General features: G+C 48.4%; 3 protein-coding genes across 12 annotated transcripts; 2 read left to right on the forward strand and 1 right to left on the reverse strand.

Annotated features, from left to right (window-relative positions):
* The first annotated feature begins 41125 nt into the window (after positions 1 to 41125).
* Positions 41126 to 79529, forward strand: PLEKHG3 (pleckstrin homology and RhoGEF domain containing G3). Of its 8 annotated transcripts, none has more exons than XM_053927631.2 (19): positions 41126 to 41605; positions 53268 to 53306; positions 64404 to 64790; positions 65904 to 66001; positions 67205 to 67274; positions 67609 to 67655; positions 67758 to 67908; positions 68000 to 68131; positions 68366 to 68548; positions 68731 to 68823; positions 69073 to 69159; positions 69420 to 69453; positions 69814 to 69918; positions 72650 to 72688; positions 73143 to 73162; positions 73684 to 74043; positions 74543 to 74656; positions 76222 to 77641; positions 78150 to 79529. In XM_053927631.2, exons 1-19 carry the CDS (start codon positions 41255 to 41257, stop codon positions 78878 to 78880), a joined length of 4461 nt encoding a protein of 1486 aa, XP_053783606.1. In that variant the 5' UTR covers positions 41126 to 41254; the 3' UTR covers positions 78881 to 79529. The 8 variants fall into 8 exon arrangements, with proteins under 8 accessions (XP_053783606.1, XP_053783607.1, XP_053783608.1 ...); XM_053927633.2 differs by having other exon boundaries at positions 41128 to 41605; positions 73684 to 73956; XM_053927632.2 differs by lacking the exon at positions 53268 to 53306 and having other exon boundaries at positions 41127 to 41605.
* A 1376-nt stretch (positions 79530 to 80905) lies between these two features.
* SPTB (spectrin beta, erythrocytic) lies at positions 80906 to 195738 on the reverse strand. Of its 2 annotated transcripts, none has more exons than XM_053927630.2 (36): positions 195571 to 195738; positions 143384 to 143582; positions 129727 to 129878; positions 128368 to 128541; positions 127286 to 127377; positions 126841 to 126921; positions 126347 to 126462; positions 125915 to 126027; positions 124960 to 125147; positions 123176 to 123293; positions 122403 to 122561; positions 121246 to 121548; positions 120369 to 120519; positions 118894 to 119764; positions 117663 to 117800; positions 112924 to 113680; positions 112265 to 112467; positions 112064 to 112154; positions 110668 to 110814; positions 109192 to 109455; positions 108674 to 108880; positions 108145 to 108234; positions 104647 to 104925; positions 103970 to 104100; positions 102799 to 103003; positions 102148 to 102522; positions 100472 to 100716; positions 99241 to 99379; positions 98749 to 98833; positions 97796 to 97992; positions 97447 to 97496; positions 96853 to 96931; positions 86941 to 87200; positions 84557 to 84730; positions 84267 to 84309; positions 80906 to 84101 (listed from the first exon to the last, which is right to left on the reverse strand). In XM_053927630.2, exons 2-36 carry the CDS (start codon positions 143529 to 143531, stop codon positions 83934 to 83936), a joined length of 6993 nt encoding a protein of 2330 aa, XP_053783605.1. In that variant the 5' UTR covers positions 143532 to 143582; positions 195571 to 195738; the 3' UTR covers positions 80906 to 83933. The 2 variants fall into 2 exon arrangements, with proteins under 2 accessions (XP_053783605.1, XP_071078109.1); XM_071222008.1 differs by lacking the exon at positions 195571 to 195738 and adding an exon at positions 167708 to 167726.
* A 23455-nt stretch (positions 195739 to 219193) lies between these two features.
* Positions 219194 to 231799, forward strand: CHURC1 (churchill domain containing 1). 2 transcript variants are annotated; one of them, XM_024568447.3, is made up of 4 exons: positions 219194 to 219347; positions 222827 to 222962; positions 225050 to 225120; positions 229373 to 231799. In XM_024568447.3, exons 1-4 carry the CDS (start codon positions 219309 to 219311, stop codon positions 229463 to 229465), a joined length of 339 nt encoding a protein of 112 aa, XP_024424215.2. In that variant the 5' UTR covers positions 219194 to 219308; the 3' UTR covers positions 229466 to 231799. The 2 variants fall into 2 exon arrangements, with proteins under 2 accessions (XP_024424215.2, XP_045058128.1); XM_045202193.2 differs by having other exon boundaries at positions 219201 to 219347; positions 222827 to 222887.
* Positions 231800 to 234675: the final 2876 nt, after the last annotated feature.

Consider the following 234675-nt stretch of genomic DNA (forward strand, 5'->3'; position numbering starts at 1 on the left):
TCTGAATGCAAAGTGCCAAGAAGACCAAAAACAATTTTGAGTAAGAGCAAAGGTAGAAGATGTAAGTTATTGAATTTTAAGCTACCATAATTAAAAATATGTGGTATCAGTGAATGGGTAGATAAATAGACCAAAATGATAATAAAATAGTGTTCTCAAACAGACCCACAAGCATGTGATCACCTCATTTGCAACAAGGTGTATTGCAGTACAGCAGGGGAGGGACGGTCTGTTCAGTAGATGCGGCTCACCCATTAAGTATTCAAGTGGAAAAACCTGGACACCTACCTTGCACCAAACACAAAAACCACTGCAAAATCATAGGCCTAAAGGTGAAAGGTAAAACAATAAAGCTTCCGAAACATAACAAAAGTAAGATAGACTATCTTCATGGTTTTGGAATAAAGACTTCTTTAACAGAAAGCGCCACCCCATAATAAAAAGATTGATTTTCCATATTTTATTAAAATTTAAAACTTTTACCCTGACTGGGTGGCTCAGTTAGTTGGGTGTGGTCCCACAAAGTGAAAGGTCCCCAGTTAAATTCCGGGTCAGGGCATGTTCCAGAGGCAACCAATCAGTGTATTCCTCTCACAGTGATGTTCCTCTCCCCCCCATGCCCTCTCTCTAAAAATAAATAAATCAAATCTTTTTTAAAAAGTTATTAAACATTTAACTTTTTTCTTTTTAATTTTTTAAAAGTTTTATTTATTGATTTTAGAGAGAGAGATGAAAGGAGAGGGAGGAGAGGGAAGGAGAGATTGAGAGTGAGAGAGAGAGAGAGAGAGAGACATTGATTTGTTGTTCCACTTATGCATTCATTTGCTGTTTCTTGTATGTGCCCTGACCAGGGATCAAACCTACAACCTTGGTGCATCAGAACGATGTGCTAACCGACTAAGCTACCTGGCCAGGGCTAAAAGTATTTTTATAAAATAGCACCGTGAGGGGAGTGAAAAGGCAAGCCACAGAGTGTGCAAATGTAATTGCAATCCATACAACTGACAAAAAATTTAGATCCAGAGTAAGAAAAAGACAGATTACCCAAAAGAAAAGTAGGCCAAAGACCTGAACAGGAAATTCACAAAAGAGAGCATTCAGATGTCCAATGGAGCCTTTAAAAAGGTGCCCAGTAACGTCAATCGTTAGGAAAATGTAAATTCAAACCGCAATGCGATACCACTGCACTCACATCGAATAGCTAGATGAGAAAGGTAGACGACCAATGTTGGCCGGGATATGGAGCAACTAGAACTCTCATGTAGTGCTGGTGGGTGTGTCAATCTGTACAACCGCTTTGGAAAACTATTTGACAACATCTACCAAAGTTTTACATGTGCTTGCTCTATGACCCAGCAATCCTGTTAGGTGACATACCCAGTAGAAACGTATACGTATCTGCGCCAAAGGACACATTCATAACAGTTTTGTTAACAGTAGTCCAAAACTGGAAACAATCCAAATGCCTGTGAGCAGTAGAAAGGATGAATTGTGGGGTATTCAGGCCCTGGAATATTATACAGCAATGAAAGAAAAATAAACTGCTTCAAGCCACAATATGCGCAAATCTCGCAGACATGATATAGTACAAAAGAAGTGGGTGTCCCTTCCCTAGGCTCTCTTTCCTCCTCTGCCAACTAAATAATGAGAACCTCAAGGATGTAGAAGAGGGTGGAGATGTAAAATAGAGCCTGGCGAACACTGATATTGTGAATACTTACTTGGCCAGGAACACCCACTTTGTATTGTGGGTGACATGAGTGAAAATAACTTTGTGTGAAGTCGCTGAGAATTTGGCGTTAATCTTTCTCAGCAGCCAGCAGAACTGATGTGTAGGGCAATGCACAATTAAGTGATAACAGGTGGTACCATCACAAAGTGCTGGAGAAGCTTAGCACTGAGAAGGAGAGGCCACCCGGAGCTGGTACTGTCAGGAAAGACCTCTTCAGGTCGCCAAGAGCTGGAATCAAATGCCTGGTGGAGCCCAAGCTGGTGTGGCTCAGTGGATTGAGCGTCGGCCTGCAAACCAAAGGGTCGCCGGTTTGATTCTCAGTCAGGGCACATGCCTGGGTTGCGAGCCAGGTCCCCAGTTGCGAGCGTGTGAGAGGCAAGAGATTGATGTATCTCTGGCTCATTGATGTTTCTCCACCTCTCTCCTTCCTTCTCCCTCCCGTCCCCTCTCTGTAGAAGTAAATAAATAAAATCCTTTTTAAAAAAAGCCTGGTGAGCCAAGGGAGGAATCCTGACAGGTAGGGGCAGAGGCTGGCGCGGATGCTGTCTGAGGACGGATGGAGAGCAGCCGGCCTGCAGGTGGAACCCAGGGCAGGGCCGGCTTTTGCAGGTGCCCCTGTCATCCGCTGAAGGATCTTGGAAGATGAGGGTCGATTCTTTCCTCAGCGGATCTGCAGGCCACAGTTTGAAGTGGCGTATGTGCTCGGGCTCCACATTCAGGACAGTTTCAACTGAAATGTATGTAATTCCTTTCTTTTAACAACACGCCCCACTGCCTTCTCTCTGTTTCATAATTATCTACATTGAAGAGAATTTATGGAGCCTGATGAATAGCTTAACATTTTTTTCTTTGAACTTCCAGATGTTCTGACCGGATTCCAACTTCTAGTTGACATTCCCAGCCCTTCACCAGAGCTGTCTGGTGATTTTCTAATCCTCCCAGGGACGTTCCTATTTCCTGCTGAGAAACAAGAAAACAACAGAGCTTCCCAAAGGGTGGTATGCTTCAGCCCCGAGGCTGGAATCTCCATTTTAGGAAAGTGTTTACAAGGGTTTAAAGCTCTGAAAGGAAATGGGACTGTGAGTCTCCCGAAAATCCCCAAAAGGAAAAGGGGAGCTCACCATAAGCATTTGCTGCATTCTTCAGCAGTGTGGGGCTGTGTGGGAAGTACATTTTGATTATAAATTATATCAAAGTGAAAGTGTGTGCAACAGATCTGAGAAAAAGACAGGCAAAAACAGCCCTCACTGGTGTGGCTCAGTGGGTTGGGTGTGGTTCTGCAAATGGTCACTGGTTTGATTCCCAGACAGGGCACAAACCTGGGTTGTGGGCCAGGTCCCAAGTTGAGGGCTTACAAGAGGCCACTGATTGATGTTTCTCTGGCACATCAATCTTTCTCTCCTCCTCTTTCTCCCTCCCTTCCTCTCTCCCTAAAAATAAATACATAAAATCTTTTTTTAAAAAGGCAAAAATAAAGGAAATGAGGGAGAAAAGGAGAGAGGTCAAAGGCAAATACTTCTTTACTTGCAAAGAGATCTCTTCGGTGCACTTAATTTTTTATTACAAAATTACTCAAACATATAAAAAACAGTGTAGTGAACCATCAGGTACCTGCCATCCAACTTCAACAATTTTCAACATTTTGTCAATCTTTTTTGCCTATCTGCTTTTTTTTTGCTCTAGAGGTGAGATTGGCAAATTACATCCCATGGGCTAAATTGAACTTGCCTCCTATTTTTATAAAGTTTTATTGGAACATAGCCACATCCATTCATTTACAATATTATCTACACCTGGTTCCACTTCACAACACAGCTAGTAGTTGTGACTGAAATTTTATGGTCTGGGAAGCCGAAAATATTTGCTAATGTTTTCTGTAAAATATCTTGCCTTTTACAGAGAAACTGACCAGTCTTTACACTAGAGTATTTTAAAGCAAATACTGGACATCATGTAATTTCATATTTAAATGGTTCAGTACGAATCTCTGACGGGTAAGAGCTTTATTAAAGCCATGGTCACAATAGAACTATTGTAGCTAATGAAATTAATAACTTCTTAATTTCATCTAATACTTAATCTGTGTTTGAAATTTCTCTAGTATCAAAAAAGGAAGTCTGTTTACAGCTGGCTGTCTCATATCATGATCTAAATAAGGTTCACACATTGCATTTGGCTAATAGGTCTTTTAAGTGTCTCTTAATCCACTGATCCATTGTCATTTCTCCCTTACCCCGCCCCCATCAACAATGCCTTCTTTTGCTGACATTTACTAGTTGAAGAAACAAGATCATCTGTCCTGTAGAATCCCTACATTTTGGATAGGGCTGGCTGCAACCTCACTCTATCATTTACTGTGACCACAGCGCATTTTTGTGTCTGGGCCACATGAGGGTGACATGAGGAACTTCTAACTGCCTCCCACGGGAGGTGTGTGGAGAGATGTGGGTGAGCAATCGGTCTAATTGGACCCAGTACTACCACTCCGGGATGTGCGGGAGCGTCAATTAGACCTACCTTTAAGGCTTTTGTAAGTCAGACCCAGGAAGGAATCAATGCTTCTTAACTCTGTTGAAGCTTATGTTGCACAAGGGGTGAGGATAAAATCATGTTAATACGAGGATCGCCAGCCGAGTGATAAAAGTAAGAAAGAGTGATATACCATTTATAAAAATTAGAAGTACAAAACAAATCAAAATAACTCTACCTACTGGACAAGGACCCAGGCCTTTTCAAGGACCTACAGTGAACCCCAGGATGTGTGCCCACAGGGAGGAGGCAGGGATGGGAGAGGCGGCAGACGAGGAAGAGGAAAGACCAAATAGCAGACAAATAATGCACTGACCCCTGATGGCCGGTCACCCCGAACTGGAGAGAAGGATTAGCTCAGCTGTCTACCAAACAAATAAACCAACCAGAAGGGACTCTTTCCTTAAAAGAGACTAGCCTGTGTGTGATTGACAAGAAAAGCCAATGCTTTTTGGTATGATTTGCCAGTTTGGGGTGGGGGGCGGGAGAGTGGCGAGCAGGTCTGTCATCCTCTAGCTGATAAAGACACTGAATTGAAGTGGGATCCTCCACTCTGTGGCCACCCTGTCCTTCTAGAGTCACAGAGGCTCAGCAGACTGGCCTTCACTAGCGGACTGGCGACAGCAAGACTGCAGAACAGGCCTCCACCTGTGGACAGGGACAGCCGTTTCTGAGGGAGGCATAAGGAGCAGTGGACCAGGGGGTGTTGGAAAGGCAGCTACCTGGGAAGCGGGGAGCTTGGACTCCAAAGACAGAAGTTGTGAGAGAAAGCAACCCCACAGGACAATATGCTTTTGAAGGCCTAGGCCTGCAACTGTTACGGATTAAATTGCGTCACCCCCTCAAAAAAGATGCATTGGAGTTCTAAGCCCCAGTCCCTCAGAACATGACCTGATCTGCAGATAGAGCCGTATAGAGGTAACCAAGTTAATATAAGGCCACTGGGAAGGGCCCTGATCCAGTATGACTCGTATCCTTATAAAATGGAAATTTGAGACATGTACGGTGGGAGAACACCATGTGAAAATCGTAGTTATATTCTCACAGGCCAAGCAACTAGGAGAAATCCCTGAAAGTAATATAACACTGAATGTTAACTGTAACTGAAAAAAATTAAAAGAATTTGATGAGATAATGCTTTAAAGAGCCTACTTAGCCTGGTGCCTGGTGCTAGCAAGCCCTTCGAAAACTCTAGCTATTTTCATTGCCCGCTTGCGTTTCAAGGGGACACACAGCTTTCATTGTACGACACGCTGTCTTCTTCGTGACTGCGACCCTTCCAGATTCTCTCCTGGCTGCTCTGCTTTGAGAATATGTCACCGTCATCATGGGCATTGTTGTCTTTGGGACTAGCCACTGGTCAGAATTATTTTCCTTGGCCTGGATTCAGATTCCCAAGTTCAAGTGTTGAAGTCTGAAGCAAAGCCCCAGCACCGAGCCCTCACTTCACCATCCGGCCTTCTGGTTCCCAGCGGCAGCGTGCAGGGGCTAGCCTCTACCTCTTCCTGAACCGCCTGGGGCTTGATTGAATTTCCTCTTGGCCTCCGGAGGGCTTGACTCTGCATCCGGAGGTGGCCCATCTAAATCTCCTCATTTCAGAAGATTTGGAAACCTGCCAGTCACTCCTGGCCAGTGTCTCCCCCAAAGCTAGCCATCAGTGTCCCTTAAATGTGGGCAGTATGGATTGGAGGTGCTTGTGGGAGGCCAGGCCCCTGAGGGCCCAGGTGTGTGGCCACTGGGAAGGAAAGTGGCATCTCTCCAGGCCAGACGTTAGAGGGTGTAGTTTGGGCCTTACTCTGCCTCAGCACCTAAAGCGCCTGTTCAGGAAATCGCTGAGGGCGGGTGTATCCCTAGATTAGGTAGGGTGTGTTCAGTTTTCACAGATTTGATAGCAGAGCCTTCATTACAATTTAAATCTTCACCATCTTGAGAGACCTTATCCATCTTGGTCTTTCAAGTATAGAATCATTTAGATTAAAAAATGTTGAGCCCTGACTAGGTAGCTCAGTTAGTTAGAGCATCATTTTTTTTAACTTTTTTTTTATTGTTGTTCAAGTACAGTTTTCTGTCTTTTCCCTCCACCCCTCCCCAATACCCCAGCCCTCCCCACCTCCCTCCCCTGTTTCCACCCCCAAAGATTTTATTTATTTATTTTTGGAGAGATGGGAAGGGAAGGAGAAAGAGAGAGAGAGAAACATCAATGTGTGGTTGCCTCTCATGCACCCCATACTGGGGACCGGGCCTGCAACCTAGGCATGCGCCCTGACTGGGAATCAAACTGGCGACCCTTTGGTTCACAGGCCTGCGCTCAATCCACTGAGCTATACCAGCCAGGGCCTAGAGAATCATCTTGATACACCAAGGTCACGGGTTTGATCCTTGGTCAGGGCACATGCAAAAATCAACCAATGAGTACGTGAAAAAGTGGAACAACAAATCAATGTCTTTCTCTCTCCCTTCCACTCTTTCTAAAATGAACACATAAATAAATAAAAATTTGAATTAACTCTCAAAGCAAAATTAGGTAATCATTTTTTATCTCCAGATTTCTGTTGGTTAGAAATTCAGACCAAACACAGTGAGGGCGTCTGGGGCTTCAGATGGCAGGTGTTGGTGAGGTTGGAGTCACTCAAAGGCTCCTTCAGTCACACCTCTGGGATTAACACTGGCCACCAGCTGGGGGCTTCACTGGGGCTATTGGCGGGAACATCCACCTGTGGCTTCTCCATGTGGCCTGGGCTTCCTTAAAACATGGTGACTTCTTTCCAAAGGCAATCACCTAAAGAAAAAGAGAGAGCAGGGTGAAGGCTGTACTTCCTTTTATCACCTAGTGTATTAGGCAGAATTCTTGAGAGAAACAGAACCAATAGGAAATACACACACACACACACACACACACAGAGATTTATTTTTAGGAATTAGCTCATGAGAATACGGACACAGGGACTTCTATATGAATGTTCATAGCAGCATTACTCATAAAAGCAAAAAAGGGGAAACAACCCAAGTGCCCGTCGACTCACGCATGGGTGAATAAGATGGGGTGCATCTGCACTGTGGGATGTCATTCAGCCATAAGAAGGAATGAATACGGACACCTGCTACCATGTGGAAGAACCTTGAAAACATCATGCTAAGTAAAATAAGCCAGATACAGAATGACAAACATTGTATGATTTCAGTTCCATGAAATGTCCAGAACAGGCAACTCCTTATAAAGACAGAGAGTAGATTAGTGGGTGCTAGAGGTGGGGGTGGGGGTGGGGCGGTGGCAGAGTTGGTGGTGGAGAGTGACTGCCAGGGGGGTGTCTTTTTGTCACAATGGAAATGCTTTGGAATTAGACAGTGGTGATGGTTGCATCACGTAGGATTATACTTTAAACCATTGCACTGTAAAGTGGTGAATTTTGTTATGTGAATTATACCTCAATTTTTAAAAAGTACTGCCTTAGTCTATATACACACACACATACACATATATAGTGAAGTATTCATCCCTGAAAAAAGATGCCAATCTAGAGGGCTCTGGATCAACTCTAAGCCTTTCTGGATTTTCCTGCTCGCTGTGGTTTGTGAGAAAGTTGGCTTCTGAAGATTGAGCTGTTGGCACTCTGGGTGAGAAAAGGGTGTGGCTGTGACTCATCTGGGATCGGGCCTTGGCTGTCAGCACTCTTGCTGGATATGGTCAATGGCCAACATTTTTATTATCTTCAAGAGAGGGTGTTGGAGAGGGAGGCTTCCGCCCTAATTACTTGAAACTGATTTCTGAGATGTGTTAGATGAACAAAAATGTCCTAGATATCGAGGCCAAATATGTCATCTTAATCATATGGGGAGAAGGGCAGGCAGCAAATACTCAAGTTGGAATTTTGATGTATTTTATTCTACGCTTTGGAAGTTTACACAAGAAGTGAAAGAAACTAGCTTGGTGTCATCTGGGGCCATGGTTAAGAGCTGTCACAACTTCCTGCCTTGGCTGGTGTGGCTCAGTGGATTGAGTGCCAGCCTGCAAACTGAAAGGTCGCCAGTTGGATTCGCAGTCAGGGCACGTGCCTGGGTTTTGGGACAGCTCCCCAGTAGGGGGCACACGGGAGGCAACCGATAGATGTATCTCTCACACATTGATATTTCTCTCCTTCTCTTTCTCTGTCCCTTCCACTCTCTCTAAAAATAAGTAAATAAAATCTAAAAAAAAAAAAAGCTGTCACAAATTCAGAGAAATGCGCTATGTCTGTAGTCCAAACCCTGGTGGAACGAGTGCGGGGAGGGACAACAGACACTCATATGAGCAACTATACGACCCTTCCGGGGTTTTTTTGTCCTCCCACCTCTTAGGGAGAATACCTCAATGACTTCTTCATATATTTTCAGGGTTTGTCCTTGCAGACGTATCTCCTTGGAATGAGAAGGGGAGGACTGACCCTTTACCAGCTTATCTTTTCTTACCGAGAAGCAAGGAGATGCTGAGAAAAACCAATGAAAAAGGGGAGAGACCATTTTTGCAGGAGACAGGGTTACAACCAGGGCTGCACTGACTCTTCGCCCTCATCATCAGGTCCTGACTCGTGGAGGTCAAGACAGACCCGCAGTTACATGCATTTTTTAAGGCTCCTAGTACATTAAAATGTGAAGAAATTCCCCTTCCCCACAAAAAAGAAAGGTACAGAGAACTGCGGTATATTCTAAATGTTTACATTTGACAGAATAACACTTTCACCATGGAAAAATGGGGCAAAGGTGGTTGTGCTTCAGCATGATGATTCCAGGACATGCTTTAAATGTAGGACAGGAGCTGCTCCCCCCGTAGGCAGTGAGGGGGCAGGATTCAGAGTTCTACCCTGAATGTCTCCTTCTTCCAATTCTGTCTTCCGGAGAGAACGTCAGACTCTGAGTGTGGGGCCCTCTGTGAACTGTGAGACCTGAGCCCAGCGCCCCTCTGCACCCACCCCCTAAGACAGCCCCCAGTTCCCCACGGGCTATTTCTTTTCACTTGGGTTGGAGTGAAACAGTGCAGACTCAAAAGCTGTGTTTTTGTGCTAAAGCCAGTTCTTATTAAGACCTTTGTTTTCAGTCAATAAACATTTTGCTCTTAAGACCTTAGGACTCTTTCTGGCCAATCTCATGCACTGGTTTGCTGCTGCCCTACAGGACCTGGGTGTTTTCGTGGATTTTATTTTTGTTTAATTTTAGTCAAAAACAATACTTATTACAAGGACAAAGTCAGTAATTATTCACCCTCCAACTGCAATCCACCAGAGCTTCAGGCAAGGCCACACTTTGCCCTCCCAGGGCGAGCTTGTTGGGCTGATTCCTGAGGAAGGCATCAGGGAGGCCTCCACCTGCTCTGGGCCCTCATCCGTCTCCTGTCACCTCCAGCCCAGGTGGCCCCCACTCTGGTGACTTGGCACTGGCACCGTGAGCCCAGGGATTCACTAAGGACGCACTTTGAGAAATTTGGGAAAGGAAGGTTTGGCATCATCAAACACCTTTAAATGAGCGAGGGGACACATGACAGTCGGGGAACATTCCAGAACATCATGTTCCAGGTATTAATCTAAGCACTTCTCATGGCATCATCTCATTTCATCTTCACCACAACCCAATGGGGTCGGTACTGTTCTTATGCCCATTTCACAGAGGAAGAACCAAGTGGAGAAGGAATGGGTAAGAAGCTTGCCCAAAGTTGCAGAGCTAATCAGCAACACAGCTAGGGTTGGAAGACTGGTCCATCTGGTTCCAGAGATCAGGATTTCAGAAGCCCTAATTCTGGGTGTGTAGAGAGAGCTTTCCTTTTCTAAACCAGCTTCACTTTCCCCAGGCCTTTGAGTCAACAGAAAGTCACCTTTACACGCCATAGGGCACTGAAAAAAAAGGACCCTACCGCCAGGCTGTGAATGCAAACAACAGGGACACCAGTGGCAGGAGGGGGACCCCAGGCTGCTCCTGGCAACATGGTGAGCAGGGGGCAGGAGGCAGGTCTGTGGCCTCCTGAAGGTTGGAGTCTGGCAGAGACAGAAGGAGTCTCTGGGATCTTGGAGCAGGAAGGAAACTTGAAGATTTTTCGCCCTCACAGGGAAACGGAGGCCTGAGAGAGAAAGTCAAGCACACAGCCTGTCTGCAAGTGCAACCTGGGTCTCCTGGCTCCCACACCCTTTAGAAAGTGGGCCACTTTCTAAATAAGGACCCCGAGGCTCTGAGAGGTGACGAAATTGACTGTGAACAGGGACCCATCCTCGACTCCCATGGGGTCCGCTACCTGCTGAAGTGCCAGTGGACTGTGGGTGGCAGGCATGTTGCAAACCCGTGTAGGGTGAATGAATCATGTGCATCTGTGTTTCCCCAACTTGCCTGTCATGAGAAGTATCTGGGGGCATGTGTTAAACAGAGTGCTCTGGTCCGACTGCGGGGCCTGCCCTGGAAATGCTGTTCTCACTGCTGGTCCAAACTCCCAACCCATTATCCCCACCTTTCTGTGAACGAAGGCTGTTTTGTTTTTGTTTTTGTTTTGTTTTTTAGATTTGTTTCTTACAGGCCTGGACTTGCCCAGATTTTGAGCCCTTTTTAACTACTGCCTTTCTGATTTTATTCTCAGTGGTACAGACTGTGTCCTCTAGGGGGCAGAAATGAGCCACTTGTTTTTTTCGGGGACTGAGGCTTCAGACTTCTCCAGAACTTGGAGAAAACATCCAAAGGTGGTTGCAAAGAAAGCAGATCTTACACACACACGCTTTTCTCACTAGATTGAAGTGTGATCTAGCATCCTCTAAGAGCCAGAATGCTGGCAGGGACTCAGGCTCTGCATACAAACAGACCCAAGTTCAAGGATCTAATGTGGAAATGGTGACTGTCGTGCACAATACTCTATTGTGTTTTGAAACTTGCTTAGAGAGTGGATCTTGGATATTCTCACCACACACACACACACACACAGTGGTAACTATGTGAGGTGATGGGTGTGTTAATTAACCTTATTGTGGTAATCATTTCACAGTATGTGTCTATCCAATTATCGTGTTGTATACCTTAAATTTTCTCAGCATTATTTGTCAAGCATGTCTCAATAAATCTGAGGGGGGGGGACAAAGAAAACAGATCCGAGTTCACATCCTGAGTCAGTCATCTGCTGTCTTTGTGACTCCAGCAGGCTCATTAAATTCATCAAGCCTGAGTTTCCTGTTCTGAAAATGGGAATAATAATGATACCAGCTTAACAGGGTTGTTGTGAACCTTATATCATAATTGCTAAAAAATGTTTGCTGTTATTATTACCTCAACTCTTACCGCTGCTCTCTAAACAGCACACGATTATTAAGTCTGCGAGGAAGGCGGACTCTACTCTCTTCAGTGGTTGGCAAAGGCTCCCTAAAAAGGCATTCAGCCCACCCTTTCCCAGGCTCAGTCCTAGGACGACATTTCACATCCTGGAGACCAATAATATGAACAACACAGAGGCCACATTGGATGGAAGGAAACGTGTTGGCTTCCGTAATAACATCAAACCGACTTCCTCCAAGGTCGACCCTGGCTGCCAGGACACTCTCGGCACGGGAAAGGTGGCTGGATCTCTTGGCTCTGTCCCCCAAGACTCACCTTCCCCTGGAGATTTCTCCCCAATCTCACTGGTACATCTTTGAAGGATGGGGGCTTGATTTTATTGAGAGTATCAGTAAGTTCCTTTACCCTGAGAATTGGGGATTCTCTTCTTTTCAGCTTCTTCTGTAGTAGCTTAAGATTTCAGGATTCTTAGATCCTAACTAAAAATAATAACAGTAATTACAGCAGTGAGAGAGGCCTGTAAGCCAGGACAAGTAGAATGGGGAAACTGAGACAGATGGCCGAGCAAACTGGCCGAGAAATTCACAGCCAGGTGCAGAAGGCCACAGTCCCTAGAGATAAATCCAGATCTCGGATGTTTCAGCTCCAGGCCCAGAAAAGCAGCAAAACCAGGTGGGTGACACCAGGACCAGCTGCAGTGACTAATGACCCCTGCCCTGTCACTGACCAATCAGTAGAGACCATGACCCCGAAAGGGTGCACCTAGAAAACTGATGAATATTCTGCTGACACCTTCCTCTAACATTCCCTCCAGCGAGAGAGGGAGAAAACGCTCGAGGCAAAGGCTGCAGCTGCTGTCTCCTCCTGGGAGCCTGCCCCAGCCTCTCCCACCCCTCTCCTTCCCCCACAGGCATGCATCTCCTAAACTTAAGGGATCCCATGGGACTTGGCAACCAGGGTGGCAACAGGCAGTGGCAGCTCATCCCAGGCTAATCCCCTGAACCTGTCTCCAAGACCCCCTTTTCTCTGACTTCCCAGTGAGCTAAAGCAGCCCAGCATAAGCTCTCCTGTTGCTTCTTCTCTGCTAAGCCCTTCCTTGTTTTACTGTGCCCAGCTTTAACAAACACTTTTGATCACCTGGATTCCTATGTGAAAACTTTCCTCTATGAAGAAGTGAAGAACCCACACACTACCTGCGGGCCCTAGGCAGACTCACTCAGGGCCAGGTCCCCTGTCTGGTAACATCAAAAAATGACCATTTTTTGAGCCCTTCTCATGTGCCAAGTACATGTGGATTCTCTCATTCCACCTCCACTATAACCCAGGGGTTAGTTCCTATGCTCACCTTCATTTAACAGATGGGGAAACTGAGGCACTGGGAAGTGGTAACTTGCTCAAAGCCTCATGGGTAGTCAGCGAAGGATCTTAGGACTAGAATCCGGCAGTCAGATCCAGAGCTGACTTCCAAACCACTTGGCTGTGAAAGGGGTGGAGAAAACACACTGCCTTCCCAACCCCTCCTTGCCCTTGGAGCCAGGATTAAGCCTGAAGTCTTTGATAATAACTGTTCCATCAAAAAGAGTGACTGCAGGCTCCCTCGGGCTGGCCCCTGAGGCAGGTCAAGATGTCAGTGACATCGGGAAAGAGTGGTCACACAGGGACAGAGCTAGCCTCCCACAGTCTGGCACTTAACTTTGTTTCCCACATGCTTCCGCCCTCCTCTCCCACAGCGAGTTCCCTCCCTGCTTGAGACACAGGGAGATTCTCAGTTCCCTGATCCTTTGCAAAGGCCTGTGTCAGATGCAGAGGGGCGTGTAGCTCCTTTGTGGTGCAGTCACTTTGTCACTGTCGGGCACAGGTAGGAAGAGAACCCCTCTGAGATCCTCCCTTGTCCCCTCACACAAAGGCTGTTCCCTCTTCTCTTACCTTTTCACCCCCTTATTTCTTTGCCATTGTGGAGGCAACACTCATGGGGCATGTAAAGATGCTGTCCTTGCTCTGCAGACTCAGAATCTGTCGCCATCGCAGGGAGGCGAGAAGGAAATTGCAGTTTGAGGCTTCTGGCTTGTTCCTCACTGACAGGGAAAAACCCCAATTGTCAGCAAACCCCAAACCAATCCACCCAATGATGCTGGGAGGCTGCTTGGCAGTGTCTGTGGCAGATAATGTCACAAGACAGCCTGGGCACAGAAACCAAGGTGACAAAGGACAGGAGAAAGCCCAAGAAGAGGGATGCTCGAAGCTCAAAGGGGATGAGGCCAGGGTGCATGCATTCCCCAGGTTCCCAGGCTGCTGGGGCAGGGAGGGCCGGAAGGTGAGGAGGGCAGAAGGGAATTGTGGGTAGGGAGGGATGTGAAGAGAGGGCTTCTGTGTCCCAAGAGGCGAAAAGAAACAGCTTTGAAAGAAAAGCAAACGTTCCAGAGAACCAACGGGCTTAGGATGTTAAATATCCAGACCTGCTGGCCCTGGGGGAAGCTTGCTCTGGGGTGCCTGTCGTCACACAAGGGGTCCAATGGTGGGGTGGGGAGGCTGCCGACCGGGATTTGTCCATATAAAGCCATTTGCAGAGAAGGCAGAGTGGAAGGAGAGGAGGAAGCTGAGGTCGTTATAGGAGATAGGTTTAAAAGTTTAGCACAGAAGGCTGCACCCTCTATGATTCCATTTACACAATGTTCTGAAAGAGGCAAAACTACTGAGAAAGAAATCAGATCAGTGGTGGCCAGCAGCTGCAAAGGGGTTCGAGGGGATTTTCTGGAGTGATGGACCTGTTCTGTATTTTAATTAAGGTGGTGATTACACAACTGTCAAAACTCATTGAAATGTACACTTTAAAAGGGTGAATTTTACTGCATATAAACTATGCCTCATTAACCTGACTTAAAAATAAGTTGGCGAAGGTGTCAAAAATTACATATTACAACTCAGCTGTGTAAAAAAAGAGGAAAATGCAGCCTCTTTTTTTTTGTTTTTGGCTTGGTATTTTTCTTTGTTTGTTTTCAGCCTCTTTATTTTTTAGAAGCAATATAAACTCCTTCACAATTCTCTTTCCCATTAATGTTAAGAGGAAGAATTTAAACATGGCAATTAAAGGAAAACCAGTGTCCTCTACTTTAAAATAGTTTTATTAAAGTAATTTAGCTTCTTTGGGATAAATATTCAAGTCCAGTTCTTGTCTGGACTATCACTTGCTCTCTGGGTGTACCCCCTCCTGCCCCTCCTCCTTCTCCTTTCCCTCACCTCATGAATAACTCCAGGGCAATGGCAGAGGGTGACTGGTCTGGGTGCTGGACCCATTGCTGTCCTCCGGTCCTCAGTGGCCTCTGCGGAAATGTTCTTCACTCACCGGATCTGCTGGCATCGTGGTTGAAGTCCTGGCGCTGGAGCCTGTTGGTTCACCTGGCTCCTTTGTTCTGCCTCAGCCCTGCTGGTTCTGCAGATACAATGTACACCTGTTCAATGTCTCCGTACATTTTCTATTTTCTAAGGCAGGTCCACAGGCTCTTAACTCTCAGTGTCCCTCTGCCTTCCCTAGTGGCTCTAGGAACTTCCAGCTTTTTGCTGGGCCACACTCAAGCCAAGGGGAATTGGGGTGGGGCAGGGAGAGGGGCAGGGAACGTCTAAAGTTCCTCTTCCAGGCTAAACATAGCATGCAGTCCTCTCTACTTTGTTGCAGCTTCCCCCCCCACCCCCATGCACTGTGTGGTGACTGCCCTAGGGCTCCAGGTGAGGAGTGGGGCACTGATCTTTTTTGTTTCTGGCATGTTCTCAACCTGTGTGGCAGTCTCCTGCTGTTCTCCACAGCACCATCAAGGTGGGACGTGGGCGGGAGAGCTCTGGCCTGGGCCTCCCAGCCCCTCCCTCTTTCCCTCCAAATACCAGAAGGGTTTGTACTTCCTCTTTCTGTGTTTCAGAGACTTCCTTTCTGTTATGTCTTCCTTCGTCCCTGCCCTATGGGTTTCGTTCTAGATGGTATCTTTCTCCTTCCCTCGGACAATGAGTCCGAGGTGCTTGTAGTGAGAGAAGACAGCTCACTGAGAAGGGAAATGCCTCAGAAATACTGTTTCAAAAACAGTATCTTCTTTACTGTCCGATTTTAGGCATAAGGCAGTCATTTCCAAGGGAGTATTTTTGCTGACATATTAACAGACTGTCTTTAAAATGATACAAATTTTCTTAAAATGGTGGAATTCCCATCCACTCTGATACACAACACACACTTCATTATCCTCCCCATGGTCACCTCATTATCTTTTCCCCCAGCTCTTCTTCCAGTGTTTCTAATCTACCCAGATGCCCAAGTCAGAAGTTGAGGCTTCTTCCAGAGCCCTTCTCTTCATCCTGTCTGTCTTTGTACAGTCTTCTTCCTTAAAGTGAAAGAATTCTTGTCTGTCCCCTGTTCCTACCCCACTGCTGCTGCCTTAGTTCAGGCCCTTGTACTTCTCACCTGGGTTGTTGGAATGGTTTTCTGATCAATCTTTCTAATCCTGCCCTTGTTACTTGCTTTCTTCTATCATCTTCCCTGCCACTGACACGATCTTTCCAAAGACATATCGTACTGTGTTATTCCTCCACTGATGTAGGGTCCCCATGCCTCTATGACGTGACCCCTGACCACTCCTCATGACTTGTCTCCTTCTGTGTACACAGTCTCTGCTCCAGCCATGTCAGATGATGTGTGGTGGACTGGCTGTGCTGTCCTGGTCCCTACCTCTGTGCCTTTGCACATTCTGTTCCCTATGGCTAGAATATCCCTCCTCACCTTCTTATGTAACATTCAGCTCAAAGATTTCCTTCTCCTTGAAGCCTTACTTTTCCCCACAAGCAAGAACTCTATGCTCAAGTCATCATGGTACCAACTTGTCTCTCTTAGGACACCTGCCACACAGAATTGTATTACAGTGCCAGGCTGTGAGCCCCTTAGGACCAGCGATACAGCCATAGGAATCTCCGTTTCCCCAGCATATAGCCCAGTGCCTGGCCCAAGCCAGTCAAATGAATGAATGATGATAAACTTCAGCCCTGGAGTGGGAAGAGAGCTTGAAGGTCATCAGGTCATTGGGTTCAGTGTTTGCATTTCCAGAACAGTCTCAGAGAAGGTAAGTCACTAGGTTGACCTCCCACATCTTAGACCTGGTCCTGTGACTCCAGGTTCAGAGTTCTTTCTACCACTCTGCAGGGCCTCTAGACCAGGGGGGTGGAGCGGTGGGGACCAGGCTGAGGGCAGGGCTCGGTGAGGAGACACCAGAGGCAAAAACTTAACTCAGGGCCTGGTATAACTTATTCTCAAGCAGGAAAATGGGTCAACCCCACAAAGGGTTTTTGTAAAACCCTCTCACCTGTGCAACTGGAGAGATGTACACAATGTCAGCACGAGCAGCTAGCACCTGACGTTACAATAACAATGCTGCGGAAGAAATTTAAATAGAAGGCTCATTTGTTCACTGTTGATTTGTTTGAGGCCCAACCAATTTACCTACCCTGATTATGCTACCGTCGTCACAGGGATTGTATTGCATTATATCTTCAAAAACAAAATTTGTATTTTATGATTTTTAAATAGCAGCCATACTTACTAAGCCCTCATCTTGTTTCCTCCAGGAGACTCAGTGTGAGGTATTGAAGGAGCGTGGGCTTTGGGGTCCCAGACCCAGATTGGATCTTGGGTCTGTAGCTTACTTGTGGCCTTAGGACAAGTCACTTAGCTGCTCTGTGCCTCAACTTTTACATTTGTAAAGAGAGGTCTTGCCAGTATATCTCATGGCTGTGATGGGGGTGAAGAGAGGCACCAGGGAAGCAGCCAGCAGAGTGGGTAAAAGTTGGCCCTGGAGTCAGAGCTCCGGGTTCGACTTCCTGTTCCACCCCTTGCAAGATGTGTGACCTCAGACATATTACTTATCCTCTCTGCGACTGTTTTCTTCTCTATCTGAGTATTGCTAGTATTCACGTGGTACTTGGACAGAGCCTGGCACGTAGGAGGCACCCCCTTAGTGTAAGCTAGTGGAAGGCTGAGCATAGTGTCAGGCACTTGCTCCTCCCCCTCCCAGAGGGAGCCCCGTCTGTGCATCTGTGTGGTGGATGCTCTTCAGCTCACCTGTATCAGCTCATGGTAAATGAACCAAGCCCTCCCTTTCCTCTGTTGAGCCAATGACAAATAAACGCTACCTGTTGGTCACTGGAGTCACCACATGTTGACCTCCAGCTCCTAACTGTATATGGCTCCTGATCTCCTCCCACCTCCGTGCTTTGCACGTCAGGAATAATAAGTGCAAGCCCTGCCATGGCTCATGGCCTGGCCCCTCTGCTGCCAGGTCCAGGGCAGTGCGGTCTTCTGTCTGGCTTGACTCAGGTGCTTTGTTCAGCATTGTGGCCTGGGCCCTGGCGACCGAAACCTCCCTGAGGCCTGTTTGGACCTGTTGTTCTTGGATTTATTAGTCTCAACTCACTTGCTAGACTCTCAGTGCTATCTGCCAACCCCAGTTACCTTCTCCATTTGGGCCCATCCCCAGGTTCTGGGAGGAGAGCTCTGCCCCAGCCCCCAATCGCATTCCTGGAGCTGGTGGAACAAAACAGCAGCAGTGGGCAGGGCAGGGGCCAGACCCTGCAGCGAGAAGAGGAGGAGCCAGAATCCTGCAGCTGCTGAGAAGTTAAAAACAGCTACGGCAAAGGTCTGCAGGTTCTGCTCCTGTGTATCTTAGAAACCGCTCTGCTCTGTGACAGTTCTGGGCCCAGGATCCCAGAGATTGAAGAGACCTGAGACTCCTCTAGGCACACTCTTGCCTCAGGTACCCAGGACAGGTGGTCCTCCTGGCCCCCAGTGAGTGAATGTGCTCTGTCCAGAATGCTCACTACCTTTCCATCCTGCTCACGCCATCAACGAACCCCTCCATGGGCTGGAAACTTGGCTCCTGGAACTCAGACCTGGGCTCCTAGTCCCACTTGTGAGTACTGGGCAGTTTGAGCGGTTATCCTGCCCACTCTTTTCCCCCACCCTTCTCCAGGCTAAACACCTCATGGTTCCCGACAGAACATGATTTACAGCCCCTCCCCTTCTGCCCATGATCACTGGATTTCTTTCATATCCATGGAAAAGCAACTATAACCATAACAATGAAGCCAGCAAATATTTAGGAATCTATTGTGTGGTGGGCATCTCACCAGGTGAGTAAGGGGAAGGGCACACCGGTATCACACCTGGTCTCTGTCCTTGGGGAGTTGAGAGGGAGACAGCTTACCCTCACATTTGTAGGCTGATGACGCTGGCCACTGGCCATATGCATAAGTACTGAAAGTTTAATGGTGCCCTGACTGGTGGGGCTCAGTTGGTTGGGCATATTCCAGCAAAGCAAAAGAGGTTACTGGGTCAATTCCCAGTCAGGGCACGTGCCTAGGTTGTGGGTTGGGTCTCCAGTTGGGGCTCTAGGAGAGGCAACCAATCAATATTTCTTTCCCTTCCTTGTCCTCTCTCTCTCTAAAAAAAAAGAAGTTTAATTGTTAGGGGGATGATAGCTAAAGGATACAAAGTTTCTTCTAGAGGTGATGAAAACGTTGTAAAATGATTACAGTGAAGGTTGCACATAGTCTGTGACTATACTAAAACCCATTGAATTGTACCCTTTAATGGGTAAATTGTATGGTATGTGGCTTACATCTCAATAAAGCTGTTCAAAGTTTAACAGTTGCCCCAACTGGCGTGGCTCAGTGGGTTGGGTGTTGTCCCACAAAGTGAAAGGTCACCAGTTCCATTCCTGGTCAGGGCACCTGCCTGGGTTGTGGGCCTGGTCCCCAGTTGGGGCGTGTGAAAGAGGCAACCAATAACTGTTTCTCTTCAATCTTTCTCCCACCATTCCCCTTTCTCTAAAAATAAATTAAAAAAATCTTTTTTAGGCTGGTGTGGCTCAGTGGATTGAGCGCCAGCCTGCAAACCAGGAGGTCACCAGTTTGATTCCCAGTAGAGGTACGTGCCTGGATTGTGCACTGGGTCCCCAGCTGGGGGTGCGCAAGAGGCAAATACACATGGATGTTTCTTTCCCTCTCTCCCTCCCTTCCCCTCCGTCTAAAAAATAAATAAAATTAAAAAAAATCTTTTTATTGTATTTTTTCCATTACCATTTACCCCCCTATACCCCCCTCAACCCCCATAATCACCACACCGTGTTGTCCATGTCCATGAGTCCGTTTTCCCTTTTGTTCCATCCCTCCACCCCCTAACCCCCTGCTCCCCCAGAGCTGTCAGCCTGCTCTCTGTCTACGAGTCTGTCTCTATGTTGCTTGTTAGTTGTTTGTTCATTAGATTCCACATATGAGTGAGATCATACGGTATTTGTCTTTCTCTGACGGCTTATTTCACTTAGCACAATGTTCTCCATGTCCATCCATACTGTTGCAAAGAGTAAAATTTTCTTCTTTTTTACAGCTGAGTAATATTCCATTGTGTAAATGTCCCATAGTTATTTTATCCACTCATCTCCTGATGGACACTTGGGCTGCTTCCATATCTTGGTGATTGTAAATAATGCTGCAAGGAACACAGGGGTGCTTATGTTCTTTTGAATTAGTGTTTTGGGTTCCTTCAGATAAATTCCAGAGTAGAATCATTAGGTCATAAGGCAGATCCATTTTTTATTTTTTGAGGTAACTCCATAGTATTTTCCACAGTGGCTGCACCAATCTGCATTCCCAGCAATAGTGCATGAGGGTTCCCTTTTCTCTACGTTCTCATGAGCACTTGTCATTTGTTGATTTATTGATAACAGCCATTATGACAGGTGTGAGATGGTATCTCATGTGGTTTTAATTTGCATTTCTCTGATGATTAGTGATGTTGAGCATCTTTTCATATGTCTATTGGCCATCTGTTTGTCCTCTTTGGAGAAGTGTCTATTCATGTCCTTTGCACATTTTTTTTACTGGATTGTGTGTGTGTGTGTGTGTGTGAGTTTTATAGGTTCTTTATAAATTTTGGATACTTAATCCCTTATCAGATGTTTCGGTGAATATGTTCTCTCATTCTGTGGGTTGTCTTTTTATTTTGTTGATGGTTTCCTTCGCTGTGCAAAAACTTTTTGGTTTGAAGTAGTCCCATTTGTTTATTTATTTATTTTTGTTTCCCTTGCCTGAGGAGATATATCAGAAAAAATATTCCTGAGAGCATGTCTGAGATTTTACTGTCTATGTTTTCTTCTAGGGTTTTTATGGTTTAGGATGTAACATTTAAGTCTTTAATCCATTTTGAATTTATTCTTGTGTGTGGCATAAGAAGATGGTCTAGTTTCATTTTTCTGCACATATCTGTCCAATTCCCCAACACCATTTATTGAATAAACTGTCTTTAGCCCATTGTATATGCTTGCTTCTTCTGTCAAATATGGACTATAAAGGTATGGGTTTATTTTTGTTAACAGTTTAGTAACCTAACAGTTAAAATATGTCTTCTGCTTTGAAAAATATTCCTTTATAATGAGTCTGCAGGGCCAGGTCAGGAGTTAGAGTTCCAGGAGCCCTTGGAGTTTGGCACCGGAATGTGGCAGCACAGGGAGAGCTGGTCTGGCCCTCATACCTCCCCGACCTCCAGCTTCCCGCCCTCGCTCTGTCCTGCAGCTTGAGAAGCCTGTGGACTCTTCAAGCTCACAAGTTCCAGCTCCATTCATAGCACACCAGCACTCATATGGCCAGGGGCGCACACACTGGTAGTGGGATCTTCCCCTTGGAGAGTCATACTCAGGGAAGACACCACCACAGGCTCTGGTGGGCTAGGAGCCTTTGCCAGGGAATTCCAGAGCACGGCGCAGGGCAGTGCTACACCACAGAACATTCTGTGAGGTTGGAAGTGGCTTATTTCCGCACTAATACGGTACTTACTAGCCTCAGATAGCAAGTGAGCACCCGAAATGTGGCTACCGCACCTGAGGAATTGAATGTTTAATTAAGAAACATTTAAATTTAAATTGCCACATGTGGCTGGTAGCTACCATATCAGACAGCATAAGTCTAGAATGCGGGGCCGGGGTGGGGGGGCTCTGGCTGGACATGTCCGGGTGACTCTTGACTTCAGCCCATGAGGAGGGGGTGCACCAGAAGAGGATCAGAGTGGGGCTCCCAGGTCTCAAGAAGACCCTGGAAAGGGCCAAGAGCTTTGTTCTCAGAAGGAAAGTGCCCTACGAGGCAGCACGTTCCTGTCCAGCCGAGTTCTCCAGATCTCTGAGGAGAGTGAGGCAGATGGCTGTGGGCACCCCCAAACAAGTCCTCCTGAGATACTTACGGGGACCTGTTTCACATAAGAGGCTTGCTTTGGGAGTTTAGGCCTGCTAGGACTGTGGGTCTTGGCAGAGAGAGAACACTCTGCTATTTTTCTGCCGAGACCATGTGAACGGGGCAGGCCGTGTGCATAGTTTCCATGGCATCATCTGACTGTAAAGCCCTGTGTGTCTGTGAGGGAGGGACACAGAGTGATCCTCAGCCTGGCTGCAGTCAGAGCCGGGCACTCGCCCAGGAGGCACATTCCCTCCAGATTCCTGCAGGGTCCTGAGCCGTGAGGACGGGAGGGCTGTGCCTGGCTGACCGAGCCTTTGGAAGCTCGTCTGGTTGCTGATTTTGGTGACAGTGTTGGCTTTTCCAGATGCCTGGATGCTGAGGTAGAGGGAAGATAATCTCCAGAGAACTGGGCCAGGGCGAGGTGCAGCAGAACCCAGGTTGCAGACTCACTGTGGGGCAAAGCAGAGGCAGGCAAGGAAGCCACCTGGTCTGCACTTGGCTCCCACCTGCAAAACAAGCTGCCTGCAGACTGGCTGGGGCCCAGCCCCAAAGAGGAAGTGGAACAGGATCATTTGCTCAGAGTGATTCTAGGCAGGTTCACTGAGTACCTTTTGCTGCTAGAGAAAGGATGTCCCTAAAGAAAAGATGCCACTTGGTTGGCCCCCCACAACTGGGGCTTCGCAGGCAGAAGCCAGGTACCAGGCTCTGTGCTAAGTGTTTTGCACATTTCATCTCATTTGGAACAATACAGATTAATAGTCACTGTAATAGCTAAAAGTTCTTGAGTGCTTACCAAGGAACCAGACATCAGTTTGTTTAATCCTCATAAACCCCCCTGTCCCTGGGGTGAAGGAAACTGTGCTTCATGGGTAGTTTTGCTCCAAGTCACTCAAACCAGGAAATGGTCTAGACACAATTTGAACCCACGGTCCGACCCAACACTCTCTGCTCTTAACCATCAATTTTCCTGACTAGGCTTTTTGAGGCTCTATCTCAAGGGCCTTCAAAAGGAACCCTCAGCTCTGAATTAATCCAGTTTCCCCCAAAGCTCCTGCTTTGTGTCTCTATCTGGGGTCTCCAAGCATGGAGTCTCAAAGATACTCTGTCCTTGAGGGTGGCTGCCCCTTTGCCTGCTCTGAGTTTGTTGTGACGTCTCGGGTGACAGCCCCAGGCCATGGAGGTTGCCCAAGACAATCCTGCCTTTCTGAGAGGCGAGCTGTGCCTCGAGTCTCAGGCCACAGCCGGCATACACAATGCCCTCTGTCTCCGCCAGGGCAGAAAGGCGCATTATTGCGGTGGGGTGACCCGTGCCCTGCTGGGGTGATGCTGTGGCCTGCACATCCCCCACACAGCGCCTCCCTATGCCAGGGGCTGGCCAGAGGTTGGGCGTGTGGGGTACGGGACACTCAGGGCCTGGGAGTCCCCTCCTCTTGAGGCACCTGCCTTGCCTCATGCCTCAGACTTGTCCCCTCACCTTCTGTCCCCTCCCACAGGTCTTTCTCTGGGCCCACATCCCACACTCCTAAGCCTTTGAATGCTCTAATTTAAATGATCCTGGAAGCACGGAGTACTGTGCCTGGTACATTAGGCTCTCCCCAAACGTGACTTTCTCTTCTGTTTTCCTTTTCTGGTTTCTCATGTTTGGACTTTTAAAAAAAATTTATTGACTGATTTTAAAGAGACTGAGGAAGAAAGAGAGAGAGAGGCATTGATTTGCTGTTCCACTTACGTATGCAGTCATTGGTTGATTCTTGTGTGTGCCCTGACTGGGGATTGAACCTGCGAACTTGATGTGTTGAGATGATGCTCTAACCCAGCCAGGGCTTTTTTTTTTTAATACTTGTTTTTAGGTTGGAGATAGTTCTGTCAATAGGAATTTTGACAGAGACACAAGTGTGTTCTTAGTAGCAATAACAACCACAGTTTACTAAGCCCTAGCATGTACCAGGCACCTGCCCAAACCCATCACCTCATAACAGCCCTGGGAGGGGTGCTCTTCTTGTCCCACGGTAAGTGTAAGAGAGGGAGGCTCAGAGGACTTGAGTGTCTCACCCAAGGTGGCAAAGCCGGTAAGTGGTGCAGCTGGGAGTCAAACTCAGTTCTTTTTTTTTTTTAATGTCACTCTTACTTTATCGTTTTATTATTATTATTTTGGTTTAAGCCATTTTACCTTTCTTTATGTCCAGTATTATTTTATATTAGTTTCAGGTGTATAGCATAGTTCTTAATCATATAAAGTATTCCCCCCGATATTTCCAGCCCCCAGCGGGCACCGTACACAGTTACTACAATATTACTGACTGGACTCCTTATGTGGTACTTTACATCCCCGTGCAAACGCAGGTCTGACTGAGTTCTAGTACTTGTGTGTGACTGTTGCATCACAGTGCCTGATTAGTTTCCCAGGGCTGCCGTAACAAAGTTCCAAAAACTGGGTGGCCTAGAACAACAGGCATCTATTGTCTCATAGTTCTGGAGACTTGAAGTCCAAGATCAAGGCATCGATAGGGTTGGTTCCTTTTGAGGGCTGTGAGGGAAGGATCTGTTCCAGGCCTCTTGCCTAGCTGCTGGTAGTTGGCTGGCAACCTTCATGTGGTGACCTCCCTGTGTGCACGTCTGTCTCTGCATCCGAATTTCCCCTGGTAATTAGGAAACCAGTTGTGTTGGATTAGGTCCATCTTGAATGACCTTATTTTATTCTGATCACCCGCAAAGATCTTATTCCAAATAAAGTCACATTCACAGGTTCTGACGGTTAGGACTTCACAACAATTTTTTTCTTGGGGGGGGTGGGCAGCACAAGTTCAATCTATTAAAGCACCCTTTCCTGCTTAGTATCCTGGTGGCCGGGGATTTCTTAGGAGTATTAAGAGGAGGTGATGCTTTCTTAAGCTCCAAGGGCTTAAGATTTCTTTTCAGGACCCACTTCCCTTGCTCACATGATAAATGCACACAGACAGACACAAAGCTCTGGTCAGGCCAGAGGCTGAACTGCCACGTTAATGTCTGGACCCCTTGGAGACAGTGGCACATCTGGCCCCAGCGAGGCGAGAAGGGTGCCAGGTGTTCCGACAGGAAGAGGGAGCAGCCAGCAGTGCAGACACTCCAAGCACAGCAGTTTTCACACAGCCACACCGGATGTGCTCTTAAATCACCCCATTTCCCTTCCAATCGCTGTATGCTTCCCAGATGCATCCCATTTTACAGCACTTCCCGGGCCTCCCTGCAGTCCGAGTCCTGTAGAGGCAGGGGGCCTGTCTCTCTAGCTCTAGAATTTGATGCAAGAGTGACCAAACTCTTGGAGCATGGAAGGCAGCTTGCCAGCTGCAATGTGGATTACTCTTTCCTCTGTACCTCCAGCAACACCCAAGTTCTCCCACCTGGTTAGTTACTACTCCCACTGGGTCTCACTTACCAAGTCGCCACTCATGTGGTTATACCAGGTGGGGCCAGGGGAATGGAATGTTGGGAGTGGGAATGTGGCTCCCTGGGCCCCCAATCTGAGGGATAAGAGTCTGAGGACCTTAAGCCTCCAGGCACCATGGTCTTCTAGCTGCCTGGCCAGCCACAGCCCTAGGCCTTCTCTCCTAGCTCCTCCCCCAGCTCCACCCCCACCTGTCCCACCCTCCTCTGCCCCCTCCTCCTACCACACCCCAGGAGGCTCCTGGTCAGCTTTCTGTCTCCTTAGCTTCTTGCCCACCTCTGGGGTTGCCTTCATCCATGTCAGGTCTCCAGAGTCTCAGTACATACACTCAGACATACTTCACACAGTTATACACATATGTTCACAGCACATGCTCACACATATCTTACAGATTCACAAATATTCATGCAATTGCACACATACATGTTCACACACAACCACATGCTTTACAGTCACTGACACATTCGCAATACCCATGGCTACTTTATGTCACATACAATCACATGCTCACACATACTTTCACATAGCCTTATATACTCACACCCATAATACTCACACACACACATATACACATTCACATTATACACACAGCCTCATACACGCTCCCAGAACCTCCCTGTTTAGGGCTCCACTGTGCCTGAGCAGGGGCCTCCCTGAGTTGGCTCCTTAGTGGACTTGTAAGTCGGTCCCCTGGGATAAGGCACCCTCTGGTCTTGCTGGGAGAATGAAAACTGAGACAGAGGGAGGGGCCCTCAGACAGAACCACAGGGCGGCAGAACTGGAAGCCTGCCTGACTTTTAGGTCGTGTCCCAGCTCCACCACTTTGTGGCTGTATGAACTGAGGTACTAGCCTTATTTCTCCCAACCCCGTTTCCTTATGTAGAAAATGGGGAGTAATGTCACCCATCTCATGGAGTTGTGCTAAAACTAGACATTGGATTTCAAAGATATAGCCTAGCATAAAAGAGGCAGTTATTATTTATTTAAAAATTCAATTGTATTTACATTTTAAATTAAGTAACAGTCTCATGATTCACAACTCAAAGGCAGAAAAGGGTATGCCGTGAATCTCCCTCCCTCCCCGCTCCCAACACCCAGACTCCTTCCCCACAACCAGTGTTACCAGACTCTTATGTTTTTTCAGAGATTTGCACATATACGAGTAACCATATATGCATGTATTATTTTTCTCCCTTTCCCCCACAAATACTATGCACTGTACACACCGTTCTGTGCTTCTCTTTTCTCAGTACATCTTGGGGGAAGTTCCATATCAGTATGTTAAGTGCTTCCTCATTCTTTTATGGTCGCCTGGAATTCCATTCTGTGGAGGTACCCTCATCTACGTAACCAATTCTCAACAGATGGGACATTTAGGTTGTTTCCAATCTTTTGCTATCTCAAAGCTGCAGTGAAAAATCTTGTACAGACATCATTTCCCACAGGCGTGAATATATCCATCCATTAATACTGTAAATGGACACCAGAAGCTGCTTCTTCTTGTGCGTGGGTCACTCTTTCTTTTTCATAGGCGCTCACTTCTCCAGCCTCGGGCTGTAAGAAGCCTGATGGGCAATACTACACACACTGGAGGGGACCCACAGCCATACACCGACCCAGGAGACCCTTTTTTTGGCTGAAGCGACAAGCCTTTGCTTTTCGGTTGGGTTTGGTCCACATGTAATAAGCTAACACTGCCTATATGTGGAGGGGCAGTGATGGCCTGTTACAGATCTGCTGAAGATAAGGGCGGGTGCACACTGAAGGGCTTAGTGCGTTTGCTGTTGCTTCATTTAGTCACAGACAGTCGCCAGACATGGCAACCTGCCATGCACTGTGCTGGGGGTGAGGATACAGTGGAGTCCAGCCAGAGCAGGCCCTGCCCGCGCGGAGCCTGCAGTCATGTGGTAGAGACCGACGCAAAGCCAATAATCCACAAACGATACACGCCATGGCAGGAAAGCAGGCAGTAGAAAGAGTCTAGGCCAACTCCAGGATTCTGAGGCAGGCAGGGCACCTCCGGACTCTTTTCTGAAGCCCCTGGAGCCATCCAGGAGTCTGGCCTTCTTCCCTGGTTATCTTTCCACCTGTTACTTCCTTTCCTTCCTCAGCTCTGGGCAGGTGAGGTCCTGGGGGCTGGGTCGGGGTAGTGGATGCTGCCACCCAGGCCCCGCTGGATGCCTCCGGCTTCTCTACTGCTGCCCGCCATTAACCTCACTGGCCTTGGAGAACTGCTTTTGTCACAGATGACAGTGGGAGGAGCCATAGAATGAAAGCTTAGCTGTCACCCACTCCCCTCCGAGGCCAGGGCTGGCAGGGCCAACTCAGCTGCTTTGACCTGTTCTTATGAGGTGACTCACCCTTCCTGGCACACAGGAAAGCAGCCATCTGATAAAACTGGGTTGCACCTAGGTGTCAGCTACTTAATGGGTGGCCCTCCCAGGACTATTTGCATATTAGATGACACCACATTGAGGGCTTCATGTGAAGGAGTGAATTCCTAATTATAGAGGCCACCAGGAGGGAAGATTTTATGTGGGTAGATCACTGGAGGCCTTGCCATATTCTCAACCGTTCACTTCATTTAGGATGGAATTTTCCATAATCTCTGCCCTGATTTTATTGTAGTTTTAACTGTTTCTGTAGAAATGAAACACTTGCTCAAGACTGGGAGCTCCTCATATTCTGAGCCCCACATATTTACCAAGCTCGTCTTCTACAAGGTCATCTCCTCTGTGACAGTGGAGCCACAGCACTGCCACATGGAAGGAACCACAAGGTCATGACTATGTCAGCACGGTGGGCTGGTTTTCAACTTCTGAATCAACCTGTTGTGAAAGAGAGAGATTGCATGGAATGCCATCAACCCTGCTGATAGAAATTGAGAAGTGCAAGTGACAGAGGTTGGGGTGGAAGGAGACATCCTGATGGAAAGATGGTCCATGGCCCTAATAAACTCATTTTGCTGAGAACAGAGACTATTGAAAATCGACCCAACCAGTAATCAAGGGAGCTTTAAATACATTGTTTAAAGTTACACAGATAACCAGTAGAGTAACTGAGAGTTATAATGACTAAAAAGAGGATTGGGGAGAAAGGTGGGGGCTGGATTAGTGAGTTAAATCCTCACCTTTCTTAGGGAGGAGTCTCAGATATTTGAAGTTGATACATAAAAGTTTCGCAGCATGTGTTAGGGTGGTGACTATTTAAAGACAGAAAACTGCCCTGGCTGGTGTAGCTCAGTGGATTGAGTGCTGGCTTGCGAGCCAGGGGGTCGCCAGTTTGGTTCCCAGTTGGCACGCGAGCCTGGGTTGTGTGTGGGCGAGGTCCCCAGTGCATATCGTGTGAGAGGCAACCACACGTTGATGTTTCTCTCCTCTTTCTCCCTCCTTTCCCCTCTCTCTAAAAATAAATATATCTTAAAAGTGTAACAATGGTTGTCTCTGGGAAGGAGGACCAGAGTGGGGCAGGGAACTGTGGCTTTTCTCTATAATCCCTACTATATCATACTTAAATTATAGGCAGCTTTTACTTGCACAAAACTTACAAGAAATTATTTCTCAAATTTCCACATTTTCCATAATGGGCATGTGTGGTAATGATAAGGCATGACGAGAGAATGCATGAAAAATAACCAATTTCTTATTTACTTATTTTTAAGCTTTTTATTGCCGTAAAAACACATGGCAAAATCTACCCTCTTAACCATTTTTTACAGTTCAGTTGTGTTAATTATATTAACATTCTTGTGCAACAGAGCTCTAGAATTTTTTCATCTTATGAAACTAAAACTCTATACCCATTGAATAATAGTTCCACATCACCCCCTCCCCGTAACCCCTGCCTGCCACCATTCCATTTTCTGGTTCTATGATTTAACTACTTTAGATATTTCATATAAGTAGAATTATACAATATTTGGCTTATTTCTCTAGCATAGTGTCCTCAAGCTTCATGCATGTTGTAGTATGTGGTAGGATTTCCTTCTTTTTTAGGCTGCATAATATTTGTGTGTGTGTGTGTGTGTGTGTATAGTCACAGTTTCTTTCTCCATTCGTCCCTGGATGCACCCTTGAATCGCTTCCACCTCTTGGGTATTGCAAATAATGCTGCAATGAACATGAAAGTGCAAACTCAACTTATTTTTTTAAAAAGAACATCACAAGTAGACACAGAAACTACGGTCAAGAGAAAGTCCAGAATTCAGTTTAGTCCCCCCTGGACCAAAGCAAGCCCAGGGCATGAACTCTTGGGCTCCTGCCTTCATCCTCCTGACAGCTAGGGAGTTGGTCAAGGCCTGACCTCTTGGGATGGTCTGTAACCGGGAGGAAGTATGAGGCGGAGTCATGGAATAGAGTGGAAGGTGTGCAGAAAGGAGCCCAGTTGTCCCTGGCTGGGTGGCTCAGTTGGTTGGAGCGTCATCCAGTGCACCAAAAAGGTTGCAGCTTTGATTCCCAGTCAGGGCACGTACCTAGGTGTGGGTTTGCTCCCTGGTCGGGGTGCATACGGGAGTCAGCTGATCAGTGTTTTTCTTTCACATCAATGTTTCTCTCTCTGTGTCTCCTTCCCCCTCTCTCTAAAAATTGATAAAAGAATATCCTTGGGTGAGGATTAACAAGAGGAAGAACAAGAAAGGAGCCAAGTTGGGAGCAGCCTGGCAGACAGTGCTCTTTGTAGTCCATGTGCCTCGACAGTCTCCGCTGTCGGTGCCCTTCCAGCGCCGCTCGCATCTACTCGGTGCCCTAGTCTGGCTTCCATTGCCTGTGAGCTGTGATCTGCATTCACGGCGAAGACATTGGACGAACCGATTTACTTTCCCACAGGCTTGATTTTTTCCCTTCAGTCTTGGGTCTGTGTCCTGATGCTGATTTGCAGGGCTGGTTTGGCCCTCTCCCGGGTTGTCAGGACCCACTCACCTAGCCCCTGTCTGTCATGATAGAGCAGATCCGTTTCGAGGCTGGAGACTGTGGGTGGAGCCCTGTCACTCCAGCCGGCTAGCTTGGATGGTTTCCCACTGTGTTAGGTGACAGATTGTTCTTGGACAGGAAATCATTTAAGTTCAGCTTTTCCTCTGATGATCTGGGAGGCACTCAGTCAACACATGTGAAACTGAAATCTCACAGGGACCTGGTCATTAATGGACCTATGAGCTTGTGTCCTTAGGCACAGTGTGAGATAATTTCCATAGCAGGGGAAGAGTGCGGGATATGGAGTCTCCAAAATCATGGGGTTAGTAGGGGGAGGTTGTTCCCTATGGGGCTGTTGGGAGGCATAGAAGTTATTTCCTTCCTCACTGGACTGTGGATTTGGGGACACCTGGTAGCCTCAGATGACTTTTTGTGAGGTCCTTTTCAGAGGCAGCAGCTCTCAGAGGGACAGGCTGGGTGATGACAGTTGCCAGAGGTCAGGCAGCTGATGTCTGTGCTTAGGAAGGAGGTTGAAACCAGGGGTCTTCCCTGTTTCCCATCCTACACCATCTGCCTTTCCTGGTGTGGATGATTGATTGGGATGTTCCGTTCCAATTTATCCTGCCTCTTTCCTTCCAAGCCCTGAGAAGGGTAGAGGAAGGACGTTCTCTAAGGCTGTGTCTAATAATACATAGCCACTAGCCATATGCGGCTATTGAAATTTAAATTCATTTCAATGAAATGAAATTAAAGACTCAGGTCTTCAGCTGCACTAGCCACACTGCAAGTAGCCCAATAGCAACGTGTGGCCAGTGGCTACTAAAATGGACCTTGCAGATCTAGAACATTTCCACCATCACAGAAAGGTCTGTTGGACGGCGCTACTCTTAGCCTCCTCTCTCTTCTCCTTTATGGTTCCCATCTGGAGAGACTGGAAGCTGCTGCTCTCTTAGTCTGGGGCCCCCAGACTGTGCTGCCTACTGAGAATTCAAAAGCAGAGAACGAGCAGTGTGAAAATGCCATCGCTCCCCACTCAACACTGGGTCCAGGACAGCCTTGGGCTTGGAAACCTTGCTCTTCCTGCGTGTGACACCCACAGGCTCGAAGCTGCCTCCCCAACCCTTTATATGAGTTCTGGCCCGAAGCAGGGATTCTGTTCTGCTCACCACCAAATCCATTTCATGAAATTCTCGGGGGTTCCAGCCTCATCTGGTCTTCTGACCCAGATCCCCTTCTTAAAACACCACATCTCCTTGGATGCTATTGTAGTTACTAACCTGCTGCGGTGTCCCGTGATAGACAGCAGTTGCCTGCGCACAGGCCCCCCTGGCCATTAATCATTTGTTTGCCTGTGAAAAGATGCTGGCCGTTAGGTTTGGGGGAAAGTGGGGACATGTGTATCTGGGAAGTCTGAAATAGTGGATGAGGCCTTCTGCAATAATGCAGCACAGCCTCAGCGTCTTCCCCAGAGCAGTCTGAGGTTGTCCTTTTAGGCTTTCAGGTCCACCCCCACAGCACCTGGTATGTATTCCTCCTATGCCAGTCAACAGTGGGACTCCATCGGTGAACCTCTCTTACCTGCTTTGTCGGGGAAACAACTTCTCTTTCCATGGAGATTGATAAGCTCAGAGGAAATGAATCTATGGTTGCCAGCAGCAACTCTCTGGCCTCAGAGAGAGAGCCAGCCTATGAAGTGGATCTCAGTAGAGCAGAAAAGGGAGAGGAAACAGAGCCCTTCAACATTATTACAGCCAGTTGTGCTTTAATACTTTGCAAACTAATATACTTCTATACCCAGACTTTCCAATTATAAGACAATTAAAGCCTTTACTGCTCAAGTTAGTTTGTATTGAGTCTCTCTGTCATTTGCAACCCAAAGAATTCTAACTAATAGAGTCATTAGGTCTGAATATTTGGGAGGAGAAAGCCTCTGTTTGAAGACCAAGGTCATGGCCAAGATACTTGCAAGGAATGGCCAGTCTGAAATAAGAAATGAGCCAGAGGTTCACATACACCAGGGTCACACACAGACCAATCTTGACCATAGGTTTGCCATCCCAGCACTCTCTTCTTTAGCTATCTCAAACTCTCCCTGTCTCTCAAGTCCCTATTAGAGCCTGCCTCCCACAAGAAGCCTTCTCTGACAATCCTCTCTGGCTTCTGGTATAAACTATAATTATCGTAGAATGAAAAAGGCCATATATCATGTCTGCTTTCATTGTTTAGAACAGAACATTAAAGATCTTTCTGTTATATACTTGCAGTTCATCACCCTCTCCCACTGGCTCAAGGTCAGAGATGGGATCGGATGCTTTTGTGTTTCGGACAGGAGCCAGTGTAATGCCTGACACATAATAGAACCTCAGTGAATGTTTGTGGATTAGAAACTTGTGGAAACCAATGTGAGAGCTACAGGAGTCAAGTCTTTCTGCAGCTCTTCCCGTGGGAACTAAGCACTTCTCTAGTGAAGTATCTGGTCTCTTACCAAAGGACTCTTTCACCTCAGGGAGTAAGGATGGAGGAGGAGGAGGAACGGGGAAGAGAGTGGAGAAGAGGTGAGGATGTAGATCTTTGCTTGATGGCTGAGACCTGCCAAGGAAGGTTTTCTGGGTCACCCAGGATAGTGGAGAAGAGAAGTGACTCTGTGCCCCAGACTTCTCTGAACTCCCCAGGGGAAGAGTGGGCCAGGGGTGGGGAAGGGTACCAGTCTGAACCAGCTCCTCTTTGGAAATACCCTCAGAGCTGGCTCAGGAGTCACATGAGAGAAACTAGCATCCTCACTTCACCGTCACACCTCATTCTGGATCCACATTAATGCAACTGGAGGTTACATTTTCCACCAGACTTGGGTCTGAATGGCATTCGGCTATTTGCCAAACATACTACCCCCACCTTTGAAGCCCAGGATGTGCCAACACTGAACTTATTATAACAATTTAACGGCCTTTTGAGTGATGAGAAGATATTTGACATAAGCCAACATTATCTGAATATATGCATTCTTGAGTCATTCATAAAAAGGAGGGAATCTCTTTCCTCCCTTCAGGAGTGATAATAGTCACATCTGAGAGCATAGGGAATACTGCTCAGATAGGGCCTCAGCTCTCTGATTGTTCTTTGCCTGTCTCCTTTTGATTTGGTTATACATTTCCCTCATGGGGACAATGCCATGTCTCACACTAAGTATATGTCGTCCAACAAAAAGGACACCCAATAAGTGACTCCCGGATGGATGGAGAGATGGATGGATTGATAGACAGAGAGATAAATACCCAGTAAATACCTGCTTAGACAACAAAACTCTGTGTTAGTCAGGGTTCTGCAGAGAAAGAGAACCAATGGGATATCTATATTCCTACCTACCTACCTGTCTAGTATTATTTTATATTTATTTATTATAAGGTATTGGCTCATGTGGTGATGGAGGCTGAGAAGTCCCATGACCTGCCATGGATAAGCCGGAGACCAAGGGAGCCTGCGGAGGAGTTGGAGGCCTGAGAGCCGGAGAGCCACCGTTGCAGACTGCAGTGTGAATCTGAAGGCTTAAGAACCAGGAGAGCTAAGGGCAGAGGACGACTAATACCCCAGCTCAGTCAGCCAGCCCAATTTGCCTCCACCTTTTGGTTCTAGACCTTCAGTGGATTAGATGACCCACGTTGGGAGGGGTGTGCATTGACTTCACTCAGTCTACCAATTCAAACGCTAGTCTTTTTCTGGAGACGCCCTCACAGACACACCCAAAATAACATTTAACCAGCTCTCTGGGCATCCAGTGATCCAGTCAAATTGACACATAAAAGTAACTATCACAAACCCTAACATTTATTAAGCACTGACTATATCCCAGGCCCGTGCTAAGTACTTTACTGATATTACCTTATTCTTAGAGATATTATGCATGAAAATGACATAGAAAAATTGCAGTATTAGGTGACTTCTAGGGCCTCTTCCAGTTATAAGACTCTTTCACATGGTGTGGCATTAGGGAAACCAGGATATTGAGGTGGGACTTAGACACTTAACACTTAGAAGTAAAAATGAAAATAACATTCATTACTAGTTACCTCTTTCTGTGGCCTAGGAACTGTGCTAAGTACCTTACCAACATTTTCCCTCTTATTCCTGAATACTACCCTATGAGACAGGTACTACTACTCCCCCCATTTCAAATGAGGAAACTGAGGCACACGGAGGTTGAATGGCTTCCCTAAGAAGCAGAGTTAGCATTCAGGTGTGTGGACTCAAAAGCCTATGCTGTTAACACAGCCATGCTTCCAGAGGGACGGCAGAGCCCCACATCGTGGTCTGGATGCCTGAGAAGGTACCATTCCATAAGCCACAGGGATTCGGGTGAGCTGGGGGGGGTAGAAGGAGGGGACAGCATTGTCAAAGAATCAGCAAGATCCACTGTGAGGAGGGGTGGCACTCACTGCCGCTGGGGCTGAGGAAGGTTCTGGAGGCAATTCTACAGGAGGCTCTGAGCCCAGCAGGAGGCCAACGCCCCACTCCTTTCGGCAGCACTTGGTAAACCTCAGCTTTCCTCCCTCTGTCTCTCCCTGGGGCAGGCAGGACAGGATGTTCTCAGAGATCCAGCAGCAGGACTATTCCTTGGGAACAGGCAGCAGAGCTGTGATTAGGGCTTAAAAGTCTGTGGTTGCCAGGCAAAGGCCCTGCCTTACCTTTTATAGCTGTCTGGCTTGAAACGTCATAAGTATTTCAAGACTTTTGCTTTTTTCCCCTCTCACCAGCTTTATGACCCTGAGCACATTCTTCCTTTTCTTCCCATTGCTCATTTTACCAGCCTCTGGAACAAGTCTATTACTCACTTGTGAGCCTAGAAGGCTTTCTGGTGAGTGGTAAGATAATTCACTCTGGTTTGGTTGGGCAGAGTGGGGTGGGGACATTTCTTTTCTTGGGTTTCATTTGCTTAAGTTGCTGTCACCTCCTCTGCTTGAGTCTATCATTTTCCTGGAAGCTAGGATGAGGTATTTCGGTGGCAGGAGGCACAGGGGCGTGGGTACATGTCCTGCATCTGCCATTAAGGGCCACATGGCCTGGGACATGTGACTTGGCCTCTGTGAGGCTTGACGTTCTCATCGGCAAAATGGGAGAGAACTATTACCTGCCTCAAAGGATTGGTGGGAGGATGGAGTGAGACTGCTGTGCTATCTGTCCCCATAATCTACCTAGCAGGACAACCACAGGCCTGGGATAAGGGCATTTGGATCATAACATCAGGGGTTATGAAGCCAGGCTTTTCTCCCTAGGTAAGCTTGGAGGTAAAAGGAAAAGAGAGCTTGTTGTAGCTGAAAGATCCAGTGTGGAGTTTGTTAAGATGGTAGAATCCAAGCCTTCTGGGATTGCAAGAGACCCTGGAAATCCTCTAAGACTGAGACTAAGGCAGTTATGTAGCAGAAGAGTAAAAAAGAGAGAGGGTCAGGACGACCTCCACAAAGCAGCACACATGAAGAGATCTGAGGTTTTGATGGGAACGCCTGGCGGCCAAGCAGAGGACAGGACTGGGCGGGGTGTGTGGGACTGGGCAGGGCATGTGAGTCTGGTCAATGCTCAGGCAGAGAAACAGTTACCCCATTCACGTTGGGTTAGTTTCTCATTTCCCCTGGAGGACATGCTGGGAACTTCAGAAACTAGATGGATTGGGTTCCAGTTGCCCTAATCTGGCTATAACCAACCCATGTTTCCTGTATGGTCTGGCACAGAAACCAAAGAAAAGGTATGCAGATCTGGGCCCTGACGGTTTCAGGGCACAGCTGCTCTTTCCTCTTTGGACAAGGTAGAGAAGTCAGGGCTGGGAACCCCTGGGCCCCTGTTAGGAAGAAAACATCAACAACCAAAATTACAGCCTGGCAGAACTGCCTCCATCTGCAAGTAACTGGGCAATTACCTCCCATTAAGGTCTCATTAATTTGTTTTCTGAGGGTTACAGTATAGTACTGGGTGGGTGTACCCCACCCTGCTTATCACCAAGGTGTTGAAGATTAAATATTTCTCATGAATCAAGGTGAAACTCTTCCATCTGATTAAATATAATAGCCTTATTTATCCAACTTTATGAGGTCTTAAAAGCCATGCCCTTTTATCTCTGGAGCACTGGGAAGGACTGCAGGCTTTTTATTTTGAGTCCTGTTTCAGGGAAGGAAGAGGAAGCAGCACGAGGGGAGAAGACACCAGGCAGAATTCAGACCACTTTTTTAAAAAGTGTGGTCTGTGGGTGGATTTCCCTTGCATCTGAATCTCTTGCTATTAACCACGCAGTTTCCTGGGATCTGCTTCAGTCCTGAGCCAGAAATTTCCCAGGTGATTCTTACGAATATTCAGGTCTGAAAATCTCAGGTGGAACTGGAAAGCCTTCTGGGATATTTATGACGTTGACAAATGAGGTACACAGACCACCCAGAACCCCATTTCAGCCCAGAAAATCTTTCCCTTTAGCATTAAGCTAGGTTTCCCCTTTATTCATCTACAGCTGGTGGTGCAAATAGAAAAATTTCTGGCCCAAAGGCTAGAATTCAGAGAAGAAAGTTTGTATGTAAATCAACCCGGAGCCCATCCAAGGCTGATGTCTTAGTTTCAGCTCCCTGGCTTCAGGTGTTATAAAACGCTGACTTACAGCCCCTTTATCTACTGATAGCAAAGGTGAACATAAGTGATCTCCAGAAATGGTTCACACGTGGCTCCCAGGTTCTTGAAAAACCACAAGTGATTGGCAAATGTTTCTGTTGCAGACAAACACTCAAACAAACAGCTCATTTCCTTCAAGAGCTCCCCACAGCAGTGGCTGCCAGCCTGAGTGCAGTAAGGAGGGTGGAAGTCTTCCTCTCCCTGCCCCCACATCTTCCCCTTTCTGGTGTTAGATTTTTCTGACGTTACGGAGTCCAGACTGGGGGGTAGGGGGGTATGGAGAGGAGTCCAGACAGCGGGGGGAGAGGGGGTATGGATAAGTGACCTCCAAGGTCACTGCCCTCTCAGAGTTGATTACAGACATTCCATTTTATTCATTTCAGGAAGCCTGGGGGCCACAAGGCTCTTTTTAATCAATGTCTTGTAAGGCACATATTGCATGGAACTTCATTCCGTGTGCTCTGGGGAAATGCAGACTTGGGTTATGCCCACAGAAGATTCTGATAGGATTCTGATCACAAGTAGCCTGATAACTCTGGAACAGGTGGTAGTGGCCCACACTTTTTCTTTCTTTTTTTTTAATAACAGATTTCTTTAGATATAGTTAATATACCACACACTTCATTAGTATATTCCATATTTTTTAGCATTGTGTCACTCCTAAAAGAAACTCCAAGCCTATTCAGTCACTCCCCATTTTCTCCAACCTCCCCCCAACCCCAGCCCAGCTCTCACAAATCTACTTTGTTTGTACTGATTGGCCTACTCAGGACGGTTCATAACTGGAATCATACATATGTGGTCCTTCATGACTGGCTTCTTTCCCTTAGCATAATCTTTTTAAAGTTCATTTATGTTGTCGTATGAATCAGTACTCCATTCCTTTGAATGACTGAAAATATCCCATCGTATGGATGTGCATCCTGTTTACCAGCTGACGGACACCGGGTTTGTTTGGGGGACACTTGCTGGCTATTATGAAGACTGCTGCTATGCACATTCATGGACAAGGTCTTGTGTGGACAGATGTCTTCCTTTCTCTCGGGTATAAACCTAGGAATGGAATTGCTGGGTCACATGGTAACTCAATGTTTAACATTTCAAGGAACTGCCAGACTGTGTTCCAAAGTTTATTCAGCAGCAGTGTATGAGAGTTCTAATTTCCTTACATTCTCATTAACTCATTATGTGTTTTTGATTTTAACCCTCTTAAAGGGTTGGCAGTGATATCTCATTGTATTTTTTACTTGCATTTCTACAGGGGCTAATGGTGCTGAGCACCGTTTCATGCACTTACTGGCCATTTGTGTATCTACTCTGGAGAAATGTCTATTGAGATCCTTTGCCCATTTTTAAATTGGATTATTTGCCTTTTTATTATTGAGCTGTAGGAGTTCTTTACATATGCTAGATCAAGTCTCTTATTAGATATATGATTTGCAAAGTGTATCCCATTCTTTGGGTTATCTTCCCCTACCCTGATGTCCTTTGACATATAAAAGTTTTACATGTTGAAGATGGTCAGTTTTGCTGCTTCTGGCTCGCACACTGAAAAACACTGCTAAAATGCAACGCGAAACTCTAGAAGCTTTGCCACTTACAAGTGTGGCAGAGATTCATACGTCACCTTTGACAGGAAATTTCGGACTTGGGATTTCATTCCCCAACCCCAGCCAGTTCTGGCTCCTTCTCAGGGCTGGATGAACAGAGGCCCAGGGGACTTCACTGTGTTTACATCCCCTCCCACTCCTGAGGTCTACCACAATAGAGCAGCTGAAATGACAGTTTGGAAATGTCCTTTATTGTGAAAACTCAATGGCCTTTGTCTCTGGGATTTGAAATTTTGATGCAAATATTGGCAGCCAAGAGTTCGGAAGGAGAAGGGGAAGGGCCGGGAGAAGAAACCCTGCCATTGATTTCCACAGTGAGTCATTTCAGCTCTATGTTGTCTTGGTTTTCTCATCTCACCTGCAAAATGGGTGAAAGTACCTCCAGCGCCCCATCTCAGTGGGGGGTACTATGAAGATGAATTACTAGTCTGTATTTGTTACTGAGACACAAGGTATTATAATAATAATAAATGATTTAATAGCAGGGAGGGTGAGGTTACTAAAGCAAGAACGAACGGGGAGGGGCAGGACGGGGAGGAGCTGTGGAGGGGCTGCAATCTAGAGCGCCTGAGCCCAGACACGGGTGTTTATTCTTAGATGTGAGATTGTGTGATTCCCCCCAAACAGCTTGGGTTATTTCATCTGAATTCAGCGTTGCTCTACTGAGTGCTTCCTAGACGACCTCTGCTATAAGGAATGATGACAATCTTCTTTGGAAATAAGCTTACATATGCATTAAAACAATTATAAACAATGCAAGACATTATAATCAAATGCTGAGTTAAATATAACAAGTGTCAATAAGAAAAGAATAGATGGTGGTGAAGAGTGGTGGTCCGTTATGAATCCCAGGTCTACCACACACTAGTGTGTCTGTCACCCTGCCTCAGTTTCTTCTCTGATTGCAACTGTTTGTTTAAAGGACTTAGAATAGCCCTGGCTGCTGTGCCTTAGTGGGTTGGGCGGAGGCCTGCAAACCGGCAGCTGGCCGGGTTGATTCCTAGTCAGGGCACATGCCTGAGTCGTGAGCGAGGTCCCCCGGTTGGGGGTGTGCAAGAGGCAACCTATTGATTTTTCTCTCCCTCTTTTCCTCCCTCCCTTCCCCTCTCTCTAGAAGTGAATACATAAAATCTTTAAAAGGAAAAAGAAAAGGGCTTAGAATAGCGGCTAGCACACAGGACGCACTCAGCGCGTTGGACGTACCTGGGATTTTGTCAGGCACTCCTGCTGGTTGTGCAAGCCTGGCCAAGTTGCCATCCTCAGTTACCCCATCTGCCGCTCAGTAGGTGAGGACGAAGGGAGACAGTGTAAATCGTATGGCACATACGAATGGTAAGCATTCGCTAAATGAGTAATTATTACTGTCATATTACTATTACCTGCTCTGGCGGAGGAGTAAGGAAGGAGTGCGCTCCAGGTTTAGTTAAGCCAGGAGCCTTCTTTGGAAGCTAGAATATGAGGTGGGCGGGAAGGTACTGAAAGGATTCAGGCGAGCGGAGAAGAATGCGGAATCAAAGAAAGACTGAGGATGGACTGCCCTCTGAAAGGCGGAAAGGGACGGGGCCTTCAATTTTTCCTCCAGCTAGAAGCCTGGCCGGCTGTATCTGGTAGAGCCGTGGCGGCTGTTTACCTCCAACCCCTCCTTGCATAATCTCGACTTTCACCTTCCCAGTCAGCGGGTGCAGGACCCAGCAAGGCAGGAGCAGACCCTCCCTCCCTGAGGAATGTGGGTCCCGCGTCCTGGGCTGGTCAGACCCAGCGCGAACCTCCCGCCCCGCAGTCAGAAGCCGGGAGCCCAGATGTCATCACCCTCCGCCAGGATCCTGTTTCAAAGTCACCTGAAAGCCATTTCCTTCCTCATCCGCCCCTCCCCTCCCTTCCCTGTAAATCACCTGGAGCATGCCTTTGCCTGGGGCAGTGTCTTTTGAGGAAGGGGGTATTTGTTTTATAATGAGAATTCTATAAGCGCCGTTTACTGTGCACACTAGTCTATACCCCGGTATCAAATATACCCAGTGGTTCTAATATCAGTGTCTCTTTCCTCCTTCTCCGGACTTGGTCATACGCCTAACCGCTGGGGCCTCTTCTAGGGGTCCCACCCTGGGCTTCTCTTGTGCTGGGGCAGCTCTTTTTTCCGGACCTTTACTGATGAATTCTTTCAGGTTTTTAACTGTACGGTCTTGCTCAAAATCCAGCCTGCCCCTGTCCCCTGCCCCCACTTCCAGGTGTGTATCTTTCCATGCCCAAGTGATTACACACAGAAAGACAGATGTCTGTCTTCATTTTACAGAAAGGGGGTCCTCTACTACCGTAGGTTTCTGCATCTTTTTTCCCCACCTAACAGTTTCTCGGTGGACTCCCTCCAAGGAATCGGCTTCATCTCTTGTCAGCTTCTCACAGGCTTGGATTTCCATCTGTGAAGGGTCACGGGAACCGAGTCTTGGTGAGGATTTCAAGACGTGCCTTCCTGACTCAGAAGAGCCAAGGTGACCTGATCTGATGGGTTCAGGACCCCAACGCTTAATCAAAGTGTTAAGAAATCAGAGTCCGACCCCAACAAATCGGATCCCAACACTTAAGTACCTCTCTTGAGGAGGCCCCTTTCCTGTACGTGCAGTGGGGGACGTTTGGGCTGTCTGGAGCCCTGTCGGGAGGCAGTGGTGGTAGGAGGTTGGGACGACCGGTTGACTTCCACCATGTGCGTCTTTGTTACTGGAGCATCTAGGCTGCCCCGGAGCGGCTGGCGTGCTTCGGGACCGGCACCCTGGGGCTACGCGCCCGCCCCACCGCGGGCGGTAATCATCAGCCGCGCACCAGCTCCGACGCCGCTGCAGCCATTACCCCCGGCTACAGCTCGCAGCGCCGGGAAGCTTCCCAGACCCCCATGGAGTCGCCGATCGCTGGATTCCAGCAGCGGCCCGAGTCTCCACCCACTGGAAAAATTCCTGCTCCGTCCCTCCCTCTCTCCTCCCTCGCGCCGCAGCCCGGGCTCAGCCCCGACTTCCTGCCGGGCGCTGGCAAGCCGCGCGCGGGCTGGGGGTCCGCGGGGGCCGCGCTCGCAGTTGGCCGCGTCCGGGGCTGCGTCCCGGGCCGCCAAAGGGCTGGCAGTGGGCGGGAGCAGCCGGCAGCCTCGGCCTCTTCCGAGAGCGACTTTCAAACTCGCGCCCGCGTCGTCGCTGCACCTGGGAAGCCTCGCGCGCCGCGCGTGCCGGACCCGGCGGGCGGCCACCGCTCGGTGAGTGCCCCTTGCTTCTCCCCTCTCCTTCTGCCTGTGCAGCGGGCGGAGTGGCGGTGCCCGGAGTCGCTCGGACGCCCCCACCTTCCCGGGACACCCGCCTAGCCCCCTGCGGGCTGAGGACTCCGGGCGGCCGAGGAAGGCCCGGGGCTGCGTTGGCTCCTCCCAGGCGACCCTTGGGGCCGAGGGCTGGAGAGCCGGAGGCTCGTGCAAGGAGGCGTTTTCTGTCCTTCAGCCCCCACCCCGGAAACAAAAGGAGCGAACGCGCGGGGCGGCTCCGAGGCTCAGTTTGAAACCCGGGAAGCCCGCGGTGCTGCGCCCACCCACCCCGCTGCGCGCTCTCTTTCCCGAGGTCTGGTCCTTGCCCCGGACTGTGGGCCGGGCGGGCCGTACTCTCCTGGGAAGGTCCTGAGCCTCTGGTCCTGGGAGCCTGAGAGGCGCCAGCAGGCTGTTCCGGATTGTGCCACACGGTACTGGCTCTTGGGATCTCAGCTCTTGTCCTGGAGGAGGAATTAGAGTGGTGCCAGAAGCGGGGTGTCCGGGAGCGGAACTCACTGAGGCCACTGCCTGCCATCATCTACCTAGACCTCGCCCACTCCTCAAATCGGTTTGGTTCATTGCTCCATATTTTCAGCCCTTTGGTTCGGAAAGCTAGGATAAGGAGTGCAAACTTGAAAATTCAAGAAAAGTTTAGATACCTACTTTTATTCTTTGAGGGTTGGAGGGTTTTTGAAAAAACGGAAGAACGGGTTGGGAAATATTATGGTGGGAGGCTGGAGAAGTGTGGCCCCGGGGTTGGGGGAGGGGGCGGTGTTAATGGCTGTTGTTTCGTCTCTGAAGACACTTGCTAAACTGTTGGCAAATGATAGGTCCTTGCCTCTGCTCTGGGGCCCCCAGGAGGCGATCCAGACCGCAACACCCGACAGGGAATCCTGGGGTTGGGGGTTCCCAGTCTCCCCAGCCCTGTCGCGGCATGCAGCCCAATCACACCGACCTTGCTCAAGAAATAATAAGCAGGGAGAGTAGTGACAGCCCCCAGAGGGCTCCCTGCTGAGCAAATCACCTGCCTCCCTTCCGGAAAGTGCCTTTCCAGCCCCTCCTCTGCTGCACTGGGAGTGGAATCCGCGTGATTTATCTGGGAGTACCTCACCTCAACCATCCCCAGCAGAAAACCTAGGGAGTAAGAACCAACGTGTACCCCTTCTCTCTGTTACTCACCCCATTTGCTGCTGTCCTGGGACACTGCATCTCCTTCTACAGCTGCTGATAATACTTTTGCTGCCCCTGCTGCCTCTACTCCCTTAGGGGAGGGTTGGATGCTCCCTGGGCTACCTGGGTATCTTGTTCTGGGGATGGGGCAAACCTAACCCTAGAAACAGAAAGGGGTTTACATAGAGCTTGAGGGCTTTTCTACTGCCTGTATTAGAAGTGTAGCAGCAGGAGAGTGGAAAGAGCCCCAGCCTGGGTGCCCAGCACAGGATTTTGCCTGAGTTCTGGCTCTACTGCATGGCATCAAAGGTTGGTAGAGTCTCTTGGGCTGGAAGGCATCTCAGACTAGCCTATGCCGCTTACATGAAGGCAGCAGAGCCCAGAGATGTGAGGTGATTTGAGCCTGGTCCCTGTTGGCCAAATAGAGACCAGCACTCCGATCTCCCCACTCAGTCTAATCCATGCTTTTCCCCCCATGACCTAGGCACGTCACATATCTTTTCTGACTCAGTTTTCACAAGGGTAAAGTGGGGTATGTGCCTGCTTTTCCTCATAGAGGTTGGGGCGAGCCACCTGTGTGGAAAGTGCTCCATAACTCCCATACAAAATAAAGGGCTCAGCTGTGGCTCAGAGGGGCCCTCTAGAGCTTATAATTTCCTAGGTTTGTCTCACAAGTGCCACAAGGAAGGGTAGATTCCAGGAGCCAACGGTGAAAGTTTACACCCCTGGCCTGTAGTGTGCAGCTCCAGAGTAAACATTTGCCTTACCAAATCCCAGGGTCACTGTGTTTACACTGGAGGAGGCCAAAGGCCGTGGCCTGAGGGATGACGGGTTGGAGGGGAAAAGGGCTGTGTTCCAGAGTATGGTTCACCCCTTTACCTCTACCTTCCTTTGAGAGCCTTGTGCAGGCTCTGGCTCCAAATGTGAAGGGTTCCTACAAGCCCAGGCTGGAGCTGGCCGGGGGATGGGGGGGGGGGGTTAACTGTGGAGCCATCTAAGCTATTTTCTGCTGTTAGAGGCTGAGGGGACTCTGGGCTTTGGGAGTGTGTTGCCTTTGCAGCTGCACTGAGAGCTGTTTTCAGCTCCTCTTTCGCCCCCCTCCCCCATCCCAGGCTGCCCCTCCTGCCCAGGCCGCTGCTCTGTTCCGCCTCTCAGCCCAGCTGCAGGTCCATAGGCCTTTGTTCCGGCCTGCCCTCCCCAGCAGAAGCCCTCAGGCTGGGGCCCTGGCAGCTGAAAATCACTGGCCAGCAGGAGGTTGTACTGGATGGAGTGCAGAGGACCTGGCAGACCCTCATTTCTTCTAGCACGGCTCATCTTGGGGCCCCCAGCTTGCCCCTGGCCAGATTCTCTCACTGTCTTTTCTCATCCCCTTTGTTCCCCTCAACGGATGGATCATCCTCTATTTCTTCCTATACTTGTGCCTGTTAGTTCTATTTTAAAGCATTCATTCATTCAACAGTTTTACTATATATGAGTGCTAGGCACAGGAGACATAGCAGTGAACAAAATATATATACACACAACAATCATTGACCTGTGGAGTTGAGTTCTAGTGAGAGAAGCTGACAGCAGGATAAATAATTGAAATAGAAAGCATTTTAGTGATAAGCAGAAAAATATGATAGGGAGGGTAGATGTGAATCGTGGAAAGGATGAGATGATGTTTTAGATGGGGTTGTCTGGGAAGCGACCGGAGGAAGGTATGTTCGAGAGAATGCCCGAAGGAGACATTTCCCTTCATGTCTGATTTCCTTTTCTTGAAACCCTGGTCAAGCTACACACTGCGGAACTGGGTGGACTTGGGTTCAAATCCAAGCCAGGCAGCTTACTAGTTGTGGTGCTACCCCCCTTTGTGCCCGTGTTTCTCGCATGTAGAATGAAGTTAGTCATCATACTAACCACGTATGGAATTGTGAAAGTGAACAATGAGACTATGTATGTTAAGTGCTTAGCACAGCTTATGCAGCTGTTCCATAAATGATAGTCTAGTTATTTCCCCAACCAAATTCTGCAGGGGTAGCCTAAGATATTTAATGCTAAGGACTGTATATGGGAAGTTTCTATTTCAATTTTTAGGCAGGAATGGGGGACTAGAGGGAGGTGAAAATAGAAATCCTAGTTATTGCAGACTTTCTGTTTAGTGAGGTTTTTCTCCATGACCCTGGACTCCTGATAGTGGAAAATGTGGGACTTGAAGGTGTGTGCTGCTTCCCCAGGTGACTGGTGGGATGGTGGGCAGCCCTCCCTTTGCCTGGAATTCCCTGTTTCCAACCAGCGCTAGTGAATCACACCTTAGTCTCTGGCCTCTCCACTCTGCCTCACACTGGGAAGGCTATCCACACCTCTCCTCCCATCCCCAGTGTCTATTAGATAAGTTTGGCTATGGTGAGGGGGGAAGGGAGTGGGAGGATGAGGCAGGGGCTGGAGAGCTGGGCAGAAGGCAGGAGGGAGCTGTTCCGGGGAGCCTGTGGAGGTGGTAGAGGATTCTGATGAAGGCTCAGAGGCAGCCTGGAAAAAAGTTGTAGGAAGGGTTCTCATGGACCAGAATTTAGAGTGACAGGACGGACAGACACCCGATGTCAGAGTCTAGCTCTCTGCTCAACTCTGAGCAGCTGTCCACCGCTTCCCCTCTCAGCTGGAGGTGTGACCTCAAAAGGGAGGAGCCCATCTAAAGCCGCAGTGAGCGGTTTCCTGGGGGCACTGCCCTGGCTGGGCAGTGGAGGGTGGGGCGGAGGGAAGTGGTCATCAGCCAGACCACTCCCCTGGAGTGCCCTCGCTGCACTCTGCAGGCCAGCCGGGCAGGCCCTATGGTGAAGGAACTTTTAGGGCCTGCCTGTTGGTGCATGGAGGCAGCTAAAGCTAGATATAATCTGGCCTCAGAGGAAGTTGCAAGGAGGGCCCTGAACAGCCCCAGACACTTTTGTCGCAGCAGAGAAAATAAGAGGGAGTTGATTAGCCTGTGATTGTAAGGAGGTGCATCTAGAGATGCTGGCCGCCTGTTTGGGGGTCAGCCTCTCTGGGATAAAGCCTGGCCTGTCAGCTGAGTCTCGACTGTGTTCTTGTTTTGGTGAAACGTTCTCTGAGGGCAGGAGCTCTGCTTGATTCCTCTTTGTCCCACAGAGCATCCAGAACAGTAGAAAGGGAAATCAGGGCATGCTGAGCTTGCTCTGGTGTCCTATCCTGAGAGGAATCTGGGCTTGGTGGTTTCAGCTACTCTAGCTTTTGCTCCACGAAGTTAGGGTGAGGAAGGCAGTGGTGGCAGTCAAGCCCAGCCTCTGGGGCCTGTTGCCACGTGGGAATGCAAGCTAAGGAAGAGGAGGGGTGGTTTGTAGTCCTCTTGCTGCCCTCTGGGGAGGGAGCCTTGGTTTAAGCTCAGAGAAGGATTTTTTTAAGGACTCTTAACTCCCCACCGGGCTGAGCCGACTCGGGCTGAACACAGGACCTGAGCAACGTTCCGGTAGATGCAGTGGTGGCTGTGCACGTAGCCTTTGGGAAACGCAGTTTGAGGGTTCTCGAAGCACGGTTGGAGTTGCTCTGATTATTGCTGGAGCCTGGTTGAGAATGAGAGAGGATGCAAGAAGAGGAAGTCAATTTTACTGTGGTATCAGGGGCCCAAGAGGAGAGATGGGTTCTACAGGTACTGGAAGCTCTTAAAAAACTCATCATCATTTACTATCCAGGCTGCGAGACAGTGTGTGTAAGTGTAAATCAGAGTTCTTGAGTAATAATAGATGGCAAGTGCTTATTGAAAGGAAAAGTGAACAGTATTTAAGCTGCCTCTACCTATTCTGCACATGGCTACATCCCCTGTGCTCGCTGCATTACAGTACATATTTGTTGAATAATAAATATTTATTATTTATTAATAACAAAACCATGTGATGAAACCGTAGGAATTAAAGAAATTCTCCTGCTCTCCACAAATGTTCTATTCCTGACTGAAAGTGCCCAGGATATAAGATTCTAAGAAGGTAAACTGTGGTCAGCTGCTCTGGCAGAGAGGCAGGCAGACCTGTATTCCTCCAGCCTGGAAAAGTGGAAGGGCGCCTGGGGACATTGGGACCAGTCCACCCAGGCCTCCGGCATTTGCCCGCAAGTGGGCAGTAGGGTGTGCTTGTAGTCTTCAATAGAGTTCATCCCATAATATGTCCCGTAAATTGGAGGAACATCTCTCCTCGCTTCCTCAGGACTTGGCCGCCCAGCAGCCATGTGTATCTGCATGCAGCCAAGTAGGTCTCAGAGCAGCCAGGACTCAAGTCCACTCCCCACCCCCCCCTTTTTTTTTTACACCAGTCCCCTCAGACCCTGTTTAATTTTTATATATAAGCTGTGTCATCCTATTTCCAAGCCCACAACTGAAAGGAAGCTGCAAAGAAAGGGTGTAAAGAGACTGGCATTGAGAGGAAAAATGACCACAGTACAACTGAGTTGACCGAGATCAAAAGGCTATGAAAACCCGGGAATCATTTATTTAGGGGGAACAGCTCGGCACACGTTGGCCCTTGCAGGAAATTGTCATTTTGATAATTGATGCAACAACATGGGTGCACCTTGAGGATATTATGCTAACTGAGATAAGTCAGACAAAGCTAACAACCATATGATTTCACTCATATGCGTGATATAAAACTGAAACTCATAGACACAGACAACAGTATGGTGGTTACCAGTGGGAAGGGGAGTGGGGATAGTAAAGCATAAAGGGGGCCAAATATATGACGACTGATAGAAGATGAATTGACTTTGGGTGGTGGGCACACAGTGCAATATACAGATAATGTATCACAGAAATGTATACTTGAAACTTATATAATCTTATTAACCAATATCACCCTAATGCACTTAATTTAAAAGATTAAGAAAATTGATGATTTTTGCTGGTAATTGTAACCCCAAGTCATCAAGAAAAGGTTAAATTATGTTCCCTTCACTCTGTTTAGGAAGGAAATGGATAGCATATTTTTAAAAGGTTCCTGCCCTGGCTGACGTGAGCCTGGATTGAGTGCTGGCCTGCAAACCTAAAGGTTGCCAGTTCGATTCCCAGTTAGGGCAGATGCCTGGGTTGCGAGGCAAGTCCCCTGTTGGGGGGCGTGTGAGAGGCAATGGATCAATGTATCTCTCACACATGGATGTTTCTCTTCCTCTCTCTCCCTCCCTTCCCATTTCTCTAAAAAATAATAAATAAATAAATAAAATCTTTAAAAAAGATTCCCAATCAGATTGATTAAATTTTTAAAAATGTTAATACTTAATATTTTCTCAACAAGGCAAAATAAGTGGTGTTGCCCCCACCCACAGATAAGGAAGCTCACAAGGTTGGTTGCTTGTCCAGAATCACTCAGCTAAGACTTGGGGGTGAGGTTGAACTTCTGAGTGACTCTGGAGCACCTGCTCTCAGCTCTATAGGGACCCAGACTGTTCTGAAATTCCTCACGCTCTTGAAAGTGGGGCTTTTGGGGCAGCTCTGTGTGCAGCAAGTCAAGGTTTTATTGTGTTAACGGTAGAGCTAGGATGGGTCCACCTTAATTTGGCTACACCCAAGCAGACTGCCAGTTATTCCAAAGGGCACTTGCCCTAGCAGCAACAAGAAAGCTTTCAATACATGTACATTTTAAGCACCTGCCTGAGTGCCACATAGCACTTTCTGAGGCCAGAAAATGACAGGGAGGAGCTACAGCTTCAAAAATCCCAGGCCTCTTTCCATGAAGAGCTTTGTTCCTTTGTTTTGGTTCTGGATGCTGCTGAAAGATGCTGTGCTATGCAGCCTTGGCACTGGTTGTTCCCGTCGGTCTCCAGGGTGACGGGTCGGGCCCCTGCATAGGAACCTCTCCCCACCATGTGCCTCCCCTCCAGATCGGGCAAGGGGTAATTTTATGTCTACTTCTCATTTATTATAGAGATAGAAAGTGACATTTGAAGCTTCCTTTGTCTTTCTCCTAATCCCATTCTCTTCTTTCCCTCCCCAGAAGTAACATTCTTCTGAATATGGTGATTATCATTCCTATGCATGTTTTTATGCTCATTATTGTAATCTGTAAGTAATTTATATGTTATGTTGTTTAGTTTTGACGTGTGTTAAATGCATTCTTCTTGAACTTGCATTTTTTATTTAACAATTGTGTCCATATTTATCCATGTTGATATATTTACATCTAGGTTATTTATTTAACTATCTTTTGGTGTGTATTGTGTAATTAAATCATAGTTCTCTTATTCATGGATGTTTAGGTTTATTCCTATTTTCACACCACTATAAATAATATTGTATGGAACACCCATTTGCCATTCTTCCCTGTGCTTTTTAAGATGCTGCTGCCCAAAATAACGCCCCTGAATCATTCATACCCAATGCATATTTTTCCTGGAAACATGAGAGCTCCTATTTCAGTAACATGTGGATTATAGCTTTTAATCTAGTAGGTATGAAATGGTACTTTTAAATTATATTATAAATTGGTTTTTAAAATTAGGAAAGGATGGGTACTTTTCATGTTTATTGGCCAGTCATGTTTCTTTTTTCTGTGCCTCTTTGCCCTTCACAAAAAAAAATTTTCTTTTTAACTAGGTAATACGTCCATGATCCAAACCCCGAAAGGGAACACAGTGAAAAGTTTCCCACTCACAGTCCCTAGCTCGCCATCTCCCCACCCTGCGACATGTTCCAGGTTCTTGTGTATTTTTTCCGTTTTAATTTCTGTTGTCTTTCTCTTGTTGATTTTTAGGAATTAAAAAAATATATATGTTAAATAACTCTTTTGCAGGTCATATTCATTATATATAGTTCTGGGTTGTCTTACCTTTATTAATGTCATTTTTCAGAGGGATGTTTTAATTTTAATGTCAGATTTACTAATCTTTTGTTTGTACTTTCTGTGTCTTGTTCAAGAAATCCCTTCCAAGTCTAATTTTATAAATCTACATTTTAATATGTTGTTTTAAAGTTAACTTTTGCTTCCCATCCTTACATTTTAAATTCACCTGGAATGTGTGTGTGTGTGTGTGTGTGTGTATTGTTTATATTTTAAAGTATATACAACACTGGTTCTGAAGCCTGGCTCCACGTTAAAGCTCAAGAGGAGCTCTCGAAAAAAGTACTGCTCTCTGAGCCTCATCTCGGGTCAGACCAATTAAACAGAAATATTTGGGGTGGGACGGAGGCGTGGTTATGAAACGTCCCAGGTGATGTTTATGTTCAGCCAAGGGTGAGAACCACTCAGCCTTGAAAGATGGAACTGATTTTATTTTTTCCCCCCAGAGGAATGGCCAGTTTTTCCAGTAGTAGTTATTGAATAGTCTATATTTTTCTTTACTGACTTGTTACTTTTAAGATTTGATTGATTTATCACTTTATTGAGATATGTTTTACGTGTTTAAAATTTACCGATGTAAAGTATATAGTTATTGGTTCTTAGTATATTCACAGAGTTGTGCAACCATCACCACTGTCTTATCTGAAAACATTTTTATCAAAAAAACCCTGTACCCATCAGCCCTAGGCAACCACTACCCTATTTTCTATCTCTATGGATTTGGCTCTTCTGGACATTTCACATAAATGAATTCATACACTATGTGGTATGTTGTGACTATTTTCTCTGTGTGTGTGTGTGTGTGTGTGTATGAAGAAGCATAGCATACATGGGGTTCAGTACCACCTGTGGTTTCAGGCATCCACTGGGAGTCATGGAACATATAAGGGGGGGACTATACTGTATATTAGTTTCTGGTGTACAATACAATGATTCAGTATCTGCATGCACTACAAAATGATCACAGTAAGTCTGATATCTTTTCATTTACTTGATAATGTCCTTCAAAACCCAAAAAGTCTTTTTCAAGATTGTTTTGCCTATTCTTGGTTCCTTGCTTTTCTGTACAGATTTTAGGGTCATCTTGTCAATTTCCACCAAAATGCCACCTGGAATTTTGATTGCGTCTGTAGTTCAGTTGGGCGAGTCTTGCCAGACTGAAGAGTGTTAACTGTCCTGATCCATGAGCATGGGCTATCCTCCCATTCATTCAGGTCTTTACTTTCCTTCAGCAGTGTTCTGTGGTTTCCAGTACATCTTGCACTTCTCTCGTTAAATACACTCCAAAGTATTTTATGCTTTTTGCTGCATAAAATACTTTTGGGATTGTTTTGTTTCTTAATTTTACTCACTGCTAGTACATAAAAATAGACTTGATTTTTTTGTATTGATCTTGCATCGTGCCATCTTGCCGACCTCTTGTGAGTTCTAATAGTTTGTAGTGGATTCCTTAGGATTTTCTGTATACATAAGATCATGTCATCTGTGAAGAGAGATGGTTTTACTTTTTCCTTTTCAATCTGTATGTCTTCTTCTTGCCTAATTGCCCTGGCTAGATCTCCAGTACAATGCTGAGTAGAAGTGTCAAGAAGGGGGACATCTTTGTCTTGTTCCTCATCTTAAAGAGAAAGCATTCCACTTTGTCCATTAGGTGTGAAATAGCCTGTGGGTTTTTCTGTAGATGCTCTATCTAAGGTTGGGGATGTTCCCTTCTATTCCTGGTTTGTGTGGTGTTTTTATCATGGAAGGGTGCTTGATTTTCTCAGTGTTTTTTCGGGGTCTGTTGAAATGATCAGGTGGTTTTGTGCTTTATTAATAACCTAGGATTATATTAATTGACTTTCAGGTGTTAACCCAATCTTGTATTTCTGGGGTAAATCCACATAGTCATAATGTATAATCTTTTTAAAAAATATGTTGCCAGATTCAATTTGTTAGTGTTTTGTTGAGGGTTTTTCCTGCCATATTTATAAAGGATATTGGACCGCAGCTTTTTTTCCTTGTGATGTCTTGTCTGTTTTTGATATCAGGGTAATATGGCCTCATAGAATGAGTTGGGAAGTATTCTTTCCTCTTCTATTTTTGGGAAGAATTCATGAAGAATTGTTGTTAGTTTTTCTTTAAATGTGTAGTAGAATTCACCAGGGAAGCCTTCTAGTCATGGGCTTTTTTTATTGGAACTTTAAAAATGATTAATTCAGTTTCTTGTTAACAAGTTTCTTCAGATTTTCCATTTCTTTCCTGAGTCAGCCATTGGTTTGTGTCATTCTAGGAATCTATTTCATCAAAGTTTTCTAATTCATTAGCATATAATTATTCATGTTATTTCCTTATAATCCTTTAAGATAAATATATATATATATATTTTTTTAATCCTCACCTGAAGACATTTTGTTTCGTTGCTTCTAGAGAGGAAGGGAGAGAGGAAGGGAGGGAGAGAAAGAAGCATCGATCTGTTGCTTCCCGTTCGTGCCTGGACCAGGGATCTGGGATCCAGGATTGAACCCACAATCTAGGCATTGTGCCCTGACTGGGAATCAAACCTGCAACCTTCTGGTTATGGGAGGAACCACCTGAGCCACACACTGGGCAGTGTTCTTTTTGTTTTTAGTGTTCTGCATTTTTACAGTGCATGACATGACTGAATGTGAACTTTGAACCCTGAGGATGGGCTCACCCTCAGATTGAGTATGCCCTCTGTCTGAGGATGAGCCCATCTTCAGTTCTGGAAAATTCCTATATGTTCTGTCTTTGAAAATCGCTCTTCTCTATTCCTTCCTTTTTATTGTGGAATTCTGTGAACCTCTATGTCTCTTGATATTTTCTATCTCAGGATGATTTCCTCCACTTTTTCCCCATTTCACTAACCTGCCTTTTGGGTTTTAAATTTTAATAATGTATATTTCATTTCCATTTGGTACTTTAGATTCCCCCAGAACTTTGCCTGTCTGGCTGCTTCTTGTCACACGGATCTCTCTCTGCTTACGAGCCATCTCGAAAAGCCTTCTCAGGCCTCCCTACGTAACAAAGTCCCGGACTCCCATCACACTCTCTGAGCTATTTGTCCACTTTTTGTGGCCTTCTTCCCAACTGGAGCGTTAGTTCTGTGATAGCCAGGTTTGTCTCATTCATTGCTATGTCCTCAGCACCTGGCATAGGGTTTAAACTGACAGTGAATGTGAGTGGGTTTGCATTGTCCTGTTTCAGACAGGAAGTCGTCTCAGCCCCACTTCTGCAGCTTTCAGAGAGGAGGTGAACAGTTGGGCGCTCATTCCCAAACCTTTTTCTGTGTCTCCACTGGGCCGGCTTTTTCTCCCATCCTAAGAGCCCAGAAAACACCATTCGTCTTGTGTGCCTCAGCCTCCTTCTGGCGAGTGTTTGCACAGCTGCCAAAATCGGTACTTGTATGGGGTTTGTATGCTGAGGACCAGGGGGAAGACAGGGTACAAAAGCCCAGGAAGATGTGGTCCTCCTTACCTTTAGGAGGCTGTAATTGAGGTGAGTGGACAGGGCACTCTCAGAAAAGAAGATACCTGCCACTCACTGAGCCACATACAGATTAGTGCCCCCACTGTGAGACCCCCCAGGTGGAGAAAGGCAGCCTTGTGCTTGTTCCTGATCATCTTTTTTTTCCCCCTTTTAAGGTGTGCATTTTATTGAACTGGTCTCAAGTCAGTGTACAGGTAAGCCCACCTCAACCCACTCCCAGGGAGACCAAAAGCCTTCATACATCTCAAGTTGGGGGACCACGGTGGCTGACCATTATCCCAGGTCATCTTAGGCAGTTGCAAAAGTGGCTTGTGGAGGCATATACGAGTGAGTTATGAATTCCTGGGTGACTCTGTTTTGGCCTCTTAGGTTACCCCACCGTGTAGCCACTTGTTCTGGAGCCAAGTGCTACTAGCCCAAGGGCATTCCCATGCGGGGGACTGCGGGATGACACCTTTCTATTCCATCCTAAGGGAGCTGGTGTTGGGGAATGAATTTCCCCCTCTTACCTCACTGTCCAGTCCTGGGTAAGTGAGTAAATCGCTCTTGGTCATAGGGTTGCTGTGAGATTACACAGAGAATGTGTTTAGCACAGTGCCTGGCTCACCCAAGTAAAATGCTAGTTGACAGTATTCCAGTTTGGCATCTTGGGAGCTACTTGTGCCTCAGCTTCCTAACCTGTATGCAGGTAATGTAATAATACCTGATGCTCACCTGCCCCTCCCCTCTACCCCTGGTTGTTGTTAAGGACTGAAGTGTTAATGTCCTCCGGCTTTGCGGGCCTGCAGTGGGGGAGGAGCTGCATAAATGGAGTATTATTGCGCTGGTGAATGATCTGGCTTTGTTATGTGTGTTCAGTACTTGACTTCCTGCTGTTAGTGTTCCCCGTGTTTAATTGCTGGAGATATTTGTGTGTCCTCAGTAGTGTGGTGCTCACCTGCCTGGCTCTGGTCTCAGTCCCTGCCCAGTGGGGACCTGCTAAGTTGGAGCGGGACGCTGCATTTCCTCTGTGAGGGGCCTCCCAGGAATCAGGAATGATAGAAATGCAGAAAGTATGACCCACACGCAGAACTGGTTCTGAATAGGACATTTATTGGAGAGGTTTTGCAGGAGGCGCAGGCGCTGTGATTCCCCAGGCTGTTGGTGGCAGCTCTCTGCTCGCCCCAAGCCTGTTAACTGCTCAGCTGCCGGTGCCTGTGCGGAAGAATGCAGCTTCCCGGTCCCACGCAGCCCTCTCAGTGCTCAGATGGGAGCCCTTTTGAGAAAAGCAGTAGGTACCCAGCTGGGGTCAGGCCAGGGGTGCAAGTGGGACGGGACTGGGACTCTGTCAACTCCAAGCTTTACCAGACCCCTCCCCCCGACCCTGCCCCACCCTGCTGTGTGAAACCTGGCCAGCCACAGGCTTTGGGTCAAAAGGTAGGTTTCTCCCTTGGGGGTTCGGACACTGAGGTCCTCACAGGTGCAGGTGCAGGAAAGACCGCTGGTCCTCTTTATCCTGCCTGGCTTCTAGTGTGGATTTGTCCGTCTTGGCTGGGTAAGGGCATGACTGTCCTGTGTCCTTTTTAAGGGGACCACAAATGATTCTGCTAGGGGACATTCAGAGTTGGGTGGTTAGAGAAGGGGCCCTTCCCGGAGCGACCCAGCACACTATTACACATGCACGCATGCACCCACATGCACCGGGAAAAGCGGGGTTAATCACTTACTTCTTCCGGGACTTTCCCTTTCCCAGAATCCACACAGGGTTGTTATTAGATAAAATCAAGTAGTGGCAGGTGGAGCAGGTGAACGGAAGTCCTCCCCAACCCTGTCCTGTCCTTGATAGATGCCAGCAGGCAGGGGCAGTTCTTACCACGCCAGTGTCCACCACATCTAGAGCTCTGGGAGCAGGGAGGTCTGGGGCAGATCCTGGCTTGGCTATGTCTTTCAACTTGAATCAAGGCCTTGCTTTTCCAGGAGCAGCACTCTGCTGCCTGGGCCCAGCCACTCCATGCCATGTGCGCCCCCTCTCCCCAGAACATGGGGTTTGGTGACAGCTGCCCTCCTGCCCAAGTTCAGGGCTGTGTAGCCTCTCAGCTGAGGGAGAAAGTGCCTCTCCTCCCACTTGGGAACTGGTTGGATGAGTTTTCTGGGCCTCCCCCGGTGAGGCCCCTTAGAAGGAAAGGCAGGGATCTGAGGGGCTGGGGGTGGGGCAGGGGCCCTCCTGGGCTCTGTGGGGCAGAGATGCCCGAGGGGAAGTGTGGGAGGCCCTGCTCTCTGAAGGGCTGGCTGCCTCTGAGAACTGACCTTTGGATCTGAGTCTATAAGGCCTGCCTTGGAAGTCCTTTTCCTAATTTCTCTGGGTGAGGCACCAGGCCCAAGGCCAGTGTCCAGGACAAAGAAGTGGTGTCCGCTGGAGCACTTCTCTTGGTGTAGTGCCCCAAGAATGACAAAGGCCATGGCTGTTCGATGGATTGAAGCCCTTCACAAAAGGGGGCTGCTTACATTTACACGCTTTCTGATTGCCAATGCTTGGAATTGGAGGGGAAATTGCCCCTGGGGGAAATTGCGCTGCCCTGATGGCAGCCTTGCTCCCTAAATCTAAGTGTATGCCGACCCCTCCCCCAGTGGTGGGGGGAGCTAATGGCCCCAAGTTTCAATGGGAGATTCCCTTCCAGTAAGTCCTGTGTCTCAGCTTTCTAGAGTAGGTGTTCTCGTCCTGCTTTTAGAAGCATCTACCGTGTTTTTCGGACTGTAAGATGCACTGTCCCCCCAAATTTGGGAGGAAGTGGGGATGCATCTTATAGTCTGAACGCAGAGTGCCTGGCTTGTGGGGGTGGGGGGGGCAGCAGTGGGGCAGGGTCACATTTTTTGCTTCAAATTTTTTTCCCCCTATTTTCGTCCTCTAAAACCTAGGTGCGTCTTATGGTCTGGTGCATGATATAGTCCGAAAAATACGGTAACCCCAGGTAGCTGCACAGCCTCACATTTATTTGGGGATTCTTCCTTTGTTCCCCTTTCACAGGGGTTGGAATATGCCTCATTCTTTCTTGCAGATGCTCCCCAGGCCTCTCTCTTTTTCCTCGAAACTGTCCGAATGGTCAGCACCTTCTTGGGCCTCTGGGTTCTTGAACACTCTGGTTATCTGGACACCTACTGCCATAGCCCCGCATGGCGGTTTGTACCTTTTTAAGGCCCATTCGTCTCATAGAGCCTCGGCTTGGCTCCACCTGTCTTGGTGGTTGTTCCTCCAGCCCTGGCTCAGGTGTGTCCTTTTCCATAAAGCCATTGCCCATTCCTTCAGTCTGTCCTTGGCCTGCCTTCCAGCCTAGCCTCTCGCTGCCATCTGCCCAGGTCCTTGGGTGGTCCAGGTCCTTTAGGGACTTGACTTCCCCACGCTGCTGCCTTTGCATCAAATGCCCTCAGAGATCTCTTCACCTGGCTCAGTGGACTGAGCACCATCCTGTGAACCGAAGGGTCACCGGTTCAATTCCTGGTCAGGGCACATGCCTGGGTTGTGGGCCAGGTCTGTGGGTGGGTGTGTGTGAGAGGCAGCCAACCGATTGATGTTTCTCTCGCACATCACTGTTTCCCTCCTTTTCTTTCTCCCTCCCTTCCCCTCTACCTAAAAATAAATAAATCTTTTCTAAAAATTAAGAAAAAATTTTTTTAAAAATCAAGTGGGACTTGCCCAAGGCCACACACAGCCGGTAAAGTGGAGGAGCTGGGGTTCAAGCCAGGTCTGCTTGACTCCAGATCCCACGGGTCCATGCAGTGCATTCAGCCTCTGGGCTGTGTGGACCCCCATGCACGCCCACGCATGTGTATTCATTCTCTCTTCCTCTGCTGAGAGCTCCAGGGGACCTACTGGGGCCCCTCTGTTCCTACTTGTTTCCCACTGAGATTCTCCAGTGCCTTTGAACCTGGTGAAGCAGTGAATGCTGCAGCTCTTGAAGGTGTGGCTCCTGTTTCCTCTGTACCCCCACCCCAGCCTAGAGGCCTCAGGTCAGGCAGCCCCTTACGGGGGGGCGAGGGGCTACAAGATGGCTCATTGGCAGGGCTGGGTCCCTGAATATTGCTGATCAGGAGCAGTGGTCCTGTGAGCCTTTGTGACCTAGAGATGAGAGAGGTGGGCCCTCCGGGAGCAGTGGCTCTGCCTATGACTTCTAGCATTGACTTTGACTACTCCATCTTCGGGAACGTTGTGTCATTTCCCTGCTTAATGACAAGTAGTGCGGGGAGCCGAGTTGATGTACCCTGGCTGTGAGCTATAGCCATTTCTAATCAGCAATAATTGCTCTCATTTGCCTTTAGTACATGTCTCTGAAACCTCCGGCTGGACTGCGTTTCCGGCATATTCATAGAGGGACCTTATTGCAGTTCCTTCTCCAAACTCCGAAGTAGTCCCTTGGCCACTTTCCTCCTCCTCCTCCCAGTTTTTTGTGGCTGGTCACTTAATATAAGGCATGGCAGGGCAGCTGGGCCTGTGCTCTAGACCTTTGACTGGGGCCCAGCAGGACGGGACTGGTGGGGTGAGCGAGCAGTCACCACTCCTGGGTGCCTCTTGGCTGACTGGACATTCACTGGCAAGTGACTGATGTGGAAACCCATTAGTCCAGGAGGAAATGGCTGAGGCCTTGACTGTGACCACTGTTTATCTTTCATCTAAGGGAGTGGCGAGGTGCTCCAGGCACAGTCTCGCAGTCCTTCCAGCAGTCATTTATTGAACAACTAGTGTGTGCTTTGCCTACGGGGGTGAAGGAAGAAGATGGGAAAGAAGGCCCAGCCCACTGGGTTTTACTCTTTAGTCCAGAAGAAAAGCTTACATATAGGAACCCCCAAGGACCAGTGTTTTAGACAATACTCAGGGCCATTAGAATGTAAAGAAGTGTTTAGTAATGGTGTCCTGTGGCTGCTGTAACAACTCCACAAACCCAGTGGCATAAGACATTTATTTTGTTACACCTAGGAGGGCAGAAGTTAGCCTGAGTCCCCAGGGCTGTGTTTCTTCTGGAGGCTCCGGGGGACAATTTGTTTCCTTATTATCCTTCCCAGCTTCCTGAGGCTGCCTGTGTCCTTTGACTTGTGGTCCCCTCCCTCCATGTGCAAGGCCAGCAATGTAGCATCTTTATCTATTTCCCTCTGTCCCTCTGCTTCTGTTGTCACATCAACTGCTGAGTCCTGCTGCCTCCTTCTTACAGGACCCTTGTAGTTACATCGGGGGACCCCCAGATAACCTAGGGTAACCTCCCCATCTCAAGATCCTTAGCTTGAGCAGTCTCTTGCCATGTTAGGTGACATCCACAGGTTCCTTAAATCTAGGGATTAGGATGCGATATTCTTGGGGGATGGGTGGGCATTATTCAGTCTACAATAGGATGTGTGTTGGGGGGGTTGGAAACGGTTGAGGAGGCCTTTCTGAAAGAGGTGGTTTGACCAAATTTGTGCAGGGAAAGAGGGTCCAGGGCATATTCCAGGTTTGAGGGATGACATGAGCCATGAACAAATACTGGGATTGTGCGCTGGTGGGACCGTGAAGTGTGGGCCAGCGATCTTCCCATAGAAACAGGATGCCAGGGGCTTTCCTTTCCTTCCAGGGCCCGGCCAAGTGGTTTTCTGGACTTAAGTCTCTAGGCCCAGACTTCCCCCCAGAATTCACATGAGAGAGCTCCATCGGCAGTTATGATCCTTTCCCTTCCCTGCAGCTGCAGTCCTGCTTGGGAGACCCAGCCACACGTGGTGGCCCCCTGCAGTTCTTGGGCAGTGGGAAACTCACGAATTCACGAGGGAACATGAACTTGAGCCAACTGGGCAGAGTTTGGGTGGCCCAGAAACTCTGGTCACACTGTTTGCACAGCCTCTGACAGTTAGGATACTCACATTCACTCTCCAGGGAGCCTTCCCTTGTCTTTGTGGGTTTTAAGGGTGCTTAGGGCCCCTGAGTCTCTGGGGAGGGGAAGGAGGGGCAGAGTGACGGAACAGGCTGTGTAAGGGGCAGAGAACCAGGCCCTCTCAGGGATTCTCCTGGGGAAAGCCTGGGGTTGTAGTGAAAGGTGGCCTCCTGCTGGTGTGACCTCACTCAGCTCTGCCCACTCTCTGCTGGCCGGGGAGCCTGTGGAGAGAAGTGCCTGACCGTGATGCCGGGCGGGTGCGTGGAAACTGGCCGGCAAGAACGGGCTTCTCCTGGGCACAGAGTTGGGGAGCAGCGTGGCGTGTGGCTGTGCTGAACTGCGGGCTTGAGCGCAGTGAGCGACTCGGGATCTCAGCTGAGATCTCTGTGGAGGTTCACATTGCTTCTGGCCTGGAAAAGGTGGAAACGTTGTTTGGAAAAGTTGTGGTTTTTCTTTATTGCTTCCTTTTGGTACCATCTCTGACAAGATTCTGACGGTGGGGTTAGGGAATGGTCCTGGAGAAGGTCAGGGGTGGCTGTTTGGCTGCCTTAGTTTGGAGACCCTGTAGAACATAGTTGAAAGACCCTGGGAGGCAGTCTGCAGTCCCTGGGGAAGGACATGGCCCATGTGCAGGAACCAGGTGAACTTCCTTTTCCCCTACATGGCCTATGCACTGTGGAGCAGTTACCCCCCTCCCCCCTCGCTCCTTTCCTGTCTGCCTCCAAAGCAGGTGTGGTGTGTCAGGCTTCCACTTCTTGGGTGTGGGGTGAGAGGATGACATCAGCCTCCTCCGCACCTGGACCCAGCCTCCCTGAGCTGAACTGTTTTCTGGGAAGCCTCCAGAGCACTGGCCAGCACAGAGGGCTCACCAGCAAGTGTCCCTTCCCTCTCCTGCCTTCTCAGCCCACCGTTGGGGGAGGGTGGGCCAGCAGGGAGTGTTGCTGAGTCCTGGGGGTTCCTCAGGATCAGAGAAGCAGAGGTCCTTTAGAAGGTGAGTGCCTCTGTGAGACCTTTTTTTCTGCAGTTGGTTAGGGGGAGCCGTGTCCTATTGCCTCGGTGGCGAGAGGCCTGAGGACGGAATGTGGAGAGGGGGGCAATTATGGATTTTGGGTGGTGTCATTTTCTTCTGGGAGGCAGGGGCTGGGTCAGACTGGGGGCGTGGTGCCTGAAGCACAGTGGGGAGGGGGAGGGTGCAGTCTGGTGCTGTCAGCTGTGCTGGGCATCCTAGGGGCCTGCTGCAGCCTGCTTGCCTCCTGCCTGGGGCTCCTCAGGGAAGGTCCTCGTGAGGGGAGGTGGACACCTAACAGGGATGGCTTATGTTTCATTTAGAGAAAGTTTAACAAAACAAAACAAAACAAAACACCCCATCTCCCTTCCTCTTCTGCCCCCAGTCTCTTAAAGGCGTGTGTCAGCATCTTCTTGGGCCCTTCATAAGGAAAGGTCCTAGGTGACCTTGTCAAAGGGGGCTTCACAGGTCTGGTGTTTGAAATGGTTTTCTAGAAGACCGATTTGCTGATTGATGATTGACAGGATTGGTTCATGTTGAGAGATGGAAGAGGTCACAGCGGGGACACAGGTACGGGAACTGGAGACATGGTGTCGTGGGACGGGGTGATCGTGAGCATCTGGCTGGAGGGTTTGGCGGCCGTCTGCCTGGTGCCTCCTTCTGTAGGCTTCGACTTCCGCAGCAGACAGTGCCTTCCAGGATGAGTTCGAAGGCCCGAGTTCTGATCCTGGCTTTGGGGTGATTCTTACTCTGCGAGGTGATGCTCAGTGGAGAGGAAGGAAGGGTCGGCTCTGCCCAGAGGCTTGTGGGAAGTTGATACTTGAGCTGTCTCTGTGAGAGCCTAAACCACACACACAGTCATGGCCGGAGCGGGCTTCTGGGACCAGAATGCCCTCAAATGCAGTGTTCTGGCTCTTCTACGTCACTGTCAAGTGGGGCCTATTCACAGACACCCCCGGACTGCGCCTTGTTTGCTCTTCATCCCTCTCGTCGGGGTCTCTACATTCATTTCCGGTCCTCCTACCCAGGAGAGAGAGCCTTGTGATTCTGGGTCTCCTGGTCACTGCCCAGCTTTTCTCATCATCCAGGGAATTTACAGTCTGACCTCATGACCACCTGCTTTTTCCCTTCTCCATGACCTGTGATCTTTGACTTGGAATGTGTATTTTACTATGTTCTAACAGGAGGGTAGATGGCCGCAGAGTAGCAGGTCTAGATATAACTGTAAGGAATCTTTAACACTCAGCCCTTTGCCTTCGTGGGCCTTTGGGGGATAAATGAATGTCACGTCAAAAACCCTGCCCTGACTGGTGTGGCTCAGTTGGGCGTCGTTGGCGTCATTCCTCAGGTCAGAAGGTCACCAGCTTGATTCGATTTCCCGTCAGGACATATACCTGGGTTGTGGGTTCAATCCCGGGTCGGGGCACGTACAAGAGGCAGCTGATCAATGTTCCTCTCTCACATCGATGTTTCTCTCCCTCTCTTTTTCCCTCCCTTCCCCCTCTCTAAAAATAAGTAAAATCTTAAAAAACAAAAAAAACAACCCCTGCTCTTTCAAGTCTTAATATAATATGTCTCCCATGGCTTATGCTGAGGCAAAGCCGTGGCATTCAGGGTTGTGACTAACCCTTTGTCTGTGGTCCTGGCTGGTGTGAAATCCATGAGGGAGGCAGGAGAGCATGAACACGGGAGCCTGAGTTCAAGTCCAGGCTCTACTACATGCTTTTCTTGTGGCCTCAGTTTCTGCATCTGTAAAATGGGGATAATTATAGTATCTACCTCATAGAGTTTTTTGGAGAGATAAGTGTCTGTAGCGCTTAGAACATTTTAGCTGTTATGCTTGGTGTTAGTCCCAAGAGGAGCTGGGCTTGCAGGCAGGTAGCTACGTTTAATCAGAGAGTTTTTCTAAGTAGGAAAGTTACTTCAGTTTCGGAGCTTGAAGTGTGCCTATGTTGCCCTGCGGTCTCAAAAGAGTGACCCACAGAAGGTATCCTTTAGAGATAAGCCTCCCTGAGAGAGTCTGTGGGGGGGTGATGGGGGCTGTGACCTGGCCAGCTGTGAAATCCATCTGGGACTTGGGCCTTTTCCGTTTAGCATCCCTCTAGGGGCTGGCTGACCCCAGGCCTGTTCTGGGAAATGTCTTAGGCCCCACAAGTCCTTGTTCCATGGTTCCAGCTGGGACTCCCTGACAGGGAAGGGAGGGGTAGAGAGGAGCTGGGGGGGGGGGCATGCCCGTGTGTGCAACGTGTTTTGAAGGACACCAGAGTCCCACAGGACTGGGGCAGAGTATGGGTCTTTGTCTGTCTTTGTGCTAAAATGACATGGTATTAGCCTGCCAGCTGGTCGTGTAAAAAGGCCTAGCTGGTTCATTGTGAAGGCTCTTTTGAAGAGGGAGGAAAAAGCAGCAATGCTGCATTTCCCCGGGGCTCTCCTCTGAGCAGCTCAGTTCCACCCAGAGGACCCTGTTGATTAATTCTCCTTTGGTCGTGCCTGAAAGGAGGGAGAATGCACGACTGGTCCCAGCGCTGCCGCCCGTGTCCTCATCTGCAAGCCGGAGGCTCACACGGAGTACCTTGCGGTGATCCCCTTCCCCAGCTGAGACACACAGGGACGAAGCCCTGTGCTTGAGAGGTCCCTGCTGGACGTGCAGGGATGGTGAACAGGTCTCGATGCTCCTGACTTGGCTTTGTAGAAGCACCAGTTTATTCACCACCATTATTCGCTGGCCAGATCACCCTTAAAGCCCAGCCCTTAGGTCACTTACAGTCTAGGGTAGGGGGCGCAAACTCCTCACAGTCTCATGCAGGGAGTGCTAGAGTAGACGTAACCCTGGGTGCTGAAAGATTATACAGAAGGTGCCCCAGGTTTGGTTCCTGGGAAGGTTTCTAGAGCGGGGCGGCTTATAATCTGACCCTGAGTGTTGGGTGTAAGTGAGGCCAGGTGGGGGAGGGGCTGTGTGGCAGGGGGTGGATGGGAGGAAGTAATGTCCAGGCATAGAGAACATTTACAAAAGCCAGAGCTCGGGGGTGTGGGCACAGCTGGGGGCTCTGGTTCCAGGTTGGGACAGAGGCACAGAAAACCGGTGGGGTAGGGGTGGGGGGTGACAAATTCACAGTTACTGGAGTGACAGTACCTTCTAGGTCCTTCTCATAGCTGTGGTCTGTGGTTTGGACGTTTCTGAGCCCGAGAAGTAGGGGCCAAAGGCTTCAGGTCAGTGGAGGTGTGAAGAATGCTCTGGAACTTTTTTCCTGTGGAAATAGCATCAAATATACACTCTGGAAAGTGGTCTCAGTGAGTGGTCTTCTGGGTTGGAGGTGGAGTGTCTCTGTTTTCCTCAAAGGCCACAGGCCCTCCCCTGACTGCTGCTTCGGGCAGGCCTACCTGTGAGCCACACCATCTGTTCAGGGAATGAAAGTCCACCCCAGGCTGTGTTTGCCTCACCTGGGAGCAGCTTCCTGCTTGCTGTGCTGCCCTGAACGAGCAGTGCTGAGCGGAGCTTAGGGAGACTCACCAGTGGCTCAGCCCTGGGGAATTTCCTGTGCCTTAGGAGCCAGGGTGGGGCAGGGGACAGGGGTAATGTGGGCCCAGCCTTTGTGCCATCTCCTCTGCCTTCTCTGTCAGCACCCTGAAATTTTCAGGTTCATGGTGCAGCCACTGTTGCCCTAGAGATTTTGCAGTCTCGGGGAGACTATTGCCCTCTGGCATGAGTATTGTCTTAGCTTCCAAGAGCCTGCCCTTGTCTGGGGACCCCATCACAGGCTCTGACAGGTGGCCCTTGGGAAGAGCTTTTTGACAACTACAATTAGCATCACCATTTTGACTGTTTATGGAGCCCTTGCCCTGTGCCAGGCACCAGGCTGAGAGCCGGGAGGACACAGTGCTAGGGCAGAGGTGAGGAGCCCAGGCTCTGAGAGGCTAGGTACTGGGGGTTCCTTCAGAAGGCACTGCCCCCAGGGGTCTGGCAGGGATGTCTGCTTCGCCTTTCTGGGCCTCAGTGGCTGAGCCCTTCTTGTCCCTGGATGGGGTCCACCTTGCTGCCGCCCTGCAAAGATGACGGTGGAGCTGTTGGAGTCAGGAGGGACTCTCATGGGCATCCCCAGAGATGCTGCAGGGTCTGAGGGGAGGGACTTCGTGGGGGTTCAGAGCTGCGGTTTTTACAATTGTGGTAAAATGGTTTTAAAAACAAGATAAAATATGCATTTTATCCATTTTTAAGTGGCAATGAATCCATTCACATTGCTGTGACTCCATCACCAGGAATCCATCCACAGAAGTTTTTATTATCTCACAAACCTGAAACTCTGTATCCACCTAAACAACCACCTCCTCCCTCTGCAACCCAACCCAGGAAGCCACCCTTTTACTCTGTGTTTCTGTGAGGACTCAGAGCTCGACTCCTTGTCTGTCCTGTGCAGAATCTCCCCGGAGTGCCCCCGCCGGGCAGCGATGCCAGGATGCCCGTCTCTGCCTCCCTCCGCCCGGACGGCAGCCAGGAGCGGCCGGCGAGCCTGACCTCCACCACGTCCTCGTCGGGCTCCTCCCGTGACAGCCGAGGCGCCATGGAGGAGCCCAGTGGCCCCGAGGCCTCAGCCAAGAATGGGGCAGGCTCCCCGCGCGGCCAGCACCCGCGCAACAACAACAACAACTCCAGCAGCTGGCTGAACAAGAAGGGACCCCTGTCCCCATTCAGCAGCCGCGCAGCGGCAGCGCCTGCGCACAAGCTCAGCTACCTGGGCCGCGTGGTGCGGGAAATCGTGGAAACTGAGCGTATGTATGTGCAGGACCTGCGCAGCATAGTGGAGGTAAGGCCCTCGTGGCTGCAGAGCTGCAGGGTGGGAGGGGAGCCTCTGCCACCTCCTCTCGGGCTGGCCTTGGCGGCCTGGCTGTCTTGCATAAACTTATCACCACCAGCCCTGAAGGACAGTTAGTTCTCCCTAGCACAGTTATCTCGGAAGGTCTGCTTCCTGTGACTAGCGGGGCAGCCTCCCGTCTCCCGCCCTGGGGAGGCTGCTGACTGTTCACACTGCCTTGTGACTCTGGCTCAGACCAGTTGCTCCAGTGGGTAGAACTTCTGCAGGTCCCCAGGGAGTAGGCACCCTTGACAAGGATGAAAGGGATCTTGTGCTCAGTGGAGACTGAACGAGCTGAAGAAACCTACTCCACCCCTCTTGCCTGCTCCCAGACCCCTGCTCTGTGGTTCGGTAGCTATGGGGTCTCAGGCACAGGGGTTCCTCGCCCCGCCCTGGCAACACACACACACACAGCCTCAGGTTCCTCATTTCCTGAATGAAGAGGCACCTGCCTGGCAGGGCTGTGGCAGTGAAGTGTTTCACACTGTGCGGGGCACACAGGAGAAGACAGCTGTGTGGCTGCCCCCACAGAAGCCACCCACTGTGGAGGGGGTTCTGTTGGTTTCCCGGGGCTGCTGTGACAAATTACCACAAACTGCAGGGCTTAAGACACAGACATTTATTCCGTTCCGATTTAGGAGGCCAGCAGTTAGAAATCAAGATTTGGCAGGGCTGGTTCCTTCTGGAGGCCCTGAGGGAGAGTGCGTTCGGCTTCGGGTGGTTGCTGGCCATCGTTCCTGTTCTTTGGCCTGTAGGTGGCATCACCCCAATCTCTGCCTGTGTCTTCTCGTTGCCTTCTTCTCTGTCTCTCTGTGCCCTCTCTTATAAGGACACTAGCCATTGGATTTAGGCCCACCCTAAATCCAGTATGATAGTGTCTTGAGATCCTTAACTAGTTATATCTGCAGAGGTCACATTCTGAGGTTCCAGGTGGATATTAATTTTGGGGCGGAACTGTCCAACCCCGTCCAGTAGGTGATGTTTGAGAAACAGCTGTCCGATGAGGCGTGGCCGGGACAGCATTGTGCTGGGAGGGGCTGGCCTTTGATGCCTCTCTCCGTGCAGGACTACCTGCTGAAGATCATTGACACACCTGGGCTGCTGAAGCCAGAACAAGTCAGTGCCCTCTTTGGGAACATAGAAAACATCTACGCACTGAACAGGTAGGGAGCGGGCCTGACATACACTGTGTTACACCTGTGAGGCCCATCTTGGGGTCTGGGGGGGGATCTTGGAAGTCCTTGATGTGGTGGGCTGTGCCGTGTGGGCTCAGGGTCTGCTGTCTGAGGGTGGGGAAGGGTGGCCCAACCCTGTACAAGGTTCAGTTAGCTCCCTACAGGAGAGAGGACCTGTGAGACCATGTGCCCTGGGGCCTAGGTGCTTCCTGTCAGGCAGGGAGATCATCTGAGGCCACGAGCTTGTTGGGTTTTAGCGTGAGCCAACACCCCCTCAGGGGACTGCTGGACCCTTGCACATGATACTTTTCCCTCTCTCCCTTTGTGACCCCTTTGTCCTTCTCATCTTTGTCTTCCACTTGCACATCTCTTAATTTCTTCTCCATCTTCCTGCTGACCTCATGGGAAGTCAGGGCTCCCTGGAAGTGATCTGACCCATTAGGGAAATGCACAGGTCAGGCAAGGCTTGACGGGCAAGGCTGAACAAGGCCTGGCGAAGGATTGCTTCAGGGCAGAGGGGCCCTTTGAGGGTCCATCATGTGCTGCCTGGACCCACAGATGCCCCAGAGGAAGGGCAGTGGTCAGGAGGAGCAGAACTTGAGGGGAAGGGGAGATAGTTCAGGAGGAACCTTACCCCAGGCCCTTTAAGATGGGCAGGGAGACCTCCTGCTGTGCAAGCTAGAGAAGTCTGGAAGGAGACCTAGACGAGCTTGTGAGGGGTTGGCAAGGGGGGGTCATCCTTTCTAGGGTTTTCTGTAGTGCCCCCATCTAAGAAAAAGGGGTGCTGGAGTCACCCTGTCTCTCTCCTTTTACTGCATCCTTTTGAACTGGGGACTTGGTTCTTTTGCGAGCCCCCTTTCTCTTTTCTTTCTCCTTTAATCTCTGCTTTTGTGTGTTTGACTCCTTCTGCCTGCAGAGGAGCCGTGTCCTCTCCCGAGGTGGGTACTGGTGTCCTTTCTTCCTCTTGCTGAGCATGTGGATCTCCCTCGCTCCCTATCTTTGCAGTGTTGCTGGGTGCTTTTTGTGGTTGCTGCCCTGGGCAGGGCTCACTTTGAGGGTGGAAGCCCTTTGGCATGACACCAGGGCTGGCTGTGTGTCTGGGCACCAGGAGGTTGGCGAGGGGCATGGTGGGTCGGTAGCTGTGGAGGCTGCAAGTGGTTTGGGGTCTGATGACCACTCTTCCTCATCCAGTCAGCTACTCAGAGACCTGGACAACTGCAATGGTGACCCTGTGGCTGTGGCCAGCTGCTTTGTGGAAAGGGTAAGAAGGGCTGGGTCCTTGCCTCTTGTCCTGTTCTGCTGGAGGCTCAGTGGGACAGAAACTCCCACCTTCACGGGACACTTGAGCCTTGGAGCCCCCTCTCCATGGGCGGTGTGCCTGGTGTCCTGTCTGGGTTGGGGAGGGTGCTCTGGGGTGGCACCAGGGGTTGCTGGGTGGATGGCTTGTCAGACAGATGGGTACAAAGGTAGGTCTATAGACACTCAGAGGAAGGGGTGCAGAGTTGCTCTGGGGACTTAGGGTATGTCTTCAGTACACCTGGGTTTACAGTCCAATGGGAGTCTCTCTGAAATCACTATTTTTGGTTTCTCCTTAGAGCCAAGAGTTTGATATATACACCCAGTATTGCAACAACTACCCCAAGTGAGTAATTGGGGTGGAGTAGGATCCATTTGGTGAGTCTGGAGCACCCCACTTCCCCATCCACATGTTTCGGGGCCGTGACAGTCCTTTCCCCACTCCCAGCTCAGTGGCCGCCCTGATGGAGTGCATGCGGGACAAGCAGCAGGCCAAGTTCTTCCAGGACCGACAGGAGCTGCTGCAGCACTCACTGCCCTTGGGCTCCTACCTGCTGAAGCCCGTCCAGCGCATCCTCAAGTACCACCTGCTGCTCCAGGTAACTCAAGGGTCCCCTGAGTACATGGGCGGCTGCGGGAGGGCAGGACCCTTGAGTCTGTGGGCTGCCTAAGTCCCTGTCTCCCACACAGGAAATTGCCAAACATTTTGATGAAGAAGAGGAAGGCTTTGAGGTGGTGGAGGATGCCATTGACACCATGACCTGCGTGGCCTGGTACATCAACGATATGAAGAGGAGGCATGAGCACGCAGTCCGGCTCCAGGTGCTCCGGGCTGGTGGCTGTAGGGACATGCAAGGGTGGCTGGGTGGGCATGGGCCTGGAGAGGGAATGTCGTTGCCCTGCACAGGTGAGCAGAGGGGCGGCATCCGTGTGGGACAGGTTTCCCTGGGGAAACCCAGCAGTGGCTGGATTTTCGGGAGCCTCCAGGAGCCCTCTGGGGTCCCCAGCAAGGTCATGAGAAGCCTGACCCTTGGGGTTGGGGCTTTTGTGCTGCAGGAGATTCAGTCGCTGCTCATCAACTGGAAGGGGCCGGACCTGACCATCTACGGGGAGCTCGTCCTGGAGGGCACATTCCGCCTGCACCGCGTGCGGAACGAGAAGACCTTCTTCCTCTTTGACAAAGCGCTGCTCATCACCAAGAAGCGGGGCGATCACTTTGTCTACAAGGGGCACATCCCGGTAACCAGGCTGCTTCCCTTCCCTCTTCGTCCTTGTCCTCGTCATCCCCAAGTCAGTGTGGATGCAGCTCCATCCTTCTTCAATTATTCTCCCTGTCTCCCCAGGCGATTTTGAGGGGCTGGGCTCCAGGTCAGCTTCCCCTCCTGCTCCTTGTGTTTGACTGCCCTCTCCCTCCCCAACAGTGCTCCTCCCTGATGCTGATTGAAAGCACCAGAGACTCCCTGTGCTTCACCGTCACTCACTACAAGCACAGCAAGCAGCAGTACAGCATCCAGGTGAGGGGTGGGCCAGGGACAGACCTACCTCCACTCACTGAGCTGCACTGAGCCTCAGGGCCTCCCTCTGGAAGGTCAGGGTCATTGTGGGCACCCCTCAGGCTTGTGCTGACGACTTGAAGTAGCTTCGCAGAGGCCCCAGTAGAGGCTCTCTTTCCACCTCTGCCCTGCTGGGCAGAAGCACGGCCCATGTCATGTGCCTTCAGGCCTGGCTTAACCCCTGGCTTCCTCTCCCTTGGGTCCTCCCAGGCCAAAACAGTGGAGGAGAAACGGAACTGGACTCACCACATCAAGAGGCTTATCCTGGAGAACCACCACACAACCATCCCCCAGAAGGTGCATTCCTGGGACACCCCCGCCCCCAGGTCCTAATGGGGTATAGGGAGAGGGTGTCCTTCAGAGCCAGCTGGAGGGTCCACCGGGGCCTCACCCTCTGGACATTGGCTCCACAGCGGGGGTCAGTTCAGTGGATGCCCTGGGCTCTGGGCCTCAGCAGAGCACCGAGATGTGTCCTCACCCAGCAAGACGGAGTCCGTGTGCTGGGGGAGGCACGGCACATGGCAAGGTCATAATGAGGTGGGTTTCTTCCCTTCCAGGCCAAGGAAGCCATCTTGGAAATGGATTCCTATTGTAAGTACATGTAGCCTTCCTGTCTGCTCTGTCCCTGTTTGTGTACCTTTCTACGTCAGGCTGCGTCCTGGGGAAGCTTTGCCTGATGCTTAGATTCCCGGGAGCAGGGAGGCCTGGGAAACTCCTTTTGTCAAGGCCTGGGGGTGTACTGTGAGCCTAGGGGCACAGCACTGCTGACAGGCGGACTCCCCGTGCCTGCTGCTCCCAAACGCAGTTGGATGGAAGATGGAAGAGGAGGAAGCTTTGGAGGCTTCTGGCCCCGGGAGTTGGGGTGGGCAACAGGGGTGTGGTTGGGTACGGTCAGAGTCTAGGCCACAGCTGACAGGGTCCCAAAGGACTGATTATCTCTCCTGGGTGCAGATCCCAATCGGTACCGCTACAGCCCAGAGCGCCTGAAGAAGGCTTGGTCCTCCCAGGATGAGGTTTCCACCCACGAGGGGCGCCGCCAGGGCCGCCGGCAGTCTGGTAAGGGCTGTGTGGGCAGAGAGGTAACTTTGCAGGCCCCTGACTTGGTGGGGAGCCCGGGGGGGCCCTTTGCAGCAGCATTTGGGGCTGGCTCGCACCTCCGGAAGTCCTGGGAAAGGGCAAGGCAGGCGTATATGGAGCATCCTCTCCCTGTGCCACCCTCCATCTGGCACCTTTGAGCCTTTCTTGCCCATCAAGTTTGGGCAGCCCACCTTTTCCAAGGCCCTAGGAACGCTTGTTCACTCCGGCCTTGGCACCCTGTTCAGCTCCCTGCGACTGAAACCTCCCTCCCTCACCACGCAGAATGCTGGTGGTCAGCCAGGAGTAGCTCTCAGGCATGTGTCAGGAGCCGAGCAGAGGCAGGACGTGGGGAAAACAAGTTATACTCCAAGTGGCATCAACTCCAGACGGGAAATATTGACTTTGGGTCTCAGGAAAAGTTCCATTTTCCTCTCCTGGGTTTTCCATGACTGGGCTTGCTACTATGTACTTGGAGTAAATGGAGTGAATTGTCTATTGAAAAAGAGAAGACATTGCTCTTATTCTTAGCTCTCCTGGTGATGAGTGTTTCTTTTTTCCTGAGCATCCTGTTTTAAAAAAATTTTTAAGTTGTATTTTTTTGCGTTGCCCTTTATCCCCCTGAATGTGTTTGCTATATCTGTTTCTACTCTGCCCTTCAGTCTGAGGCCCAGGGAAGAATTTGGCCTCAGCCAGGTACCTGCCAAACTTATTCACGTAGTGGGAGTTAGGGTGGGAAATGTCTTGGAGATCCCTGAAGAGAAAGACTCCGGTGTGACTGGAACGGTGTCCTGGCTTGGATCTCTACAGTGCTTTGGGCTTTGATTGGCTGTGACCCACAGGCCCCTTGGATACCTGTGCGGATTGATGCGCCGCTTTGGTCTCTAAAAGATGGAGCCAGGCGGTCTCTGGAAAGCTTCTGTGGTTTTACTTTGTTTGGTATTGCTCCCAGTGGATCCTGAACCCCAGGCAAATTGTCATGGTTGCAAAATTTTATGGGGCCATATGTTAAGCCCCAAATTGGCGGTGTTAACTTCCTTCTAGAATCCTCTTGCTGTCCCTCTGGAATTCTCTCGTAACCTGCCATAGCTTTAAATTGGGAACCGCTGGCACATGGACGTGCTCAGTAAGTGTGGGTGGTGGTGGTGGTGGTGGTAGTCATAGTAATGCTACCTGTCATGGGCCAGCATCCAAACTAGAGCTGTCGAGGCCCTCGGGAAATGAGCCATTTTAGAGCTTAAGTTTCCACATGGCCGAGATTTTAGCCTGGAAACTCTAAAAGAGTTAGGTTTACTTGTGTCTTGTTTTTGTATTTTAGTTTTAACCATTATTAGAGAGACATCTTTCTAAAATACACTTCATACTCTGGAGCCTTTAAAACAGAGGGTGCTGACCACAGATGCAGTGCATCTCTGTGGTGTATGAACTGCTAGGTTTTTCAGGGCCTCCTGGAGCGGGGAACTGGAGGAGGTCCCCATACAGACAGCCTGCATTCGCGGTGTTGTGTCCATCCTTGCACCGCCGAGTGTTTGTTCTCATCTGTCTTACGTGCTTGCCTGTAGTATCCGTTCTTTGCCTTCCATCTGCCAGAAATCAGGCGTTGAACCTGTGGGGCGTGGATGTAAGAGCAGGTCAGGAAGAGGCTGAGAAGGGAGGACGCGAGTCCGGCAGGAGCTTTCTGCCTGCTCTCAGCCAGCTGCTCTGCTGCCTCCGGGCCTTTTCTGCCTCCTGCTTCCGGAGAGCTGAGATGGGCAGATAAAGGCCATTTATGTATAAGTGAGGTGCTGGTGTCATTATTTGTCACTTATTACACATTCTTGATTACAAGTTCTAGAATGAGAGACTTGAGTGTTTTATGAAAACAGTTGGATGTTTACTTAAGTTGTGCAGACCATGTGTGTGCGCGTGTGTAGGTGCACACGCATCTCAGGAGAGAAAAAGGTTTTCTGTATCCTCCCCTGCCCAGGAACAGCTAAGAGACCTCTGCAGACTTTCCTTCTGGCTTCGAGTTTATAGTGGGCTTCCCACTTGATGCCAAGTGGGCAAGGGCAGTGTGGGCCGAGGTCAAGGCTCTACAGACCGGTCCGTTGACAGGTGTCCTCTTATCCCTGCCGTCCTGTCTCAGGTCTGTCTGCAGAAAAGGCTGGGGTACAAGGCGGTGACACCATCTGCCTAATGGATGTGTTTGGTGTCCTGTCCCTAGAGCCTGGTGGGCCCCTGTGCAGCCGGGCAGCACTCCCCAGCAGGCAGCAAGGCTTCGTGGTGCCAGGCCTTAAGGGCTCCAGAAAGTCGGGTGTGGCCTCTGCTTTCCAGTGGGGTGCTCTAAGAGAGCTTGGCCTGGGCTGTAGCTAATGTGCTGATGGGCTCATTGCAGGCAAGGTGGGGCTTGAGGTGGCACCATGGACCTCCAGAGCAGTGGCTAGTTAGTCTGAAGGAGTGTGGGGCTGTGGCTCCTTGTGTGAGCTGTGCTAACTTGGGATCGTGGGCAGTGCTGCCCCTGGGGACTGGCAGTAATAGCCGTGGGCCAGGCCTGATGGGCGTGGCCCTGCCTCCCTCTGTGGTAGGTCTGAGGGCCACCACCTTCAGGCCCTAGGGCTGGGGTGGGGGCAAGCCTGAGTGGACTTCCAGCAGGTGACGGGCTGGTGGTGCTGTGGGCGTTGGGGCAGGGCTGTTTCCAGGTCTGTGCTGACTGCCCCTGCGCTTTTCTCCTCAGAGCCAACCAGACACCTGCTCAGGCAGCTCAGTGAGAAAGGTGAGTGTGAAGGGTCGACAGCCATTCACGTGGCCCTAGGGCAGGGGCCAGAAGGTGATGTAGGTAACCACCTGGGTGGGGATATTGAGGACAGTTTAGAGGGGACTGTGTCTCTATTCTTCCCAGAATGTGGGCCTGTCCTTGCTGTCTAGCGAGGGGGCTTGATCCCCAACTCTCGTGGCTTTCACCCTGTTCTCAGGTAACAGCAGGAGCAAGTGACACTCACAGACCTGCACCGCTCTGCACACCTCCCTGCCCCCCTGCCCCGGGTCCTGTTCTGCCTGTCATTCCTTTGAGGGTTCTAGGAATAGGAGCCCCCAGAGAGGTCTTCCCCAGGGGGCTCTAGCCTCTATCCTGTATAAAGAGGCTCATTCTCCTGTTTACCCATCTTCCCTCCACTTGCCCTTGCCCTTGCCCTTGCCCACACATTGGGACTCTGCGGTGGTGGCGGCAGCCAGAGCAGTGGGAATGAAGGTAAGGCTTGTGGGCAGAGGGCACTGGCTGGGTGGAGTGGGGTGGGACTGCCCAGGTCAGCCCCTGGCTCCTTTAGCTCTCATTGTCTTCATTCATTTAACAAATGCCTATCAAGCACCTCCGGTGCACCAGGCTCTGCCATGTGGGCCACAGAGGTGAATAAGCCATGGTCCTTGCTCTGGGGACCCTCCTGTACCCTTCCCCTGGAATGGTACCCTGGTGGTGGCCTGCCCAGCCTGGATGCTCTCAGTTTTTCCTCTCTGGGGCAGGCAGGCCTCTCTGGGTCTTGAGTTCCTGACCAGGCCCCTGTCCTAGCTTTCCCCAGTCTCTATCTTGAGAACCACTCCTACCCCTACTTCCCCTCACCCTCACCCCCTCTGGTCTTCACTGGGCTTAAGTGGAGACCGGGGGTTGGTATCTGGAGGTGCATTTCTGTATAAAGCCTCCTCACCCCGCAACCACTGGAAGGAGGAGGGGTGCTGCCCTGAGGCTGGTCACGAGGGGTCTCGTGCTCTGAACAGCATGCAGGCAGTGCTGGCGCTCTCCTGGACTTTGGGCAGCCGTCCCGTACTCGGGGCCTGCAGCCAGAGACTGAAGGGGGTGCCCGGGAAGAGCAGGAGGAGGACGAGGAGGAGGAGGAAGTGGTGGTGGAGGACGAGGAGGAGGAACAGGCCTTTCAGGTCTCTCTGGAGGACCTGGCAGGGCATGAAGGCAGCAAGAAGGGGTCTGGGCTGGAGCCCCCAGGCTCAGAGGAAGAGGAGGAGGAGGAGGAGAGCCTGGCAGTGGCGGAGCAGGTAGCTGACTTTGCCAGCTCCCTGCTGGCCGCCCTCCACTGCTGGCACTATCGGGCCAACGCTTTACTTTTCTCCCGGGGTGCTATGGTGAGGTGTCTCTTTGATCTCCCCTCCTCCTTGCATGTTCCCTGGCATGTTCAAACCCATGCCCATCCTAGAGTCCCTTCCCCTGCCCTCTCCACCCCTCTGTTCTTGTTCCTGTACTTCTGCCATCAGCACTTCTTAACCCCTCACTCACCGTCACGCCCTGGTGAGCCCCCGGCATGCAGTGTTCCAGCACTGGGTGCAAACTAGCATACTACCCAACAAGCATGACTAACAGGGTGGAGGTGGTGGGCAAGGGGAGATGGCAGCACACAGCAGGGCTGCAAGGGTCAAGGGGGTTGGGCTTTTCTGAGGCTGCATACCTGGCGGGGATTTGTGTCCCCAGATCTGGCAGTTCAGGTTGATTCTGGAGTGGCTCAGGTCCAAACTGGCACTCAGCAAAGCCCAGCCCCCTTAGGGAGCCGCCTGTGTTGGGATGGATGCGGAAGGGACCAGCCCCCAGTTGTCCCGGGAGTTGATGACTGCCCTCTGCTCCCTGTAGGGGAAGGGGCGCGGAGAGTCTGAAGGCCCCGAGAGCTGCAGGAGGCCCAGCAGCCGGTCTGCCACCAGTGCTGAGAAGTGCATGAGCTTTGAGTCCGTTTCTTCCCTGCCTGAGGTGAGTGGCCAGCAGGTGGGAGGGGGACAGTGCAGAGGTGTCTGGAGCCCAGATCTCCAGGTCTGCTGGAGGGGCTCTCAGGCATGGGCTCTCCCGTTGGGTCTGTGGGGACAGGACTCTATCATCCCTTCAGGAAGCCTGTCTGGTTTTATGGGCACAGGGCTTGGTGAGCAGGCAGCCCCTTTCTATGAATGAGAGGAAGGCGCCCTTTCCTTTGGGCAGATGTAGGCCCTTGCCAAAGGGCATAGTTAGAAGAAGTGACCAGATTTTAGATCCCTCAGCCAGGCCTCCCCGTGTAGGGTGTAAGGCGTACCTCCTGCACGTCTGGTGTTTATTTATTCCGTCTGTTCTCTGCAATAGCTCTACCAGGGAGAAGGAGGCTCAGAACGGTTGGGTGATGTGCCTGACGTGGCTTGGGCCTGTGGCTCAGGAGCCCAAGCTCTTCTTCCCGCCACTCCATGCCATCTGTGGGTTGTCTGGAAATGGAGGCCTTTGCTTTCCCGAAGTCACAAGGAAAATTTGTTCGTGAGGCCTAGACCCCGGGGTGGGCCTCACAGCCAGAGACTGAGAAATTGGACGACACTGGATAAGGTCTAGAGTGGTGCTGTCCAGGGATAGCGTGCTAGCCACATGTGTGATATTCACTTGTCTAGTAGCCACATTAAAACATCATTTAATCCAGTATGTCCAACCTGTTACCGTTTCAATATGTAATCAATATAAAAAGCTGTTCATGAGATGGTTTATGCTGCTTTTGTATGAAGTTTTTGCAGTGGTGTGTATTTTACCTTTACAGCTGATTTCAGTTTGGACTAGTCCCATTTCAGGTGCTTGGAAGGCACGTGTGGCTGGCGGCTACTGTCGTTGGACAGTGCGGGCCTAGGTCATGGCTTGTGCTCTGCAGATTCTGGACGACATCAGTGGGATCGAGCCTGATTCCTCAGAGTGCAGAGTGTTTGCGCCTGTCTTCTCCCTATAGACCTCTCTGGGAAGCTGCCTGTATTAGCCAGTTACGTGGTTCAGATGACTTAAAGGGTAGTCAAGAGGGAGTTCTCAAACTTGCTTCCTTCCTTGCCCATCTGCTAGGCACATGCACAGGAGCCACATTCCTGTCTCACCCTTTGCAGGATTCCAGCATATGGTCCTGTTGCCCTCGGGACCCTGAGCTGCGCAGGAGGCCGTGGCCTCTCAGGTTGCTCAGGCCTGGGTTTGAACCCAGAACAACTCCCTCGCCGGGAGCCTCTAAGACTGTAGGGAGCTGCTTCACCACTGGGCAGGGAGTACTGGCGCTGACCCTGAGTTTGTGTGTTCCCATCTGTCAGTGTGGCTCCCAGACAAGCTGCCACAGAGAGATGCCACCACTTTCTCCCATCCACATCCCTAGAATTTTCCTTGGCCCAGCACCACAGCTGCAGGGTCACTAAGGGACAGCGTCACGTTCCTCCCCCTGAGGACCTGTTGCCCCTTCTGTTGTAAACTGCAGCCCCTCTCACTAGGCTTTGAGCAGGCAGACTGTGCTGTCCCCTCGTCCCCGGGTCTCATGTGAGCTCTCTCTGCTCTCCCAGGCTGAGCCAGACCCTGAGCCTGGGACAGAGCCGGAGGTGTTTGCTGTGGAAGGCCCCAGCGCCGAGGAGATGCCCTCAGACACAGAGTCTCCAGAAGTCCTGGAAACACAGCTTGATGCCCATCGGGAGCTGCTGGGGCTGAACCATGGAAGTGACATGGTGGACTTTGTGGTGGCCAAGAGCACTGAAGACATGAAGGCTTTGAGCAGTGAGGAAGAGGAGGATGATGAGGAGGAGGAGGAGGAGGGAATGGGGACTGCCCAAGAGTCAGAGAGCCTCCTGCCGCCCTCTGTGCTAGACCAGGCCAGTGTCATTGCTGAGCGGTTCGTCAGCAGCTTCTCTCGGCGGAGCAGCCTGGCACTGGAGGACGGCAAGGCCACTGGCTTCGGGACCCCGAGGCTGCCCAGCCGGAGCAGCAGTGCGCTCAGCCTGGAGGGCAGCGAGAAAGGCCTGGCCTGGTGTGACAGCACCACAGACGCCCTCAGCTCTCAGCTCCCCCAAGCAGTGGACCTCAGTATGGGCATGGCCATGGAGAGTGGCCCTTCTGTCAATGGGACGGAGCCTCCAAGCCCAGACTGCTCAACAGAGACCAATAGGTCTTCCTGCAAGAAGAAGGAATCTATGCTGTCCACACGAGACCGGCTGTTGCTGGACAAAATCAAGAGCTACTACGAAAATGCAGAGCACCACGATGCGGGCTTTAGTGTCCGACGCAGGGAGAGCCTCTCCTATATCCCCAAAGGCCTGGTGAGAAACTCGGTCTTCAGGTTCAACAACCTTCCCAGGCAGAACCCGGAGCCAGTGGCCCCACTGGGGCACAAGAGACAGGTGGGCTCCAGGCCGGCTTCATGGACCCTATTTGACCTCCCAGGACCAGGTCAGGTGGGTGCAGGTTCTGGGGAGCCAGCTCCTATCACAGATGCGGAGTTCCGCCCATCTTCAGAAATCGTGAAGATCTGGGAGGGGATGGAGTCTTCTGGGGGGAGCCCTCGGAAGGGGCCAGGCCAAGGTCAGGCCAATGGCTTTGACCTGCATGAGCCACTTTTCATCCTGGAGGAGCACGAGCTGGGAGCTATCACTGAAGAGTCAGCTGCTGCCTCACCAGAGAGCGCCTCCCCCACCCAGCGGCCCAGCCCAGCCCACCTGGCCCGGGAGCTGAAGGAGCTGGTAAAGGAACTGAGCAGTGGCCCCCAGGGAGAGCTGGTGGCCCCGCTGCACCCCTGCATAGTGCAGCTCTCCCAGGTGATGGACAGCCACATGAGTGAGCGAGTCAAGAACAAGGTCTACCAGCTGGCCCGCCAGTACAGCCTTCGGATCAAGAGCAAGGCTGGGACAGCCAGGCCACCACTGCCATGGGAAAATGCAGCTTCTGCTATTCCCCACCTGCAGGAGGAGGCTGGATTGCCATCGGGTGGCAAAGGTATGATGGGGGTAGGGATTGGGCCCCTCCCACAAGTCTGGGGTGGAAGAGCCTTTTAAGAGTCAGTTGGCTTTTGGGGGAGAGTGCCCCCCCAAAGAACCTCTACCAAAGAGGGCTGGCCACCACACTGAGGACCAAGGGCCAGGGTGAGCCCAGGCAGCTGGTCTAATGCCCCGAGGCCACCCATGGGGCCCTGGTTGAGCATGCTCACTGCCCTCCCCCCATCCTTCCTGTGGAGCAGAGACCTTTGGAGGAAATATAGTCACGCCTCCTTCTCCAGGAGAGCAGAAGCTCGAGTCTTTCGTCCTTCGACTCTTAACCCCTTGTCCACTACCTTTTCTTTATTCTCCCCATTTCCCTTTGATAAAGGGACCGTGGATGATACATGAGGGTTGTCTTCCATGATCACACCCAAAACCCCACCAACCAGCCTTCCCCAGAAGTTCACAGCCCTCACTTCTGCTCTCCCTTCCCACCCAGTGACTCAGGCCACTCTCTCTCCTCATAGGTAAGAGAAAGCCGGTGCTGTCCCTCTTCAACCATGAGGAGGTGCTGGCCCAGGAGCACAGCCTGCCCAAGCCCTGCTCTGCTGGGGAGACATCACCGCGGCGCTTCTCCATCCCTTCTGCTGCCAACTCGAGGACCACTTCACCTGGGGCCCGCCCTGCCACTCGAAGCCCCCTCAGCCCCTTTGACACTGAGACCTTCAACTGGCCTGACGTCCGAGAGCTCTGTTCCAAGTACGCCTCTAATGACGAGGCGGTCCAGGCCGAGGGAAGCCGGTCCCGAGGCCCACCTGTCAACCGGAGCCGCTCAGTGCCAGAGAACATGGTGGAGCCGCCTCTGTCGGGCAGGGTGGGCCGCTGCTGCAGCCTGAGTGCCAAGAGGGGCCAGGTGGGCCCAGAGGCCGCCCAGCCCCAGCCTCCTGGGGCGTTGCGCCAAAGTGGGCCAGAGGGAGAGAAGGCCCTGTACGTCACTGCAGACCTCACTCTGGAGAACAACCGGCGGGTGATCATCATGGAGAAGGAACCCCTGTCTGGCCCTGCAGTGGGGCTGGAGGAGGGCAGAGGCCCGGGACTGAGCTCAGCAGCAGCCATAGTGGGGCAGGGCCAGGATTTGCAGGAGTTGCCCGAGTATCAGCTGAAGGAAGAGGGTCCCAGGGACCTAGTGGACCCAAGCCAGCAAGGCATCGTGAGAAACCTGAGGGAGAAATTCCAAGCCTTGAACTCTGTAGGTTGACTCTTGAATCTTGGGGGAAGGAGGAGCTTAGGGGATGAGGAGGAGCCTTGACGTATGTCCACAAGTTTGGGCTCACCCTCCTTACAGGAGCCTCACCCAGGGCCCTCCGAAAGGCCGTGCCCGGGAACAGTGCTCTGGTGTACTCAGCAAGTGCCTTCACCTGCTGTGACCACGCGGGTGCCCTCCCCTCACAAGCTCACGGTGACCGTCCACAGGTCCCGACGAGCCCCTCTTCCCTCCGAGGCCAGTGTGGCCACTTCCCTTATATCCAGTTCTTCTCTGGTAAGAAGCCAAATATTTAAGCTCACCTCTTCCCAGGGAGAGCAAGCCCTGCTCAGGCCCCCAGTGTCAGCTGGCCACTGCCAGACCGAGGAGCCCGCCGGGGGAGACGCGGGAAGGTGGCCCGGAGAGGCTTGCTTGCTCTTTAGCCATGCCTTTTCTTAGGATCCAGGCAGGAACGAGACCCATAATTTATTGTTTGTGTGCGCACTCGAGTGTGTGTTTTCCCTGTTGTTGATTCCCGTCCCGTGAAGAATGTAACGGACTCAGTTCAGGTACTTTTGTGGATTGTTTCGCTGACCCTGTGGTTGTCGCTAATGTATACACATTTCATTATTTGCCAATGGTGCAATAACCACTGCTGACCAACCGACCTGTGTGTGGCCTCTTTACTGGGCCTGGCTGGGGTGGGGAGAGTGGATTGTGGCAGGGGTGGGAGATTTGACGTCCGCTCTGCCATCCATGCTTACGAAGTGCGAGGCACCTGGTGCTCATGGGGGAGCTGGGGCAGCAGGACAAATGGGAGGGGACTTGTTCTTGGCTGTTGTATTCCCACGGGCTTCTCTGTCCACCTACAGCCTGGTATCCTGTGTCGGGGGCAGGGGCATCATGCCAGCCTTTAGCTCTTTTCCTCAAGGGCTGAAGTGGGGCTAAAGAAACTAGGGATGGGGAAGTGAAGGGAACATTTTTCTAATAGGCAGCGGTTTCTAATGTCTGGGACTTTTTACTCCTTTCTCCCTCAGTGAGTCCCAGGAGACATCCTAGAGGCGAGGGTTCTACACCTGGAGCCCAGAAATGTCTCTAGGTGGCCTGCAGCATCGAGTGAGCAGTGCAAGTACACTTTTTCCTGGGATGCATCCTCAGTTTCCATCCCATTCTCAAAGTGTCTTTGATTCAAAAGGGCTAAGACTGCCTCCCTGTTTCCGGTTGCATTTTCTTCCCCTTCTCCATGGGGTACCAGCCTTGTTTTGCTGTTTCTGCTGTCTGCGGGGCTCAGATGGTAGACCGGTCCTCAGGTGTCCCCACAGCACTGTTGGTTCAGGGCCTCAGAAGTCTTCTGACTGAGGAGGACAGACTCGAACTAAAGATGGGTGCACAGAGGCTGGTGGAGCCTCTGCGGGGCAGCAGCAGACAGGGCAGAGACGGGCCGTGTTCTGCCAGCTGCCTTGAATGTTCTATGGCCACTTCTGAGGAGAGAGCTGGCTTCTACCAGGCAAGTCTTGGGTCATGACGTTGAGGGCCCATAGACGTAATGGAGTGAGAGTCAGAAGACCCAGGTTTTGGTTCTAGTGCTGCTGTTATCTAGCTGGGTCACCTAAACTCTTGCTTTTTCCTCATCTGTAAATTGAAGGAGATGGATGACACATTGCTCAAACTCCCTGACTCAGAGTGTTCAGTGGGTGGAGCCTGGGAAGTTGTAGTGAATACTTTCCCAGGTGATTCTTATACAACCATCTAGGTATGTCTGGGAACCTTGAACCAGCCCCGTGGTTCTCACCGGCTGCTCATCAGAATCATCAGTGGATCCTTTCGGAAAGCAGCTATGCCTGCATTCCATCCACCCAGACCAAATGACCGCTCTCCTTCGGAGATGCACCCCAGGCAAGGCATTCTGGTGACTCTGATGTCCAGCCGGACCTCTGTCCTGAGTCCTGTGGGAGCAGGCCCTCAAGATGGTAGAAGGCACGGCCCGGTGAGCTTTAAGCCAGGTCTCTCCTCAGAAGTGCTGGCAGAGTTGTCCTGTAAGACTCAGGGACAAGCCAGAGGGTCTTGGGCACAGCTCCCTCCTTGCTCACTCACCTAGCCCTCTTGGCCTAAGTCAAAGGGAAACAAGGCTTGTCAAATAAGAAATGGAGAGAAATATAGAGTGTTATTATTGGTTTATTAGAAAAACTAGTAAATGGGTTTCCTCTGTTTGGTGGAAGCACGTGTGAGCAGGTGGAGGACAAGGCCCAGATTGTGTGGTCTGTGCCCCACAGGGTTGCAGTCCTGTCGCTGCCTCCTCCACTGTGACCTCCCTGAGCTTGCTTGTCCAAGGGACCAAGCCTTGTGGTCCTTTGGCGCTCTGTCTCCTCCCACAGAAGGGAGGAGGGGCATCCAGAACCAGCCTCCGGGACCCTACTCACCCTCTGATTGGCAGGAAGTGGTGTGGGTGGGAGCTGAGCCTTCTATAGGCCTCCTGTGATGGGTGCTGGTGGAGGGGCGGGGGAGGGAAGCCCAAGAACCGTCCAAAACCCCCCCAACCAGAGCCCGTGGAGGCCAGGGATGAAGGGGAAGGAGGACCACCTGACCATGCCCCGAAGGAGCTCCTCCTAAACTGCCAGTTGTGCTGGTGTGGACTGGAGCTGTGTCGACCTAGTACTGTTAAAAGATTGCAGAGTAGAAAATGTAAGGAGGACCAAAAACAAACACCCCCCATCCCCATAAAACCATGCCAGGGTACCAGGTGCTGAGCCCCCACGTGGCACTGTCTCCCAAACCGGGGTGCCTGCAATTTCTGTCCCATTGGTTGAGGGTCTTGGGGTCTGTGTGGTGTGGGAGGGATGCGCAGGAGCTGGCACTAGGTAGCGGGTCACATGCAGCTGGCCGCCCTTGACAGGGGCAGCCGGGTGGTGAAGTCCTAGCGCTTCCTTTAGGGCCCTTTCATTCTTGGGACTGTGGAGTTGCTTGTTGGAGGTGCCTCACGCAGGTGCTGCTTTGGCACACATGGAGGGCAAAAGGTGGCCCCTTGTCCCCCGGCTCCCCCAAGACTGGCCCAGGGCAGCAATGGAGGGAGATTCTTGCCACCACCTGCTCTGCAGCAAGGAACGTGCTACCTGCTCTGGAGCAGGACATGCCCTCGGACGCACCAGAGGCCTTCTTATTGCCACGTGAGTGTAGTCACCTCACTGCCTCCTGCCTTGGTTTCTCCGGGTGTAGAGAGAGGCTGGTGAATGGTCTAGACTACGTTCCCTGCAGGTACAAAGAGGGCTGTAGGGGTAAGTGCACAGAGGCCAAGTGAAGACCTGGCTACAGAGGTGGGGCCACCTGACCTGGGGATGTCAGGATCCATCAGACAACGTCACCCTCCTGTGGTTCTCGTCTGCCGAAGTCAACTTCACCTTGACATAGTGGTCTTGATCTCCGAGGTGTGTCTGCACTAAGTGCTCCTGGGAAGGCCTAGGAACCCTGGATGCCTACTCCTGTGGTTTCTACCTGAGCCTCACCTGCATTCCGGAGGAATCATCTCAGTGTATCTGAGGCTCCTTCCCACGGGGAAGGTGATACAAACAGCAGCTGCAGTCCCCAGGGACCTTTCTAGTCTCTCCAGGGAAACACCCACTGCCACCAACTTGACCCTCTTTTGGACGGTAGCCCCAGTTAAGATGCTGGGCTGCAGCCGTATTGCTCTCAGAGGGTGGGGGGTGGAAATCCTTGTGGAACGAGTGCCCTCCTCCCTCCAGCAGTCCCACCGAAGCAGCCTGGGGAAGGCTTTCCCCGCGGGTGTAGGTTGCAGGGCCCCTTCGGCTGTGCTTGGGCTGAGGGGAGGGGGTAGATATTTGGTGACTTCCGCACCCCAGTGCAGAACCTTCAGGAGAAGCTGAGCAAGGGGTGCTACACCTTCATGGCTCTGGCCCCAGCATTTGTCCCAGCTGTCCATGGGTTGTTACATGGGTGGTGACATCCAGGTATGGCCATGGGTGTCACCCCAGGGTGACAGGTCATGCATGAACTTGGCTGTTTAGTCAGTACTCAGTACCCTCGGCTAGTACCCGCTGCAGACAGTACTCACTGGGCATTGACTCCAGGTGCTGGGCTGTCCATCTGCTATCTGGGGACCATACTGCCTCTAAGGGGTCCTGGGTCTGAGTCAGATATTGCTGGTTCAGCTGCTACTGGGTGTTGGGGGTACGTCCCAGTGTGGAGAGGCAGCGCCTTAGGCAGTGTTGGGCCTTGTCTACCTCCTTCAGGTCTGAGCTCTAGTCCTAAGCTCTAACTGAAGTTTTAAAAAGACCAGCTGGACAGCTTCTTGATCCTTCTACTACCCATGGTTGGTAGCAGAGGGTACTGGAGGCAGCGGATGCCCCTTGCACTTAGGACCCACGGACCTTGGAGGGTGCCCCCCTGCTTTTTTGGTGGGAGGAGGAGGGGGGAATGTCGTGGTGGCCCCTGAGGTGAGAGACCCGGTTCTGAGGAAGCCCAGTGGGGAAGAGGCCCATAGAGTCCCTGCAGCCCCCAGCAGCCCTTTTCCCAGGCCTAGGGCCCTGCGGGCCTACCTGAAGGCTCTGTCCTTGTGCCCCAGGGGTACGTCAGGTATTTCCAGTGTCTTCTTCCCTTTCCCTGGTTTTGACTAAGTCAGGGGTGACCCCAAGTAACTTGCTTTGGGAGTGGGCAGCATCTGATGAACCCACCAGCCTTCTCCAGCTTTTATGGGGCTTGGGGGCCTGGTGCACCCTCAGCCGAAGAATGGGGTGAGGAGGAGGGCGTGAGCCTGGGAAAACCGTACTCTGCCCGCAGGCCCGGAGGCCCAGTGGAGCTGGGAGCCTCTGTCCCTGGAGCTGCTCTGCAGATGGTGGGGGAGCAGGCATCTGGCCAGGCAGGTGAAGGCAGGTATTGCGGTGCAGCATGGGCCCCGGAGCCCCGCCCGGCGACTCGGAGCAGGCAGGCGACGGGCAGCGGGCAACCAGGCAGCAGAAGGGCCGTGGTCAAGGCCGAGGGCGCCGCAGCCTGTCCTGGGCAGTTGAGGGAGGCACAGTGGCACCGCCCGGCCCCACCTGTGGGGCACCACAAGAGGCTACTTCTTTTTGGGGAAGAAGCTGAATCTCTTTTCCTTTTCTTTCTTGCCAAGGCTGGTGTCAGGGCCGGTGATGGAGGGCAAGGGCAGGCTCTGGGCCTTGGTGCGGATACTCTGGGACTCGTTGATGGCGGTGCTCACACCCTGAAGCCAGGACAGCATCTCCTCCTGCAGGGCGGGAGGGTCAGGGCCTCACACTTCTCCGGGGAGGCCTCTGGGAAGGGGGGCCCCAGGACTGCCCATTCTGAGGGAGCCTTGAGGTCGAGTAGCTCGAGCCTCTTCCACCTGCCCCTTTGTTAGTGGGGGGTCTGGGCCGGGCTGCCTGGCACTTACCTCATCCTTGCCGTGGAAGAGCCACTCACTGCCATTGCTCAACCTGGGAGGACAGAAGGGTTCCTGTCCCGGGGCCACCTCTGGAGCCCTCTGCCTGGGCAGAGGGCTGGCTCGATCCCACAGCCCCCTCAGACACAGAGCACCTTCTGAGGGAGGTGAGAATCTGGACCATTAGCCTTTTTGATTTGGAAAGCCCCTGAGGGCCAGCGCAGGCATGTAGTGGGCCCCTGTCCAGCCTCTGATGCGAAACCGAACCGCCAGGGAAGGGGTGGCGGGCGGGCGGGCCTCACCTCAGTTTGAAGACATGCTTCTTCTTCTTGTAGTTGGCAGCGATCTCACAGACGGCATGCCTCAGGGCCAGAGGCTCTTCCCCGTGGTAGGGCACCCCCAGCGCCAGGTTCTTGGCGTCCTTATAGAAGGTCAGCTCGCTATTCCTGAGCACACAGTACAGGTTGTTCCAGGACCTGCAACGGGGCAGACAGGCAGGTCACCCGCCGTCCTGACACAGCGTCTCTGTACTCAGCTCCCACGGCTGTACCTTTTCCTTTACACCGTTCTCCGCCTGGTAGATAGTAATACACCCTACTATGAAAAATCACCTCCATGCAATTTCACTACCTAAAGTTAACTCTTGTTAACCTTGAATGTATTTCCGTCTAGTCTTTTTTCTATTCACATATTCACGTTTTTTCCTACTCACATACTGGGGTACACCAAAGTAGGTTTACAGTCGTGAGTACCCAAAACGGAGAGTTTATTCTTGTATTATTATTTGGTAATTGTGTTTATTTGCATCACAACTGTACACCTACCTCCTCTGTATATAGCTAAAATTGGACTATACTGTATAACCAGTTTTTTGTCCTGCTTTTAAGCTTAATACTATATCATGAGTATTTCCTCACATCCTCAAATATTTCTTGAAAGTAATTTTGAATAACTATGTGGTGTCTCATCACATAGATAAATAGTCCCTTTATTGGTGGGCCATGTGACACTGGAAATTTAAGCAGTGCAAGGTAACAGTGTGATGAACATTCTTGTGCGTAACCCTTTGCCTCTAACTCTGGCGTTGAGATGCAGTTTTAGAAGCAGAATTATTGAGTCTAAGACCAACGGGGTAAACTTTTCAGAGCGTGTCCACATCCACCAGCGTGCTTGGTTTTCACTACAGAACTATGAGCTGAATAAAGCAGGGGTTTGTTTGGTGGTTGCTGTTAGTTTTCCTTTTGTTGATGTATGCCAGTACACTGTACTAGCACTTTTCAAAGAAACACTTCGGTGTATAAGTCAAGGCTCATCTCAACTGGTGAGTGTGGTGGCAGCTGCAAGCTTAGAAACTCGAGTGTGGGTTAACCGGAGCTCCTTCACCGATACACGGGGAACGTGTTGTGTTTTCACAGAAATGAATGCTGTGAAACATTGAAGGTTTTGTTCCTTTGCTGCTCCAGCCCCCCGCCCCCCGCCTTCTCCTCCTCTCCTTCCTTCTCCCTCCCTCCCTTTGGAGGGCAGGAAGGTGGAAAACTATTAGGGCACATAGGGAGGGAGGACTGGAAGGTCAGAGAGAGGACTTGACCTTTACAAAGCTGGCAGCAGAGCCACTTTACAAAGCCCAGATTTCTGATGCCCAGCTTGGGGATCTTTCCTGTAGCCCTCACCTCCTGTAGCCCAAGTAAGGCAATTGCTAAAAGAACTGGGTCTTGGAATAAAATCCTGCATTGAACAAATGACTTAACCTCTCTGAGACTCTGTTTCCTTATGTGGAAAATGGAAATCTCAATATTACAAGGTGTTTAGGAAGATTTTATCATTCCTAACATAATGCCTGGCACTCAGTAGGTGCCCAATAAATGGTAGTTCCCTCTTTCCTGGTGGACTCTGCACATAAGCAATAAACCTTTTCAGGACAGTGGGGTCCCCAAATTCATTTTTGAAATTTGCATTAGCTTTGGTGTCCCCCAGGGCAGGCTCCGTGTGCTGCCAGTGGCCCTGGGTATATGGCTGGCTTCAACCTCAATGCTGCCCTGTTTTCCTGGGACCCCCTGGACCGCTACCTGAAGGTGGGGCCCCCAGAGTCCTTATAGAGGAGGCATCCCCGGAGAGACCAAACCCAAGGGCATGACTGCCTCAGGGACAGGAGAGGACCCAGCCTGAATGAATGCCTCAGGGTCACGGAGTTGCTGTGTGATAGTACAGCAAAGGCCCTCCAGCTGCACCTACTCCAATCCCACTCTTCCTCCTCTCCTATGTTACAGCTGGGGAACTGAAGCCCAGATTGGTAAAAAGCAGGACTCGGTCAAGGTCCTGTCATTAGTGCCTACATCGACCCACCCAGCCCTAGGATAAGAACAATAACAGTAGTGTTCTCTGAGCGCTTCCTGTGCGCAGGCACGCTCTCTGCACTGAAGAGGCGTGCTGCCATCAACATCCCTGTTTTACAAATAGGGACATTAACTTTGGCTGAGTAACCTGTACAAGGTCATAGGATTTGAACTTGGGACCAGAACTGAAGACAGGCTTTCCCTGACACACCCTGGGCTGGCTCAGAGGAGTACCCAGAAGCTCTCAAGACCAGGGAGGTAAAGATCGCCCTCTCCCCCAGCACATACACCTGTGTTGCTGAAGTCCCTGAGAGCCACCCGCTCCCTCCCACTGGCGGCCTCTTCCCACACACCTGTTGGATGCCTTCTTGTTGGGCCCCTCCAGGTCGTGCTTGCGGCCCAGGTAGCCCTCCATCTGCACGCTGTGCCCATGGTCCCGCTGGGCCGGCAGCGTCGTAGGCTCCTCACCCTCGCTCAGAGGCGTGTCCAGGACCTTAAAGAGAGGCTCTGTGGCGGGCCCCTCATCCCCGCCAGATTTCTCCTCCTGCCCTTCCTCCTGTGGCCCTGGTAAGGGTGGCGGCTGCAGGTCCTGAGGCCACTGTCTGTCTTCCCCCTGCTCGGGCATATGGGAGGAGCACACCTTGCTGGGGTTCTGCCCCAGGGGTGGCTGCCCCTCAGAACTGGGGAGCCAGCAGGCCCCCTCCTGAGGCTGGTTCCTTTCTGCCATGCACCTCCGGGCCCCCCTGCCTGATCCCTCCACCTGCTGTGGGTACCCAGCTGGCCTGCTTCCCTACACTGCTCACATCTCTGGCTCCTTTCCCACCCCCAATCTAACATCCACAGAAAGTTTTTGGAGTGAGCTGAAGGTGGCCTTAGTGATGGTCTTGTCCAGGGGGTTCCAACACAGCAGGCAAGGCCCAGGCTCACTGCCCGGCGCCAGGCCCCTACCCCTGCTGCGGTCACACACTAACTCTGGCTGAGCTCTGCGTGGGCTCTGGCAAGACTTCCTATGAAGAAAGGGCCGCTGTTACGGCAGGTTTGAAAAACACGTGTACGAGATGGTGAATGGAAACTCTTCTCTTACCTTCCACTTGTATCTAACACCTCAAAGTTAGGGCAGCAGTCCCTTGGTGTTCCCCACTACCTTAAAAAGGAAGAACCCAGAATAACTGGTCCTGCTCCTGTCATTTGATGGGGATTTCTTGCAGTAGGGCAGTGGTTCCCGAGCCTGGCTGCCTTTCATGCTGACCTCAGGAGCTTTAACAACATAGTTCCAGACCCCTCCCTCAAGAGGCTGCTTTCACCGGCCTGGAGTGGGGTCTGCACATTGACATTTCTTCATAAGCTTTTCATGATTCTGATGTGCAGCAGGGGTTGACAGTCGCCTGTGAGGAGTCCCTGCCCTGGGGAGGGGCTGAGGCTTTACCCCCTGCATCTCCCTGTGGAGGGTGGGGTGCTGCCCACCACTGTCCAAGCTGAGTGAAGGGTCTCCATGTGTCAGGCGCTTATGTCCCGTTCCCCAGCTGGGCCCTAAAGTCCTTGTTGATCTGCCCTTGTGCCTGCTGCCGGAGAAGAGAGGGCAGGACAGATGGGGCAGCAAGGGGCAGCCCGCCTCCCACTGCCAGGTGGGGCAAGAATGGATGGGTCTCCTATGTGCCAAACGAGCACCCAGGAAGGCAGCCTAGCTTAAGCCGCCTGGTCAGAACCCTGTCTCAAAGGCCTGACTGCTGGAGATGTTCCAGCACCAGGTGAGAAGAGAGCCCTGAAGGCCCCTGCACAGGCCGCATCTGAACACCTGCAGGACCAGGGCCAACCCAGGCAGTAATGAGACTCTGCCCCCTTATCTACTCCTGACTCCAACCACTGCAGATAGCCGGAGGCCCAGAGAGCGTTGGAAAGGAGCCAGAAAAGAGCAGACGTACCCTGTGCTCCCCACTGCGGGTCCTACAAACATGGGCCAGAGAGATGGAGGATGAGAGGGTGTGGGCACCATACTGGACATCAGATTGAAGCTTTAACCTGGGCAGGCTAAAAGCGACCAAGGTCTGCCTGAGATGGTGATCAGGAATGGGAAGGGAGGTCAGCGGAGACGTTTGAAGGCAGTGCTTGGAAGAAAGGTAAAGCTAGTCATGTTTGTATTCCATAAAATTAGGGCTGTTCAATAAATAGTGATAAGTTGGGGTTCTAGTGAGATCCTATTTAAAGAAAGGATAATATGACTGGAAAAGTTTGAAAACCACACTACCCTAGTCTACTACCTTCAATCTATGAGAAAACCTTTGCTTAGAGAGGTTAAGCAACTTATCCAAGACCACACGGCTTATAAGTATCGGAGACAATTAGGGACATGCACTCCAGAATTGGATGAACCTGAGTTGTTATCACATCTTTAGGGCTCATCCTTTTCTGTTGTAGAACCCCTTGACGGCTGTGGCCGGGCCACACTTGTCTTTCTGCACCTTGCACTATTTGTATCTTCAAGAGTGCAATGAGCCAGCATTGGCCACAAGGATCTGGGGGGCCCACAGCCCTGCCTGCATGTTCCTCCAGCAGGGAGGAAGGGCAGGAGTAGCAGGAATAGGGCTGGTAGCCTGGGTTGGGGTCCTGTGGGCCCGTCAGGCCAAGCCTTGGACCTGGGTGTAGTTTGGGGAGGTGGACCAGTATTGCAAAATGTGAAGCCTCTTTTTATCCCTAACCTCTCCTCTTGGCCGCACTGCTCCTGGTGGTGGAGGGCTGGAGCCCTCCCTGCACCTGCCCTGGGGTCTCAGGGAGGTGGCCCGCAGACCCGCAGCCAGGTTTGCCCCTCTCACCCAGCCTGTAACCTCCTGGGACTGATCTTACTAGGGGCATGTGGGTCCATGTTTCCTCCTATACTTTCACTGCCATTCTCCTTCCTTTTGGGAACTGTCCTCCGAAAATAAAGACAAATTTTTCCAGGACTGCTTCCCAACTAAATTTCACCTTTCTTTTGCTTCCTCCTAATGGGTGCCTGACCCACATTCCCTGGCAGGGACATTTTGCAAAAGTTAAATGGCTGGGTCATGGGTTGGCTTTGGAAAATAGCTTTTCCAATGTTTGCAAAGGTTTCTTATGTGCTCTTGACTGTTCACGTGGAGACAATATAAAATGCACCCTGTCCTCTCTATCCTGAAGGCCAAGGCCTGAGGAGGAGGAGGAGAAGGGGTCTGGTGGCTGCTTCTCCCTCCTAAGCCCAGGCTGGCAGAGCTTCTCTTCCTCCTGGGCTGGCGAAGGGGACACCGAAGAGAAAGATGGTGTCATGATTTGGGAAGAAGGGCCCTCCTGTCCCAGGTTCCAGGGGTAAATGTGCTTTGTGCCATTTTATGAGAGAGAGCGGGGAAAGTGCGGGTGTACTGGCAGTTCTGCTGCTGCTGGAACCGTGCTGTGTTCTCATAGGGAGACGGTGCCTCGCCCAGCAGGGCGGGCTCTGTGGAACTGGGGCCCAGAGCTGGCTACCTGTGTGGCTGTAGGGACAGGCAGGTTCTGCCAAAAGGCCCTGGATGGATGAGATGATCTGCTTCCCTTCTCCCCTCCATTCTCTAAGGCAGAAGGCCTGCTGCTTTAGCCCTCAGGCAGTGAGGGGGACGCACAGCTTACACCTGCACTGCTGAGGGGTACTCAGCCTAGACGTGTCACCCAGAGGAGCTGGGGGGACACTGAAGGGGGTAGGGCCAGCTGCCTTGAGATTCTCAGTTAGGCTGGAGTGGTCAGTGAGTCTTCGACGATAAGTGGGAGGGACAGCATGAGGGAGAATGAGGGTGGGGGGCTGGAATAAGGGGGTGGGGCTGCTTGCAGCATGGAGCCAGGATCTCCAGTTTGGGGGCAGATGGGCAGGGGATGGGGAGGCGACTGAGAGGTGGGCGCGTGCTCTGGCTGCTGGGATCCTGATTTCAGGGGAGGGAAGGGCGCAGACAGGAGAGCCTTTTACAGGATCAGAGTCGAACAGGGAGAGGCCCCAACACCTGAGGGGTGGCCCGCTCAGAATCTTGTAAGCTTGACTTTTTAGGGTCCTGCCTTGCTAGGAAGCTGTCTTGTGTGGGGGTGCAGGCAAACGTTGAGGGTCTCTTCCACAGAGGAGGCTCAAGAAGGGGAGGGGAAGCAGGGCAGGGTGGGTACATTTCTTCTCTGGACTAAAGGAGTTGAAAGTGTACTTCCAAGCTCAGCCAGCAGGTGGCAGAGGGCACAGCACACAGACAGCAAGCTCTCTAGCTCCCAGGAGAAAAAAGCTTGTTTGCAAACACAGGATCTTTTGGAGGTTCTTTCAGGGGTGTCAATCTTTTGGCATCTCTGGGCCCCACTGGGAGAGGAAGAGTTGTCTTGGGCCACACATTAAATACGTTGCGACATGAAATCACAAAAAAATCTCATAGTGTTTTAAGTAAATTTAGGATTTTGTGTTGGGCCGCATTCACAGCTGTCCTGGGACTGACTCATGGGGTCTGAGGGTGGCAGATTGGACACCCCTGTAAGATGCTCAATGACCCCAGATACACTGACAAGCAAAGAAACACAAGCAAGGAGGCTTCTTTCTAAAGGAGATGCCGGTAAGTGAGAACCAGGGCATAAGGACGTGTCCCGGAAAGAGAATGTCCGGCCTCAGCCCCGTGATGGTCCTGCCTATGTCACAGCAAGGACTGGGCCCAGAGTGTGTGGAGCGGGGCTCAAGGGAGGGGCACTGCAGGGAGGTTTGCGGGGGCTTAGGCAATGAATGGATACTAGAATTCATATGGACGACGGTTATTTTAAGAGATGAACGTCTACAGTGAGGGACGGAGAAAAAACTGAAGGGAAGAATGAAGACTCAGTGAATCACCTACTAGATGCCAGATATTCTACCTCTGTTCTCTCTTCAATCCTAACCTCCCCCTGCCAGGCAAGTATCATCACTACCTAGATTTTGCAGGCGAGGGAACCCGGGGGTCAGGGCGAATGGATAGCTTGCCCACAGTCACATATCTAGTGAGTGGAGGGTTGAGGAGGCAGGTCTGTCTGGTCTCCACCTCTGGCTCTTTCTGCTGCAAGGGGAGGGGTGGTGCTATTCTAGAGGAAAGTACCTATCTGATGGGGTTCACAGACTAAGTGAGACAAGCTCAGCTTATCTAAGACATGTGGCTGGTCAGCCAAGGCAGCAGCGGGGTCACGCCAGAGCCACACCGGAAGGGGCCAGAAGAGGGGCTTGGAGCCAGCAGTCAAGGCCTATTGCTGGTGCTTTAGGTGAGCAAATAGCACTGGGGAACTGGGGGGTGGGGGAACTGGCCATGTTCACAGCTGAGAGTTTTTCCTTCCCCCAGCCCTTGAGGTCTAGGCTCTCCTCCCCTGGGTGAGGGGTGAGGGGTGAGGGGCTATTGGCAGACAGGTTGGGAAGGCTGTTCAGAAGACAATTTTTTGCAAGAAGAGAGAGAGATGGTTTGTTGAGTTGAGAGCAGCCAAAGAGATGAAGAGATAGCAACTTAGGATAAGCAGAGACAAATGTCAGAAGAGAAAGAAGTTGTTGCTGAATAAGGAAGGACTGTGAGGAGCCGAGTTTGGACCAGGCAGTGAAGGGTCCCCTGGTGGGTGGTGGGATGGTGAGGGGCTCTCGTGAGAAGTGGGATGGAGGGAGCAGAGCAAATCCACACTGTGCTCCAGGGGCAGCTGGCTGAGGTGGCAACTGGGGAAGCAGGGAAGACAGCAGGAGGGAACACAGAGCGTAAGGCCACCGGGTAAAGTGAGGGGGAATGGAGAGGGAGTGTTCAGGGTCCCATCAGACAGGGAGGGGGAGACCTGGTCCACTGGCAGGGTCATGGGCAAGAGGAGAAGAGGCTTCCTCGGGAGCTGTCTTCCTCATTCCCACCAGTGGTATGGGCTCTTAGGGGCCCCTGACCTGAAGGAGCTGGGGCGGGGGGGGGGGGGCGTGCTGGATCAGCATAAGAAAGACTAGAAAGGGTTAGAAGGCAGTGACTCCCCCATCCAGATCCACCACCCATTTGACAATTGGGCAGCTTCAAGCCCCATTTCTGAAAGGCCTCCAGTGTTACCTGAGGCCGTCCTGAGCCCATCTGTATCTGGGATGCTCTGGAACGTTGTTGGGAAGAACTTAGGAGAGGCCTTTAGAGCAGCGAGGCCAGAAAGATCACGTCTGACCACAGCACAAAGAGCTGGGCACACCCAGCAGTGAACAGATGTCCAGAAAGAGCCTGGAGCAAGTTTCTCTGGGGAGCCTGGAGTACCGGGGCTCTGGGCCAGACTGCAGGCAGACACACCCCTGCCACGCTGACTCAGGCATCCTGAGGAGACAAGGACACACCCAGGTTCAGGGGAAAACTGAAGTTCTTCCCAGGCGGGGTCTGCTCATTATGAGCAAACACCCAATCGGCATTCACTGCAAAATGCCTGAAACAGCAGCTCCGTTTGGCCTCACAGGGGGAGGGGTGAAGTGATGGGGAGAGCTTGCTCAGGCAAGAAGAAACACAGCTGCTGCCTCCACACCCACATCCCTTCCATCCAGGACGTCAGAGCTGGGTCTCTGGCTGCTGATTAAAGCTTCAGGCTGCCTTCCCGGGGCGGGTGAGGGCAGGGAGCTGTGCAGGTTGCCAAGGGGGTAACAGCAGCTGGAGCTGGCCAGGCACTGGGTGAAAGGGGTCTAGTCTCACAGAAGAGTGGGAGGGGCTGCAGTCCAGTGTCAGTTCAGCCTCTGGGGCACCATCCCTCACATTCTCCAGTGCTGGTTACTCCTCTGAAGCAACAGCGACCTCAAAGACTATGGAAGGGAGAGGCAAGGGACCTAGAAGTCTCAACTCCCCAGGTTCACCCCTAGTGAGGAAGCTAGCTGCAGGCAGTCTTGGAAGGTTGCAGTAAGAGAGTGCTTGGGAAAAGGAGTTTTCCGTGACAACTGGAGGCCTGCTAAGGAACGGCACCCAGGCAGCTGCTTTCTGGAGTGGCCTGGTGCCTGACAGTCCTGAGTCACACACTGGATCTAGCCTGGAGGCTCAAAGGCAGCCAGGGCATGACGGCCCCAAAGAATGAACCCTGAAGACAGGCTGTTTCCTGTCACCGCCTCTAGAAGCACTCATCCCTTTCAGGGGTGTGACTCGTCACAACAGCCCCGCTGGCCGCTGGGCGAGTTCCTAAGGCAGGCCCTGCTCCTTGCCCCAAAGCCAGGGATGGGCCCAGGGCACAGATGATGTTCCAGGGATGTTAGATGGTGGGGCAGGGGTTGGGGGTGGGGGAGGCTGCCTCCTGGGGTGGCTTGGATCCTCTGCCTTTCCACTTCTGCTCCGTGAAATCAACCTCAACATCTCAACAGTCAGTAACTCACCACAACAGTCACACTGAGGATTCTGAGGCCTCCAGAGCCTGGAAGATGAGAACCTTAGCAGGACCAATCAGCCCTTCCCTCCCAGGGCCACACCCGGGATGAAGGGGAGACACAGAGCGTGATGGGGAGAGCGCGTCCCAGGAACTGAGGAAGGGGCTTGGCTCAGCCTGCCGCCAGGGCTACCCCCAGCACCCATGGCTGCCTTCACAGCACTGACCTTGTCAGGAACTGAGGTCCAACCCCGCCTCTCTTCCCCGAACAGGGACAAAGGCAAACACCCCAGCCCTTCCCATCTCATGCCTCACACCTGCTGGCACGTGACAAACACAACCAGGTCCCCTAGAGCTACAGAGGGGACAAGAGGAAATTGGGGAAAACCACCTCCCCCTGCCCCTCCCTTTATTCAGGCACATTGATGACATTCCAGAATGTTCTTGACTTTCTATAATCCTTCAGAGGGCTTTATAAGGGTGAAGAGACCCAGGAAGATTAGGTGGCTTGTCTAAAATCATGCAGGAAGGTTCTTGAAGAGCTCAGGACTACAACCCAAAGTCTTGACCTCCACCCCAGGAGTTTTGCCTGTCGTAATAGCTTGTTTCTCGTGCTTGGCCTCCCACACTCTTTATTTATATATACACTTACCTGTATGAATGGAGTGGTTTCTACCATAACACAGCTCTAATGTGGGAAAGTAAGAGGTGAGGGCAGTGATGCATTACAATGATGTGCTTGAAAATGGTGTGGCAGGGAATAGCACTCCAGTCCCTGCGTGTACACGTGTGTGTGCTTCCATGCACCAGGCAGGGGAGGACCGGGATAGGGCCTGCAGGGCGGCCGCCTGTGGTGTGCGGCGGTCTAGACGGGGTTCAGGTGTCGGTCCACTCCCGTCTGTTCCCCCAAGCAGGAAGCCGGCATGCACTAGTGAGGGGTTTCACATGAAGCAACACTGCGTGGGCCTATTCTATAGGGCACCGACACCAGACCACACACAAGGGACAGCAGACAGCCACCGTAACCCAGGCCTACCGGGAGAAGGCTCAGCAGACAGCCGGCCCTTCCTGGGAGAGGCCTGTGGTTTCTGCAAAGGTTTCCCAGCCTGCGTGGGACCCATTCTTTTTTCTTCTCGTATCAAAAGACCAATTGGGTATCACACCCTCCCTTGGAGTTTCGTGGATCCTCATGAAAACTCAACACAGGGCTAAGACGGGAGAAGCAGCAGGAAATGTTTCCATGAGACCTCGGGCCTGGTGTTCATTGATTCGCCATCTGGTTTCTTCCTGGGACTGGGCACAGGCCAGCTTTCCCAGCTGGTGTGGCTGGCTCTCTGAGAAGTGTCTCAAATGCAGGCTCACTCCACCCTTCCAGAGAACGTGGGTCCAAGCAGGTTTTATTCCCCCCAAACCCATTGACATTCAGATGTTGGATGGAGGTGGCTCTGATTCACATGTAATTAAATTTGCAGAGACGTACAGGACACAAACAATGGATGGAGTCATTCAGGGGGTCACAAAGGAGCCTGCAGACCTGGGACACCACCACACACAGACACATAGGGATACACAACCAAAGCGCAGGTAGTACAGGAGGCAGGGACAGTCCCAGCCCCCACGTCCACAGTCTGTGCCAGCCCCCAGTTCTTTCTCCTTCCAGTGGGGGCTGTCACTGGGAGAAAGGGGCTGGGACGAAGTCCACCCGAGACCCCCACAAGCAATGATGCGAGCTTCAGAGGGAACTTCTGGGAGAGACCCTCCAGCAGGAGCCCAGGAATGCCCTCTGCTGGACATGAAGGGCTGGTGCAGCTCAGAAAGGGAGGCGTCTGGCCAGGCTGGAGGCCGCAGAGGGAGCTGAGTGTGAGTATAAGTGAGTGTGAGTGTGTGTTTCACAGAAGTGTGGGAAGAGCTGAAGTCTGGACCCGACAGGGATTCTGCACAGGAAAGTCTTAGTGTATGTGTATTTTTTCTGGGGTGGTTGGTGTACCAGAAATTTCCACCTAGAATACCAATGTCCCTAACCCCCCAACAGTTCCAGCAAGCTCACCTGGGCACCTGTCGAAGTGGGGTACATGCAGTGGGGAAGCCATGCGAGGCACATGCTGAATTTTTGCTGTCTTCTCAGTCAGCCATTTCCTAGGACACTTCCCCCAAACCTGGGTTACAGCCTCCCAGGTTTCCTACACAGACCTCCCGGGTCCTTTTAGCTCAGAGACCTCTTCCAGGCAAGGTCCTGGGGCCACATCCCCAGGTGATTGGCAGCTGGCGTGTCAGAGTCTCCTCCCATTCCTCCCCTCACCCTCACATCCTCCTTTTCTACAAGTTGGGGACTGGCCCTGTGACCCTGAAGCCCTGGGGCTCTCCTGCACACCTGCAGGACTCCTTCAAGTCTGTTCTTGCCCCAGGACCAGCTCTATATCCAGACTTGCTGACCAGCAGGCCTCAGGCCAGGAAGGTGCGAGGGGGTCGGGCTCTGCCTAGGAGGGAGGAATGTACCCTGGGGTGGGGGTGGGGTGTCCTGAAATGCCTGTGGCCGTGGCAGGCAGGGCTGGGCAGTCTGTCTGTGGCTGTGTGTGTGTGTGTGTGTGTGTAGGGGCACTGTGTTCACGAGGGAGCGAGAGGGAAAACGGGAAAAAGGACCGTGTACCAAAACTGATCATCTCTGTATACAGTTTCCCCTGATGTAGATGGTGACATATTTATAGAAGAAAATTTATTAGACTAGATAAAACCAAACTAATAGAGTCATGCCAGTGGGCTGGCATGTCAGTTTCTTCTGGGTTGGAGGAAAACACCTAAATGAAAAATGCAGGCTGATCTGAAGGAGGAGTCTGGGGGGTGGGGGTGGCGTGTGCCTGTCCTCGACTTCCGCCCTGGCCCCCTGGCCGAGCCTAGTAGGGATGAGCAGGCTCTGGCAGCAACGAATCCAAGGAACTAGACAAGTGGGACAGGAAACTGACCGGGGATGTTCTCACGGTGGCTGCTGGATCAGGAACTCGGGGACCCTCCCCTGCTGTCTCGCCTTCCTCCTCTTGAGGCCTATGAAGACACAGTCCCTCTTTAGAAAAAAGTACCTAAGGCCAGCGCCTACCCCCAAACCTGGCTCTCCCACCCTCCTCAGGGAGCTCATGCCACGTGTCTCCCTGTCCAGGCCTCTGAGCAGCCTGGCAGGTGCTTGGCAAGCAGCTGCTGAATCTGCTTTAACTTTCTGGTTAAGGCAGGTACTTCAGGAATGGACACTCTGGGGTATGTGTTCAACTGGCCCCCAGAGCAGGGGGGTAACTCTGCAGTACCTGCTCTCTACCAGCTCTCTACCAGCTCTGTCTGTAGCAGGTCTCGAGGCCACCCGTGATTTGGGGTTAACGAAAGCTCCTCTCTGCCTGCAAGATCCAGCCACTCTAGATTTCCCTAACTAGTGGCCCAGGTGTAAGCAGTCACAGGTGTATTATTAAAACATCAGGGGGCTGTTTCTGATGAAGAATACCCTCCTCCCCCACCCCCCGCCCTTGGCAGTGCTCCAGTGAAGCCCACCATTCAGCCCTCCCCATTCTTACCCAGTTTCCTCCACAGGTGTCTCCAAGTTCTGACGTTGTTTTAGCTCAAGCTAGAGGAGGAAAAGGCCAAAGGTGTCAGATTCACCAAGGAGGGGAGACCACTCTGGGACACATTTCTCTAAAAGTGGCTCTCTGTACCCAACACACCCTGGTGTACGTTCCTTTTGGGATTATCCCCTTTTGTCTTTGGGTTCAAAAGTCAGTACTCTCCGCCACTCCTACTTCCTTCCCACTCTCCCACCGTGCGGAGCCTTTTACACTGTTCGTGGGTGTCTATTAACCGGCAAAGAGTTCTTGACTTCAGATATCCTCCAGGTGTGGCCGCCCACCACCCCAGCTGCCTGCTCACCGTGGTGGGCTTCTCCAGGGCAGCAAAGCGCTCTGCCCAGCTGGCTGTGGATTTCTCAAAAGCCTCATGCCTCTTGATGAGCTTCTCCACACTGTCCACTGTGTGTCCAAAGTCCCGGCTGGCCAGGTAGGGCTCCTGGGCGATCAGCCACGCTTCAGCCACAGAGGCGTCCCGAGAGAACTGGCATACTTCCAGCACTGCCATGGAGAATAAGACGCAGGCCCACCCACAGGGCCAGTGGGGCTGTCAGCACCCAAAGGTCCTCTCCTGCAGGGCCTTGGGGGCCACTCAGCAGACAGACTCGGAGCTGGCAGGCAGGCAGGAGGCCCACACCTGTGTCCTTGTTACTATGTGGACACCCTGCTCAGTGATGGCCTTCTGCCTGGGACTGCCGCTTCCCAGACTGGGTCCCTACCTCATCTCTGTCAACAGTGGTATTTTAAAAACCCACCAATTAGAACAAACTCCATTTTGAAAACAAGATGTAGTTTAGACATCTCTCTTTGAGGAGCTGTCATCTGCCCTGAACACGCTCTTCCTGGCCCTTGGCTGTCTCACAAAATCGTGCACAAGTAGCCACAGGACCAATCCAGGTCTTCTTGGCTCTGGCAGGATTTCTCCACCTCTCCTAGTCTCCAACTGCTCAGGACAGAGCTCCTTCTGTACCTGACATGCCTCAGATCAAACATCTGGGGTGCACTAGAGCCTTACTCTGACCCCTCTCCGAGCCACACTCTTTAGGGATCTCAGCCTGGCATGAGGTGGGGGGATGGGGGCAGAGAGATCAGGGGCTGGCTGGCTGGTTCCAGCAGTGCGGGTCTTCTGAGGGGATCCTTGAGGCCCCTGGCGATAGAGCTTTCCTGATGAGTGTGCTGCGGGGGCTCTGTGCTCGGCAGTGGTGATGTCACCCAGCCCCGCCCCTCCTGGTTCCCTGGCTCCCAGGCTGTACTCACACATGCTGAGCTGTTCCCAGCGGGCTTCCCACTTCTCATTCATCTCCTTCCTCCTGGACATCACCTGCTGCAGCTTCTCCCTGATCTGTGGGGAGGGAGGGAGAACAGCCCACGCTTAGGTAATCCTGCCCCTGTGTCAGGCAGTGCACAGAGAGATCCCGCAAAGAATGCTGGGTGGGCTTGGTCACAAAGACCTGGTTTCAAGTCTGCGCCCTGCCACTTGCCAGCTGTGCAGCCTTGGGCACGTTACTTAACCTCTCTGAGGCACATGTGCCTCCCCTAGAAAGTGGGCATTGGGTGGGTTATTAGCCTGCTCTCCCTACCAGCAGCCATCCCCTTGAATGGGTGTGGTGGGGCTCTCATTCCCAACACTCCCTGGAGGAGAGAGAGACGTGCCTCCTCTGAAGACCTCTCCCAGGAAGCTGTCTTGTCCTGGCAGGAGTGGGAGCAAGGACAGGGAGGAGGCCATCTCTGACCCACCGTCCCTCTCACCTCTTCGGAGTCCTGGTGCTGCCGCTGTAGCAGGGACTCGCTCAGCTCCAGGCAGGCATTGAAGTTCTTGCTTCGGGTTTCAATCTCCGCCCTGATGCCCTGATGATACTTCATGAGCAGCTCCACTGAGGAGACATCCCTGGGGTGGGGGTGCCGGGCAGGAGGACAGGAGCAGGTGAGAGAGTTTGGGGAAGAAACAAATGCCGGTGACTCTGGTCAGGCTAAGGCCAAGTCCCAATCAGAGGGGCCACCGCCCCCTGCCTGGGGGTCTGAGGCCACCCCCTCCTCTGCCAGTCTAGCCTCGGCAGGAACACTGATGCCCTGGTGTCTGCCACTGCTTATGGCTAGGGCATGGGCGTGGTACAGGGACCCCAAAAGAAGCCTGGGAAAGTTATTCAGCAATAGAAAGGAATGAAGTACTGATACACGCTACAATACGAAAGAGTCTTGGAAAGGGTGCGCTGCGTAAAAGAAGCCGGTCAGGAAGGACCACATATTGTATCATTCTACTCATGTGAAAAGTCTAGAGAGACAGAAAACAGATTAGTGGTTCCCAGGGGCTGAGGAGGGGGGGCGATGGGGGTGAGGACTGCTGGGGGGTACAGGGTTTCTCTTCAGGGTGATGACAGCCTTCTAATTTGATACTGTGATGGTTGTTCAACTGTGACTACATGAAAAACCACGGAATGTGGAATTGCATGGTATGTGAGCTATATGCCAATAAAGAAGTTAAATATAGAAGCTTGACCACCAGGCCCTGCACCAGAGGGGCAGAGGGAGAGACAAGGGCCACAGATAACTGCTAACCCGACACCAAGCGAAGGGGAACCCTGGTCCCCGTGAGGCTCTCAGTGCCCAGGGGTCTGGTGCCGCCTCCCACGAGCAATGAGCTCCTCCCTGAGTTTTGGGGAACCCGCATAACCCAGCACCGGAGGAAGAATAAACAGTGACCCCCGTATTTTCGCTGCCATCACTGTAGAAGCTCAAGAACAGATGTCTTTCTCGCCACACTCAGGATTCCCTTCACTGGGAGATGGTCGGTCCTCCCGGAGGAAGCTGAGCCACTCAGTTTCTTCCTGGACCTAGCCCTCAGGTGTCACCCCAGGACTACTGTGCACCCACAGTGCAGGACTGTCCCTCTGGGGAGAAGCCTCAGTGCAGTGCCCTGGGCTGCCAGCCTCTGGGACAAGGTGGCCAAGGGGTGGGGCTGCCCTGAGGACGCCCCCCTCACCTGGGCCTCTCCTGGGTCTCGATCTGCCGGATGATGCTCTCCATCCAGGCGAGGAGGTCTCGGGCCATGCTGAAGAAGCGGAATTTGTCCGCCGTGTCCACGAGCTGGGTGCGGCGCCCAGAACAGGCGTTAAGCAACGCCTGCCATGCGGCAGACACCTCCTGCTCCTTGTTCTGGATGGCGTCTGCCTTTTCCCCCGCGTATGCCGTTTGCAGGCGGGTGGCTACGTCCTGGAACTGCTGTACCTGTGAGCAGGCGAAACTGGACATTGTTCTCCAGAAAGATGCACGTTGGGCCTAGGAGGGGCGAGGGTACCTCCTCCTCCTGGCCTCCCTTCCCAGGGCACTGCTGGAAGGCACCACCCACCGGGTGCTGCAGAAGGCTCTTGCTTTGGCACCTCTGCTGATCCAAGGTGCCCCCTGCCTTGGGCTTTGATCCTCATCAAAGGGGAGTGAGAGGGACTCTATGCCCTTTGATCTCCTCAGAGGTATGATAATAAAAGTAACTATGTACCAGGAGCTGTTCTAAACACTTTTATTACTCTCTTCATTTTTCCTACCACCCCATGAAAGAGATACTATTATTATCTCTGTGTTGGAGATGGGGAAATGGAGGCATGGGGGTGCTAAGTGATGGGTCTGAGGTCACCCAGTAAAGTGGGGCACATGGGATGGGAGGTTGCTTCCACGGCCCCTTTCATAACCACCCCACACGCGGCCTCTCAGAGGAGGGGGCTGCAGCAGACCCATTTGAGGCTAGCCCCACGGCAGTGCAGCCTCAGCCCTAAGAACTCAGTGGGGCTGTGCCTGCCTCCAGGCCCTGGCACCTCCAGGGCACAACAGCTGCACTCCAGGCCCCACCTGCAGTCGGAGGACAAATCCTTAGGATGCCCGCCACCCATGTGAACCGGGGGCCTGAACCCCACTGGGTCAGTGCAAGGTTGCACAATAGCCCATCTCTCCTGCTCCATTGGAATCCCAGCCAGCCCCCAACAACTGGGGTCCCTTGTCACTGCTCTATCACACTGAACTGTGTAGAAGCCTACGGACTGGGGACGGTGCCTCAGGGGCACCCCAATGAGGGGAGAAGGGGTGGTCGAGGCAGATTTGGGGGCTCCCGCAGCTCCCATGTAGAAAGGCTGAACAGCCTCATGGCTGAGGGCACAGAGTCTATAGCCAGGCTGCCAGGGCTCCCCCGCCAATGTGCAGGTGCCGGGCCCCTTACTGACCCTTGCCATGGCTGCCTTTCCTCGTCTACAAAGTGCAGATACTACTGGTCCCTCCCTCAGTGGGTGGCTCTGGGGTTCAGTGAATACGTGTATAGCTTAGAACAGTATCTGGTGCTAGAAAACATATGTGTTTGCTGATAACACTGTAACACTGTGCACAGCCAGAGAAAGTGTATTTTAAGGTATTGTATGCACTGGGTTTTTGTAAAAATTCAGCTTGAAGAACGAGAAGCTGAAGAACGTCTGAAAGGCACTGCTCCCTGACTTCCTGCCCTGAGCTGTTGCCTCTCTGAGGAGGTGGAGTCTCCTGGTGCCTATTCTAGAGGTTTCCCCTGCAGAAGCCAGGACAGGACCTGACACGCCAGGGCCCCCAGGACACTGGTCATGGAGAAGATGTGCAAGGCAGGTCCCCGGAGCCTGAGGGTGGACAGCAAGGGACAGAAGGCACCTGCACGCCCAGGAGGTGGAGCTCCCGCTCAAAGGCCGTGTGCACCCGGTGGAAGGACTCGGCGGTGCTGGCATCCAGGCCCACGTCCTCTGGCAGCTCACGGTGCTTCTCGTCGATGAGGCCCAGGATCTCGGTGCCTGTGTAGAAGTAGCGGTGCAGGTCGTAGGAGGCGGCCAGCAGCTGCATGCGGGTGTCGATGAGCTCCAGCAGGTCTGCCCACATCTCGTTTAGTCCATCCTTCCACTCGGCAATGGTGGCCGCCTCTCCGTGGCCTGCGTCGATGAGCCGCTCGATAATGGCATTCACATTGTCCACCCGCTCCTGCCCAATGGCCCCCGTCTCCCGGGCAAAGTCCCGGAACTTGTCCCGGAGCAGCTGGACAGGGGGAGAAAGAAATGCGGTTATTGCGGTCAGGAGCGAGTGGTGTCACTGCACTGGCTGCAGACTCCCCCAGGCGGCAACTACAACCACCTGGAGTCACACTCTCACACCTTCCCCAGGGCGTCTGGTGCGCCTGCCACTGTGCCTGCATCTCTGTGCGGCACTTTGCACCTGGCAGGTGTGTGTGTGGGTGCGTGGGTGGGCACGCATCTGGAGCAATGGCTCTTGCATTTGAGGAAGACGAAGAAAGCATTCACTGTGAGTACTCACAGTAACATGGTCAAAGTCTTGCCCCATTTCTGGGGACGAGGCCACTAGCTCCTTTTCTGCAATCCACTGCTCCAAGTCGTCGGCCTCCCTCTTCAGCTGGAACAGGTGGTACATGTTCTCCAGCTTTCGCTTGCGTTCCTCTGCCATGTCTTTCAGCCCCGCATACTGCTTGTCCACTTGCCCCTGGAGCCTGATGATCTGCTCCCTGGAATTCAAAACAAGAAAGCGTTCAGAGACGGCGATAGAAAACTCAGAGCAGCCAGCTCAGGGGAGCCGACCAGCTCCTTGCAGCCCTGTGACAGGCACAGGTGGGGAAACGCAGCTTAGAAGAAATGGCAGTGACTTCTCCCAGGGAAGAGCTGGGGAGAGAAGGAACTGTCCCTAGACCATGATGCATCAGGGATGACAAAATGTGTCCCCCCTTGAAGGTGGATGCTTCCTGCCACTGCCCCACACCCTGGGAAGCCTAGAGAGATGGAGCAAATGGGGAACTTCTCCATTACTCTTCCAAGGAGGCTGATAGGACAGACGGTTTAAGCAGGACCCCAGCAGCAGCAGGCCCTGCTTAGCTCTTTAGAGAGGGCCATGCAGTACCCGGGGCTCCCTCCTTGGGGATCCTTGGGAGATGCTGGGGTGGCTGCCGAGGACTCATAGCTGTGGATGCCCTAAAGGCAGCTGAGGCAGAGCCGTGACTGGGGGCAGCCTGAGGTGTGCGGCCCAGTGGGCTTGCATCTCTGCAGAACCTGCGCAACTGAACAGCTGAGATAGACGAAGGTTGCTTCCTTCACCCCTCTGTAATAATTTTGCTGAGAGACAGTGAGATTGTGAAGTACCTTCTGGACCATAAAATGAAGAGTGAGGTTAGTCTTCCGCATCTCTTAGCACAGCCCAACTCTTCAAAAGATTGGGGCTCTCAGTTTCACTAAAGGGTAGTTTCGCTATTTCATTTTCTGATCTTTTTGCAATCTAGACCTCAGTTGGCCCTGTTTGAGGTCACCCACACAGAACCCAGGCATGAAGTGGAATTGGGCCAATCAGGAGTCCAGAAAGCAGTTTTCTCAAACCCATACTTTCCAGGAAAACTGTTCCTGTTTTCCCACTTGAACCTGAACAGATCCTGGTTGGTGGGGCCTCTGGCCTGACACCCATGACCTGGCCAAGTTGCACGCACCCCTCGGGGTGGCCCGCAGTGAGCAGCCTCTGGGCCCGGCCGGCCAGCTGCTTGATGTTCCGCCCGTATTCCTCCACCGCACACTGCTGCCGCAAATGCCGCTTCAGCATCACGATGGCACTCTCTTCATCCTAGGAGGCAGGGGACCATCAGCACGAGCTTGGGGAGCTTGGTCTGGCCCAGGTTACTGCCCAGCTCCTGGGGGTGTCTGAGATGGGGAGTACCAGGCCCCAGGGACACCCACAGGGAACTGTGCCATCCTTTCCTGCAATGCCCGGATTCCACCTTCCTCGCAACACCCCCAATCTGGTATCTACCCTTCTGGGTCCAGCTCCAACTTTCTGTTTTGTGGAAACTCCTCTATCATTCTAGCTTTTAGAGATGCCCTCACATCACCTCTAACCCCCTTCCATAGCACAGGACCCATGGTACAAAAAAGGTGAAGAACCTTTGGGTTGGAGTAAATCTAAGTTGGCAGACAGGGCATCTGCTTGCAGTATATGCTCTCTAGGGGTGCATGCAAGAGGTGGGGTGCCCTGAGAAGGACGGTTCCTCAGACACCCTACCCCTGTCCTCACCCCTCACACACCTGGCTTCCACGACTCCCCCTGACTGCCCACCCCAAGCTCTTCCTCTTGGCCTTGGCACCCAGCCTGGCAGCCCTGGCCTGAGCTGACCTTGGGGGTCTCGTCTGAGATGACGTAGAGCTCCTGCTCGCTGATCCAGGCCTCGGCCTCGCCTGCGTCCAGGTAGTACTGCTGTGCCTCACTGGCATCCCGCAGGCGCTGCAGCCTCCCGGCTGCCGCCTCCCGCAACATGTCCCACGAGCTCTGCAGGTGGCCCAGGCGCTCCTCAATGTCCCCACAGTCAATCTCTGCTTCCTCTACCAGCCGCTGCCCTCTCTGCAGCACGTCCTCAACCCGTGGTGCATGGCCCAGGATCTCGTTCTTCAGGGTCTGGGGCAAGAGAAGAGAAGAAGGGCTCAGAGGCGGGGCCTTTCTACCAGGCAGGTGAGGCTGGATCTGCAGCAGGCTGCCCAAGTGACACCCTGGCACCTCTTGCCCCCCTCCCACTTGGGGAAGCTAGAGCAGAGTGGGGGGTGGCCATAAAAACTGCCAGGACCACACGCCAGGCACAGTGCTCGGCACTTCACACCACTCTCCTTTCACCCTCCCACAGTCTGCTGGATGAGCACCAGGCACTGGCACAGAGCAGGTAGGGAACATGCGGGCAGCGAGTGGCCGAGCTGGGATTTGAACACGACTCCCTCTGATCCCACAGCCTGTGCTCTGGACTGCTCCCTATTCTCCCTGGGCTTTAGCAGAGCTTGATTCTTAGTTGAACAGGATAGAGGAAAGGAAAACAATGCTCAAATGACCTTTGGATATCTTTTCCTAAGAGCTTTCACTCCTATAAAGCTATAGTTGACTGTTTCCCCTTGCACAGAGTTAAGGGTTTTGTTTTGTTTTCCTCATTTCTATTTCTCGAATCTCTTGGGAGCTTTGTATTATTTCCTCGTTTGAATCTTTCATCACCAGAATGGCATTTCCCTCCCACTCTGGGACTGGGTCACCTTTTTTTTCAGGGGGCTGTGACCCACATGTCACTCACTTTCTGGCCCCAGAGGCCTGAGCCTGGGTGCTTCTTGCATGTGGGTTCCTGGCCCCTTATACCTCATCCTCCCTTTCTACAACTGTCCGTAGCCTTTAGAGCCATCTGGAGGGTGGGGACAAAAGCGGGGCACATGGGCAGTACAGTGACTGATGGGGATTGAAAATACACGGAACTAGCAACATCCACATGGCACCTGACTTGGAATCGAGGTCTGTGCAATTTCCCACGGTCTGTGCAATTGTATTCAAACTACGCATAGTGTCAGTTCTGTTTGTCTCTACTGTCCTTGGATCTTACTATGGCAAGGAACCCTAAATGGTCTCTCTCGGTCTCTCTCTCTCTCTCTCTCTCTCTCTCTCTCTCTCTCTCTCTCTCAGCAATTGCTTTCTGGGATCCTATGCAGTGAGCTTACTTGCGATGTCTTCTTCCGTGACTTCATTCATTCAACGCATATTCATTAAGTTATTTCACATATAGCAGAGCCTGTTCTAGGGACAATGTGGAAACAAAACCTCTGTCCTCATAAAGCTTACGTTCTAGTAGAGGAAATAGATGGTAAGCAGGTAAATAAGTGTAGGTAACAGGTGCTAGAAGGTAAATACAAGACGAAGAAAGTCTGCCGAGGTGCAGTGGCAGCTGCTCTGGCCTGGGGAGTCAGGAGGGCTTTTCTGAGGAGATGACATTGAGTGAGATGCCCCCACACAAAGATCTGGGGGATGAATGTTGCTGGTAAGAGGGAAGAGCAACTTCAAAGTCCCCGGGGTGGAGGCGAGCCCGGGCCATCTAGCGGCCAGAGAGTCGGAAAAGCTAGAACACTGTGAAGAGGGAGAAAGTGGTAAGAGATGAGATTTAAAGGCAAATGGGGCCAGATCAAACAGAACTGTGGTTCTTAACCCTGGCTGCATCTGCGAAAACAGACATAGCCAGGGCGCCAACCCCAGTGATCCTAATTAATGGTTTTGAGGAGGGACTGGGGCATTGTAGGGTTAAAATTCCCCCAGGTGATTCTAATGGGAACCACTCATGGGGCACCTGGCGGGATTTGTTCTAGTTTAAAGCAGTGGGGTCCTCTCAAAGTGGGGTCCGGACCAGCAGCCTCAGCATAACGAAGGGTCTTGGTAGAGATGGAAATTACCAGGCTCTACTCCCAGTTTGATTCAGTGGGTCCGGGGTGGAGCCTGGTCAGCTGTGTTTGAACAAGCCCTCTGGGCGAGTCTCATGCACGCTGAGGTTTGAGAGCCACTGCACTGAAGGGAAGGGTAAAATGGGATTTGAGCGCTAGCCGGGCTAGCCTGAAATAGTCTTCACTAGGGCAGCCACGTTCTCCCAGGAGATTGTCTTTCCCTTCTTGTTTAGAAGAACCCCATTTACACTTGCCCTTTTCTTAAAATAGCATCCTTTGGCCAGAGGAGATGAAAATCTTTTGGCAATAACACTAACTAGACAGAGTCAAAAAAGTCTCTGGTGGTGGAAGGACTGAAGTCGGCTCGTTTTACAGTGGAGGAAACTGAGGCCCCAAGGACACTGTCTTCTACCAGCCTCCCTCCTTTGAGTGGAGGTTGTGGTGTTAACCTGCATCCTACTACCTTCCAGCTCAGGTCCCTTTGTGTGGCCACTGGAGCCTTTTGGTCATGTCAGCTAGAAGCAAAGGCTCTGAGGGAGCCTTTAAAGAATGCCTTTGAATATAATTCAGGCTCCGGCACAGTTGCTGGGCTCTGTGGGCAGATGGCAGCCGCTGTTGCTCTGGGGAAGGAAGTACTGTTGGCCGTGACCCTCCTTTTCAAGAAACTACAATGCCGACTGGTACTCTGAGATACCCTGCTCTCTCTGGGGGAAGTCCCCAGGCTCTCCTTGCTTGTGGCTCTGGCTGCCCCTACTTCTTGACCCAAAGAGCAGACCAGGCAGGAGGAAGGGCTCTCTGCCCAAAAGCAGGGTCTGTGGCCAGCCCTTGGCCAGACACAGAGGCAGCATGACCAATGTAGCTGGCCTTGGAGGTACAAGGTAACTCTGACTCAAAAGGAAGTGTGGCATCTGCTCACTTCCGGCATCCTGACCAGGGCCACAGAAGTTTGCAACCAGGCCCCGAGAGAACAGAATGAGTGTGGCCCTGAGTCCAAGGCTCAGAGTCCGAGGTTTGTGGCTTCCTAATGGGGTTCGAGCTCTACAAGTCCTCACGTGTCCAGAGAAGTGGGGCCTACTAACCCTAAGGACACCCAATTTGCCCAGCTCAGCCCTGGAAGAGGTAGAGCAGCCAGGAGCTCTGGACCTCCTCTCAGGGGGGCTGTGGAATACAGAAGGTGCAAAGTTAAACCCGAGGCCAGGGCATCTGGGTCCTGCAGTCACCCATGCCCTGATGAGTCTGAATGGCCCCAAATCCCAAAGTATCTAAACGAGCCCCACCCTCCTCCCCTGTGGTTCTCCCAGAATTCTCTCTGCCATGACCAAAGCTGCTCTGTTAGGGGGTCTGGGGAGCCCAGAGCTACTAACAAGAGTGCTAATGTTCTGTAGCTGGCCTTCTGCAGGAGGGGCGTGTGGCACTGACAAGGTAAGGCAGTACTCACCTGGTTCTTCTTCATGAACAGCTGCACAGTTTGCAGATTAATGCCATAGTCGGCCGACTGGGCCAGCGGCAACCTCTCCTCCACCCAGAGCTGCGGAGACCAAAGGCAGGAGGACAGCTGATGACAATTGTGCCCACCCTTCCCTGAGCACCCGCCACGATCCACACAGAGTGTTGCTCGTCATGTCTCCCTGGTTCTTCCCAATACCCCGGGTCAGGGTTTTGTCTCCATTTTACAGACGGGGACATTTTAATATTTTGAATTGAGGTTCCTGGTCACACAGGGGAAAAGGTAATGTAGCTGGATTAGGAACCCAAGTCTGTCTGGCCTGAAAGTCCATGAGTGAGTTAACATTCAAAAAGCACTGGCTTTACTTTTACATTTAATGTAAGATCGCAACAATCCTGTGAGATAAGGGGGTGAGATGACCAGACATCTGCTGCCAGGGGCTGCCCTGGGCGGCAGCCAGTAATCCTGACAGCAGCCGCTGCCTCGGCTACAGGGGGGTTGAGGGTTCTGGCCCACATACCGTCTCATCCTCTAAGTCCCGGCTGATCTGCAGCTTGGCTCTGGATGATTCTAGCTGCTTCTTCCTCCTCCCCAGGGGCTCCAGGAGGTCCAGGAACCGCTTCTCGATGCTAAAGTCAGCGCCCCCTTCTTCCTCTCCCAGGGAGGGCATCTCAGCAAACAAGTCCCCCAGCTCCTCCTTCCGCACATTCACTTGGTCCTCCACACGCTGGGACACAAGGGGACAATGTTGGCATTCGCCCTGGCACCTAGGCAGCCCCTCCCTCCTCTCCATCACTCACTTCCCACCCATCCTCGTGGCCCAGTTTGAGCTCCCTGGTTGCCCCACTCATCTTTGCCTCTCTGGAGCACCTGGACTCTCCTTCTCAGGCATGCCTCTATTAGCCGATTTGGATCCCTGTCTTACCCACCGCAAAGGAGACATTTTTGTACAATAAAGGCAAGCCCAGCTGAGAGGAACTGGCTTTCAGGGTTCAGATTTGCTCCCCAACACTCCCAATCTACAACCCGCTCACGTGCCTTCAGCTTAGCCAACATCCGGTTGACACTGGTCAGGTCCTTGCCCGGGCTGTCTGACCGCAGCTGGTCCTCCATGGCACTGATCCACTTGTTGAGGTCTGCTTGGGTCTTCGAGCGCAGGTCAGAGCTCCTGGCAGCTGAGAGCTGTTGGGCCTTCTCCTTCATGGTGGCCTGAAGCTCATCCCAGAGTCGGTGCAAGGCCTCTAGCCTCTGGGACACCAGGGCTGCAAACTGGGGCTTCTCCTCCTTCAGCTGCGTGCCTTCCTGTGCGGGAGAGAGGCAAGCTCACCGTCTGGCCCCAGTGCAGCCCTGCCCCAGGTGGCTACAGAGGGCTGCCCGAGAGGAGGTCAGAGGAGCCAGGAACCTCTCTAGAACTTGGTGAGGCCCATTTGAAAGATCGTGTATCCCTGAGTTATTTGCAGAAGGCGGGGCAGCAGGAGCTGTGTTTGGGGCAAATGACTCAGAAAGTTGCAGTATGGAGAGCTGCAGACAAAGGTCAGCTGGAACTAAAATTGCTTTTTAATTAAAGAAAAAAGGTTCAGGATCCATCCAGGTACAAGCAGCCTGGAAACCGCCCTGAGTTCCACCCTCTCCTAATTGTCTCCCCAGAGGCTGTGCACTAACCAGCCTTCAGTGGGATCTTTCAGTTACTGTCTTTGTCTTCGCAGGTTTCCACCTGCACAAATGTATCTTTTTTGGGTGAGTACAGTATGATATAACTTGGGTCTAGGCATATGTACCACTCGTGACAGTCAATATTTATTAAGTATTTAATAATCGCCCAGGACTATTCTGAGTGCTTTAATGCTCATGACTCCTTTGGGGAGGGAGCTGTTATTACCCTCATTTTACAAATGAAGAAACTGAGGTGCAGGCAGGTGGAGTGGGACAGTCTGGCTTGGAGCCTGCACCTTCGACTACTGTGGATGCGGCCTCGTGTGGCCCCTAGGCCTGCTTCTCCCTATGCTGGTCGCCACGGTAGGAAAGAGCAAAGGTGCCTGGTTCCAAGATCTAACTCCGGCCACAGTTTCACTCGGGTCCCCGGGCAAACTCATCACAGAGGGGACCCTTGCATCCCCATCTGCAAGGGGTGTGAATGGCCCCTCCCCAGTGGTTCTGCCCATCCAAAAGTTGAGCGTCAATGGACTTCCCTGCTCATGTCAAATGTGCCCTGGGGTTGGGGACCTGGGGGAGATAACAGAAGGCAAACAGAAATAACTGTTCTCCTGGCAATGGATGCTAAAGCTCTGACTTGAGTGTCTTTGGTGTCCTGGACTGTCCCCAGACTCAGGTGACCCAGAAGGGGCACCTATTCTGACCAGGCTTAACAAGACTGGATATATCTGAAGGTTGAACTACTATTTGGAGAAGTTTTTGCACTTCCAAGTTCTGCGCTGTCCCCCACACTTCAGGATGGTGCTGGGCCTGGGCAAAGCCCCACTCAGGGAAGCACATCTGGGCACCCGCGTTACTCACCGCGTCGATGCTCTCCAGCCACCCCTGGTGGGAGGCCAGCTCTGCCATGAACGCCTGGTGCTTCAGCCATTTGTTGTGAAGGTTTCGTGCTTCATCATAGGAGATATCCTGAGATGTCAGCAGCTTGTCATTGATCCAGAGAGTGAGCTATGGGTAGAAAAAGAGAGGTTAGTCATCTCCGGGTATACCTTCCTGACCAGGGGCTCAGGGCAGGACCTGCTGCCCACCTTGGGCCACCTCGGGCCACCTCTGGCCATAGAAGGCGGCCAAGCAGAGGAAGTGTGAGCACAGCAGAGCACCATTCTCTAACTCTGAGTCCCTAACTCCCAGTGCAGGGCACTTACCCACATTGTCGCAGGGCTAAAATATGGACACTGGTGGGCCTTCCACACCAGTGTGTGCCGTGTGACACAAGGGATATCTGTGCTTCTCTCCCTGTTTCCCAGACCTAGGACAGGGCCTGGGCTACTGCGGGAACTCAGCAAGTGTTTGCTGGATGGATAAATCCACCCTTTAGCAGAAGGACAAGAAATCATTAATAAACACAGAGAAAAGGCTTTTGGAAGAAGCAGCCGAGGCCAGAGCCTGTAATTAACAATGAGGGAAGAACTGTGAGGGGCAGCCAGTGTTTCCAAGATGTCCTGGCACCATACCTGGCCTGGTCTATGCCAAGGGCAGAGGTAGACATAAACAAAGTCATTTGGGCTGAGAGGTTAGGGGTATGAGGAATGAGAGCGAGAAAGAAGTCAGGGAAAGCCCCATTCCACATGGAGACACTGCTAATGGAGGGACCCAGGAGAGCAGGTCAGAGACCTGCCTGCACAGCTTGTCCCAGGCTGAGCCGGGACCTTCGGATCGGTAGTTCTCCAGCCAGGAGGCTTGTTGAAGGTGTTGCTCTCTCTCTCAACCCTTAAGGATCTGATTTGTTGGGCCCGAGTGGAGCCCAGGACTCTGCTTTTAACTGGGGCCAGGACTGGTTCTGTAATTGCAGGGTGCAGTGCAAAACGGAAATGTTCAAAATCATTAAGAATTTCAAGATGGCAACAGCAGAGCATTAAACCCAGTGTGGAGCCCCTCTAAGTGCGGGGTGCTGTGTGAATGTACAGGTCGCAAGCCCTTGAAGCCGGCTCTGACCAGGGCCGTAGGTGACTCCAATACACATGGTCCATTGAGATGTCCTAGATTTGACAAATTAAAAAACACTGTACAGACCTGAAAAAAAAATATTGTGGAACCAAAGATTCTAGAGGATGACCTAAGTTGTGGAGTACCCGGAGACCCCCCTGATGGAATCCCAGAGTCCCGAGTTAGAAAGGGTCCTTGTGGACGTCCCACCTCTGGGAATGTCCTTAGAAAGGAATGTCCTGCCAAGTGGCCTGCCTTGCTGGAACCTCACCTCCTGGCAGTTCTGGAGGAAGTTCTGGAGCTCCAGGTTGTCTCTCAGAAGAACTGAGGCCTCCTGGGCCTTCTCATTGTTCTTCCTGTGCCTGGAAGGGAAGCCAGAAAGCCGCAGTCACACAGTGTTGAGTCTGGGGTCCCCATGCAACACTGCCAGTCCCACCTGATTCCAGCCCATCACCCTGGGGGCAGAGAGTACCTGTCCTCAATCAGCTGCACCTTCTCCTTGATCTTGTCTGAGTAGAGGTTCCCCTCGGCTACCAGCTTGTTTCCAGAGTCCACAGGACTCAAGACCTTATCTTGGTTGTTCTCCATAGACACCAAGAAATCCTCAAACTTCCGGATCCCAGCCTCTGCAGCTTCTAGGGAGTCTGGGGGCTCCAAGTGAGCCAGTGTATATTCCTGTTGAAGCAAGTTTCCAGATGAGGCATGCAGCCAACCTGAGAAGGTGGCGAGGGAACGTGCTAGGCCGGAGTGCCATGTGCAGCCATACAGGTCACAGTGTGAATGGTGCCCCTGGAGCTGTGCAAGGAAGAGGCTCCCCAGGCCTTTCCCCCTTCCCCCATCCTCACCCAGGGGTACCCCATGAACAGTGGGACTAAAGCCATATGGAAGGGCAACCACCCAGAGGAAAATTCACTTCTCCAGCCTCTAAGTAACCCGAGAATAGGCATAATTTGGGACACAGGGCTGAAAAAGGCACTTAAGAAACAAAGAGGATTGTCCCCCAATTAGTGGCTAGAGAGTCCAAGAACAGCATAAGTTTGTCCCTGAGCCCTGTAGCATATTCGTAGACTCACCAGTGCTATTGGCCTGAGAGACACCCCTGCCCTCCCATCCCTGAATGCCTCTCCCTACCTGGTTAGTAAGGATGGCTTCAGCCTGCTTGGCATCTTTCTGGAATTCCTGGAAGCCAAGGCACTGGGCAAGGGAGTGGCCACGGCTCTCCCACATCCGGCGCAGGGCATCCCAGCCAGTACCCAGGCCCTCCAGCCGCTGGCCCAGGAGCAGGTACTCTGGGTCCGTCTGGTCACGGAGCACTTTCTCTCCAGATGTCTTGACGTGCTCATAGCTTTCATGGTGCCCGTCGATCTCATCCTTGATGGCTGCATGCTGCTGCAGGAGCTGCTCAGCCTCTGGGAGGGACTCAGGCATGTCCTCGGAGGCCACAGCCTTCTGGGCCATGGACAGCCAGGCCTGAAAGTTATCCAGCTCCTGCAGAAAGGCCTGCAGCTGGCTGGCTTCACCAAGTGAGGCCTCCTGGTCATTCAGGGCTTGCTGTAGGCCCTGCCACAGCCTCTCCACATGCGCCTGCCGCCCGCCAATGTCCTCCTTCAGTTCTGGGTGTGACCCCATTAGCCGTTGCGACTCACGCTCCAGAGCACCCACACGGGCCTGGATGGCGGCCACATCACGCTCCAGCCCGGACAACTTCCGCTGGATGGAGATGACACCTGCCAGGTCCCGGCCCAGGTCCTTGATGGACTCTACTACCTTCGTCTTGTCCATGATCCACTTGCAGGTCTCCTCACAGTCCACGCAGTAGTTGTGCACCCGGAGGGCTGAGTCTACTGCCTCCCGCCTGTCTGATACCATGCTCTGGAATGCCTGCCACCTGCCAGGGGAGCACAGCCGGGGGGACACAGAGACACTTCCATAACTCTCCCCACAGGGTATCCCTTCCCAGATTTCCCACCAGAGTCTCTCCCCAGAAACCTTGCACACTGAAAAAAATCATCTACCCAACCAACTGCAGTGAATAAGGCTCATTTATCCAATTTTACCCAACACAACATAACTCCCAATCAGGTCTTTCCATCCATTGGAGGCAAGCAGTGATCTGATCCCAAGTGTAAGTGAAGGGGCATGACACTTAGCTGGGCTCTCTATGTAGTTGGATTTCAGGCTGACATACATTTCCCCAGATCTTCTGAAATACTGAAAAGTATTAGCTCACATTGCCAACTTCAAGAATGCTTTAGGATGTAGGTTCCTAGCTGCCCTAGAGGAGCCATGAAAATGCCTAAGACCATGTTCAAAGTGCCCAGGGCCTGACACAGTCACCTTAGCCCAAAAAGAAAAGAGGCCTGGTGAGGAAGAGGTGAGGAGAAGAAGCGAGGGATAAAGTGGGACTGTAATAGAAATGGAAAACATAACCTTAACCTTCCAGGGCACTGCTGGAGTGATAATGGGAAATATGCAAAGGTCTGGCAGATGTCCTGGGGGCCTGGGGTGGGTCTGCAGCCCCTAACAAGCCTTTCTAGAGGGCTGTCCATCAATTGGCCTGGGTCCAGACCTCTAAGGACACCTCCCCTGGACCTGGGTTTACTCATTCTGCATTACTGTAATAGCTCAGCCCACAGAGTATGCTGGATGCTCATTTGCTAAGAGAACCCATTTTTCTTGAATACCCACAAGGTATAGTAGGTCCATAAATAATGCCATTTCATTCGATGTCATTTTGTCGTAACACTGATAAGATGCCATAGGAACTTAACTCTTGTTTATGTCAATTAGCCACTGTTAAAATTGGTTTTGTTATAAGTCATTTTGCTGAATGTCACAGAACCTATCAATGGCGTTAAGTGAGGTCTTACTGTATGAGCATTATGTCAGCCTTTGGGATAATGCAGACATAGCCAGACTTTGCCTTATGGAGTGTATGACTAAAGAGAAAGTAAGACCACCTCACAGAATAACTATGGTATAAAGTGCTATGTACATGGCCCATATCAGGCAGAGAGGACTAAGGGAGCTGAGGAGGGACGGGGTGACAGTGGCAGGTTTCACGGTGGTCCTCTGAGCTGTATCTCAATGAACAGATCTGTTTAAGGAGGAGACCCTGAGTATGTCATTCACCTGTGTACCCCCAGCACCTGGGGGATGGCGGTTACAGGACTATGCAGATGGACTGGGTAAAGTACGTTGTGGGCATTCCAAAGTGTGACAACACTCTGGTTCAGATTGAAAGACAGTCTTGTTGGAAATGCCTGGAGAGACAAGAGGGAGAGTCCAAGGATTTCTCAGCTCCCCTCATGGACCGCAAGGTCCCTGAGCTCTGGGGACTTCTGTGCCTGGCACACAGATGGTGCAGAGGCTGAGGAGCCAGGGGAAAGGAGCCGAAGATTTTCTTCGGGTTGGCCTGAAACTACTGTGAAATGATAGTGACATGCTGCAGGGCCATGAGACCCCCAGGCCCTGCACAGGAGCCATGGGTCAGGGGCTGGCTGTGCCCCAAGGCAAGAGGCCCCGTGGTGATTTCCTAGGCCTCTCTGAGTCTGGCCTTACTGCAGCCACCAAGTGGAGGCCACACAGGGGACGGGCTGGGGTTGGGTCCAGTCTGCCTCCCAAACCCACTGTCCCCCTCTATTGCACCGTTTCCTTCTGTAGGGAGGACATCGATAGAGCTGCTCCAGTTAGTGCTGCCCAGGTGATGTTGGGAGTCCAGGTTTGCTCCTGGGCCCAAGGTTATTAGGAAAGTGTTGGTCAACTGGCATGCGTGAGTGGAAGGTAATCACACATTCAGTGGGGAAGTGTTTGAATGACTCACATGTGCCATGCTTGGCAGAAGTTACTTCCGTGTTGTCCCTGTTACTCATTCACTAAGCATTTATCACACAACCATTATGCGCTCTGTGCCAGGCACTGGTCTAGGCTCTGGGGATACAGCAACGAATGAAGCAAAGTGCTGGCTCTAATTCAAGTGGGCAGAGACAAGTAAAACAATCTGTAATCTATCAAGTGGTGATAGCCCAATGAAAAAAATAAAGCAAAGTAATGGGACAGAGGCGAGTAATGGGACTGAGTAGGAGAGAGGTAGGCGATCTTTTCAATGGGGTGGTCAGGGAGGACTGCTCCAGTGAGTTGACATGTGAGCTGAGATCTGCATAACATAAGCAGGTAGGTTAAGTGGTATCTGGGAAAAGACTGTTCCAAACAGAGGAAACCTCAGACAATAATGTGCAAGGTATGCAAAGCACTGTGGGCAAGACGTACAGATACTGCCCTTCATTTGCTTATAATCTAGTAGGAGAGTTCTTGAGCCTAAAAGTAGCCATAATACAAGGTAGAATGTGAAGCTCTAAACCAGTACAAGTTTCATTTGGGACACTGGGGAGGAGAGGACCCTGGGCCAGCCTAAAGGGTGGGTGGGGTTTGGAGTATGTAGTTTGCAGAGGATGCATTCTGGTAGGACCGTAGGTGGAGGTAGAGAATGACAGCATTTTAAAAAATATTTCAAGAGCTAGCCCATGGGAGGATCAGAATAAATTTTGATCTTGCTAAAGGGCAGAGCCAGAACAAATTTACAAATTTCAAGGAGGCAGATTTCCACTCAATGTGAGATCAAACTTGCTAACCAAAATGCATTGCCCCAAGCGGGATGGGCAGCATGGTGAAGGGGTGAGCCCTCCATGCCTGGAAGTATTTGTGCAGAACACAGGCCGACTGGAGTTTAGAGGTAAGGGAGCTTGTGTGTGTGCACAGGTGTGCGTGTGTGCAGGGCAGACAGGAAGCACTTGACAGCTATGTATGTGTTGCCTTAAAGAGCTGTAGTCAGAGAATGACCTCTGCACACCCCTAAGCCATGGACCATTCTAAGTGAAACAGATCAGGTACTTGCCATCTTTAGGTGAGAGAACCTGAGGCCTGAAATGGTAGGGTGGTTTTCATTAAATCTGAGAGTTGAAATGTACCTGAGACACATCTAGCCTACAGAAGAGCATCCTCGTCCTCTGCATAAACCTCAGGTTGCAGAGGAATCTCTTGAACTACAGTTCCCATCTTTGGATGTGGAGAAAATTGGCCTCATCCCAGTGGCTCCAAAGTATCCCCCAGCCTGAGGCCCCTGGAATCTCCACTGAGCTGACCCTTCTCTTCCCTACCCGCACCTCCCAGATGGCCTCAGGCAGAACAAAGCTCAGAAACAAGTGTGGGGAAAGGGACAGGGGCAATGGGTAGATGGTGAACATGTGGCACTGTGAGTGCAGGGTAGGGTCCAGGGTGACAAACAGGGGACATGAGCCTGTGCTCTGTCCCTAGAGACCCTTGAGGACTCATGAGTAATTATGCCCTGTACTGAAAGCTCCCCACTTCCAAAGGCTCCTCAGGGCCTGTTTTTTGCTCTGACCATGAAGTGGGCCCAAGGCTTCCTGCTCATTTTTCTCTTCATTGCAGCCAGCCACAAGGTCAATGATGCATTGGATACAAGCAGGAGCTTTCTTTTATGGACATTACTTAGGGGCTCTCAGAAAGCAATTTTCCCTGCCTAAGAAATGTCCGGGTAAATGTGCCATGAGTGCCGTCTGGCCTAATTCTAACTACAGTACACTCAGAATGTCTCCCTGCACCACGCAGGACCACCCCTTCCCCCAGGCGCAGTATTTGCAGCCATGTGAACACATGTCTCCCCCTCCCTGGGCCGATCACCAGATAGGTCCCTCCTTGCTGCTGCAGAAGGAGACAGTTGAGAACGACAGGAGTACTGAGGGTACAAACCTGGCAGCGCAGAGCCAGTGACCTGACTTTTGGGCCACACCCCCAGGGGTCTGTCAGGTGCAGGGCGATGCCCCCAGTTCCCAGCCCAACCCACACCTCACCTGGTGTTCAGGTGGTCCTGGTACTGCTTCACCTCCCCACTGCGTGGGTGGCCACTGTCTATCAGGCTGTTGGCAGCGAGGTTCACGCCACCAATCTGAGTCACCAAAGTCTTCATCTCCTGGTCCAGGATGTCAAACCTGACAAGGACAGAGAAAATGAGGACTGGCGAGGCACTTCATTCCCAGTGGCCACCCAGTCTCCGGAACGTGTAGCTCCTGCTTTCTCCTCCCACCTCCTAATTACATCTGACCAGGTAAGGGGCAGACAGGAGGAAGGAGAAAGATATGCTGACACAACCTATTTGCTGGTTCATGGGTCCAACTTCTTGGTTCAGCATTTCTTGGATCAGGCTAGGAGAGCTGGTTCCTTACTATATCAGCCACCAGCTCAACAGAGAGGCACAGGGCAAAATGAGGTGATGGGAGGCTAGTCACCACAGAGACCACCTGCCTCCACTGCCTCAGTTGCTGCTATTGGACCCCAATTCCACTGCCTTGACACCTGGACCTGAAGGATACTCCCCAGCCAGATGCTCTGTCCCTGGGTAGGAGAAGGGACAGCTGCTGTGGGGAGGGGAGCCATGTGGTTGTGAAAGCTGACCCTTCTGGGGTAAGAGCCAAGGTTCCTCCAGCATCAGTGTGGGACCACCTGAGCATGTCCCAGGGATGGGTGTGCTTTTTCTTTGCCTCAACTCCCTGGATTCTGTGCTTGGAATTCTAGGACACACATGGGCAGGCCTCCCATGCCAAAGTGCTGATGGGATCGGAATACCGGAAGTGAGAGTGGCCCTGCAGACCAGTGGTTTACGAACTGGTTTCTGGGGCTTCTCTGGGTTCTGTGGCTTAGGGACTGCCACAGAAATGTGGAGCTGCTGGGTCCTGGTCTCTCACCCCCCACTTAATCCGATCAGCTCTACTTTCCTCTGACTTATATGTCAGGGATTCCGTATACAATTCATTTGAACAAAGACTGCTGTAGCTGAAAAGTAACTGAATAACTGGACTGGGAATAGCTCAGCTTTGTTTGTTTTGAGGAAAGCCATGGGGTGAAGTACCCACAGCTACACAGACAGATTAGAAGCCGTGACTCCTGGTGCCTGGCCACTGCAATAAAGGGCATCTCCTGGCCTTCAAGGAGACCCTGGCTGATCTAGAGGCTGTTCCCACACCTGGCAGAGGGGCAGTGTGTGCCTTGGTGTGGAGAGGCAGGAAGAGAAGGGCCAGCTCTGACCTGTGCTGCACGACCTCGAGGTCCTCCAGTGTGTCTGGGATTTCCATCTGGGCCAGCCACTTCTCCTTCTCGCCCATCCACAGCTCACAAGCATCTGTCTCCCCAAACACCGTGTACAGGTCCAGGGCATCCTGCAGCTTCTGCCGACGCAGGTCTGCCTGAGCCACCACTTGCTGGTAGAGCTCCCGGAGGACCTGCAGCCGATTGGTCACATCTGGGGAATCCCGGAACTCTTGGGGGAAGCCCTGAGCCTGCTGTTCCAGATGCTCCATCACTGCACGGCTCTCCTCCAGCTCCTCCAGAAAGTCCTTGTGCTTCTTCCCCAGGGCCCGTGTGGCCCCTTCATCCTGCCCCACATCTTCACCCGAGAGCAGCTTGTGAGCATCTTGCAGCCAGGTCTTTAGGTCATCTGCATCACCTTGGAACTGGAAAAAGTTTTCAGCATCCTGGAGATTCTTCTTCCGAAAGGCAGCCAGCTCCTTCAGCTGGTCCCACTGGGCGGACACCTCCTTGATTCGGGCTTCGATCTGCGGGTGTCCAAACTGCTTGCGTGCGACCATGCCCTCGGCCTCCTGGAAGATCTGGTCCAGGTGGGTGTCCAGCCCTCGGAGCTCATCCTCAAAGGCTTTGTGCTTGCGCTGCAAGATGAGGACACTGGTCAGGTCCTTGCCATAGTCCAGGGAGGAGTAGATCTGTTCCTTCTCTTTGATCCAGCTCTCGGCCTCATCCATCTCCCAGAAGAACTTCCAGAGCCGTTTGGACTGCTCCAGCTGGACCTTCCGCCCAGCTGCCATGTTGCTCAGCTCCTCAAAGCACTGCTCCAGGTGGCTGACACGGTCCCGGATGACCTGGGGATCACAAGGCTGGTACCCTGGGAGGAGCAGGAGGAGGAAAGATGAGAGGGGGAAGGGCTTCATTTACTGGCGAGCTTCAGATCAGCTGCGGGGCTAGAACAACGCGACCTAGAACCTGCCATTTCACTGGGGCTTTGGGACTGGGTGCAGGAGCTCAGAAGAGGGCAGGCCAGTTTCTTCATAATTAGCTCCCAGTAAACTGCCAGGGATAGGGGGGTTAAAAGTTGGGTCAACTCTTGGTAGAAATGTACTACATGAAATTGTTTTTAAAAATACTTAGACACAAATTGCAAGATGATTCTTCAAGGATGCAACAGGGTCTCCTATTTAAGACCTGAAACGATAAACCCAATCATCTCTGCTGTAACTTGGACTAGCAGAGAAGGTGAAAGATGGGATGATGCCTTATGGGTGCTTATAAACACCTTCTAATCATAGATCTCCACAGCAGTTGCCGGGTCTCTGCAGAGTTTTGCTATCCCTCAAGCTTCTTCCTTGCACCATTCATTAGTTAACCAAAGAAGCAGAAATCTAAAGCTAGATTTACCCAAGCTGGGGTGCTGGGCCAGAGATGGGATCCTGGCTTCTGAGACCTCAACAGGGAGACCTCCGAATTCTAACCTTTCTCCTCAGTGAACTTCAGGGTGGCTGTGGTGATGGCCTTCACTTTGTCTCCCTGGATGGCGATGTCAGCCTCCATCAACTTGTGCTTCTGGAGCAAGTCTTCGACCTCCAGCAAGTGCTTCCCAAACTCAGCAGACAAGAGGTGAGCCTGGCAAAGGGGACAGACCGGGTGGAGGGAATAAGGAGAAGTGAAGAGACACTTACGTGCTACAAGAGACCCTTCCAAAGGGGGTGTCCATGGTATCTGGGCTGGGGAGTTGGTGAGGCTCAAAAACATCAGCTGCCTGGCATGGAAGGGGCTGCAGAGCAGGAGTTCCTACTAGGGGTGCTCATTGGACTCATTCTTGGGTCACCTTATGCAAACTTGAGCCCCTCACTCAATTTGCATCTGCCCTGGGTTTGGGGCCTGGGCATGTGTATATCTAAAAAGTTCCATGGTCACTCTGACGTGTATCCTGAGCTGAGAGCACTGTGGTGGAGGGAGAGGAGATTCAGATTTCCTGGTTGCCCCTCTGCTGGCAGGTCTGGATTTTAAGCAGTCAAATCATAACTACTCAGAGCCTGATTCTCCAGGCTCCTGATTAATGTCTGTCTCTCTGGGCCCTGCAGGATGGTGCCTGTGCTACTCTGAAGCCAAGATTTCTTGATCATGGGGATAGAGTAGACCTGGGCTAGTGACTTGTCTGGAGCCGAGTGAGCCAAACAGTTGACAGACAGATGTAGCCAGACACTCTGTGGCCTCAGTTTCTCCATTCTGATTCAGGGACATGACTGGCTGGGAGGCATCTAAGGAAGCATCTGCTAACTGCAGGGCAGGCACTGAGGCCCAAGGTGGGTGCTGGAGGTGTGGGGGATGGGCAGTCCCCAGGCCCACCTTGATCTCGTCCATCCAGTCGATGCTGTGCAGCATATCCTGGAAGAGCTTCTGCAGTGCCAGGGTCGTCTCGAGTCTCTGGCGCCGGGCCTTCAGCAGCTCCTGCAGGTAGTTCCACAGGCGCAGGATGTTGTCCTTGCGGGCCGTGATGCGCTTCTTGTCGTGGTAATTCTCCTTCTCCAGCTCCTGGGCCAGGTCTTCCAGGGCCCTGACCCGCTCCTCGTAGGCAGCTGTGTCGGTCTCGATGGCCTCGTGCTTCTTCTTGGCGGCCTCCACGGCTGCCAGGTCGTAGCCAAAGTTATCCTGCTCCACAGAGAGAAACACAGGCAGCTCAGTCAGGCTCCTCTTGGCTAGTCCCCAAATGCACAGAAACAGACGGTCCCTTTGGAACAACTGCTAGATGGGAGGACCATTCCCAAGGACTTAGTCCTGCCGTCTTTTCCAGCCCATCTCATCAGAGCCAAGTTCCAAAGACTAAATGTCTCACAAGAACCTTGAAAAGAAGCTCGAGATTTTACTCACTGTGCCCTACGTGTGGGTGTGCTGTGCGTATGTTACTAACAGAGCTGCACTTGGCCCGCTGGTGCTCACCACCTGCCTTGAATGGACCTGCCTGATTCTGGGCAGGAAGGGGCTTCTGACTCAGAACCAGGCAGCTCTAAACAGATGGCTTGGGGTGCATGCACACTCTCCCATTCTCTCAGAACACTTGCTTTCCCCTTTCTGGATGGAACGTAACTTGTTTCCAAGTGGGAAGAAATAGATGCTGTCCTGGACAATCAGCCCTGTGGTCAATTTTTAGCTAGTGAAACATGACTTGGGCCTATAGGCCAGAGCCCAAAAGGCATGCCTGACACACACAAGGTGCACTGTTTTCATCACATCCCCAGAGGACCATTGTTCAGCGTCACCTCGAACCATGGCTTTAGTTGATGACAGCTTCAGGGGCCATTTTTGGATTGTGAGGCTCTGTCCCTAAAAATGAGATGTTAAATTCTGAAGAGTTTTTCTTCAGATGTGAATCTTGACCCACCCAATCTTGGGAAGTAGGGATGCAAGGCCTGGGGAGAAGCCAGCTTGGGTTCCAGCCCAGCTGACTGCTGGGGTCTCTGGAAAGCTGCCCCTCTTCTGCCATCCCCAAGTGTGTCCCCTATTACCTGGGCCACAAGCCGCTGGTTTTCACTGAGCCACGTCTCTCTCATGGCAGCCTTTCGGTCAAAGCGCCGGGCCAACTGCTCCAGCTTCTCCTGCCGAATGAGCTCGTTTCTCAGGGCCAGCTCCCGCCGATACTCGGCTTCCTCCAGGCTTTCCCAGGCCTGCCCGGGGGACAGAGGAGAATTCTTAGGGCACAGGGGAACATCTGGGTTTGGGGGTTCCATCTCTTTCACCCAACACTGAGCGATTTCAGGAATGTAGGCAGAGCCTTTGGCTTTCATGTAGGGGCCAAAGATTCTGGGAGCCCTGCTTATGAGCTCCCCGTTCCCTCTTCCCCTGACCCTGCCTCGGACCCTTGCTCTGATACAACGTTGTCTCCGTGGGTGCGCTGTTAATGGCTAAATGGCTACCTCCATTCTAATAGAATTTCCAGGGGTTATTATGCCCCTAAACCTCCGAAATATTAGAAGGTGTTTCCCTTCTGTTATAAGTAGTTAATATTACATCTCAAAGAAATTCAATGTTCAATAGCACTAGATTATAACAACTGGCTCCAAAAATGGATTCTGGACATCTGAACAGGGGGCTGAATTGAGGGATCATGGGTGGAGTTGATGTCTCAGAATTAGGTTCAGACAGCACCCCAAAATCGCCAGCGTGTGTAGTTATTAACATCCCAGAAAGCGGCTTAGTTTAACCCAACATCCACTCCCTGTGTCCTTATCAAGAACTCAGTCCACTCACTGGCAACACGCAATGGAAAAGGCTACTGTACCCGGTTGATGTCAGACACTAGTTTCCCATCGTGGGGCGTGTACACTTTCTGATTGTTGGCTCTCATCCGGGACTGGATGGTAAAAAGTAAGACTTCCAGATTCCCCTTCTCCTGAAACCTGTCAAGAAAATAGAGGTAGGGAGGTTAGTGTAGAGATCCCCATAACCAAATTGTTTGAGTCAATGTGGAACCCTGGGAACTTGGAGCTTGGATAGCAAAGCATATTTGCTTTAAAAACAAAAAGTGAAAAGGATCTATAGGTCTACTTACCTGTTAAAACATCCATCCTACTCGCCGGCTGAGATCTAATGGGGGTGGAGCCTTTACAGCATAACCGGAGAAAATGCAGCATCTACCACAATAAGTGGTAGCTTATCGTTCATTCCCCAGGGGAGGGCTAACCAGAGTGGTGTGGGACTTCCTGTGGCTATCGTTTTACCAATCAATACAAGGAAACTTTTCTTTGTTTGGCAAATGAGAAAGGCTCCTGACTAGCTCTTCAGTCAGTTTTTTATTGAGTGAGACAATAAATCCTTAGAAACAGCACTGTCCACATAAGAACATCCTGAATTGAAAGCAACTTTCACCTGAGTCCTAATGAGCCAGTGCTCCTGACAAGTCCCAGAGGCCAGATGCTTCTGAGGGGGCAGGAAAGGCTGGGTTCTGGGAAGATTTTAGGTGTGGGAGATGAGAACTGGCAGCAGGATGATGTCTGGAACTTGGGGTCCAAGCTCCAGGTAACTGGGTACTTTCTCATTTCTGCATGTATGCAAGGATCTGCCCACTTCTCCATCCTCCACCTGGCAGTGGCGGATCAGTGTAAGCTCTTAGGCCAGACTAACAGCCCGGCCTGCTCACAGGCACACAGCGGGCTGTGGCACTAGGCACTGTGTACACAGCCAGGAGATATCACCCCTGTGTACAGAGCCTCGTAGACTCACAGGGGATGTTCTCTCTGTTCAGTTCAGGGCTTTCAGATGGGTTAGTGTCAGACCAGAAATCAGATACTTGTTTATAGCACATTCTAGACTCCAGTCTCACCTTTCGCTGTGTGAGAGTCATGAATGAAGAGTGTGGAAGATCAGAGGAGGAGGAACGAGGCAGAAGGTACCAATGATGAGCTAGAAATCTGCTTTAGGAGAGCTGGGCAAGCTAACAGCAGTGAGCTGGAATGCCTCATGTGTCTGTGTGTGCCTGTTTTCACATGTATGCATGCACACATGTGTGCATGGTTACGTGGGCCTGTGCATGTGTGGGTGTGCATGCACCCAGACCCTGCCCACACTGGGGGGAAACAGAAGTCCCGACAGGCAGACTCGGTGCTGTGCTGATGAGCAGTGACAGACAGGAGAGAAAAAGAAGGATTTACTTGATGATCAACAAGGCTGCATATAGAGAGTTCTGGGGCTTACAATACAGAGGCCATGATCAGAAAATAAACCTGAAGCTCAGTGCACAGATGAGAAAGGAACTTCCAAGCACAGGTTCTTGGAAGGGACCCAGATGTCTGAGATTTAGTTGCTGCCCCCACTCAGGGATCTGGGAAAGTACTTTCTTGGGCTACGAATCGAGGGTTACTCCTCAGCATCCACTTCCTATAGGCTGATGGCTTGGGATGGGGAAAGCTGGGAGGGGATGAAGTAGGTGACAGATGCAAAGTTCTCTAGCCTCTAGAATATGCCTCCCAGGTACCCTTCTCAAGGCCCAGAGTCTGGCTCTATCTTTAGGCAGCTGGTTTCTCAGCCACTAATGTCCACCCTCCCTCCCAAGGGCCAGGGCCTTACTTGGGCGGCTTCTCCACAGTGCGGTAGGTGCTGAAGGCCTGTAGCTGCTGCTGGACGCCAGTCAGGGAGTTGGCAAATTTGCGGCTGTTCAGAACTGTGATGGTCTGCTCAATCCAGGTGAGCAGGTCCGAGGCGAGCCCGCTGTACTTTTCAATCATCTTCTCTGTCTCAATGGCATGGTCGATTACCTAGGGAATCACCTTATTACTCATCTGCATTGGAAGAGCAATGATGCCATCAATGAGGACCACTGTCGAGGTGGTCTTCCTCCTCTCCAGCACTGCAGTGTTCTGTGTTGGGTCTGTTCCCTGAGCCCAAGGCTGTGTCTAAGGCAGAAGGAATGGCAAACTCAAAAGGCAGCTAGTTCTGCTCAGGTTCAGGAGTTGCCTCCTTTTCCTCTAACCCTATTGAAGATTGGTCAGCTCCCTGTGCCAGGACACCAGCCACTAGAGGGGCCAAAATCTTGTTCATTTTTCAATGTGTGTTAGGAATTGAGGGCTTCCAGGCACTGCCTTTGCTAAACACCAGGCACACAAAGATGAATGAGAACTGGTGCCCACGTTGATGCAGCTAAGGAGCCAGCAGGAAGAGGAATCTGGCATGAGGGTCTTCACAGTGGGCTGGCTGCCTGGTATTCCATGGGAGCCTAAGAGGCCTGCAACCACAATAAACCAACAAATAAAAGCCCATGTGGGAATATTCATGAGACGTGGTTCTGCAGGTGGAAGATGGGCTCAGAGCTGCAGGCTATGACATCTTTCAGGACAGACCACTAACCTGCTTTGGAGTCACTAACTTGGTTTCAGAGGAAGTTAGTGGGCGTGACCTGCCCCCCACCCCACTGAGGCTGGAGCCCTGGCACAAAGCTCCAGGGGTGGAAAGGTAGCATCTCAGTCAAGGCCTGGGAGTGGCAAACAGGGAAGTGATGGACAGCCATTAGGAGACAGCTTGGTACCTTGCCGACGCGCTTTCCCTCCACCGCCAGCACCTTCATCTTGGAGAAGTAGTGGTAAAATGCCACCACGTAGGTAATAATGGATTTCTCATCAGGGTTTTCTGTGAAGACATCTGCAAAGGGAAAGGGTGCTGTCGGGATTGAACTGGAAGCCAAAAATGTGTGGCTCAAACGTTTATCTTCATGCTTCTCCAGCATGAAATCCAAAGGCTACCCTGAGCCGCTGGTCAGGCCAGGGGAGGTGTCAGGAACCAATTTGGAGCTGAAGAGCAGGCCCCAAGCAGAGCCCTGGCCTGGCCACCATCCACTTGCTGTGACCACAGCTCGCCTAGCACCTGGCCTAGACTCTGCCAGGTATCCTGTCAGCCTGGCGCTCCCTCCAGTGCACCATTTACTACCGCTACAGTCCAGGCTGGGGTGGAAACTGCTCACCTTCAGGGTCAAGGAGCGGGATGATGCCCAGCTGACGCTCGGCCACATCGAATGCGTGCTCCAGGTTGTGCCGGGCATTGGAGTCTTTCAGCTTATCAAAGTCAATCAGGTCAGGCCTGAGGAGGAAGCCAGACTGTCAGAAGGGGGTGGTGGCCACGGCATCCCCACCAACAGGGCAGACCTGGTAGGATGCAAAGGCCTTGGGCAAATGCAGGGAGGTGATCCAAAGACTCTGGGCAGATGGAGGGAGGTGGATGGGCAGGAAAAGTGAAAGGAGGATTTGGGAGCAGAGGGGTAGAGGCAGCTGTGAGCATCTGCATGTGGGGAAGGTAGCAGTGGGAATTTAAGGGAGGCGGGGCTGCTGAGGGTGAGAGAAGGACGAGCAGAGGTGACACTCCCGTGAAGCTTGAGTAGTAACCTCCATGCTGAGTGCAATGTGTGCGAACACCTGCGAGGGTACTGCCTCTCCCCCACAGCCCTCTTCTCCTGCTTACCGGTGCTTGTGTATCAGGGCATTAAAGGCCAGGCCGTCCTTCCAGCTGGAGGTGAAGTTGGTGACATTGACGTTGGGGTAGCTGCATCCAAGAGAAACATTAAGACCTGAGAATTAGATTCTTTTCGAGTCCTAAACAAGTGTATGAACAGAGGGGCCAATATACCAGGAGAGAAATGGACCTGTTTCTCCTCAAGTGACATCAACAGGAGGGCTCCCCCATAAAGTGGACCCCAAAGACTCATATACCCAAAGGACCCCCCAGTCTGACCCAGGCAACTCTGGAAAGGAGCCCTGTGTTCCAGGCCTCGGAGAATCAGGTCAGGACAGACTTTGCATCAGTTATTCCCAAGCTGCTATAATTCTGGGTGGTGATGTCGTGTCCCTTGGAGATGGCAGAGCTCAGTGGAGCAGGCAGGTGGGGAAACGCGGTTCCCAGGGCATACCCTGCCGTTTTCATCTGACACCACAACAGCAGTGCATCCTTGGCTGAGCGCGTTTCACGGCCTTCCTGAGTTTGGACAACGATGTCCTGAATCTGGGGGTGCAGGAACGAGAGGGGGAGGAATTAGATTTGCATCTGGTTCAGTGCCTTCCTGCTCTCCCTTGGTGGGGGGGACTCTTTCCCTCTTTGCTCCTCCTTAGCCATCCATCTACCTCACCAGCCCTGCAGCAACACTGCTGCCTGAGGCCCTGGGTCCCTGGGTCCCAGTGGCCTGCCTCCTGCCTTAGTCAGCGGCAACACACAGGGATGGTGATAGGATGGCTGTGACTTGCTAACTCTGCTGGGAGGCTGAGAATAAACAAGAGCCCTAATCCCTGTGCAGGAGAGACATGATCTGCAAGCCCGGGAAACAGCACTGATGTTGGAAGGTATTGTATTTGGATTAGGAGTTTCTCTGGCCTTTTCATTCTTCCCAGTCCTGTCATCATTACTGTTTGATCGTGCACACCCACGCAGAGTGAGATGGGACGCCCGAGATCGCTTGGATGAGAACTTCAGTCTGCGAGTGAGTGCTGTATCTCCCTTTCCCTGCCTTTGCCCCCTCTGACTAGGTTCTTCCTGTTCCCAAACCAGCAGGTGGAAGACCCTGCTTCCTTCCCTTGTACTTTCTAAATTTCCTTACAAAGAACGAATCTTGAATTTCAGGGTGGGAAGAGTGAAGTTTCTGATGAAACACATAAAAGCAGATCTTCTATATTGTTTTTGCAATTTCTGAACCAAACTATGTCAAAACCCAAAAAGTTAGACATATTGGGGAAGGGAAACGAAAAGCAGATCTAGCCAGATCTCACTCACCGCAGCTACTAAAGTCTATCTTCTCCCTTAAAAGACCACACTACTGACTGAACAGCTAGCCCCACGCTTCAGTGGTTTGGTGATGCAGAGGATGGTCTCTCCTTCCTACCAGTATTTTCCCCAGAATGTGCACAAACACCCACACTTTATATACCTGTTTATAACATTCCCAAGCCCTGTCTGGCCCAGAGAGGCTCCCTTCACCCCGTCTGCCCCCTGGGAACTCACTTGGAAGCGAAGGATGATGGTCCAGATGAGGCCCAGGACCAGGCGGTGGTTGCCGTCCACGATGTCATGGGAACCCATGTTCTCCAGGTGCACACGCTGCTCCTTGAGGAACTGCAGGGCCTTGTCCACGTTCTCCAGGCAGTGGATGCGCATCTTCCCCTTCGTGGGCTTTGGCTGGGGGACAGCAGTAGCCCCATGGGCATGGAGGGACCTCACAGTTACCACACAGGCGGTTGCAACCTGGACCAGCTCCTATCGTCAGCATCCACCCTTTATCCTCTTGGTTCAACTCCAACTCCCACAGTGACTCCATGACACTTTCCAACTCTGTTTCAGCCAAGTTCAGAGGTTCTCTCCCTCAAGCACCCCGCCACCTGGGCACATCAGTACTGAGCCTGGGACTAAACAAAGCCTTCTGAGTGGGTGATAAATGGTACCTGAACACAATACCACAACCACACTCACGACGTGTCAGGCACAGTGATAAGAACTATTTACTGTCAGGTGGTGATAAGACTGGCTTTCAGTTTGGTGATTGATAATGGGTCTGTCCCACCATCCAAGCTCCTCCCTCCCCACCCTGAATGGCCCCAGCCCAAACTGCAGGGGACTGCCATTGACGAGTAACCTCATCAGCTGAAGGGTTCCCCGTGGAAATTCTCTCTAGTGGACTTTCAATGCAGGGTGAGAAGCAGAACTTAGCCTGGAGTTGAAAGGCAGCAGAAGAATGTGGTGCCTTTTCATTCAAATCCCGAGGTTTTACACTTGGGGAAAACGAGGCAGGAAAGGTCTTGCCTGATAGACCCAAGGTCACAATGAAAGCAACTGAGCAAAACATGAACCTTAGCCTGGTTCTCCCTCAGAGGCAACACTACTGCTGGCGGGTTATAACAGAGAGGGTCTGTCATAAACTTCCACTTACAAGAGCAATAGAACATACAAGACAGCATCTCCCACACTTTTCTCTTGGTTCAAAGAAGGATGCTCATTTCTCCAGCTGAGTAATGGGAACCCATCAATCCATACATCTTAGCCTGTGCAAGAAGGCTGAGGGGGCCACTGCAGACCAGCCACAGAGGCCCAGACCCCACATGGAAAAAGTCAAGAGCCCTGCATGGCTTCTAGGAGAATCATGAAGGGTGGAAGAGGCCAAAGGAGGCAAGGAATTCTGAGAACAGGTCAGGGAACCTCGTCAGCCACATGGACACCTTCCATCATTAAGGATTAAAACCTCCCAAAAGAATAGGGAGAGACCTCGGAAGGCCATGCGAACTGGAGACACCTGCAAACCATCTTTCCTGAAGAGGTGTGATGGCCCGGGCACAGGGAAAGGGACCACAGCACAGATAAAAGCTTTACCAGCATCTCTCCAGATAGCACCTCCAGCAGCTTGATGAGCATACGTCCATCCCGCAGGTCCTTGTAGAGGTCGGTGATGCGGCAGGACACCCGAGCCAGGTGTGAGTTCACCCATTTAGTGAAGGTCTTCTTCTGAACCACTTCTCGCTCATCTGGTGGGGGTGGGGCAGGTGGGGGGGGGAGAGTCCTGGGTTAGGTTTCCAAGGTTTGCAAAGTCCATGTGCAATGACATGGAGTCAGAGTTTTCTCTGAATCGTAGGGTCCTCCATCCCCGGCAGAGGAGGTTGATGTAGCTATTCTGCACCCTTCCTGGGAGCATTTGTGATTCGGGCATAGCCTTTGGCACATGGACCCATGTGCCATGACTGGGGCAATAAAGAGATGACTTCCACTACTGTATTCTACCCATTGTATCGAGACACCCTCATTCAGCCATCTGCTTCCTGTGCCAATCAGAATGCTCTGCACCCTTGTGCCAGTGAGCTCAGACTTCAAGGCCAGCTTCACCAGTCCACCCATTCAGCAAATATTCCCTCTCCTAGGATGGGCTCTCTTGATCCCTCCTCACCCCACCCTTTCACCTAAATCCTATTCATCCTTTACATGTCAGTGTAAACGATTCTTCTCCGTAAAGTTTTCCTGACTCCTTGCCTAGGTCAGGTCTCCCCTGTGTGCCCTGACCCTTGCATCTGCAATTCTCATTTGTGTCTGTCTTCACACTTGTACTGGCTTCAAGTCTGTCTCTCCTGCAAGACTGTGGGCTCCTTGAACCCAGGGAAGTCTCTCTTGTTCACCTCTACATCCCCAAGGCTTGGAGCCTGGCACACAAGGGCTACCTCATAGCTGTACTGTGGCTGAACGTACAGACACTCACTCAGCGCCTATTGGTGGCAGGCCTGTGCTAGCTTAATGGCACATACAGGGAAAATGAATTGCCTGTTTTCAATGAACTCTGGGCAGGGAGAGGAGAATGATGAACAAGGAAATAGTGAGACTACATGGAATATATGACCCACTGGGGTTAGGGAAAAGAGGGGCTTGGGCTGGGGGCTGTCCATAACCCCTTTTCACACCAGAATGGCAGGCAGGGGTTCTCCATCTTCAGACCTGGGGAGCTGACATGACACCCACCCCCCTCCCCCATTCCTAAATCAGCATCAGCCAAACCCGGCTTCTGGCCCATGTTGTAGCAGTTCAGGTGGGATGACTCTTAGCAACTCTGTAAAATAGGTGCTGGCAACCTGTCCAGTCAGGGCTGGGGAGCTTGAACGAGAAGCTAGAGGGAGGACAGAAGGCTGGGCTAGAGGACAGAATGGGGGAGAGGTGAAAGAGAGAGAAGGGTGGTAGACAAAAACAAAGAGGGAGAAAGAGGATGAGGAGTGAACTCTCCTTCTGTTTGCCATAGTGAGCTGTTTGTGGTAACTGGCTTCTGGGCACTTGGGTTGACAAGTCCAGGCTGGAGCTGGGCCTGTGGCGACGGAGAATCCCCAAGGGTCAGTCACAGCGAGGGAAGACTCGGAGCGGCCCAGCCAGGAGGGAATGTCAGCGCCTCAGGAGCAGGCTAAATGTCTGCTCAGCTGAGCCTGAACCGTGGAAGGATTGGTTTCTTAAATTATTAAATATCTGATTTAACAACAACAAAAAGAGGAGCCTGGCCAGCACTGCCCCAAGGGTGTGACTGGCAGTTCCTGAGGCTCTCACAGCATCAAATCCCTTCCTACTGCAAGGCTTTTAGTGTTAGGAGAGCAGACCCTTCATTCATTCACTCATTCATTCCTTCATTCAGCAGATATTTGCTGTACAACCATTAGGTGCCAGGCTCTGGTGGAGGTGGGCAATTCAAGGACAGAAGGACAGCTCCTATCCTGGAGGCAGACATACTCTATCATAAATACGATGAGCACTGGAGTCACATATGAAGAATTCATTAGCAGCCATCTAAATGAGATTTACAAGAAAAGGAAAACACTACTTCTGACTATACAAATCTTTAATATAAAATTGAAATGGCATTTCATTCATTGTAGGCCACTGGGCAAAGTTTCAGGGGGGAAAGCCCCCTTCCTCTTTCATTGACAGCAAATTCATCCACTTCCCTGATTTCAAGGACTGCTTCAGGAAAGCACAGCTAACGTTTTGAGGGCGTACCGGACAGAAAGCAGTTGCATTTATTCTGGGGCATGTTTGGGTTCCACAGAGTCAGCTGCAATGCACCCGTGCACTCCCCCAAAACCAGACCCGTTCTGTAAGAGGTGAGCCCTTCCAGTCAGTCGTGGAGCTTCGACCAAGGGGCTGGTATTTTTAGCTCTTTTAAAGGTGAGTGGCTCAAAACACTAAAGCCCTTTCTTCTCTCTCCTGCTTCTTTAAGAATCCCAAAATTTCATTCCATGGGTCCTGAGACCCATTTATTTGTGCCTAGCAAAGTGTAACAAAGTACATTTAGGTGGATATGTGGAGTTTAATTCCAGGCTGCTGGGTTCGCACATAAATCAGAGCAGATCTCCTCAGTTTTCAACACAGAAATGATGTTTCCTGGACTCCAAGATATTGGAAGTGCAATAGAGCTCAGGCTGGTGTCCAATATCCGGCATCTAGGCTGCCTTTACTTGAAGGCTGGAGTGAAACTGCCCAGAATCCCCAGCACCCTGAAACACTCTGCAGTGTGGAGACGGAAAAGATTCCGAGAGGCTAATGATGATCACAGGAGAGAAAAGGCCCAGGGGTGGGGATTAATTTCCACTAGCTCGTTATCTCTGGTTGCTCCACATCAGCATGCTCAGCACATTCTCTCCCAGAATGGCCTGGGTGCTCATCAGGAGCCTTCCAAGCTCAGGAGAGGCAGGTGGCTTGGAGCCGGCTGGGCTGGGAACCCTAATGGTTCAAACAGGCCCGGGAGGCGGCCATGCATTGGGCCTGCTGGCCCCAGGGCACTTGGGGCACTCTGCAGGGACCTGCTGCAGAAAGGAGGCCTCAGCAAGGCCCTGCCAGCACCCAGGCCTTATTTTCAGAGCCCTAACCCAGCCAGTAAAGGAAAGGAGGCAGCCGACCAGCATGGTCTGACTCAGAGTCACTCCTGCCCCCGCTGCCATCCAACCCAGGGCCTCTCCACTCCCGTCTGTTTCTCTCCCTTTCCTTCCCAGGCTGTGGCCATCCTTATTCCTCCCCATGTGTTAGGGCTTTCCCTAGAAAAGCCCTAAGCACCCTCTCTGACCAGCTAGCTAGAATTACTATCTGGGTATTGTGACTGGGTGATGTTCCTTTATATCCCCCTTCAAAGGTTTCTTTGAGGCCAAATAAACCCACAATACCAAAAATCTCAAATACTTATCCACTAATATGTGAGTTCATACGTGAAAAGTGCTTAATACAGTACCCGGCCCACAGAAAGCTTGCCGTAAATGTTAACTACCATTCTTAGCATTGCCACTATTACTACTCCTATGTGCAGGCCCATCCTAGATGCTGCAGGGAGCCTGGAGCGCCTACCCCTCCGCAAGGGCCGCACAGGCCAGTAGAGGGAACAAGGCACAAACCCACAAGTAGTTAATTTTGCAACCACACTAGGGGTAAAGGGCAGGTCATTTTAACAATACAAAAGCTGTCATCAGGTAATATTGGATTAGTTACCAGGTACATACAATAAATGGTCAAGGTAAAAGAGGAGAGCAGTCATCTCTAATTGGAGGAGCCAAGGGCAGGGGGAGCTCACGGAGAAAACCACTTTGGACAGGCAGAGGAGGAAGGGAACAGAGAGACAGAAGGCGCCCACGCAGAGAGGCAGAAGAGGACAGAGCTTTTTTAAGGGGACTACTGATAGCTACAGGTAAGAAGAAAACATGTTGAGAATAGGTTTCAAACCAGATGTGGAAAGCCTTGAACGAAAGGCTAATTAGTTTAGATTTCACTCTAGAAGCAAAAGGAACCACTCAATGTGTGGCAGGATTATTTCCTGAAATGTTAACTTGTAGGACTCCCAATAATATAAAAAGACAAAGTGTTTCAGCTTAAATTAAGAAGAAGTGTGCAAAATCTATATTTAAAAAAATCCTTAAAATGATCCCGAGGCACATGAAATGTTTGAATAAATGAAAAGGCACAACAAATTCTCAACTAGGGAAACTCAGTATTATCAAAGTATCAGTTTACCCTAAAGTAATCTATATATTTACTATTTTAAATACAATTAAATCACATAACTTAAATTTAGACTATCTAGAGAAACTATTAGAAAGTTCATTGGAAAAACAAATAAAAAGAGCTATGAAAATTAAAAAAAAGAAAGGGTGACCAACCTTCCCAACTGTTTTTTTCTATCAAATATTAAATTGCAGTATAAAGTTATAATAGAGCTGTGTGGTACCAGCATATGAATAGACAGACACATCAGTGGAAAAGAAATACTCCCAAGCACGTATAGGCATTTCATATCACATAAAGGTGGCATTTCATATACAAAGGGGAAAGATGCATCACTGGGCAAAGGGGGTGGCAAAACTAGATGGCCATCCAGGAAAAATTAATTTAAATTTATAACTTATACTCCAGGACACATTACATTTGGGCCAAAAATTTAAATGTAAAAAATTAAACCATAAAAATGCCAAATCCACTGAGTGCCTCAGTGGATTGCAGGAAGGTATATCCATAGAAAAAAGCGAAAGCTGGGTGTTGCTATATAGCTAGGTAGTAAAACTGTGGGTGAGTTTTTTTTTCTTATCTATGTTTTCCAAAATTTCTGCAATGAACAAGTATTACTCTTATGATAAGAGTAGAATAAAAATAGGGTATAAAGCTCATAAACCCTGAGGAATAAGTGACTGATGAAAAGTTAAAAGGGATCCTTCTTGAGGAAGTCTGAGAAACATCAATGTGCAGTTGCTTCTCATGTGCCCCCTACTGGGCATGAACCAGGCATGTGCCCTGACTGGTAATCAAACTGGTGACCCTTTGGTTCATAGGTCAGTGGTCAATCCACTGAGCCACACCAGCCAGGGCAAAGCCTGCATTTTCACCAGCACATAGCCGTAAGGTACAGGTAAATCTAGGCAGTCAGAAAGACAAGTGCAAGAAAAGGCACCATGGGAGGCCCTGGACCACTCGTCTAGGCCTGAAAACAATCATTGAATGTTGAGCCCTTTGCAGGTTTACAACTTGGGGTTTCTTTCCTTCTCATGCCAGGAAGTCCAGAGCTTAGTGAACCTGAGGGAGCGACACTTTAACTCTCATGAATTTGTGACAAACTTCGATGACACAGATGCCAATCCATTACAAAGCCTAGCATAGGGGCAGGCCCTCAGGGGCACACCATAAGCAACGGTGGCATTCTAGTCTTGTCTACTCTGGAGAGGAATTTTTCTCTCAATCTACCCACTTTTATCACGCTGGTCCTGTGAGCAACTAGAGCATAGTTTCCCTGTCTATAAGGACTTAAAATCTAGTTAGGGTTGCTTCCAGCTGGGACTTTATCTTATTTTATTTCTTAAATGGGTAAGGAATACATAGTTTTAAAAGATTTTATTTATCTATTTTTAGACAGAGGGCAAAGGAGGGAGAAAGAGAGGGAGAGAAACATGATGTGCAAGAGAAACAGTGCCTCTCACACGCCCCCAACTGGGGACCTGGCCTGCAACCCAGGCACGTGCCCTGAGTGGCAATCTTTCAGTCCACAGGCTGGCACTCAATCCACTGAGCCACACCACCCAGAGCATAACAGAGAGCTTTAGGATGCTTATTACAAACCTGCAAATGCAAGAATAAAGCACAAAAGACTGACTTTAAAAGTGATCAGGTTAACACTAAGATGTCGGTTAACTAGATTGGGTACATTAATTAGTACAAAGGAACACTATACAGCCATGAAAATGATAATCTGCATGTTTACTGACATGAAAAGATGTTCATAGTATATTGCTCAGTGAAAAAGATTCTAAGATTTTAATGTAGATGATATTTTAATACTTAAATATATACAGAGTCACATATCCATAGGCATTAAAATGTCTATGAGACTTGAACAGTGTCTAGTTTTCTGCTTTTCATCTGCTTTTGTAATCTTTTCTATATTAAATACATATTCTTGTATAATACAAATATTTAAAGATAGAAAAGTAATCATTTACTTGTTAGATAAAATAGAGTCTTTGTATATTGCAGGAAAAGAAAACAAGTTATCTTAGACCAACTTAAATAAAGAATTGTTTTTGAAGAAGGCTAGTTTTGATCTGAGGTTTGAGGATGGTCATGGTTTTAGAAAGGGAGGGAAGGAAGAGGGTCTTGTTTAAAGCCCTCAGGTGGAAACAGGCAAGTGTGCATGTGTGTGCATGTGAGTGTGTGTACCTGTGTACAGGTCTGGGGGGTAAGGCCGAGAACCAGTCAACCTATCCAGAGAAAGGAAGATGAAGAGCAGCCTAAGGAATTTGAACTTTGAACTTCATACTCCAGGTACAGAAGATGCTGGAGATTCTCAAGTCAAACAACATCTCACTAAAAACTGTGGGAGGACAATTCTAACTGCCCTGTGTAAACGGGGTTGGACAGAGGAGAGGCCGGAGCCAGGGAAACCGACTCTGAGGTGGCTGAGGAAGCCTCTGCTTGCAGTGACACGGCCCAACGGCAAGTGAACTATGGACATGAAGTGACAGGAGCTGGTGTGGACAATCACACAGAACGAGGGTCAGCGGGCTCTGGCAGGTGATGGTATTCAGAGGCTGTAAGACAGAAGTAAAAATGAGTTCAGGGTTTTGATCAAAGGGCTCAAGAAGCTGGTGGTGGCAGAAAAAATGGGATGGAGTGTCTCAAGTGTGGCACCAAGGAGGAGAGATTGCAGGTATGCAGGACATTCAAGAGGACCAGGGAGCCACAGCACAAACCCAATGTGATGACTTTAAAACCCTGTGATTTTAGTCCTGCCCTGCCACTTCCTGCTGTGTGACCTCCCTCACCTGTACAGGGGCCTGGCAGCCCTTACTCCCTGCCTCCTTCAGAGTGCCTGGAGGGCCAGTGAGACCATGGAGGTAAAAGCACCTAGCACACTAAGCAGCTGTGCAGACACCAAGCACTGCCATCCTGCGTGCAGTGGATGCATGGAAGCGCTACACTCGCTGAGAGTGAGGGGCACACAAGTAAGATGCCCCAGGACTGAGCCTCAGCCTAGTCTCTAAGGAACAGAGAATTTCTGGAGAATCCACTGATTTGCTAAAAAGGATCAATTCCCGTCCCCTAAGCCAGGTGAGGAAATGGAGGCCCTGAGGAGCAGAATAGTGACTTGGCCAAGGTCATGAACTAGGGAGAGCCCATGCCAGCGGCAGGAGGACAGAAGAAAGATGCTGCTGGGACGGACCATGTTTTTTTTCCCCACGGCCCCCACGCTGGCTCACACTGCCACCTCCCCTTCCTGGACTGCTGCACCTCCTCCCCAGGACCTGTTCTCCCCATTGAGGTCAGAGTGATCTTTAAAAACCCTAATGTAACCATGTCAATTCCCTGCAAGAAGCAGGTTGATGGGCTGGGAACAGCTCCGTCCTGCTGGCAGCTCTGGCTCTGAGAGCCTATAGCTCTCCCTGCTAAGGGCTCCCACCCTTTGATCTGAAAACCAGGCCATTCCTTTGCAAATAATCACCTCATTAAATCCCTCAGTCACTGCTTTTGCATTTCCTGCTGCTCCCTGCCAGGACCCTGAAGTAGCCATGGCCTATAAGGGATCCTGTGATGTGGCTCCTGCCTGCCCCTCTTATCTCCACCCACCCCTCCCTTCATGCCCACTCGAGCAAGCCCCTGCTCATCCCAGGTGGGGTTGTACGCTATAGGCTATGCTATAAACTCTAACAGTTCTCAGTAAACCTTCACAGCATTTATCATCACTTGTCATTGCGCATATGTCTACATGTATATAAACACATGTGTGATAATCTGACCCACTTCACTCTCACTAGACTGTAAAATGCAATTCCCTGGTTGATCTAGTTTCCAGAGTCTGAAGGCCAAAGGGTTCGGAGGCAAAATGCTCCCCAAGACTCAGCTGCTACCAAGCCGCCCTGTCGTTCTCTGTCAGTGACACGATTAAGAGGGAAAATGAACAAGTGCTACAGGTGCTCCGAAAATACCACCTCTCCCGCCAAGCAGCACGCAGCGGGGCCCATCCCAGGGGTGAGGCCAGTGGGTGCCGGCTGCTCCCAGGAGCCACAAGCAGTCAGGGCCCGGTGCCAGACCCTGCCCCTGGGAACAAAGCTGACAGCCCACAGGAATGTCCCAAAGATGGAGGAGGCTGTTACCATGGCTCACTCAGACCGCACCGCATGGGGAGGGAACAGAGTCTTATTATTAACCTCAGTGTATTAATATTTGATCACGGATCTTCATGATGATAGATAGCAGTCATCCAGAGACAGGGAGCAGCCTTTGTTCTGCAAAGCTTCTCAAGGAGGAAGAGCAGCTCTTATCAAGAGGGGACAGGGGACGGCGAGAGAAGATGTTATGTCCTGGGCAGGACCACACAGTGCAGGTGGCACGCCCGTCTCTCTTGCAGGAGTGTGCCTACACAGGTAGGTGGCAGGTTTCTCTGAACAGTCGTCTGTCTTGGAGGAGGGGGGAAACTCGCAATGGCTGACTTCCAAGAGAAAGCTGCTGAGCCAATTCTTTTTTCCTTTGGACAGTACATTGAAATGATGGTTAATAATTATACATATTTCTGTGAATAGTATATTCCCTAACATATAGTCTCTAAATAAAACTCCATTCCACGTTTTGAAATCTGAAAAGAAAACATTTGAAAGACCTCTCACGAATGACAGCTGATCCTTGTGCCCACAGGTAGCTTAAGAGAGACATAAGGATCATAAACACCTGATGCCTTGTTCTCCCTCCAGGAGAAGAAGAAATCATTCACCCTCTGGACATAAAGCCCTTCTCAGGCAATTGGGGCACCTGGGCTCAGTGTAATTTTGATGCAGGTGGGGAAAGAGGTGCAGGGAGAGGCCAAGCATCATTTTTTTGCCACCAAAGTCAGGAAGGAGCCCAGCCACCCTCTCTGGGGAGTTCCTGGGGAGCCAAGGTGGGTGGGCAGGGAGCAGCAGGGTCTGAGGACCACTGTCCTAGGGCTCTGATGGAACACTTGTCGATCACAAAGCTTGACCTTGGGGCCTGGGCACAATGGGTCTGGAAGATGTTGAAGGTTCAAAGTGGCGGCAATTGCTTCAGAGCACAGGATGCAACCTGTACTGCACCTGCTGTCCTTGTGCATTCTCTGAATTGTCCTCAATCAGCCTCTCCACTCAGCCTCATCTCATTTCCAGTATGAAGGCAACAAAGAGAGAATACAGAAAGAAGCGCATCTCTAGTTTGAAACATCATTTGGATTCCCATTTCGAGTGGGCTACACAATTTTGTGCTCTTTGTTGGAAAAGGGCAGCTCTGTGTAGTCTATCCTGCAGCCATTGTTCGACAAACCAGAGAGGAGGAAGAAGAGCATGTCCAGCCCTCTCCTTCTGACAGGCCTTATCAGGAGGCCCGGACTGCAAGCTGGTGCTCTGTGCACCAGGGAGCTGGGATGCCAAGCTGCGTGCACGTGTGTGGCAGGGGGAGTAGGCGGGAGGGAGGCTGGTGCACAGGGTTTCTCTTTTCAGGGCACCTATCTGTTGCACTGCTCTTCTCCCAGCTGGGCCACATCTGCCCTGAGTCCCTGGTACACAACCAGGTGTGAGGAGGGGTGCGGGCAGGCAGGGGCCTCCTCTGGGATGTGGAGGGAGGGCACAGAGGGCGGGCATTCTGGCTGGGAAATTCCCTGCAGATGCCACAAATGTCTACGAAATGGCTCCCAGTATGAAGAGGGGAAGGGCAGGAAGGGGGTATGAGTGACAATGAGGGTGACCCCAGAAGACACTGAGAGCTTTTCTACTGAAACTCCAAGGCTGCGACCTCTTGGAGGGATAGGAACTTGGCCTTTTCAGCTGTTTCCATACTTCTAATCTTTCAAAGCGGGTCCAGAAAGTGGGCTGTCTGGGGAGGTGCCAGAGCCATCACAGCAGAGGACAGCTCCCTGTTCAGGAAGAAACCTCATGGCTTCACAAAAGGGAACCTCAAGAAGTGCTGCCAGCTTCAGAGGCTGACACTGAGAACATCTGCCGAAGAACCTACTGAGCAAAGATTCCTGCTGGGCCCCCAGCCCTCCCCTTGGCATTGCCAAGGTCAAATCCATCTCCTTTCAGGAGCCCTCTGCAGTGTTTTCTAGTCAACTTCCCCCACATCCTTTCACTTTAGCCAGGCTGATCTGCAGTTTCATATCCAGAGTAAATCATTCTGGAGAGAGGTCAGGTATCTGTATACCAATGTGGTGGTTTCCACCCAGAATAACCAGATGTCTTGTTAATCTTGGCCCAGGGAGGGAGAGCTAGAAATGATTAGAAAGGCAGAATAGGGGGTACTTCCTCTGGAGCTGAGAGAAAGTTGACTGAAGAGGCAGAAAAGATGGAATCCAGTTAACCAAGTGGAAGTCTTTTAACTACAGGTCACTAAGTGGAGAAGAACTCAGAGGAGCTGCCACACCAGGAGAAGCACTGCACAAGGCTGATCCTTTGGGTTCCTGGGCTCATGGAAGAGACACTGCTGGGGTCTTGACCACATGGCCTTAAGGAGAAAGATCCTCAGAGCAGGGGGTTTCCTCCTCCCGGGCACTGGGTCTCTGGGAACCAAGCCAAGAGCTCCAAACACAAGCATCAGCCTAATTCCCCCAGTCCCTGGTTCTTTTTCTCCCAGGCATTCTAGGAAAAAGTTAAGGGTGAAGAAGGAAGGGATTGACCCTGAAACAGGCCAAGGCAACTGGGTCAAAGAATGAGCTAATGATCTTGAATGTCTGAAGTTGGTAGAAGAGACAGAAAGATACTAAGAAGATTTCCTATAAATACAAACCTTTGCTTAGTATTTTATTATTAATAAAAAGTATGCATAAACTTTATCTTACTTGATATTGACAACCTTGGGAAAGTACTACTGTCCTGATTTGATAGAACAGGAAACTGATTCAGCCATCCTCTGCAGAGTAGCATTAGAGATGGAACCAGGACTTGAATCTGGGTCTTGTGATGTTTTCCTTCTCACCCCAGGATCTTCAATTTTAGACAGAAAAGGCCAGGCCTATCTCTCTGACCTTGCCACAGAACCCTACAAAGCAGATCACTGCCATCTCATAAGAAACATGGAACCCAATGCTTTCCTTGCCCTAATACTCAGGAGTCGGGGGTGGCCGTGGAGCACGTCAAGATGATGGAAACCAGAGGTAGCTTCTGCTTCCTAAGCCTCTTTGGAAAGACCGACCCCTGCCCAGACTGCCTAGGCAGCTCCAAAGATGATGCTGAAGAGGAAAATGTCAAGAAGTTAAGACTGGGGAGACTGACACTTCCTTTCTCTGCTCTGCCTACCTATCAGAATGGCCACTCTACTTTGGACTTTCCTTCTCAAAGCTTTAGTTTCTCCCATAGGTCACTCAGAGTGAACTCTAAGGAGAGGAAAAGTCAGTAAACTGCTTGGGTTTTTGTTTGTTTTCACAAATCCTGAATGGACCCCAAACTTTCATGTTTGCTTGTTAGCCAGATGTTTGAATCGCTAAGGCCCATGCAACTCTACACTCTGCGGCTCCTCTCTCCCTGGCCTGGCATTCAGATTCTTTGGTAGATAAGAGGTACGTTCTTAGTGAGGAACAGGCAAAGCTGGAAAAGACTCTTTCCTGATTAACCTAATTAACCCATTTCTACTAGTTTCCCAGGCTGCTCATCAGACCTGGCTAACAGTTTTAGGCCAAGTGGAGAAACTCTTAGCCCATTTGCCTGTCAATCACAAGTGCCCTTCAATCCCCAGCTCAAGGCCATCTTCTCAACAAACAAGTCCTTGATTCTTCCTTCATCTCTTCCTTTGCTCTCTTATTGCTATTTAATTATGTGCCTTTCCTACAGTTTTTCTCTAATTCTACCCATGCTAATTAATTATGAACATCGTTCATTTTCCCTAATAGATCATGAACTCCTTAGAGGCAGACACCATGTATTTATCTCTGTGCTTCCCCCTCCACTTTTGTGTCTGGTTGGGGGTTTAGCTTTACACAGAATAGGAGTTCAACGGATAGTTGTTAAAATGGAATTTACCTTGGTTTCTTAAAAAAAACCCAAACACCAGGGTGTCTGTGAAATAGATCAAATGACCCTTGCACAAAAGGCAGCCTCACTCCTCAAACTGTCCTTGGACAAACCTTATGGAATAGGTGCCCTTCTCCCTCCAGCCACATCGCCGGGGTCACTGTAGCCAGAACTAGCCAGCATGAGGTACAACCAGACTGGCAAAGGCAAGGGTTCCGAGTTTGGTTATTTAAAGAGGTTAAAATTATATAAGCAAAAGCAAGGGACTGGCGCTATTATATGTCCCCGAGGAAAACCAAGGAAGGATTTTGTGACGTTGGGGGTCATGAGGAGGCAATGAAGGAAAAAGAAAGGGAGTTTCCTGCCAAGAACAAGGACACAAAGGGTGATAGCTGAAGCCTAAATGGATTCCGCACCATGAAAGGGAATGAGACGCCCCATTCCTTTTATGGGGATGGGATGCCCAGACACTCCTGAGGTGAAAGGTCATTGTGGTCTCAGAGGGGCCCGAGGGCCCTGCTTATGTCTCAAGGTCAGCTAAAGACCACGGCGTGTGGGAGCGGAGTGGAGGGAGGGAAGTTGGAAGGGTACTATCATGAAATTCAGATAAAGCCGTGAGCAATCTACAAGGTGCTTGTGGAAAAGTCTATGACCTTCGAACAAGGCAGAAGATGGGAACAAGCAATGAGGGGGAAACAAGGCTGGTCTGGGCCACTCACTGGCAGAGCAGGTGTAGTGATGCACCCTACCCTGGCCACACCCTACACCACCCCACATAACTCCAACTCTCTTTACTGACCAAGGACTTAGGACCAGAATATAGCTCCCCTGGGCCAGGCGCCAGGGAGGCAGTGGTCACAGAGGTTGGTGGGGGAAAGAAAAACCCCAAGAATCAAATCTCAGCCAGCAGGAGAGAAGCTATTTCTACTGGAGATTTAAAGTCTCTCTCCATCCTTCTCCCCACCCCCAGAACACACACACACATACAACCCTATTATAAACCTGGTGAGTAAAAAATCTAATTCTCTTTTAAGGATAAGAGGTTTAAAATCCTCCTTTCTGAGGCAGTGTGGGGAGGGTGTTGTCTGTTCTCAATTTTCTATCAAATCACTCTTTCCTCTTGGGACCACAGAGAAGATGATGATAATACCTGTGTCCAGGTCCAGGCAAGAGACCAAGGAGCATGTGAAGGCCCCATGCACCTCCATTCCTTCCCCTCAGATACTTCTTTGCCCAGACTTTCTCTTACTTCTGGCTCTGGCCACAGATCATGCAGGACAGAGGCAGAGAGCAGGGTCCACCTGGCACCACCTCCCACCTAGGAGGGAGTGGAGGACACGTGGGAGCAGAGGCTGCCTGAGCCGGCACTCTCGCAGGAGGGGGCCCTGCCTCTCGGAGCCACACAACCACGTCTCCATCACTGCCCTGCCAGGGTTCACACAGATGCACACAGAGGATTCGCCACAGGCAAGGAGGGGCGTGAACCTCGGGACTGTGAGAACAGCTTCCCTAACCCACTTGGCCCCCAACGGTACCTGCCAAGGCCTTGATCCGGGACCTCTCAAAGAGCCTGGCTGAGCTGTTGTCATTATCCAGCTCATCGTCCGGGGCATCCCAGCGGGCATTGATCCGGCTGTACGGTGGCTGGTTGCCCACGTTTTCAATCTCCGTGGCTGATGTCATGTCAGCAGGCTCTTAGCAGCTACGCCTGCCTCAGTCTTCATGGAAGGGTCCCTGAAGGGGGGGGGGACAGCAACACAGTCAGAGGGTTAGCTCCCACCCCCTTGGACTTTTCTCAGGGGAAACTTATTTGGAGCATCCTACAGGAGTAGATCCTTGTGGGAGCCGCACACAGTGCCATCTGCCTGGCCATGCTTCCTACCCGGGGGTCTCTGGCTCCTTGGATATAAAATATTGCAGCAGCAGCAGCAGCAGCAGCAGCAGGAACAGTAACAGCGGCAGTGGCGGCGGGGACAGAGAGCTGATGCAGCAAGGGTCAGGACGGCCAGCAGGTGGAGACGTCAGTCGCAAGAAGCCAGCTTCCTCCAAACCCGCTACTGCTGCTGCGGGAGCCCAGAGAGGGCGGCTCTTCTGGGAACTTGAGGCTGGTGGGTCGAGCTGGGAAGAGCAGCCCCACCCCTTCCCTGTGGACTGGGGAAGAGGTGAAGAGGAGAGAAGCTGGAAGTTGGTTGAATCTGACTCAAACACGAATCAGTGGTACGAGAGATGAATGTGAGCTTCAAGATGCCATTGGTGCCAGCAGCCCCGGCAGCTGTGAGGGAAAGTGTACTCCTCCCAGAGGCTGCCCAAGAGCCCTCTGAGGTCTTTTCCAGCTGCAAATATTCAGAAAGCTGAGCTTTTGGTTTTGCCTTCTCTGAAGTGCGACCAGGTGCTCAGAGGAGGTCTCCTGTTGAATCCCAGGACGGAACAAGGAGCCCAGGCAAGCCTGCTGTCCCATCATAGCCATCAGCATGATGGGTGGGGGGTGGCGAGGGGATCCCATGGACAATGGAGCTGTGTGTGTTCACCTATGCAATCAACATGGTACACAGGAGCCCTGGGTCATCACTCGCCGGTCACTTACCATGTTTGCCCACTCGTTCATTCATTCATAATTAATTCAAATATGCACCAACCCCCAAAGAGATGGTAGGCACTGTGCTAGACAGTTATGAGTAAGTCAGCAAGGACCCTGTCCTCATGGAGCTTATATTCAGGCAGCAAGAGAGACAATTAAATAAGCAATTACAGTAAGTGTGGTGTGTGCCACCACTGGGAAAGAACGGGAAAGGTCTGGAACTTGTGCAGGACTGGGTGTTGGGAAGGGAAGTTCAGGCTGATTCCTAAAGAAACCTTGGAGGCATCCTGTGAAGGGGTATATGGAAAGGGGAGAGGCCCCATAAAGGGAAGAAAGAGCAGAAGCAGAGTTCCAAAAGTGAGAAAGAACACGGCAAAATTAGAAGCCGTGTCATGCAATGAGAGGGTGAGGGCCAGGGCAGGGGGGAAGTGGGGCAGGAAGCTAGAGTCACCAGGCTAGGTGCTGAATGTCTTGGGCCTTTGGAAAATGACTAGCTTTCCTTCGGCCTTAATTTCCTCACCTGTACCTGCCATTGAGTCATCTCTCCAGGGAGCCTAAGGGACTCCAAGATGAAGTCTGTAAAAGAGGACAGGGAGTCCAGAGCCTTCACATCCAAGAGAGCAAAAGGGGGTAGGGTGGGGTGAGGAGGCCATGTGGCAGACAAATGGCACATGTTCACGACTCGTGAGCCGTCAGGTAAACTACTCCCTCCACGAGTGTGTGCACTCACACACCACACACATGCACCCACTCACACTGCATGCACAGACGCACACTATAACACACACACTTGCCCGCCCAAGCAGGCACACACTTGAAGAAGAAATGAAGTGAGCTCACCAGTCCAAGTGTAACTGCAGGGCTAGAGCCCTTATTTTTTCAAACAGAATCCCTTCAGACTCCTTTTTTCCCCAGTCTGACTAATCAATCCCACCACATCCCTTTGAGGTAAGACAGGAGCCAGAATTATCCACCCTAATTGCGTAAGGGGGAAAACCAAGCCTATTACAGGATGAGGCCTCCCCAAGGTCATCTAGGAAATTACTGCTGTGCCTGGGACCCAAGGCCAAGCTGCAGCCAGTTCATCCCCCTCGACCAGGCTGATTTTAGGGAAGCAAGTGGGAAAAGAACATGGTACATGGGGACAGGGTGCATGCCCCAGCTTCTAGGACTTGGCAAAGGTGTTCGCTACTCAGGGAAAGGAAGGTATAAGGTGGAAAAGCCAGTCCTTACCACAACACGGCATGCCCCACGATGCCAGGCCTGTACCCGAGAACACCCTGGCCCCTTTGGACAACCTGTTATCATCTACAGTTGGACAGGCTGCTTCCAGGGCTGACATTCCCCACCCAATTGGCTGGGCAAAGGTAGGTGGGAAGGACTCCCCACTTCACGTGCCTTTCCCCACTTCCCCGAGGGGGAACTACAGCTGGCTCTGAGCAGGAGAGGCTGAGGGACCCAGCACCCAGAAGGGCTGAGCTGCCAGATGCAGGAGGCGCAGGAGGCGAGGTGAGATCAGATCCTGCGTGCAGGAGGTAACCGGACCCTGGCTCTCCTTGCCTTGGGCTATTTTTAAGAGTGGCTGTGAGAGGCCCAAGCCACAGGGCTGGGGGAGTGAGATTACCTTTGCCGTGGCTCCGTAAATAAGTCTGCCCCAGAAAGATGAGCCTGAGCAGGCAGCCCAGCAGCCCAGCATTCAAGACAAGATTGATGGCCCTGGGTGCAGAAGAGCAGCCTAGCAATTCATACTGCTTAAAAACGCCATGCCTCCTAACACTGCGGCTAGGGAAGGCGGAGGCCAGGCAACGGCTCTGCCCAGAACGTGAGAAAAACGTGTGTATGTCTAAATACACAAGTCCAGAGCTGCTTTTTTTTTTTTTTTTTTTTTTTAAAGAAGGGTCAGGTCCCTGAAGACAAACACCAAGGAAAGAAGATTCAGAAACTAAAGGGAGGTCCTCTTCCTCCTGTCCCCAGCCACACCCACCCCAGCAGCCTGCCCAGATGGCTCTCCATCAGTGCCAAGGGGTGGGGGTGGGGGACAGCATGCACAGCGGCAAGGGGAGAATCTCGGAGAATTTAGGTGCAAGAGGCAGAAGTGAAGAAAATAAGAAAACTATAGAAAACAAAACCAAACCCAAAAAAACAAAAACAAAAAACCTCCGACACCTGAAACCAAATTTAACCCAGTGCTTTCCCAGTGTCATCCATGTCTAGTTTCTTTACTGTCACAGGGTCTCGCTGAAGGTGTGACAATAAAGAAACCATTAGGACTGAAAGGAACAGCATATGCTGGGCAGTTATGCTGGGGCCGCTAAGCAAACGGGGAGTTGTGGAAATGACGTCTCAGTTGGTATCCGAGGGGAACGTGGAGATGAGGTGGGCTGGTCACGTGAGAGGCCGTAAGTCACCTGTGCATCCGGACTGTTGCTCCCCGAGTATGCGGGCAGCCAGTACATGGCCACCCGTAGCCCTGAAGCTGTACCCCACTCCCCTGCCATGAAACCCAGGAAAAAAAGGCACAAGTAGTAGTTCTTTGTCCAATCGCTCCCCAATTCACCCTCAAGTTCCCAAGAAATCCTTCCTATAACCTGCTAGACCCTGGTCGAACTGTACATGGGTCTTCTCTGGCCTGAGTGACTCTGTGCCCAGGAAAGCCCACCTTTCCTGTCCATCTACCTGTTTGTCTAGCAGCTGGGCAGGCCTGTCTCTGAAGGCAGAGTCCACTGGCTCACCCCCACCTGGTGAGCTCTGCCCACCTCTGACCCCAGGCTATATTTTGAGCAGGATGGGTCCCTAGGATACTTGTCCACGGCTCAGGATTGAACAGCTCATCTCATTTCACAGGGTGCTCACTCGCAGAAGGAGCGTCTGCTTGGTATGGAGATTTCACAATGTTGCTGACGAAATCCATGGCTCTGCCCTGCCCACGTGTGCCCAGGAGCCCATCCGCTTCTGGGATCAGGTGTTAGGCCTCGGAATCGCAACTTCCCATGCTATGCCCAGTTAATCCCTACGTGCTAGGGACCCAAGAAGTGTCTGCAGTGGCAGCTGCTCTCTGCCTGCAGGGTGCTGCCAGAGACCTAGCTAGAACTCACCTCCCCACAGTGCCCAGGAGAAGAGGACGGCTTCTCTTTTCTTCTCCTCCCCACCCCCTCTACTCTTCTCTGGGCCATTCAAATGTGAGAAGCAGCAAAGCCCAGTGTACTTCAAGAGTGGGAAATGGGAGAAATCCAGGGTGGTGCCGCCCCGCCTTAGCAGGGTCCCGGGTGGAGGCTGTTGCAATAGCGTGGACACCATCTTGCTTAAGCAGAGAATTTACACCCACTCTATCTTTGTTTTCTCTCTGGCTGTAAGGTCTGACCCCTCACCTGCTATCTGTTTTGTACTGCCCCCAACCTGCTTTTTAAATGTGTTTTGGTACTATGGCAACCCAGGTCAGGAGATTAAACCCTAAAGTTTCCCTGGCAACTTTTCTGCCAATGCATTTACAATGCATGTTCACAAACACCTTAGAGTCAAATATGTAAACATTCACTAAAACATCATGAGACAATAAACACATAAACAAAAAATAAATAAAACCAGCATGAGAGCCAATGAGCTACCCAGTGCAGAGTACTCTAAGTCTATCTCCAGCCTTAACCTTCTCCCCACCCCCAAGCTCTAGTCTAGCACCTCCATATTCCTACCAGACGTCTCTACCTGGAGATTACAGCTCAGGCTCAATATGGCTAAGACTAGGTACATGGCTCCCAGGATAGGAGAATAAGGGGGTTTCAAGACCATGGGGTGACAGTGAGGCCCAGGTAAGCCTACCACCTGTGGGGGACCTTTCCAGCAGATGGACATTACTACTCATGCCTGCACTAAGCCGCTTCCCCTTCCCAGAGCACCCTCTACTTTTCCGTACTCCATAACCCCCATCCCAACCTGTGGCTCCCAGCCCATCAGTGGCAGGGTGTGGCTCGGGGTTCCTCAAGTCTCAAGATTCCTATCCGTGGTCGACACCATCAAGGATTGCCATGCATTTGCAATGTCCTTGTCATTCTAGTCTGCTGCTGCTTGGTAAAGGCCTTACCCAGACCCTTCTGCTCCAGCTTCTGTCACCAGGCAGGGACTTAGGCACACATGTCACAACTTGTCCACCCTCGTCATGGAAAAATTTCTTAGAACTGGCTCCAGTTATGCTGCAGCTGCTGGAATTGGGGTGAGGGGTGGGATCATGGCCCCAACAGCTCTTATGGGGATTTGGTTGGGGAACAGGTGCAGCTCAGCTCTGATACAGGGATTGTCTCATTAGCTATATTAACAGCATCTATCAGTGCCTCACCTTCTACACAGAGGCAAATGTCCACTGGGAATGATTAAGGAGAAAGGAGAGATGATACTCTTAATATACATACATAGTTTTCAAAGACCATCTTCTATTGGGATTCTGGGGCCCAATATCTACATTCACAGAAAGCTATTACAACCCAGTAACTCTTCTTATCTCTCCCAGCTCACTTCTCTCAAGATAAACACTGGTCTCCTCTCCCAAAATAAGTAACATTCTATGGTGGCTGAATTGAAAGTCGATGCCCAATTTCTCAATTTGACCAAGTCTTAGAGCTAACTTCCCATTTACAGGAATTAAAGGAGATTGAGAGAAAAGTTACGTGACAACACGAGGAAGCAAACAAACCCAGAATGTGGGACATTCTACAGTCAACTGACTCCATGTCTTTGACAAGTCAATGGCACTAAAACACACACACACACACACACACACGACACAAAGAGTAGGGACTGCTACAGATCAAAAGAGCCTTAGTAGATGTAGTAACCGAATGCTTCATGTACCCTGTTTGGATCTTGAATAAATAACTATCAAAACACACTTCTGAGACAACCAGATAAACCTGAATTATAGACTCCATCCCGGATGATAACCTGGAATTATAATCAATTATGTTAGGTGTGATAATGGCATTGTGATTATGTGGGGAAATGAACATATTTTTTAGAGATGCTGAAGTGTGCAGGGAGTGGGGCATGCCATGTCACCTGAGATTTGCTTAAATATGCTTCAGCAAAATGGAGAGCAGATGAAGCAAGTGGGGAACCCCTAAAATAATGCTGACTTGGGGTGATCCATACACAGGGATGTTCGTAATACTATTCTCTCTACTTTTGGTATGTTTGAAACTCTGTACAGTAGAAATGTTCATATATTATTAAACTTAAAATTTACCAATTTTATAAAAGCCAGTTACATGCCCTGAATATACTGGATCATAGAGGAAAAGTCAACTCCAATGCTCGGTGTAGTCTGGCCTCTGCCTCCCTCTCCAAGCTCATCTCCCACACTCACTGTAAGCAGCCTGCAAGCCTCCTTTCAGTTCTTCCAACCTGCCATTTTTTCCCTAGGCTCTTGGGAAGAGCTCAGGCTCTTGCATATGCTGTGCCCCCAGCCTGGGACATCTCCTGAAGCATCTTTGCATGCCTGGCTCCTTCTCACTCCTCAGGTCTCCTCTCAGGTATCACTCCCTTGTAGAAGTCTTCCCAAGCACTCTATCTAAGTTCTTTGTCATCTTCAGTCAGGGCACCCTGCTCGACCCCTTCATAGCACTCATCTGTCAGTTTACGTACATACAGCTTGGTCCAGGCACTGCTGGTGATGCCCATCTGCTGGAAAGGTCACCTGCAGGTGGAAAGCTGGGCCTCTCCTCGCCTAGACCATAGGTTCTGAGCAGGCAGGAGCCGTGTCAGTCTTAATTCATTTTTGTTTCCCAGTGTTTACCACTGTGCTTGGGACATACAGGTGCTCAGTAAATATTCTCCTCCTCCCAGGGACCTAAGCTCAAACAGTGGATTCTCTTTAAACCCCTCTGTCCCTCCATGCGTTACCCATTCAGTTATCCTACTCATGTGTAGTGAGCACTTTTTAATATTTATTCATCACCAAGGCCAGTCATTACGCCTCTGTAAAGTGTCTTCCATTCATCATTCCTTTATGTTCTAAAGCTCCCACTTCACTTCAGGCTCTTCCATTTCCCGCCTGGACTTGTGGAATGGTCCACCGCTGTTCATGCTCAGCCTCTTCAATCCATCCCGTGCAGCCTTCTCATAACAGCACACTTCTGCTCCGTAAGCTTTCAGCAACCCTGTCACATACAGTCTAATCCAAAGCTACAGCGTTTGGTGCTGAGCCCATACTCTCTCTTATGCTCACTCTACTCCAGCCAGGAGAGTCCACATGTCCCCCACCCTGACTGTTGTGCCATGTGCCTCTACAATTTTATTTGTGTCACATCCCATAAACTGAAATTCAGGCATCTCTCCTCTTTCCTTGCAACTTAGAACAAATATAATTTGCAAACATTTAGAAATATAACATACCACATTTTCCTAGAATCTGAGTGAGGGTGACTTTCCCTTCCTATCCAGCCTCATGGATCCCCCACTGCCTCTGTCCTAGTGAAGGGGGACATCAGATGGGCTCAGGGGAAGCAGGTGATGACCTGTGCGCTCACTCCCCCTCCTCACTCCCAGCCCCTCCCCCAGCCTCATTGCCATTGCTGGGTGAGGCCAGATCCTCCCCATCCTTCCCTCTGTCCATCCTTCCAATCCTGGGAGGAAAATGAGTCTTCGGCTTTTCTCCTTTCCATCTTCACTTTCACATGCTCAAGTCTTTCCCTTAAATAAAACTCCTCCTTGCCACCCATCCTTTCTTTCCTCGCTTTCAGAGCTAAAATTCTTGACAAAGTTTCCAAGGATATGAACAGGTGATTTACAAAAGAAGAAGGAATACTCAAGGCCATTGGTCACCCAAGAAACTCATATTAAAACAAGAAGGAGACACCAGAGGCAAACATCATCAGACTGGATAATGCGAGGTGCAGATGGTGACGTGAAAGTGGGCATGTGGACTGGCCCAGCCATTCTGGAGGGCAGTCTGCCTGTTCTCAGGCAGGTTACATGCCTGCAACTCTGTCCCTGGGCACAAGGACCAAAGAAATTGTCACTCAGGTCTAAAAGGAGACTGATGCAAGGATGCTCAGTGCAGCACTGACTGAGGTGGTAGGAAGGAGGCGATAACCTGTGTGCCCACCGCTGGGGGATGGACAGTAACATGTGAATGTACGCATGGAGGGCACAAGGCAGGCCTGGAGGATCTTAAGAACATACTACTGGATTAAATAAGAAACAGAGGGAGATCTTTAATACAGCACTGACTTAATTTAAAAATACATGCATATAAAATATATGTATATAAAACAATATATATTATAAGAACATATAAAACAAAAGTAGAAACATGAAAATGGCTGCCTCTAGGTGGAGCAAGGGGCATAGAAAGGAAAATAGAAATGAAAGGAAACCAATCACCCAACCAATTAATCAGTCAGGAGGGAGGTCTTGCCTAGAAAATGATGACAAGTGAGAGGTACAATAGCCTCTGCCGCGAAGGTAAAAACAGACACAGCATATTCATGTACACTCATGAGAGCCTCCTCGTCCCACACCTAACTCACTCCCCATCACTTCATGAAACTATTCTCTCCAAAAAGTACTGATACTTCCCTCCCCTGCTGCTTAAAACAGTAGACACTTGTTTTGTCCACTCAGGTCTTGTCTTGACTTCCCAGAAGCATTAAGCTCTGTTGGCCATTCCAGAATTTCCTGAAATCACTTCCTTTGTCTTCCAGGACATACTCCTTGTTCTCTCTGTGCACTCTGGCCCTTTCTCCTTGGCTTGCCCTCTGGGCTACATTTCCTCTACTTGTCCCTTGGATGGTGACGTTGTCCAAAGTTCTATCCTGGGCCCTCTCCACTTCTTCCCATCAACACACTCTTCTTAGGCTGTCCACTTCATTCCAATGACTTGAATGACCATCTCATGATACTGGCTTCCAAATCTATCTCCTCAACTCCCATCTATCACATCCAACTGCCTTCTGGACACCCACCTGGAAGAACCACAGGCCCACCATACTCCATACAACACCTGATTGAATCTATCACCATTCCTGTCCTAGTTCTCCCTGTCTTGTTCCCTACCCACCAATATCCCAATGGCCCAAACCAAAACCTGGGGTCATGCTTACCCCTCTCCTTCTCTCCTAGTATCTCACTAACTCAGACCCCCTCAGTGTCTCTCAAATCTCTGCTCTCCATCTCCACTGCTCCCTTACTTCTGGCCACCATCACTTCAAGTCTAGTGATTTCCTGCTGATTTCTTTGTATCCATATTTGGTTTTTTGCCTAGCACCCCAACCCCTGCTCTGTTCTGTAGCCAGAAAGATCATCTTAGAATACAACTATGATAATGTCACTGCCATAATTTAATAGCTCTTCTCTATCTCAGAAGAAAGTTTAAAACCCTAATAAATCACAAAGCTCTTCACGATCTATCCCCTACCTGAACACTTTCCACCCAATGCTCCCTCTCCTCCACAAAGAACTCTCTTCAGACCCTTGGCTCCCTCTGGTCATGGTCTTTGCACATTCTGTCTCCTAAACCCAGAAAACCCTCCCTCTTTTTCAGAATAATTTCTTGTCCTTCGGAACTCATCTTAGCCTTTGCTCCTTCAAGGAGCCTCCCCATCTCCACCACCATCCCTTGGAGCGGTGGGCTTGCTTCCTTTAGGTTTCCATCACACTTAGTGCTCATTTTCATCAAAGCCCTTAACCACATTGTAGGATAATAATCTACTTCTCTGTCTTTTCCGATTGACTGTAAGCTACTTAAAGCCAGGGACATCTTTAATCATTCTTTTTGTCCTAATCACCTAGCATAATGCCACATACATGAAATGAGGCTACGAAATGTTGAACAAATGGATGAGAACTGAGAAATGCACAGCACTGCTCCTTAAGAGGATAACAGTGGCTCCTTCAGAGGACCCACGTGTGAAGGCCACTTTCACACGTCAAGGTGGCCGGGGGCTAGAAATGCGACATGCAGCAGTAGTGCTGTGGATTCAGGCTGCGCTGATGCCTTGACGTTGCCACTGTTGCTTCTGCTGCTTCAACTACCTGTCCCTGCCATCTCTTTTTCTTTGGCTAGAACTGTGGTGACAGCAGGGATGAGCAGTGGCCACAGGGTCCAAGCTCCCATAATGTCTACAAATCTTGAAACCACTCAGGGCAGCTCTGACTCAACCCATGCCTTATTTCCTCACCCGAAACATTGAGGAAAGCAGCAGCCTCCCACCCAGAACTATTCTAGACAGGGAAGCCCCAGCCCGCTTAGCTGAGAAGTCTTTGTCTATTTTATTTCTTGTGGCACAGAAGTGTCACTCATAGAACGATTTCTATACATCTCTGCCACACAAATGAAAAGGAAAAGAGCTATCTTAAAAGTCGAACCTATGCATAATAAATGTTATGGGTGCTAATTTAGTTATTCATCATGTTAGAGGTTAAACATAATTAGATTCAAATTAATCTTTTAAAAGTTGCTCAGGCCCACAAGGACACCTGAGGGAACAGGTGCTGGCTGGAGGATTTTCCCATGCCTGGCCAGAGCACAAGCCTGACACGGCGGGGCTGTCCTGGAGACGCACAGGGAGTTGCCTGCAAGGGGCAGCTCCAGTCTTATAGCGAAGGCCTGGAAGAGCCAGTTTCTGCTGCACCCAACTTTCCAGGCCTGCAGAGAGAACACCTGCCAGTCACTAGAATCTATTTAGCCACTTTGCCCTGGGCTCTGCCGAAGGGGACACACCGGCTGCTGGCTCATGCAGTCAGTCTGCTGCTCACAGTCCTCAGGGAAAATACTTGGCTCTTTACAGGACTGGGTAGCAGAGTTGGGAATTTACTAAGACCTTTACGTATATTGTCCCATTTAATATACACCCATACACACAAGCTATTAGATATTATTGATGTTATTACTGCCATTATTATCATTCCTGTTCTATTGACACAGATGACCTGGATTGAAATCCTAACTCCTGTACTTAGTAGCTATGTGTTCTACTATAAGTCACTTAAATCCTCTGTACCCCAGTTTCCCCATATGAAAATGAGGGAAACACCTATGCTTCTGTGGCTGAGATTGCTTGGGCCTGCCCTCCTACAATGTGTGTTGAATTCTGCTCCTTCTACACACCACCTGGAGGCGTCTTCCGGTCACCCTTGCAGTTTAGTTAGGGCTGTGTGACTAAATGAGCAGAAGTGATGGGCACCACTTCAAGGTTTTAGCCATGGGAATATTCCCCATCATTCTCTGATTCTTTCCCCTAAATTCCTAGAATATAGATTATGGGGCCAAGATGGAAGGAACCTCATTTCCTGGGTAGCTGAGGGGGAGCAAAGCCTCTCCCTCAATTTATACCCATTTACTCATCAATGATGTGAGCAAGAAATAAAATTTTGTTTTATAGTTCTTTATTAGAGACATTAGGGTACCCTAATTAATATATCCACCACTTACCACATAAAGTTGTTGTAAAGATTAAATAAAGTCATATGAAAATGATGTATAATATGTAGAGTACCATATAGCCCTGAGATATTGTTATTTACAAACAATATACATTATCTCTTAGTATCAGGTTTGTGGATGTGCTTAATATGCATAGTCTCCACCCTGGCTGGTGTGGCTCGGTTGGTTGGAGCATTGTCTTATACACCAAAAGTCTGCATGTTTGATTCCCAGTCAGGACACATACTTAGGTTGTGGTTCCATCCCTTGTCCAAGCACCTATGATTCCCCAGTCTGGTCATGTGCAGGAGGCAATCAATTGATGTTTCTCTCTCTCTCTCTCTCTCTCTTCCCCCTCCCTCCCTCCCTCTCTCTCTTTGCACACTCTCATAGTAAAGAAAAAAATGTACAGGGGGTGGAGTCTATTGCCCCTTCTGTAACTCTCCCTTTCACCCCTGTATCAGGCGCCCATGCTCCCCCAACCTCCCTTTATGCCAGGTTTCTCCACTGAGTTGAATGATTCAAGAGGCACTCCTTCAGCCCTACCCTGCAATCCCTCCTTTAAATGAACTTGACTTTGATAATCTGATTCCTTATCATTGTAAGCCCCTTAAAAGGAAGGATGCTATTTTTCACCTTGGAGGTCCTTGCATATGGTAGGTGCTCAATTAGTACATAATAACTGTGTAGGACAAATATGAGTATTTAGCTTTCCAAGGGGCCAGAGTATCCCTCCCAGGGAACACATGTTAATAAGGTATTTATGGAAATATAATACCTTATTCAAAGGAAAGATATAAAAGAATTAGTTTAGGAGCCAAACCAGGCCAGTGGGTGAGAAGTGGTTGGTCAGGTGTGTTGACTCAGGATGTCAGCACGTAGGCTACTCAGCACGTTCAAATCATGCAAGGGAGGCAACTGTCTATTGCACCTACAGGGAAAGCCAGCTGTGCCTAGAGAGTCCCTGAAAAGCACAGACTTCATTCAACGTAGAACTTGTGCTAGGAGGCTGACCCTGGGCAGGGGAGAAGGAGCTGTCCAAGGTTAAAGAACGTGGTGACAAGGATGTCAGAATGAAACCCATAGTTCCTGCCTTCTAGAGTTATACTTAGACCTCTTAGCCTCGCTGCAGGCCTGGGCATCCCCAAGGGCTTTGATGAGTTTGCCAACCCCTATTCCAGCCTCTTGTATTTGACTACAGAATCAAGACAAGCATTCACAAGTAGTTGGCATTATTTATTCATTAATTCAACAAATTTAATTAAACAATAGCACCCCAAAACCCATGAAATGCTTATGTATAAATAGAATAAAATACATGCAAGATCTATAGGCTGAAAACTACAAAACACTGATTGAAAGAAATTAAAGATCCTATAAACAGAGAGACAAACCATGCCCAAGGATTGGGAAATTCAATATTATTAAGATATCATTTTTTACCAAACTGATCTACAAATTCAATGCAATGCTAATAAAAGTCCCAACAAGATTTTCAAATATAAATCCATGAGCTGTCTCTAAAATTTGTATGGAAAAACAAATAAGAGTAAAAAAACTTTTGAAAAGAATAAAACCGAGGACTTACATAACCTGATTTCAAGACTTACCATAAAGCTACAGTTACCAAGATAGCATAGCATGGCAAACGGATAGACACAAATCAAAGGAACTGAATAAAGCCCATAAATAAGACTGATACACACACAGGAACAGACTGACATGCACATTCAAATGATTTTCGACAAAGCTGCAAAAACAAACGGTGCTGAACAACTGGACATCATATAAAAAAGAAAATGTACCTTGATGCATCTGCAAACCATATACAGAAACTAACTCAAAATAAATTGTAGACCTAATGTAAAACCTAAAACTATAAAACTTCTAGAAAAAAAATAAAATAGGAGAAAAGTCTTAGTGATGTTAAGCAAAATATTTTAGATAGTATTCCAAAAGTACGATCCATAACAGATCAGACAGCCTCAAAAAATCTGATAAATTTTACCACCAAAATTAAAAATGTCTGCCCTTCAAAAGACATCATTAAGAGAATGAAAATATGCAGACAGAAATAAAATATTTGCAATACATGTATCTGATAAAGGACATGTATCTTGAATATATAAAAACTCTCAAAACTCATTGATCAGAAAACTTCCATTTAAAATGAGCAAAAGATTTATACAGATGTTTCATTTAAAAAAGATGAGTTACAAGAAACAAAATCAGTATTCAGAAATCTGTTGTATTTCTATATACACCATACACACAAATTAACCCAAAATGTGTTAAAGACATAAATGTAAGACATAAATGTAATAAACTTCCAGAAGAGAAATTTTTTAAAAAATCTTGTTTACAATTGCATTAAAGAGAAAAAATACCTAGGAATAAACTTAACCAAGGAGGTTGAAAGACCTATACATTGAAAAGTTTAAGATATTGATGAAAAAAAACTGAAGACAATACAAATAAATAGGAAGATATTTCATGCTCATGCAATGAAAGAATATTGTTAACATGTCCATACTCCCCCAAACAATCTACAGATTCATTGTAATCCCTATCAAAATTCCAATCGCATTTGTTTTACAGAATAGAGCAAACAATCCTAAAATTTATGTGGAACCACAAAGACTCTGAATAGCCAAAGCAATTCAGAGAAAAAAGAACAAAGCTAGAGGCATAACACTCCCTGATTTCAAACTATACTAAAAAGATATACTAATCAAAACAATCTGCTATTGGCATAAAAACAGACATATGGATCAATGCAACAGAATAGAGATCCCAGGAATAAACTCAAGCATATAAGGTCAACTAATTTACAACAAAGGAGCCAAGAATTTACCATGGGGAAAGGACGGTCTCTTCACTAAGTGGTATTGGACAGCTATATGCAAAACAATGAAACCGGACCACTATCTTACACCATACACACAAATTAACCCCAAATGTGTTAAAGACATAAATGTAAGATCTGAAACCGTAAAGCTCCTAGGGGGAAACATAGATGGCAAACTCTTTAACATCAACCTTGATGATAATTTGTGGTGATAATTTTGTGGATTTGACACCAAAAGCAAAACACACAAGTGGGACTACATCAAACTAAAATGCTTCTGCACAGCAAAGCAAACCATCAATGCAATGAAAAGGCATCCTACTGAATGGGAAAGTATTTGCGAATTACATATCTGATAAGAGGTTGTTATCCAAAATACAGTAAACAATCACAAAACTCAACAGCAAAACACCCAAATAATATTTAAAAATGGGCAGAGGACCTGAATACAAATTTTTCCGAAAAAGATATATAGATGGCCAACAGGTACATGAAAAGGTGCTCAACGTTATTAATTGCCTGGGACATGCAAATGGAAATCACAATGATATATCCCCTCATACCTGTTAGAATGACTATTATAAAAAAGACAAGAATTAAGTGCTGGATGTGGAGAAAAGGGAACCCTAGTGCACTATTGGTGGGAATGTAAATTGGTGAAGCCACTATGGGAAACAACATGGAGTTTCCTCAAAATTTAAAAACAGAGCTACCATGGGATCCAACAATTCCACCTCTGGGTATTCACCCAAAGAAAACACTAACTCGAAAACATATATGCTCTCTCATGCTCACTGCAGCCTTATTTACAAAAGCCAAGATTTGGACGCTACCTAAGTGTCCATCAATTAATAAATAGATAAGGAAAATGTGAGAGAGATATCTACACAGATAGAGATACACAGTGTAACCTTATTCAACCATAAAAAAGAATGAAATCTTGCCATATGCAACAATATGGGTGGACTTTGAAGGTATTGGGATAGTTGAAATAAGTCGGAGAAAGACAAATACTGTATTACCTCACTTATATGTGGGATCTAAAATACAACAAAGCAAAAAACAAGCTCATGGATACAGAGAACAGATTGGTGGTTGTCAGAGGCAGAAAGAGGAGGGGCAAAATGGACGAAGGGACAAAATAAGTAAGTCATGGGCATGTACTGTACAGCACAGTGACTGCATTTAATACTGTACTGCATATTTGAAAGTTCCTTAGAGAGTAAATCTTCAAAGTCCCCATCACAAGAAAAAAAATCTGTGACTACGTATGGTGATGAATGTTAACTAGCCTTATTGTGGTGATCATTTGGCAATATATTGAATTATTATGTTGTACACTTGAAAGTATGTGGAAAGCCCATTGTTATAAATTGCTCTCATGATAATGATGTAGAATAGCCCTGGCTGGTGTGGCTCAGTGGATTGAGTGCCAGCTGCAGGTTCGATTCCCACTCAGGGCACATGCCTGGGTTGCAGGCCAGGTCCCTGGTAGGGGGAATGTGAGAGGCAACCACACATTGATGTTTCTCTCCCTCTCTTTCTCCCTCCCTTCCCCTCTCTCTAAAAATAAACAAATAAAATCTCTTAAAAAGTAAAGATGTAAAATAATTATTACAGCTTATTTTAAAATAATGAGAGGGTTTTCTCAACAAAAGTACTATGCTGTTGTACACATAAATATAGGCCCTGGCTGATGTGGCTCAGTGGATTGAGTGCCGGCCTGTGAACCCAAAGGTTGCTGGCTCAACTCCCAATCAGGACACATGCCTGAGTTATGGGCCAGGTCCCCAGCTGGGGACATGCAACGATCGTGTTTCTCTCGCACATAAATGTTTCTTTCCCTCTCTTTCTCCCTCCCTTTCCCTGTCTCTAAAAACAAATAACTAAAATCTTTAAAAAATAAAAATAAATATGGTATAGACAGGGATTCTGCCCTCAGGTTGCCTAAGACATAGACATAAATATGATACAACAAGATAGAATTATGTAAGTGTCGCAGGAGAGGCATAAAGAAAACCTCATGGGATTTCAGAGGCAAGGGGGAATACTGACAGCTGGAGAAACTAAAGAAGTCTTTGAGGAGGAGAGGCCATGTGAGCTGGGTGCTGATCACAGGGAGTGATGATTTCATTGTCCATATAAACAATGTTTTATCAGGAAGTTTTCTCATGCAGATTTAAAAAAATCTAATGACCCTGTGAGACAGAAGGGGAATCTAATGACCCTGTGAGACAGTATTACTGATCTCAGTTGCAGTTAAACTAAGACTTAGAGATAAAGCTCCCTGCTCAACATCAGGGTGGCAAAGCCAAGGTTGAACTCATGTCTTCTGACAGTTCAGTTCATAATCTGCTCCATGGTACACCCACCCGGAACAAAAGTTCTTCCTTCTATAACATAGAGAGAGACTGATTGCTAACGGTCCATTTCTACCTTAGGATCTTTCCAGGAAAATGGGCTACTTCTTGCCTTTCTGGCCATTGAGAATGACCCACAAGGTTACCATGCTTATTTGAATCTTTCCTGCATATGGGAGAGCCAGGAGAGTGGAGGTTTTTAAAAGTGGTATTTGTTTAAATTCACAGCGTAGCCCTGGCTGGTGTAGCTCAGTGGATTGAGTGCAGGTCTGCGAACCAAAGGGTTGTCGGTTGATTCCCAGTCAGAGCACATGCCTGGGTTGCGGGCCAGGTCCCTGGTAGGGGGCATGCAAGGGGCAACCACACATTAATGTTTCTCTCCTTCTCTCCTTCCCTTCCCCTCTCTATAAAAATAAATAAAATCTTTTTAAAAAGTTAAAAAAAATAAATTCACAGTATAAAGATCTGAAAGTATCTTTGATAAATACTAAAAAAGCGAAAGGCATGAAAGTTACAAGGATAATACTGACTGCCTCAAATGTATGGCCACACACATAACCCTGAAAATGTTTAAAATGCACCCCAGACCTTGGAAGGCAAACTGAGAAAGATGTACTCACTCTTGGCGGGGATCAGCTCCCTGAAAGAACTCTGAGGCTATTTCAAGAAGCCCCTTGTGACCTGAAGAGAACACCTGTTCTCACACCTCACTTGGCTGAGCTGTAACCCAGAGCCCTTCTTTAATCCTTCCTTCAGGCATTTGGGAGTTCATCCCACACACACTCGCTGAACTTCTTACTTTGAGTCTAGTCTATGTGCTGACTACCAGGCTTTAAAGATCATTTTTCTGTGGGAAAGAAGCATATTACCAAGGAGATTATAGGGTCTCTACATTTGGCTGCTATCTCCATCCTTTTTGTCCACTGCTAACTTTAATATGATGATGCCATTATGAACACCAATTTAATCAACCAAATATTGCCTGAATGGACACTATGGGTGTACTCAGAACGAGATGGTCCTTTCTGCAAGGAGCTCACAGCCAGGCAGGGAATTTCAATGTTCCTCCCTGGCACACTGGAGAAATTGTTTTCTCCTTCCTGTGTTCCAGTTTTCTCACCTGGATAATAGGGAGTGAATTTCTCCAGCTATTAAGTGGTTGCCATCAAATATTTATTGAGAGCTTACCTTGCGCCAGGCACTAGACTTCACAAACACCGTTGCATGGAATCCTCAGAACAACCCTGTGAGGCAGCCTCTCTCATTATTCCAATTTTTTTAGGTGAGGAAACTGAGGCTCGAGGGTTCAGTGATGCGCCACAGTCCATCAGCCAGGAACCGAGAGCCAGGCTTCAAACTCGGGCAGCCTGGCTGAGAGCCCTTGCCCTTGGCCACCATGATCACAGCCCTGCCTGACCCAAGCCCTCTGCAGGAAGGAATGTGGAGATCAAAGGAACAGAGTGCTTATAAACAGTTTTTAAATCATCTGAGACAGATTCTTCCGCATCCCGCTCAACGCCAGGCAACAAGAACATCAAGAAAGGCAACAGGAAAGAAAGATGATCTATGCCGGGAAGCCAAAGAGGCCCTTTCGGGTCACAGTTAATCCAAGCCCGAGATTTCAGAACACAAACACACTGGGTCCCCAGCCTGCAGCAGACCCACATTTCCTCTGAGATCTCCAAGCTCCTTCCCCTGATGCCCACACCAAATCGGCACAGAGAGGAGATAAGGAAAGCCAGGTGGGGTCACTTTCCCAATACAAACAAGTGGCAGAGTCGGGAGGGAAATGCTTCTAATTCCCCAGCTCCCCTCTCTAAGCCCCACTATTTTTAAGGTCCCTTTTTCACACAGCACGCATCTATCTATTTATAGAAGAAGGGAAACCCCAATGTGTGGAATTGGAAGAGGGTTCCTTGCCAAAAGTTTTCCAAGGTGCTGCACTTTGATAACACTCTCCTCATAGCTGTTAAAGAGCGCGGGAAGCGTTATCACCTGAAAGCACCAGGGGCGAGGGTACCCCGGTTCTGAGCACTGTAAAGGGGTTACCCAGAAGCTCCCCCTGGACAGCACATCAGCGCCTCACCCTGTAATCAGGCTCAGCTGCTTGCTAAGTAACTGTGACCACATTCCTCTCTGGATGAGACCTGACTCCAAATAGCTTGGCTAGGGCAAGGGGCAGCAGGAGCTGCCAAGTGCCTGTCATTCCCAGAGAGGCGCGTGAGCGTGGCCGGGGTGGTGGACACACAAGCCAGGGTAGGTCATGTGAAAGGTACGGAGAACTGAGTGGTCATTGCTAAAATCGTCTGTAAGCAACTCCAAAAGCTTGCCATGCCTCGTTGTTCCCTAGTACATGGTAGCAATGCTCTTCATTCAGCAAGGGCTCGAGCCAGCTTCCAGAAAGAGCCGGAGGGTAGCATGCAGGCGATTTAGCACCAGAAATAGTAGACTAAGGTGACTTTGATCTGGGGAAGTGAACCAGGCAGTACAGCTTAGGGGTTAGGGGCATCTAGAGTTAAACTGCCAGGGGTAAACTCCAGAGTGAGCCATTCACTAGCTGGGTGGCCTTAGGCCATTATTTATACTCATCAAGCCTCCATGTCTTCATCTATAAAGTAGAGTTAATAATAGTCATCACCTCACAACACTGCTGTTTGGAGTGAATGAGATTATGCATTCAGAGTCTGTCACAGAGCGCCTGGCACGGACTGCAGCCCCGAAAACCTGTGGGCCACTCACACCGCACAGTCTGCTGCGGCTTCCACAACCCAGAAGAATGAGCTGTTAGTCTTTCGTTGTGTCTTCATTTCTCTGGTGTTAAAACAACCATTTCCCTCTCTGCTCGTGGCGCTTGAAAGCAGGGGACCTGCAGAAGTCGAGGGACTTTTTAATCATCAGAAATGTTACCCAGCACTTACATGGCATCCACAGAGCTCTCAGAGGGCTTGCCCTTTGAGGTATCTGTGTAGATCCTCAAAATGTTGAATGACAGATGTTTTTATATTGAAACAACCATCCTATACGTTAGTGCTTCTCAAGGCTATTACGTGCCAGGAGCCGGAGGAAGCAACCATCTCTCCCGAGGTCCAAGATACATCTACAGAGCAGATGCTCAGGGGAAGCATGGAGAGTAGCCATGTTGTTGCTGCTCCACATCTGTCATGCGACTCCCTCTTCTTTCCCCCCAGAGCAGGGGGAAAGATGTTTTTACTTCACTGGGGGATAAAACCAAATCAGTGTCTGAATGTTTGCCACAGTTCTTCACGACAGACAAAGCAGTAACTTCCTTACTACTTGGTCACAGCCCCATCACAATCCCTCGCTTTTTTTCCCCCTTATGCTAGAGAAAAAAAAACCATGGGAGTGACAGTCTGTTGAGAGTTAGTACAGGTTCCAGGCTTGCTCCGGCGGCCGCCTTCTCTGGATGCAGGCCACCAGCTGTCAGGCCAACCTGAGGAGCCGGGCTCTCAGAGTAGGTTTGCATAGAGAGGAAAACTGCCTGGCTCACCTCAGCAGCTGACGCACGGGTCAGCTGGCAGGCTTGCAGAATATCAACGTTCACCTTCCCTTAGCATTCGCCTGCGCCCCTTGACCCGAACTATTCTACCACCACCCACTCCCCTCCCAGAACAAAGCTGTGTTTTAGACCAGACAGGACCATTATTAATTTGGTGTATTTCCTTTCCACCAGTCTAATACGGTTTATTTGATTGTTTTTAATTAAAAAAGTGATATATGCCAGGCCTTTAGAAAATCCCAAGAATAACAACCACCAAAAAGAAAATCCCAACAAAAAGGCTGCCATTGAAATCCAACAAAAGCAGAGTCTACCCCCCCCCCCTCAAAATGTACACCCACACTGCGGAGAGAATCCTCATGAGAATCCCTCATGGCAATCCTCATGGGAATGTAAAAATGATGGGCTAGAAAAACCAAACTTCCTTTATTTTTCCAGTTTCCCTTGTGGGCCCGTGAATGAACGCCCGCAGTCGTGAACTGCCCACACTATTCCCATCCAAACCTTCTCCCCGCTTCCCAGGCAGCCAGACTGCTGGTGCTCACGTGTGGAAGGCTCTGGTCCCAACACACGACAGGAATCTGTACCTCCAACAGCAGACATTTGTAGAAGACCATGGCAGAAAACGGCGACGACAGGAGCAGCCACAGTCAGCAAGGCCTGGTACATGGGAGGCCCCGTGCTCAGCAGCATTCGTAGCTCGTGTCATTATCGGCACACTCCTGGAAGTGCTTTTCACTTTCTCCGTTTGATAAAGGGGGAAACTGAGGCTCGCAGAGGTTAAGGAACTTGCCCCGGGCCACACCGCCATGAGGAACATGTGGCGAAGTGTGACACATGCCTGCCTGACACTAGTCTGACAGCATGACTTTCGGATGAATTGTCACTAATGGCAAATTTCAACTTCGTTAACAGTTCAGGAATTCACATTAACTTTCAGCACGGCTTCAGTTGAAAAGAAACTTGAAGATGTGAAGGCTCCCCATAAACGTGTCCTATTTGTAAAGGTCAGATTTATGATTCTTCTCTCCCATTTCTAACAAAAATAGCCAGACATTTCCAAATACATCTACACCACATTCTAGGGGTCCCACCTTATCTAAGACCTCCCCTTGGTATTTAGAAAGCTGTGTAGCTCTTTTGTGGCCGCAGCATGCTACTTCAGATACGGAGAGGGAGCTGCTGGTCGGACAGCCTGTGCATTGCAGGTCACCAACCCAGCCAGACATGAGACCCATATAATGCTCCCTCAATAGACAGACAGACAGAGACAGACATGGAAAACGAGCAAAACACCGGGAAATGAAAGATCCAAAGTAACCTGTAACCAAACGAGCCCCGGACTGCCTGTAGGAAACGGACTCCCCTAAGCCCTGCCCATTATCTGGGCCTGGCAGAACTGGCCCGCTCCCCTCACTTATCTCGCTTTGTGCCCTACACAGTTCGCTACACCCACTGCGTGTGGACATCCTTATCAGAAAATGGCCACTTACCCAGCGTTTGCCTTTGAACAGAAGTAGCTATTTAGCCCGCCAAATGTCGATCCCTCCGTGTATGCCTATTGGTACAAAAATTACAAACACACACATACAGCTCATGGATGTAGAACAGGCACTGGCCACAGGGCACAAGGAGCGGGTCTCTGTGAGAACTGCCAACCTAGTCACAGGCTGCAGTCTCAGCCCTTCGACTGAAATGCCTGCCCCTCCCCTCTCCTCTCTGTCAACTAGAAAATGAGGAGAACAAACCCTGCTGCTCTGTGAATGAAAATTCGTTCATTCCACAAATATCTTCTGAGCGCTGTGCTCTCCAATTTGAACTGTTTCTGGACTGTAAGAGTCTACTGACGAAAATGAAAAGGCTGTGCGGCAGTCCGATCGCAGCGCTGGTCTCAGGTGACGGCAGCATCACCTGTTCCACAGACGTGCCAAGATGGAAGGGCCTTCGACAGTAGGGACTTACCCTTTTTTAGGGATCAGCGCCTCCCCCCATGTGTATCTGACACTGTGAAATGACCTCTGCAAGAGGCTCATCTACGCTCTTTACTTTTGAATCAAATTATTTTGACTCTTTTCAAAGTGTATCATTTTGGGTTTTTAATGTGTATGTGTTATTTGTTAAATATATTTTGTGGTCAGGCATTTTGAACCAATATTGATTTTTTAAAAAATATAGTCTATATTTTATGCATAAAGTAGGCAGATCATGCAGTTGCGATGAAATTCGGATGGCTTCGGGGTGCTTAAAAGATTGAAACCACCACTGTAGAGCACTGTTGCAACCACAGCCTACAGTACCTAGGGAAACACTAGATGCTACATTCCTGTATCACCCGCCGTGATCACAGTGAAAGCAGAGAACTGTTACTCCTGACTTGTGGTAACTCGATTATAATGCATCGGGATGACTGGAATTCCCTTCTCCCTACACAGAGAAGCCTGATCTCAACAACAGAACAAAGCCTACATGGTAATTAAAAACCCTGCCCCAGGAGTGGATTGCAGAGTGGACCTCATTCTCCTTAAACCCTTGCAAGGGTCAGGAAACATTAGGGGTGGGAGAGAAAGAGGGAGTAGTAAAGCCCCTCAGAGCTGGGTGTATGTATTACAAAGGCTATGTGTACAAGGGCTGGCAGGCCGCACACTTTGCAGAGCATGTTTGGCTAAAGGGGTCTGTCCAGACAATGCACAGCTGCAGGACGTCTGTGCAGGTACAGAGGGGGTGGGGACCCTGCAAGGACAGCTGAATGCACAGGTTGTATTTGTGGCTGGATGAAAGCACAAGGCAGATAATTGTGTGCACCTGTGTTGTGGCAGCTGAATAATTCAATTAATATTTATTGAGCACCTGCAGGGCTCGTGGCCACATACCATGGGGAAAGAAAGCAGTGTCTCCTGCCTTCAAGGAACTCACGATCTCATTACAATAAGACATGACAGGGAGCTGATATAACCGAGTATACTTGAGCACATATGTACCAAATATACATGCATGGCTTGTTTAAACTGGGTCTAAACATATATCAGAAATGACCTTTGTCTCACTGACCCTCCCCATTCTTGGGTGCTGACCGCAAGAAAGAAGTCAACTCAACAACAGATTCCAATCTGCTCTAGGGTTTTGCTGATAAGGTGAAAAGGAACATCAAGAGCTCTGGCCATGCCTCAGAGCAGAGAAATTGCATGTCTGGAGAGAGAGGCACTGGCCCAAAGCATGGATGTCAAAGCCCAGGGGGCTCTGCAGCCAGCCCACTAAGCTATCAGGACCCAATCACCTACCAGTAGTGCCTCCATCCTCACATTTCTTAACAGCCATAAAAGCCACTTGTCTACGTGTAGCATCACACCTCGGGGTGTGATTTCCCCAGTCTTTCACAAGCTTTGCAGCCTAAAGCATAGCCAGTGTTTGGACAGGCATCCAGTCCTAGAGGATTTCCAGTCCAGAAAATTAAAATAGAATTTCACTAGGAAATAGTGATCCAACTTGGCTACTGTTGGTCTTCTCTCCTAAAACACACTGAAGCCCAAGATCCTGGCCACATGAGGAAGAATGTTCCATCCACGTGAAGGAGAATGGGCAGAACATATATGCACACAGCCCTTTTCCAAGTACAGTACAGATTTTCACCAAGAGGATCCTAATGTGGACATCTAGGGGAGATTTTTCCAATCTGTCTCCAGTGGGGGTGGATGAGTGAATATGGGAAAGCCTGTTCACCCATCCTTCAGAGACCTTGCCTGGCTGGTGATAACTCCATCAAGCTACTCTGGCTTTGAATCGGAACATTAACTCAGAAGTGGAAATCTGGGGCCAGGAGAAACAATGAAACCCTTAAGTCAAAATAGCAAGCAGGACTCAAGAGAGCCTGTGATGAGAGCATTTACTTCCCTGAGACAGCGAGCCAGCTGGGGGGAAATGCTGACCTGTTATATTCCCTTCTTTTTCCAGCCAGATTCTAAATAAATCACTTGAAACTCACTCCAGAGTTCATGCCTAACAGGGCATCCCACCCTTCCCTGTCACAGCAGCCAGCACAGACCAGCTCTTGGAAAGAAGTGTGCCTTGTTTCCTTGATGTTGAGACCAAGGGAGGCACGCCTCCAGGTCCTCCACAGCCTCGACCAGGTGGTCACACCCATCCTTTACCTTGAAAGTGCCTCTCATTCCTCTCATCTGTGTCCTCATAGTTATACTGATCACGATGTTTGAGACCACGCTGAAATATCTCCTGGGAATAGAGACATCCATGACCTTGTTTGAGAATCTCTTCCGGTGACTCGCTGCATCACATTTATAAGTTTTATGTTTCTCTTTTATTCTTTTTACTGCACTTAAATCTACTTTTTAACAAAAAGTAACAACTAAATGATGGTCCCTCCTATTTTGCCTTCATTACAAAGATAGAAATCTGATTATGGGCACACACTAGAAGTCACACTCACTCTTTCCCTCTTGCTTGTTAACAACACAGTCCAAATACCTCCAGCTTTTCATTATGGATCACGTTTTAAAATCACGTTCATTTTTTTTGCTCTCATTAATACCTCCTGATTCCCCTCACGGCTCTCTAACTAGGAACTCCCAAAGAGACTCAGCCCTAAGTAATGAGCTGCCCAGATGTTGAGAGGATGACCGATTTGGTCCTCTCTTGCTGATGGCAACGCTTTCAATATTGTTAGTACATCACTTAGTCATTCTCGGGTCCTGGTTTAAATAGGTAGTTAAGACAATGGCACAATGAATCTTCTCAGATATTAACAATATTAACGTAAATTAAATAGGTCAATCGTTGTGCGTATTACAGTTCCTGAATTACTGAACTACAAGGCACCTGCACAAATTAGCCAGTCTGTCTCAGAACTTAGCCACTCACTCACTTACATGCACAGAGTCCGGCTGCTCTCACATTATTTACTACTTTCCCGTCTATGAGGTATCAAGGCAGCTTTTGGTGTAATTATGGCTTACAGGGGAATTCCACATCTTTGAAAACACATTTTGAAATTAGAAAAATGGAAAAATAAGGGGCTACTTGTAAAGTAGCCTCGTAACTTGTTTATGTTAATTTTTAAAAAAATCAGTTGACTTTTAATGAGCACCTACTATGTACATGCACCATGCTAGGCACTGTGAAGGATACATCCATCCACTCACAGAGCTTCCAGTCTAATTTAAAAGACATCATATGGATCATAAACCCCTATCTGCAACAATTCTGAAATTCACACAAGTCTGAAAGCATGAAGATATTTGTAACTCATTTGCTGGTGAAGTTTGCCCTGAACTGAGGTTAGGTTAAATTTATTCTCTTCATTTATCCTCCTTCATATAAATGTAAGTTTTACTGCAAAAATAAAAACATGTTGATTATAAGATGCTGCCCCAAACACTTTATAATGCTTCCAAGTCTAAAGAACTCTTAATTCCATACACATATTCCCTAATGGCTTCAAATAAGATGACCACGGACCATGGAAACAACCAAAGTTACTGCATCCCCTGAGTGAGGGGTTAGGCGAAGAGTGGGTTAAGCCCAGTTACTCTCTCAGTTCTCAATCCCGTTATTTATTTTTTATCCTCACCTGAGAACATTTTTTTCATTGCTTTTAGAGAGAGAGGAAGGGAGGGAGGGAGAGAGAGAGAAACATCAATCGGTTGCCTCCCATACACACCTGGACCCGGGATCCAACCCGCAACCCAGGTACATGACCGTGAACCGAACCCACAACCCTTCAGGGCACGAGACAATGCTCCAACCAACTGAGCCACTGGCCACGGCGGTTCTCAGTACCTTTGAAAATCTACCCTGCAAGTGACAAATGTGTGTCGCAGCAATATTTAAATAACTTAATCCCTTGAAAAAAGATACAGACAATGGCAACAATATAGTTGGAAATTTTGGTTCCATTTTATTAAAACTTGGACATTTGAACCTAACCCAACCCCAGAGAAAGCAATGTTGGTGCATCTCCTCTTTAAGAGCAGAACTTACATTTTCACCTCCTGGATGGAATCTCGCGCAGGTCATTCTCCTGCTCTAATGTCAGGGACTCCCATCTCAGTCACTAGTTAAAGTGACCCTCAGAGTAAAGAGCTGTCTTCATTAACTGAAACTCACCGTTGTTACCGCTATAATCAGGAGGCCAGGGAGAGGGGCTACGTGGTCAGTAACCTCCCGCTCACCTTCAGCAGTCAAGGAGAAGCCCCTCAGCTCCAGACTGACCCCAGGTGCCACAGTTACAGATCCCTGGTCTAGAGTACTAACCCACCTCAGGCCATAAGGGCTCTAACTCAGAGACCAAGTTTCGCATAACCCGGGGGCTTGGGGCATTCACGCTGCACGTGGCAGGGCCTGAAGCCACAGTTGGGTTAGTACTCTAGACCAGGAGAAATCAGACGACAGCTCCCAGCCTGTTTTTGTACAGCCCAACAGCTAAGAATAGATTCTACACTTTTAAAGCACTGTAAAACAAACAAGAATATGCGCAGTGATCATACGTGGCCCACCAAGTCAAGAATATTTACAGAAAACTTTTGCTATTTAGAGAAAAAGTCTGCAACTCCCCCCACCTCCCTCCAGTTTCTCATCGGTGAAGAAGGCAGGGAGAAGGATTTAATGTTTTTGTTTTAAAGATTTTGTTTTTAGAGAGAAGGGAAGGGAGGGAGAAAGAGAGGGAGAGAAACATCAGTTGGTTGCCTCTCACAGGCCCCCAACCAGGGACCTTGCAAGCAACTCAGGCATGTGCCCTGACCAGGAGTTGAACCAGCAACCCTTTGGTTTGCAGGAAGACGCCCAAATCACTGAGCCACACCAGTCAGGGCAGGATTTAATGTTTAAATGACCTCTAAACATCGGGCACCATGTTTGACCATATGTGATAGCAAAGTAAGGGCCTTCCCAGACCACGCCACACACGCCTGTGGATGGTCACTGTGGAATCCTATCTTGGAACTCTCCATCAGGATTTAGAACTAACTGATTCAATCTGAAATTTATTTTAAAAACAGCCACTTTTTCTTATAGTACATTTCCCCCCATTACACCAGTACACACACGAGTGCAAACACCTCCAGGTTTCAGGTCCCTCCCCGGGGTCCACTCACCAGCCAGGCTGCCTTCAAAGCCCAACACTCGAGCAAAGCACTCAGGCCCCTCCCCAGTAAGACTCCAGTCGTTGGGAGCAGCCAAACAGGTGGAACACCGGAACTTCCTATTTCCTTCTCGTTCTTTAGGTTACTGGTCTGAGTGAACACTGTGAAGAAACCGAAGTAATTTTACAGGGACCCCAGCCTTCCCCTCGTCTCAACGGCTGCCTTTCTCAATGCCAGCACAGTTCTTTCTGCCCTGGCTCCCCCTTTCCCTTCCCCCTGCCAAACTCTGTTCTGAGGGACCAACAACGGCCAGAGTTTAATGTGTTCCTACCCTCACTCAACAAGTGACAGTCCGAGGACCAGATAATTCAATATGGCTGTTGAGATACTGGAGATAGAAGAAATCTTAAACACAGGGCTAAGCCGGCCCTGGTCTGTTCGTCTCCCTATCTGGATGTCATATTCCTCCTAAAGCTGACACGCTGTCTTGGGAATAATAACCTCCTTCCCACAGAAATGTCCAGTGAGACCCCGGACTGGATGCGGCTCTTTCTCCCTTCCCCAAAGAGGCCTGACCCTGGGCTCCCCATGTCAGTTCTGTCCCTGCTGGTCTTATAGAATTTCCACCAGCTGGGCTGGGCCCAGAAAGCCACGTGGGTGGGAGGAAACGTCCTCAAGTTACTCCTCAGCCCATCCTCCAGGGTGCCGGGAGGCTCAGTCCCTGCTGCAGGCCGAGGCCAAGTCCTTCATTGAGGGGAAAACTGAGAAACTTGGTGTTATTTCCTGCTGGACAAAATAACAGCGCTCCCTCAGCCAGACACTTTCCTACAAATGCGTTCTCTGTGCGCGGAGACAGGCTGGCAGAGAAGGGCTGCTGAGCCCCTCTGGTGGGCCTGGCTCCCTGACCACCCCTTCAGCAAGTGGCGCCTGAATGAGATCATCCTTGGGGCCCTTGCCCTTACTTTATGGCGACTCGCCAGAGAGCAGGCACCTCTCACAACCACTCTGTGGTCAAATGACAGCAGGGACGCCTGGAACCAGTTGGCTCAGTGGAAGAGAAGAGCAGCCCGGATGCTCCAGTAACCGGGGAAAGCTTCCCAACCAGCAGAACACTTGGAGGAGTGACGGATCTAACAAGAAAGCAGCAACAGCTTGGGGGAGGGGTGGGGGGAGGGAGGGAGAGAGGGTGAGAAGGAGAGAGGGAGAGAGAGAAAGGAAAAGAAGGGGGCAAGAGTGTGAGAGAGAGAACAAGGTGTGTATAAGAAGAAAAGTTTGGCCCTGGCCAGGTCGCTTGGTTAGAACATCGTCCCGATAGCCAAGGTTGCAGGTTTGATTCCCGGTCAGGGCACACAGGAGTAGTAACCTGTGAATGTATAAATAAGTGGCACAACAAACTGATGTCTCTCTCTCTCTCTCTCTCTCTCAAAATCAATAAATAAATATTAAAAAAATAAAGAATAATAAGAAAGTCTGGGTAGTTCAAGAGGCATGCACCCACAGGGAGACCCTGGCCCATCACCAGAGGGAAACTTGCACTAAACACTATGTCTTACGAAATACAAAAATGACACTCTGAAAAGTTAGTCTTTATGGTTTGGGGAGATGGATTGTATTAAATAAAGTATTTCTATCACAAGTCATCGTCGTCCCTCATGTTCTAACACTACATAACTGGCCAAAGAAAAGTGTGACCTCTTCTTAGTAAATGGCCTCTGAACTTGAATTTTCCACACAATTTCTTTTGCAGCCACTGGGATCACAAAACCCAGGACCCCCCCCCCCACCACCCCCCCTCAAAGCAAGAAATCAGGGGACTGTGATGACTGTCTGCCTTAGAGGGGACCGCCTGAGCCCTACCCTTCCGGTCTCCTTTCAAGCAACACCAGGCAGGGCTGGAGCAGGACCCTGGTTAGGACGCCTGTACAGGGACACTGAGAGACTCAGGCTGGGGTGCTGGGCAGAACTGCGGAAGCACTGGCCAAAGCCCAGGCTCTGGCCTGAGGAGTGAAGCCTGGCAGATGGCAAGGACACACATGGCCCACCCAGCTGGCCTCAGCCTCCTTGCCTGGTTTAGGGGAGGGAAGCAAAGGAAGCAACCTGCTCATGCCAGGTCAGGAGCTCCCATGGGCTTAAGGAGGCAAGTAAAGCCCAGGAGGCTGTCTCTCCAGGCTTCCTGCTTCAGGACCAGACAGGACTGCTGCTGTTCTAGAAGGCAACTCACCTCCTGGGAGAGGAGCTTTCTGATGTTCACATTACAAGTTCTGCCAAGAGCCCTTCCTGAACCTCCTCACCCGGACTCTCCACAGCTGCCATCTGAGAGGGAAGATCCGGTGGGAGGGAGGAGCCCACAGCCAAGTTCGTTCAGACTATCCAACTTTCTCTGCACTGCTGACCTGCCTCTGAGCCATCTGCTAAGCAAGCTCAGCATGACGTCCCTCAAGAGGCTTAGCCAAGTTCAGCAAGGGAGCAAGAGTTGCTGGGTTTTGAAAGGAAAATTTAGTCTTGCTATTGACTTTGGGAGACTCTAAGCAAGACATTTCTCTTACTCACAATGCTTTCTGTCACTTGAAAAGGAAGAGATCATACTAGCCAACCTGCTCCAAAAGGATTAGCAGGAGCAAATGTTACAAAGAAAATGTCTTGGGTTTTCTAATCCTTCCATCCCGGGCGATGAAATGTTTCCAGGGTTTATTATGCCTGTCTGTACAGGAGTTCAAAACACCTCAAAAGAAAGGGGCCCTGCCTAAAGGGCAGGAGTCCTCCAGAATTCAGTCCCTGCTGGGCACCAGAGGAGGGACCACTTGGCTCCAAGTGTGGGACAGCCACTGTTGAGAGGCCACAAGGGTTGCTGGCACAAGAGATAAAAAGTGAGCTGGTGTGGTTATTGACATGCTTTGGGAGCTCGGACAAGTTCACTACCTGTGTGTGCAGGGAACAAAGTTCTTAGTTTTCTTTTGAGACTCAAAAAAAAAAAAAAATTGAGTCCATGTTTTCGTTTCCTAACCATTTGTCCACGTGGTGCAGTGCATCGCCATGAAGGACTACCACAAGACACACGTAATTCCCAAGTGCAAAGTATGAAACCCAACAGTGCAGCATGCCCTCTGCAAGCGACCCAAGTACAGACGCTTGGTGGTGGGGGGACCAGGAAACCACTACCACCACACTCTGCAACGGGCCCTCGAATGCACTGGGGAACTCTTTGCTTAGAAACCCTGTGGTACACATGTGCAACGATAATAAAGCCACAAAGAGCATCATCCCTCAACTCAGTTGCTGGACCTCAGAGAGCAAAGGAAACCAGATTCGGAGAACCATTTGCACTCCATGGGAACAGCAGTTCTCTGGAAAATACAAATTATTTCTAGTACATGGGACTTCAGGGAGACATCTCAATTCTTGTCCTGAATTTTTGTTTTATTAATTATTTTATTTACCACTGCCAGGAACGGGAGAACCATTAGTTGGCAAAAATATTTATGCTCCATATTTTGCATCACTCTAGGATCCACGTCTAACAGGACCTTGAATGCACTGATTCTTTGACTTCTTACAACACCTAATGAGACCGGCTGAAAATGAACAAATCTGCTAAAGAGAAATCCAGCAATAATGACAGGAAGTAGCTGTCCGTTTTGGTCTCCGACCATCTGCCAGTCATCTGACACATTTTTATCTAGTCCATAGCACAATCCAGTCTGCAAGGTGAGGTATCATTATTCCCCATTTTACTGGGGAAGAAAATGAAGATCAAAAAGATTAAATTACCTGCTGAGGTCACACAGGTAGTAAGTGTTGGAATCTGGATTCAAAGCCAGGTCAGACCGTAGCCAAAGTATGTCTCTCTCTGCCACACCACAGGGCAGGAGTTTCCACTAGAAATGAAGTCACCTCTCAAGGAATGGAAATTTACTATCGCAGTACAGTAAACTGTACTGAGAGTGAGGATGTGTACCAGGTGACATCGGGCAAAGGAGCAGCTGTCTGAAGCTTGGTTTGAATTCAAATCCTTTCAAGGGTAGGGTGAGGGACTTGGGGAAGCAGTCGTTTTAATATATTTTGCAGATGAGACTAACGCAGAAGCCTGCAGACACTAACAAGGGCACCATCTAGAGAGGGTGGAAACTTGATCAGGGATAAAATGAGATCAAAGTCAGGAGCAGCGGGAGGCCCTTCTGAGGGAGGGGAAGGCGTACAGAGCCTGGACACTCGGGGCGACTGGAAGAGGGGAGAATTCGAGGGGAAGCTGCAACTGGACACCAAGTTGGAAGAGGAAGGAAGAAGGGAAGAGAGAGGAAGGAAGGACAGATAAAAAGCAAAACGAAATGGCTGTGTAATTTGGCCTAAGTATATTTCATAATAAAAGGTGGGTGCCTGGGCCCTGCCTGGGAGAAAGGACAGGTGACTGACTCCTCTGGGCAGTGAGAGAGGTCTTGCCCTATTCTTTGGGTCAGGAGAGAATGGAAGGAGTCACGGAGCTCAGCCTTCCGCGCCCCCAACAAACTTGACCTCGTTTTACTAGCCCCCTGAGCTTGAATAGACCACCCGCCACTACAGTTCAAAACTAGCGCCATATTACTGGCTAGAGAAAAAAGAAAACAGAACCACATGAAAATGAAAACAACCTAATTTGGCATCATTTAAAGACTGGTTAAACAAAGTGTGGTTCCTCCATGCAACGAAAGAATTTTGAATGAAGAAAATCTGTAGATATGTGTGTGTGGAAAAATGACCCTGTGGATTGCTGAATAGAATAATGTAAACTGTTAAATCATATTCATACTATAAACATTGTGTAAAAATTAATAGCAAGCACATATTTTATTAGTATATGTGTTTTTAATAATTTGGAAGAAAATGTATCAAATTATAGCGAATGATTACCTAGGGCAGCGATTTTCAACTGGTGTACCGCAAGAATTTTAAAAATATGTGGTACCTGAGTATTTAGTCAGGGGCACTGACCTCTTTTCCCTTAGATTGTCAAATAAAAAAATGACAACAGCCAACACAACAATAGCCATCCGGTGTGAATGAATCAAAATCTGTTTTTTCTGTCAGATGGGCAAAAATATATATTTTGGTGTGCCACAGAATTTTAGTAATTAGTTTATGTGTACCATAAGATGAAAAAGGTTGAAAATCACTAATCTAGGGGATAGGAAGGTGAAAGATGAGAACTTTCATTTTCTATGGTCTGTATCTCAGCAATATTTTATGTTAGTAAAGCTTTGTATTACCTTTGTAACTAGAAAGGAAATAAAAAAGAGAAAATCTTAAGTGTCCCGAAAAGATGACGAGTAAAAAGTTTTCTCCTGCCTCAGATCAATGACAAAAAGTAAAATTGCCAAAAACAAGTCAGATATGACCCTCTAAACAAATACTTCACATTCATAGAATTATAGCAAATGTAGCCTCATCCCTGGGCTTCTGCTATTCCCGAAAGTAGAGTTTGGGATGGCAGGAGCTAACCTTCCTAGCAAAGGGCCCTCTTGTTCATTGGGCATCAAGGAAATCCCCCAGTGACATGAACCAAGCAAAGAAAGTGCATTCACACCCAGAGAGCTTTCAGGAAACAGGATCCTCTCTTATCACCATCAACAAGGAGACTCATCTTTCACCAACTCATTGAATGAGCCCCTTTGTTTCCCCTAAAAGATCATCATATATTCTTTCCCTGCTGCTACAGAAAGTCCAGGTGCCCCAGAATTCAGCACTGAGAGGCACGGAGGAGTCCCAGTACAAACTTACTCATCCACATTTCAGGAGGAACAGGAGCCGAGATGGCAGGGTACTGAGAAAAGGGAGGGGCAAGAGTGTGAAGGTAGGTTTGTCACATGCATCAAACACAGGTGTGTCACATGCATCACAGGTCCCACCACAGATCATTTAAAAAGGAGAGAGGAAGGATGCTGTGGGACAGGGACAGGAAGCCCTTCCGTGTGTTGACAAGTACACACTGACCCGTCATTCTCTGTGACAGGCGCTGGTGAAATAGTCAACATAAAGTCTCTGTCCTTCAGGATCGTAGAGTCGCTCGAGCCTGTGGGACAGGTGGGATGCCACTGTGTTGCCCATCACGGTGCCTGCATGCAGCAGGGACTTGACGACTGTTCACGAGCTCACTGTTATCTGGGTCAGGGCGCAGGTGCCGACTGGCTGCCCTAGCACTGGTCGCTTTCCTGCCTCCCAGAGACTTCCACCACCCACCAATCCTTTCTCATCCCTTCTTACCTTCTCATCCCAACTTGCTTTCCAAGGGTCCCCACCCTGTCAGCCCGTAACTCACATTCTCTACCACACAAAACTTCCCTTGACCTGTCTCGAACCATCCTTTTTCCACCACGTTCTCGGAAGAGCCGTCTGCATTCACTCCCTTCTCCTCCCCACCACAGCTTCACTCTAATTCCTGATAACCAAATTGTACCCTCCACTGAGACTGCTCTCGTGAGGGTCACTTGAGCCTCTCACAAAGCGAATGGCCTCCTCCTAGGCTTTCCTCTCATCCTTCTACTGCATTAGATACTATTAACCATCCTTTTCTGGAAGCTGCATTTCCATTTCTCTGGATTCCCTTGGTTTTTCATTCTCAGTATAATTTTACATCATGATCTCATTTTCTAGATCCTCTTCCTCTATCCATCCCTTAAATGTGGGCATTACTCAAAGTTCAAGTCCATTCGCTTCCCTCATGGGACCCTCTCCCCTCGCTGTGCTGACGGAGAATTGTCAGAACAGCTCCCCAGTCCCTGGCCCTCCTGGGCTCCAGATTGGCTACGGCAACTCCACTAAAGCTTCCTATTGAACATGCTGAACTTTTACTTTATACCCTCTCCCCACCCTCAAAACTGCTCCTTCTTTTACAACAGAAATCTCAGTGAATTAGTAACACTAACCTCCCAGATACCTGAGCTAGAAAACCCTAAGTCATACTCATCAGCTCTCTCCTCTTCCCTTCTGCACCTTTGGGCACAGGCCCCTACAAGTGCATTTTGAGGACATGCAAAAATGCTTTAAGACGTGAACAAAATTGGCACCAAAGTGTAAAATTAATACTGTAGACTTAAAATTAAGAATAATTCCAAAATCCCTTCAAATGCTTTTGACAGGAAAAACATTATATGTAAGGTAGGATACTGGTAAATTTTAATACCTTTGGGCCTTTATGTGACAGGCCCCACAAAAGCCGACAACGGGTCAGTCCTACCTCACACAGAAGATTCAGAGACTTCTCAGAACCTCTTGGACTCGCCTCCTCCCTTCCATTCCCATTGCGCTGGTTTCAATCCCCTTCCTCCCTTCGTTATACTTCGGTGGAGTGTCCTAAAACATGGCTGATAGCACATCACTCTCCTGTCCAAAAATTTTGATAGTGTCCCCAGGATCTGAAATACAGCCATACCTCTGTGCTCATCGGCTTCAGAACTCATCAAACCCTGTACTCATCACATTTTGAAGAGAAAAAAAATATTTTGGGACTCGTCACATTTGCTAGAATTTGTATGAGTTATGACGCCGCCCTGAAAGAGAAAATGCTTCATCGTTCAGTACTCGTCGGGTTTGGCACTCGTCACAAGTTCTAGAATGAATTAACAACGAGTACCGAGGTACCACTGTATAAACTACAAGCTTTTCATATGGCATTCAAGGCCTGCTACAATCTAGCCCCAACCTACCTCTTGGGCCCCTCCACCAACACATGCTCCCACTCTTCCTCTGCTGCAGCCACACCAGACTCGTTATATCCCACGTGCCTCCACTTTTCCATGGAATGCCCTCTCCCCAAGTTGGCCAGTGGAAAATCTGCACTTGTCTCAAAAGGATCAGTTTAGTTGTCATTCCTCAATGAAGGCTACCTTCCTAGGATCCTTAGCCCCAACCAGTCCCAGCTTCCTAGAGACGGTGGAACAGTTTCCACAAATCCACTCACCTCACTCTGCCTGTGTTGTGTTACACTCAGTCTCCTGCGTGGCTGTCCCCACTGCAAGACCATAAAGCCTCTCAAAAGCAGAGGGCTGTGTTTTAGTCAATTGTCTCTATGTTTCCCACACAGCCAGCACATAACAGACAACAATGCATCCTGAGAAGTAGCCACCTCCTGTCCCTTCTCCCCATGCCATCTGTCTCTGCTCCACTGCTACTTGGTCCTCTGTGTCATTGCTGCCTATATAGTGGACCCTTAGCTAGGTCTAAACCAGGAAATCTGGGAAGCTATGAAAAACGCTTAGCTTCAGATCCACCATAACCATTCTTCTTTGTGGCTTAGAGTTTAGATGGTGAGAAAGAGCATAGGCTTTGGGGTCAAGAAAGAGCATAGGCTTTGGGCTCAAATGTGCAATCTGGCATTTAGTTGACTGTGTGACTTTATGCAAAGTTGGCTTGACAAGCCCCAACCTCCTCATCAGTAAAAGGGGAATTACATCTAACTCAGTGGACTGTTGTGGGAAGTAATTGAGTTAAGGCAAGTAGAGTCCCAAGCATGGCACCTGGCACATAACAGAGGCACATAGTAAGTAGCAGCAGGAAACAGGAAGAGGGTCCCAGATTTCTCAAACCATTGGACCTTATCGGAAGTCATTTCCCTCCCTGGATGCTCATATAAAACAGGAATTCTTACACTGACATCATAAATTCAGGATTCAAACTCCATGGTGCTGCTTACGTCTTAAACTCATCACAGAGAAGTAGAAGGAGCATAAGATACTATGCAGCTGTTAAGAATGAAAGAGGTCAATCTTACATCCTGATACAGACAGATGTCCGAAGTGTTTCATCATTAAGTGAAAAGGGCAAGTTGTAGCACTGCGTGAAAAATAAACAGCCACAATATACATATATATGCACATGTGTGTGTATGTTATATATATACATGCATGTACACATACACTAACACAAACACTTACATACTTAAATATCTATGTGTGTATGTTTGCCTCTGCCTAGAAAATCTCTAAGGGATATACGAGAAATTATTAATAGTGGTTACCGCTGGTAATGGGTCTACAAGTACTATTTACACTCTTCTGTATGGCTTGAATTATTTTTACTGTGGGTATACGTTCATGTTATAATTTTTTAAAACCTGTTTTTAAAAGCTGTGGAGAAGGAGGAGGAGGGGGAGAGACAGGGAGGGAGGAAGGACTAGGTCATGGATCAAGAGACCTGAGTCCCACTTAGAGTCCTACAGCTGACTAACTAACTCTGTGACCTCAGGCAAATCACCTCCCCCCCCCCCACCCCCCCCACCCCCACCCCCCCCCCCGCCCCGTGGATCTCTCCCTCATTGTAAATTAGGGGAGTTGAATCAGACACCCTTCTGAGATTTCTAGGTTATTAGATGATGTCTGTAAGGTGCTCCAAGTACATTTTATCCATAAAACATCTCTCTCTCAGACTTTTTGATGCTTTAAGCATCAGGATTTAAAAAAAGAAAAATACACTATTTCAGTTTTGACCTTCCTCACACTTCAAGGAGAAAGCACTCCCACCGTTTTACAGATACAGAAACCAAGTATAGACTGTAATGATCACTTGCTCACCAAATACACACTGCTCCCTGGACTCTGCTGTTTGCAAAGAATTATGACGCCAGGAGCTTTATAGCTCCCAGTTCATTCCGTGCCTCTTCCGCAGAGGAGGCACAAGGCTTATGCAAAACAAGCAGAAGGCACTGTTTGCTGGAGACGGGGTGAGATGTAAAGTGACTTCCTCTGGGTCAGAGCCTATAAACAAAGCTCACTCCCAGCACACTTCGGAAGTATTGCACCCTTGGGATCAACTCCGCGTCCCTCTCCCCACCTGGACTGAAAGCTTCACCTTGAAGATGCATTTCACTGCAGTCATTTTCTGAGCGTTTTCTGGGTCACAAGCAGGGAGAGCAGCTAAACCGAGGCTGCCGACAGAGTTGCTCCACTGAGGGCACCGTACTGAGTTAGCCGCTCTGCCCACCCAGCTCACTCAGTGCCTGGCCAGTCGGGTACTTTTCCAGTCTCCTGGGCAAAGTGACTTCACAGCGCTTTGGAAGCAAACAACCTCATTTGTCCTCATAGGAGCAGGCCTCCGCCTTGCAGAGAGTACGGACTTCCTTTCCCCAGAACAGTCCGCTTTGGTTCTACCACAGCATCTCATTCTCTGTGCCCGTAAACACCCCCACTCTCCTGACAACTTCCCACACAGAGGGACCCTCCTGCTTCAGACTTTAGATGAATGTCTGGACATCAAGACTGCCCAACAGTGGCAGAAAGCACGTAAACAGAGTGCTTATATCCATCTTGCAAAGAAAGGCAGAGCCTGATCCACTGGCCCTAACAGTAGCCTCGATTTTAAATAAGAAAATCCCAGATCAGAGCACAGTTAAATACTACAAAGTAAACCAACCCTGAAAATAAAAAGGACTGTTCACTCAAAAAACGTGCAGCCAGACCATGAACCAGTACTCAGCCTGTGCGTAACCTCTGCTGTGGCCCCTAGTAATCCTTGATGCGGCAAAATCTTCACTGGCATCTGTTGCATTCTAGAACGTCTAGAAGCTGCTATTAGTTGAGCCCGCTCTCACTGTCACCTCTGGATCAAGTTTGCTGACTGATGTCTGCTTACCACTGAACTCATTATGCCCCTTGGCATTCACGGGGGCTTCAGTTGTCTTGGCTCAGTCCCTTTATTTGTCTCTCTACCCTCGGGTCCCTCACACAAGGCCTAACGTTGTCCTCTGCCCTTCTTTATCCTAGGCACGTCTTTCCAAGACCTTCCACTCATCAGTTCATCTCAGACCCCCTCCACATATTTATAAAGGCCTAGCAGCTCCACTCACTGCCTTTAGAAGCTAAAAACCAGCCGTCAATCACTGCGCACAGAACGCAGCAAAAGGAGAGAGCAGTGAGATTGCAGTGGGAGTGTATCCCTGACAGAGAGTTTTGTTGGGAGAAACAAAACACGCTCAAAGGCCTGAGCAAGCAATATTCTGGTGAGTCCAGTCACTGGTGAAAGTTTTTGTTCCGGTAAGGCAAAAACGGGGGCAGGACAAACCAACAAATAAGCGCTAAAGTATTTTCCAAGGTACTTTCTACTTTGACATGACTTAAGCACAAACAAAAGAGGATAAATGCACCCAGAAATAAAACAAAACCTCTGTATAGGGATTTTTGGTCTCTCTTCCAAAACGCCTTTCTTAGTTCTTCACCATTATAAAACAGACCATGTGTATACGGTCTGAAACACCCACTCAAAGAGCCTTTCATAGCTGCATTCTGAGGGTCAGCCTCAGACATTCACTGAAAAATGAGGTGGGAGGGACTGTATTCTGGATGAATAACTAAATTTTTCTAGCAATAGACCTACTCTGATGAAGTTAGTTTCAGAATCAGCTGTCATTTTCCCCTTTGATAAGTGGAAAGCCATTGGGGACTATTGGGGTGGGAAGACAACCTCCACTCAGGGAGAAAGCATCCCTCGTCACTTTGTCTGCACCCCATCAACAGTGAGCACCTCCCATTACTTTCAGTACTGAATATTCTTGACGCTTCCCCTATCACCCAACTGAAGCAGCATTTCTTGAGCACCGCACGTTAGCCGAACACCGAGTTAGACACCAGTGTCCTATGGACACCAGACAAATATCCCTTCTTCAAGGAACTCATAATCTAGAGGATGGTAAGTCCTGTACACAACCAACCAGGGGACGATGTGAAAAGTGACAGCTTAAGAACTCAGAAGAAAGAGTGGGTATCTTCCTGGGGAGGGAAGAGGGAAGGCATCAAAGGGGTTATGTTGGAGTTGGGCCTTCGGGATACGTGTAGAAGAGTTCAGGGCTGAGGGGAGGGAGAAAGATACTCCAAGCCTAGCAAAGAGTGCGAGCAAAATCATGGAGGCATGAAAATGCACCCCAAGTTTAAACAGTCACAAGCCTCCAATAATCCCAGGGTACGTGGAAAGGGGATGAAACTGGATAGGGAGGTGGAAACAGACTGTGAAGGTCCAAGCCTGCCTGTTTAAACTTTATTTTGGGAAATGGAGAATCATTTAGGATTGTTGAATGAGTCAGTCAGAATCATGTCTTTAAAAAATAATTTGGAGGTCAGGGTGTGAGATGAGTGACTGAAGACCAATTATTCAAACATAAGAAGAGGAACAGTGGAAACTGAAAGAAAGAAACTAATTCGAAAAGCTTAGAGAAAAACCTGCACAGGAGTTGAGAGCCAACTGGATTTGGAAGTGTGAAAAAAAGAAAAACCAAAAATTTGCTGAGATTTTTACTTGGGAGGATGGTGACAACCTGAACCCAACTTTGAAAACAGGCAGAAAAGTAGGTTTTGGGGGTGAAGGAGGGAGCCAAAAGGTCCTACTGCTACATGGTGAGTTGGAGACCTTTTGCTACAACCACATGAAGACAGTTGGCGACAGCTTTAACACAGATCTGGAACTGAAGGGGGCGGTTGGAGCTAAAGAGAAGGATTTGGATGCATTGCAAACCCCAACAATTAAAGGCTGGTTGAGAGGAAGAAACAAACAAAAAGAGAAGCAATGGTAAGTAAGCTGGGAGAGAAGAAGGAGAGCCCAGGTCCTGGAAGCAAAGGAAGGGCATAGTTCCAAAGCAAGAGAATAGTTAACACAGTCAAAGATTGCAGAGAAGTTGAGAGTTGGGCCTGGAATCGCACGTGATGATACCAGACCTCTTCTCAGGCAGTTGTAGTGCAACAGTGCGGAGGGCTGCCTCCTGACCGGGAGCACACTGTGCAGTGCTCATTAGCATCTTCATCCTTAGATGTCAAAGAAGTGCATCGGAAGTAGAGTTCCGAGCATGAATTATTTATTAAAAACTAATGAGGGGATTGGAGCGTACTAGGTTAAAACATTGCAAAGATAAAGCAACATAAACAGGTATACAACTAATTACCCTTCTAATTTCAGATCAGTAAAGATGCAGGATCAAAGGGAAAAAAAGAAACTCTTAGAATTAAGAGCCATAGATTGTTGACCTTCATCCAAATACGGTGGATGTGGTAATTCTAAGCAAGCATAGAATAAATAAGCAGTCTACTTCTAAGCACTCTAGAATAAAACACCAGGGTTCAAGTCCAGCTTTGATCTTCTAGGTGTGTAATCTTGAGTAAATAAACATCTCTAAGCCTGATTTTTTTAATCTGTCAAATTAGCATAATAGAAATAACAAATACATATAAAAGCTCTCAACATAGTGCCTAGCCCATAGTAAATGTTGGTTCATTATAATAACAACTCATTATTATAATAATGCTTCACTTCCAAGTTAAGATATAAACTCGATTATATATAATTTCAAATATTCATTCTTTATTTTTTTAATCTAGAACTATTTTTGAGCCACTCCCCTCTACGTACCAACCATGGCTCTAGATGCTGGGCATGAGAGAGTGGCACAGACAGACCCAGTTCCCTATCACAAGAAGCACGGTTTGATGGTGTAGAAGACAAGTTGACAATCAGAAAACAAGACGATCTGTCCTGAACAAAGGAATGAGAAAGGTGCTACACAAATACACAGGAGGAAGCACTCAGTCTCCCCCGGGGCCTGGCGAGGGAGAGGGGCTGTCAGGCAGGGCTACAAACATGAGGCAACATTTCAGCATTACTAGGAAACCTGCAAAGAAGCTTTTAAGGATAATAATAAATATTAAGATACCATCACACACACACCCCCTCTGAAAAAAACGTCAGAGAAAGAGGAAGTTCTTTGCCAAGGGCAAACAGCAAGAGAAAAGGAGCTGGAAGCAACCCAGGTTCTTGTCATCCTGCTCAAGGAGATATTTTGGCTGAAATATATCATCACATAATATTTACACCCTTTCCCACCTGAGTCTGGGCTACATGCTCTACAAGGCAAATTAAACATCTCCTGCCTGTCCTCTAAAAGTCTAAAATTTAAAAATAGGCAAACTAATATAAGAACTTTGATGACAAACTATCCCCAAATGATAGTGATCTAAGACAATTCTGAAGTTCAGTTTGGTTCCCAAGGTGAGGATGTTAATAGGTTTGTCCTTCCCTTTGGAGATGTCAAACACCAGGGAGAAATATTAAAATTGCATGGTTTGGGTTCTCAAAATATAAAAATAGAATTACCATATGATCCAGCAATATACTGGAGTATATACTTCCAAGACTTCCAAGTATATACCCCAAAGAAGTGAAAGCAGGGTGTTGGAGAGATATTTGTACACCCATATTCATAGCAGCATTATTCACAACAGCCAAGGTGTGGAAGCAACCCACGCATCTGTCAATGGATGAATGGATTCGATGGATAAACAAAATGTAGACAATACATACAATGGAATATGATTCAGCCTTAAAAAGGAAGGATATGCTGATATATGGTGTATCATGAAGGAATCTTGAAAACATTACGCTACGTGAAATAAGCCAGTCACAAAAGACATTGATTCCACTTATATGAGGTACCTAGTAGCTAAATTCATAGAGACAGAAAGTAAAATGGTGATTGCCAGGTGCAGGGGGTGGAGAGGGTGGGCAGGTAGGGAGAGTTAGTGTCTAATGGGTACAGACTTTGAGTTTCAGAAGATGAAAGAGGTTCTAGAGATGGGTAGTGATGATGGTTACACAACAATGTGCAGGAATTTATGCCACTGAATACTTAAAAATAATTAATATGGCAAATTTTATGTTGCATATTTATAATTTCAAACAATAATTTTTTTAGGCCTGGCTGGTGTGGCTCAGTGGTTTGAGTGCCTGTCTGTGAACCAAAAGGTTGCCGGTTTGCTGTGTCCCAGTCAGGGCACATGCCTGGGTTGTGGGCCAGGTCCCCAGTTGGGGGTGCTCGGGAGGCAACCACCCATTGATGTTTCTCTTCCTCTCTTTCTCTCTCCCCTTCTCTCTCTCTAAAGATAAATAAATAAAATCTTTTAACACAGTAAGTTTTTTAAAAACTGTGTGATTGACATGCCCATTAAATAACTATTCTTGAGCATTTAGGGGCCAATGAAAAAACCTTGTTTCTGACACTTAGATGCAATGCCCTACGAAGAGTGAATGAGAGAATGAGACCAGGCACATTAGAAAGTTCTTTATCCAAAGGAGCAGTGTCGGGTACCATTCTCTGGAAATGGACACCTACATAACCCACTAAGAAGGTGGCTTTGTCGGTAGCCATCATCTGACAATTTTTAAAAAATATTTATTTATTTGTTTTTTAGAGTGAGGGAAAGAGAGGAAAAAAGAAAGGGAGAGAAATATCAATATCAGAGAGAAACATCAATCGGTTGCCTCTCGCACATGCTCCAACAGGGACCCGAACCTGTACCCAGGAATGTGCCCTAACCAAGAATTGAACCAGCAACCCTTCAGGTCACAGGCCAGTGCTCAACCACGATGGCCAGTGCATCTAACAATTTTTCATAAAATAATCCTCATGTACCAGCACCGCTGCATTAGGGGATGATCGTCAAAATACACATTCCAAAAATTACTAATTAAACTTCTATTTGCAAAAGCCTTAGGCAGGGCATTATGTAAGACCCACAACTAATATTCATAAATCAGTTTGTGCCCTTCAGCAAATAATAGATGGACACAAGAAAAGTTAAAGAATAATTATAAAAGAAGTCTATAATTATGTTCAATTAAGCAGTACATATAATTAGCTCTTTAACAAATTTGTTTTTTTATTATATTTTTTCCCATTATCATTTCTTCCCCTTATTCCCTCCGCCCCCTTTAACAAATTTGGGGAAGAGAGAGATTACTAGGGGCTGGGGTGTTCCAGGAAGACTGATGGAAACTACTCCAAATCTGGGAGAAATGTTCAGGACTCAGTCAGTAGAAACAAACCTGGTTCAAGCAGGGGGTTTATCATGGGAAGTGGTAAGAAATAAGGATAGAAAGAGATTGGGGACAGATTACAATGGCTCTTAAAAGTCAACTTCATGGGTCAACTCCATCTCTACCCTCTTTGGATTTTCGTCTCTGGAGGGAAACCACCAGAGGTTTTTGAGAAGGAGGGTTATATGATATACATAGTGTTCCTGTACAGGATGGCTTTGGAGAGGGAGACCTTTATCAGATAGAAAGCTGGACCCCAGGCCACTTAAGTATATACCTGGGGGCTACTAACTCACAAAAGTGAAAACAAACATGTGCTTTTGCTAGGTTAAAGCCATGACTTTGAAATCTGTCAGGCCATAAGCTGACATCTGCATTGATTTTTCTTGGAGGATAACAGGAAACTGATGACATAGGTAACTTCTTAGGAGAAGGATGGATGTAGGGGAAGGAACACTTTTACTTTTCACTGTATAATCTTGTACAATGTGGATACACACCCAACCATGTGCATGAGTTCATTTTATAATTCAAATAAGTTTTTAAGACATTAAAATTACAACTAAAATCTATTTGAAAAAATAATGACAGAACCTACTTGGTGAAAGAAATAGACATACAAATCCAGGAAGCCCAGGGAGTCCCAAACAAGACGAAAGAGGCCCACACCAAGACACATAATTAAAATGAAAAAGGTTAAAAACAAAGAATTTTAAAAGTAGCAAGAGAAAAGCAGTTAGTTACCTATAAGGGAGGTAAGAAAGACTGTCAGCTGATTTCTCAATGGAAAGAGAGGTAAGTTAGACTGTCAGCTGATTTCTCAATGGAAATTTTGAAGGCCAGAGGGATTGGCAGGAAATATACAAAACGATGAAAAGCAAGGACCTACAACCAAGATTACTCTGTCCAGCAAAGCTAGTATTTAGAATCAAAGCACAGACAAAGAGCTTCCCAGACAAGAAAAATCTAAAGGAGTTCATCACCACTAAACCAGTTATATGAAATGTTAAAGGGTCTTCTTTAAGAAGAAGAAAAAAATTAAAAATATGAACAATAAAATGGCAATAAATACATATCTACCAACAATTGAATCTAAAAAACAAAATGAATAAACAAGCAGAACAGAAATGGAGTCATGGATGCAGAGAACATTTTGACAGTTGCCAGATAGGAGGGAGTTGGGGGAACAGGTGAAAAAAGTGAAAGGCTTAGGAGGTATAAATTGGTCCTTACAGGCTAGTCATGGGGATATAAAATGCAGCATAGGAATATAGTTAATAATATTCTCATAACTTTGAATGGTGTCAGATGGGTACAAGATTTACAGGGATGATCACTTACTATGTAATGTCTAATCCCTGGGGTGTACACCTGAAACTAATATAATAATGTACGTCAACTGTAATTGAAAATAAGAAATGATTAAAAATAAAAATAAATAAGTTTTTAAAAATATGACAACAAAAATTGTTAAATAGTATTTGGGCTCTAACCAGCAAATTCAAAACATTTCTGATTATAAGTGAAATATATTTCGATCTTATTTGTACCTTATCTTAATCTCTGTCACATAGCAGAGATGTTATAAGAATGACCTAAAACTAATAGCAAAGAGTACATAGAACTACCTGTACATTTAAGGCTTTACTTCAAAACAAACAGATGTTATGAACCACCCACAATAAAATACCTCCATTTGGTGTATTTAAATGAAAAGTCTTTCTAAGTCTATTACGAATCAACTCCTCAATGAAAACAAAAATCAGAAGTACCATCCCACAGTGCATTTGACAAGATATATCCCTGGCTCAGAAAAAGGCTTCTTCGTTCTTCCAGTGCTCAGACCAAAACCAGCTGGGTCATCCTTTACTTGTCCTTTCTCTCTCATCCTCTGTATCTCAATCCCACCAACCCTACCTTAAAAAATCAACTCAGAAGCCCACTGCATCTCACCACCCCACCACCATCAGCCAGGCCCATCACCTCTAACCTGGACCACTACCATAGCTTTCATTCCACTCCCTGCTTCTACTCTTGTCCCCCACAGTCAGGCTCCACAGAACAAGTCAGAAAGGTCCTCATTAAACACAAATCTGAACAAGTCACTCTCCTGCCCACAGCTTCCAGTGGCTTCCTATCGCATGGCTGAAACCCGAAGTCCTTGCATGACCTCAAGCCTGCATGACCCAGACCCCATTTCCTCTCCAACATCAACTCCTGCACTCTCCCCCTTGCTCCCTCCACTTGAGTCGCACCGGCTTCCTGACCACTCTGGGACAGGGCAGTGGCCCCGCTCAGGGCCTTAGCACTCAACCTGAATCTCTTCTCCAAACATCCCTTTTTCTCCCCACACCCTTGCTTCATTTGCGTCTCTGCTCCTATCAAAACTCATCAGAGAGGCCCTTCCCACCCATCCTGCCTTGAATAGAACCACCTCTCTTTCCCTTCACACTGCTTTATTTTTCTTTGTAGCACCTGAAATTATGACACATGCTCATGTGTTTGTTGTTGTTCGGTACCTGTCTAGCTGAACCAGGATGTGAGCTCCATGATGTCAGACTTTCTTTTTATCATGTACAAAAAGAGAGGCCCATATCCCCTGGCCTAGACTATGCCTGGCAAGTAAACGAGAGTTTAATAAACAGTTGCTAAAGACTGCAGCACAAATCAAGGCACTCAAGATCACTGGACAAAAAGATTTTTTAAGCCCAAAATGAGACCTACACATAATAATGCCCAGTAAATTTGGAATAAGGGAATGAAAAGGCAAAACATCACTGACAGGCATATAAACCCATCATTTATCTACGGCACCATAGGAATCCACATGCATGCTTGACATTAATTTGTTGCTTTGAAACATCATCTGTGTACATTCTGGAGGGCCATTCTTGAGGTTTTGTGGCTACAGAATGTTTCCTCCTCCTTCTTTCCAGAACTAATAAACTTAGACTGAAAGTTCTGCTGAAGCAAGCAAGCAAGCACTGTATCAACCAGAAAGCCTAGAATATTCTGTTACTCCAGGGGTCCCCAAACCCTACAGTAACAGGGGTCCCCAAACCTCAAGCAGCAGACTGGTACCAGTCCATGGCCTGTTAGGAACCTGGCCCTGAGGGAAGCTCACCTGAGCTCCACCTCCTTTCTCCCCATACTCCCCCTGTTCACAGAAAAACCAGTCCCTGGTGCCAAAAAGGTTGGGGACTGCTGAGTTACTCTATTGAAGAGATCTGGACAGAGCCCCAGCGTTGGATCTAGGAAACTAGGTCAAAGTCAGGTTCTGCCTTCATCTACTGGAGAGACCTTGGGAAAATCATTATTCATTTCTAATCCTGTTTCCTTGGCTGTAAAGTAGGAATGATAAGATCCTCCTTGCTTTTACACATGGGCATTATAAAATAAGATAATGCATATACAAAGGCATCCTGAAAACTGAGTGGACTATTCACCATCTGTGTGATCATCACCTTGTACTAGCTAATATCTAGTTCACATTTCCTTCACTGCCACTGGTGAGCTTTGCCTAAACACAGATCTGATCAGGTCCCTGCCCTGCTCAGCCTTCACTGATTTCAACTTGAACCTTCAATGTTCTTCACAAACTGAACCCAGACTATCTTTCTGGTCACATCTCGAGTCCATTTCTGGACTACACCCTACACACCCACATGGACCTACTCCTCACTCCCAAATCTAATCATGCTCTATTGCATGTCTGTTTGGGACTAAATGCCCAGGACCTCATCCCTGCCCATCTTCCCTTCTTCCGTTAGAAAAATCCTAGGCTCTCCCCAACCTGAACCAGATGCTTCTTCTGGCAGGCTCTCTCCCTGGTGTCCTGTTGGATCACCAGACCAACAGGTCTCCATCTGATCCCTTTTTGTGTCCTTACTGCATAACAGTGTAATGTATACAGTAAGTACCCAATGTTTGCTCTTTCTAAATATTTCTTAAAAAGATCTCTCAGGCCTTTTCAGCTCTAACACTCTATGACTTATGGCTCAGAGTCAGTATTATGAAAGGCCTCTTCTTAATTTTCCACCCTGAGAAAACACGATAGAAGGTAAAATTGACTGACTATGCCTAGGGGGCCTGTGGAAACAGGCAGACACTGAGCAGAAAGACAGAATGAGGCTAGGGACGGATCACTTTCCAGTCCTCATAAGTTATGTCTTTCAAGTATCCTTTGTTTTACATGAAGTACTATGAATTCTCAAATGAAACACACTCATATTTTCAACTTACTCCCTTTCAGGATTATGCAAGTTTCTGCTTCTTTTCATGATGGTGGAAACTTCTGAACTGACTATAATTCAAAGCAATTATTGTTCTTTAGCTGTCAAGGTGCCCTGTTATTCTTTTCATAAATATCCTGGATGATCTGAGCCAAGTTCATTGCAAAGTCTATTTTTTTGTAGCCCCGTGCCTTTTCACTTGCTCAATTTATAGCACTGAAATGAAAGAAGGAAAGGAGGCCTCATTTTTGCCCCTAATGCTAACATGATAAATGTCTGGGTTTTAATTGCCCTTGCAATTATACCCTTGGCCAGGTCTGCACAGGTATAGTGTGGAAATTAAACATTATGGCAAGGCCTGAAAAGGCCTCACTGAGGTAGGAAGTAGATGCTTCATTATATTTCCTGCCACCAGGAGAAGGAAAGAAAAAATCAAAGGTGGTCTGGGAATGTCAAAAGCTGGCCAGGCAATGCGTAAAGGAAGCATTTTCTGTCTATGATTGCCTCTAACACTCACACTGTGTGAGCTGTAAAGCTGGGATCCCCTAGTGGTTTGATACTCAGCTAAGGCTGGCTGAAAATGGAGGAACTGGCTCTTTGGCTGTGAATTAAGAAATAAGCACGGCAACAGAGGGAAACATGCTACGACGTTTTCTAAATATTTACCGAGGGGAGTTGACAATTCAGTGAGCAAAGCCAGAGCTGACAGTGAATTCTCCTGACTGCTTCCTACACCGTCCCTCAACCACCTTCCCATCTCCAAAACCACGTGGCCGTTGCCTTTGGGGTTGTCAGAGGAAAGCAGCCTCTTTGTGATAAACCCAGCGAAGGCTACGCAGTGATTCTGACACACAGACCACGGCATTTACCCTTCCTCCTCAGATTTCTTATCTAAAGTAGGGGAGTAACCAAAGAGCTGTTTGTAAAAAACTGAGTCGATACAACCGACTCTTAAGACAAAATACTTCTTTCCACAGTAATTTTTGGCTAGTAATATTCATATGGTTTCAAAACCCAGTATCCATGAACTCCCCTACCAGTCCTCATTATAAAATCAAATTTCTCATCAGCCCACACAGCACAGTTATTTTCACTCTCGATCCTCCCAAGTCAATTTGTAAATGTTAATCTGCAGGTTTGAGGTTAGAAAAAACCATTATGGATAATGAAGACATAGACTTTATTTCAGTTTAAACCTCCCACTGTTTGCCCTAGCTGGTGTGGCTCAGTTGGTTAGGCATCATGTGGCAAACCAAAAGGTTGCCAGCTCGATTCCTGGTTAGGGCACATGCCTGGGTTTTGGGTTCGGTCACCAGTCGGGTCGGGGCACATACAGATGGCAGCCAGTCGATGTTTCCCTCTCACATCGATATTTCTCTCCCTCTCTCTCTCCCTCCCTTCCCCTCTCTCTAAAAAATAAATAAATAAAATAAAATAAAAAAATAAACTCCCCACTGGTCATGTTTCCTACCTTGTCAAGTATTGGAGAGAGGGTAAAGTTTGTGTTGGATTTTGATTTAATTGATTGAGTTTAGATTAAACAGGTATCTGATAGTCCCAATAATTCCCTAAAGTCCTTTCTTTCCTCCACAGACCCAGAAATGCTACATAATTATTGGTCTTGAGATTAGTACTATCTCAAGATAGTAATGTACATACCTCTTGTGTAAAAATACATGCATCTGTAACCCTAACAGGTGAAGGGGAGCTTATGGAACAGTTGAGAGTTTAACGTTCACTAACGTCTCTCCCGCCTATCTCCAACATATTTTTTTAAAGATTTCCCCAAGATGGAAGTATTGAGTTTACAGTATATCCTCTCACAATCTCCCCCAAAAGGGGGAAAACTTCAGTGGGTTGATTAGACAGAACTCCAGGAAATAAACTCAATTTTGGCCTTCAGAGAGAGAGAGACAGAAAAGAAATGGGAAGTGCAGGAGGCGGGTTCCATATCTGCACACAAGCACCCAGGTAAACCGCAGCTAGGTCTCACCTTTAAGCAAGTGACTACACAAGTAGGAGGCTGGACTCAGTGACCTCCAAGGTCCCTTCCCTCTCCAATAGCGTTTGTCTCATGAATTTTTTATAGTCATCCTCTGTCCTATCACACTGTCCTCATGCATCATCAAGCCCTCCTGGCCACTTCCAGGACTGAAAGGAAAATCTGCTTTCAAAAAATCCATGCTTTGACTACTGCCAAAACTGCAGTTCTGTCCTTGGAACAATGACCTAAACATTGTGGGCAAGGCTAAACACCGATGAGCAAGTACGTGCCCGATACCGTCTTCAGGTAATATTTTAAAGCTTCTCTGATATAAGCAGTATTACCCAAGGTCTTGAGAGTGAATGATTGTGAAGCTAACAAACAATCCTACAACCAAATCTCTCCAACTTGCACTACCATATCCCCTGCCGAATGTCTGCCTTCAACAGAGGGTAGGACCAAACAGCAGAGGTTGAATCCCAGCCCCACTCTCATCAGCTGCGTGATGGGAGGCAAATTATTGAATCTCCTCAAACCTGTTTCCTCACTTGTAAAGTGCTGGTAATATGAGCTACCTTGCAGAGTTACTGTGACAATAAAATAGGCTCATATAAGGAAAACTCTGAGCATTTATTTATTCATTCTCTCACTCATTCAGCGACGATTAACCTAGTGTCCAGGCACCAAACTAGGCACTGGCACGTGAAAGATAGGGGGTGGGGAAGAAAGTTGTTACTATGTTTATTGACCAAAAACAGCCTGTTTCCAGAACCGTGGCAGAACCGTTAGATTTTGACTTTAGTTCAGAACTTTCATTTACACCTAGTTTGCCTAAAATAGTCATTTTTATTTTGTCAGATAAGATCCCAGGTAGGATTCTGCCTCCTGCCAAATCTTTACCTACCCCAAAGCCAATCATCTAGCAGGTGTTCTGCTAGGGGACACCATCAGAACACTTGGAAGGAGCAACAACCAGAGAAAAAGGTGGCATCTCAGCTCTCACCTAGGCCAGCCACTCGGGAAAACTTGATAGGCCTGTGCCACAAGGCTGGTCCTGGATGCCTGGGAGTTTTCAGGTGCTTTTAGTTCCACCAGCGACTCTGAATCTTTCCAGAACTCGGGATTAACAGAACTAGCTCCTCTCCAATCATTGTGACTGAGCCAGTGATAAAGCTAAGAGCAAGAGCTAATGGGTCTAAAGGCCAGGTTTTCATAATGCAAGGTTTACGTCTTTCAGTTGTGCTTTATTCTAGAGTTTGATCAAGTTCTGTATAGATGACCCACCTCTGAGGAGTCAGTTGTTCTCAAGGCTGGCGGGCTCTTCTTCATTGTGAACCTAATATTCCTTTCCCTAACTGGCCCACAGCCTCTGGGCAAGTACAAGCCTAGCTATGTTGAGTGCTGGGTGTTCAGTACACTCAACTTTTTGCACCTACCAAAAAACAGAGGTTAAGATATTCGGGAACTCAGGGCTCCTAGCAAAAGAGTAAAAATCTCACCCTGGCGTAGGAAATGACCTGCCCTGGGTCATGGGGGTGGGAGGTGGTCAAAGAGGGAATTCTAGAATTTGGAATAAAATTTGGAACCATCTGGGCAGCTTAGGATAAATTAGTGGATAGCAGAGAGGGGCCTAAAATTTTGGTTTGCAGACTCAACTCCTCTCATTCAGGAGCCACCGGAAGCACTTTCCTTAGAAACTGAAGTATAGAGCTCGACTATCTCAAGTCTGTGGATTTTGTATGGCTGCCTCTTACCTGGAGGGGACAGCCTAGCCTCTCCTCACAGGAACTCTAGGTACAAAATCTGTCACTATATCACGCACACACACACACACACACACACACACACAAACGCGCGTGCCCACGCGTGCCCATCTGATGCATCTAACATCAAAACCAAAAACCAAAACCAAAAACAACCCAGTGGCTTCTTTTCATTTTCCTTCAGCGAGCTAAGCGTGCTGTTATTAACTCCTGGCGCCTCTAACTGCTCACTGAACACAGTGGTTTGGATATTAATAGGCTACAAATCAAGGCCCTACCTTGAGCTGGTTGTCACGGAAACAGTGCTCAAGCCCACAGCTACTTCCCCACCCTTGGAAGTCTGGGCGAGTTGGGTGGGAGTTGGGGATTGTTTTAAAGGTCCTGTTATTTCTCCCACTTTCTATTTCTCAGGGCCAAGTTGTCGGAGAGAGAGGGAGTGGTGGGGCGGTAAAAGTAAGCTGGACCGTAGCAGCTTTCAGTAGCGGAACTCTTTGGGAGAGAAAGGGTGGGGATCCTTGGAGTATGGCTCGGAGCGCTCCTATCTTTCCTCCCTGGGTCTGCACCCGGCCACTCCACGTCGGTTCCAGAGCCCGGGGGCCGCCCCTCTCCGCTGCCCTACCCTGTCCTGTCCTCTTTCCCAGGACGCTGGGCTGTCCGCGGAGCGCACAGCCAAGTTCCCCAGAAGAGAATCTGGGCAGCCCCAGGACTGAGAAGCCCGGCAGCGAGAGGCAGAGGGAAGGTCGGAGAGGCTAGAGACAGGACCCCCTTTGCCCCCAAGCAGGGGTCCTGGAGGCGGCAGCCCAGAACCAGAACATGCACCCCCCACACCGTCCTCCCAGCGTCCCCGGGCGGCGCTCCAGGATCTGCCTCTCCAAAGCAAGTGCCCAGCTCACCAAGCGCCTCCCCAAGCCCACGCGGATTCCCGCGCCCCGGGGTATTCGTTGCCGCAGCCGCCAGGGCCTCCGGGGCCCCGCGACGCCCCCACGCCCCGCACCTGGGGCTGGGCCCCCACTGGGGCCCCTGGGCCCAACGCCTCCTCTGCGCTCGCGGCGCGCGCTCCATACTCGCGCATCCGCACCCGCACCCAAACCCCCTGGGCCGCGGGGCCCTCCCGGGACTCACCTGCGTCGGGGCTGTAGCGGCGGCCAGCCCCAGCCCGGGGGCGGCGGCGGCGCAGGGGGAGGAGGGCAGCGCGGGGCTCCTGGCACAGCGGCCGCCGGGCGCCTGGTGCTGCCGAGCCGCGGACCCGCCCAGAGATATAAATAACATTATCTGAGGAGGGACATTCCTGCCGGGGGACATCGCTGCTGCCGGGACCAGATAGTCCCGCGGCGGGGGCGGGGAGGCGGGGCCGCAGCCACCCGCAGCGCCGGGCCCAGCCCCCGCCTTCCCCACCCACTCCCGCACCTGCCAATCAGCCTCCGCGCCTGGGGGCACCTGCCAGGCTCCCAGGGACGGCCTCTGCCTCCTAGCGGGCCGCCGGGGCCCAGGACAGCAGTCATCCCAGCCTCCGCAGGGCCCCATAGTCGCTCACCTCCCCAAACCGCGCACTACCCGAGCCTCTTGCGGCAGGGAGAAAGGTTTGATTTTGCAGCTCGGGCCTAATTCGTGCGCCCGGAGCTCGGACTGGCTAGCCTGGCCACGAAAATGAGCGCTTCAGCCTTTCCCGAACTGAGTCCCCACTGTATACAGTCAGGTTTCAAATATATTAAAAGACACGTTTAGGCCGTAGGGTGGGCGAAGCGAGCACCCGGGCATTGCACCCCCGTTGCGGCGTGTTTGGCAGGGACCGATTGTCCCCCAGGGCTAGTGTGTTTGCCTGCTCCGGGGCGGGCTTCTTCCCTCTGGAGGTAAGAGCAGACGCTGAGGGGATGGAGGTGGGCACTGGGCCGAGGCCCCCACTCCCAGCCTGTTTCTGTCTGCGAACCTGGGGAGGTCCGGACGGACCCGGCAAAGCTGGCGGAGCGCAGCCCGCAGTCCCAAGGCGCTCGCACTTGCGAGGACTGTAATCAACAGGCAAGCTGCCACACCAGCCCACCCGCAGCTCCTGGCCGGCCCCCAGTCTCCAGGCGAGACTCCAGGTCTTCCTCGCTCTAAGCCTGGGTGGTGCGGGATGCAGCAGGCCAAGGAAACACTAGAACCGAGGATGGTGCCAGAGAGGAAAGACAAGGCACGTCCCAGTCACCTCGAGAGAAAAACTAACAGAAGAACACAAGCAGCTTGTAAAGTGGTCCATTTTCGTGACTTTCTTGTGCAATAAAGGTTGATGGTCCTCCTTCTCCACCGGCCTGCCTGCGATGGTTTCTCACCAGTCATCGGACCTGGTAATCTCAGGTGTTATGGAGATGGCAGTGGAGAGTAAAAGGGCAGAGATGCAGAAAAGAATTTTAACTTTGATTCTGCCTGGTGTTCATAACTACGGAACAGTCTTCCTCCTGACTTATCTGCCTGGGAGTTTAATTATGCTTTTCCAGGATTCACTAGGAAAAGGACGTTTAATGGCCAGATGCACATGCTTAGTTTACACATTGAGCATTAGCAAAGATATTTCACTTCCTGCTGCAGCCACACTTCTTGAGAGCGGGCAATTAGACACTGAGATGTGTTAAGTGGGGCAAACTCCACAGCTGTTACAAGGCCACAGAACTCTCCTCCGCACCCCCTTATTAAGCTTGATTCCCCAAGGACACTAGTAACATAGGGAAGATGAATATTTGTCGTCATCCATCAGATTAGCAATGATTCTCCCCTTTTTGATAACATTTAAGAATACATTTGTTTATTACTGAGTTAGAAAAAGAAAGGTCTTTTTCATTTAAAAAATTATTTAAGAACCAAGTTCTGGCAAGGAAAACTTGAGAAAAACAGGCCAACTTCAAAAGCTGAGACAATCATATATGTCCAGTAGAAATCCTTGATCTATTTTTGAAAGAACGTAAGAGAGATAATATGTTTTTAGAAGTCTTGTGTAAAATAACTTATTTAATAAACTCATGATTCCCTAGACTTGCAGCTCCATAGCTAATAATTATATATCTCATGAAACAGACCGTTTTTAGCTATAGGTTTGTGGCACTAACCTGAAAAATTGCACACAGATTTCTTTGTAGCCTTAAAGTTCATAATTTTTTAACCACGAGAAAACATGAATATGATAAAAGCACGAATTCAGTGGACAGATTACTCCAGGATTTTACAAACCAGCTCAGCTGCCTTAGTTATCTCCACTTTAGCTGAAAGCTAAATAATTCAATACAACCTCATTTGCTACAGCGCCTGTTACCCTGACAGCATCCCCAAATGCTTTACAGCTAATAGAGTTACAGTGAAATGATGAAGCAGAACCGAGGGAGAGAGTTGAGAAGTACAGGCAAACCTCGTTTTAAGCGTTTTATTGTACTTCACTGGTGTTGCATGGTTTACAAAGTAACGGCAAGACCCTCCACTAGCAAAAAGATTACAACTGTTTTTATTTCATTACTTGCTTTTTTACAGTGGTCTGGAACCAAACCAACAGAATCTCCACAGTCTGCCTGTACAGAGGGAAAGGGCAGTGTCAGATGAAGGGGGGGAAACAGCAGAGCCCAGGGAGTGGGAATTAGAAACTGGGGAGAGTGAAGTAGAAAGGAAGGAAAAGCTGATATAGGGTTGACAATTGAGGTCATTGCCGTGGGCAACAGGGATTGATTCTGCAGAGACTTCGTAAGAAGAGTACAGAATGCCTCCTGGAGTTATCTCAAGTGTGGGAGATTGTCAAGGGGCTGCCCCCTCTGACCACCACCCCAGATGGCCAACAGGCAATGTGCAGCTTCGGGTGGGTCCTGGGCCAGAAGGGAAGGTGTGCTTTGGAAATAGATGCTATCAGCCAGGAGGTGGGGGAAGTCCTCCTTGCACTCTCCACCCAGTGCCAGCTAAAACCAATGGGTGAGGCCGAGAGGATGTAAGTCAGGTCGCTAGAGAAGTCTAACACAAGAAAGAGCATTCACTGTTTATCTATTTCTGTATCCTCTGAATTTGCCACATTGAACTTGTATTGTTTGATAATAGAGATAATAAAGAAAATAATAGGTAGAGATAGGATCAAGATGGTGGACTGAACACATGTTTTTTCTTCTCTTCTCTCCCAAATCTTATAAAAAGCTATGTCTTAAAGAGAACTGGAAATCTAACAGCACAGAGAAATAAGAAAAAGGGTGTGGTGAGGGACAAATACCATATGATCTCACCTTTAACTAGAACATAATCAACAGAAGAAAAAAGCAAACAAAATATAACCAGAGACATTGAAGTTAAGAACAATCTAACAATAGCCAGGGGGGAGTGGGGAGAGGATAGTGGGGAGAAGGGTTTTCAGGAACTACTATAAAGGACACATGGACAAAACCAAGGGGGAGGGTGGAAGCAGGGGAGGGAGGTGGGTTTGGCTGGGGTGGGGGGAAGGGGTGGGGAGAAAATGCAGACAAGTGTAACTGAACAACAATAAAATAATTGAAAAATTGAAAAAAAAAGGTGATCAATTTTCTAAGAATTTTTAGGAAATCCTGAAATATTGAAGAGAGAGGCAGTACTGCTCTAAATGGAAACAATCAGGGGAACCAAAACAGGTTCAGAAGGAATAGTTTAGGCAAATTCCAAGAAAGAGTCAAATTATACAAGAGGAGGAAGGGGGCCTAGAATAATTCACTGAAGCCTCCTCTCCCCTGCTGGCATTGAGGATCAGAGGTCTGCCTGTGGGACAAAGAAGTTAGTGGGGATCCTGGGACCTGAGGCCAGGTACCTACTGACCCCCTGATATGAGTGGGAACCCTCACTATTTCTGCATAGCATGTCGTGCCCTTCCTTCGCAGCCCCTGGAGAGAGGCTATAATAAACAGACCAGGCAGGAAAAAACATTATCAAAGAGAAGATAGGCAGACAATTAAAATCACCCAGGATTTTTGGGTGGGGGAGAGAAAGCAATCCCATGAAAGAGAAACGCCAAACTCGGCTAACAGAAGGGATATCAGAGGAAACTGAGTTAATGAAAGAAACAGAAGAAATTCTCCCAAACACAGAGCAAAAGCAAGGAGATGGAACGTTTATGAGATTTTTTTTTTCATGATTGGAAGCCATGGAGGCAAGATACTCACACTGCAATATCTTTCTAATAAAAGCTACAAAGAGAAAGAAGAGGGAGGAGAAGGGGGTAATAAGAAAAAAGTAGAATAAAATTTCTCAGAGTTGAAGAAAAACATGAATTACCAGCTTATAAAACCCTACTGAGTTTAGAGCAGGATGAATATTTAAATATATAGTTTACAGGTTTATGATTTTATTTATAAACTCTAAGGACTTAAATAAGATTAAATCATGAACCAAAGCTATAATAAACTAGACTAACTTGCTGTGCCTTGAATTAAATGCTTAAAACTATTTTTACTGAAAAACTTTGTACTGAATCGCAGAACCATAGTTATTTGAAATAAATTTTAAAACTTCCACTTAGAAATGAACATATATATCAGAAAGATCCTTAAAAACAGAAACGCAAAACCAAATAAACCTGAACTTACCTGGTGCAAACTCATTCAAACCCCTGCTAACGACAACGGAGGCATCAAGAACTGAGGGTAACGTACAGAAAAATAGTGCTTAGCGCTTAAAAAACACTAGTTCCCTTCTTTTCCACACTTTGACTAAGAGATACTTTCCATAAAACTAAGCTGAAATTTCCATTCCATTCTGGAAATATTTAGGGGGACCACGCCCTCCACACGAAGACAAAGAAGCAGAAAAGCCCCCCATTTACAATACAGAGGAGCCAAGGGTGTAGGGAGAAAACTTCCCCTTCAGACGCCTCACACAGAATGGTCACTGGCGTGAACCTGGAAACCTGCAGCAAGTGCACAGATACCACACTGGCCGCCCTCTGACGGAGCCGGCGACACCAGTTTCAAATTTCCCTCCATCATAACGGAAAGAAGCTTACATCCCGCCATCCACCCCAGGGGTGTCCGACCCGCGGCCCAGGGTGGCTCTGAATGTGGCCCAACACAAAATCGTAAATTTACTTAAAACACGATGAGATGTTTTTGTTTTCGTTAGTGTTCGTGTATTTAATGTGTGGCCCAAGACAACTCTTCTTCCAGTGTGGCCCAGAGACACCAAAAGTTTGGACATCCCTGCCAGTCCATGGGAGCACTAACCAGGCTTTGGAGTGGGTAAGCATCTTGCCTTTTATAGCTCTTCCTCCCTTTTCAGGACTAGATTTGCTGTTACCTAAGGGGTGGGAGGGTGTGCGGATGTAATAGCAGGCTTGTGTTGGGGTGTGCTGGTGAGCCGGTGCCTGAGGTGCTGATGTTCTCCTGCAGTTGCCTTCTTCAGGCTGTATTACGGTGTGAGGGCTATCCTGACAAATACCACACACAGACTGTGTGGCTTCAATGGCAGAAATCTATCCTCTCACCATTCTGGAGGCTAGAAGTCTGAGGTCAAGGCGTTGGCAGGGTTGTTTCGTCTGAGGCCTCTCTCCTTGACTTGTGGATGGCCGTCTTCTTCCTGACTTCACAGGGTGTCTCCTCTGTGTGCCTTTGCGCTAAGGATACTAGTATATTGGGTTAGGCCCACCCATATGACCTCATTTTACCTTCATTACCTCTTCAAAGGCCCTATCTCCAAATATGGTCAGTTTCTGAGAATTTCAATGCATGAATTTGCTTGGTGGGGGAAGTGTGTACATAACCCAGGCCTCGTCTTTTCTCACATGAGTTGCTTCTGTTAGCCTCCTAAAGGCTCTCCCACTCTCTGGTTTCACTCTCCTTCTATTCTTTTTCCACGCAGTAGCCAAAGTAGAGCTTATTAAAAGGAAATCTGATTATTCACTCTCTAGATCAGCCAGTGGCTTCCCATTGCTTTCACGATAGTTTTACATTTTCCAGCACTTAGCCCAGTGCCTGACATGCAAGATGCACTTAGTAGAGGCAGAAAGGCCTGAAAGTGAATGAGTGAATGAATGCATTAATGAACAAACAAATAACAAAAACTAAAAGAGGTTTGTAACCTTGGAGATCAACAAAGAAGCTAAGTAATCCAAAATCATTTCTATTTGGCTTAAAAATACATATTTGTGATTTTTTTCCATGAGATGCACTTTCCTATTTATGTTTGAATGAGGTTATTTCAATGAATTATGTCTCATTCCCTGAGACATAATTGGCAATATTTGTGCCTGAATTTCTCTACCTCCTTAGCCACTGTGGCACATTCATACCTACCTGTCTGTGGGTGAGAAATGGAGTTAATTAGACTTTATATTCACACCTACCATCAAGTTCCCGTATGGGAGCAGGAACCTAACATCTTCCGGTGTCTCGTTTATAACAAGGTATAGGAAATACAACAGTGGTGGTTCAGCTACGTGGACTTTTGTCTGTCTGCTTCACCCTCTCTGTGCCATTTCCGACCTCGTCCTTGGGCAGTCGCCCTGCTCCAATTCCCACACTACAATATGCCAAAGCCTTGACACACAGGCTTGAGAACGTAGAAAGGTGGATCCAAAAGCCTTATAAGCCTTAAGTGATGTTGTTTGACATTAACACTATCTTGGCTATTCCACAAAGTGGAGAATCTGTGTGTGGACAACCAAGAGCACCTAAACCTTCAGGGGAGAAAATATAATCTCAAAATCAAGTTTGTTAATAAGGAATGACAGCAAGACTGCTAGCTATTCAACCAATTAAACAATTTTGTGTTTATATGATAATTACTGCCAGCATATATGGTCTTGTGCCTCTATTTGTTTGTAAGCAATTTCCAAATTCACAATATTTTAAAAATAATATTAAGGGGGAGGGTGGAGGTGGGGGAGGGAGGTGGGTTCAGTTGGGGTGGGGTGGAGGGATGGGGAGAAAAGGCATACAACTGTAATTGAATAACAATAAAAATTTAAAAAAATAATATTAAGTGAGACCTTTGAGAAAATTTCAATAAAGTGTGGAAAGATATTGCAATAAAAGACTATTACCTCTGCAAAGTCATCTCATTTTTTATTCTGTGGGACATTTCTGCAGCTGCTCAACCTCTGTTCGAATATCTCTTCAATGCTTTGAAGTCTACAAGGAACTGTGATTCACTTGAACATGATTTATTTTGTAGAATAACTGGTTCTTTCCCAAAACATCATTTTTTCTTGTTTTCCTTTGTGTATGGCTAATTCTATTTTTAAAAGATTATTTATCAGTTTCTTTTTGCCAAATGCCATATAATCATTTCTATTCAATTTCATGAAGTAAATTGCTATCATTATCCTTATCTCTAGATAAAGAAACCAAGAAACTCAGAGTTTAAGTAATTTCCCCAAAATGGCATAACACTCCAAATCCCTGGCTTATTAAGGAGTTGTTTATCCAGGGAGCAGTGTCCCATTGTTTTTAAATTAACAGATTCCCATGATAGTTAATGTAGACGATCTATGTTATAGCCTAATATTTTAAGTCAATAATCAAGAATTTAGCTGCAAATTATACTGAGCATGTGGAAGTAAGAACTCTGTGCTGCTTGTTCTATTCCATCATCTTGTTAATTGTCCAAATACACTTACTTAAGCATCCAGCTCTGGACTTCCCGCAGTTGAAACTGAAATAAATAAGAGCGGTAGATTCTTCTGTCGGAAGGGTTTCAAAGCTGCAAGTGAGCATCAGTATTCCATCAGTGACCCCAGCCACTGCCTAACCCTGTTTCTCAACTCCCACTCTTTACTGGTACCCAATACTGCCAGAAAGTCGTAAGTAGGAGCCTGCCCGTGTGATTTCGGGTAATAAGATGTTCCCTGCCCTCATTCCAAAGATTATATAAGAATCTGCTAACATATTTCATAACTAACAACAAGCATTAAAATGCAAATGACCCTGGGAAGAGTTAAACTTTTAAGGTACAGCCTTGGCTATTAGAGTTAACAAAAAGTGCCACTTAGTGGCATTTTAATAGTCAAGCACCTTTTTAAAAAAAAGAGTGAAGCAGGGTGGATTGGAAAGATCAGGAGATACAGAGTCAAAATACCAGGATTCTACTCTCTCTTAACCTCTCTACATCACAGTTTTTCTTCTGCTAAACGATGGCATTGAACTAGCTAGTTACCCTGAGGACTCTTTTAGCTCTGCCTACCTATGCTTTACATTCATAAGAATATACTAGATATTCACTCCAATGTTCATTAAAATGAAAATTGGAAATCACTTCATTGTTCATCAAAATGAAATTAGTTAAACCAACTATAATTAGTATACACACACACATATGAGTTCTGTGTAGCTAATTAAGTGATGATGGGATTTTATATTTATTGATGGGAAAAGATGTCTTGACATATTGTGGAATTTTTTTAAGTAGACTTCATATAATTTCTATTTGATTAAGAAATAAAGTATTTTATATCAAGAGTATACTCCTAAAACTCTCGTTATTTCTAAATAGTGGCATTAGAGTGTTTCTCCCTTCCTTCCCTACTTTTCTACAACGTGTGGGTATTTTATAAGCAAAATATATTTTCGTAAGAAACAATCAAGTTGTTTTCAGTTTGGGGAATATATAGTAAAGTGTAACCAGCAAATATTAGATCTTTGCTGTGAGCCAGTTTTGATGGAGAAGAGGGCCAGGGCAAGATCACAATAGCAGTGAACTGAGGGAAAACAATGTCTAAATACTTTCATCAAGAACTCCGATAATGAAATAAACATGCGCCACGGAGGTCAAGAGCTGTTCTTGGTACACCAAGTGAGCGCAGTGGCTGTGCTTCGCTCCGTGCTCTCCTGCTCTCCGCCACCACCAGCGTCGGGAGACGGATGGAGCTGCCCCACCGCGCTCACTCCTTGCCGATCCATCCCACTCACAACGGGACATCAGTCAAAGCCGCCAGATTGGCCACTGGATCCAATCCAAAGCTAACCATCTTGTGACAGAATTAATCCCATAACTTCGTTTCCTTTATTACTGTGCTTTAATTATTCTAGAGTTTCCTATGGTTACCTAGTCAATCTTGATAATTATATTTATCGCTGAAAACAAATTTGAAAAATGTAGAACTAATTATTAGAAGATAGATTAAATCAAATAGAAATTTATACATAAACCAGCAAAGGAAGACTAAGCTTCCTAAATGCAAAATGGTGAATGATGGTTTCGATCCAAGTTGAAATTTGGTAGGAAAATACAATCTAGTGGAAGGTCATAAACACAGTTCTATACTATAGTTGCCGTTCAAAAAGTGTCGGGCATGGCTGCATCACCCAGAAGGAGGGTCCTAGAACCAATGCCCCCAACTATACCAAGGGGCAGCTGCAGTTAAGTTTTGGGGGAGTCAAAAGTTACACATAGATTTTCCTCTGTGGAGCGAGCGGACTAGCACCCCTAAGTCTTACATTGTTCAAGGGTATTTTCTTGTCACCAATTATTTCAGGACTTCTGTGCTAAAGTTTAATTCCTTGATTTAAGTTGGGGGTCAATGGCTATGTAGGTTAACAGTCCAGGAGCTAGAATGGGCAACCAGGAGAGGAGCTATGCCCACAAAGAAGAGAATTTCTAAGTTTCAGACCTAGAGAAGCTCAGGCTTCTGGAAGTGCTGGCAGTTTGTAAGGACCTTGGTGGAAAACTATAAGTGAGATCACTTTAGGTCAAGGACAGCCTGTATGTATTAAGGGTGGTATTATTTTAAGAATGCATTTATTATTGATTTTATCATATTCTGCTTCCTGGAAGGATTTTATTTACCAGAGCAGCTTCATGCATTAGTCTTCTCTTCCCAACTAGGTTGTATATAATGCCTGGTGCTTAAAAGCACACCTGCAGTTTCTTTTCTATTGCCCAAGGTGCCTGGTAGAATGCTGAACAATGATAGACGGGCATACATAAAAATATGCTGCCCTGGCTGGTGTGGCTCAGTGGATTATGCACTGGCCTATGAACTAAAGGGTCACTGGTCCAGTTCCCTGTCAGGGCACATGCCCGGGTTGCAGGCCAAGTTCCTAGTGGGGGCCTGCGAGAGGCAACTGATTGATGTTTCTGTCACACTTCGATGTTTTTCTCCTCCTCTTTCTCCTTCCCTTCCACTCTCTCTGAAAATAAATAAATAAAATATTTTAAAAATATATGAAGACTAGTAACCAGCATACGTACGTAGTTACTACTGGTTGCTTTAATTAGTCAAGCCATGTTACAAATTCTGGCTCCCCCCCCGGGTCCCACAGAAGACATAGTGACCATTGGGTGACCACGTGTCCCAGTTTCCTTAAGGCAACCCCCTGGTTCACACCTTTTGTCCTGGCAGGATCATTAATAGTTTTCCCTAGTGCTCTCAAAAGTGTCTGAATTATATCATGACTCTATTGACCAGGCATCACTAAGGGGCTTCATGGTAAATTCCAATAAACAAAAAGCAATTTGACTTTAGCAGTGAATGAAAACTTTGTGGCAAAAGACGACCACAAAGTACCAAGTTACAATTACCTAATTAACTACTTGCTATTTCCTAAGGCAGTTTCTCTCTATAAATTTAAGTCAACTCTGCCCTCTACTGTCATAATGGCAGTATGATGACATCCTGAAGACAGCACTGTTTGGCTTCCTTGAAGCTGATGGCGTTAGTCCTGTTGATTACTTTAGAGGGCTGGTCCTCAGCCTTGCCTGCTGCTACCTTAGTTTTAAAAAAATTACCATTGCCTATGCCGCACCCCCAACCAATTAAATCAGAATCTCTGGGAATGAGACCCAAGTGTCAATTTTCTTAAAGCTCCCCAGTTGCCACCAATGTACAGTAAAGGCTGAGAACCATTGTTCGGAGCATCAGATCCAATAGTCTGTTGTGGCTCATTTACTTTTTGATTCCATGGCCCAGACTATACTCCTAATCATGCCTGGAGAAGCCTCGGAAACTGGAAGAGAAAGATGAATGTATCAGGTCAAATCTATATCACTACTGGGGGAGGGGGGAGGCATTGAAAAACATTCCAAGGGATAGTGTCTTCGGGGGGTATAATTTTTTTTTATTTATAGTGATGATTTAGATAGTGACATGAATCTGTTGTTTAGCTATCAGCTCTGATGTCACAGCTCAGCCCTAATTCTATGCTGATGAAATTATCTGCTGAAGAAGTTCCACAATAGCCAAGAAAGTTGGACCCAAAGATGGGGTCAAATAAGGTAGAGCCCATCGTGTCAAACGCCTGCTTCCTTTCTCTTGAACGTTCAGAGACTTGTTAATGGAGTTTATCATATGAGAAAGCACTGATGTGAAAGCCCAGGAAATCTGCTGGAGCAGAAGTTGCACTAATTAGAGCATTACCTAAATTAAGTCACTGAGGGGAAGTGAATCCCAAAGGGAATGAGAGAGGAAGGAGAAAAATCATCAAAGATCAGCAAGAGGAAGACAGCTTTTGCAAAAAAATAACCAAGAAGCAGGTTTTTAATAATAAGCCAATAGTTTACGTCCCACTCCCTTTTCCTAAAGTTCACTAGAAATAGCAAATGGATCTAGTGTCTGAGACGACCCTATTAGAAGAGATTTTTTTTTCCTCTTAAAACAAACTCTTAACCAAAACTCTGGAATCAGTCAGAGCATCGGCATGAGAAGGAAGGGTCACTTGGGAATTTTGACAGTGAGCATCAGGGTAAAAATCCCCTGTGAAAGAGCAGAGGCCTCCTAATACTGAAAGGATGGGAGAGGAAGGTGTACATAATAGGTGGTGAGGTTCTTATATACCGCATGTGAGATTGCATTATTCAGTTCTTCAATCCAGCCAAAGGCCAGACTTAGCGTTAGCGGGGACAGAGGTCTGAGCGCTGCGTCAGGAATTATTCTAAATGATTCTCTCTGTGCTGATCCTATGTCTATGGAACAACTACCGATAATTTTAAAAATTCCTTTGCAAGAAATAGGGACAAAGTAAAAATGTTTCCACAGATGTACTGACTCACAAGAACGGTTCTTACTCTTTTCTGGGTCACAGAGCCCTATGAGTATCTGACAAAAGCCATGGACCTTCTTCTCTCCAGAGAGAAACGGACATTTCTTAAAATACATAATTCTACATACAGTTCCATCTTTAAGAATCTTTGCTGTATACAATAACCTTCTGCACATGGATTTATCATTAAAATTATTATTATAGAACATGCAGTAAGAGCTTAAATACACAAATCTTTGAATGGGACATTCCACACATGTTAGGTTTAATGATAAAAAGTCCTTGTCTTGGAACTACTCGCTCCAACACACAATGCCGCTGTAGCCGCGTTGAAGGGCATGCAGTTGCTGCGCTGAAAAATAAAAACATTTGCGTCTTCACAGCAAGGAGGAATGACATGTTGAGAGGTGGTGCACAACATCAGAGTTGTTTAAGGGCCCACAACCTATATAATCAGGGAATTTTAAAAGTGTATTGAGTGCTCCCAGGGTAAGGCATAGTGCTAGACCACGGAGGGATCAGGGAGGAGGATCAGATCATACGGTCTTTGTCTTCACGCTGCATTTACTCTCCAGGCCAGAGATAGAAGCACACGAATTTCTCTAATAGGAGGCAGGATTCATTAAATGCCATCTAAAGTTTCCAAGCAAAATATCTTGGGAGAGGATTCAGACAGCAAGATTACATTTCACAGAATGTAAGAAGATGATCTGCACACCTTCTACTTTGTTTCTGGGCAAATCCTCTGCTGTTTTCATAGGGGAATTCCACGGTGTCCACTTGAGATAGAAAGACCAAGTGACTCCCTCTTTTTCATGCCTATAGATCGGTCTGAACTTAAGGAAATTGTAAAAATTAAGAGACCAAAGGTAAACCAAAGCCATATTATGACTGGCTTTAGAAGCTAGGGTGAGGAGCTCATGCCAAATGCAGCTCACAGTGGGAATTGTTGCAGGCTTTTAAGCAAGGCACAGATAAGATCAGAACCGTGCAGTAGGAAAATTGACCTGGCAGCAGTGTATAGGAGAGGGGGGTAGAGAGGGACAGGAGACGGCTATTCAGGAAGCACGGTATGAAGTAACTGGGGCCTGAATGGGGGTGGTGGCCGCGGAAGTGGACAGCAGGATGGATGTCAGGCTGGCAAATTTACAGGTCACTGAGGGTTTTTTAATGGGGGGGCCGCTGGGGGGTTTACAGAACCCTAAAAAATATGCAGTATTTTAGAGATGCCCTCTCCTAACCTAAAAGTCTGCCCTAGCTATAGATACATATAGTTTCTGCCTGAATAGAAAGGGGCCCATCTACATGGAAGCGATTAGATCCACTCTAATCGCCTGTCGATGACTCACTGTTGAATCCTTTATCAGTTCTCTTCTTATCTGTATTTTCTTCCTCCCTTGCACTAGTGAGCTTCTTGCTTGGAACTCAGAGGAAGAAAGGTGAGCAATTTGAAAAACCAGAATTCATTCTAACCCAATAAAGCACTACCCACAGTTCAATACAGAACATAAATTCCTTATCATATCCTCTTAAAAATTCCTTCCTTAATACTGGTTATTTCTTGAAATTTCATTATATATTTTTGCTCCCTTTACTACAAAATTTATCACAAGATCAGCCTTCATTCAAAGGACAGTGTCCTTTGAATCACTATCTCTCACTCCTTAACCCATAGAACATGGGGTCCACCTCTACAACCGCAATGAAATAGGAGCCCCTCCTAAGACCCCGGGTCGTCCTCACCACCAGACACTATGAACTTTCTGTTCAGTCCTCCTTGTCCTCTCCACCATTTGGCTCTGTAGATTCTCTCAAGCTTGTAACTTTCTTTTCCTTTGACTACATACCATTCTGTTTCCTTCTACCTCTGGGACCTCTCTTGTGCTGTCTTTGCACGCTGCATTCCTTCCTACTTTACAAAATGTAATTGCAACCCAAGGGATAATCTTGGGCTGTCTACTATTTATGATCTTGAAAAAGAAAAACTTTTTCATTCAATTTTCAACGCTCCACAGAATTCCTAAATCTGTATCTCTAGTCATCACCACTGGTCTTAGCTCCCATTTAATATTTTCTGCTGGACATTTCCAAATGGATGTCTCAAACTTACCTTGTCTGAAGGGGAGCTCATTGATTACCCCCCAAAAGCTGACTTCTTTTAACTCCCCCACATTCATCAATGATACCGTCTTTTCTCAGTTTCTCAGTCTTGACTTATGCTTGATTGTTCCCTCTCCTTGCATAGCTAATCAGTTACTATGATTCTCTTATCAACCCTGCTTTAGAGAACTCTCACCCGCCTCCTCACATCCCTTCTTCCTGCCACTACTCTGGACTCTTACCATCTCTCTCTTAGGCATTTCCAACGCTAGTTCTCCTTTCTTCTCCTTTCAATACATTGAACAGTTTTGTTGGGAATATTAACCTTGCAAAACCATTTTGTTGTAGGTATCACTCCCTGCCCCAAACTCTTCAGTTAAATTCCAATCAACAATGGAATACAATTCAAATTTCTTAATCTGGCATTTAATACCCTCCACTACCTATTCTTTGCATGCTTCTATTGTTATCTCACACAAATCCTCTTCACAAATTCTCTTCTGCAGCTAAAGTGATCTTCCAGTTGCTCCTCAAATATGACATATCCTTAGAGCCAACGGGTGTACCATCCACAGGGCACCGTTCTGCAGAGAATATAATGAGAACAGTGTCCCTGAAGCTGTGCCCTGGCTGTCTTTATTCCCACGTCGGTTTCAGTAGTTTCGTTCTTGATATTCTCCTGTAGATTGCTCTCCTCTTGCCTCTTCCCTAACTCTTCCTTCGAGGCCCCACTCAAGTTCTACCAGCCCTACCAACTGCTTTAGCCATTGATAATCACTTCCTCCCCTTAATTCCTAGACCATTGATCTGTAAATAAGAAGACCACATAGTTTATCATCCAAGCTGTGATGCTTGAGAATTAAAGGGGGCACGATTACTCTGGGACAGAAGGCATACACTGGAGCTACTACCTAGGATAAACTGAGGCATATGATCAGCTACTCATATATTACTCATATGGCACTCAATATGTCTTATGTAGGAGTTTTTGTTTGTTAAAATGTATATATGCATTTAAATGTACATTCCTCATCTCCTCAACACCGTAAATCCTCTGAGTACAAATCATGTATATTACCTCTTTATTCACCTGATGCCTGGCCAGCATCTTACATATAATATACACTAAAAATTGTTTGCTCATCATGATGGTATCCTTACTGTTATTTAGGAATGAAACTTGGGCTAGGAGTAAACTTTCAAAAGCAGTAAATTCACCCAATTATCATTCTGACAGGAAGACAAATTTTCTATGTCCCTAGAAAGAGATACTGACATCAAAAAAATCTCCTCAAGTTTTAGGCAAGGGCTGGGTGGTGCCCCAGAGGGTCTCCTCTGGGCCATGGCTCTGCCTTGCTCCCTAGTAGTGTCCACTCTCTCTGTCCTGACGGCACCCCCTTTCCATTACTCCGTCATGACACCTCCCAGGAGAACGCTGACATCCCCAACCAGAGGACTTATGCAACACGACACAATAACCCCACCCAGGAAGATGCCGCTGTGGCTAACTAACCTGAAACCAGATATTTGGAAGTTCTGATCTGCCTGACTCATTTTGCTTCGTTAACATCTGGCCCCAGGTCAGCATTGTCTGTGCCATCCTACCAGTATACAAAGGAGGAGCAGGAGGAAGACCTAACAACAGAAAAAGAGAGCATGAAGTCATGATAGCTAGGCTCCAGAAATAAACTAGAACTCAAACTGAAAAATCAAAGACCTATGGGAAAGAAAGAATTAGGACAGGATCATCTCTCAGAAGCAAATACTGAACAGAGAGCAATGTTACCAAAGAGCATCAAGTCAAAATCAAATGGGGGTGTGAGTAGATGTTGAAAAGCTCCTGGAAGGAAAACCATTTTGTTCAAACTCTGACGGTTTAGGCCTTTCTAAAAATCCCTCTGGCCAAGCAGGTGACTCACATTAGGTGGCATTATCTATTTTTTACAGGAATCACATAAGGAAGTTTGCCTTTGATTACTCCTAAAATTTTGTTCTCATCTGTAAACCTTTGGCCTGAGGTTTTTGTCATTTAACCAGTAGTAGTCTTTGAACCCCTCCTGACATCAGCAGTCCTACTAAACACAACAAATAATGTATTCAGAGGGTCACATTCTCCAAAGTCTGACAAAGAGCTCCTTAGAAAGAGCTCCCAAACATTCCTAGAGATGCCCTTTTTCCTTCTACATAGGACTTTTTGTACCTAGACCTATCTGGAAGTATTGGATATATGACCTCTTGGAGTTCCTAAGCCTTTCATTTGGTTCTTTTTGTCACAAATCACGTCATGGTCTTCTTTGAAAGATTTAAGCCCAGAATAAACAACTAATAATGGCAGACGTTCCGCTGTGCTGTATTTTCCATGCCCTTTATCAGATCTTTCTGCTTCCTTTCCTCCCTCTCTCTCATTCCCTTCTTTCTGCTTGTGATTTTATTTTGCTCTCTTCCTTACACCATCTTTCCTCTGATATATTTAGGGCCCTTGGTGCAGGGCAGGGCCCAGTACTGCAGATTTAAGTGTTGATCTGCTTAGACGCAGAGAAGTATATTGGATAACTTGTTGAGAGTTCATCTACCTCTGGGATTCTCTGGGGCTGTAGCTAATTACCACTCCTTGATTATCTACCACTCCTTACATCTTTATTAGATTCTCTGGCCTCTTATTTGTCAACAGAGCTAACATTTATGAAGCAGCTAATACACATATCAGACCCTGTGCTAGGCAAATGATCTTATTTAACTTTCACAGCAACTTGATGAGGTAGGCATATTCCCGTTTTGCAGATGAAGAAAAGGGCACAGAGAAGTACCTTGCCCCATGTGTCATAGCTAAAGTGATGGAGCTGGGATGTGAACCCACATCTGTATGTCTCCACCAAACCGCTTTGGTGGAAAGTATGATGCTGGTGTGTATGAGGAAGAAGCCTGAGCAATTTGAAATTCATTGCATGGTAACATCCATCAGGGCCGTGTTAGGCATAATTGTGAAGTCAGTCTCCTCTGACTTAAGGGTGGAAAGTTTATCCTTCACATGAAAAGACTGGATGTTACTTAGATCCTGGCTACCTACTCTGTGCACCAGCCTTCCAAACTTGTTTCCCCACACTTCCGTACTTTTGTACACGTGGTTCTCCCTGTCTAGGGAATACCCTGTTCAACATCCCCTAATATCCAAGAAGTCTGCTGGAGTATCACCTCTGGGAAAATCTTTCTTGACACAGTGTGTCTCCTCTGTCCAACCTCTCCCAGCTGAGATGCCTGCCCTGGCATCCCTAAGAGCAGTTATTACATTATATTGTGATCACTGTTTCCCGCGCCCCCCCCCCCCAGGTTGTAAGTTACTTGAAGGCAGGCATAAAATAGGCATTCCAAACATCATATGAATTGACTTAAGTTGAATTCCTGAGCTTTAATATTATCATATTACTTCTTCCAGGCATATTCACACTTTGAGCACTGTTTTAAATTTTGTAATAAAGGCTCCCTGATGTAGGCAATCTCAAGTAGTAACTGAATTGGTGAGCGAGGACTAAGAAACCACACTGGTGGAGAAGTCGTGTACCCTCCTTCAACCGAACACAACAAACCATTATGAATCCAATTATCTATAGAAGAAAAAGGCAAAATAGTGTATAGAACCAATTAAAGTTAGGAAGATGTTGCTAAACTTCCAGGAATGAGGTGACAAACTGAACTCTAAGTTTACAGATAATTTCCTAGAGAGAAATGAGGTGTTAAATTGAATGATATTACAACACGTTGTTTTCCTTGTTGAGTCATCCAGGTCTTGGGCAGAATCTTCCTTTTGGTGGGCATAGCATGAAGATATGACTTCGCAATACATTCTTGGTGAGTAAGTGGAAGATATTGAGCTTAAAACAATTTTTTAAACCAAAATTTCCTTCCTAAAAATGTTTTGTTTTCTTCCTCAAATATTAAAAACTCCGACAGCAATGACTTGGAGTGAAGAGAGCCAGGTCTAAAGGAGAGGGGGGACTGATGGCTGCTCTGGGCCCTGGAATTTGAGGTGAGGTGGTGAAACTGTGGGTTCAGCTTTTCTAATCAGTCAAAACACATTACTGAGCACCCACTATGTGTCAGGCTTAGAATGCTGAAAGCTGGGAAACAAGCATCATTCTCAAGGAGGCCCAGTCAAGTGGTGACTACGCATGTCACAGCAGGGGAACGAGTAAAGCATTATTATAGGAGTTGAGAAAGGAATCTATTATCTAGTCTTCGTGGAAGAGGTGTTGTTTGAATTGTGTCTGGGAGGCTGAATATGACTTCAACAGGCAGAGGAAGGGCCATTCTGGGTGGAGGGAACAGCACACCAAAAGCTAGAAGGAAGACTTGAAAGCATTCGGTGTGGTTAGGGCCATGAGAATTTGGGGGAGACTACAAATAGGTAATGTGTGAGGACAAGGACAGGAGAGCAGAAGGAGAGGTGGGGAGCAGCAGGACGTAGGTGAGAGGTAGACTGGGGCCAAATTGTGAAAGGCTGTGAACGCTCTAGTACGCAACTTGGTCGTTATCTTGAAGGCAGTGGGGAATCCAGGAGGTTTTAAAGCAATGGCATAAGATTGATCGTAACTGTTACATCGGGGGCACTGTCTTCTGTAGATGCCTCAGTTCTCTGAAACCTTGGTATGCACTTTCGCATGAGCTCTCAAAGAAGATTTTGTCAAGAGAAAGAAGTACAAGAAACCAGAAGTGGGATTGGAAACCTGTGATTAGGGCTCCCTGCCTTTTTGTGTTTTTGGGTAACTTTCAAAGTCCACTTCCTGGAGGAGCTTGGCTTGTTGCTCTCTATCTTCTGTGGTTTCCCTCCCTAACGTGACTCTTCCCCCACAGTGTCCTCTCCAACACGACATGCTCACTCAGTCTTTTCAAGTGCACACAAACCACCTTGTACAAATTAAAGTACACGGTCTCATATTACCTGATTCAGCTAGACACAGATTCACACGTTGCGCAGGCTGTTAGTCATTACCAATCCCCTTTTCCTAATTTATTATCCTCCCTTCTATCTTAGACCTTCTGCTTATGGCTGGGGTTACTTGTCTTAGCACCCCGGAGTCATGTGTACACACTTATGTATCTAAACCATTTGTGTATCATTTTATAAAAAACTGTGTGAAGTAGGTATACTTATTATTGTCATTATTTTACAGATAAGAAAGTTGAAGGACCAGAAGAGAGCTGAAGGACCAATAAGCAACTTGCTTAAGGTCCTACTGTTATTAAGATACAGTTAGGACCGAAATCTAAAATCTTAGCTTTAAATCACCATGTTATTTCCCAAATGTTTCTTACAGCTTCTATGTACCCCTTCTCCATTCCAAGTCAAAAGTACTCTTTTCAATACTACCCAAGATTGTTTTTTCTAAAAAAAAGATTTAATTTTTTTATTTTTAGAGAGGGGGAGGCAGGAAGAAAGAGAGGGAGAGAAACATTATGTGATCGTTTGCCTCTCCTACATGCCCTGACCAGGACAGAACATGCAACCCAGGCATGTGCCCTGACCAGGAATCGAACCGGTGACCTTGTGGTTTGCGGGATGACACCCAGCCCACCGAGACACACCAGTCTGGGCAAAACTACCCAAGCTTCTTGATTCCCGTGGATTTTGTGCCTGAACTACTGTGAAGTAAACCATCTGTCTGCTGGCCATTCTCCAGGACAGACCAGGGGCCTCTGGACTTCCCTTTCCTCACCTCATTGGCTTCTCTAAAAAGTCCAAACTCCTTCACCTCTCAGGGTCCATGTAGATGGTAAATAATAAAAGTCTGCTCCGAGTCTTACTGTATCCTGGGGCACACGTTAGGAATAAAATAAACTAAAAGCACATTTAAAACCCAGTTACATTTTGATAATTAAATTCATCCCACTCTTTGTAAGATTTGAGAGATAATATTTCTCCAAAGGCCACTGCCTCAGAGATTTTGAGATATATCATGAAAATTGTATATGGACATGATCGTCTGTATGTGCAAATGAGGAGAGCTGAAGGAAACAAAGGAACAGTAGCTATTCCCTTGGTTTTAAATGCCATGCGTTTGAAAGCTGGAGTTTATAATCTGAATAGCTATGAGAACCACAAACGGAAGAAAGTCCAGCTTGGCCACTGGACTAAAATTTTAAAAGGCTGGCCCTGACCCTTTCGTCCAGGCTCACCTGTGTTCACAGTGTTAACCTGGAATTGCTGCTAGTTCGTTCATGCCAGGCAGGTGATACCAGAAAAAGACCAGCACTCCTATTTCACACTTCCCTTGAGACAGTGGAAAGAATGACACATACCTTCAACCAAGCAGATGAACTGCTTGGACACGAGCTTCCTTCCATCTGTGAAATTGGTTGGACACTGATGTCATGAAAGTTCTGGGGTGCTTCCTCACCCCTTTAAATAAAGAGTGAAGAGGATAGATATGGTCAGCACTGCATCCTTCTAGCCTCTTGGTTTTGGGCATCATAAAAGGCAAAAGAAAAGAGGGTCTAGAAAGAGGGTGTTAGGAGATTCAAACTGAACTCTCAAGGTAAAACTTTAATCTTGTCTCAGGGCTGTAGTTTAGCATATATAATTGAACCATTTCAACATTTAGAGCTACCTAAGTGGACTCCTTTGCCAAGAGATAATCTCATGCATAAACTGCAATACGTGAGTGTATTTGATACACATTGTTCACATCACATGTTTATTGAAAGAACATTCTATTAGAAGGTAATCCTTAAATGGTTCCTATAAACTTTATTTTACATAATTATCTAGAAGAGAAAATAGAGGCTTTGTAACTTTTTAAAACTTATTTTATACCACTACGTGGTCATTCCTTTCTGGTGCTAATCTCCTGCTTTGTAGCCTCTCTTTTCCTTTCTTCCACCTATCAACCTCAGAGATTATCATATGCCTACTACCATAATCACACTTTAGTTTCTGGTCCTTTCCACCTCCTTCTGCCAGAATCATTTGCTGACTCTCTTCCCTGAATGTGGTTATATTTGAATATGGAACTTTGTTGGGTGGGTAGCTGTAAGCTCTTGAAATTATGCGCCTATGAATAAGATGATCTTTTAATTCACTTGCTAACTTTAATAACAATATACAATATCACTCTGGAAAGTTAGAGAGATGTTGGTAAATATGTCAATTGTTTTTCATGCCTCAGAACATAAAAATCAGTTCATACCAAAGAGCTTAGTCATTGAGATCTTTGCTGTGTAGTTTTCATTTTTTTTAAATCATGAACGTTCTCTATTAGTCAGGAGGCAGAAAGCTATATATCTCCCCCTTGTGGTTCGTGCTAGAGTTTGCCTTTTGCATATCCAATTTCTTTCCATTTCCATCAGTCCCAATAAAATGCTAAAATGCTAAAATAATCTTCCTAAACCACACGCTGACATCACTCTCCTGCACAGACTTTCGGTGGCTCCCTATCACCTGCAGGATAAAATCCAAACTCTTTGGGGATCCACCTGAAATTCTTATACTAAATTCTCTGCTTTTTGAAACCCTATACATTTTTCAAGGCCCAAATTCCCCTTTTGTAATCCTCCCCCCCGCTGGAAGTCTCTCCATTTTGTGCTGTAAAATCACAACCTTCTAGTAATTATAGGCATTTCTGCTCATGTTATCTCTCGAACTCTATTGTGCATATCTGGAGACTAGGAAAGGACAATGTCTTTTTCATTTTCCTGTTGTCCACATGGTTCCTTGCACAGCGATGACACTCAGCAAATGTCCACGGAATTGCCATAAAATAGATACAGTGCTTAGTAATGTTAAAAGTCATCATCAGGCTTTAAAAACGGAGGATGCATTTAAAAAATCAATCAAGAAAGGGAATTGAATAGGCCAGCCTTGTGCAGTAGAAATATAACTCAAGCTACATGTATAATTTTAAATTTTCTAGTAGCCAGATTAGAAAAAGAAACAGGTGAGATTAATTTTGATAATTTATTTTTATTTAGCCCAATTATTTCAACATCATCAATGTAAAAATTACTAGTGAAATATTTTACATTTTTTCACACTAAATTTTCTAAATCTAGTGTCCAAGATGTACTTACAAGACATTTCAGTTCAAATTTGCCTCATTAAAAGTGCTCTATAGCCACATGTAGCTACTGGCTATTGTATTAAAAAGAATTTGAGCCCAGGGTAGGAGCCAAGCCCTAGTCCTAACAGACTTCCGAGTAGTTTTGTTACCATAGAAGACCTTTAGCCACTTATTTTCTCGGTTTCCTTATCTAAAAAGGGAAGACATACTCTTCTCACTGTCAACAAAAGTCCCCAGTTGAGTACAGAAAAGGAGAGCCTTTATTTCTGTGAACAGTTGCAAACCAGGAAAGCACAGCCTTCCAAAGCTGTGACTGTGGGGAAAATAAGGGGAGGCCACCTTTTATAGAGAAAGTTCCCACACTGGTTCCTGACTGGTCCATGTTTATGCAAATGAGGAATCCAGCTGCACAGTTCTGATTGGTCCAAATGGCACTGTCCTGATTGGAGTTGTGCATTCTGATTGGTCTTATCAAAGAGCAGCTCTGATTGGTCAGCATAGATGCAAAAGAGGATATAGCTGTAGAGTTCTAATTGCTAGGGGTAGGTCCTTTGATCATAAGAGGATACCAAGAACTCCCTTATAAGGGTTGACTCAAATGGCAGGAGCCCAGTGAAGGAGGCTGACAGCTCAGTCCATGGCTTTTCCCTGAAATGCAGTGTGTAAGAGGCCTCTGTCAGCAATAGTTCTAGACTCTGGTTATGAATTTGGACCCTGTAAACCATGAGGAGTCCTTCTTGGCAGAGACATTTCTTCTCAGGGTTCACATTACTAATCTTACACAGTTGCAAAAGCATTAAATTAGAAAGTGAAACGACACTGACATGTTGAAAATGTCATACAAATGGAAGGCATTACAATTATTCCAAGAATAGAGTGAACACTGCTTTTTAGCACACCTGTGACTTTCAGTAACTATTGCAGATCCTTACCAGAGACTGAAATGCCAAAGGTTACAATTTCAGCACTCCAGTGGAGATAGAATTCCTGTATTAGCAAACCCAATTAAGCCGGCTAGCTTTGAAATGGTTATTGAAAAAGAGGGCACCAATCACAAGCATTCTGAGCTCCACAGAATTGGGAAATGATGCAGGGATCACTGAGCTGACCATTTTCTACTTACCTCGTGCTTGCCTGCCACTGATGTGCTTCTGTGACACACACACAGAGAAACATGTTTCCCATCGCTGTGCTCTCCAAAGGACTCTGGGATGGTCATTGACTATTATTAACATTTAACATGTTCTTTTTAGGGGATTCTCTGCAAAGCTTTAAATGCTTCTTCCCAAACACTTCAGCTATTGCTTGTTCACCTGCTGAGGTCTGATCTATCATTCTAACTCCCCTTAGAAATGGTTAAGAAAAAATATTTAAATTATACTTTCAGCTTCATATATGGAGTAAGCCAAGGCAGCTGACAGGTTGAAACAAAGCTGAATATGGGAAACAATACCTTTCTTGTGTATTGACTTGTCTGTCAGCCTAGACTCAGGAAGGCCTATTAGAACTTTGCTCATTTCAAAATCCCTTTCTCCTTCCCGCCACAGGATCCTCTTTCTCCTACAGTTTGAGTCCCATCGGTTGTCACCGGTGCTGGGGAAGAAACCAGGCCAGCCCTAACGACAGTCGCTAAGGGGCGGAGACTAAGACTAGGTTCAAAGGCAGAACGCTCCAGGGTCGAGTACTTAGGGCGCATGCGGAACCTTCTCTTAGCTCTCGCGAGGTTTCGTCTTCTCGGAAGCCCTGGAGGACCTTCTCGGTTAACTGCGTTGCGATGTGTGGTGACTGCGTGGAGAAGGAATACCCCAATCGGGTGAGCGAGTGATCGCCGAGAACTTCCCGCTCCCTTGGCCCATCCCCCGCCCTGGAGGCTTCTGATACCCCCCGGCTGCCTTCCCCGGGAGGCAGGGCGCGGGTGGGGCGGACTCAGCGACTCTGCCCATTGGAAAGATCCGGTCGCTGTATTGAGGCACTTGACAGCTGGGGCGGCCGGTGGCGGTCCTTTCCCAACGGTCCCAGCCCTTACGGCTGACATCAAGCTTCACTCCACTTCTCTTTAGCTCTAGGGGACAACAGAGGAAACCCCACCACTGTCAACCCAGCCGACAGCAGATACCCCCACGCCTACCCCTAGTCTCATCCTCAAGTTTGATTTGATGAAGTTCAATTTTTCTTACTGAATTCTGGATCTGGAAGGGACCTCTGAGGTCATCTGTTCTAATCCAGGTTTGCAGATGAAGAAGCTAATGCCCAGAGAGGCGAAATCACTTGCCCAGTTTCACACTGTAGTTAGTATGAAAGCCAAGACAAGAATTTAAGTTTCCTGGCTATTATTTTCTTTTAAACTTCTGTTCCTCTCAAGCTCAGGAGGTTGCAAAGCTTGTTTATTCTTATTCATTCTTATTCTTATTCATACTTACTGAACATTTATGTGTGTGTAGCTAAATTACTTTGCTCAGAAGAAATAAGAGGCGACTTCTGTGCAGCCTAAGAGCTTACATTTTAGGGGAGTGTGTGATTAACAAGAAATGAGCAATACAGTCCATAAATGCCTTTCAGGTCTAGAGAACCAGGAGAGCAATAAGGGGTAGCACTGTTCTTACAAAAGAAAGAAGGACTTCACTTGGGACTTGAAAGTTAGTTGTGACTAGGGTAGGAAAGGAGGAGCTGAAGGTTGGGGGAAAACGAACAAGGATTCTTCTATTGGATGGGAGGTAGAAAATCTCTGTAGTTTCTTCCGTCTTGTAATATTATGAGTAATATTTAGTCTTTTGGGAAAGATATATAACAACGTGAAAACTCTTATGGGACAACCTCCTTGAAAAGAGACTTAGCATTATCAAAGAAAGTTAAAGATGTGCATACTGAATGACCCAGCAATTCCCATCCTAGAGGAATATTGTTTGTACTAGTAGACAGTGAGATACCATTTTACACCATTAGAATGGCTAAAGTTTAAAAAAAGAATTAGAATGCCTAGTGTTGGTGAGAATGTGGAGGAACTGGAACTCACACATCGCTGGTGGGAATAGAAAACTGAAAAACCATGTGGCAGTTTCTTATAAAGTTTACATGATATCTTTACTGTATGACTCAGCAATTCCACTTATAGTAATTTACCCAAGAGAAAGGTATATGTCCATATAACATTTATACATGAATCTTCGTCACTGCTTTATTTATAATAGTAAAAAACCGAAAAGAACCCAAATGTTTGTCAACGGATAAATCCATGCAATTGAATACAAAGCATGAAGGAACTTCCTGGGAAGATAGAAAATTTTATGTCATGATTGAGGTAGTGTTTACGTTGGCATGTATGTTTATTAAAGGTCATTTATCAATACCCTTACAATATATAGATTTTATAATGCTTGCAATAAGTTATACCTCATTAGAGTTTGTTGTTGTTGTCGTTATTTTAATCAAAGCAAAACACTTATTTTTAATAGCTGGAAGTTTATATTGGACTAGCCAAAAAGTTCATTTAGTTTTTTCCATAAGATGACCCTACTAGCACTTAGTTGTTTTTCACTTCATTCAAAACAATTTCGTTAGATTGTATTGTGACAGCTGTCCCATCAGCATGCATTTTTAAAAAACTTACCAAAATTAATGAATTTTTGTGTAGCCATTTTAATATTGAAGATGGAAGAAAATATGCATTTTTGGCATATTATGCTTTATTATTTCAAGAAAAGTTGAAACACAAAAAAAGATTTGTGCAGTGTATGGAGAAGGTGCTGTGACGGAACGAACGTGTCAGAAGTGGTTTGCTGTGTCATGCCGGAGATTTCTCACTGGACGATGCTCCACGGTCAGATGGACCGGTTGAAGTAGATAGCAATCCAATCGAGATAGTAATTGAGAACAATCAAGGTTATACCACACGGGAGACAGTGGACATACTCAAAATATTCAAATCAACAAAGTTATTGGTGAAAATGAAAAATGTGTCTTTTATTTTATAGAAAAAACTAAATGGAGTTTTTGGTCAACCCAATACTTTAATCCCAAGGCTTTTCCCCCCTTTAGTCGTTTAGTCCATGTGCCTGTGACTTACTGTCTTCAGACTGTATGTTAGCCCTGACCACTGTGACTCAGTTGGTTGGGCTTTGTCCCATGAAGCAAAAGGTCACTGTTGGATTTCCTGTTAGGGCACGTGCCTAGGTTGCACGTTGGGTCCCCAGTCAGGGTTTGGTGCCTTTGAGAGGCATCTGATGGATGTTTCTCTCTCACATTGATATTTCTCTCCCTCCCTTCCCCTCTCTAGAAAACAAGCAATGTAGTTGGCCGATTTCCCTCCACCAGAGTCAATCTCCTCCTTAATACATAGCGCTGAGGAGCCACTCAGAAGGGCGAGGTTAATTGTGCAGGGTATCCAGGAAAGCTTCACTGTGACATCAGTTCAGCTGGGTCTTAATTCCCCTGATATTTCATAAGCTATTTGAAGGAAGAAGCATGTGACTCATCCTCAAATTCTCCATTCAGTATGAGGCACATAGCTACACTGGAGAAATGTTGATTCGAATGGATTTTCATCACATTAACTATTAAAAATACTCTTTAAGTTTGTTGGTCAGAAATGAGGTTGCAGTAGATTATTTATGAAATGAGTTTTAGTCCTGAACGATTATTAGTAAGCCTTTAGCAAATGCCTCCTTTGAGCCAGGAGCCTGAGTTGTGCCTTGGGGATGAAGGAAGACCCTTCCTCTTTGAATGCCATGGTGTCAGTCTAAGGATTTGCAGAGCTTTTACCTTTCCTGCCCGAATCACACATATCCTTTCCGACTGACATCTGTAGAGTCGAGAGTTTATTCTGTTTGTTTATTTTACACTATCTTTAAGGCTTCAGAAAATGCTATTTCAACAATCAGCTGAGCACAGTGTTAAGATCATTTTTATCATTGGCTGTGTTTCTGTTTTGATTGTATTTTAATTCTAGTTTATGGTATGATACCCTATCTAATATTCTTGGCTATTAGGTTTTCCAGTTTTTTCCTTTTCATATAATATTAAGTGGATATTTCTAAATATCCACTTGCATTCAGTTCTCTTAAACATAGTTGCAGACCTCAGAGACTTACAGCTCGAACACCATTCAGTTGTATTTACCATGAGTGGCACATCTAGAGGAAAGGTCATTTCAAAAATTAATTGGTGTTGCCTTCAAGCAAGTAAATTTTGGCGCTTTTTTTTTTTTTTGGTCTTTAGAGTTTTTAAGTTTATTAATCATTTTCACCAAGCATTTTGAAATAGAAGAAAATTTAATTACTATTTTTAATATTTTAGGGTAACATCTGCCTGGAGAATGGATCATTCTTGCTGAACTTCACAGGCTGTGCCGTGTGCGGTAAGCGGGATTTTATGCTCATCACAAACAAATCTCTGAAAGAGGAAGATGGAGAAGAAATAGTTACCTATGATCGTGAGTAGACCTTTTCTTTTCACGCAAGTCTGTTAGCAGGTATTGACTTGGGGGAGTTGGTGTGTTGTGCAAAGTATTATGAGGCCTGTTCTAATATTATATTGCAACACATAGTTACTAGTTAGTAGTTAGGTTTTTAAGAGGAAATTATAAATAACACTTCATTTATCTAGCATCAGATATTCTACTTAAATGACTTGGAGATAACTGAAGCTTATGATTCAGGCATCACTTTTTTTTTAAAGCGTTTATCCTTTCTGAAACAAGATAGAGAGACTTTTTCTTTTAACTTTGGGATCATCCATGTGAGTTTTCACCTGCTATAGTGTAATACAGTGACGTCCTCCAGCAGCTACTAAAATGTTCAGGGTTGTTTGCTCCTATTTTGCACTTGATCTGTTTTTTTAATTGTTATATTTACAATTAAATAGTTGTCCCACTTTTTCCCCCTTTGCCCTCCTCCGCCCAGCCCTGCCCCCCCACAGTCAATCCCCACACTGTTGTCCATGTCCATGGGTCATTCATGTATGTTCTCTACTAGTCCCTTCCCCTTCTTTCCATCATTATCCCCTTCCCCACTCTCCTCTGGTCACTCTCTGTTCTGCTTCCCTGTCTCTGGTTCTATTTTGTTTGTTAGTTTCTGTTTGTTCATTAGGTTCCTCTTATAGGTGGTATCATGTGGTGTACATTTGATCTTAGCCAAAGACCGAGAAGCGATGTTTGCCCCTATTTTAAACGTCCCTGAGTGCGGTGGTCTAGTCTTGTTTCATCTTTCGTGGCTTTTTTCATCTCCTGTCTCACTGTCGGTCTGGTGTTTTTTTTGCTGCTGTAAATATGCTACCTTTACATACCGTTCCTCATCCTCAGTGCTGGGAAACCAAACAAATAGACCGTGTGTAGTAAAAATAAATCGATTCTGAGATTGGCACTAAGCAATTCTATGAATAAATTAAGTAACGTATACCTTAGTGCCCAGGTATTGTGACAAGCAGTTAGACTGTGCACGTCCCCTTTTGGCTTGTCTCCTGGTTCTTTGGTGTGTTCTGAACACATGAGGAGTAAACGCACAAATAGTGATACTTTGCAAGAGGGCCATGAAAAGCACAAAGCCTTTAGAATAGAGTCAGATGATCAAAAAAAGTGGTCTAAATTAAAAGAATCATTTTCTTCCTTTTAGATATAACCCTTTAACTCAATTTTGTTCCAGGTAGTAGGTCATAGTGGTTAAGAGCAAGGGTTCTGCCCCAACTGGCATGGCTCAGTTGGGTGGGCGTCGTCCTGCAAAGCAAAGGGTCATCAGCTTGATTCCTGGCTGGACACATGCCTGGGTTGTGGCCCAGCTCCTGGTTGGGGTGCATGCGATTTCTCTCTCACATGGATGTTTCTCTCCCTCTCTTCCTCCCTCCCTCCCTCCCCCTCTCTCTAAAAATAAATAAATAAAATCTTTAAAAAAAAGAGCAAGAGTTCTGGAGCCAGCATGCTTGGATTTGAATTCTGGTTCCAACAGTGCCTAACTCAGTTTCTTACATAACCATAGTGTGTGTTTGTTTCCTTATCCCTAAAAGTTTTGTCTCCCTCTTTGGGTTTTTGAAAAGATTAAGTGAATAAACAGATTAAAAGTATTTAAACAGTGTCTGGCACACTGTAAACACTCAATAAAGCATCGTTATCATATGTTTTTATTAGAGTGTTTTGTTGCCATTAAATTCACTTCAGCGTCTAGCTTTGGTTGTTCATTTATGATTGGTTGTAGCAGCAAAGTTTCTGTCCCTCCTGAGAATAGAAGCCTTTACGTAGTTAGATAGGTCTAGCTAGCGTAAACAACGCATTTACATATTTGTTAGTTGATTACCTTAGAGAGCTTAATGGGAATTAATATATGCACATTGGCCCTTAATTATGCAGTGTTACTAGGTCACAGATTCTAGATTATTTCTTATCAAGATAGATATTGTAATGAGTTTCCTGCTGTGCTAAATATGACAGTTAAGATTCTGTTAAAGCAGTACCAGTGCTGAGAATAGAAATGTTACTGTCTAAAGACGCCTTCCGTGACTTAATTGCTACGTCTCTCTCTGTTTCGGCAGATCTGTGTAAGAATTGTCATCATGTAGTAGCCAGGCATGAGTATACCTTCAGTATCATGGATGAATTTCAGGTAAATGTATTAACGTGGGTATGTGATTGTGGGGTCGGGGGAGATAATAAAAGTCCCTTTGAAAATCTAGATACGGTTTCACAAATGAAGTACTAGCGAATGTTAAGTGAGACCATCCCTCTCTTCTGTGTAAGTTGAGAGAGAAACTTTAGATGTGGCTGGATCTGCTCAAACCTGTTTTTACAGAAGTCAGCAATCAGAGTGTGTGCCTTACAAATGATTTCTCAGTCCTGTCCCTTCTGTTTACGAAGAACAGCACATTGTAGCTCTTTGGAGGTGACCGTTGTGCCTCTTTCGTCTCTACCCAGTGATTGCACCGTGTTGGTTCTGGGTGTCGGCCTGCCCACTGCCACCGTACCTGCTGGGCGTGGAAATTGTGATAAGGGGCTATCTTTTGTTTTCCCTGGTAGGCATATGGAGTTGAGCGATTCCGTGGTCTCAATTGCAGTAAGACATGTTAATATCATTTGTTCAGTAAAATAACAAAATGGATGTATCCAGGTTGGAGGAGAGAAGCTGAACCCCTATAACGACAGAGAACAGGGACTTATGATAAGGATTAGTCCTCACGCCATTGTGAGAGCACGTGAAGAGAGCAACAGAATCCTGTAGGCCGGTGTAGGCCTGGAGTAGGTCTGATGGTCAGAAAGGAAAGCGGGACAGGGCGGGAGAGCCCAGGACGCCCGTGAACCACAAGGAGACACCTTGGCCTGCACCCACGCCTCCCTGCCTCCGCTTTCAAACCTCCAGCTTGAGTTCCTTATTTCGTGTGAACGAAATGTTCACCCATAGGATATAAAAATTAGGTTAGAGCTTTTGACAGGCAAAGGAGTTTTTAAAAACCCTTCAGATTTTCCTATAATTAGGAAAAATAAAATCGTTTATAATAGCATGTTATAAAAAATATATCCACTCTCACTCTTATTTTAATATGGAAGAAAGCACTTAAGTCACTTCTCATAATATGGTCCAATATGTTGTGCTTAATCTAAATAACATCTTGACTACATCTCCTCAGCATCCACAAATGAGGCCTCAAAAATATTTGTATGATATATGCAACTTAGGCCAAATCCAGATCTCAGTGAATGAGTAGGGGCTGGATAGGGGAATGAGCGTGTCGTGGGCTTGAAGGAGCAGCTTTATCCTTTCATGGGAGGAAAGTGCTTGTAGCTATTTTCCAGAAGCTTCTGAAGGTCCTTTGAGATTTTTAGAGTCCCTAAATGGATATTGAGATCGCTTGTTTATGCCCTAATTGAGCCATTGTATATACACTGCCATGAACCAAAGTCTAGCTGGTTTCCCTGTATGACTGAACACAGACGTTTTCAGAGCTGCCCCAGAAATTACTCTGGGATGGGAAGAAGGTAAAGGAAGATAGCCTGTATTCACAATGCCCAGAGAGAGTGAAATGCTCTTGAAAAAAACTCTTAAACTGGACTCTCTACTTCTAGCGTGTCTATCTCAGCATCCACTGCCCACTCCCCCCCACGTGTTAGATTCTGCCATCAGTTATTTTTCTTAAAATGATGCTTTCAAAGTACCTCACTGGCCTTTGCACAGCTTACCTTTAGCTACAGTATCATATCCAAAGTCCTCATCCCAGAGTTCTTGCTGGGCTGCAGCTTCACTTTCTCTTACTTCCCACCACAATCCTTATGTACCACACATAACAGGGATTGAGACTTTCTTCCGTCCCTCCTGTTGCAGAGGGAGATTTTTATTTCCTCCTCTCTAATGCTTACTTCCCCTGCTGCATTTCCCCAGGAGTCGTATGTTACCTTCTCTCTTTTTAGCATCCTCTTTTTCTCCATGGGATTTAAACTTTCTTTACATTAAATATACTCACTTATTCTTTATTTGTTAAAAACGAATTAAAATCTTTTTATTTTACTTAGCTACCTCTTTGATTCATCCTCTCATCATCTCTTTCCTTTCTTTCGAAAAAATAAGGATTCTGTTTATAAAACAACTACAGTACCATGGTTAAACAAAGTAAAATTTTCTGAAGGCAAGAATAGAGGGGGACCCAGCTAGGTAGCTCAGTTGGTTAGAGCATCATCCTGATACAACAAAAGTCGATGTTTCTCCCTCTCTCTCTTTTCCTCTCTCTATAAAATAAATAAATTTTAAAGGAGTACAGGGGGAAGTGGACACAGAAATACAGAGTTTAAATGGAAAATACATTATAAATGATTACAGATATACTTTTTTTTAATATCACCCTAAAAGCCATTAAAATAACTATGTTTTTGCCCCAAGAAACAAGAGGGGAACCATGAGACTGCTTTCTGTTCCTCTGTGGACCAGGGAAGGAGAGGACTCAGCGTCAGAAATATAGTGATCGAGAAAAAGGGCCATGGGACCCTCAGAATAAAACAAAGGATCTGGTCTTTCCCAAGGGTCCCTCTACCCTCTCCATCCTGCTTCCAAATCTGTGCCCTGGGGCCGTTTGAAGGTGGGGGCTTTGAGGGTCTCCATGAACGACCAGGGTGGGGTGGGGGGAGATTCTTGTTCTCCCAAATTGACTAGTTTTGGTTAAAGGTTTCCTAATCCCATCACATTCCTGGCAGTATACAGAGATATGTTTCTGACATTCCAAGGTAGAATTCTAGACATATTTTCCCACAGAAGTATTGCTATATATGGTCAGATTCTATAGTACTTGTATAATATAAATTTAAAAGGCTCCCTGGATTTCCTGGGAACCTAACTGTTGGGTACAACTACTTCTGTGGGAAACTGTCTTTGAATTCCTAACAGTTGACCTACCATAAAATTTGGAATACAGACTGCCTATAAATTAAAGAGTACAGGTGTAATCTGTCTTATTGATTTAATCATCTTTCCAGATTATACCATATGTTAGGTTGTCTCTTGCTCCCAAGTTAGATTCTAAGTTTTGCAAGGTCAGACCTTGTCCTTGCCTTCTCTCATGCTACTAGTGTACCTAGCACATTGCAGAATATTCGGGCACTTAGAAAAGCTTGCCAATGGATAGATTAATTGAGAACTCAGGTATTTGTCTAGCTTCATACATTTTCCTATCTTGACTTTGTTACTTTTTGCTTCTTCATTCCCAGTGAGAGGGTGCCGTCCTAGCAGTAATGTCTGGTGGGTAAAAGCAGAAGTATTTGGGAGCAGTGAAAGACCTTGGAGAGAGGGGATTTTAATTTTTAATTCAAGAGACTCGTGTTTGTTTGCTGATGTCTAGCCTCTATTTATTTCTGCTGTGTGTGCAGAGTAGACTAAAAAATTAGCTGTGGTCTTTAAGGAACAATCTTTCCACTGCCAGAACCAAACTCGTCCGCTAAGCTCACTGGGAGACAGTGGAAAGGCAGTCACCTGGTTCTGAGTCCTTGTACCGTAGTCATTGTTCATCTCTGTGGCCCTCTCTCTAGTGACTCTCTGGACCCATGAAACACAAACTGCCCTGACCGATCACTTTCCAGAGAGCGAGCAGTCTCAGTGTCAGGCGTGGGCATACTGATAGACTGAACATGCGTGTTTGTTTTCCTAGAGCAGATGAAAGGGTTTTAAGCAAAGGGCTTAAAAGAAATGTCTCTATAATTTAGGACCATATTAAATATTCTAGAAAGGTTCTGCTATAAAAACAGGATTTTGCCCTAAGCATTTTTACCTAAAACAAAATTCTTCCCATCACCAGTCTAAACATTTGTTAAACCCAAGAAACATAAAACTCCTTAAATAGATCAAATTCTAGACAACTAGCTCCCTAAATATGAGGCCTGCTTAACATACTAGTGGATTTAACATAGTTTTTTTTATCTTCTTGGGGTAGATACAAATAGCTTTTTTGGTTTAGGAATTTTCTCCCTTTTTTGTTTTAAAAATATTTCTATTTCATGTTAGTGTTAAAGATTCTAGATAGGAACAGCTCTAAGACCAGGAATTTGTCCTTAGGGGTCCACACTCAGATCGCTTCATTACTTCAAACAGCAGCACTGCCTAAGCCCAATATGTGTATTTCTGAAGTCCAAAAAATGGCCAGTCATGTCCAAGATGACATTTTCGTGTAAGTAAAGAGAGCATCAGCATGTATTCAGTTGGTATAAACAAAAGGCTCTGGGATACACAGAATAAACCGAAGACATTGCTTATAGGTATTGAAATTGATCTAATGTACAGAAAGAAGATCCATGACAATGCAGAGAACAGTTTTGCCGGAGTAAGTTAGGAAGCATCTTTCTCCCTGTTCCTCACGGTAATCATGCACTTTATCTTGTCCTAGGAGTACACCATGCTGTGTTTGTTATGTGGCAAAGCTGAAGATACTATCAGCATTCTCCCTGATGACCCCCGACAGATGACTCTGTTATTCTGAGGACCCTTCTGCAGTTCTGTTGTAACTCTGTTGCGCTGGTTTACAATACAGCAAGCCTGATGGCTTGTCTTACTTAGTTTGTAACGGAAACTATTTGCATATCTTTTTCTGCCTAGACTTACCTATTCCTCAAAAGAAAAAAAAGTAATTTAGGGGATTACTGGTCTCTAGAGCTGAGAGTTCTAAGTTCCTCGTTCACATCAGTGCGGCCAGTCCGAGTACGCCTAGTGCCCAGATCTTGGTTCCAGTAAAAGGGACCAAGGACTCCTTGGAGAAGTGACTTAGTCTAGGATGGGGGCTGTAAATGTACAAGATGAACTTGGAGCATCTTGCACCCCAGAAAAAGAAAGTGCGTGGAAAAACCTTAATGATGGGCTATGTCAGGACAGAAGAGCCACCTGGAGGAGCTCTCAGTGACCAGAGCTGGGACAATCTGAATAAAAAATTAACTAGCATTGGATTATAACCCAAACTATGAAATAAATATTCATGAGTCCATAATGAGATAAACAAATGATTGAATAAATACACACAGAATAGGCAAATCTCCCATACAAGAGGTTTTCAAATAACATGTGCAGACACACCCCACTCCTTAAGTGTGGGTTGGGTGCAGTGACTTCCTTCCAGAGTATAGTATAGAAAGGGTGGACAGGCTGGCCGAGAGCAACATCAAAGGGGATAAGCCATGTAATAGCATGTGTCCTCGATGTGATGTGATGAGAATGGCACTTTACCGCGGTGGCATTCCTCCCCAAAACCCGTAACTCCTGTCTAATCATGAGAAGCAGATGATACGGATGCCAGCTAAGGGACATTCACAGAATACCTGGCCGGCGCTCCTTAGATCTGGCAAGTCATCAAAGACGAGGAAGTCTGAGAGCTCTCACAGCCAGAAAGGACCTGAGGAGACACGAGTGCCTAAATGTAGTTTATGCTGAATGGGATCTTGCACCGGAAAAAGGACCTTTGTGAAAACTGGGGAAATCTGAATAAAGTGTGGACTTTAGTTAATATAAATAAATAGAATTTATATTAACTAAATATAAACTTAGTTAATATAAATTCTATTTATTTATTTTAACTAAGTTTATATTTAGTTAATATAAATTCTGTTTATTTATATTAACTAAATATAAATTTAATATAAATTTAGTTAATATAAATTTAGTTTCAGTTGCTCCAAAGGGATCTTAGGATATTTTACTTTGAAAGAACACTAGCTTGGGTGTCCTAAACCCTGGCGTTTAGGCCTCTGCCATATGGTAGCAGTATAACCATTAAGCAAAGCATTACTCTGGACTTCATTGTCTCCTTTTTAAAAAAACTGGGCCCATGAGAATTGATAGTATGCTTTCTTTGCAGTATTGTTGGGAGATCCAGTGAGTAATGAATGACACAGTGAGACGGCTTCAGTAGTTCTTCTCACTGTGAGACCGAACTTACAAAGGCCAGGCATTAGAAACGGAATCATTTCCTCTTTATATCTAAGGGACTCGGGCGTTGTGAACTTAAGCTTTACTTATAAGGAAAAAAAAGTGAGCAAAATGTTCATTACTGATACCAGGGAAAAGCTTTGATGTATAACAGGAATAAAAATGACTGAGGTTTCTTGAGTACTTAACTATGTGCCAAGGCCTTTTTAAGCCCTTATTTAATCCTCATTCACAACTCTATGAGGTAAGTCCTATTATTGTTCTGATTTTAGAGCCAAAGAAACTAAGGCCCAAGAAATTATGTAGTTTACTCAGGGTCACACAGCTAGTCCAGCGCCTCCCTCTCAACGAGAGTGTTCAGCACACAGGAAGTGTAAGGGTCTCTCTGGCTTAGGAGGATGAGAGTATCAGTGACCGCACTCAGAAATCTAGGCACGTCAGCCCAAGATTTATTTTTTGGAAAAGTTAAGTCAGCTGCCCCTTAGGAATCAGTAGTTTTATTCCTGGAAAATGTTTTCTACTTTCTGCAAATCTATATCTGACCTGCTGAGGAAATCATTTGGTGAAATGATTCCAGAAAGCAGAGAAAATGCTTCATTACTTTAAATAACAACACTAAGCCCAGTATAGCCTCAGAATTGTCCCTTTTTGGAGTTTGAATGCTTCCAACTTAGTCATTTGGAGCTCAAGAGTATGATTTTATATGCCTGTACTGTTATCTTCATCTATTGCATACTATGTAATTATCTATTTTGGACTACACAAATTTAAAACATAAGGTCCTACCCACATGTTTTATTATTATTATACCAACATTGTGCTATGTTTTGTGATGCTTTCTTTTTCATCTTCTAGAACTTTTCTTTGGATCTAAAAGAATAAAGACCTTTTGAACCCAGTTCTACTGAGTTTCTGTCTTTCTGTGTGAATAAAGAGGCTTCAGGTAAAAGCAGAAGTCTTTTTTACCTTCCTGCCCTGAGAAACAAGGAGGAAGAGACTTCCCCTGCAGGTGTCACTGGGGATGTGGGCTGGTCCTGACACCTCATTCTCTCTCTGCACACCCCATGGGGTACAGGCCTGGAGTAGGAATGGTTCAGCTCTGGGAGTGCAAAGCTCAGCATGTTTGTTGTGCTGTTTTAGCTAGCTCTGTCTGTCTCCGGTGGTTCTGGGTTCTCCCAATACTAATGAATTGACGTGTGATTTAATCTGGGCACAACCAGATATGGTTTGTTACTTGTAAGTTACCACTAAAAAGTCTTTTTTTGTGGTAAGTTACCACAAAATGTTCAGTGTTCTTTATTTCAGTATATGAAGAATCCTTTCGGTTTCGTTCTTTTGTGAGCAAAGTTAAGTTACTTGGCTTCATTTGAGGCTCTTGGCTTTAAAATGTATACTTCTTGACTGTAGTACAAGTCTCTCATGAGACACACTACAGTTGGGGAGAAAGGAAATCAAGAAACCTGGGTCTACATTAGCTTTGCCACCTGCCCGCGGTGGAATACTAGGCAAGTCACTTACTCCATCTGTACCTCGGTTTCTTCAATGGAAAACTAGAGACAATCATGCCTCCTTCGTGGAGTTTTCAAATCAAATGATGTAAGTGGAAGGTTCTTGGGTTGCACAGTGTGTTGTATAGGCAGTTGCCAGTGGCCTTTCTGCAGAAACTGAGTCGGAAGGAAGCACCGTTGTCACAGTTGAAGTCGGGGGCTTGTGAGTCGGGCTGACCTGGGTTTAACTTTCAACTCTGCCACTTTGTAGCCCGTTGTCCTTGGCAGGTGCCTTACTCAGTTACCTTCTGTTTAAATAGAGATAAGAATCCCTCACAGGGTCAGCCTGAGATTAACTAACCTAACCTATCTGAAGTACGAGCGTCGTATATGAGCGTGGGAAATGGCAGTTTGGATGACGGTTGTGAGGGTGATTATAAGAAATCACCAGATGTGAAATCACCAATTAGAGTTTGGCTAACTCTTTCCTAAACTAAGGGCAAGTGGCTGTGGGAACAGTCATGGAAATAATCATCAGGTTCAGCCTGGATCTCCGTCCTCCAAAACCCCTTTTCCCAAGCTGTAATTTTGTTAGAGCCCTCAGAGAAAGGATTCAGCAGCACTGCCTCAGCGCTCCCTCACTGGAAGTCTTGTTTATGAGGCCCCTCCCCACCTCCTGAGTGCCCCGGGGAAATCTGATTAAATGAGTTTGTTGATCTAGGAAAATGGGTGATTCTATTAAGCTTTGTTTTGTCTGTTTCTGACCACAGCTGATTCTTCCAAGGATGTCAAGGGTGAGAAACAAGATGAGGGATTCAGGAAAGGACGCTTTCTCATTTCTCTTCCTTTTAACAGCAGCACAAGTAAAGATTCAGTAAACGGATGCCCTGTAAAACAAGCTCCTCCAGTCCTGCCTTCTCTGTTCCTTCCTAAGCCAGACTGGTCAGCTCCCTTCTGAAGCAAATTGCATTTTCCCTGCTTCAGGGAGGAACCTTCTTCCTAGCATTATGGCCCTTTCTGACTCTGCAAAATCACTTACACTATAATCCCTGTTCCTTTGGGACCTCGAACTCTTTCGATTTGAGCCTCATGGGAAAGACCCAACACTTTGTACTGGCATATCAGGCCCTAAATGGCCCGTAGCATTATGCCAACATTCGGGATACCCAACTCTATTACTGGATGTAACAACAGGCTACAGCACTATCAAGGTGATGAACAAATCATTCTAGCATCCAGCATGAGGTCTGTATTTCATTTCTTCGGGGAAGCAATTTGTCTCTGTGGTTATTGCTCTAAAATCAGTGCTTGGCCCTGCACTGCCCCCCAAATCCATACCCCAATGTTGGCTTTAAAAGCAGGATCTTGAAGGGCTTGAGTTTTCCAGTGTCAAGTTAAGGGCAGCTTAATTTAGCAGAAGGCCCTGCAGAAGGATGCCAGGGGATTCCCACCATGACGCTCAGGTTACCCCTTTGAAATAAAGCTTCATTTGAAGGTCAGACAGTGGGATTCTTAACCTCGGCTCCACATTTGCTTCTCAGATGATGCAAGTGCTTAGAAAATAGGGAGCATCATGGGAAAAGCATTTCCCCGTCAGCACCGGGGTTCTCAAGCAGTGTGTTTAGTTTGGAGAACTGTCCTTCAAGGGCTTCAATAAAGAAGTAAAATATTCCACCTAGTGGTCAAAGAAGGAAACGTGAAATGAGACGTTTCCAGAAAGGTTTGTGGAGCAAATGACAGGGCAGTGGCCGTTTGGCAGGTGTCTTTTCCAGAACACGACAGCACCTGGCCTTGGTGGCAGTGATGGGTTTTGAAGGCCTCGCCTCGATGAGGAACCCCGGGCACGTCCTCACAAAGCCACTGAGCAGAACTGTTGTCCCAGAGAACAGCCGTCCCGCTGGCCGGCTGTGAAGTCTGATTGAAGGGAGGCCCTTTGCCGCCCCACCCTCGTGAAGGAAGATGCGAAACCAGTTCACCGCTCATGCCCAAACTTGAGTCTGGGGCCTGAACTTTCGATCAGGTGAATCTGAGAAAGACAAGGGTGTAATGTGAACTTTGTGAAGGAGGAGGGAGAGTCAGTCTAACAAAGGATTAAAAACAAGCGCTCGCTGGCAAGGTGATGAGGAAACAGATGAATTGCCCTTTGTGTAGCAGTGACTTCACCTTCCACGCCCTTGCTGTTAACTTCAACCGACACAGTTCACCAAATTGACTTCCCAGGAAGTTCTCAAGTGCTGGTCATATCTAATCGGCCAGTGCCCACACTGATAGTGGCTTCTGCCTAACT

This window comes from Desmodus rotundus, chromosome 7 (assembly GCF_022682495.2).
Source record: "Desmodus rotundus isolate HL8 chromosome 7, HLdesRot8A.1, whole genome shotgun sequence".
Classification (NCBI taxonomy): domain Eukaryota; kingdom Metazoa; phylum Chordata; class Mammalia; order Chiroptera; family Phyllostomidae; genus Desmodus; species Desmodus rotundus.

Excerpts from the sequence above, each read along its gene's own strand:
- PLEKHG3 (XM_053927631.2), top strand. The coding sequence starts at position 41,255 with ATGGAGTCGCCGATCGCTGGATTCCAGCAGCGGCCCGAGTCTCCACCC. Across the intron at positions 68,132-68,365 it reads AGCACGCAGTCCGGCTCCAG|GAGATTCAGTCGCTGCTCAT; the intron begins GTGCTCCGGGCT and ends TTTGTGCTGCAG. Across the intron at positions 69,454-69,813 it reads CTTGGAAATGGATTCCTATT|ATCCCAATCGGTACCGCTAC; the intron begins GTAAGTACATGT and ends TCCTGGGTGCAG.
- SPTB (XM_053927630.2), bottom strand. The coding sequence starts at position 143,531 with ATGACATCAGCCACGGAGATTGAAAACGTGGGCAACCAGCCACCGTAC. Across the intron at positions 128,542-129,726 it reads TGCTATCTGGAGAGATGCTG|CCAAAGCCCACGAAGGGGAA; the intron begins GTAAAGCTTTTA and ends GCTGTCCCCCAG. Across the intron at positions 108,881-109,191 it reads GGATGTTGGCTAAGCTGAAG|CGTGTGGAGGACCAAGTGAA; the intron begins GCACGTGAGCGG and ends CTTGTGTCCCAG.
- CHURC1 (XM_024568447.3), top strand. The coding sequence starts at position 219,309 with ATGTGTGGTGACTGCGTGGAGAAGGAATACCCCAATCGG. Across the intron at positions 222,963-225,049 it reads AGAAATAGTTACCTATGATC|ATCTGTGTAAGAATTGTCAT; the intron begins GTGAGTAGACCT and ends CTGTTTCGGCAG. Across the intron at positions 225,121-229,372 it reads GTATCATGGATGAATTTCAG|GAGTACACCATGCTGTGTTT; the intron begins GTAAATGTATTA and ends ATCTTGTCCTAG.